The sequence below is a fragment of the Tasmannia lanceolata genome, unplaced genomic scaffold (genome assembly GCF_043159265.1).
Source record: "Tasmannia lanceolata isolate RefF3 unplaced genomic scaffold, GAP_Taslan_0.1 ptg000002l, whole genome shotgun sequence".
In the NCBI taxonomy this organism is placed as follows: domain Eukaryota; kingdom Viridiplantae; phylum Streptophyta; class Magnoliopsida; order Canellales; family Winteraceae; genus Tasmannia; species Tasmannia lanceolata.
The window spans coordinates 44286848-44575205 of NW_027518679.1; the positions used below are offsets into that span (position 1 = coordinate 44286848).

The following is a 288358-nucleotide window of genomic DNA, read 5'->3' on the forward strand; positions in this document are numbered from 1 at the left end:
AAATAGCCCTTTTTAAGATCGCCCAAGAAACAATTCCATGTGTGTGCTCAAATCATTGGAACCATTGAAACATCTTTTCCTTCTAAGTGAATCGAGGCTAGAGCCACCCTTTGCTCCGTTTCAATTCCATTAACCCCAAAAAAAATGTAACAACCATTTGGATCATCACATGCAAATTTAGGAAAATCGATATTTGCGTAACGGGGTTGGAAAGTACCTGAAAGAGGGGCCGAGATTCATGGAAAAACAACCTCACTTTGATCGACAGTGTTACCTCCAATTTTTGAATCACAAGCACATTCTGAATGGCTGTCATTCACAAGCGTCATAGAATTTCTGTAAATTGAGTTGTAGTCAAACCCTCTAGTCGAGCAACAACATCCTCCAACTTCGTGAGCTCTTTTCGAATGATGAGAGGTGGATTCTAACTGTTTAGAAATTACAGTAGAATGAAGCCGTGATTCTGCTTCAATTTGCTTAAGATTGGTTCCATTTGCTCGTAAGATGATACACACTAGCTAACAATCTGCCTCGTGCTACATCATAAGCACACTGGGAACGTAGATAATTATAACCATATACATATGAAATGACAGCAATGGAGTACCAATCATCGGGATGGATTTGTAAAGTCTCTATTCCTTGGTAATCGAAACCCAAAGATCTATGAAATAGCTCAATCTCGTTCGCTTTGATACCAATTAATATGGCGCTTGAAGAGAGACCTAACTAATCTCATGTCCAAGGAGATGTCCTCAAGAACAATGAAAAGTAGGAGATGAGACGATATTCATTCATGCTCAAATAGCATTTTACAACTTGTTTTATCAAAGAGATTTTCCTACCGAATATAGATCTCCCATTGAATATAGAATAAGAAAAACTACTAAAAATATTCCAGTCGAATATAGAAGAAAACTACTAAAAATACTCCTACGGAATATGAAAGAAAACTACTAAAAATAATCTTGCTGCCTTCCAACCTCAAACCCGTCCCAATCCAAGACCCATGATTTCTAAACTTGACCCAAGCTATTTTCGGGCCGGGTAAACCCCAAGTTTGCAACCCTACTTTTTATGGTCTAAGGGGGTGGCCCGGGGAAGAAAAGGGGGTGAATATATCACTTCCGCATTAAAATTTATAAAAGGGTATGGCGAGGGGAAGAAAAAGGGGCAAATATATCACTTCCCCATTAAAAATTATGAAATAGCTAAAAAAAAGGGGGATTTTTGCAAAAAGAGTAACCTACTATGCATCATCTGCGAAAAAGAGTAACATGGTTTTCTTAGGGAAATGATAAATTATAAAAAATGTCGAGTTTCACTCGGGTTGGGTCGCCAAACCCTCAACTTGAACCCGAACCCGGAACCCGACCCGACCAGACCCTTTTCTGGGTTGAACCCGACCCGAGTTGGGTGGCATTTGTCATTTGGTATCTGGGCAATAAAATAGAGCGTGCGTTTTTTTTTTTGGTTCGAGAGAAAAGGGCATTTGGTAAAACACCCGATTATTTGCCCTAGCGCCCACCTCACTGTCCTTTCCTTCACTTCCGTTTTTTCTTCTCCGTCCTCTCTCTCTCTCTCTCTCTCTGGCTGGGAGTTCTCTCGATCACTTATTCCTATCTCGGAATTTAATCTACCAACGAAATCCGGTACGTTTCAGGTCTCCCTCTCTCCTTTCATTTCTCGCGACTTCTACTGATTTCTTGAATTATATTCGGGAGTTTTGATCTGCATTTTGGTGGGTTTTCGTTATTAAGTTTGAATTCCTTTGTTTGGTACATAATATAGGTTTTTAAGGGAAAGAATGTTGAGATTTGATATTGGTTTCGTTTACATGGATCAGTATTAATTGGAAAAGTGGATTCGGTTGCTAGTTTTGTTGAACAGAGGCATTTTGTAGAGAGATAGAGATAGAGATAGATAGATAGATAGATAGAGAGAGAGAGAGAGATAGAGTTATGATTGGCCAAGCCCGTCGAATGTTTTTGGGCCGCAACGGTCGAGCCCTGTCTGATTTCTCCATCTCGTCGGCGTGGAAGAAGCTCATTCCAGACACAGACCATGTGAAGGTCAGTTTCCATGGATGCAACCCAACACATTATCATAGAATAGAATCATATATTTAGGCTACTGATATTGGCACTATCATGTTTTGATAATTACACTAACTCATATTGTCTTTTATTAGTTAAACAGCTATCTTGCAGTTCCCAAAAAGCTCTCATAAGTCAATTTAAGAAGAAAAGACAGGCTGAGTTTGTGTAGTTATTAAAACATGGTAGTGCCAATGTCAGTCGTTTATCTTTATAGTAATGTCAAAATGGATATTTTTACTAGTTATATAAGAGATCGTTAAAAAAATGGATTTTTTTTACTATTAATGATTCGTGTGGTTAGCAGCTTCAGATTGTTCTTCTTCTCCATTTAGGATGCATGGACCCTGTTACAGCTACCCAATTGCCACTAATTACTATTTCTATGCATCTGTAGAGCAATTCATCTTTTCTCACTTGTCGGAGGATTTCCAGTTCCATCTTGACCCCTCATGAAGGTGGTGTAATTCCCTCAGAGTTGTTATTGAATAAGAAGACGGTGTTAACCCCTGAGCGTACTCTAGGTGCGGAGCTTGCACTTTATATTATGTTCATTTCGACATATTGTTTTTGGAACTGTTGTGCTTAATTTTTTAATTTTTTTTAATTTTTTCGATTGGTTATTGTCATTAGTGATCTCTTTCATAGTGTGCATTTTGATCTCCTGACATTTGAAGCTATTATTTATTGGTTTTAATCATTAATAAGCTTTGCATTATTCTTCATCCGTATTTGTTTTTTTTTTTTTCGAATCACAAAAAAAATTTAATCAAAGAAAAGGGTGAAGCCCCATGACCGAGGTAATCAAGTACAGTGAAAAAAGGAATGAAAACAAGTGCAAGAGGGAATTCCTTATCAATATTGTTTCGTAATGTTCTCCTTTTCAATGGAAATTATGTAATTTAACATGTCTGAAACTAGACTTTCACTTCTCTTGTTTGCCTTTCCATCTTGTATCAGTGTAGCCTAGGACCCGGTTGTCTGCATTTAGGTTTAGAAGTTCAATAGAGTACACTCTAAAGACTCAGGTTGACTCGACTCAATTATTACAAATTCAGGTTAAACTATCTTTTGGAAAGCAGTGGAGAGAAAGTTCATTTTTTTAATTGCTCGAGAGAAACTTCGTAAAAAATGTAAAATATTCATTTGAGTTATCACCAACTTGATGGCTGGAATCAACATTTCAAGTCCTGGACAAGTTTTTGGAATTTTTAAAGGGTCACAATGGGTTGAATATGAGTCTGTGACTGACCGTTCTATACTTTTGACAACCCTCGTATCTTCAAATATGATCTGCTCTTTCTTTTACTTGATTATGAAGACACAAATCATCCTTTCTAGCGTTATGCTATCGTCATGAGTCCCTGCATGTTAAGCGACTTCTGTGTGTTTTGGGGAGTGGCTTGATGGGTTTATGGTGAAAAAAAAATCCAAGCCAACTAGATGAAGAAAAATGCGGATCTGAGCAAGGCCATCCATTTTGGAGCAAAGAGATGAGATTGAATTACATATTCTAAAGGATTCATAGGATTGTAATGTAAAATGATGAAAAACGGAAATGAATAGGTTATGTATTCTGACCATGGACAAGAGATAACAGATGATATAGATCACTTGAAGTACTATATAACAAATATGAAAGGAAATATAAGATATTGTAGAGTCCTCTCCACTGTTGCAAGAGGGGAATATATATTTTTGAATGGTAGCCAAAACTTTATTAAAAAAGACCGAGATGTTCAGCTTCTAGAATAAGAGAGAAAAGGAAACAACTATTCCAAACATAAACAATAAATAGGGGGGGGGGGGGGTGGTAGAGGGGAATAAAAAAGAGCTAACGACTCTTTAGATACACCCTCCCTAGCCAAACTATCCGCCACTGAGTTCGCAGATCGCCTCACATGCGGAAATGCAATGGACGATGAACGAATCCGGTCAAAAACTTCTTCAAAATATTTGTCGAATCTCCATGGATGATGTTCCAATTTTTTCAGCCATCGGATCACACTTAAAGAGTCCCCTTCCACCACCAAGGAATACATTTGATGGTGTTCCACTTGCTTTATTCCTTGATAGACAGCTCGAACTTCTGCTTCTGTAGCATCTCTTACCCCAATGGGTCCAGTATAAGCCCATAAAATCTCCCCCAAGTCTGCTTCTGTAAATAAGGATGTTTTGGAGTTTTTTGAGTTCTTCCCTCCTTGAGGCCCTTGTATTTTCTCTTTTTATTGTTCTTTTTCTTTCTTTTTCTCTTGTTTCTTCCTAGGGTGACCTCCTTGGTATTCCCGTTTTAATATATTTGCTCTGTCTACCTTTCAAAAAAAAAATCTCCCCCAAGTCATTTCTCAAAACTCCTCCAATGTCGGCCGGACCCAGATTTCCCAAACTAGAACCGTCAAAGTTCAATTTTAGGAAGCCCCGGAGGAGGAGGCTCCCATTCTTGAACCACCTTTTGTTTAGCCTCCACACTGAAACAAGCTTCTCTCGAACCTTCCCAAAGATCATAAGCGGATACAAATCTGAAGCAGGGAAGAATCTTAACCCATGCAATTGTTAAAGCCATTGCTTTAATGAAGAGAAATGATGATTTTTTGGACACCCCTTCAAAAACTCTTGCGTTTCTTTCTTTCCATATAACACACAATGTTGCTACAAAGGACATCTTCCGAAGAATTCTTCCTTTTTTCTTCCATGGAACGTGAGACCATGCTTGGAATAGATCCATGATGCTAGTTGGGAACCACCATTCTATCCCGAACCTACATAATAGCTTTCCCCAAACAGCCGTGGCAGTTTTGCAATGTAGAAACAAGTGATCTACTGATTCCCCATCCTCAATACATAATGCACGATGGTTTACTATAAGGATCTTTCTTTTTTCTCAAGAAGTCCACCGTTTGGATCCTTCCCAACAAAGCCGACCAAGAGAAAATGCTCGCTCTTGGAGGGGCTTGGAATGTCCACAGTCCACACTCTAGCTACCTTGGAAGATACAGGACAAGCCACTAGATTTTGGTAAAAAGATTTGACAAAGAACTTGCATGAAGAATCCTAGATCCATACCCTTTTGTCTGTTCCATTCTGGCTAATATAACCCTCCGTCAACAATAGCAACAATCCGGCAACAGATGCAAATTCTCTTTCAAAAAAATTCCTGCGAAACGTAGGCACCCACACCACACACCCATTTTCTCTTCCCATGCTCTCTTTAACAAAACTATTCTTAGACAAGGCAATATCGAATAAGTCCGGAAACAATTCCTTTAGTGACTGATCAGAACACCGTTTATCATACCAAAATCGAATTCTATCCCCGGAATATACTCTGAAACTAATGCCTTGGATAATCTGGGTATTGCATCTCAAAATATCTTTCCAAATTGTCAAACCCGAAACTCTAAACTTGTCTTCCGACTTCCAATGACCCAGCCCAATACCATATTTGCACCCAATAACTTAAGTCCACAGATGCGCCTCTTCTTCTCCGAAATGCAGGATATTGTAGAGTGCTTTCCACCATTGCAAGAGAGAAGTATTATAACATGCAAAAAATGAAGGGGATCCAGAGAGGATGAAAAAACATAAAAGCGTGGAAAAAAATGACAGAGGAAGGTACTTGGCCTATGTATCAGACCTTGGAACTATAGGTGGTTGATGCTTGGTTTTCTTCAATTCTATTGCTACCATTTGGTAGAAATTTATATAGTTTCAATGTGATGAGTATGTGTATTATGTTTTACTATAGTATGCATTCGAGGATATTCTATCATATATGAGTGCATGGGCTATGTGTTGATGTAATATCATATTCCTCTGTTGTGTATACAATTACACACAATAGTAGATTAGTCATATTTATCCATTATGTTTGTTGGGTATTGTTCCAATCTATTAGGGGCCGTTTGGATACGTGGATTTTAGAATCTTGAATTTCCTCAAAATTATACATGGGAGACGAGAGAAGAAAGAGACCAGCCATCGTTTTTTGATTTCTCGCCCTTCTTTCCGACATCAAGAGAGCAGGAGATTGCCCTATGTTTCCAGGTTTTAGGAATCTTAGGATGTGGGAGAGATTTCTAAAACCTGAATTTCTTACTTAAAATCCAAGAAACTGTTAGGTGCCTAGATGGGTCCCACTTATAAAGGAATAAATTAATTAGATATTGTAGTGAATAATATCATATCATACCAGATTTGATATATTTAGTAGTTATGTTAGATTAGGATACCTACTTAGATTAGGATAATCTTTATTTGGCTATTTCTATTATTATCGTAAGATATTTTTAGATCTTTCTATGTTTATCTGTAAGTGCTTTATATTATATAAGTACATGCTACTGTTAATAAAAGGAATGAAGAAATCTATCTGAGAAATTGCACAAAGGAGGATTGATCCTTCCCTCGAAGTGGATCAAGATGTTGATCTTCCCTCTAAGAAGATCGAATCACGTTACGAAGTAATACAAACTGATTCGGGTTCGTAATATTAATGAATAAGATTTGAGTGTTAACGGCAAGTACAACTGACACATGCCTTGTATAGCATGATGCTGTCACACACACATGCCCTGTATAGCATGCTGATATTCACATGCCATGTATTAGATTATTGCCATTCCACACATACCTCACATACCTTGTATATGTTATTCTCTTTTTCACAGTAGATTATTGCATTTATAGGTTTCCATTATTCTAGTGTGAAATCTCTTAATCAAGGGAATAGATATCTCTGTAATACTTATAAATGTTTGTCCGATGTATTCACAAAAGATATGGTGAATAAAGCTTTTCATTCTTTTATATTGTTCACATGGTATCAAAGCCATAACATTCGATCCATCCACACCTCTTGCTTTGCAAGAAATCCAGTTCTTATTTTCAGCCTACAAGCCCTGCTGTTCCATATTCTTCCGTCGATCCAGAGCCTTTGTTCTCTCAGCCTATGCTGCGATTTTGTCCTCTATACCCTCTGTGATTCTTTCTACCCTATGTTTTCAGTGGACAAACTTTGTTTTCATTCTCCGGTGTGTTGGAAGCCATTAAGGCATTTGCTTCTCATCTTATTTTGAGTGTTAAATAGAAGTAAAGGACCCATCAAGGGCTGACCACTGTCCTTCTCCTTCAGCCTTTATTATAAGCCACCTCATACTGACAGCACGTCTTTATCACATGCCTTGCACCAGGGCCTTCAGTCAACAATATTGATAGTGCTTTCTTGTGGTCTTCAAGTATAGCACCTGTTTAACGGGTGCGAAACACTATATACGGTTCTGATCGGTATGTGCCTTCTAATTGATTATTTCATATGGCTTCTGAAATCTCTCAGTCTATTAGTGTTAATTGGATGGAAAAAATTATAGACATTGGTCCTTTCTTATGTGAAGTTTCTTGAAAGGAAAGAGCCTTTGGAAATATGTCACCGGTGATCTTAAATTGCCTTCTAAGGATGATCCTAAGTTTGATGAGTGGGAAATAAACAACAACAAAATTCTTACCTGGATCGCTAATACAGTCACTCCACCCATTAGTACGCAGTTTGGTAGATTTGAAACTACGAAAGATGTTTGGGATTTCTTGTCTCGCCGGTATGTGCAATCTGATTTTGCTCGAAAGTATAAGTTGGAACAAGATCTTCGTTCACTGAGACATCAGAAGGGCCAATCTATTTCAGATTTTCATTCCCAAATGACTATAATTTGGGATGAATTGGCCCTTATGGAACCTAAATGGACAGCTGATGCAGAATTGTGGTACAAATATCGAGAAGAAATGCTGTGAACTATATAAAAGAATGAAAAGCTTTATTCACCATATCTTTTGTGTATACATCGGACAAACATTTATAAGTATTACAGAGATATCTATTCCCTTGATTAGGATATTTCACACTAGAATAATGGAAACCTATACATGCAATAATCTATACAAGGCATCTGTGAAAAAAGAGAATAACCTATACAAGGTATGTGAGGTATGTGTGGAATGGCAATAATTTAATACATGGCATGTGTATGTCAGCATGCTATACAGGGCATGTGTGTGACAACATCATGCTATACAAGGCAATTGTCACGCACCTGAATCGGTTCGTAACGTGATTCGATCTTCTTAGAGGGAAGATCAACCTCTTGATCCACTTCAAGGGAAGGATCAATCCTCCTTTGTGCAAAAAGACACAATTTCTAAGATAGAATTCTTCAATCCTTTCATTAACAGTAGCATGTGCTTATATAAAGCACTTACAGATAAACATAGAATGATCTTACGATAATAATAGAAATAGCCAAATAAAGATTATCCTAATCTAAGTAGGTATCCTAACCTTACATAGCTACTAAATATATCAGATCTGGTATGATATGATATTATTCACTACAATATCTAATTAATTTATTCCTCTCTAAGTGGGACCCCATCTAGGCACCTAACATTCCACCCGCCTTGAAATCAACCTTGTCCTCAAGGTTGGAGATTGCAGGCCAACTGGCGAAAAATCAGATCTTGCGTATTTTGCAAAAGCTTTCTTCTGACAGAAGACTCCCTCCTTTTCTTATTTTCTTCGTCTTGTAGTATCATCAATGGTTGAGGAAACTCCATTTTCAAACCGATCTCATCACGGCTTTCATCAAAGCTCCTATGTTGTGTTTTGCCGGAATGATTTGGATGTTGATGCACCGATGGCTGTGGGTGAGAATATTTCTGATGGCATTTGACAGTTTGAGAACAGACTCTTCGACGATGGATTTTCTTTTGTAGCTTTTTCGCCTTTTTTTCTATCTGATTTTTTTCTATCTTCTTCTTTCCTCCTCTTTTTCTGTTTTGCCATTTCTTTTTCATCGTGCAAGCCTTTTCGACCGTTGTGCCGATTTTGTTCAAGCTTTCCACGACTTTTGATGTCCTTCCTTCATTTTCAAAAGAAGTGCTTTAATCTCTTTTAGATCTTCACGTATTGATTCCCAAATCTCCGAAGATGTAGCCATGGCGCAGGATCGACCGCTCTGATACCAATTGTTACGAACTCGAATCGGTTCGTAATGTGATTCGATCTTCTTCGAGGGAAGATCAACCTCTTGATCCACTTCGAGGGAAGGATCAATCTTTCTTTGTGCAAAAAGACACAATTTCTAAGATAGATTTCTTCATTCCTTTCATTAACAGTAGCATGTGCTTATATAAAGCACTTCCAGATAAACATAGAAAATGATAAACATAGAAAGATCTAGAAAGATCTTACGATAATAATAGAAATAGCCAAATAAAGATTATCCTAATCTAAGTAGGTATCATAATCTAACATAACTACTAAATATATCAGATCTGGTATGATATGATATTATTCACTACAATATCTAATTAATTTATTCCTCTCTAAGTGGGACCCATCTAGGCACCTAACAGAAATGCTGTCAGGACATCATACGACAGCTTGATCATGAACCCTCTTTTACAATGTTTTCAAACTAAAACCGGGATTCTAAAATCTGTGTATCCAAACGGCCCTAAGTGTTTTCTTGTTTTCCATGATGGTGCCACCGCTAGATCCATAGGGATAGGATTTGATTTGATTAAAGCTTTTTTTAAAAAAAATAAATTTTGCTGATGGGAAACTTCAAAATTGGGAGGAAAGGATTTTTGCTCATAATTGTAATTCTCATTCCAAGAAGCTTGAATCCAACAAGTTGGTCTTAACGAGAGTAATCATATAATACTAGCTGATTTTGATATGATTCAATGTTTTTTAGACATTGAAATAACTGAGATATATGAAATGTAAAAAAACTGAATGCTTAAGTTCTTTTTTTAATGGAGGCGAAAAATCCCAAAGAAAGTGTGAGTGCAACTGTGACCATAGCTCATCTTTTTAGTTGTCAACTTGGCATCATCATCACTATGACTGTTATTATGACTACTGCTGCTCGGGTTATTTTTGCCCCCCCGCGCGCCGGCTTGGGCTGGGGGGGGGGGGGGGGGGGTTTAATGGGGCTTAGTCATTATTTTTTAAAGGAGAGGAGCTTAGTCATTCTTAATTACCATAATCATATTTTTTTGTTTTTGGTATTGCCCAATGTATTTGCTCAAATCAGATTGAGTTGTTCCAGTCCACATTGTATTTGTTTTATGAAGACACCTTTATTGTAGAGTATCGATTTTTATTTATTTTTTGAATAGTGTGTGGAGTATCGATGTTTGTAAATTTATTGAATCTTTAGTGGTCTGGCATTAGAGGGCGAGCCTTGGTGCAACCAATAAGGTTGCTCCATTGTGACCTGGTGGTCATAGGGTCGAGTCATGGAAACAGCCTCTCCACAAAGCAGGGGTAACGCTCCGTACATCTAACCCTCCCCAGACCGCGCAATGGCGGGAGCCTCGTGCACTGGGCGGCCCTTTTTTTAGTAGTCTGGCATTAGTGATAACCTTTTTCTTATGTTTGTCAGGGCCTTTGCATTTCATGCTGTCCTATTAATTAGTTTGTTATTTTATTTGTTCCTGAAAAGGAAAGAAAAAGTTCAAACGGTTGTATTACCCACAATAGGAGAATAAACACCTATTTGAGTATGCAGTGCTGTACGTATAGAATTACATAGTATTCGGCTGATGTAGAGATGTTCCAACATCCATGTAAATATATATATATTTTTGAATGGCCACTTCCAACTAAATATTCAATGCAACTTACCCAAGAATTGGGTGAATTTTTTTGCTAGTAATGAGTTACTAATGAGTTTCTTAGATTACGCTTGCTACTATTCCATAACTATTACCTTGAGTTTTCAAGATCTATTACATCAATTGATCATTGTCTTAGGACCCTCAAAATGCATTGCTAGTGGTGAGTTACTAATGAGTTTCTTAGATTACGCTTGCTACTATTCCATAACTATTCCTTGAGTTTTCAAGATCTATTGCATCAATTGATCATTGTCTTAGGACCCTCAAAATGCATTGCTAGTTTTTATACATTCCCTATCTCTCTACTTTGTTTATTACATTCCATGATAGCCAATAATCTTTTTGATCTGTGTAAGTATACAATCCATTTCTTTTCAAGTTATGAAGCATACCAAATAAAAATGCTTTTATTCTAAGTTTTCATGTATGTTTACTTTTATCAAATCATATCTTGTTTCACTCAATTGATCACTTCCATTTTCTCTAATATCTTTTTTTTTTCATCCAAAAAGACTATGACATTGTAAAGAAATGAATGCCATTTGAATCTTTCATCTTAATACTACAGTTTTCCTTTGAGTGCTTTTTTAAATTGGTTGTTATTGTAGGGCAATACGCGGACCTGATAACGAGAGTGACAGATTTTCATAATGAGGATAAGGGTTTCATGGTTTTGGATGGTGATGTTTTTGATGTGCCAATTAGGAAAGACATTATTCACCGTGTTGTACGATGGCAACTAGCAAAACGGCAACAGGTATCGCCTAAATAATAGATATACTCTTCTGTTCTTATTTTCACCAAAAACATATTCCACTCACACAAAAAGTAGTCTGTATGTTTGATATCGTAATCTTGATGTAAGGCTTGTAAGCATATTTGATGCTATTCTGTTCTCATAAATGTAATGAGTTATCATATTTCCATTCAGAATGCCTAACTTCCCTGTGCTTAGAAGTTAGTTAACAAAGGACACTCTGGAATGCCTAGAAAACCAGACCAACTCTTCTACATGGGTTTGGACGAGAAATTGTGTTTACTTATAAGAGCAGAAAGATGCAACTATGCAAGAATTCACCAGAAATTCTAAGAGATTTGCCATCACACAATAGTGGGGTCAAAACATTATGGGCATCAATTCCCTCTCAATACTCTGCAATCGTCACCCCGAGGTTAATTAATGGGCCTAATGAAAAAGGTTTGGTAAGGAACTAGCCATAGGAACCCCACATTAGTTATCAACCCAGAAGAAGGTGTTCGCACCATTTCCCACACAAGGAGATAAGTAAGAAAAGAGGTCATGAAAGACATTTTCCCGAACGTTGAAATTTTGAATAGATCACCCTAGCCCATAACTCATCATTATTAAACAATCTTCACCAAGCTTCATTCCGCTGATAAAGGACTTGCTTCTCTTGATCATTTGACCAATTGTCTCCTTGATAAACACAATCAAAATGCTAATCAAGGCACATTGATCCTCATAGCTGATGAAAGGATATTACGTCAAGGCCCTTTAGGATTTCGCTCAGCAACAATAGAACTAATATAACAGTTGATTCTGAGACTATAGTAATAGGGAATGAGACAATGGTCCAAATGTGTCAACATTTTCGATTGTGTAAAACGAACACCTTGGCCGCCATTGACTACTCTACTCAAGTCAACTAAGCCTTTGTCCCAAACTAGTTGGGGTCAGCTAATGAATCCTTTGGGGTCAACTAAGCCTTTGTCCCTGGCCACCATTGATTAGAATAGAAAAATTAACAGGTTATATGCACCGTTTTTTTTTTTTTGGAATGGTAGCATATTTCATTAATAAGAGGGCGACTGAGTAAGTACACCACAAGGGAACATATAAGAAAGACCACAAATACAGAGCCGAAAGAGAAAAAGAGAAAAAGGAGAAAAGAGAACTCCCCACTTATTATTATTCAAAAAAAGAACACCCCACTTATGGGGGAAGGAAATTAAAAAGCTCTGTACTCTGCTTGTCTACTCCCTCCCTGGCTAATCTATCCGCAATCCCATTTGCCGATCTTCTTACATTACATGCATAAAAGATAAGGAGACACCACTCAGTCTATCTCGGATCTCATCGAAGAATTGCATCAAATCTTCGAGGGGGGCCGGAGAACCTCTAAGCCATCTGATGACATTAAGAGTCTCCTTCTATTATAACTCTATCCAAGTAATCCCTTTGGAGAAGAATGGATCCCCTGGTGAGCAGCTCTAACTTCCGCATCACTCGCATCTGAAACCCCAATAGGCCCAAAAAAAGCCCAAATGACTTCACCCCTGGAATTCCTTAGAACACCACCTATACCTGCACGCCCCGGGTTTCCAATACTAGACCCGTCAAAATTGAGCTTCAATGACCCTTGAGGTGGTGGGGCATGCCACTGTTGTACAATAGGAGGTCTATGCTCTTTACTGAAACAAATTTCCTTCCACCCCCTCCCATAAAGAGTAAGATGGAACAAAACGGAATAATGGAAGGGATTTAGCCCAAACTATAGTTAAGGCAATGACATTGATGAAATTATGAAAAGAAAGTGAGGCGATTTGGATATGCCTTCAAAAACTCTATCATTCCTTTCTTTCCAAAGAACCCACATTGTAGCTAGAAGTGCCAAGGACCAAAGAACTTTCTCTTTCAAGGGACTACCGACCAACTTTCAAAAAGCCCTTGTAGGACCAAGGATATGCACCAATTAATCTTCCCCATTTCATTTCAAAGCCCATTTTTTCTAAGGTCTACCTAAGCATTGGTCACTCTAGCATATCGTGGGACTAATTTAGCCATCAATCCACTATTTGTTAATAGAATCAGTGATCTCATTGGCGATTACCATACTATCTAGCATTCTGCCTTCGACAAAACTACTGATTCTGTGGGGTTGGGCCTGTAGCTCAATGGTTTAGGCTTTGCTTCTCAACAATGAGGTCGCAGTTTTGATCCAAGCTTACCAACCAAAAAAAAAAAAAAAACTACTGATTCTGAGAAACCATATTGGCCACGGCCTTTTTTATTCCCATAGAAAGGACTTTGGAAATTATCTTATAGATCCCACTATTTAATGGGCCTTAATTCTTTGTTATCCTCCACATATCTAACTTTTGGGATTAAGGCAATGAAGCGGGCATTAAATTCCCTATTAGATTGATGGGAATCCATCTTTTACCTACATTAGGTCTGGTTCAAGGATCTCTAAAAACTTTTGAAAAATACACAAATAGTAGCCGCCGGACCAAGTGCTTGATGATATCAATATTGAAAGTTGCTCTGTGAACTTCTTTTGAAAATTTAACCCCTAAACAGTCCGCATCAACAGAGGAGAGTCGTATCATGTCGTCATAAATTTGCGGATGAGATTGCCATTATTTTGTTGGGTTCCACCACGCCCTATTTTGTTAGAAGCACTTGATGCAACCCAGGTCCGGATGGCATCAAGGGTGCTTTTATGTACGTTTTTGGAGGGTTACGATCATGATGCATTGTGGCCCTATTTGTGTTAAGGATTCAAATGAAGTAGAAGTTTGAGCTGTTTTAAGAACATTTTGGAAGATTATTTCCATGATACAAGTTGATATTAGGAAGAAGAATTGGGCTGTACTTGTTGAGCCTGTGGCTGTCGTCGTCACCTTGACTTTGACATACTTCTTACATGCTTAGCTGAATTTTGTTGTGGGAAATATCTCTGTCTTAGGTTGATACTTGACGAACACGTTTCCATCCATGGCTTGGATTCAACTCTTTTTAAGGTTATTGTTATACTAAAAGAGTTCTGTGTTCTTTCCATTTCAAAAAAGAAAAGTTCTTTGCAATTTTGAGTTGAAATCAAGCATGTAAAGTCGATGATGAATTTCGTTCTTTGTTCTTAAAAACAAAACAAGTTTGAGTTGAAATCAAGAATGTAAAATCACTGTTAAATGTCATCCAATAAGCATGTAAAGTCAATGTTAAACGTCATTCAATTCAATAATTGCATGTTAGTTTTGTTTTCCTTAATGCAAATTTACGTTCAAATGCACTTCTAAACAAGGTTGCCAAGGCGGGATTCGAAAACGGGATTCGATTCGGGATTCGAAGGTTCCGGGGATGGTTGGGAGCGGGATTCGATTTTTCGCCCGGGATTTGCCGGGGAGTCGTCGGAGAGTAATAAAAAATTAATAAAAGATAAAATTTAAAGAAAAATACCTGAAAATCAAAATCTAAGCATTCAACCGTACACCATTAAACATAAACATGATTCTCCAAATACCGAAATTAATCAAATTATAACAATTTTTCATTCAGAAGCCAGGAGGCCTAGGACTCCACCATTAAACAAAAAATTCAGTTTCCAAAAAGCGAAATATCAAAATTATTACAGAATTTCTCCAGTATTTTCAAATAAAAAGAAATAAAGTTAGGCTTTTCTCTTTCCCTTCGAATAAATATGATCAGTTCGTCCTCTTCCTTCTCCTCTTCCTTCTACATTTTCTGTAAAGGAAAAGTTTAAATAAATGAATTAATATTTATAAGACTAATATCTTCACTGGGAAATTGAAAGTGTTAAAGATTTTGTACCTCCCCTTGTACGTTCTTCACGCCCTAGGAAACTAGTAATACGACCTTGAGTGTTGGATGGTCGTCCAATTTCAAGTTCCGAGCTACTGACCACTCTTGGAGTCCCAGATCCTGCAGCTTCGTCATTGTCGTCTAAGTCACGAATAGTGAGTGAAGGACATGAAGGTAATGACACACGAAATGTAGAAGGTCTAAGGAAATCATCATCAAGATCTTGCCATCTCATATCCTCTATTCTGATAGAGGAGTCATCCATAACTGGGAGCTCTGGGTTGATGTCCCATTTTCTATTTGGTCATTCTTTGTATGCAGCCGCATTATATCTAAATAATAGATTAATCTGACATAAGTAATGAAAAACAATTATTACATGAATAAACGAAACAAACTTAAACCTGGATAGGAGTCGAATATTTGAGTGGATGTACACAAGGGTATCAGCACGATGTGAATTTAAGCGATTACGCTTTACATTGTGAATGAAGCTATACGTGCTCCATACTCTCTCTGCAGACGATGTGCTGATAGGTTGTGAGAGAATTTTGATGGCCACTGACTGTAACTCTGGTACATGACTTCCATGAAAGTTCCATCATTTGGTCACACACACATTGGGATCTTTCACATCCTCCCTGGCAAATTTACTGGAAAACCTTTCAACCCTTCCTATGAAATCATATAACTGATGTCTAATCGTACCACTCATCTCATCATCAGGGGAGAGATCCTTAATGGCTTCATATACAGCATCCATGATTTCAGGGTCTTTATCTGAAAATAAAATTGAATAATCGATCAGTTGGTAACATAAATGAAGATAAATACAATTACATTATGAAAATTCACAATATGAGAAACAATTACATACTTGGGGTGACTCTTTTACTACCGCATGGTGCTGGAATATTGAGATATGCAGGGTCATAATATTTTGGAGTGAGTACATGAGCCAAGGCATGCATTCGAATATTCATCTTCCCCCATCGTCCCACCACAATACCATGAATATGATTATACATGTCAGGCACATCTTTCAAGTTATCTTTTATTTGTCCTAACATATTGTCCATGCCTTCGTACACTTCTGATATCAGACAGCCTTCCTGGTCAGTGAACTTAATCATTTTATAGATGGGCTTCGTAATTAATAATGCCAATTTTATGTTCGTCCAAAATTCATCAGAGACTACGCAAGTAGCTGTCATCTCGCCCCTCTCTATCATCACTTTGTCGGTGGAAGCATTCAACCAATCTTTCCAAGAATCTGTTAATACTGTCATCTGCAACGCCTCCCTTACATCAAGAAGTCTCTTAAGTGTAGTATAATGAGTTGCAAATCTAGTTTTCGCAACTTTCAGCAACTCAAACTTCGAATTCCTTCTAATAGCAAGAGCCTGCGAATGATTGGTAATATATTTGACGACATCCTTGTAGGAACGATAAGTCTCTCCAATCCAACCTAGGTGGTTATGCTTGGTCAAGTCTTTGAATATCCAATTTATTGTGTGAACCACACAAGGAGACCAAAATATGTGGGGAAAAACTTTATTAGCCTCTGTCTCAGCAAGCTTGCAATTTGCTGCATTATCTGTCAGCACTTGCACAACATTAAAAAGCCCTACTTCTTGAACGACAACCAACAAAAACTTTGCAATGTTTTTCCTTGATTTCTCGACGGCAGAGAAGTCGTGCACATAGAGAAACATTGAACCGAACATATTCGATGCCAGTACATTAATCAGGGCTCTGTTCTTCACGTTTGTCCGTCCATCAGAGACAATAGAAAGCCCATGTTCAGGCCATTTTTCTCTCAGAACACCTAGATCTCTTTTTACATTCTCTTTCTCATAGTCCAATAAAGTTCTTGCTTTCTCATAAGAAGGCAACTTGTATCCAGGCACAAAATTGGCGGCAGTTATCATCTCTTGAAAATATGGAGATCGGAGGACGTTAAAGGGAATCCCATTGGCGGCCAAAAATCGCAGCACTTTATGATCAACATCGTCTCTATCCTTTGCTCTAAAAGACTTGCCAATTGGTGATTCACCAACCTTACTTGAAGAAGTCACACCAGAGCTGGAAGACTTGGCAAGCATGTCTAACCGTGATTTCTTCAGTGGCAGTCTCCCAGGTAAATTCTCTGCTCTTTGGACTTGGCTTCTGATGTGCTCTTGTAATTGTTTGTCTTTTGCAACTGCACTGCAATATGCTATTCCTTGACCTTGACCTCTTGGTGCTTTCACAAGGTGTGCGTGCACCCTTGTATAAGTCCCAGTGTAAACCTTCTTATAGTGCTTACATTTCCACTTTTTGGTTCCCCCATGTCCTTCGCCAGCTTTCTTTCCTTTGACTACGTGTGACCATAAAACTGTCGCTGACCTTGCGTTCGGACCCAACACTATGTCCTCGTCATAATCTTCTTCCACATATTCTTCATCATAGTTGTATTCTAGGTCCCCTTCAAAAACTATGTCATCATCACGTACACCTTGGCCTTGAAATTCTTGGTCGACAGTCTCGTCCATCTTTCCTCAATTGCCTTTGACAAAATCAAATTGTAAAAAATTTGAATAGTATGATAGATATTTTCTACTGTGTGTCTTACATGCAAGGGTATGCAGCAGTAGGCTCAGGGTTGGGTTTCCGTGGGAATTCCCGAGGGTATTCACTATTTTGCAGGGGTAGGGTCAGGGTTGGGTTTCCCTTGGCGCAGTGTCGAATCCATTGGATTTATATCCAACAGGCAATCTTACGTGGGAATTCCCGAGGGTATTCACTATTTTGCAGGGGCAGGGTCAGGGTTGGGTTTCCCGTGGTGCAGTGTCGAATCCGTTGGATTTATATCCAACAGACGGTCTTATGTGGGAATTCCCGCGGGTATTCACTATTTTGCAGGGGTAGGGTCAGGGTTGGGTTTCCCTTGGCGTAGTGTCAAATCCATTGGATTTATATCCAACAGACCGTCTTACGTGAGAATTTCCGGGGGTATTCACTATATTGCAGGTATGTTGTACTTGAGAGACTGTATAATATTTGTCTTTCATCAAAATATAAAACTGCATGAAACATTACAAAGATAAGAAATACAAATTAACTAGTACATAGATCTGATACCCGTTCAGCAAAATACATCATCAAAATACAAATAAATCACCCCCTTGCACCGCTCCTAGAAGCAACACTTGACTCAGGAGCACCACTTGCCTCACCAGTCCTATACCATTCCCAAAAATAGTTGTTCACCTCTCCAGGGGTGGGGTTGTTTTGAACGACAACGATGGTTTGTCGATTCCAGTCTCTATCAATCGCATTCATTGTCCTCATCTTCAAGGATTGAGGGCGAATGGAGTCCGGTACCGAAACATCCATCATCGCTATGTGATGTTGGGCTCCAAAGTACTGTCGGAGGATCCGCAGAGGCAAGTAAAAGGAAGTGCTCTGGAACCCCATTATCCGAACGCACTTCTGACCAGAAGTCTTGAGGACTGCAGAGGAAATGGGAGCCCATGGGAGAGTCCACTCAATGTCCTTACTTTCTCGACCCTCAAGCCATATAGCCCAACTATCGCGATCATCGGATGAAACCAACACCTCCCGAGTATTAAAACTCCTCGTTCAGGCTCGTCTTGGCAAAGGTAGTGGAGCCAAAATTCGTAATCTCTCCACTAGCCAAACCTAAATAAAAAAAAGTTAGAAATAATAATTATCCATAACCAAGTACATCATTCAAGCATTTTTAATAAACTATCCAATACTTACATAAAGAATGACAGAACTTCCCGAGAAGTCAGATCCAGTAGATCGGCGAGCACTATCTAGGCTATCAAAAAGTTCCGCTAAGACAGTAGGAGCTAGATTTGCACCTTGGCGAACTTGATCAACCAAGTCTACAAAATATAATGGAATCAAGTCTGATGACTCTGATCGGCCCGGAAAGAGAAACATTGGATAAGCACATAATGCTAATGCATTTTCACGGCAACGACGATACTCCATATCCAGTTCTCTACTTGGTGAAAAGACTTGTACTAGCTTATGCACGAAGATACTACTTGCTCGACGGTAGTGACTTAGGGACTTATGCGGCACGCCAATCAGACGGCTCAATGCCTTATCATAGCCTTCCTTAAAGGAAGGCTTGAACATGGGACCATCAGGAGAAATGCGGAGCATCATGCAAATATCTTCATGAGTCGGACAAAGCTCTTGCATTCCAAAATGAAACTCATGCAAATCTGGATCCCAACAATTGATTGCGGCACGAATCAAACCCCAATCAACACAGACAGTGGCAATATTGCGTAAGCTGCATAGGCCCACCGTGCCAAGATTAACTCCTTCCACTCGATGCAACCCATTGATCCATGCCAGTAAACCATTGTTGGAGACTTCAGCCATTCTGCCCGCCATCACTCGTAAAAGCCCCACGTAGGCTCGTTATGTAGTCTCGTACTATTATCGACTGACAAATGATAAACAATATCTTATTAGCTCAAAAGATAAGCTAATAAGATAGGCCCACCGTAAGTCAGAGACAAATTGAGTTTGTACAACTACAATGCTACAATCAGCAATTCAGCACATTCAATTTGAGTCGGAGACAAAAAATCAACAATTCAGCACATTCAATCATAAACAATATTTGATAAAAATATTTTTGCACAATGCTACAATCAGCTCATTCAATCTAAATAATATTCAATTTTGAACTCAAACTCAATTCTCAAATTCTAAAATTAATTGGGCCTAAATGTAATTTTGAATCAGTAAACACTTTTGGAATCAAAATTCACATCTCATCTAAGGAATATCAATTTGCAACACCTTTAGTGCCACTAACAAGATCATCCATCAGTCCCCTATTTAGCCAAGTATAGTTTTTTTCAAAAAGGTTTCAAAAAGGACAGTGGGGCAACTTCTTAGGATGATCCAAAGACCAAAGTTCCAAAGTCCAAAGTCCAAACCAAATGAATGGTTTGGATCATCTTATCAAGTGGGCTCCACTGTACTTTTGAAAAATCACTTAGTTGTGCAATATTAAAACATGGTAGTGCTAACATCAGTAGCCAAAAGCCACTGCCAAACCCAAAGTTATCAGCACTACTGTTTTTTGATGCGGGCACTCCTCACTTTATTAAAAATTTAAAAGTATGGTATGGCCTGCACTACAGGATGATCCAAACCGTCATTTAGATGGTCCACGGCCTAAATAGGTTGGGCCCCAAAAATCATTTCCATAGGTTGATCCTAACCCTCCGATCTGAATGTTTGAGGGTTGATCCTAACCCTCTATAGATCGGAGGGTTAGGATCAACCTATGGAAATGATTTTTGGGGCAAAAAAACCTTTTTAGGCCGTGGCCCATCTAATGGACGGTTTGGATTATCCTGTGGTGCGGGCCATGCCATACTTTTTAATAAAGTGAGGAGTGCCCTCATCAAAAATTCAAAATACAGTAGTGCTGATAATTCCCACACAAACCAACAATTTCACAGAAACTGTGTGAGAATGGTTTCTCACACAGAAACCATTCTCACACAGAAAACCCATCCCCTTTTTAGTATTTTCAAAAAAAAAAAAGAAAAAAAATATAAGATACATACTGTGAGGAGGAGAAGAGAAAGAAATATAAAATACATCCCTTTTTTCCTTTTTTAGGGTTTATTAGCTTTTATTAGGTTTTAAAATGAAATTACAAAAAAAACCCCACTCAAATATCACCCATACTGTTAAAAAGATGGCCATAAATGTAATTTCACGTCAAAAAGTTGGGATTCGGGGTTCCCATCATTAAAAGACCGGATTTGATGTTATGGGAATCGAGGTTTTAACTTGTGTGATTCACGAATCCATGACTAAAAACTGCGGATTTTATTTTCATAAAATGCGTATTTACCATTCCAGAATCGCGATTCCGGTGGAAACAGAATCGCGATTCCCAAATTAAGATTCGCGATTCCGATGGAATCGATTCGGGATTCCCCAGAATCGGGGAATCGAATCACGATTCCGATTCGCGATTCGGGGAATCGCAAATCCCCACCTTCAGGTGCGAATCCTGCTTTCTTGCTTCTAAATAGATCAACTTCTACAGAAAACTTTTATTGTATTTATTGGTAATATCATTGGGCAATAGCAATTTGGGTTGCATTTTTAATATTTGGTTAAGAAATTGTGGATGAGATTGCCATTATTTTGTTGCGTTCCACCATGCCCTATTTTGTTAGAAGCACTTGACGCAACCCAGGTCCGGATGGCATCAAGGGTGCTTTTAAGTATGTTTTTGGAGGGTTATCATCATGATGCATTCTGGCCCTATTTGTGTTTAGGATTCAAATGAAGTAGAAGTTTGAGCTCTTTTAAGAACATTTTGGGAGGTTATTTCCATGATACAAGTTGATATTTGGAAGAAGAATACTTGGTGAGCGTGTGGCTGTCGTTGTCACCTTGACTTTGAAATACTTCTTACATGCTTAGCTGAATTTTGTTGTAGGAAATATTTCTGTCTTAGGTTGATACTTGATGAACACGTTTCCATCCATGGCTTGGATTCAACTCTTTTTAAGGTTATTGTTATACTAAAAGAGTTCTGTGTCCTTTCCATTTCAAAAAAAAAGTTCTTATTATTAATAATGTAAGTTTGAGTTGAAATCAAGCATGTAAAGTCGATGATGAATTTCGTTCTTTGTTCTTAAAAACAAAACAAGTTTGAGTTGAAATCAAGAATGTAAAATCAATGTTAAATGTCATCCAATAAGCATGTAAAATCAATGTTAAACATCATTCAATTCAATAATTTCATGTTAGTTTTGTTTTCCTTTATGCAAATTTATGTTCAAATGCACTTCTAAATAGATCAACTTCTACAGAAAACTTTTATTGTATTTATTGGTAATATCATTAGGCAATAGGAATTTGGGTTGCAATTTTAATATTTGGTTAAGAAATTGCATCTGTACAATTTTTCTCTGTGGGTGGGATGCAGGGCACACATTCAACAAAAACAATTAGTGAAGTAAGCGGGACTGGGAGAAAGCCATACCCACAAAAAGGCACTGGACGAGCACGGCATGGGACATTGCGTGGGCCACAGGTGATTTTGTAATCTTTTGCCTCTCATTATCAAGTATTCTCTGCTTCTGTAGTAGGTTTTTTGTGCTGTGGACGAGATTGTGGATAACAAAAGGTTATAAAAACAGTTTAGGCACGGTGCTACCATGCATGGTCCTAAGCCAAGAAGTCATGCAATCAAGCTGCAAAAGAAGGTGCGGCGTCTTGGACTGAAAATTGCTTTGTCAGCTCGTACAGCTGAAGGAAAGGCACGTCTCTCTCTCTCTCTCTCTCTCTCTCTCTCTCTCTCTCTCTCTCTCTCTTTTGAATGGTAACTGAATATATTAAAAAGGGAGAGACCGAAAAAGTCCCCCCGCACACCCCACTAAAACAGAATTACACAAAAGAGAAAAGAAAAAAGAAAAAAACAATACAATAAGAAATTAAGGGGGCAGAAAGTCGTAAAGCTCCAGAGCCTGCTTGACAGCACCCGCTTTAGCCAACTTGCCAGCGACTTCATTAGCTGATCTCCTTACATTTTGGAACGACATAGAACACCCAATCATTATATCCTTTATTTCATCGAAAAAACGAAGAAATCTCCAAGGAAGGACCATCGAACCCTTAAGTCACCTAATGACATTTAACGAGTCTCCTTCCACGATAGTGCTCGCCATCCTCTCACTCCCTAAAAGCAAAATGTCTTGATATGCGGCTCTAACTTCAGCTTCGTTCGAATCTGCTACGCCAATAGGCCCGGAATACGCCTGCAAAACTTCCCCATCGGAACTCCTCAAGACACCCCCGATCCCGACTAGACCGGGGTTGCCAAAGCTTGATCCATCAAAGTTCAACTTGGAAAAGCCAACAGGTGGATTGACCGGTTTCTGTGAAATTACAGGATCGGGAATTTGACTGTTGCAAACCACTTTCCACCCCACCCACAAATCGAAAGCCGAGACAAATTTGAAAATTGGCAACGCCCTCGCCCAGGAAATCGATAACACGACTACCTTGATATATAAATAGTAAGAAGAATTTGCACGCCCAACGAAAATCTTATTATTTCTTTCCAACCATAGAACCCACATCGTGGCCAATAAAGAAATCGACCACAAAACTTTCCCCTTTTTCCTCTATGGAATAAAAGACCACCCTTCAAAAAGATCCTTCACATTAGAAGGGAACACCCACGCAATACCGAACCTCGACAGGACCCCTCCCCAAACCTCTCAAGCTACTTTGCAATGAATAAATAAATGATCCACTGACTCCCCCGCTTCTATACACAAAGCTCAATGATCGACTATAAACATATTCCTAGCCCTCAAAAAGTCCACCGTTTGTATACGACCTTGAATCGCCGTCCAACCAAAGAAGCAAATTCTTGGGGGAACCTTAATCTTCCACAATTTTGCAACAGAAAGATTTTCCTCAAACGGATTCAGGCCCTTGAAGAAGGATTTTACCGAGAAAACCCGAAGAATCCCAAACCCATAACCTTTTATCCACCTCTGAAGAGCTAACGTAATTACCTTCCAAGACCTGAAGTAACGAGACCATCGAGAGCAATTCTCTGTCAAAGAAGTTTCTGCGGAATAGCGGCTTCTATATCACTTTATTGTCTCGAAACTCGAAACAATCTTTAACTAAAGCTTGCTTGTCTGCGGCCACAACATATAGATCAGGGAATAAATCTTTTAAAAGAATGATGGAACACCATACCATATTCCAAAAAGAAATTCTATCCCCCTGAATAAACTCTATATCTTACTCCGCGGTCGAAACTTGAACTCAATCGTAAAATATCCCTCCACAAAGTCACCCCCGTTTTATTGAAACGATTTAGAGATCTCCAATTTCCCACATCTGCACCATATTTACCACAAATAACTTTCGCCCACAACTGTGATTGTTCCTCGCCAAACCTCCACAACCATTTCCCCAAGAGAGCAACATTTACCTATTTTATCTTTCTGATCCCCAGACCCCCTCCTTTTACAGGCTTACATACATCTTCCCAAGAGACCAAAGAGAGACTCCTCTTTTCCTTCGATCCTCCCCATAAAAACCTCCGCTGGATCAATTCGATACGCTTTGCAATGCTAATAGGGCACATGAATAAAGATAATTGGTAAATTGGAATATTAGACAACACAGCCTTAATCAATCTCTCTCTCTCTCTCTCTCTCTAACTAAAAACAAAATATTAAATGTTTAAATGTTTTTTGTGTCACATCTTTTCAATAGGTTATCAGTAATGATATTTCTAGGAGCAAACATTTGTTTTCAAAGTAGGCGGGTTGGGGTTTGTTAAAGCAGACGGAAAATTGATGCGGTTGAGAGTTGAGAATCAGGTCTGTAATTGTGGTAGGTCAACTAGTATCGTGGTGACTTATGGCTTACCATTTGCCAAATCATTCTACAGTGTCTCAAGTCTGTTGGTCTTTTTTCATTCCTTGAGGCAACAAGGGTCGAGGGGAAGACAACTGAACCTTGCAGAAGCAGGGCCTCAATTTATTACTTTTTTCTTCAATGGGCAATGGTTGTAATTGATGTTGTATTCACATTTCACGCGTATTAATAAAATAATGCACCCCACTGAGGTTCAGGGACACCTAGACTAAGGCGTGTAGAGATACTTTCTCTGGGAAATGAAGCTTTGTCGACCTGAGTTGGTGCTCTATCAGCTATCATCTTCTTCATAAGCAGGGAATTGCAAATTCTCCTAATTATCACATTTTCAACTTGAGTCAGCATGTGAACAGTTTAGTTCTGGGAGCGTTCTTGACAATAGGCATTAACAAGGGAAATTACTAGTGGATAACTCACCAGGACAAATGGGCATCATTTAGTGGTTGGGTTCTAGATTCTAGTTATTGATTTAGCCATTCCACCCTCCCTCTTATAATCATCCTATGCAACTCTAAAAGATATCTTCTGAAAGAGCGAAATTCCTTTCTATTTCTGCTTGCATGAACTGGTGAAGAGGAGAGAGGACAGGGGGCAAAGAAAGGAGGAAGGGATGTTGAATGCACCAGACCGGACCCACTTTTACATCATAGCGAATCATTGGCAAGTTATTTTAGATCAGACGCACGCAAATGATTTGATGCTATCATTGCTCTTGAATTTTGATTTAGTTCTTTTAATTGGTTCCTTCTTACCTCCTGGTTGAATTACTCTTTCAGCCTTATTCAATTTGAATGGTGATGATTGCTTTAGTCGGATTTTATAGGGCTTATAGAAAACTTATGGAGGAAAATACATTCTTGAACAGCTTCTAGTTTTTGATGATTTGGACGTGCCAAACCACAAGACGAAGAACATTGTAAATTATGTTGCACAAATGGAGAACACCAAGAAGCTATTGGTGGTGGATGGTGGTCCTATAAATGAAAATCTCAAGTTGGCGACACAAAATCTGCACTATGTAAATGTACTGCCTTCGATTGTAAGTTTTAATTTCTGTTACCACTTCCTGTAGCCATTTCCACTCATATTTTTTCTTTTCTTTTCCTTTCGTTGATGATGGCTTTAATATTTGGTGAGCAGGGCTTGAATGTTTACAGCATCCTGCTGCACGACACTCTGGTGATGTCGCGTGATGCTGTTAATAGGATTGTTGAGCGAATGCACACACCCATTAACCGCTAATGCAAGCTGAATAAGGAGAAGGATGTAATGAATTCATGGTGGCTTTTAGTGAGTGTTTCCCCCTTATCATTTCCAGCTGCTTGCAATGCTATTTTCATATTTGGAATAGAAATTGGCCTTTCTCATCCATGGGGAGTGTGATGTTCATTTTCATTTTTAAAATTTTATAAATTTTTGGGCTTTAGGTATCAATTTTGTTTTAGAAATTTGTGATCATTGCATTGATAGAATTGCAGACAGGTTTTTTTTCGTTTTGAATGGTAGACAGTTATCAATGTTTTATAAAGGTGACTATTTACTGTGCAATCTCTATCTATTAGCTTCGACTTTCAGATCATGCAAAGTTTAACCACTGGGAAATAAAGATATACATATATCGAAACTTCAAAATTGGGGTCTGATAACCCATTATTATTTTATCTTAGCAATATATCTTTTGCGGTATGAATTGTTCAGATTAATTTGGAGGGTCATGGCCCAAACCATGTTACAGGTGATGCTCGGCTTCCGCAATCCAATGCCATTGGTTCCGCCATGATCGGATGATCATCAATTATTGATTGAAGCGGATCAAAATGGCATTTTCTTCAACTGTTGGTTTTTTGTACTTTTTAGTTTTTACCCTTGATCTTTTGAATGAGTTATCTGTTCAAGGGACTTGAAACCACTGTGTTTCTCATGGTGGTGGCTCTTCTGCCCATACTAGTATTCATCATAGTTTCAAAACTTCCAGTGTCATCGAGTCAACTTGCCCGAGTTGACTCCCCTTCACCCTGGCCGCGTTCTTGGCTGGTTCTGGGTCTGCGTTTACCATTCATAATAAAAAGTCCTTAGACTCTCGAGTTATGACCATGTCAACCGAGTATTCGGCTTCATCAGCCAAGTAATTGATCATGCGGAGTAGACTAAGATTTACTTTGGCCTCATTTTAGCCCACCATGCTCGCATCTGCATTTTGAAACACTGGTCTTCATCACCAATCATGTATGAGGTCTTGGGCTTGCGCCTTCCCATTTCCTTCTAACTTCGGCTTGCTGGTGGTGGGGCGGGGAAGTAAGCAATAGCGCGAAGAGAGGGAAGTGCGCTAAAGCAGTGAGCTAGTAAGAGAGAGCGCACCTAAGAATCGGTAGGAGAGAGGCCAAATCTTAGAAAAAAAAAGGGCGGCCCAGTGCAGAGGCTCCCGCCATTGCGGAGGCTGGGGAGGGCTAGATGTACGCAGCTTTACCCCTGCTTTACAGAGGCTGTTTTCGTGACTCGAACCTGTGACCACCAGGTCACAATGGAGCAACCTTACCGTTGCACCAAGGCTCGCTCTCTAGTCTTGAAGGAAGATGCTAAAAAGTGAGCTGATATAACCCCCCTAGATGGATTTTCTATTCTTTGATTTTTTTTGTTGTAATTGTTTTTTTTTTTTGGTAGATAAGGATAAAGTTGAGCCACGCTTGAGGGCAAATGCTCGACTTCTGTAATTTAAACACACTTTAAATAGGCTGAAAGAAGCCAACAAGATAAGATTGAGATAAATAAATAGAGAGGGAAATTTGTGGGAACTATGAAAACAAGGGGTGTAAATATCAGTTACCTATTTTTTTTTGTTATTAGGGTCTTAAGTGTGCCTGCCTAGGTATGGGACTAGATGAGACTCAATTTTGAGGGCCTAGTTTAATCCGTTCCATCAGTCCTAGGGTTTGTGTTAGTTCTGTGGAAAACAAAGGGGATTCCGAATTGGCTGAGAGACTTCATTTACGGATTCCTTATCCCCAAAGTAGCTTAATATTGATCCTATCTAGGGTTTCTGACATATTGGTGGTAGAGCCCGCACCTGTAATTCCCATTTGGGTTTCGTTAACGTTAAGATGCATTGAAAATGTAAATTTACACATTGTTTGAGAAAAAAAGACTCGGAAGCCATGAATGTAAAATGCTTAATCCCTATGTAAATTTATTGTAGATTTACATTTTCAATGCATAATGAATTTAGAATAGTGTATCTGTTTTCACAGTTGGGCAATGAATATTCCATGAAATAATTTTTCAAGGTGGCCAGACATGTCCTAAGATTGTATGAATAATGCCAGAGTGCCTTTTAACAAGTAACAAAGTATAATTGTTCTTTGGGACTTATTAAGCAATCTAAGCCATTTCGCGGCTGACTTTTGTACGAGAGAACAGCCACCTCAGATGAATTATACGAATAAGACAAAATCTGATGAAAAGTGGGTCTGTCTGGCTATTCTCTCGTGCAAAATTATTTTTGTGAAAGCACATTTATATCAAAAGAAAAAAAAACTCAGCTCGTCAAAAAGTAATAGGGTTTTGTTAACTAGTGCCCCATTCTTCCATTTCCCAAAAAGGGAAATGTTATCCGCACTACTGTATTTTGATGAGGGCACTCCTCACTTTATTAAAAGTACGGTATAGCCCGCACCATAGGATGATCCAAACCGTCCATTAGATGGGCCACAACCTAAATAAGTTGTGCCCCAAAAATCAATTCCATAGGTTAATCTTAACCCTCCGATCTTAACATTATAGGGTTGATACTAACCCTCTACAGATCGGAGGGTTAGGATCAACCTTTGGAAATACTTTATGGGGCACAACCTATTTAGGCTGTGGCCCATCTAATGGACGGTTTGGATCATCCTATGGTGCGGGCTATACTGTACTTTTAATAAAGCGAGAGTGCCCTCATCAAAATTCAGTAGTGCGGATAATATTTCCCAAAAAAAAATCATAGTTGCTAAAGCGTGCACGTTTTGCTGAAATCAGCTCATTCATTTTTGGATGAATGGCTGAGATTAAAAAACATGTTTTTCAGGGGAAAGCCATTCTGAGAATGTACTATGATGAATACATGGATTTAGTACTCAAGGATTGTAAAATCCTGGATTTTACAAAACAAAACGTCAAAACCTAAATTTTAAAAGCTAAAAGCTGGATTTCGTACAACTTGGAGTTCACAATCCTGAAATTGTACAATCCTAGCTTATAATATAAAATCCATGTACCCAAACGGTCAGTGTAAGTAGGATCCGAGAAATTCTTTGTTTATAATTGGAACATACATAGATGGATCCAATCCGAATTGGATCCGTTCAAAACCCTATCAATCTTTTCTTATGTCGATTGAATGGATTCCTACTATCTCTGAATTGGGAAGAACATTTTCCAAAATCCTTACAAAGGCTTTTTTTTTTTTTTTTTTTGTTAATTTAAAACATTGCTTTATGATCTCATTGGATCTTTTGCAATGAAAAACAAAGAGAAACTTGATTTTAAAGAGATGGGTTTGATGTACATTTCACCATGGCCGCCGTTTAAAAGCTTGAAATCCGACGATTAGAAGCTTCGATCTTTTCTAAGCACGGTTAAGGCCTAGAAACGCCCCTTTGTTCTTCTCTTACTTCACACACCACTCGGTCTAGGGGAAACCTCTCTTTGAGCAAACTCTCAATCTCTCGATTGCTCTCAAGTTCGTAATGATAGGAAGAGGGACTAAGAGTCTATTTTATAGGCAAAAAGCTCCCATAGAGCTTCCCTTAATTGCCCAAATTCGTTTGGCAATTATATAAAGTGCAATTTGGGGTAACTTTCCTTCTCCAAACATTTCCAAAGTTGAGGGATTACCCTATAGATATGAAAGGTTGCTAGGAATGCAAAGCCACACCAATTTTAGCAACTCTAGAAGTTAGAATCCATGTTCTAGATTTCTCAACAAGAAGGAAACTTCAAGTTTGGAAACTCTAAACTTTAGGAACGTCCAACATTTTTTTCTCACCCTCTCTCTGATCATTCTTTGATTCTCTTGGGAACGGAAGACCAACTGAGGTACTGAGGTTGATGTCCTCTTTCCGGTTCATGCAAATTTGATTTACCGACGAGGAGTTTAGGCCTTTTGTATCCAATTGGTGGAAATCTTTCCACATGGAGGGAAGCCCAGGCATCTGCTTGCTCAGCAAGCTTAAGGTTCCCAAAGTATAGTTTTAAATTTGCACTAAAACCGACACGAAATGATCGAAATGTTTATGTTTCCATCCTGATCGAAACATATATTGAAACCGAAACACATAGCGAAACAAAAAACTAAGTGTATTAGTGGTATAGCCTAATGTACTATACCGGTATGTGTTATATAATTACATTTACATAAATTGCAAGTCAAATATAATGTTTGTATTATGTATAAAAATTTATATGAGTTAGATGTGAAATATGGTATATACTGAATTATCGCACATGTCACCAGGTGTCTATTGTTGTTAGACTATTATGGTGATTTTGAGCTTATGTGATGGTTTTTAGCGTGTTTTTTGTGCATATTCTAGCAAAGCAGGGGTAAGGCCGCATACATCTAACCCACCCCAGACCCCGCAATGGCGGGAGCCTCGTGCACTAGGCCGCTCTCTTCTTCTTTTTTTTGTGCGTATTCTAGCAATTATTGGAGTTTCATCTTAAATTTCCATCATTTGCATATGTTTCCATATGTGTCCGCAATTTTACAGAATTTCTACAAAAATTTTTATCTGATATTGATATTTTTCATTTCCATCACAACTGAAACCGAAACCCGAAACAGCGAAACCTTGTCTGAGAGCATCTCATTGTAGTTGGAATAAGGTTTGTTTAAAAACCTTGGAGTAAGAAGGAATGCCATTAAGATTGAAATTGACTCCTTTGGAAGAATTGAGGAAATACCCGCTTTCTGATGATGTTCGTAGCTCCAGGAAGGCCTTAAAAATGAATGAATTAGATCAATGACTAGGAAGCAATTTTTGGTAGGCAGAGGTCTAGAACCTTGTGGGTGGCCGCAGGAGATACCAATTCTTGATATTTCCATCACAATGCCGAAACTCAAGGTACGATAAATCTTATTAATTTGAAATTTTTCGGTCAGCAGTTTTCCACTTTTCCTATATACATCTTGAAGAAGGCTCTTAGTAAAAAAAAATGTCAAATTATGACATTATATTTACTCCTTGGGAACTTTGCATTATACACTTGGTGTATAACTTTGAATGTAATCAATACCAAGGTTCAAATTATGTCATTATATTTACTCCTTGGGAACTTTGCATTATACACTTGGTGTATAACTTTGAATGTAATCAATACCAAGGTTCAAATTATGTCATTATATTTACTCCTTGGGAACTTTGCATTATATGTTTGGTGTATAACGTTCAATGTAATCAATACCAAGGTTTTAAATTTCAGTTTCAGTCAGCACGAAAACAGAAACATTTCAGTTTTGGTGGAAATCTTATAAAATTATGGAAACATATGCAAATGATGGAATTTTAAAATGAAACTTTGGGAAATGCTAGAATAAACACAAATAAACACTTAGAAACCACCACATAAGCAAGAAAGCCATTCATAATGGCTTAATCACATTGAACACCTAGTGACATGCGTTGTCGCACATGTATGGAACAGTAAAGTCAATAAAGAAGTACAATATAATGAAGTATAAGAAAGTACAATGACCAGTTTCTCCTCTAAGGACCCCAACTCTTTGTCAACTCCACAGAGTTACAAGGTATTATTAATCCCATGCCAATCTGACATCCCATGCATAAGATAGAATCATGGTTTTAAATTTCGACTGAAATCCTAAATTTCGGGTTTCGGTCGAGAATGAAACCGAAATTAAATGGTCATTTATTTTAGCTGAAATTTGGAAATTTCAATATCCCGAAATTTCATCCAAAATTTAAGGGATTTCACCCAAAAATCTCGATTTTAGATAATCATTTAATATTTCCGCGAAATTTCATTTCAGCTGAAATTTTGTAGGAGATAAAGTAGGCATTTTTTTTTTAATTTTGTTGGCTTTTGGTTGAAAATTTGAAATTTTGGCCGAAATTTTGGTTTCGGTGAGGACTGAAACGCATTCCGAAACCGAAATTTGAAACCATGGATACAATTACTTTGCTGTGCAGTTCAATGATGTTGCCTACCAAATATTGTTCTCTACATTAATTTAATGAAATAAAACATAGAACCTGTAAGTAGGATCAGTATTCCTTTGCTGTTATTTTGGTGTTCAGTACTTAAATCGCATGTACTGATTAATAGTAGATTTGTTTTTGGCAGATTATGACAAAGTTTCAAGCACCAATGCTACTTGCTTGAGGGCATTTCAACTAGGGCAAAGGCTAAACTTCATATTAAAGATGCGTGCCTTAGGAAACTCATATGATGAAAAATTACAGGCTGTTCCATCTTGATACCAGGGCAGAAGAGCGACCTTGCAACATGATCAGTGCCCCGGTCATACTGAATTAAGTGGCATTCCTTTGAAGCTAATTTTCCAGTCATGTAGCTTATATAATCATGTTTCATGTCAATGTACAACCCAATATGCAATCATGATGTTTTTCCCTCACACATTTAGTTGTATATTTTCAACGCATTTTGTTGATAATGGGAATTATTAGACTTTTTCAAGCAGTGGTTATTCTCCAAGGATGAGGGCAGTCATGTTCTTAGAACATGCAAGGTTGTAAGAGTGACGGAAACTATTCATTTTAATTTTGTGTATACATCTGGATTGGCATACACCAATTGTCTCTTCTCACTCTTCACTCAGTCCTTTCTTATGTTGTTTTATCCCATCTCTTTTTTCCCTACTCCGATGGACCAAACCCTGGCAAATTGCTCTTGCCATTTGTCCAAGGTCTCTTCATCACCTTCTCACCATCTGTTCATCATTTCCATTTGTTTTTCACACGCTCAAGGTATCAGTAACCTTCCCCAGCATATGAGCATCTTATTATTGTTCTATTAGTAGCTATTTATATCAAGGGCTCTTGAGATTTGTTTTTTTTTTTGAAAGATAACGATTTCATTCCATAACAAAATCAGAAAGTACATGAAGGGGACAAGGAATCCCCTCTCAAATACAGCATCATAAAAAGCCAAGCAAAGAGATAGGGAAAATCAACAGCATGCCGATCCAAGGATGGACCTAAAATCCAAGGCTTGTAAATGTAGACTTCTAGCAGATCGACTGAATGGATCGCTATGATTCACCACCACCGACTCCAAACTTACACCACCCTTCGCTAGGTGATCGGCCATCTCATTTGCGGATCTTCTCATATGATGAATTTGGGGGCTGATTATGCGAACTAAGTCCCAAATCTCCACAGTTATGTTATCAAGCTTCCAAGGTCCCCTACATTTGTTAGAAGCCCAAGCAAGCTCATTCATTGAGTCACCTTCAATAAGGGCTCTTGAGAATGATTCAACAGAATTCAAAGGATTGCAATTGGAGAATCTGAAGCGAGTTTCTTTTGTATTGCTTCTGCTAATAGGTGGGAACTGGCTTTCTTCTAGGAACATATGAGATTTTTTCAGTTTGAAAGTCTTTCAATGGTATATGGTTCTCCTAACTTTACTGTTAGGCTGTTCAGGTTGCAATTGATAAGTTTTTGCAATGGACAGAACTCAAATATTTTCTTCTTATTGTTACTAGTGTTTCCAGACACAATCGACTTAAAACCCACCTCTTAGAGGTTGTTCTTCCTTTCTTATCTTTCTGCAAAGAATGATATTTTATTTTTATTTTTACAGCTGGTTGATGGGGTCTGCAACCAAACAAGGAGTCCCCTGTGATGAGTGCGGGCGCTCTCCCCAATCCGCTTATATGAATGATTATGGTAACTTGCTACTTCTCTCTGTCTTTATCACTTCTCTAATCCGATTAATGGCTGCTTAGGTGTTGCTTCTCCAATCCCTCTCATCTATCTCCTTTTCTCCCACCACCCCCAATTCCATACCATGCCTGTTTTGGCCTGTTCAGAATAGAACAGAAATTCATCAACACTCTGCAACTTGGAAATCTGATCGAAAATCACAGGTTAATTAAACATAACATCACCATATTATGATGCATCTCTTCTTCTAAACTGTAGCTTCAAGACTCTTGGCGGATCTCAGAAGCAACTGTTCTAGCCCAAAAACGGAGATGCTGTTTCATATCAGCTCCCGAGGCTGCCGAGATAGGTGGTATCCTTAGATTAAGCAGCGGAGAATCACGTCTATTGATAAGCCATGCCTCTGAAAGATATGGCCTTCTTACAACTCTCTTCTTCTCCCCCAAACTTTGTAGACCTGGAACGATTTTCATCATATGTGGACTCAGTTCATCCCTGTTGAATACAAAACCAAGATCCATAAACCCCTTCAGTTCATCATGTTCCAGCTCAGAGTAGGTCTTGCAGCTATTCATCTTCACTAATCTTCTCCTTGGCTGTTTGTACATAGATGGAGATGTTGAACAAGAGCGAATTTTACTTGGAGATGGCTGCAATTGGAACAGTTGATGTTTGGAGACAAGATTAAACCTTGCTGGCAAGATTTTATCTTTGGAGACAAGATCCAACCTTGGTGGAGTTTGAGGTCGCTCCTCCAACTTAACAAGCACCATAATTAAGATTCAGTTAGTTATGAATTCATCATAGAAGATCTAAACATGAACTATCATAAAAGAGAATTCAGGGATACAAAAGTACTTATCTTGGTTTTCTGTACCTTGGGATGATCAATAGGATTAAGCACTGGTTCTACTTTGTCTGTTGATGATAAGGTCTTGTCTTGTGGAATTGGCATGGATGGTAGGGGAGTTTCTGAGATGGGTCTTGGAGTCTTCTTCGTGACGATGTTTTGATAGAACCAGAGGCTGTCCATGGATTGGAATAGGTTATGTGAGCAATAGTACTGGTCAGGAGCCATAGCCAAAGCCAAAGCCATTTGCTCAGAGTGGAAATCCTAAATCCTAATACCACCAATCCAAGAAGAATCTTATCTAGGAAATAGCCCACTTTGCTGGGTAGTGATGGTGGTGTGGAGAAACAAAATCATTTAGAATAAATTAAAAAAAAAAATGAAGGAGTGAGTGGTTGTGGAAGGTGAGGTGACATTATTCTGTTTTGTCCTTTGATGGGGGTCATTGTTCATGGACAACAACCTGTTTTACCCTCATCTCAACTGAATGACTTGACTCTTATTGTTACCCATTTCTTGTTTGTTGTTTTGTTGATGATATCTTGGAACAGAAGCAAAGGAACAATGGTTAACCATGGGGAGCTGAAGTTTGCTGCTTACCATTGGTTGAAGTGATGGGGCCCACTAAGAAACAAGTCATGTGAACATGGTGTGGGTCACATGGCTTTGCACCAATGGAAAAAAAATGAACTAGCAGTTTTGGGGAAGTCTGATGTAGTGGGATCCCTTTTTGGGAAGTTCCAAGCAGTCATGTTACTGTTTTAACTTAGTTTTTGGGGCCTCTGGTATAGAGACAGGTTTGAGACCCATGCCAGTTTGTCCTATATGTAAAAATGTAAAAGGAGATCATATATGACAAACTGGCAAGTGGTGAGAGAGAGAGAGAGAGAGAGAGAGAGAGAGAGAGCTGCACTATCCCTTGTCTTTGTTTCTTGGATGTTCTTTTCATAGAAAATTTTATTATTGTCATCAGCAAATGTATATATTGAGATTGGGTCGTCTGAGGCCATGTGATGTTGGTTCTTCTCTTGGTTTTTAGCACATAGACCTGATTTCTTAATTGATACAGAACATGACGAAAAGCTCATATGGAGATTTCAACGCTTGATCCAACCATTTCCCTTGCATGTATTTCTAATTGTCTATTCTCAAGCCACTAATTGGATGGTTAGGATCATCTGAAGCTGTTTCCTCATCAAGATCAACCCATCTCATTCTAAGAAAGTGGAAGGATTGCACCTTTTTTATGTGGGCCCCACCTTTTGATCAATCCTGACCCTTGATCTAGCATTGCCATCTTTTGCCCCCGTTGCGTATGAATAACAATCTCTTTAAATGTATGCATATATATTTTTAAATTTGTCCCTCCATCTATAAGTTCTTAATTGAACGGTTAGGATCATCCGAAAAGCATTATTTTTTAAGGGGCCAGAAGATTTGTTCTTAATAATTCAAGTTTGCAAGAACTCCATCCATCCATCATTTCAAAAAAAGAACTACATCCATCCAATTCATTCACTCTTTTCATTTCCCTTGTTCTAATTTTATCACTTTTTTCTATTTTAAATTTCTCTAATTGGCTGTTGATAGCTTGTTGTGAATTATAATAGACAACGAGAAAATAGTAAAATTGGAGATTGGCAATATCTCTCTCTCTCTCTCATGATCTCAATTCATTAAGTCCCTGTTCATTTTGAATTTTGAGAATTGATTTTGAGGCCAAAACTGATTATTAGACTCAAATTGTGTGAGTTCACCTGCAATATGCTTTGGTTATCATTCTGATTTGGTGTGACAAAAACCCCTAGAATCAATAAGTTCATTTTTATAACGTTGGTAAGAAAAACAGAGCAAAATGAGTATAGGTATTTGCATTGTAATGTATTTTTCCAAGCAGATTTGTGCCTACATGTTTTTGTATTTTGCAACAGAAGGCAGCATCAATGAGTGTCATTTTTGTAAAAGTTAGGGGAATGCTATGGTAAGATGGGTCTCACCAGAAAACAAAATGGACTCACTGCAGGCCCCCATATGGTGGTGTACTATTTTTCCCCCCATTCAGATGAATCTGAACATAACATTCCTCAAGAGATACTATGGCAAGTTACCTGACTCTCAGCTCAGTCAAGTCATCCTCTGCCGACCTCCGGACCGTAGTTATCGGAAACATCCTAGTCGGATGCAAAGCTCGTTTCCCTAGAAACTCCCTTCGGAAGCTAAGTTCTTTTCGCTTCCCAAATTTAGAAACTTTCCACACGCTTCCTCTTGTGTTTCCTCTTAATTAAGAGTACACTTTTTATTTGGGTGATTATTTTAAGCAAAGAGTGTTTTCTCCTTTTGATACCTCAAATGAGCATATTTAAAAAAGGGAAGTGATATATTCACCCCCTTTTCTTCCCCCGTTCCTCCCCCCCCCCCCCAGCGTATTTATGACTATCCTTTTAAGTCCTTAACACTACAAGCATGTGGCCCAGGTGAGAAAAAGTTGTGAATATATCATTTCCCCTAAAAAAAAGCATATTTAAAACTTAAAGATTCATCTTAAGTTCCAAATGTAACCTACATGTATCTTTTTTCTAAGAACTTTAACATTAAATCTACACAAATAAAACATGTGATACTATAAATCCCTAAAACTTGTAATCCTAATCAGTTGAAACTTAAGATGAATCCTGTAATCTTTACCTGCATCAATAGCCATACAGCCTATGCAAGAGTTAAGCAAAGCTAAAACGATTCTGATCTTAACAAGATTTTCCAGTCATAGAAGTACCTGAGTTAAGGGAAAATCTAATACTTACAGTCCCAATGCTAACCTGTAGCTTGAAGTTTTAAACAACAAATAAGCATGTTGAACAGTAGCTTACCTAGCTAGAGTGGCTAACATCTCTCTTCATCTATAAAATAGCAATCTAGTAGGTCAAAAAAGAAACATCTCAAGGTAACATCCCATACATCTGAAAGAAATAACAACAGTTAAGGAGGAAATGGAACTAGATTTTCTGCTTATCTTGTCTTTGGGGGATAGGAAGTAGAAATGAGCTAAGTATTTATTTATTCTCCTGGTGCTGAAACTCCTTGCTTCAGCCTCTCTCTCTTCATTTTCTTTTTGGAAATGGGCTTTTTCTTCCTTGGTGGCATAGTCTTTTGTGCATACATGTAGAGAACATAATTTCCAACAAGGAAGGCCAGCAGCACCCCCACCACAACAAGCAATACTATCAGACCTGGGTTGAACCCTTTCACTTCATCATCGATCATGTTTCCCTGTTCATAGCATAGTAGGTTTAATATGTATGTTAGGGGGAAAAGAGCAAAATAAAGTTCCAACCAAAGTTAGCAAGGGCGATATAACAAAATCCAAACCAAATGGAAGGCTCATATTTCACCAACTATGACCTATTTAGGCAAAGCACAGTTTGGTGATTGTCAAGTATAACAACATTATCAGTAAAGTCAAATGATGAGATGAAGATGTGACCAAGATTTTAATGACACGTGAACTTCCACTACGTCTTGAAGGTGCAATATAATCTCTTGAGGCTATTAATGATGATGGTAAATAAAGAAATGATTGATCCCCTAACATCTCCATGATTGAATTGAAGAATTTAACTTGATTGAATAAAAGAAACAAAATTCAAGATCACCAATAAATTAAGGAGGTCAAGTGTTGGGAACCGACACTCCAAACGGGAAACAACCACTGTTCCAGAACCCATGATGACCAAGCTTACTGCAGATGGTAATGATATCACATGTGTTATTCTCAGGATTCTTTTCTATCCCAAGATGGGTTTGAAATTTGAATGGTCATTCTTCCAATCGTAGTCTTTAGGTACGAAAATCAATAGGAGCTAGCCCTCTGTCTACTTCAAGGTTTTGAACTCCATCACAGGGCCATTTCTATATCCAACGCTCAGATTGTCCTTGTTTTCCAAAAAATTGGACCAAGGGAGAGTTATAAGGATCCATCTAGCTAACAGACCACACATGCCACCACCAAGAAGCTGCATACATAAAAGATTGGAGCCAAAAGAAGAAAAAAACTGACTTCATCATTCAAAAAAAGAAAAAGAAAAAAACCGACTTCCTCACATGGGTTCCAAACATATAGTAAATTCATTTTATTAGAGAAAGAAGGCATGAATGCAAATTTTTTTTCGGGCATTCTCCACTTCTTTTGAGAATAAATTTATTTATCGAAGGCCCACTAAACATTGATCAAGCACTTCCTTCGCTGGACACTTGGTGGAGTGATCCTGGTGAGGTTCTTCCACGGACAACTTGAACAATTTGGGTCCTTCAAAACTATCAGAACGGCAGTGTTAATGTATAAGAGTTTCTATTGAAGATGAAGAATATCTTTGATGCTGCAATCAAGCAGTCTCTTGACAACAATGACAAAGTACATCATACTTTGACTGATTTGGGAGATGAATACAAGATTTTCCATGACCTCTCTTCTCACAGCAACATTTATTTAGTTGGGGAATTTATTTTTACAATATGATGGACTCACAATATCTTCCACTACACCTTTGAAGCCCTCATCCACTTCATCATTCTCATCAAACAGTTTTAAGGTCCTCAGTCTGCTAGATCAACCTCCTTCCACAATCGCGGACGAGGTTGCGGATGTGGTCGTGGCCAAGGTAGAGGCTGAAGTGGACCACCATATCATCCATAAGGTTTAGAGAACCCTCAACATGGGGCTTACCCTCCACATCCTGTACAAGCGGGGTGTCAAAGTGGTTTACTGCCTATGCCTCCTCCTACAAGCTTGCCTCGCGCATATACTAGCACCCTCAGGCTCTAGGGTGCGTCGCCTCTTGTCGTCTTGGCACGTCGGCATTTATGGGTTGCCAAATATGTGGTTGTCACAAAAACACTGTTAGGATGTGCTATTGTCATTATAATTCGGAGTATTAGCATTTAGGGGTGGCAACGGGGCGGGTCGGGGCCGGATGTTGGGGTCCCCTTCCCCTTCCCCTCTGCGGGGAATTTTCCCCTTCCCCTTCCCCTTCCCCTCTGCGGGGATGGTGGGGAATCCCCCTCCCCTCCCCGCGGGGAATATCTAATCCCCTTCCCCTTCCCCTCCCCGCATCCTTCGGGGACAAAATCCCCGCCCCGCCCCCTCTTTGGAACCCAACCAAACCAGCAAACAGAGCTTCTTTCTTCTACGTCCATTACAGACAATATTGTGATGAATGCTATGATTCTATTCATGTGATCAACAAACAGATGGACAAAATCAGAAATGCATGGATGAGACAACAAACATAAATAACAACAGGACCTCATCTTTCAGCAATTTTCTGCATAAATTATGGAATGATAAATAGGAAATGAGCACCAGGATTACCTTCATTAACAGGCAGCCAATGTGCAAAAAGTAACTATTTCAGTAGTCACAATGAACTTTAAAAGTCCATAAGTGGGCGCTCACACACGCAAAATAATGTTCATTAGTTCATTATGTATAGCATGTTAACCCCCAGATGAGCATGAGAAATGAGAATGGAGAAGAGAACAAAATCAACAAATGACTTATTTCTTTAACTGCAATTCAGTCTAGTGCTGACATGAAACAAATTTCTAGTAGCTAAATTTTTCTTGTTGAAAATTAAAACCTGCAATCCAACCCTAAAATTCTGTTGGCACTACGATTTTTTGATAATTGCATACACTCAGCGTCTCAGGCTCTCAGCTTGTCTTTATTATTTCAACATCTGTGAAAAGGTTATTATAGTTCCCAAAATGCTCTCAGAAGCTAATTAAAAGGAAAAGACAAGCTAAGTTTATGTTTGGGGGAATCTTGTAGCCGATCCACAGAGTTTCTAGTAGTTTTCCTTAAAAAAAACACTTAAAAATTTACAAAAAAATGGCATTGATTAGCGGGGCGGGGACAACTCCATCCCCTTCCCCTTCCCCTTTCAAATCGGGGAATCCCCTCCCCAAACGGGGCGGGGCGGATCCCCGCTTTTTCGGGTGGAATTGCCGGCCCTATTAGCATTTCTCACCAACTGCTCTAGCAAAAAGCTTCGGGGTGGTTTATTCAGGTGCCACTCATAGTCTATCTACTGATATCTATTGATACAAGTAGCATGTCATATCTTGTTCCCTATTCGGGTTCTTCTCATATCTGGGAGATGGGTCATCTTTTACCCATTTCTCAAGCAACCTTAACTCCTTATCTCTTCCTGGTGTGTAAGTTGCTCTCAACTTTCAGCTCAAATTGTAGTTCGTTTCAAAGTTCACTTCTCAGTTTTCCTGTCACTTTATCTTTACACCATCTATTCTTATGATGAAACTTCAGCCGGGGAAGTTCCTCACTACAGGTAGATCATGGCAATTTTGAAGCTCCTCGCTAGAGGTCGATTGTGGCAATTTTGATTTTTTTGGTTGATCTTGCCACTAGATCTCCTTTTTAGTCTGATGGATGTTGAAGTCCTATCTGTACCAGAGTCATTTTTCTAAATCTTCCGATAAAGTTGCGAGTAATAAAGCTTGGGAGATTAACTTTTTCGCCCCCCCCCCCCCCCCCCCCCCCTTTTAACGTGATTTGACATAAAAAAGCTTTAGGTACCACTCTCCTTTTAGAATTCGAGCGGTATCTAAGGATTTCAATAGCTAATTTATTATAGAACATAAAGGGTTGAAGACTTAAAGACAAAGGAGAGATGACAGCCTTAAATTAGAAAAATATCGTTGGGCATTCCTATTAAAACTATGACATTAAATTACAAGTGCTGCACACTTAATTGGATAGGAGGGGGGAAATTTAAGGTTGAATTTTAATGAGTTGCTGAGATACGATTTGTTTGCAAGTACTCAATTGATATAAGCTGATCAAGCAAGATACTTATTGGTTGTAGAATAGACAACAGAGGCATTTCGGTGTTAGATTTCATCTTCAACTGCCCTGTTACTAAGTTCAACATTTTTCTAATGATATCACAGTCATAGATTTTAAGGTTTGTCCAGTCAAATATTGTAGCAGCAAATAACAATCTTAAATAGCCATAATCCTTCATGACATTCTATTATAGCTAGTCATATATAGAATATTTCAGAGTAATTTTTATTCCACTGTCCTTTACAAATCGACCACGCCTTGAAATATTTGGAGGTACTCTTAGCTAAAGTAGACAAACGCTCCAAGCAATATAGAATACTAGCACACTAAAAAAGAAAAAGAAAATTAAATACAAGACCCAGAATCATTTCAGAAGCTTTGAGAGAGCCTCTACAAGATGGTTGATGACTCCCAAGAAGCATGGTAATGATACTGGGATAACGGAAACATATCGTCTGTGATCCTTACAAAGCTCGTTAGAATCAGAAAAAGTGTGCTAATATTGGGAGCAAGTGTAAGTTGGAAAAACCTGCCCTTGGGTGGGTGAAATCAGCGTTTCAAATTGCATATGCAGGCCAAAAGAAATCCTAGTCAACTCGGCGTGGTGCGACTGAGTACTCAATTGATGTGGTCATATCTTGGGGGGTCAAATAAGTTTTGATGGACTTGGTAGGGCGAACTGCAGACTGGGACAAGAACTTGGCCAAGGTAATAAGGAGTCGATGTAGGCGAGTTGACGTTTGATGCGGGGAGTTGTGAAAGGGTGGGTGAACTTAAATGAGGATAGATCTCACACATCAGACTAAACAGGCTTCGAAGGTCTTTTTTCACAATGAAGAGGGAGAACCATAAGAGTCTCTCAGTGACAATAAAGCAAGAACCATCTTCTACATTGGCATCCTTTCCATTTCCATGTACCTAAGTTTAGAAATTACCAAAGGATTCACGAACCTTTGGATAGAAAACAGATGCAATGTGAATTGTTAAATTAGTTAAAAAGAAGCTAAAGTAACTTCCTCTTGGACGCTAGAATGTGTCAACAGTCCCTTAACAACAATCACAGCTTTTGACAGTTGGAGAATCTCTCACCGAGGGAGAAGCACAAGGATCGAAGGACTTTCTCCCTAGAATGGAAACTCCTTTACATTCAAAGAATTCATAATGCAAGCATACAGTTATACACTGGGTCTCCGGAAAACATTTAGGATGATTGATCAAAGATATGATTTAGAGATTGGGATCCCCTATTCGACAGGCCATCAGCTGAAGGAAATTCTCAACACAACTCTCATCATTCCAGGATCCGAATACCAAACGATCTGAAAGCCTAACCCTGATGGCGTTTTCACCACCAAAAGTGCATGGAACCAGATTCGAACAGCCCAGCAACCCAGGGCACGAGCGACATCTATTTGGTTTCCTGGGCATGTCCCTGAGCATGCATTTTTTGCATGGCATGGCAGGCTATCCGATAGAAGCTCCGCACCCTTGATCACTTATCCTTCTCTGGAGCCAACGGCAACCTCACCGGCAACCTCACCTGCACCCTATGCAAGGCCGACCGGGAGAACATTGATCACCGGTTCTTCAAGTGCTCTTAATCATCTTGGATTTGGACATCCATGTTGTGGCGAAGCCTTGCAATCGGCTCCAAGATGAAGAAGAATGGATGATAAATACCTTCAAGAGGAAAGGCCAAGCCAACTAAAGTAGCCAAGCTAGCCTTCAAAGCATCAATCTACCACATTTGGATTGAACGAAACAAAATAATTCACAAGCAGCAAGAGAGGCACAAGAGACAGATACTGCAAGATGTCAATGAGAACGTGAAGGACAGGCTTAGCTTCCTTCGGTTTGATGATGATAACATGGATAGGAATGGGCAAATTGACGCAAACTTCGGATGTTCCATAAACCTTAAGCAAAGCAGCCCAAAAACTTGCTTTGGGATCAAACCGGGGAAGGGAACTGACAAGCTCAACACCGACGCCTCGTTGGATGGGAATAGAGCAACAATGTGAGGCATCTTGTGAAATGAAGAAGGCCAAGCCCAGGGTATGTTCTCAATCAACATGGAAGCAGAAGATATCCATGAATTAGCGATCAATGGCATTCACCAATGGATCTGACTCGCCATGCCATTGAAAACAAAGTCCAAGAAATATGGGTGGAATTGGATTCTCTAATTGCTGTTAATGTTCTCAACGGCACTGTTAACTGCCCATGGATGAAGAAACCCATGTTGTTGAAAATCAAGAAAAACCTCTCTTGCTTCAAAAGTTGGCGCATAACCCATTTATGGAGGGAAGCCAATGCAGCTGCTGGCTTTCTCTCAATAGTTACAAAGGGGAAAACATTCACCTCCCTATAATTCCCCCAAACCTCATGAACATTGTAATGGAAGATAGATCAGGGTGTAATTATATTAGATTATAACTCCTATTCTTTTCAATTAATGAACCGATAGGGGTCCGCATATTCAGCGTTTCTCTTAAAATGTCCATGTTAAACCCAGCTTACCCACCACCCCCCAAAAAAATAAAAAATAAAAAATAAATAAATAAATAACTAAAAAGAATAAAATGATGATATGTTTTTTTTTTCTTTTTGAATGGTGGGGTATATTTTATTAAAAAAGACCGAGATGGTCAAATACAGAGAAAGGGAGAAAAAAACTAGAAAACAACAAAGAAAAGAAATGAGATTCAAGGAGGCGAAAATCGAAAAGCTCCAAATCTTCCTTCTCTAGAAAACCCACATGCTGGATAACAATAGATGAGGTCCCCAACCAATCTTGAATTTCATCAAAGAACCTAGCAAATAGATGAAGAAGGACTTTAAGCTGAAGAATCACATTCAGAGAATCCCCTTCAACAATCCCCCCTTCAAAATGATGGTATGTGTAATAACTAACAATGATAAAAGGATAATCCAACAATAAGAAAGTATGAAAAAAAGAAATCCAGACAACAGATCCCAAAAAGAAAGAAAAACCCAGATCATCCCCACATCAAAAAAATAAACAAGATCTCTTATTCAATGGAATTAACAAACACTTACAGAAGAGGAGAACTGGTCCTCCATTGCAGGAATTAGTTATAACCCAACTCCTATTTTTCACTGCATGCAACATTTGGAATGAAATCACAATAATAATAAAAATCTCTATCTAAACTCGTAATGGCAATTAAAGAAACAAAAAGAAACACAGAAAACTTACAAGAAAACACCAGATCTGTTCAAACAAAAACAAGAAAAGGAAGAATAATACAAAGAAGAAGAAGAAAAACCATACCTCTAGCTCTCTAGCTATGGGTTCTCTTTCTCCGATCTCTCTGACAATTAAAAGACGTTAAAACGCGTTCTTGGGTGATGATGGGAAATGATATCGCACTCTCTTCTTTTGATATTGGCACCTTTTTTTTCGTTTTTTTTAAGAATTTTTTCATTGGCTGTTAGAACTCTATATATAGAAAAGAAGACACGGGATTGGACGAATGATGTAAAAATTGGGTAATTATTCAGTTGTTTTGTTCCGAAATTATAATTGTAAACTGAATTATAATCGTAAAAAGAAAACATTAAAAAAGGGAAAATTACAGTTACACCCCCTCTCAACTTTATGACATTTTCAATTCTAACCCTTACTTTTAAAAGTCACGACCTGGACCGCCCAGGTTTCAATTTGCATATGGTAGAACTCTCTTTTGAAACACATGCTAATATGAAGACCTCATACCCCATACACAAATCCAAAAACTACCAATTTACCAAAAACACAGTGGGCCCATATTGTTGGGATGATCCAAAGCGTTCATTTGATGGGCCCTGACATAGATAAGTTGTGCCCAAAAAATCAGCTCCATAGGATCATCTTAACCCATCGATCTGTGGACAAACTATCAACTTAGGGGGTCTTACCTTTGTACAAATTGAAACCTACTGGGGGTGTAGTTGGTGACTTTTAAAAGTCAAGATTGTAGTTGAAAATGTCAGAAAGTTGAGGGCGTGTATCTGTATTTCTCCCTAAAAAAAGTTTTGGTAGGAAAATAGGAACCTACGATGTCCTTGCACTTTGTAGGTGTGAAATGGTGGGCTCCACACCATCAAAATAAGATGTGTAAAATGGTGGGACCCCACATTGGGGGTTATGGAAAGATATGATGTTAGGCCCCACCCATTGCATTAGGTGTAAAAAAGTCATGGGAAAAACGTGTTCCAAGGAAAAAAAATCTAAGGCTTGCAGTTTTCCTTGAAAACAAGGCAAATGTTTCATTTTGGAATATAATCTTCACGTAAAATGAATTTAGGGCTCTCATAATTAATGCTCCAAAATTTTATAATCTCTTATATCCTATTGCTAGATCAGGAACCGATATTGTTCTTATCATTTGTAATTTATAATCTCTTATTTTTAATACTTAATAGAAAAATCTAGTGTCATAAGATATAAGCGAGTACTTTCTTAGAAAATATTGTTCAAAGGGCCCTTTTGATTGGGTCCGTGTCATTTTTTGTTACATTTTAAAATTAGTTGAAAAAGTAACTATGGGCCCCTTTACGGCTCTTTATGCCAGGGCGCCCTTGCATAAATCATTCCTCAAGTACTTATAGTTTATAATAGTATATATATAGTACAAGGGAGGATGACGATACATAAAGAAAATCAGTGTCAAAGTTCACATATCCTAATCGCATTTCGTATCACTAACATACTAACAGGATTGGAGGGCGTGTGTATAAAGTATGTTGGAGGGTATGTGCATACGCAAAAAAAAAAGGATCAATTACTGTTGCATGCTAGACAGTTGAAAAAATGACGAGAAAATGTTGAGTTTTGAAAAAACACGAAGAAATGCTATTTTATTAAAAAATAATTTTTTAGGACGAAAATACCCCTAACCTTACTTTATCTTTCTCTTCTTGGTTTTTACACTTTATCTTTCCGGCGATAGAAGCCTTCTTCTCTGGCGAAACATCTTCATTTATCCGGCATATGCGGTTAGAAGGAGTTCTCTAGAGACGCCCCTTTCTCATTTTCTTTTTCTTCCTCCAAATATCCAAAATCTCATTATCTTTGTAAGTATTTCCCCTTTTCTAGTGGCTGTAGCCAAAATCAGTTGCCCAAGGAGCTTTCACTAGGCAAAAGAGTAGTGGAAGCCAAAATGGTACTCGAAGCAAAATGTAAGTTAGGCAAAAAATGATAGTCGAAGCCCAAAAAATGCTAGTTGAAGCCAAAAAAAAAGTTACTTCAAGCCAAAAATGATAGTCGAATCCAAAAAATGATAGTCGAAGCAAAAAAAAATGATAGTCGAAGCCAACAAATATTTCTCGAAGCTAAAATATATTAGTTAAAGACGAAAAAAGTTCCAAATGTTACTGGAATTTAAAAGTTTTAGTCGCAGCCAAAAACATGTTAGTCGAAGCAAAAAAACCAGCTATTCGAAGCCTAAAAAAATTTAGTCGAAGCGAAAAACACAACGGCGAATGTTACAGGAAACACATTTTTCACTTCGACCAAGTAAATTTTGGCTTCGAATATCCTGTTTTGGCTTTAAGTACCTGTTTTTGCGTTGAGAATAAGAGGGGGAGATCTCTGAAAATAACTAATCATTTGATGTCCATTGGATAGCACGAAAATGATGAACATATGACTTTGCCATAGCATCTCTTTTACAAGTTTAGAAGTTAAGAGAGGTAGTGGAGTTTTCCATTAGCCACAGTAACACAACAAAAAATTATCAAATGGGGTTTCAAGAAAGGCATAGTTGTTGATCCTCAGAATCCCTCAGGACAAAGAAGCATCTGCTGCCAGAGAAATGGGATGTTACGCCGGAGAAGAAGGCTTCTATCGCCGGAAAATCTCGTCGTTTCACACAAAATGCGTCGGAGTAAAACCTAGAAATGAAAGAGTGTAAAACCTGCAAGTAAAAGAGTAAAATGGTAAAACCAAGAAGAGAAAGATTAAAGTAAGTTGAGGGGTATTTTCGTCCCTAGCAACATTTCTTTTAATAAAACAGCATTTCTTAGTGTTTTTTCAAAACTCAACATTTTCTCGTCATTTTTTCAACTCTCCAGCATGTAATAGTAATTGATCAAAAAAAAAGTGTGACACTCGCTATCTCTAGTATGGACACTCATTCTGACAGTACTATAGGGTGTGTATATTCTAGGCCGTGAATACTCATCTCTCTCAAATGACATTTATAATAGAGCAATGATAAATCGACTCTCCAAATGGATAAATCGACTCCCCATGTGTCTATCTCTCTCCTCTTTCTCTCTCTAACCTAGAGGAGAGAGAAAGATACATGGGGAGTCGATTTATCAATTTGGGGAGTCGATTTATCACCGCCCTTATAATACTATATATTAAGTACATCAAAGAGAATCACAAGAAAAAAGAAAATAGGAGTCAAAATTCATATATCCTAATTGCATTTCGTATTACTAACATATTGACAGGATTGGAGGGTGTGTGTATAAAGTATGTTTCTACCCAAAAAAAAAACAAAATAGTGCCCCCCCCCCCCCCCCCCCAATAATGAATGGGTTTGGGTTGAGATGATTGGCCCTACCATATCAAAAATCAAAACATGAGGAGTAAAATGGTGGGCTACCCAATATATTGCGGCGGAACTCACCTTTTCAAAACATGTAAAATGATAGGCTTCATCCATGCTATGCATAAGGTGGTAAAAAAAAAATCAATAAAAATTTCCCATAGAAAGAAAACTAATGACAAAACTTAGTATATATTATAGAATATAGTTGCCATGGATGTTGAAGTATTAGAATGATATCATTTCCCTAAAGGCTCTGTTAACTTGTGTTCTCCGCGAAGAAAAAAAAAATTTAGCCAACACCATTTGATGGAAAAAGGTCACATTCCGCGGCAAATTGATCAACTGAACGGAAGAAAAAAGAAAGATCACATTATTAAAGTTTTCCCTGACTATCATGGTTGGGCACCATGTGTGTTTTATATGGACACCATCGAATCTGTTCATCAAATGTAAAGATATTAAATCTCAATTTACATCATCGGCGCAAAAATCTATCAAATATTATAAAGATAATAAATGATAGTGACCTTTTTACTAGAAATATAAAGATAAAAAGAGAAAATTTTCTTTTTACTAGAAATCCTTAGGCAGTGAGTGACAAGGAAAAAAAAACAGATTGGGCAAGATTCAAGATTCAGAGGGATAGAAAGGTATAAGTTGAAAGAATAGGGAATTAGATTGTGTTTTTAAACATTTAGGGGCCGTTTGGATGTGTAGATTTTAGAATCCATGTTTTAGTTTGAAAACAATGTCAGAGAGTGTTCATGACCAACCTGCTGTATGATGTACTGACAGCGTTTCTTGGAATTTTAGTAAAAAATCCAGGTTTTAGAAATCTCACCTGCATGCTGAAATTTCTAAAACCTGAAAACATGGGAGAATCTCCTGCTCTCTTGCTGTCGAAAAAAATGGCAAAAAATCAGAAAACGACGGCTGGTTGCTTTCTTCTCTAGTATTCCACCTACAATTTTGAGGAAATCCAAGATTCTAAAATCCGTGTATCCAAACGGCCCCTTAGAAAATTGGATTCTCCGCTTTTTCACTGTTATTGATAACTAGAATGGCAGAATTTCAGTTGGCAACTCGACCCATTCAACCCGCCTCACCAATATCCAACTCTTAAGCAGCAAAAATTGAAAGAGAAGTCGGTGAAAATAGTCATTAAGTAATAGTCACTTTGGTAAAGAAATAGAAGTTGCTGAAAATGGCCAAATGGCCACAGGTTTCAGGCAGAAATTTCTCACTTTTGCAATGCTACCATACAAAATGACTATTAAAAACATCCCATATCTTATGCATTTGACTTAAAATTGTTGTGAAGAGCTTCAAAAGAGCTCAGCTTTTCTCATCTATCTTAGTTTGTAGGAGGAATATAGGATTCAGTTCACTCTTCATCACTGCCTGAACTACCTTCACTGCTCGAACCGCCTTTCCCGTGTGCAATGCCATTGGCTTTCACCTTCTCGTTCTGATTCTCATCATCATCACTATACTCACTCTCATAATCGTCATAGTCCTCTTCCTCATCTTCTTCTTCTTCCTCAATTCCATCATCCACTGCGGGTCCCTCTTCCACCATGGACCCCCTGGTCCCCGCCCTGCTCCGTTTCAAAACCTTCAACTTCAAATTCGTCTTCTTATCACAACCAATCCAAGCATCACACAAACAATAAGAAGTCAGATTATAATTCCCATCCGCAGGTGCCTGAAACTTACCCATAACTAGCCTTGACCCGTTCTTCACTTTCTCCACCGCTTCTCTCACCGCGGCATTTATCTCCTTCACGCTCACACCTGAACCCTCTTTCACCTCCTGGATTGCCTTCGAGGCAGCAGTAATGGCAGCTGCCTCATCCAAGAAGCTAACTTTCTGAGACATCCACACATCATTTGTGACCGGGTCCGCAAGCAACAACCAGAAGTTTTCTTCCTTGTGGAATGGGAAGTAGGGGGCATGGGGGAGGGCTCCTGTTAGGCCATTCCCACGCTTGAGTGAGACCCAAGCATGCATTGTTACAATGTCCCCCTCTTGAATGCCTTCCTCCCCTTCTGTCTCGCACGTAATTTCAATCGTCATGGAAGGAATCATATCAAGGACTGCCTCCACGTCAAGAGTTTCGGCAGAGGAGAATCCAGCAGTCTGAGCCAGAAGCTCTGCGCGCTTCTCTGGGGTCATGTCCAGTAGGTCTTGAAATGTGCGCACCTTCTGCAAAAAGAATATTATGAAAATGTTTAATTACCTTATAAAATTTAAAGGAAGATAGAAAATAGTCAAGCCAGAAACTAATCTCTACAACATAATCCTATTATAAAACAACTATAATTGTAGGAAAAAGTACTATTTTTCAGCTATTCATCATATACCAACACTTAAGTAATAAACTGTGGTTCTAAGAAAGTCAAAACCTTCGCAATTTAAAATGGCATAGGCAGCTAATAAACTGTGGTTCTAGGAAAATCAAAACCTTTGCCAGCTCTCTCCTACCACAACCCAAACAAAGACACACTACTTATCAGTGAGTAGAGCCATACTTACCGTCTGTGCATAACTGTGGTTCTACCTGGAAATCTAGTGGTCAAGGGGGGCTCAAGGAGTGCGATCACTTTGGAGCAATCAACCCAGTCAAACAGTCCATGGAGGCTGTCTTGCTTCATTGTTGAAGCATTGGACCTTTGCAGAGATATAGGGTCATCTTTCCAGCATATGCCAAGACCCACAAATGAGATGGCTGATGGGATGCTGAGGGAAAAGTGCCGAGGACTTAAACTTGTAAATGATGATGCATTTCCATTATAAGCTGCATTTTATTCTGCGCTGATTCCTTTTTTTTCTTTTTCTTTTTGAAATGGCAATATATATTGATAGAAGAGAACCAAGATGGTCCTTAAGGATTACAAAGAGAACAACAAAAAACAATCAACTGGCAGAGGGAGAAAGTCAAACCACTCCAACACCAACCTATGAACCCCTGATCTAGCAAGGGAATCAGCTTCACCATTAGCTGATCTCCTAACATGCTTAAACACAATATAAGACCCCGAAATCAGATCTGAGATCTCCTCAAAGTAGCTAAGAAATCTCCAAGGGAGAACCACTCTCCCCGAGAGCCAACTAATAACATCGGATGAATCACCTTCCACTATCACCCTATCATAAACATTTTTACTCAGATGCTTATCCCTTGATATGCTACTCTGACTTCCGTTTCAGATGAGTCACTTGTACCAATAGGACCTGAGAAAGCCCATGATACCAAACCTAGAGAGTCTCTACAAAGACCTCCAACACCAACTGGACCCGGGTTTCCCAAACTGGACCCATCAAAATTGATCTCAATGAAGCCTACAAGAGGGGCTTCCCATTTCTAAACAATCTTTACTCTTCTAACACCTTCGAGACACACAATGCGCCAACCCTCCCAAAGATCAAAGGCTGAAACAAATCTGAACATCGGGAGACTCTTCGCCCAAAAAGTAGCCAAGGAGATAATCAAAGGCTGAAGCAAATTCTGTGCTGATTCCTATCCCAGTTTTGTCTTATATTCTTGTACTGACGTCAAAAAATTGGGCGTAAGGCGGAGAGAACAGAAACAGTGGTTACTAATAGTTAGTTTGTGTATTTCATTGTTAAAATACATATACATGTACCTTTAAGTTGCATAATTTAAAAAACATGTGCCCAGCACATCTACGTAGACATGGTTCATTTTACAACTATTAAATTTCCAAATGAATACCTCTTCAAGGGCGACCTAGACTAGTATTGAATTTAACCCGGATAAAAGATCACAGAGAGCAGATGAATTGGAAGCATGCTCCTAATTGAAGAGTATAGATGATTGGGAACTAGAACTACATTAGGTTATTTGAATAAGTGATTTCCACAAGAAAATACAATTGCATATCATCTCCTAAGCAAGAAATTCTGTCCCACATATTTCATGAGATGGCAATGGAACATTATTACCCATGATATCTTCTTACCTTGCGACCAATCTTTTTGACAACAGCCTCACTAAAATGAGGAAGTTGTAGAAAAGGTGCAATGCCTTCCGTGAACCCTCCAGTTGCTTTTCTTGCACTTAGAGGAACAGCCTGGATTCAATACATAGAAATACAGATGTGTAAATAATTTAAACTATTTACACAAAATAAACAATGGAAAATGTAAATGTTGAGAAAACTTAAAACACACAATACTGGGTAGCACTTATAGTGAACCAGTAATCAGCATAGAAGACTAAATTATTTTAGATTTTAAAAAAGGTGCAAGCAAAATTCAATGCCATAGAACCACGTCTTTACCCCTGAAATAAAAGCTGAGAAGTTTTCACTTTCAACACGTTGTCAGAAAATCCAAAAACCAAGTCTAGTTGATTATATCAACAACTCAACTCAACTAAGCCTTTGTCCCAAACTAGTTGGGGTCAGCTCTACTTGATGATATCAACACTACAAATTATTTGATTATTGGGGAGCAAGTAATTAGCCGCCAAAAATGCGGCAATCAGCTTCACATACAAAATTTTGGAAGACTATTCCAGCATTGATCTTTCAAGAATAAGTCCATTTAACCTCAAATTAGAACCAAAAAACATATGTCAACACAAAATTTTATAAGAAAGAAGGAAGCAAAGCACCTGAATGATACTCTGAGAAAGCTCAACAACCCCAATTGCAGGTCTCAGCCATCCATGTCCTTGAGGAGTGCGGGGAATAACAGCCATCTGCATGTAAAGTAATAAAAATTGAAGTGAACCGATTTACACTAGATTAGAAGATTGGTGAAAGCACACATGGCAACACATGAAATTAAGGAGTCTGATCAAACATTAGTGTATACATTTGAGTGAAACAGACTAGATGCCCATAAGAGAACAAGATAAACATAGACTGCATATATGTATATAAAATATCCGCATGTGTTTATATATGTGTGTGCGCGCGCGCGTGGAGTGGAGGCATGCTTCAGGAGTTCTATGCGACTGTAAAATACCTACCAAGTTAAAGGGAAAGTTTTATAAGACAGCTGTGAGGCCAGCCATGCTGTACAACTCAGAATTTTGGGCCACCAAGAAGCAGCAGTTGCATAAGATAAGTGTAACGGAGGTGCGAATGCTTGGATGTGCGGCGACACAAGGTTAAATAGAATTAAAAATGAAGACATCCGGAAAAAGGTGGGGGTGGCACCAATTGAAGAGAACAGGAAGAAGAGAAATTAACATGCACAAGAATTCAAATAAAATAGCTGTAGTGATTGTTTTTTTCATTCAATTAAAAAATATAGTTGGAGTGTCAAGAAAGGCACATCAAAATTACCTTCAATAGTTCTTCTAGAAGGCGAGGTGCAAGTTCGAGCACACGTTTGAAATCACCCTGCAGAGCTGAAGATAAACTCCCTGATTCACGAGTCAAGTGGGCCAGAATCAACAGTTCTGTCTGAACATCACAAAAGGGACGAAGCGGGTGAGAATAAAAACAACAAATAAAAAAAATAAACAACAAATCGAGTATGACACAATCTTATGTAGTCAAGTGTATAACGGCCAAATAGCTCAGTAACTACCTTCACTATGGATGGATGTTGCTTCCAAAACTTTGCTTGCTCATGCCTAATGTTCGTAGGGTCCAGATTCAATTCACTACGGACTACCATGAACAGCCTTTGAAGGGGTTCACCATCGCTCCTGCGAACTGGGATCTCCATGTACTCCGCAGCCTTAATGAAGACGTCCATAACCTTGCTGTATCATTAAGGTGTGGTCAGATAAAATAGAAAATCCACAATAAACTTCTACGAAATAAAATTCTTTGATATGTATGATGATGTTATGTAGATGATTAGAGATTTTCTATCATATGCACCATGATGTTGTGCAGAGATAAAAAAGAAACTCATATTTAAAAGAGAGGAAATAGTTACCCTGGACAGAAAAATTAAAGATCCAATATTTATATAAAGCCATCTATAAAACTTCGGCTTGCACTAATCAGCTTTTCTAAATCAAGTTCCTTGATTCTGAAAACAGATTAGGATTAATAGAGACTGCAATGCCATTCAGCAGTTTTTTATACATAGAAAACCAAAGATCTGAGTAACAATTTGGTCTACCAAGGATTAATACAGAAAGAAGGATGGACGAGACAGAAATCTGGGAAGTAGGTCAAGGGCTCCAAGAAAAACATTTGTCATTACTAAATGAAGATAATCACCTAGAAACTGAGGCAGCTGGCTGCGTTAGAGAAGAGGCAAACAGTGAGGGTGTGTCTGAGATGATATAATACCCAGATATGGTCAGCACAAAACAGAAACATGAGGGACAAGAAGCAGGGTGAATTTGGGGTTAGAGAAAAGATCAAAAACCATACTTTTGAGGGGTAGTAATTTAGTACGGATTTCCAAGGAACGGGAAGGGTGGAAAATCCTATATTTGGAAAGAGATTAGTAGAACTAAAAGTTTATTAGAGACGGTGATGAAGCAACCGAAATACCACCTATCATATAACTCACGCAATTTTGATGGAAGTTCCACGAAGAGGGGGAATTTGATTCAGTTTTTCAGTCAGTTCAACATCAGGAATAAAAAAGAACGGAAGTTCTTGCATGAATAGAAAACATGACAACCTGATTGGCCAATTTGTAAAATAAATACAATAGGTCTCATGATACTAGTAGATTATATTGAGGAGATTCAAGATATTTGCAGTGTAGTTCAGGTGTCATTTAATCATGTTCATTGGGAGGCCATATAAGAGACAGATGTGTAACAATAAAGAGTGGGAAGGCCATCAATGTTTTGGCTCTTGGTTTCCAATCCTTTAGTCTGGTATTCATTAATAATTTATAAACAATATTCATTTTTCTTATGTGACTGGTAACAGTAGCAATGGATCTCTATTGATTTTCAACAGAAAGATAATACAGATAAAAGTGCGACTAAATATGTACAGGAGATTTGAAAGAGATTCCATACCTTGGAGCCAAGGAAGGTTTCATGAAGTAATAATATGTGTTCAAAGTTTGATGCATGACATAATTCCCAGTATATTTCGATGACCTCGAAAGATATATAACTGCCATCATCAAAGGTAAAAGAATGCAAACTCCAACAATTCCAAGCAAAAGAATTCCACCAGATGCCCCATCAATGTTAAGTAAGAACTGAGGGAGAGCTATTCCCATTTGAAACCCCTGCATGCATGCATTATTAAACACTTAGATTCAAAGCAGCCAATCCCATAAACATATTTGTTTAACTTCAGAAAAAGAGAGACGTATCATTTCCCTAATCCAAGACAGAAGTTATATTACCTGCTTGCCATCTGGATGGCCATATTTTTCAAAATTCTCACGGGAAATTGGATCAGTCAAAGCCTGATATGCCTTAGATATAGACTCCACAAAATATTTATGGGCCTCTGAAAACATTTAATCACTATTTAGTAAGTATAGTTCAAAATAAAAGAGATCCAGAAATATCATCCAAATGGAGGTAAACAAAATATAAACTCAAGACCTTCAACCTGGATCTGGATTTTTATCTGGATGGTATTGAATGGAAAGTCTCCTGTATGCCTTCTTAATTTCTGAATCTGAAACGCCGGGCTCTAATCCAAGAATACCAAATGGCTCAAATGGTTGAACCTAAACAAAAATAGAATGTAGAATCCGTAATGAGACGCAACATAAAAGAACGCATTGTTGGTATTAGCAAATTGTTAACACCATGGCAGTGATAATATAAATTAGGGAAGTATTTGATGATTTTAAATGGCATAAAATAGTACATCTTATTTGAGAATTCAATGTACTTAATGGACACTGCTTCTACCTTTCTATAAAGATACCAACCTTTGAGGCATTTTTTCTACTTTTTTTTTTTTTTTTTTTTTGCATTCTTAAATATTAATATAGTGTGTCTGCGTATCCGACATCATCTTAAAAGTTGCTGCATTTGACATACTGTATTTGTTCTCCTACACTAACATAAACACACAAGCTTGCATCTGAGCTACATGGCTCAGTAAAATTTTGTTACAATTGGTAACAAGTCGTATTGCATTCAAAGCTTCTAATCCAAATAAAGTAGTAGAAATACCATCTAGCACAAAACAAAATCTGTCTTCGTAGATAAAAGCGTACATTAAATCATGAGCAAAAAATAAATAAATAAAGGGATGCCAACATCGAAGAGTAATATCAATTAGCGTACCAGCTTTCCAAAGCCTCAAATAACAGAACTGATATTTGATTATATAGGCAAAACCAAGACCCTCTAATTTCCCTGGTTTTCATGTTTTTTTAACGGTATCTGGTTTCCATGTTAAGTACTGTTTTGTTGGAATAAGTGTTAATTAGAAAAAGGTATATTTCTTCCTATATTAGCAGGAAAGAACCCATGAAACCCAGATGTAAATGAAAAAAAATCAGGTTATGCGTCAAACAATTTATACATGACATTGTACGAACAAGAGGAAAAAACAGGGTTGTCATAGTCCTTTAAACATTCAAGAAAAACAAAAACTATTAAAAGGCATGACAGTTCTTCAAAAGAGAAAAATCATGATAAAAAACTAGAAGAATAATACGACAGAAAATTTTCACAGTTGCCCTTTCCCTTTTTCTGACTAGCAGTTTTATGAATAGAGCAGTTTTTTTCCCAGTACATAAAATTCGTCTTGACTCTTGACATTACCTGGAAAGAGTGTCCACCACTCGCGCTTCTAAGATATCATGCCTATTTATATCTATACTACTAAAAAAAGAATGGGCACGACTAGAATAACTAACATGCGTATCATTTTATTTATTTTATTTTATTTTTAATGGTACAATTTCATTCAATAAAGGGGAAGACCGAGATAGTCCGCCCAAGATTACAAGAAAACAAATAAAGAGCAAAAAGCATGAGAAAAAGAGAAGAGAAAAGAAGATAAATGAGGATCATGATATAGAATAAACTACCGGGTCAATTTGTATCTTCTGGATTTAATATAAATGCCTCGAACATTTTCCGATTGACCAAAAAAGACTGTAACATGTTAAAATATGAAACTTTGCCGGCTTCAATATGGGCAGGAAGCCAAATAGTAACTAAATCAAGGGCACATAAGGGCAAGGACCCCTGATGAACATAAAAAGGATAACTATCATAGGAACATAACAATCCACATGGCTGATCTCACAATCGCTTTCCAATACTTTCATGATCAAATTGATGCCAACAAGTATAAAACTGAAAATTACCTCGCGGCTTATATGTTTGATGTAATAAACCAGGAACCCCATGATGACCCAAAGCAGCACAAGTGTCAAGTTACTCCATGTGGAGAAGTTTGAAATCTGCAAAAGAAAGCCAAAAGAATTTTTCGGAAGGAAGCGCATAATATAAACTCCTTTACAGAGCACTCATGTTTTGTCCAATTCTATGATACACCAACTTTAATAAAAATAATAAACAAAAAGCACATAGCAAATGGTAAAAAGGACAAACTCACCCGTTTAAATATGGACTTGCGGTACTTTCCTGAACGTGAACATGTTGAACACTGGCAATGGATGGGCTTTATCTTTTTAGAGGCAGCACGACACAACTTGATAATTGTGTAAGGCACTAAAGGCAGTGCCATTATAGTCAAAATGAATATTGGGAACAACGAACTGTTCTCTTCTGATGCAGCCATGGATACGTATAGCTTTTGAAAAAAATGCAATTTGCTGGTGGTATATATCTGTGTAAGAGATCTCCAATGAGAACATGAATATGCCAGCCTTTAACAAATACATCCAATAGAAGTGGAGGCATGCTATATGAGCAACTTCGCATTCAGGAACATGTGTGCTCACAAATGTATGAACTGATTGAGATTGTATGCTCACAAATAATTCAGTATCCAGGAATTTAATGAATGCAACAATAAAGGAAACTTTTTTTTTTAATGATAACAATAAAGGAAACTAGTGGCCAATCATCTTGAGCATAGAGACACAGGGCCATAGAAACATGACTGCAAAATCTTAAAGATCAAGCACTTGTACCAAGGTTCCACATGAACATGGTCACAAAGCTGAGGATTAACTTGTGCACCATTTGAGAATTTTGCAAACTCAAGTGTTAACATGAAAAAGATGGGCGAAACTCCAAATTTCTAATGAAGATCACTTAACAGACTCAAAATCACTTGGAAACACAATGAAAGTCATAATGGAAATCACTCTATGGACATACATAATGAAAATCACTCGATAGGATGTTTCTCAACTAGAATGACATCAGATTAAGTTCCATTCATGTATTGACTGCTATGAAACAATGTGTTGTGGCTTCAAACAATAGGGCTTTAAACCATCATCAGTACAACTAGTGCATCCAATGGAAATTCAATGCCACACAAACATTTTGCACTTAGAGGCATTCAATCAAACAGATCATAGGCATGAGTAAAACATTTATCTGCCACTTGTTTTCCAAGACCAAAATCGAATAGCATAGAATAGAGATCACGAAAAATGCAGGAAACAAAAGAGAAATAAGGAGTATCGAGAACGAATAAAGGAAAAGAATGGGAGAATTACCTTGAATTGGAGACCTGGATGCTCAGGTTCTAGTTCTTCTTTCCACTTCTTATAACCCTAAGGAAACTTGCAAACTCTCTCTTCTCTCCCTTCCTTTCACACCAACAAACCTAGAGTCCATTCTCCTTTGGAGCCATAAGTACCCCAAAATCAGAAGGAGAGAGTGGTAGGGATAAGGATTTAGTCCAAATTTCAATGGAGATGGGTTAGATCTAGGTAATTACGAACTATATCTGGTATAGGAAAGGGGATAATCACCGGATCTGATGGTTATAATGGAGAGGATCATGGAGGTGTTAATGGTGAAAATGAAGAAGATGGTTCGGTGATGGTGGTGATCGGATTGGCGTGGTTATGGCTTCTATAGGGATGTGGAATAGGAACATAAAATTGAATGAAGGCGGACCCAATGTTTTTAGAGCTTACTGGTGGTTTAGGGTCTGGAAAATGGTGGGATATGGTGAAGAGGGTTTAGAAAAACTGAAATGGTTATGGGGATGGTGGATAGAAATAGGGGTTTGTGATATTCGGATGAAAACGGTGATGGCAAAATGGTGTCCGAATGAGGTTGGTAATGGAGAAAGAGGTGGTGGAGCTGAAGATTATGGTTAGGGTGAAGATGGGTTTTAATGGAGCTTTGAGGTGGGTTTGGGAGATGAGAGTGATATGTAATGGAGATGGTGGAGAAGTAGAGAAAAAGAGTTTAATGGAGAATGGGGCTGAGATGGTAGCATTGGGCAGAGTGTGGCCGCCGACAACGTAGTGACCGAGGAAGACGATCGAAGTTGAGTGATGGTGGCGGTGGGTGGAGCTAGGACTCCCTTTCTCTCTCGATCTCTCCCTTTCTCTCTCGATCTCTCCCTTCTCTCTGATATTAGGGTTTTCTCAAACGAAGATCCCCTTTTGCCCTAATCGAATTTTTTTTTTATAAGGCGAGGGGTGTGCTGATATCAGCACCCCCTAGCTTTGGTAATTGCACCCTATCTTGTATCTTGTTCTTTAACCACTTATGCAGAGACATTAGTATCGGCACACACACGTTGGATATTTCACCCCACTTCTGCTTAAAACAAAGGAAAATGATATTACTACAATTATGTTTTGATAATTGCACTAACTAAGCTCGTCCTTTCCTCGGTTTTTCATGTAATTTTGCAGGTCGCTTTTGGGAATGGTAACAACCTATTGAGTGGCATTTAGTGCACAAACGGACAAGATGGGTTAGTGAATATATCAAAATAAGGTTGTGATCAAGCACTGGAGCTTAGGACGCAAATAAAGGGTGCCAACACCAAAAACTCAGGGGTATTTTTGTAAATTTCCCCGATTTTTGCAAAATTGAAGGAGAGGATTAGGGCAACTAAACAAAGGGACCTAATGGGATTTGGGGATCATTCAGGCTTTCAAAAGATTTTGAAAATGATCTACAAATGGGCATTTTTTAGGTTTTTCAGGTTCTTTCACGTTCTAGGCTCAGTTTTTCGGAAACTTTCAGGATTGGTTTCGGACACTTTGGGAATCGGTTTCGAGAACTTAAAACTTGATTTTGGGAGATTTTGAATTCGGTTTCAGGCTTTGGATTTCGGGAACTTTATTCAATTTTGGGATTTTAATTCGATTTTGGGATTTTTAGGGTCCGGTCAAAATGGGGTGTCTACACTATTATTTTGGAGATTTATAATTCTTTCATTTTATTGGATGGAATTTCAATGAGTTAGGTCCATAAGAACCATGAAGTCCTAGTTTTCAATAAAAATTGAATTACTTAGGAGTTAGGTCTCAGATTTCTAGGCTAACAAGTCAGCTAGCTCATTGGACAATCTGGGAATACAAGAAAGACAAAGATACATCTACGTCTATACAACCGTCCACTATTTCGCTTACAAGTCAACTCTATTGGAATTTTCTCAGACCCTCAAAATCCGAAATGCACTGCAGACATGTGACATGTCTCACCAATGAGCCAAGACACTTCAATACACCCATAAAAATTTATTTAAAGTTAATAAAAAACTACTCAATAAGTTCTATAACATATAAACAATTGTTTCGACACATAACAAAGTCATTAATACTTACATTCTTACCTGATAATCTGTTGAACTCTATCAGTTGACTACTTTTGTTTAGCATTTGCAATATTTCACTATATCAAGACAATTTTATACGTCGTACTGTAAGAATAATAATGACTAGAAACTAGGTATTATTCAATCATTTTAAAGAAAATAAACTCAAAAAATGATAGACCTAGCAGATTCATGCACAGATCTAGTCAAATAATGTACCATAGACATGGATCTACACTTATATAATCACTGGGAGCCAAAATAGGTAAAAGAAAATTGAAAGCATCGAGTATTTAGTATTTATCACAAGGATAATATCGAGTAAGATTTTGACGTGGTTTGGTCTCAGTTGGGTGTTTCGTAGCACCTTTAAGTCGTTGTTTGAGGGATGGAAGCTGAGAGGCTTGGGAGTTTTAGGTAAAATTGATGGTCTATGATTTAATTCGTGTTGATTTGGACAGTATGCAAAGTGTGGAATAATAAAGTTTTTGAGAACATAAGGTAAAACATGTCCTATCTACTGCTGAAGATCAAGTTGCTGATTATAAACTGGGGCCTCTGCAAAAAATATTTTTGTGATGGGTCTTCTATGAAATTGGATGGAGTATCTATGGAGCAAAATCCAAGGCAAAAGATGTGTCCTTAGATGGATTCCTTCTCCACCTGACTACATCAAACTGAATTTCGATGGCTGCTTGACCTCAACAACATATACAGGGGCGATGCCAGAAATTTTGCACAAGGGGGGCAAAAATTATAGTAATTTTTTTGGTCGAGGGTACCGGAAGGGAATCCATGGGACCACACACAAAATTAAGCCTCTGCAATCATTGACAATAAAGACCGACTCCCTTTCATTTCAATTATTTCCATGGTGTCGTTCCCTTGAACTTTCTTAGGTGTCTTCGTCCTATGTCAAAAGGATATCTCAACCGTAAGACACGGATTACAAAAATTCAGTGTTTTAACTTTTCTTGGATATAATGGATCTAGGGGCCAGGATCATCCAATCAATGTGGGTGCAACGGGAATGGGCCATACTCGTGAGCTGATCAGATCAATGGATCCAATCCCATACTACACATGGTGAGGGGCCAGAAGCTATATGTTAGTTTGGATGTTGGTGGGTCCCGTAAAGATAATCCCAATCTTCTCTCTCAGGCGAAGATGTAGTTAAAGCTTATCCCAATCAATCTCTCACAGCATTGCAACTAAAAAATTGCCTCAAGGATGTTAAAGCTAACTTATTAAAGAGGAAAACCGTCTAATTAGGGATTCTTTATTGGAACAAAAAAATAGCATATAGATAACTAATAAAAGAGGGAAAGCGACAAATTAGGGATTTTTCTTTAACTCTAGTTAAAGAGACGGATTTTATTGCAAGAAAAATGCTAGCTTGGCGAATTTGTAACCAATCAGATCCAGAGTACATTCAATCGGCTAATTAGCCGCTTGATGCTAGCATTCCTCTAAAAAATAAAGGTATTTTTTTTACCAAAAATTAAGGGGGGCAATTGTCCCCCTTCCCTTTCATGTGCCATCGCCCCTGAACATATACCTTTATCTCCCTTCTCTAAATATGAAAAACAAAAGGAAAGGTGAAAAAAACTTTCATGTTTTATACACATTCAAGACAACATTGATACACATGTTGGATTTGAACGTTGTATTGTCATATATGTATTGTGTCTCAGGCACAGTTGTAAATTTCGTTTCGTTTCGTCCGAAGTGGACGAAAATTTCGTTTCGTTCCGGATTTTGGCCGAAATTGACCAGAATTGACCGAAATTTACTGAAATTTACAGAAATTTGACGAAATTTACCAAAAAGTTTTGAACAAAATTGTTTGAAATTGTCCGAAATTTCGTTTCGGTGGCCAAAACGAAATGGCCACCGAAACGAAATCTACAATTATGGTCTCAGGTGACACAACTTGCATACAAAACAGGGGTGTAAATGACACCCCCTATATTGTGTCCCAACTAGATTCAAGACATCATCTCATGTGTGTCGACATCGAACTATACATCATTCCAAGCCTAACACTACCAACCAATTAGGTAACCCAAGATTTGAAGTGGGATGGCACGACAAGCAATTTTATGAAATGCATGTTTCAGCTTAATACTATCATATTTTTAATGCCACGGTTGGTTTGAAGGGGGGAGTCTACTCACAAATAAAAGTGGTGAGGAAGGAATCGAACATTGTTTCACATAGCAATTAAATTTCAATATGTTTCATCACTATCGGATTGTTATGATATAGCTCTAAGCATGAAAAGGGACTTAATGAAATAAATGTTCATTACACATATTAGATTGTTACCCAAACACAACTTTCATGCATAAAGCGTGCATACAACTTTCAAGCATAAACCCGACATAACTTCTGCTTTATTTAATTTTTCAATTTTTGGGAAACGTTACAAAGACATGCTCGTGTCAGGTTTGCCCCTACTCCCAAACAGGCTGCCAATATTGACATGTCTACTAAATAGCAGTATATTTGACATTTTATAAAAGATATAGGGACATTAAATACTGAGCAACCTCAAACATCATTACTGACGAAGACTTCTTCTCAAAAAGGAGATAAAAATAACGACGATCCACTAAATCAATTAGTTGAAGTCTGTTGATCCTGATGAACAACATGAGCGTCGGGTATGTTTGTCATTTTATCAAAGATATAGGGACATTTTTTTCATTAAATGGTTATAAATAAAACGTAGGGTTTGGGTAAGTGGCAAAATAGGGACATATGTTCAGAAGCTGCCTACCACTGGCATGTCTTCCAATCAGCTCTTTGTTTTAAATTAAATGTGAATATTATTTTAGCGGTAACAGGAAATAAAATGGAAATATCAAACCCTCACATACACTATTAAGTAGCTAACAAAATTTGACTGATTAGGGTGGATCAAGGCATAAATTTAGTCTCCATGTATAGGGTTTGGGAACTTTCATGATACAAACCAGTTTCCTAATTGGACCAACCAAAAACTTCCACAACTAGAACTAAAGTTCCACGGAAAGAACGACTAGTTTTGGTGTGTCTCCAATCAACAGCAGCAAAACAAACAGTTAAGAAGGGGACAATATCTTGGAGACAAAAAAAGTGCTAAAATTTTCAGCAACTAAAGAAAATAACCTTAACAGGTCTGAACTGCTGCTTCTACATAGACTGTCCACTGTATTTAAAAATTCTCAAGAAATTAAGAAACTTCTAATGATGTTCAAACTTCCCTCCAAACCGTAATAGAATAAGGTCCCTAGTTGCAATATCAAAGGCTCCTATGACCAATGTTCTGAAAATCGGAATCGTATCGTAAATCGTAAGAGGGGTCGAATCGTATTGAATCGTAAATCGAATCGTAAATCTTATGAATTTTTCAGATTTACATATAAAAATCAGAAAAAATTAATAAAAAATAGGAAAATTTATAATTAAGAATAAAAAAGAGTAATCATCAATTTTCCATTCAAAGCCATTACAATAAATAACATGAAATGCCTGATAAATACATGCATGGAGTGTAGTAAGTAGTTAAATATTAACATAAATGAAGATTTTGAACTCAAAATTAAGGCTCTGTTTGTTTTGGATTTGGGGAACAGATTGTGAGTCCATAAAAGATTATTTGACCCAAATTTAAATGTAAATTTGGGTCTGATAATCAGTTTTGGACTCGAAATTATTTCTCAAAATCCAAAACAAACAGAGCCTCAAAATTAAAGTTACAAAAATTAAGATTTTGAACTCAAAAATAAAGCTCTGTTTGTTTTGGAATTTGAGAACAGATTGTGAGTCCATAAAAGATTATTTGACCCAAAGTCGAAAGTAAATTTGGGTCTGATAATCAGTTTTGAACTCGAAATCAGTTCTCAATGTCCAAAACAAACAGAGACCATTCCAGCTCAAAAAAAAACAGAGCCTTAATTTTAAGAACTGATTGGCTCTAACAATCAGTTTTGCCATAGGAATTTCAGAACAAACAGAGCCCTCCAGTTCACAATCGGTTGTTTTAATCTTTGACAAGCAGTGCCTTTTGAATTTCAGAACCGATTGTGAGTCCAGAACAGATTAATTTTCCCCAAATTTAAACGTAATTTGGGTTCAATAATCAGTTTTGGACTCGAAATTGGTTCTCCAAATCCAAGCGTTAAGGCTTTTTTGGGACTCTAAAACATAAATTGATTCTCAAAATCTAAAGCAAACATGACCTAACACCTAAGTCACTGTTTGTTTTGGATTTTAAGAACTGATTACAGTTATAAAAAAACCCTAACCCGCAAGAGGAGATGATGAGAAAAAAGAAAAATGAGAAAGTAGAGGAAAGAAAGAGGAGATGAGGAGAAAAAACTGTAAAAATAGCTTACCTTAACTCCTTAAATAGATTGGAAGGCGGAGGAAGGTGGTGGAAGGTGGTAAACCGTTGAAGGAGATCCCAAACCGTAGCTTGCAAACCCTAACTCGATTTGGGTTTTTTTTCTCTCGTGTAAAGTCGGAAAAGAGAGAGAGTCGAGAAGAATGAAGTAAAAGTCGATTTTACCTAATAAATTAACTGGCTGGGCCCACTTTCGTTATAAAATAAACTACGTGAATGAATCATACGATTCGAAATCGAATCGTGATTCAACTAAGAAACGATTCATTCCCACGATTTGAATCGGCAAGCATCCGATTCTATTCAAGTCATACGATTTGAATCGTAAATCGTACGATTTTGACAACGTTGCCTACGATAGAAAAATAACAAAATTACAATGGTTATGGTATGCAATATCTCGTACCTCTCCAGTCCTAACAAAATTACTATGGCCTTTGTCCCAATTAGAATCATGTAGCTTTCCTCAAGTCACATACCAGATGAACATTGCTATAGGCTTGAGAGTACCTTTGTAGCTAATATTCCATTACTGCTGTTACAGTTGGGTGAAGATGGAAGGATCGACCTTGAGTATAAAAGGTGATGTCGCTAACTGAGAGATTTAGATGCGAAAATTGAAGAGGCGAAGGGCGCTTATGCAGTACCTATTGGAGTGAAGGGGGGGCTATGCAGTACCTAATGTGAGGCGGGGGTACTTGCTTCTTATCAAGGTATCAAATTGTTGGTGGAGGATGACCTTTAAAGTGTGGTGGTAGAAGGGGATTCCCTCAATGTAATTCGTTGGCTTAGCGGTGCTCATGTCCCACCTTGGAGATTTGCCGAGCTTTTTGACGAGATAAATGATATCGTGGGGAGAACCAATATCTCCTTCCGCCATATTAGGAGATCGGCCAACGGGGTGTAGGATAAGTTGGCCAAGGATGGGGTGCTTTTGTCGTTGTTTCAACTTTTTGATTTCTTGCCCCCTTGATTTTCTTGGTTTCTAATTTGTATTTCTGTTTCCTTTTTTCCTTTTCGTGCTTTTGTATTTGATCATCTCGGCCTTTCTTTTGAATGAAATCTTTACCATTCAAAAAAAAAAAATCCCCCAAAGGTCAATTGCAAGGCACTGGGTAATCAACATCTAATCCCATACCTTCACCACCATGAGAGCACCTTAGTCTTAGCATACACTATGTTTCGGGACTTCCACAAACATAACAAGCAAACACTCAATACATGCTGATGATCAATTTTTTATAACATATTTCATTCCATGTAAGAAGACAATAGATGCATCTAATATTACTGACCCCCGGTTCTCAGATAACTTGTTTAACCAACATGAGTCCCTAGAACAATTACTGACGATCAAGATGTACAGTTTTTTAGTCACTTCTGGTGGACATTATGGAGAAAAAATGGGAACCAAGATTCAACAGCCAAGCATATATCATCCCTAAACTAAAAACAAACCAAAGTTGACAACAAAAATTAAGGAAATTTTCAACATAGTTTGTCCAAAGAACGTGTTACCGGATGGGAATTGGTGTTGGTACTTCAATCAGTAGAACTACCATACATTAGATGATACCCAATGGGATTTACTAATATTCACATCTTTGTAAACATAGAACACCTAACTAATGTCAAAAAGAAAAGGGCAATGATATCCCCCAAAAAAATTGATCTTTAATTTGAGATTCTATAAGAAGAAAAGAATTTGATCTTTGATTCCAGATTCTATAAGAAGCAATGTACCACATTAGTAGTAATAACATCTCTAGAACTAATTTTACTTAACATGTGTTTGTACAAATGTTTTTAAAGAATCATTCATATGATTACTTTACTTGCAGAATGTTATCTTAGGTTTTACATCATTTAAAGAGTTATTCTGTAAAACCTAAAATATCTAATAAAAATGCATTCCGTTTCCTTTTTTATACAGCTTGGGATTTTCAGTTTAATATTCTGAAACATCATTTTGCTTTTCCTCTTTAGCTATACCGATCTAAAAACTCATTGTGACACGCCCTTGAAAAGCAATTTAGAAGTTCTATCTATTATTATCAAGAACTCAGTTTTTCTCTTGGCTCCTTACACATCTCATTCCACGAGTTTTTATATGGTGTAAGCCCCATATAGTCAAGTATTTTTCGGGAAAAAAACTGTACGGCTTACACCATGGGATGATCCAAACCGTCCATTTGATGGGCACAACGTAAATAGGGTGTGCCCAAAAAATCGTGCTCATAGGATGATCCTACCCCTCCGATCTATGGATGAACTCCATATTATGGAAACCTCAATAGATCACAGGGTTGGGATCATCTTATGGATATAATTTTTCTAGGCACAATCTATTTACGCTGTGGCCCATCAAATGGACGGTCTGGATGGTGTAAGCCATACAGTTTTCTTCGAAAAATACTTCACTATACAGGCTCATACCATATAAAAACTCCTCATTTCACATAAGATCTTAAGAAAGTGTGTAAATTCATAAAATTTCGTTTGCACATCAACACATGCCTTTTTGCTAGCAATTCAGTAATCAAAATCAAAAAATTCCTCACACTATTTGTCAGATCGCATGTGTAAATGGAAATTTCAGCAGAAATCATAATACCTAATCTGAGAGATAAACTGATATGAGAACCAATTTTCAGCTCGATTTGAAAACCCTAGCTTCCTTCTTCCCCCTCCGCCCCTTTACCTGAAACAGAAAAACAAAACCTCAAGTCAAAACCCTAAAACGTGTAATTACTACTACCTGATCAAAAGATAAGCCTCCCAACCTGAAATTTTAGAAGGAAACTCGTTGAAATTTAATCGGCGAACCAGGAACACGCCCAATTTCCGAATCAGAAAAAAAAGAGAGAGACACTGGGAGACAGAGAGGATTAGAGCAGAGAATTTCAGAGGGTTTTGGGGTATGGTTTTGATTGATTCAATATATGGCATGGATCTTGAATTTCCTCGGAATTTTACTATTTAGACCGCCGCATCTGTTGATGCCACGTGTGAAGTAAATAGAAAACCCTAGGTACTAGGTGGGCCCGCTTAGGAGATGATAAATATCCCGTGGGGTGCCCGGAGAAGAAAGGGAGACAAATATTTAGGGCAATGATATTTTCACCCCCTGCAGTATGCATTTACCCCGCTTATAACGAGAACAGTGGGCAACTATAACGCTCTTTGACGTCAAATCACGTTAAAAGGGGGGCGCTGATACTCCCTCCCTCCCCCCCCCCCCCGCCTGGCTAACGCCGCTCTCTCCACACTCTCTCTCTCTCTCTCTCCGCACACACAACAGGAACAGTTGGTGGGCCCAACAGAAACCATTGGTGGAATGGTGGGCCCATCTTTGAACAACGTAGGCCCCGCCCATACCACACCATAGGATAATCCAAACCATCCATTTGATGGGCCATAAACGTAAATAGGTTACGTCCCAAAATATTTTTCCATAGCCGGATCCTAGCCCTCCGATCTAAATAGAAACTACATCTTATGCAACCTCTATAGATTGTAGGGTTGTGATCATCCTACGGAAATGATTTTTGGGGCACAACCTATTTACATTGTGGCCCATCAAATGGACGGCTCGGATCATCCTATGGTCTGAACGGTTCACTTCATTTCCAAAAATATGGGTGGGGCCTAAATTGGTACGAACCACACCATAGGATGATCCAAACCATGGACGGTTGATGATCCAAACCATGGACGGCTTGGATCATCCTATGTTGTGGACGGTACGCTTCAATTTGAAAAATATCAGCGGTGCCTACGATTGGGCCTTAATGTTAGCGTACGACCAACTCCATAGGATTATCCAAACCATGGACAGCTTGGATCATCCTATGTTGTGGATGGGCCTTAATGGTACTGTACGACTACAGGATGATCCAAACCATTCATTTGATGGGCCAACCCTTTTGGGGGGCACAACCCATTTACGTTATGGCCCATCAAATGGACGGCTCGAATCATCCTATGGTCTGGACGGTACACATCATTTTTCAAAATATGGGTGGGGCCTAAATTGGCCCTTAATGTTACTGTACGAACCACACCATAAGAGGGTCCAAACCATGGACGGCTTGGATCATCCTATGTTGTGGACGGCACGCTTCAATTTGGAAAAAAAATCGGTGGGGCCTACGATTGGGCCTTAATGTTAGTGTACGACCAACTCCATAGGATTATCCAAACCATGGACGGCTTGGATCGTGCTATGTTGTGGGCGGGCCTTAATGTTACTTTACGACCAACTCCATAGAATGATCCAAACCATTCATTTGATGGGCCACAATGTAAATAGGTTGTGCCCCAAAAATCATTTCCATAGGATGATCACAACCCTACAATCTATAGAGGTTGTATAAGATGTAGTTTCTATTTAGATCGGAGGGCTAGGATCTGCTTATGGAAATGATATTTTGGGACGCAACCTATTTACGTTTATGGCCCATCAAATGGACGGTTTGGATTATCCTACAGTGGTATGGGCGGCGCCTACGTTGTGTAAAGATGGGCCCACCATTCCACCAACGGTTTCTGTTGGGCCCACCAACTGTTCCTGTTGTGTGTGGAGAGAGAGAGAGAGAGAGAGAGAGAGAGAGAGAGAGAGAGGGACCGGTCAAATGGTGGGAAAGTGAGAGAGAGAGAGTGAAGAGAGACCGGTCAAATAGCGGGAAACTTACATATCCTAACGTTTAACGTTAGCCAGCCGTCAAGGGGGGAAATAGCCTACAAGGGGGGAAATATCAGCGCCCTAAAAGGGGTCTTTATTTGCAAACAAACACATTTGAGTGCTGTTGTACTTATGTCAGCAAAATTCAATTTCCCTGTTTGCCACAAACACTGACAGGGGGTGTTGCTGGTGATAAAAAAGGGGCGGATATAATGATATATCACTTCCCTTGAGTGAATTGGGCGAGGATAACTTCACCGCTTTTTGACGTCAAACCACGTTAAAAGGGAGAGAATACGTACTGTAAGGGGGTGAAAATATCATGGCCCAAACAAGAATTACCTTGTGAAGAGACTAAATTACCCGTGACGTTCAATGATATGTTTCGATAGGGTGGGTCCCACCCACTCAACTCAAACCCATGAATCGAGTGGGACCCATCATTTTACCTCATGTTTTGATGGCGTGGTTCCCACAATTTTACACCTCACATTTTGATGGATGGGCGACCCATTATTGCATGGGTCAGGAATGCTATTGTATGTAGAAGGGAACTGCTAGCGTTCATCTTCGCAAAAGGCATTTCGCAGCTGGTCTGTCGCATCTCCGACCAGCCATTGTCTTCATTCATGAGGTGGCTGGTCGGAGATGCGACAGACCATCCGCGAAATGCCTTTTGCGAGATGGACGCCAGCAAATCCCCTGTGTAGGAGTAAATCATAGTCGACTTGGTACAACGCGGTGGAGTATTTGGGGGGGGGGGGAGTCAAAAGGAGCTTTGATTGACTTTTAAGACAAGAGGCCAAGTTGAACATGGCTTACTTCATTGTTGGGCATTGTGATTGCCGACATGCACCATCTCAAATAAACATTATATCAAATAATACGTGGGCATATGAAATATGGACGTAGGCCACATGAACAAGGCTTTTTGTCATCTTTCAAAGAAAAAATAGAGTAAAGAACTGATATTAAACGCATCTTCATTACAATAATCAGTTGGGAATACCGAGCAAAAAAAAAAAAAAAAAATCAGTTGGGAAGTGATATATTCGCCCCCTTTTCTTCCTTGGGGCTAGCCCCTCTAGTGTATTTATGACTACCCTTTTACACTACAAGCAGGAGATCAAAGAAAAGGGTGTGAACATATAATTTCCCGGAATCCAAAACAAACAGGCAAGGGTATCGAGCTCCAACCCCCTGTTCGTTTGGGATATTGAGAACCTATTTTGAGTCCAAAACTGATTATTGGACTCAAAATTAAATGTAATTTGTATCCGATAATCAGTTTTGGACTCAAAATCCCAAACGAGCAGGGCGTAAGTAGCTTAAGGTTACAGCAAATAGTCATTGTGTAATCAATGCACAAATAATAATTAATTATATATGTCGAATGAGGGTAAATGTTTTCCAATATTTCTCTTCAGATTTTACACTTGTTTCAATAGAATTTTGTATACCAGACGCAGGATATATTGGCTTACAGACACAACACTAGCTAAGTATTTAACTCTGTTCAGAAGTGCAACTTTCTGGTGTAGAGAGAAGTTTTGTGACAATGATGCTGAGCATTTGTACCACCCGCCCGTTACGTAGGCCTAGCCTTGAATGAGCAAATAAGCTGAAGAGGGCGCTCGTCATCTCCTCTTCATCAAACTCCATTACAATCCTTTACCTCTAGAACTTTCACAAGACAAAATCAAACACAACTTCAACACATCCAAATTGGTCTTCTCCCAAAGGGTTCTTCCCATTGAAGAACGCCAAAAGAGAGAATTTTCTTGTAAGCACATAACTCAGGTTGCCAGGCGCCCATTGTTCACTCGGGAAGGCCTTCTAACACTGTAGTTACTTGTAAACAGGCCATAATTTTGGGCCTCTTTGGTAAATTCATCAAGCAAAGCAGAAGGAAATGAAAAGAGTCTGGAACTGTCCTCGTATCAGAACGAGGCCGCACAAGCAATCAATGTTAATTATAGGTGGGCACTCTGTAAATATCTTTTCTCGTAGAGACCTGTCACTTGGTCAGCTACAGCCCACATGATGGCTTGCCCGGGAGGAATCCTCATGAGCCTAGGCAACAGCCCCTTCCACAAGGCAACCAACCCCTCCTCGGCAAATATGGTTTTGATGGCATGGACCATGCCCTTATACTTGATGTCACCTCCTGATCGGCTCTGAGCCATGAGCCTTGTCTTCACAACATCGAAAGGGCCGGTGCACACAGGACCCACAGTCCCTGCAAGGAACCCTGACACCATGGACTGCCACGGCTGGAGGATTTTCCCATCGCCTTCCTGTTTCTTCCACAGGAATCCATCGAATGCATTCTTGGCTGTGAACATGGCAGCTTGGTTTGTCCCATTACGCATCACTGTTGGTGCTGCCCCAGCCCAGAGTCCAAGAACACCTTCTTCGCGAATGATCATGCGGGCACAGTGTATGGGTCCCTTGTACTTTAAGAGTTCCGGGCTTAATCCTCTCTGCTGTTGCAATCTAATCTTTACCACCTACAATCAGAAACCAAACGGCAACTTCTGAGAAATATCTTTGCAAATCAATAAATGATTCAGGTAAGAAAAAATAGTATGATAATTGTGTGATTTCCTACTAATCAGCAAGAAAAAGAATCAGACTTTTTTTTCGAATCAGTAAGATTAGTAAAGAATCGGACATTTTGTGAACATAAAACTTCTTTTTTTTTCCCCTTTTTGAGAAGGAACTGTGAATAGCAAACAGGTAGTGCCAATTATCTCTCATACGGTTCCTGTACAGCACAGTAATCTCCATTCTTTTTCTCGAATTAATTAATTTGCATTTATTTCTAACTTAAGATGGAAACAAGTTTATTGGTCAAATGGAAATGGTACCACCTGCATCCAATAATTTCAGAACAATAAACATCAGCCTAGAATGTCAAAGTCTAAAGGCAGTAAACAAGGGCTCTTAATGATTTAAGAGGTATCATCATACCATGATTAGACTGGGATGTATATTAAAACTGCTGATAAGGTTCCCATTTTTAAATTGGAATTGAATGGAATGGGGCTACATGATGGAGGTCTACTTCAGGGTTTTGCATAGATTTGAGAATGTAATATGATGGTCTAGCAAGAGGTAGAAAGCCATATCTGGACAAAGAAAAATATCAAAGTCCAAAGGCTGATACGAGGCTTGGAGAGTGGGGTTAATCACATATAGAAAGCTTGAACAAAGGAGTTTAACAATTTTAAAGATAGCATCTGCAACGTTGGAAGTGGGGAGAGCATTTAACAATAAACATGAGTTTGAAGTCCAGACTTTATATAATTAACATTCCAGATGATGCAGCTGAGGATTTAGCTGGGCTTCTTGGATGCTCTGTTGATAAGTTCCCATTGAAATACTTAGGCCTACCACTGTGCGAGGGAGTGGGAAACGACTGTTGAAAGGGTGGAGAAAAGACTGGTCACTTAGAAGTGGAACATGGTCTCATTGGGGGGAGAATTACCCTTATAAAGGCGGTTTTGGTCAACATCTCAATTTACCAACTATCAGTGTTCAGGTGTCAGTGATTGTGATCAATAGAATAGAAAATATTCAAAGAAGATTTCTGTTGGGAGGGGTAAATGACAAAAGGAAAATGCACTTGGTAAGATGGAAGGAGGTAGTCAAGCCCATGAAGGCTAGCGGGCTGGGAATAACAAGATTAAACAGTGTTAACAACACTTTGCTTAGGAAATAGCTATGGAGATTCGGGGAGGAACGGAATCATCTATGGACTCATGTGATAGAGAGCAAATATGACAATAATCCATATGGTTGGGGTTCAGATGACAGTTTTAGGCATAAAGGAACCATGGTTTGGAGGGATATCTTGAGGCAAAGCTATAAGTTCGATGAAGGAATAAAGTTCAGAGTATACTTGGGCGAGAAGATAAGATTTTGGCATGGCAGGTGGTGTCAGGAGTATGCATTAAAGATGGTCTTTCCAGATTTCTTCGCAGTGGTGAGGGATAAAGAAGCGTTTGTGGGGGACTGCTTTGGATGGGTGGATGTAAGGATATAATGGAAGGTGTTAGAAATGAGATTAGGGTTAGAAGAGAGGAAGAAGAAGATGAGTGAAGGATGGAGAGTCTCCACTAGAGAGCTCCTCATGAATATGATGTATATATATGCCCAAACTAGGGCAACAACATACAATGACTACAATACCCCTAACTAATACAAGTAATGTCTAAACTAACATAATACATTATTCAACAGAAGGTAATATTCAGAAGAAACTTCTTTGATAGAGAAGTAAACCATCTAGCAAGATTGTTGGAGATTTTGGACAGCTGCTACATCAAAAGACCGGGATCAGAGAAGAGGTTTTGGACGTGATGCTTATCCGGTATTTTTAATGTCAAATCAATCTATCTTCATGTTTCCAATACCCCTGGGCCCTCCTCAGTAGCTAGAGTGTGGGATATTCCAGCTCCCCCAAGGGTATGTGCCTTTGGGTGGACAGGATCCTCAACAGTGGATAACCTCCGTAGCTGCAGATGATTATAGTAAATCATCGCGCCCTATGTGTGAAGGCAGGTGAGCCGGTGGATCACAGATTGATCCACTACAAAGTGGCCAGAGTGGTGTGGAGTAGAATCTTGGGCAGGTTTGGCATTTCCTGGGTGCTCCCACCTAGGCTCACTGACTTAGTAGATAGGTGGTTCTTCGCCCATTAGAGGAAAGAGGTAAGATTCTTTGGAAGGTGGTCCTTCTAGGGGGCATTATGGGCTCTATGCAAGGAGAGGAATGCAAGAATTTTTACAGGCTATATCCAGAGTGCTAAGTCCGTATGCGTAAAGGTTATAGCCTTATCTATCGCATGGGTCAAATCCTTTCCTAGCTTCAGCTTCATCTCAGACTACGAGCAGAGAAATATGTAATAGCAGTGAGCATTTTGAGAGCCCATCCCAAGAATGGGAGCCGCCGTGTCCGGGTTGGAGAAAGCTCGACTTTGAATACTCTAGTTTAGGTAATGCGGTTTACTGAGGGATGAGGATGATTCAACATCATAGGCCTTCTCAGGACCTATTGGTGTAGCAGACTAATGAGGTGGAAGTGAGAACAGTTCATCGGGGGTTGAGGAGTTTAGAGCAGAGCCTTATTCGTAATCTTATAATTGAGGGCTTGGAAGTTTGCGCATTGGTTTGACGTGATCCAAGATTGTGTGGAGGGTTCATCCATAGCTTTCCATCATGTTAGAAGGTCGGCTAATTCAGAAGCCAATAGATTGGCAAAGGATGGCACTGCTAGCAAGGGTCTTCGGTTCGATTTTTCTCCCCCCTCGAAGACTCACTGATTTTTGTATTTATTGTATTCTCTTTTTTTTCCCTTATTCCCTCGGATCTGTCTGCCAGCTCGGTCGTGGGGTCGTTGTATTTTTCTTCTTTCATCTCAAGGAAAGATCCATCCCTCTCTTTTCAGCTTAAACTCGAGCACGAAAACATGCTCTAACAAAATCATATTTTTACAATTATCAACAAACATGGTTTCTAATCTCAAACTAAATTTTGGTACAAAGGCTTAGTTGGGTTGAGTTGAGTTGAGTTATCAACAAACATGGTTTCTAATCTCTTTAATACATAATAAAAACTCACCCCCTTCCTTCTTACAATCAACTACTGAAACAAACAAACAAATAATAATTTTTTCTAACATGCACGCATAGGGGAAAAAACGAAATTAACAAAAGAAAGCCAATCCAAAACCCTAAAAAGGACCCAATAACAAAAGAAACAAAAATAATACCTCAAATGGGGTGACAATAATTAGGGCTTCAAGAACACCAGCACCAAAACCAGAAATAACACGGCCACGATTAGAAATTTTCCCAGTAGCAGAGTCCTTAAACGCGGATTGAAGGATAGCATTAGACCCCATTCGAAGGGTGTATTTGAGGGTTAGATGTGTAGCAAAAGGGGTCAGACCCTTCCATAGAGCTCGAACCCCCTCAGTACGGGTCACGGTAGACCCACAATGGAGGATTCCCTTATAAGTTCCCGTTCTGTCTAGTTGAAGGCGTGTCTTTATCACATCGATTGGTTGTAAACAACAGGCTTCCATTATCCCTCCTATTGATCCTGATACAGCTTTCATGTATGGTGGTACGCTTTTTGTTTTGGTGGTTCTTTCTTGATGAGTACCATTGTTTGCTCCTTCGTCTTGCATTTTGGAGCTTTTGTTTTTGTTTTTTTTCTATGGAGAGGGAAGAAGAAGTGAAGAACAACGAGAATAGGGAATGAAGGAATGGGAGAAAGAATGGGAGATTTTGTTGGGCTTTAGAGGGTGATATGGTCAGACGCGACTGACATAATAAATAATTTCTGGTTGGCAGGGCCCACAAAAAAAAAATTCCCTTGTTATATTCTATTTACTTTTCTACCATTTGTAGAAAAGTTTGGATGAATGCTATAGCACAGAAAACTTTGTTGGTGACATTCATAAGCTCGGTGGCGTGGTTTGCATAGTTTTAAATTTCGGTTTCGGTCCCAATTTCGGCCTCCGCAGAAATCAAAATTTCGGCCGAAATCCTGAAATTTAGGCCAAAATCCGGTAATAGATAAAGGGCAATGATTCTTTCACTCCCCCTGTAAGCATCCGCTCCCCTTTTGACGTGACTTGACGTCAAAAAGTGTTAAAGTTGCCCACTGTCCACGTTGTAACTTGTAATGGGTGCGAATGCCTACGGCAGGGGGAGTGAAAATATCATCGCCCTAGTTAAAAAAGTAATATTTTCTTATATTCAAATTTTCAGCCGAAATTAATGAAATTTTGTCCAAATTTTTATGAACCCAAAATTTTAACCGAAATTTTCCAAAACCCGGAATTAGGTAAAGCGTGAAATTTCGGTTCCGGTTTCAACCGAAATCCGAAATTTCAGACCGTAAATTTTAAAACCATAGTCGGATCATCTGAGGGGGGGGTCAATAGACCGAGATGGTCCGAAGGTCCAAAACCATGGTTGAATCCATTGGATCCATGTCCTAAGGTCCAAAATTATTTATGATCGTGATCCAGTTGTAACCACAAAATCCTCCGAATCCTAGATTTGAAAAGAAGGAGCCAATGCACAAAAACATCTGGGAAATGATATCAGCCCCATTTTTTATATTTCCTCGAAGCATCTTGTCTTTTAGTATTGTCAAAAAGTTATTACAGAATACAGATCCCAAAACCCTCTGTCAAGCCAATTGAAAAACAAAAGCTGGGACGGCCAAATATCAAAACATGAGGGCTATTTTTATAATATTAAAAGATTACATTTCTCTCTCCCCCATGTGAGTTGTGACTACGTCTGTTCACGATCCAAAATGATTTCAGACCATAAAATATGAATCCAATGGAGGCATTCGGATTCGCCAATTGTGCCCTATTCTTGTCCATTAAGGCCCCGTTTGTTTGAAATTGTGGCAGCATATCGTGATTATTGGACTCAAAATTACATTTAATTTTGAGTCCAATAATCACAGTCGGCTGCCACAATCCCAAACGAACAGGCCTTAGTAATTGGATTGTGATTCTCACTCGCGAGGTTTTAAAAAGCACTCTGAAAGAATCCAAACTGATTGTCAGCAATGCATAGTTGGTTGATCCAAAGTAGATCCGTTAGCAGCCCTAATTAGATGTGTTAGAGCATGAGGGTAGTATTTCTCTAACACAAAAAAAAATTGTAAAAAAAATAAAATAAAATTGGAGTGTTTAGTCTCTTCCTAGCATTGGCCACACAAGCGATCTTCTAAGAAAAGCTAAGCTGTTGATTCTTCGAGTCTTTCTTCTTCTTCTTACGGATGTGATGTACATTCAGCATAAGACCAAGAACTATAAGGATCGCCTCTTGATGGTCTACAAGATCGACTGTCTCAATTACGCATGCATGTAAACCCTTGATCAGTCGAAGTGTCATTCTTCTCTATTTCAACATGAAAGCCATATGCATTGGTTCTTTGTATTTCACTAATTCAAATTTTGGCCTTGTCATGCATAAGCTTATTTTTAGTGATGGATGCCATTCATCTTGTCACCATCGCACTTTCTTTTCTTTTTGGTTTTTGAGGGTTATTTATATTTCGCCGCCTGTTAATGTTGAATTCTTAAATAACCAAGTGTCCATTGAGGAAATACAAAGGCCCACGACGAGACTCTGTTTAGATGCATGCATGAATTCGATTTACCCATTACTTAGCAAAAGATCTAAAACAATCACCTTCGCGAAAATGAATTGCGGGCACTTAACCAAGCCCTTGAACACCTGAGTATTCCTTTATTTACATAGAACTCATATAGTGGCCAATGCTACCTTCCAAAGGGACAAAAAACCAACACTCTAGTAGCTTAGATAGGCGAGCTAAAAAGACTCGGGTCAATTTAGAGGATTTTACTCCGCAGTTCTCTGGCCAACTTACAATGGATGAATATATGATCAATAGACCTGCAAGCCTCCACACGCAAAGCACACTGGTCAATGAAGAACATGTCATGATCGTGCAAGTAATCCACCGTGAGGATTTTGTTGAGAAATGTTGTTCATCCAGATGTTAAGACCCTAGGAAGAGCAGGAATTTTTCACACATTGGCTAGATGTGAAGGTGCATGTTTAGTGACAAGTTGATGGTAGAATGATTTGATGGATAAGACCTGGAGATGATGTAGAGGGACTCCATCATCTCCAACATCCCCATTCATATTAAAAAAATATGAATGTCTCCACATAAAACTAAAATGTTGGATTTTTAAGCCAATAGGATAAAGTCAGATCATTCCAAAAAACTTCCCTCGAAATGTGCATGGAAGTCGAAAATCTATGGATTGAGTCAGACTCTTTACTGGTTGTCAATGTTATAAAAGGATCTTACAAAAGCCAGTGAAAGAAGGAGGTTGTTCTAGCCAAGATACGGAAGAATCTTAAGAGTATTACTATCTCTCAAAGGCCGAATGCCCCTATTCCACCTTTGCTATCCCCTCTTCCGACTTTGATGTGGCAAACATTCCTCTTACAACATTGTCTCTCCCTCTTTTTGTTATTCTGTCTTTGGATTTTTCAGGATTATCCTATGAAAGATTGTAAATTCCTTTAACATTATTAATAAATGTGGTTAGGGGTCTGCCTAACCCCAGTTTACTTACCCCAAAACAAGGAGTTGATTTTTACACCAATAAAGTTGAAAAGTCACATTTTTTACAACCATCACCAACTCATTTTAGCTGGGGATTAGCAGTGTAATCGGGGACAAAGATGATCCGCATGATCCAATCAGATTTAAACGAATTTAGATGCTAATTTTAATATGATGGACCCTTATGGATCCATATTTTATGGATCCAAAACCCAAGGATGCCAAATGTTTCATATATTTTAGTGCTAGATTATAAGGGTATTTTTAGTAATTTTATGAAAAAAATGTAAATGTTTCCTCATTGCACTAGACGGTTTGACTAGGGGTGCAACTCTGGTGAGGTTCAACCCGTAAAAATGTAGTGTCGGATTGGGTTGAGTTCGGATCGGGTTCGGGTTGAGTTTTGGCCGGATTCGGGTTGAGGGCTTGGGACACCCGACCCAAATGAAACCTGAAATTTTTTTTTATTAAGCTTAAAAACTCAGGTCGGGTCGGGTTGGAAAAAAAGGGTTCCTCGGGTTGGGTCGAACCTCATTAGGATGGAAATCGGGTTGGGTTGGGTTGAGTTCGGATCGGGTTCGGGTTGAGGGCTTGGGATGCCCGACCCAAATGAAACCTGAAATTTCTTTTTATCAATTTTTTTATTAAGCTTAAAAACTCGGGTTGGAAAAAAAGGGTTCCTTGGGTTGGGTCGAACCTCATTAGGATGGAAATCGGGTCGGGTTGGGTTCGGGTTGAGTAAATTCGAATGGTTCATGTCAGGTTCATGTTGGCAGGTTCATGTTGGCACCCCCCTAGGTTTGAGAGGTGGTCTAAATTCGAATGGACTTGGATTCTACAATCAGGTGGTCTAAACATGAGCTGTGGAAGGTAAGATCTGAGGAATTGTAGAGGAATTCTACAATCATGATTCAAACCAATATTGGGATTTGATCCTTGCAGATCGAATTGGACATGGGTGGATCCAATCCGAATCTGAGCATAACACTCAGCAAAATGTTTCCCAACCCGAGCAATCCATAACGAGAATCACAGAAGCCAATCTCAATGAACACAAACAAAGCAATCTGATTAGACCAAATATCAAATGTTTCAACCACATAAAGCTAATAAGTTTGTCTACTCTATCTAACCAGCATTTGAGATTATGAGATCAAAGTAAGATTAGATGCATTATATAGTCCGTCCAGAGCTCCTCCCCCAAACAGTCTCTGGAACGAATAACCAGAGAGCCACAGTGGAGGAGAAAACAAATTAAGAAAAAACTATATGATTCATCAATTTTAAGTACAGTGGAAGATGCTTAATGTAGTGAGAGAGATCAGACTCAGTTCTCTCATTCACTTCCATATTAGAGGTGCTAGAAGTCCAGGGAAAAAAAGAGGTTCTCAACTTATAAAAAAGCAGACCCCTTCATCATAAAACATAGTCTGCCCTGCTCTTCTTAGTTGCTATGACAATTGATCCCAACAAAAAGATTATAAAGTTCTATGAGATGATCCCAGGTAAGATATTGCTTAGAGTCTCCTCAACATAGTTAGCAAAACGTGATTCGGCAAAAAAAAACTGCGAAAATTCGAGTTTAATACGGTACAGGTTCAAAAAAACGTAGTCAAAAAAAAGGAAACACAAGAAAATGAGTATAGAATTGTCTTTTACAAAATATGGCGATGGTAAAATTGGAAACTTGGCCAAAAAAACGTGTTTAAAATGTTTGCCTAAAAAACCGGAGTTTTAGTCATTGTAAAAGTTTTAAACGGCACACCAATAAAACGAGTTTTTTTTGAAAAAAAACGTCATTTAAAACGGAGTTTTGCTAACTATGCTCCTCAATTGCAAGCTTCAGAATATAAACAAACTTACAAGAAAATCAATCCTCCCAAGCTTTACTGCACTTCTCCAAGGCCATACTACCCAAAAAAAATAATTATGCAGTTCTAGAAAATGATCTCAGATCAGACATTGGTTAGAGATTCCTAATTTGCAAGCTTATGAATATAACCAAACTTGCAAGAAAATCAATACACCCCCAACTTTATTATGCATCTCCTTCAAATAAAATGCCCCAATAGGATTATCATCACAGTGATATCATCAGCAGAACCCCGCGTTACAGATAAATTGGCAAGCTTTTTACAGGCAGATAGTGCTGTGGGCATACTGGTGCCTACACATGAGGGTCGAGCCATATCTATTGCCTCCTGATTGCTAACCTGAGAAACAAAGATAAGTGAGATTTAGACTAAGAATCAAAAGTGAATAAGTGCGATTTTGAAAGAGAATCATGAGATTGGTTAGAAGTTTTTTGAATTAAATTACCGTATCCCATAACCCGTCAGATGCTAGAATTAAGAACTCGCAATCTGGTTCGATTCTAAGGATCCTTGTCTCAGGCTCGGCTGTTACCCATTGCTTAAGATTTAAATCTCCTATTCCCCTAGATACAGCTAGTGTTCCTTCTATTCTCCACACACCATGGCAGATATTTACATAGCCACCCTGCAATCAAATATTTCTCAAATTATTAGTAACAATTCAAAATTGAACAACACAAATGAGAAGAACAAATATAAGATCATATGGGCCAGTTTGGTTAGAGAGAAGCTTCCATAAACCTGGAGAAATACTGGCGCATTCATATAAGAATGAAACAAGATTATTGACTCAAGGAATATGAGACTACGAGGCCAGATATGAAAAATCCATTTCGTAGGTATTGAGAGAAAAATTTAGCACTTATCAAAAACAATAAAAATTACAACAATCGCAGAGGAATAGTGCTACAAAGGAGTTAGGATAGGATTGAGATCAGATATAGAGCCAGGTTTCCATGAACTATAAATAATTCCAAACCAAGTGAAAAGGATTCCACGACACGATTAGAAGCAAGAGAAAGATTATGGGAGGGAAATGGACATCCATTCCAATTGGATTGAGAAATCCTAGTGGAGCTCAAAATAACATAAACAATGAGTGGAGTTCTATGCAAGCAAAATCAGTCAAACATGCGTATGCAAGCATAATCACGAGATGAAGGAAAGAAGAACATACACAAGAAATGGTGGAAATTAATTGCCTACTCCACAGATGAAGGAAAGAGTGTAAATTTGCTATTCTATACAAGCTGCATTTTTCTCCTTTCTTATCTAAAAAGATAACAAGATGCGGTGGGCCTTAATTTATATTCAAGAGCGAGATTAGATGAAAATGATACTAGTTGCAATCAAGTAGAAATATACTAAAGCAATCAACACAGTTAATTCAATGTAGAACATATGAAGAAAAAGAAAATTGAACTTACAAGTCCCTCAATTCTGTCTCTTTCGTCTTTCCTTGAAGGTCGATGATCGATAGTAAGGGCCTCAGCAACTCCTCCTCTGCTTATAACAGCTCGGCAATCCCCGGCATTTGATACGATCAGATCACCATTCCTAATCAATGCAGTTACACAGCAAGTCCCACTTGGAACCTCCTCTTTTAGGAACTCCATATCTGTAGTCAGATAACCACTTTTAACAGCCTCTTCAATTTCTTCATCTTCCCTTTTTATCACTTCATCCATTACATTCTTATCCATGTTCTTCACTGCAAATTCCGCCGCTGTTGCACCTCCATGCCCATCAAAAACCCCAAAAAAAGCCTGTCAAAAATTAAGCAAACTAATAAATTACTACTGTTTTTCCAGATTTGTTGAATGGATTTCAGTAATCAATAAGTATTTCCTCAATTTTGAAAGCAATGATGTAAGGGGGAAAAAAATCTCAAACCCAATTAGGAATCATCGTATTGTTGGGGCTCCACACGTAAAGCAAAGATCCCACATCAGAAAAGTGAATGGACATGGAAGGGTTTATGAGGACTTGACACCCTCCCCTTAATGGCTAGCTAGCTTTTAAGGGTGATTTTGTTACTGTCCTGGGTGGGGGCCTACCAACATACAGGACTAGTGGGACCCAGTCCGGTATGGGACAAGTTTAAAGGCCCTAGCCTAACTTGTTCCATGGTTTAAAATTTCGACCGAAATTTCGGATACCGGTGGAGACCGAAACCGAAAATTTCCTAAATTCCATTTTTCGCCCTTTATTTCGGATTTCGGTCCGAAATTTTGGTTTAAAGACATTATTTATTAAAAAAAAAAAAGTGTTACTCAAAATTTGGAACCAAATTACGAAATTTCAGACTGATAGAGAAAGTAAGTCCCCTGGGTTTCCGAGCAAAAATCAAAGATCCCACATCAGCAAAGTGAATGGATGTGGAAGGGCTTATAAGGACTTGGGCACCCTCGCTGTAACGGCTAGCTTTTAAGGGTGAGTTCTACCCTAGTCCCAACACCTAGTACTACTTCTCAGGAGGTAACCCATCCTAGAATATACTCTCACCCTAAGCGCAATTTAACTCTAATAATATGTATAAATCAATTAAAATTTCCTCAATTTCAAAATTCCCACATCTAGTTCTTTGAATTCAAATTAAAAAGGGGGGGAAAAAGAAAAACTAAACCCCGATCGAGATTGAGAATCATACCTGCTTTGGTTCACCTAGAAGATCTACAACGGCCGAATGCCGATCTTCCATCACTTCCCTTCTCCCTTTCTTGCAAAAAACCGAGAATCGATCCGTCTCAACCTCGACCTCCTCCACATTCTCCTCCAACGCCGTCAAAGGCGCGGGAGGGCTCAGCAGAGACAAGGGTGGAATATAAATTCGAGGAGGCCTTTTCCTCTTCAAAACCGCCACCGAAGAAGCTTGATCCTCGTTCTTCGCAACTCTAATTCCGCTCACTTGTTTTTGCAATCGAAACCTAAAAGAAGAAGGCGAAGAACAAGAAAAAGAAGAAAAAGAACAAGAAGGCGATAAAGAAGGAGAATTAGCAGAAGGTGAAGATGATCCAGCTAGGATTAGGGTTTCGGAAGAAGAGGTTTTGCATAATAACGAAGCTCGAGATGGGGAGAAAACAGGGGAACCTGCCATTGAAACAGCACAAGACATGGTCCCTGTTAGGGTTAGGGTTTCGAATTTTTTGTATGTTTGGGTTAGGGTTTTTAAGGAGAAGGGTATTTTTTGTATAAAATGGAAGGAGTCAAAGGAATATTTTCTTTCTCTACTGTAAAGAGCGCGTGTTTGTCTGTTAGGGTTATGGTTAGGGTTAGGGTTTCTTTATTTAGGAGTCAAAGGAACTCAATTCTCTTTTTCTTTTTCTTCGTGTGTAAGTTTTTTTAGGGTTTTGAACGAGATTCAAAGGGTCTATAATGGCTGAGGGAGGTTCGGCGAAGTGACCGTTGGGATTTTGAAACGTTCTATTCCGATTACGTGGCAAGGTGTTGCGGGGCCCACTTTAAATTATTTAGACCGTTGAACACGTATTGACTTGGAATTCCGTTAACGAGTATGGAATTTCTCCTGATAACCGTTGGATTTAGATCGGACGGGTATGAGGAGAGTTGGCTTTCAAATCCAAATCTTTTGTAAGACCCATCTTTTTTATTTATTTCGGAAGGACTCTTTCTCCTACGTGAAGATAAAAAATTCTGGCCATGCAAAGTAGACCTGGCAAAATCGAGATTCATCGCACCTTGCGAGCTTGAGTTGGCATTTGAGTGACCCACCAAAATTGACCAGTAGGTCACCCAACCCGCTAAACCATGGGTTGGGTCGGGTGAACCTGCTTGTATCCGCATTTCTTTTTTTTTTCTTCTGTTTTTTGGTTCGGGTAGATACCGGTTGCATTTCCTAACTCACCACAAACGGCAGTTTTTCAAATAAAAGATGGGATTTCTCTCTTTTGGAAGGTACTCCAAGCATTTGTTGTTACTTTTCGAACTGTGAAATCAAAGAAAATGAGAAATTGATGGTCTAGATTAAGAGGAAATACAGCCTAGTTTAAAATGGACAAGGGTTCATTTGCAATAGGGGTACTCCAGGCAAGTCAATTCTTTTGTTTTTGTTGGAATAATTTCCTTATTCACCTAAAAAAACTCAATTCAACTCAATAAAGCCTTTGTCCCAAACTAGTGGGTCGGCTAAAAAAATACTCTGAAGCAAAAAATTATGGGTTAGCCGGGGGTTGACCCAACCCACCCGCAGTAGTGTGGGTCGCTAATTGTTGACCGTAGGGATGCGGGTCATTTTTTACCCAACCCATATCACCCACACCCCGCATTACGCAACCCAGTCCGCAGGTTTGCCGGGTCTGTTGCAAAGAGGAAGATTTGGTAAAATAGGGAGGGCTCACTGACACGTGTACAGTGGCTGGTGATTAGGTCCACTGATATGGTCGGGCACCATGTGTCTATTGGTGCCGATCCCACCATGCCGGGATAATCATAGCCGTTGGATCCGAATGCACTCTTTTTGGATATTCCGAGAAGTATTCAAATGGATGGGGAGCTCTATTCAACATGAGACTTAGACAAATAACATTATCTAGCGATGGTCCACCAAAGCAACGGTTCTGATCATTCAATATATGCCATACACAATTGATACAGGAACTGCATATTGATGGGGTGTGAAAACACCAGCCTCTCACAGGCTGCCACCTGTCCCAGAGTAGGTGAGACTCAGCCTCTCACAGGCTGCCACCTGTTCAGAGTTGGTGAGATCCAGCCTCTCACAGGCTGCCACCTGTCCCAAAGTAGGTGAGACCCAGCCTCTCACAGGCTGCCACCTGTCCCAGAGTAGGTGAGACTCAGCCTCTCACAGGCTGCCACCTGTTCAGAGTAGGTGAGATCCAGCCTCTCACAGGCCGCCACCTGTCCTGGACACCTGTCCAGGACACCTCAACAGATTTTCCCTATAAATAGGGGACTAAAGCTCAGACTAATGAGTAATGCGAAAATCCCTTCTCTCCCTAAACTCTTAAGACATCTCCCCTTCACTCCTGCTCATACTGACTTGAGTGTCGAAGGGCCTGTCCGGAGTAAAACCCGGTCTGGTCTTCTGACCTCGCTTGCCTTGTGCAGGACTAAACACTCACCGCAGGACTCATACTCAACCTCCCTTGTCGCTCGCTCTCAGCTCTTACGCCACTGCTGTACCTGTTACCGATTTTTGGTCTAACAGATTGGCGCCATCCGTGGGACCAAGAACTAAAAGCTGTTCTTACATCTCACTTACAAAATGGCAGGGCGCAAGAGTGCGCGGTTAGCTTCTGCGCAGAACGACCAATCCGCGCTACCTCGCAGGACCCGGAGCGGTCGAATCGCCTCGATGGTAGTGGCAGCTTCTGCCGACCAAAGCCTTTCTCGCTCGGAGCACCACAATCCCGTGCCCACCTCGGAGCAAGTCCAAGCCCTCTTCCAGCAGATGACGGCCCTTGTTGGTCAGTACCAACAACTACTTCAAGCACCCCCTCCACCTCCTCCAGAGGCCCCGCGATCTGCCCAAGGAGTCCACAGGGGAGAGTCATCACGTCATGGGGAGGGCAGAACTCATCACTCCGCTAGACAAGTTTATCGCCCCATAGTGAGGCACGCCCAGACAGAACCTCATCACCGCGAAAGATCGCGGTCTCGCTCCACGCAGAGGCACCGGCCTCACGAAGATCGTTTGCCACTGGCAAAATCTCGGCCTCGTCGTAGGAGTCCGGAAAGTCAGTCCGGTTCTGCGGCAAGCCCATTTGTGGGAAGAATAAGGTCCCCAGACCGCAGAACGGATCCGCTGCTACAGAGAATGGAGGAGATGAACCACCGGATAGAGGAATTGGCGAAGGATCAGAGCCGGCCCGCCTCTAGAGCGTTCTCAAGCAGAACGCCCTTCACTAAGGATGTCCTGAGTGCTCCAGCACCCAGAGGATTTAAGATGCCTGCCGTCCCTCAGTACGACGGCACTACCGATCCCGTGGATCATCTGGAGACATTTAGAACAATGATGCTCCTCCACGGCGCCTCCGACGGCTTCATCTGCAGAGCCTTCCCAACGACGCTCACTGGCGCGGCAAGAGACTGGTACTCCAGGATCAAACCAAACTCCATCAACAATTTCGACGATTTTGGAGAGGACCTCGTCCGCCACTTCATGAGCAGCCGCAGGCCAAAGAAAACAACAGCTTCCCTGATGGCCTTGCGACAGGAAGACAATGAGCCCCTGAAGGTGTTCGTCCGCCGCTTCAACAGGGAGGCACTACAGGTGCCCAATTTAGATCCCTCAGCGGCTATGAACGCACTCCTCACCGGTGCAAGATCTGATGATTTCCGTCGAGCGGTGGCTCGGCAAAATCCGCGCTCACTGGCGGATCTCATGGCCGGGGCAGAAGAGTACATAACAGTGGAAGAAACACTGGCAGCTCTTAATTCAAACCGGAGGATAACCTCTGAAGAGAAGAATCTGCCTAAACAGCGTAGGGAGGATAAACCTCCCAGGAAAGAGAAGTCTCCACCCCCTCAGAGAAGAGAAGAGAACTTCACACCTCTCAATACCTCTAGAAAGCACATACTGGCGGCGATCAGTGAGGAGGAGTTTGTGAAGTGGCCGCCTAGAATGATCTCCAAAGGAAACAGAAGAGATCCTTCAAAGTACTGTCGGTTCCACAAGGACCACGGCCATGACACAGAGGATTGCTGGCAGCTCAAGGGAGAAATTGAGCAGCTGATCAGCCGGGGTTATTTGAAAAAATACATCCAGAATGACGGCCGCACCCAAGGGCGCAAAGGAAAGAGTCCCCAGGGCCGTAGCCCTCGAAGATCACCGCAGCCCCCTCCTCAGGATAAGACTTCTCAGGTCACCGACGCGCAGCCTGAGGCACCCCGATCTCAACCAAGGGGGGTTATCAATACAATCATGGGCGGATCAGCCGCCGGGGGCACCTCCTCTGCTGCTCGAAAAGCATATGCACGGCAAGTTAACGCCGTTCACACAACCAGCAAAAAGTCAAGAACGGAGAATGAGATCTCTTTCTCAGACGCAGATCTGGACAGCCTTATTTTGCCCCACGACGATGCATTGGTGTTAACCATGCTCGTTGCCAACTGGGAGGTAAAGAAAATTCTTGTGGACAACGGGAGCTCAGCGGATATTCTATACTACCATGCCTTCGAGAAAATGATGATAGGCGACGACCGTCTAAGGCCGGCGAACTCAGATTTGTTCGGCTTCTCCGGAGAGGTCGTAAAAGTGGTAGGACAGATCGAGCTCCCTGTTCTTGTCGGAGATTCACCATGTCAAGCGTTCGCCATGGTTAACTTCCTGGTAGTGAAGGCCACCTCGGTCTATAATGCTATCTTGGGACGGCCTGGCCAGAATCTGATCCGAGCAGTCGCCTCAGCCTACCACCAAAAAATGAAATTCATAACCCCTAATGGTGTGGGGGAAGTTCGCGGAGATCAGCCTCAATCAAGGGAGTGCTATGCAATGGCACTGAAAGGAAAAAACGCAGTAGAATCACTGCCAATCGAACTGCTTGATGTAAGGGACGAACTCAGGGGTACTCAACCCACTGAGGACCTACTCTCCATCCCACTGTGCCCGGAGGACGGTGAGAAAGTCGCTCTGATCGGTTCCTCCCTTAGTAGTAGCATTCAACATCAACTCACCGAGTTTCTCCAGGGCAATGCAGATGTCTTTGCATGGGTTCCTGCCGATATGCCCGGCATCGATCCAGAGATCAGCACTCATAGGCTTGGTGTCGATTCAACCTGCAGACCGGTGAAACAGAAAAGGAGACACTTTGCTTTTGAAAGGCGACAGGCAATAAAAGAAGAAGTGGAGAAGCTTCTGAAGGCTGACTTCATTCGTGAGATTCGATATCCGGACTGGCTAGCAAATGTAGTCCTAGTCAAGAAGACTAATGGAAAGTGGAGAACCTGTGTCGATTTTACTGATCTGAATAAGGCTTGTCCCAAGGACAGTTATCCGCTCCCGAAGATTGATCAGCTCATCGACGCCACAGCGGGTCATGAACTGTTGAGCTTCATGGACGCCTTCTCCGGATATAACCAGATCAGGATGTACGAATCGGATATACCAAAGACCTCATTCGTCACAGATCAAGGGACTTATTGCTACCGAGTCATGCCCTTCGGCCTCAAAAACGCCGGAGCTACTTACCAAAGGCTGGTGAACAGACTTTTTCAGAACCAGATCGGCCGAAATATGGAAGTGTATGTGGATGATATGCTGGTCAAAAGTCGAAGCGCACAGGACCACGTGTCTGATCTCAGAGAAACGTTTCAGGTCCTCAAGAAGCACAACATGAAACTCAACCCCACCAAGTGCACCTTTGGTGTCAGTTCAGGGAAGTTCTTGGGATTCATGGTGAGTCAGCGAGGGATAGAAGCAAATCCCGAGAAGATCAGAGCTGTGATAGAGCTTACCGCCCCAAGAACCATCAGAGAAGTTCAGCGGCTCACGGGAATGATAGCGGCGCTGGGTCGCTTCATCTCCAAATCGGCGGAGAGATGCCTGCCTTTTTTCAGTGCGGTTAAGGGCCTCAAAACTGCGCCCTGGACGGAAGAATGCCAGATTGCCTTCGACGAGCTGAAAAGGTATCTGTCCTCCCCGCCATTATTAACAAAGCCGGAGCCAGGTGAGGAGTTATTTCTATATCTCTCCGTTAGCTCCACGGCACTGGCAGCTGTCCTCGTCCGCGAGGAGCACCGCCAGCAAAAACCAATCTATTATGTCAGCAAGGTTCTTCACGACGCAGAAACAAGGTACCAGCGGGTCGAGAAATTGGCTTACGCGCTGGTAATGGCTGCAAGAAAATTAAGACCGTACTTTCAAGCTCATACTGTAAAGGTCTTGACTGACCAGCCGCTCCGGCAAGTACTCCATCGACCAGATATCTCCGGACGACTTGTGAAATGGGCCGTAGAGCTGAGCGAGTTCGACATCCAGTACGCTCCAAGGCCAGCCATCAAGGCCCAAGTACTGGCAGATTTCGTAGCAGAGTGCACCATCCCCCAGCAAGTCGCCGACCCTGAAACGGTACAACTCCCAGTTGCAGAGAAAGCGGTTCCTGACGAATGCATAGCAGAAACTCAGACAGAAATCTTGCAACCCCTGGCAGAGCAGGACTCCATGACCAGCACACCAACTTGGGAAGTATATGTCGATGGTTCTTCAAATAAAAATGGCTGTGGAGCAGGCCTCATCCTCACTGGGCCTGAGGAGTTCACTGCGGATTATGCTCTGAGATTCGGATTCCGTGCGTCCAACAATGAGGCAGAATATGAAGCCCTCCTTGCCGGAATGAACCTAGCAATTCATACCGGCGCCCGGAAATTAAAAGCATACTGCGACTCACAGCTGGTAGCAAATCAGATCCAAGGGGTCTACGAAGCTCGAGATGAGCGTATGGTTAAGTATCTTGCTAAGGTTCATCAACTCTCCAGCCAGTTTGCCAGTTTCGAGGTCATCAGAATACCACGGACAGAAAATGCCAAAGCAGATGTACTGTCGAAGCTGGCTGCTTCTGGATACACCACTCTTGGAAGCATACGTATGGAATTTCTACAAAGATCTAGCATCGAAAGAGAAGCCGCAGATATAATGCAGGTGGAGAACGAGCCGTGCTGGATGGATGAGATCGTTCATTACTTACGGGACGCGAAACTTCCCGAAGATAAGAAGGAAGCCCGTAAGGTGATACAGAGAGCCGCCCGATTCTCCCTCAGCGGTGACATTTTGTATAAAAGGTCCTACACTCTCCCGTACCTGAAGTGTCTGGGACCAAGTAACGCCGCGTACGCATTGCAAGAGACTCATGAAGGAATCTGTGGAGAACATCTGGGGGGCAAAGCCCTGGCGATCAAGGTACTCCTCAGAGGATTGTATTGGCCCACCATACGACAAGACGCGCTGAATCTGGTTAAAAAGTGCGAGAGGTGCCAGAAATTCGCCCCCACCATCCACCAGCCTGCTGTGGCGATGGCCCCAATTATCAGTCCACTCCCTTTTGCAGTATGGGGGATGGACATTCTGGGTCCTTTTCCACCGGCTTCCGGAAAGCGCATATTCGTAGTGGTGGCAATCGACTACTTCACCAAGTGGGTGGAGGCAGAACCTCTAGCCCAGATCACTGAGCAGAATATACAGAATTTCTTCTGGAAGGCAGTGGTCTGCAGATTTGGGATTCCCCGTGCCTTAATCACAGATAACGGCAAACAGTTCGACTGCCGGAACTTTCGGAAGTTCTGCTCTGACCTAAAGATTGAACAGAGATTCACTTCGGTAGCTCACCCCCAGACCAATGGGCAAACGGAAGTAACCAATAGGATCTTGCTTCAAGGGATAAAGAAAAGGCTGGATGAAAAGGCTGGCCGATGGGCAGATGAGCTCTACCATGTTCTGTGGGCTTACCGCACCACTCCTCGTACGACGACTGGTGAATCACCATTCAACCTCTCTTTTGGAACTGAAGCCGTGATACCTGTTGATATAGGCACCCCATCTCCCAGAGTCATCAGTTTCCATGAGCAACTGAACAGCGACGGACTCCGCGCCAACCTCGACTTACTAGAAGAAATCCGGGAGGAATCTCGAATCCGGGTCGCTGCTTATAAGCAGAAGGTGTCGAATTATCACGACTCCAAAATCCGCCCCAGAGAATTCAGGACAGGGGATCTGGTCCTAAGAAAGGCAGCCGTCTCCCAGCCAACGAAAGTAGGGAAACTTTCCCCAACTTGGGAGGGACCCTATCGAGTGAAGGAAGTTATCCGGCCAGGAAGCTACAGGCTAGAGACACTGGAGGAGCACCTATTACCTCATGCATGGAACTCCAAAAACCTCAGGAAATATTATCAGTAGTCGAATTATCCGGCGTGAAAAGGTGATCTTGTAAAGTTGTATATTTGTATATTTGTTGTTATGAATAAATAATCTTCTTGCAAATTCAGTGTCATTTTTATATCTGGAAACCCAGTTCACAAAACTTGGGTACTCACTGGAAACCCAGTTCTTAAACTTGGGTACGCACTGGAAACCCAGTTCTTAAACTTGGGTACGCACTGGAAACCCAGTTCTTAAACTTGGGTACGCACTGGAAACCCAGTTCTTAAACTTGGGTACGCACTGGAAACCCAGTTCTTAAACTTGGGTACGCACTGGAAACCCAGTTCACAAAACTTGGGTACTCATTGGAAACCCAGTTCTTAAACTTGGGTACGCACTGGAAACCCAGTTCACAAAACTTGGGTACGCACTGGAAACCCAGTTCTTAAACTTGGGTACGCACTGGAAACCCAGTTCTTAAACTTGGGTACGCATTGGAAACCCAGCTCTTAAACTTGGGTACGCACTGGAAACCCAGTTCACAAAACTTGGGTACGCACTGGAAACCCAGTTCACAAAACTTGGGTACTCAATGGAAACCCAGTTCACAAAACTTGGGTACTTGTTAAAAGACCAGTTCGTCGCAATTCGACCATCAACGGCCTCACTCACAGGTTATCAAAATAAAAAGACAAAGTCAAGCAAATCACTCAGCCGAGAAGTATCAGAGACAGACAAATTTCATTGATCAGAATATGTGGGGCCTCGAGGGCCATTACAAAATTCACTTTAAACATGCTGGTAAAAGTTGTAGGGTCTCAAGGACCATTACAAAAAGAGGTCAAAACAAAACAAAAAAATAAAAATAAAAAATCTAAGCATCTGGAAGAGAGGTGATGTCAGCAGGAGTATCTGGCTCCTCATCAGTAATCTTCGGCCTGGCAGGGAGAGTCATGTTCTGCATCAACAGATTTGGATTGCAGGCCTGGAGCTCCTGGAGGCAGTCGTAGTATCCAAGACTGTAAGCCTCGCTCGACAGGCTGAAAAGTTCAGCCTCCTTTGCCTCTGTGGCCTCTTTTACTGCCTTCTCCTGTCTGTCAGTGGCCCTTCCTCTTTGAGCCTCCATGGCTTCAGCAGCCTTGGCCAGTTTCCTCTTCTCTGCGGCCAGATCTTCTTTTAACAACTTCCTCTCCTCCTCTATTCGCCCGATGCTCGTTTGAAGCTCCTGCACCTCAACGGCCAACTTTCCGTTCACCTCTTCAGATGAAGTAATGGCTTGGGAGAAGCTCTTACTCTTCTCCTTGAGGTCATTATAGTATAGCAAGATCTGAAGAAAGAACAGAAAGAAACAGGCATCAGTATGGTGAAAGGAAGAAATGGGCAGAAAGTTGGCAAATCGAAGCACTACTTCCTTACCTGGTAAGCGGAGGACAACACAGCCTCCTCTCCTGTAGCTGGCGGCTCGTAAAGGACCTGTTGCTTGTCCTTCTGCAGCAAACACTTGCTCATAAGCTCTGCTGCTACCCGGCTCTCGCCTAAGGCAGTGTCATCCTTCAGAACGGCCCAATTGGGTCGAAAGACTTGCTCACTAATCCCCGCAGGAGGGCGAGCCCCAGAACCGGCTCCGGTAGAAGCACCACCGGACTTAGAAGAGCCACCGCCCTGAGCAAAGGGGCCTATTAGCTTCACCTTAGTCTTGGGCTTCTGGGATGGGGGAGGAATGCCCTGTGACGGGGCCGGACTCCCCAGCACAGTCGCTTTTCTCTTCTGGCGCTCCTGCTGCGCCTGTTGAGCACCTTCTTGTGCCCGCGGCTGAGCTCCCTGCCTGATTTTCTCGACGGTTGATTGTTTCTTCATCTCTGCATGACAAATGAGCAGCCAACGGTCAGAAGCAAGTATATAAAAAATAAACAGATTGCATAGACAAGTCTAGCTACATACGTCCTGGAGTCGCGGCACTCACGCCCAGCCCGACCAGAATCGCCTCTTCAGAAAACTCCTTACAACGGATGAGGCCTGATTGCTCGATCTCCTTCCGCATCAAGGCGAATGTTATCCTGTCCTCACCTTCGAGGAGCGGCTTTCGACTCAGTTTTGAGGTATCTGGAGTGTCCCACACTAGAGGGACGGACCAGGGCTCACTGGCCTCCTGATCCACAACATAGAAGAATCTATTCTTCCACGAGTGAATCGACGAAGGAATGCCAGTGATTATCTTCCGTTCAGGGCGCTGGCTAATGTAGATCCAGCCCCCTTCTTTATGCTTCTTCAGGTGTGCACAAGCACGGAACAGTGACAAAGTCACACTCCTCTCTAACCGACCGTGGACGAGGTATAAAAACCCAACTAATAATCTCCATGAGTTCGGAGCTACCTGGGCCGGGGCTAGTCCGTAGTAACGTAGCACCGCTGAGAAAAAGGGGTGCAACGGAAATCGGAGTCCTGCCCTCAGTGACTCCTCATAAATACAGAGATCCTGGCTCTCGTTGCAGGCTCTGTCTCCCTCTATAGCTGCCCTCAGTTCAAATCTCGGGGGCACGCAGTATTTATCCCTGATATCTCCCAGCATAGACCTGGTGAGGTAGTTCTCCTCGACTAGAGCTCGCAAGTTGTATTTTGGATCGGCATCCATCCGCGCTCTAGCGATCACCTCCACCGCCCGGCCAGGACGGAATGTTGTGGACGCTTCATTAACGTCGCTCTCAACACTCCCTCCTGCTTGCGGGAGACTGCCAGTCAAGGGAGGAGTGGCATTCAGATCTAAGATCACTTCATCCCTATCCCCTCCATCGTCACTATCTACAAGGTCTATCCTATCAGACGGACTAGCCAAAAAAGGCTCCTGAGGCATCCTAAACTCCGAAATACTGCTAGTGGAGGACCCCGTACCGGACTCGGAATTGGAAGTACTACCAGACATAGTAAAAGGAAGGGCTGAGAGGAATACCGGTGAGTGGAGCCCTTAACAGATCTTGGAACGCGACTGCGAGCTACGAACTGCGACTACGAACTGCGAACTGCGATCTGCAATCTGTGGACTGCGAGCTGCGAACTGAGAAGTGGAAACTCCCAGAGCAAGAAGAGGAAAAAGATGAAAGGTAAAAAGTAAAAAGTGAAGGGGGGTAAACCTCCTTATATAGTTTTTCAGAGGCGGTGGGGTAATAAATGCGATGCACGCATCTCGAGGCCACCCGGATTGCGCCACGTGTCCCCTATTTATGACGGACACATTCTCCCACCATCAATACGATCAAGCACGCGCGTAAACATTCACGTCCCAAAGATGGATCTCCGCACTCCGCACTCCGCACTCCGCACTCCGCACTCCGCACTCGGCATTCAGTCCGAAAAAAACCGTACTGGATATAACGCGTTCTCACAAGACGACAAAAATCAGTCCGGTACGCACCGAACTGGCCGCTAGAAGACAAAATTCAGTCCGGAAAAAACCGTACTGGATATAACGCGTTCTCACAAGACGACAAAAATCAGTCCGGTCCGCACCGAACTGGCCGCTAGAAGACAAAATTCAGTCCGGAAAAAACCGTACTGGATATAACGCGTTCTCACAAGACGACAAAAATCAGTCCGGTCCGCACCGAACTGGCCGCTAGAAGACAAAATTCAGTCCGGAAAAAACCGTACTGGATATAACGCGTTCTCACAAGACGACAAAAATCAGTCCGGTCCGCACCGAACTGGCTGCTAGAAGACAAAATTCAGTCCGGAAAAAACCGTACTGGATATAACGCGTTCTCACAAGACGACAAAAATCAGTCCGGTTGAAGCCGTACTCCGGACTGCGAACTCCCAACTCCGGACTCCGGACTGCGAACTCCGGACTGGATATTTGACTCTGTGTTGCGCCAGGAGCCAGTCCGGTTGAAGCCGTACTCCGGACTGCGAACTCCCAACTCCGGACTCCGGACTGCGAACTCCGGACTGGATATTTGACTCTGTGTTGCGCCAGGAGCCAGTCCGGTTGAAGCCGTACTCCGGACGCCGGACTGCGAACTCCGAACTCCTAAATCCGGACTGCGAACTCCGGACTCCGTGCTAAATTCTTCGATTCACCCCCGAACAACGTCTCCCCATCCAGAAAAACGAGTGATCACACTTTCCCAAGTCCTTCAATGACTTGGAAAACTGGGGGGCAACTGATGGGGTGTGAAAACACCAGCCTCTCACAGGCTGCCACCTGTCCCAGAGTAGGTGAGACTCAGCCTCTCACAGGCTGCCACCTGTTCAGAGTTGGTGAGATCCAGCCTCTCACAGGCTGCCACCTGTCCCAAAGTAGGTGAGACCCAGCCTCTCACAGGCTGCCACCTGTCCCAGAGTAGGTGAGACTCAGCCTCTCACAGGCTGCCACCTGTTCAGAGTAGGTGAGATCCAGCCTCTCACAGGCCGCCACCTGTCCTGGACACCTGTCCAGGACACCTCAACAGATTTTCCCTATAAATAGGGGACTAAAGCTCAGACTAATGAGTAATGCGAAAATCCCTTCTCTCCCTAAACTCTTAAGACATCTCCCCTTCACTCCTGCTCATACTGACTTGAGTGTCGAAGGGCCTGTCCGGAGTAAAACCCGGTCTGGTCTTCTGACCTCGCTTGCCTTGTGCAGGACTAAACACTCACCGCAGGACTCATACTCAACCTCCCTTGTCGCTCGCTCTCAGCTCTTACGCCACTGCTGTACCTGTTACCGATTTTTGGTCTAACACATATCATGAAAACTTCTATAGATCAGAGGGTTGGGATCTTCCTGTGGAAATGATTTTAGGGCACAAACTTATTTACGTGGTGGCCCATCAAATGGACAATGGACGGTTTGGATCATCATATGGTGTAGGCTGTACTGTACTTTTTGAAAAACACTGGACTCTACGGGCTTACACCATCTACAAACTTCCTTTCGGATATTCCTGGTAAGTGTTCAACTGTAGATGTTTTTTTCCTCTTCATTCTAAAGTGCATATCATTAGAGGCCATTTTCTCAAAAGGCTACTGATATTAGCACTAGCATATTTTGATAATTGCACTAACTCATATTGTCTTTTATTATTTAAACAGCTGCCAAAGGTTATTACAGTTCCCAAAAGCTCTCAAATGCAAGTTATAAAGAAAAGACAAGCTGAGTTAGTGCAATTATCAAAACACTAGACTGCCAATACCTGCAGTCTTTCCAAAAAAGTAAAACATAATTGGTAATTGTGGCTTGACATTTTGGAAAAGAATATTATAACCAATGTGAATATGTGATTATCATACAACTGAGAATTTATATGACGGGTGGCCGTGAAAACACTTGAAGTCTAAAAAAAGCAGGTACGGCCCACTTTTTTTTATGATCCAAACCGTTCATCTGTATGGGCACAACGTAAATAGGTTGTGCCCCAAAAATCATTTCCATAGGATGATCCTAACCCTCCAATTTGTAGAAGATTCCATAAATGATTTTTTGGAAATCTCCATTTTCAGATCAGTTCAGATCGGAGGCTTAGGATCATCCTATGGAAATGATTTTAATAGGTTGTGCCCAAACATATGAACGGTTTGGATCATCAAGAAAAGTGGGCCATACCTACTTTTTTAGACTTCACGTGTTTTCACGGCCACCCATCATATACATTCTCCATTCAACTACCAACTGCATGGACAAATTAGTGTTGTTCTCTATTTGGATAGCAAGTCCACGTTTAAGTTATCCTTGGATAAGCTTACTATCCCCATTCACATCAAGAATAGGACCCAATGGGCAATGGATATGATATACCATACACGTAGGGTGGTCGTTCTCATGTTTTTTTTTTTTTGAGGGGCTTGCTAGGGAACATCTCAGAAGGAATTTCGTGAACCAGCTGTTGCATGAAAAAGCAGCCACACAGGATGAATTAAATAAATAAGACAAAAAGTGAGACTATGTGGCTGCTCTCTAGTGCAACAGCCGGCCCCCAAAATGCCTTCTGCCATGGTCCCTGGAAAATCCCTTTTTTTTAATAAACCCATTCAGATAGGTTTATTTAAAATCAATTGTTCAATTAGGGTAGCCAATCCCGAAAACAACTTAATTATTAATATTTTTAGCGGTGGAAACTAGCAACTTCCGGTGATTTTTCCTACAATAATCATTTTTTTCTGGTTATGGCTAGCTTCGATCTCACAAATTTGAATGTATACATCTTTTTTTAATCAAACCCTTCCCATCCATCCCCCCCCCCCCCCAAAAAAAAATAAAATAAAATGCCAGGGCATATCCATTTTCAGTTGTTAGGGTTTCACGTGGGTCAGAAACCCTAATAGCCTAGATTTTCTGTAAGCATATTTTCTCAAGTCTTCTCTTGTGGATTTTTTTTCGGGATTCTCTTCGTTATCGTCTTGGTTGAGAAGCAAGGGAAGGATTCCAAGTTTGTGGGTTTTGTACAATCCATTCTAATATTTGTAATTTTGCTTTATTATTATAGTGGAAGATTGTGTTCTCGCCTGTGGATGTAGGCATCTTAGCTAAACCATATAAATCTTGGCGTTTATCTTGTGGCTTGTGTTTATTCTGCTTTTCCGTTTATTTGTGCACAATTGGATTGGATTTATTATATTCTTCACTTGTGCCCTCTCAATTCTCTCCCCTAGCCTCCCCCTCATCTCCTCTATCACAATTAGACCCAAATAATTATTCAGGCTGCGAAAACGTCTTCTCAGTGTAACACAGATTCATCCAAAAGCATCAACTCAATTTCACTCCCATCCAATAAATATTTGTATCTTTGCTTATTAAATATCTGAGCTTCACTATCAAATCCCACAAGACGATCCATCAACTTTCCCACACACACACACACAAATGTAGAAAAAAAAAAAAAAAACCCCACTCACACCACCACATATATCATATTCTAATGAATATTTTAGCAACATTAAAAAGTAGAAAGCAATCCATTCCTTTCTTCCCCTTCATCTATGACATGTTTTTTTTGCCATAATCTAAAGCCACCAATGGAGAGATAACAATAATTAAAAGAGGACCTCTATGATTATAATAACCATAGTACCTCAATGATAAGGCTCATTTCACATGTGAAGAGATGATTTAGAGTTTACACAGAGTTTAAGTTTCAGCTTATATGGTTGATGGGGAAGATGCTTTTGGGCTTCTTTAGATAATCTAAAAGTTATCTGTGTAAAATATTATATGCGGATTTTTTTTAAGTTAAATACGATTATCTGTAGATAATGATTGTAATGGTGTTATTTTATTTTAATTTTTTTTAATGGTATTGTAATGGTTTTATTAATAAAAAGTTAATGGCTTTTGAACAGGCATCTGAAGAAACAGGGGGGAACTGGAGAACTAGAATATCGCTAAGTAACCCTGCAAAGCTTTGGAAAATCCGATTCTTCGCCGCCATTTATATTGGATTACGAGAGATGTGCGTCTCGTGTCTGGTTTACGAGCATTATCCACTATCATTGGCCTACCAAGTATCAGCCCATATATAAAAAGAGGAAATGGTTTGTGTGCAACTGCACAAATAAGCTTATCTGTGCATGGCTCACAAACCATAGGGGGGGGCACATTTTTTGGGGGATCCAAAGTATTCATTTCGAAGGCCCTTCCATGGATAGGGTGCGTACCAAAAATCAGCCATATAGGATCATCCTAACCCTGCCATTTGTGGAGGGAAAAAATGAGCAGAAACAGTGTCGGTCCATTTCCCCCTCCACCTTTGATTGGGTTAAGATGATCCTATGGGGCTGATTTTTTGTACGCACCCTATCCATGTGAGGACCTTCCAAATGAATGCTTTGGATCCCCCAAAAAATGTGGCTCCCCCTATGGTTTGCGAGCCATGCACTGATAACTTATCTGTGCAGCTGCACACAAACCATTTCCTCATATGAAAAATATTTGAGAATATATTTTGAATAAGTTGATATATCTGATAGGCCGATATATTTGGAATATTTTCAGATTTTTTTTATCATTTCCAAGACATCGGCTGGTATCTCAATATCAGACTAGGTCCGATATGGCTGACCTATCACATATCAGCACCTCAGGAAATAGTTGCCCTTTTTTCTTCCCTATGCCAGCCCAGTTTAGTGTATTTGTGACTACTATTTTACACTAAAGAGGGGTGGCGCTGGGAATAAAAATGGGCAAATATATCATTTCCTATAATTAATTATGTGGACCATCACAACATGACCCACACCTACAGAAATCAATATTTTATCGTACCGATGGAATCTAAACAGGGCCTACAATATCAAGGGCCAGGATCATCCGATCGAGGTGAAGCAAGTGACAATGGGCCGGATTCAAGTTCTCTAGTCAAATCAACGCCTCATATCATAAGCGATGATTTTTGCAGCATTTCATCTAACGGCTGGGATTTCCTTCCCGACTTAGACCTATAATGTTGGTTGGAGGGGATCTCCCATCAGATCAACGGTTCAGATCATCCAATAAATATGTAACATGTACCATAAGATAAGATTACTATAGAAAGGTGGTGGGGAGTCATATTCGAAAATCAATGTAACTAAATTCCAATGAAAAAGAAAATCACGTTTTTCGCACCACTTTCCGGATCACAGAAAAGGACACGAAATCTCAAAGGCGTGTCGATAACGAAAACGACGTTTTTGTTTCCACTCACTTATCACAAACACTCTATGCATATGGTGGGCCCCACACCCGCACTAGAAAAATAATCCCTTTCTCTCTCTCAGTCTCTCTCTTTCGCTCCAATTTCCACGTAGCACGTACACCTTAAATCTCGAGACGCGCTCGTTGTAGAGAGCTTCCTAACAGCCATCATTATTATGCCATTTACGCAACAATAGATAAAGGCCATTTTAAAATGACAAAAATACCCTTTTTAATTTGATACGGTCACAATTGTATTTCGATACCCGTGGCAAATGGCAATAATAGGAGGCCTGTTTGGAAAACTCTCACAGAACCAAGTCTTCATACTATTTCTCTATTTGTAAAAGGGAAATTATGCCATGAGAGCCCTTGAGATTGGAAGCGAATTGAAAAGCCTGTTCCGGGCCCACAACATATTGACATTGGAGAGATCTGGACCGTTCATTTGTAGCTAGTCTTGGAGCTTTAGAAACAATGATCAACGGTTTGCAATCAAAACCAATGATCAAACAGTTGGAAATGTTGCGAAAAGGAGTGATCTTCAAGTTATCTCATCTACAATTCATGAGCCGTCAGATGAACCGCGCTAATCGATTTATTATCTTGAAGAGTGGGCCCAGATGAAGCTTCTTATGGTATAAATTTCTCCCAGTTTTTATAAGGTATGGCCAGATAGTCCAGTAAATTTCAAAGATTATTTAAGGCCAACACCATAGGATGATCCAAAACGTCCATTCTCCCAGTTTTTAAGTTGCGGCCCATCAAATGGACGGTTTAGATCATCTTATGGTACGGCCCTACAACACTTCTTAAAAATAATGTATGAGTTTTTATATGGTGTTAGCCCTTATAGTCACGTATTTTTCATATGGAGCACATCATAAGGTGATCCAAACTGTCCATGTGATTAAATAGTTTGTGCCCCAAAAATCATTTCCATAAGATAATCGTAGCCCCCCCCCCCCCCCCCCCTCTATACAAGTTACCATATTCAGTTCTTCTAAGATCGGAGGGTTGGGATCATCCAATAGAAAAGATTTTTTGGGGCAACCTATTTAAGTTGTGGCCCATCATATGGACAGTTTGGATCATCCTATAGTGTAATCCGCACAGTACTTTTTGAAAAATACGGAAATATAAGGGCTTATACAACATAAAATCTGGTACTATACGGCCACAAACCATATAAACTGACGTCAAAATCACGTTAAACAGTGGGCTCGCGAGGGCGGTGAAAATATCATCGTCCTATTTAAAAAAAGGACAAAAGCCTAGTACAGTTAAAAGTTATAGCGTACAGGGGAAAGTGGAATAGGCAAAACAGCTGGCCCTAAAATTAGACCCGGCAAAAAGTGACAAGCACCTGCGGGTCCACCTGGCCCGTCAAAACTGGGCTGGACCGGGTAAATCTGCAGGTGCCATAGCATAAAAAAAAGCAAAAAATGAAAAATGAAAAAATCAGACTTCTAGAGGTTTTAAGCCGAAAGGCGTTTAGAGACCAAAATGCCCTCATGTAATTCAAGAAACTCCACCTTTAGAGACCAAAATGCCCTCATGTACATCAAGAAACTCCACCATATACATATATAGACAAAAAATGGACAGATTAGTGAAGGTTTTTACACGTCCATTTTTGCCTCTACAAATCGTAGGGTTGGAATGATCCTATGGAGCTGAATTTTTGGCACACCCTATCTATGTGAGGGCCCATCAAACGAATGGTTTGTATCACAAAAACAATGTGGGGTCCATTGTATTTTAAGGTTATCCGTACCCGCGCGGGTGGGGTCTGGGTACATAAAATGACTACCTGTAGAATCGCGAGTATTTTTTACCTGTACCCGCTGGGTCCATACCCGCACGGGTCGTACCCGTACCCGCGCGGGTTACCCGTTTGCCAGGTCTACCTAAAATAAAGAGGAAGCAGGGGTGTGGAAATATCAAACATGTGGTGTAAAAATATCAGACCATGGAATTGATATTGCCACACTCTCTACTTTTAGTGTATTTTAATGCGTTGCGCAGAACCTCCTGCGCAACTTTGCGTAGCCAATTTTTTTTTCGAAAAAAGTAGAAAGAAGAAGAGTAGAAAGCAGAAGAGTCTCTCTCTCTCTCTCTGCAGCAATGTGTTCTCTTTCTACGGCTTTTCTATAAATACACAAAAATCTGCTTCTTTTTTTCTGCTCTCAGAAAGCTATCTCTCTTTCTCTCTCTACGAATATGAACTCTCTCTCTACGGATTTTCTATAAATAAACAGAAATCTCTCTTGTTCTTCTTCTCAAAAAACAAAAAACATACCTCTCTAACTCAATTCCTCTACTCTCTGACTCAACTCTTAGGGTGCTGAACTGCTGATTTACTGAGAGAGAATAAGACAAATGGATGCTTATGCTCTGCATCTAGCCATGGCAGCCTTGTTCGGAGCCTCATTCGTGGCGGTATCAGCTTACTACATGCACAGAAAAACCCTAAATCAGATTCTAGAGCTCGCACTCTCAGTAGAAAGGGACAAAGAAAGTGGAGAGGAAGAAGAAGAGAAAGAGAAAGGGGGATTATTGAATCAGCATTTTAATAATAAGAAATCCGATAAGAAGAAGAATCAACAAAATCTCCGGCGAAAAGCCGCCGGATATTATCGCCGGCACTCCGCTTCCTTGCCGGATGTTTCTACGGCCACGGTGGAAAGAGAGGAGAGGGTGAATGGTCCATTTTCTGTTGAGGATCGGATTCTATCTATTCCTCCTGGTCTTCCTCGGCTTCATACTCTTCATGAAGGTATGCAAAATGCTAGTGAAAAAGTGTTTGCTTTTCTTCTTTTTTTTCCCTGAAAGGATCGGTTTTTTTAGGGTCTGTTTGTTTTAGATTATGACAACCGATTGTGGAATCCGCAACTGATTATTGGACTTAAATTTAGTGAAATTTTCTGCACAATAATCGGTTGGGGACTCCACAATCGGTTGTCATAATCTAAAACAAACAGGGCCTTAGTGGTCTTTGAAAGAATTGGTTTAAGACATTTGTTAGTCATTTTAGTATTTGATACAAGGAGTTACTATCTTGGATTGTAGAATCATGGAATTTATGAGCTGAAATCTTGATTTTATACGATAGAATTTCCATGAAGGTATAGAATTGTTTGAATTTTCGTCCGAATGAAATGTGTTTGCTTTTTTGTTCTTCTCTCTCTCTCTCTTTTTCTATCCCTTTTTGTTGCTTTTTTTTTTGGGAGGATCAGTTTTTTAATGGTCTTTGAAAGAATCAGTTTCAGACATGTCTCATTTTAGCATTTGATACAAGGATTTACAATCCAGTTTTGCAAAATCTTGGATTTTACAGGTTAAAATCAGGATTTTATAAGATAAAACCTGGATTTTACTCCACACACTCCATGAAGGTATGCAACCCGATTGTCTTCCCATAAATATTTTTTGCCTTTTTTCTTGTTTTTTTTCTTCTTCCTTGTTGCTTTTCTTTCTTTCTTGCTTTTTTTAAATGGCCTTTGAAAGAATCTGTTGGGATGCGGGTAGAACTCACCCTTAAAAGAGCCAGCCATCAAGGGGAGGGTGCCCAAGTCCTTATAAGCAAACCACAACACCAACATTTACATGGTTCGACAAGATGCCTACATCCACGGGTGAGAACATGATCTTCCACCGTGAGAAAACAATATACAAGTTTACAATGGATTAACCCAAACCCACAAGCCTGCAATCCTTTCCTTGCCCACTCACACATGATCCTTTCCTTGCCCTCTCACCCAGGTAAAACAACTCTCTTCCTTTTATACTTTGGTTTTCCAAAAACCTAAAATAAGCCTTTTTATCTTTGGCTCCCACTGGAACCGTGGGAAACAAGGCAACTTTCCCAACTATCTCTACCTTGAATTGTTTCCCCGCTACCCGAAGACTTTCTGTTGATTTTGCCACCGGTTCGCTATCGCCCCAAACCACCATTGGCGTTCTGAAGTACCAACTACACACCCTCAAATCATCTTGGTTTTGGCTCTTCCCGACTTGATCAACATGGCCAATGCACATGTGTAGCTGCTAACCTGTTGACTCACCTAGTTAACCCTGGAGAAGGATATCGATCCATCCTCCCCAACGTAGGTACTGACACGGTCTCACCATCGTCTGCAGCCTAGAAATATATCTCTGCACCAACTGTGAAAGAGACCCTACGACTGCACGCACTACCACTACATTTCCAATTGCCTGTCAAGATCTTAGGACACTGGTCACCTTGTCCTCGAACAAACGATATAATCCGCCACACTTCTCTCATTTCATCAGAACCATACATACGCGTGTGATTTTCATGACTGCAGTTGAATACCTACAACCCTTGGAGTCCAACTAGCCAAGTGACACTAGATTCTTCTGCATCTTTGGGACATATGCCATACTACCTAAAGTATGAACCACTCCATCGAACATCTTGATCTTCACCGTTTTAACCCCCGTGACGTCACAAGTATACCTATCACTGAAGAACACTGCACCTGCCCCTATCTCTTGGAATTAGGGGTGCAACTTGGGTTAATTTTTGGGAATTCGGGTTAAGATTTTACCTTAAAATCGGGTCGGTTGATTCCTATTCATTTTTTAGCAAAAGCTCAACTTGACCCGACCCAAGTTGCACCACTACTTGGAATGTATCAAAATATTTCCTCTTGGAGCATACATGAACAGAGCACCTTGAATCTAGACTCCACTCATCATTAGGAGAAGTGTGATTACTTGTGGAAACTGTGAGAACGTCTCCAACCTCTTTGCTATGCTCATTGATTATAGCCACCACCGTATTCGAAGCACCAATGTCTGACTGGGCAGCTTGCTTCGAACAATCCCGCTTGATGTGGCCGTATTCCTTGCAATGGGAACATTGCACGCCCTTTTTGCTGACCCTAGATCTTGAGCGACCTTTTGGCCTTTTCCCATAGAAAATCTTTGACTTTATGGCGGGATATCAGAAGGTTGTCTCATTCTTTCTATGATGGCATAAGAAATAAAGTGTATTCTAGAAATCAGATCAGGTTTTGGCTTGATTCGTGGTGTTCGAGCGATCCTCTTATGGAAAATTTCCCCGACTTGTATGCGGTGGCCTCCCAAAAGGATGCTTTAGTATGCGAATGTTTTGTCAGAGAACGTCTCAAGGTGTCATGGTTTCCGAGGTTTAGAAGGAATTTCTTTGATAGAAAGTGGAATTCATTAGCCCAGCTACTGTTGTTGCTTGAGGGGTGCTATTTAAAGAGATTCGGGTCAGATAAAAGAGTATGGATTTGGGATTCATTTGGTTCCTTCCCGGTCAAATCTGTCTACCGTCATCTAGTGCCCAGCGGTGTGACGTCAATTTCAGCAAAGGTATGGAATTTTCATTGTCCTCCGAGGGTTAGCTTCTTTGGATGGGCAGTGAGTCATGGCCGGATCCAGACTATTGATTTTTTATGGAGGCGGGGCATGTCGCTTGTGGACCATTGTCCCTTGTGTTTGGAAGATGGGGAATCTATCAACCATCTATTCATTCATTGCAAGTTGTCAAGGGAAGTATGGGGTCTTATTCTTGCTAGATTTGGGATTTCTTGGGTGTTTCCGAAATCAATTGGGGAGTTAATCTACAGTTGGGAGCTTGTGCCTTGGAATAGGAAAGGAAAGGTGTTATGGAGGATGTGCTTGCTAGCCACTTGGTGGGTGATTTGGAACGAGAGGAACTCTAGGGTCTTTGATCGGGAGTCTAAAACTCCATATCGGATCTATATAAAATTAGTTTCTTTAATTATAGCTTGGGCAAAATGCCTTCCTATGTTCAGATTTGTTTCGGCATTTGATTTATGGGAGGGGTGGCAAATTGTGTGTATGGAAAAGGAAGTGCTCCCTAAGATTTCTCAGTGATGAGAACCCCCTTCGGATCTTCTCAAGGTAAATTTTGATGAATCGAGTCTGGAAAATCCGGGGCCGGCTAGTATTGGAGGCCCTGCCGGGACTCTCTTGGAGAGGTTTTGTGGTCATTCTCTGGGCCTATGGGGGTTTGCGATTCTAATGAGGCGGAGGTTAGGGCGATGTATATAGGGATTAAAAGAATTGACAAGAATCTCTATGATAAGACCATAGTCGAGGGTGATTCTAAAAATGTGATCAGTTGGTTGGGTTCAGCGGCTCCCCTTTTGGTCTTATTTTGAAGAGATTGCTGATTTAACATTTGGTTCTTCTATTGTTTTTAATCATGTAAGGAGATCTGTTAACTCAGAAGCAGATTCTCTAGCTAGGTCTGGGGTTCAGAGGGAGGCTTTGGAGTGGTTTGAGTTCCTCCCTCCTTGATGAGTTGTTTTTTTATTTCACTTTTGTACTTTTGAGGTCCTTCTCGGTCCTCCTTTTCCTTTAATATTGTTAACTTACCAACTTCTCCAAAAGCTTAAACTATTGGAGAAAGGCGTTATTTATCTTTTATACTTTAACTGCACGTGTGGCCCACTTGGCAAACACGTGGCACATGTGGTCCCACTTTGGGCCGACCATCGCATGTGGATTTTTGCTATCTAGGAGGTTTGAACTCGAGAGTCGAGACCTTTGGCTTTGATACCATGTTAACTTACCAACTTCTCCAAAAGCTTAAGCTATTGGAGAAAGGCGTTATTTATCTTTTATACTCCCATCAAGAACATGTTTCTTTCGCATCTCATTGGATAAGAGCGACGTTGCAATTTCCTCTAACTTCACTGTATCCTTACCATACAATAAAGTTGTCACCATGTTATATGAATCAGGAAGTGAAGTATGAAGTTATAGGGCCTTGTCTTCTTCCTTTTGGTTTTCTTCAATCTTGTGGAGCTGATCTACAAGTCCGTTGAACACAATCATGTGTTTCAGAAGATCTTCGAATTCTTGCATCTTTAGCCCGTAGAATTGCCGCTTTAGATACAATTTGTTGGCCAAACCTTTTTGTCATGTAAAGCTTTTCCAACTTCTTCCATAACGTAGGAGCTTCTTCTTCTTCTTCTTCTTCTATAACATTAAGCATAACGTTATCGGCTAGACATAACCGAATTGTGTTGACCACCTTGACTCAATGTCTTCCCACTCGAGATCCATCATTTTACGGTCGTCTCAGATCACCCTCGATGCGAAGCTCCACCTCGAACCAGAATTTCTTAGATAATCTTTGTACCTCCGTTGATCACTCTAACCGTGGTCCAACAACGATATTCATGATCGCTCCAATTGTGACCCGCCAACGATCGCTCCTACTTGAGCTCTGACACCACTTGTTGGGACCCAGGTAGAACTCACCCTTAAAAGCTAGCCGTTAAGAGGAGGGTGCCCAAGTCCTTATAAGCCCATCCATATCCACTCACTTTTCTGTTGTGGGATCTTTGCTTTTGTTTGGAACCCCAACAATCTCACCCTTCACACGGATGCAACGTGGACAATCTCGCTTCTCCATGCGGGAGCAACGTGGGAACGACGAGATCTTCCCCGAGGGATTTTCTCCATCCTTGAGGGCACACCAGGGTTACTGAGATCTTCCCCAAGGGATTTTTCCGTCCTCGGAGGTACACTGGGGTTACCATTCCCCGGCTCTTATACCGCTTGTTGGGATCTTGGTAGAATTCACCCTTAAAAGCTAGCCATCATTGAGAGGGTGCCCAAGTCCTTATAAGCACATCCACATCTCTCACTTTTCCGATGTGGGATCTTTGCTTTTGCGTGGAACCCCCAACATAATCGGTTTCAAACATGTATTCCTCATTTAGCATTTGATACAAGGATTTACAATCCAGGGACTGTAAAATCCTGGAATTTACAAAAGCTAAAACCTGGATTTTATATGCTAAAAGCTGGATTTTATAAGCTAAAACCTGGATCGTACAAATCCAGCTTTTAACTTACAAAATGCAGATTTTAACTTTGAAAATCCAGGTTTTAGCTTGTAAAATCCAGGATTGTAAAATCTCTGTGTCTAAACGTCCCTTAAGTATTGGGATTTACAATTATGGTTTAAAGTCTTCTGTCATGATGCAAATTGAGAGTCTATCTAATGATTTAACTGGCTAAGTCATGGATTGAAACTATGAAATATGAAATCCTTAAATATGGACAATGCAGTTGGATAGTTACTTTATCACACAAACTTCTTCCTCCAAGTCATTAAGTAATTACACTTGACCTTTATATTTGGGGATCTAATAAAGCTTTATATTGGCTTCATGAGTGTAACAAGTCGCATCTGATTGAGGAAAACATTTGCTGAGTTTTTTTTTTTTTTTTTGAAACTTCTTGTTTGATTACCGAGAGATTGAGTGCCTCCTTTTACGTATGTTGCAACATTCACAGAGCTTCCAGATTGTTGACTGTGGCGCAATAGAAACTGGCTGCCACTGGGTTAAAGGGACAAACCCATATTTCTTCATAAGCAACATTGGCCCTTGTAGTGGATGGGCACAGCATCATCAACTTGAAGGAAATGTTTTCTTTAGCATAGAATTTGCTGTTGGGGTAGGTATCTTGTATTTCACAAGTGGAGTGGGCTTATCTTAATTGACTAGGAGTAAAATTTGCCTCTTGTGCATCCTAGTTGATATCAAAAGGGTTCCTTCATGTGTGAAATACAAAAATACAAATTCTATCTAATGATTTCACTGGGATAAGTCAAAAGTTTGACTAGGACTAAAAAGTTTTCTACTGATGTGAAGTGGGCTTATTCTAACTTGACTAGGAGTAGGAATTACCTCTTGTGCATCCTAGTTGGACTAAGAGAGAGTTAGGTTTCCAAGTTAGTCTTGGGCTAGGTCTAAGCTGGGTGTCTTAGTTGTCTCCTAGTTTGATTCGGAGAGAGAGAGAGAGAGAGAGAGAGAGAGAGAGTTTCTTTATGGGCATTTCTATTATGATGACAATTGTGTGGGTCCTTTTCTCTTTGCGTTTTGTGTATGATCTTGGTTGAGAATAGAGGAAGAGGTTTACCGTTTGTAGGTTGCGAGTTTATCTGTGATAATCATTGTTTATATTTTTCTCATACTGAAGATCGTGATCTCGCCTATGGATGTAGGCTATTTGGCTGAACCACGTAAAACTTGGTATGTGCATCTTGTGTTTTATTTCTTTCTACTCTTTTGTTTCTTTGCGCGCGATTGGATCAAATTTTTTTCCCGTTGGATTTCTCAACAAGTGGTATTAGAGCTGCTTTTGGAGCGATCGTAGGTGTCGTGGCTGGATCATGGTTAGAGTAATCGTCGGAAATGAACATTGGAGGTGGAGCACTGCATCGTAGTATTATTACCTTAACATTCTATAATTTTGGATAGTTATTGAATTGATCTAGGATTTATCAGATTGATCAGTGTGTGGAAAGAGAGTTTCTTATTCGTCTTTCTTAGGTTTTCCACCTTCTGTGGAATGACCGAATTTATATACTGTTGTTTAAAGGTGCGGGGTGATCTGAAAGACAATAAAATCTCGATTCAGATCTCCAGATCCAAAAAACTAATACAAAGAGAGGCACATACCACCTTAATTCCATATTCACAAAACTAATAAAAAAAAATTACATGCTACAAATATTTGGAATGCCCGAAGATTCACATCTCGTGGCACCCCTAGCCAGCTTTGGAAGATCTCTCTATTGCTAGAGAGGCACATGCAAAATTAGCAAGATGATCTGCCACCTAGTTTCCAATAGTACTTTATCGACAGGGGAGGTTCCTTGTTAGTGGAAATTATATCAAGAAGGACCTTATTATCAGATTCCACCAAAAAATTCGAGAAACCGAAGTACTACATTCTAGAAACCCAAGCATTCTGGATATCTTGACAGTATCTTAGGCTATTTTACTCTCCCCAATTCCTCCCTCAAGATTACATTCCCTAACCCAGATTCCCTAACCCAGCATAAATGATTGCTGCTTCATGAGGTAATAACCTGGAGACAGAAGTCGAGAGTGAGGCGGTTAAAGGAATGGGAAAAAAATACGGCTTGTTTCCATGCAATGGCCAGCGCCCGAAGAAGGAGAAATAGGATCGAGTCTCTGGTTGATAACAGAGTTAGCGTGTCGGGGAACGCAGATGTTACTAGTGTGATCTTGGACTATACATCCTTGTATTCGTCTGATTGTATTACTAGACCATCTTCGGAGGACTTGGAGTTTTGTGAGCTGAGTATGGCCCAGAGAAGTACATTGGATAAACCTTTTGAGGAGGAGATCGAAAAATGAGTTTTTTCCATTAGCAGGGACAAGGCCCCTGGTCCTGATGGCTTTTGTTTAGCCCTTTTTCAATCTTGTTGGCAGTATGTGAAAGGGGATATTATGAAATTTTTTGATGAATTCTTTGATGGCTTGGTGCTGGACAAAGGCACTGGGGCCACTTTCATTGCTCTTATTCCAAAAGTTGCGGGTGCTTATCGTCCTATTTGCCTGGTGGGATGTTTATACAAAGTGTTGGCAAAAGTGTTAGCGGATCGCTTAAAGGTGGTGCTTCCATCTATTATATCTGATTGCCAAAGTGCTTTTGTTGCTAATAGGCAGATTTTAGATTGCTCTTTAGTAGCTAACGAGGCCATCGACTCTTATCGTAGACTCGAAGTGGGAGGTATTTTGTGCAAATTGGATATGGAAAAGGCATATGATAGGGTGGAATGAGATTGCTTGGGAGGATGGGATTTGGAAGTAGGTGGAGAGAATGGATTAGGGCTTGTGTCTCTTCTGCGTGGTTCTCCGTTCTGATTAATGGGTCTCCTAAAGGTTTCTTTAAGTCATCACGAGGTCTTTGGTAGGGAGATCCCTTGTCCCCTTTTCTGTTTGTCATTGTGGTAGAGACCCTTAGTCGATTGATGTATAAAGGGAGTGGGATGGGTCTTTTCAACGGTTTTAAAATACGAAGTGAGAAAGTTGAGGTGTCTCATCTTCAATTTGCAGATGATACTCTCCTATTTTGCGAACCGGAAATGAATCAAGTGCCGAATTTGAAATCTTCCCTTAGATGTTATGAGCTGATTACTGGTTAGAGATCCAATTTTCACAAGTCTAGGTTGTATTCTTTAAACATCCTGCAGGAAGAGGCCATTGATCTGGCTAAAATTTTGGGGTGTCAGTTAGATCATTTGCCTTCTACCTATTTGGGTCTTCCTTTGGGGGTTGATAGACCTAATAAAGCTTTGTGGGAACCTGTTGTTGAACGAATTGAAACGAGGTTGGAGATGTGGAAAAGGAATCTTGTTTCTAGAGGGGGAAGACTTGTGTTGGTCAAGGCGGTGTTGGCTAATATTCCCATATATTTCTTGTCATTGTTCAAATGCCCGGTTAGCGTAGTTTTGCGGATTGAACAAATTTAACGTAGGTTTTTATGGGGAGGTAAGGATGAGAATAAGGGTATTCCCTTGGTAAACTGGCAAAAGGTGTGCCTCCCTATTATGAAAGGTGGTTTGGGTATTAGGAGAGTTAAAGAATTTAATCATGCACTGTTGGGAAAGTGGCTAAGGAGGTTTGGAGAGGACCAATCTCAATTGTGGGTTAGGGTCATTGGGAGCAAATATGGTTGCTTGCCGGGAAGGTGGGTTTCTGATAATCGCTTCAAGAAGAAAGGATTGACCTTGTGGCGTGACATTTTGAAAATGTCTCATGCTTTTAACAAGTGTGTTAGGTTTAGAGTTTATTCGGGGGATAGGATTAAATTTTGGTGTGATGTGTGGTGTGAGGATGATCCTCTTATGGTTGTGTTCCCGGATCTATATAGTGTAGCTTCCGATAAAGAGGCTTTTGTTTGTGATTGTTTTTTCCGCGATGGGGGTAGTTTAGTTTGGTCTCCGATCTTCAGGAAGAATTTCTTTGATAGGGAGTTAGAGTCGGTATCCCAATTTCTTAAGCTTCTAGTGGGTGCTATATTAAGAGGACCGGTTTGGATAAAAGAGTATGGACTGCAGAATGCCAGAATCTTCTGGTTTCTTCTCTGTCAAAGCTTTCTATTTATTCTTGATGCCTTGCAATGTATCCTCTATCTTGGCCAAGGTATGGAAATTTTATTGTCCATCTAGAGTTTGTATCTTCGGATTTGTCGCGATCGGATTCAAACGATTAACTTCCTTCGGAAGCGAGGTATGTTGCTTGTGGACCATTGCCCCCTATGCTTGGATGATGGTGAATCTGTTGGTCATCTCTTCATGCATTGTTCCTTTTCTCGTCAGATATAGAGCTATATACTTCTGAGGTTTGGCATATCTTGGGTTTTTTCATTATCTATTCCGGATTTGATGCATCAGTGGGAGTTTGTGCCGTGGAGAAAGAAAGGAAAATGGTTGTGGAAAATTTGTTTGCTTGCAACATGGTGAGTGATTTCGAAAGAGCGAAATTCTAGAGTTTTTGAGGGGGCTGCTAAATCTCTGTATTGGCTGTATATGAAAATTATTGCCCTCTCTATATCGTGGGCGAGATGTCTTCCGGCATTCCGATTCGTTTCGGCCTTTGATTTATGGGAGGGGTGGAGAGAAGTTTGCTTTAGTAGGGAGGCTAGGTCTCAGATTGCTTAGCAGTGGGTGGCTCCTCCTATTGGGATGTTCAAAATTAACTTCGATGGGTCGAGTTTTGGGAACCCGGGCCCAGCCGGGGTAGGCGGGTTGTGTCGAGATCATTGTAGCGAAGTTGTGTGGGCTTATTCTGGCCCTCTTGGGGTATGTGATGCCCTTGGAGGCCGAGGTAAAGGCGGTATATCATGGTATTAAAAGACTTGATAGAGAGAGCATGGATCACATTATTGCGGAGGGTGATTCACTCAATGTAATTCGATGGTGGAAGGGGCCGGTGTTGCCTCCTTGGAGATTTTCGTCTATCTTTGATGAAATAGATGATCTAATCTCGGGCTTTGCTATTGTTTTCAATCATGTGTGGAGATCTGCCAATGGGGAGGCAGATTCTTTGGCTAGGAGTGGGGTTAGTCGTATGACATTGGAGTGGTTTGACTTCCTCCCTCGAGAGTTTTTTGTATCTTTATTTTTATTGTTGTGTTTCCTCTTGTACTTTCGGGGAGTGGTCCTCCTTGGGCCGCTCCCTTATCTAAAGAAATCATTCTACCATTTAAAAAAAAAAAAATCTTAGGCTATCCAGAATGTTTCTTATTTCTGCCTGGATATTTGTCCAAACTCCATGGTAGTGAGAGAAATCAAAGATAATCTTACCTTAAAATTTTCTAATGATTCCACCACTCCCAAATAAACTTGGATTGTCCTTCAATATTTAATATATATAGGAATTGAAAACAAAAATTACAATAATGCCATTAATGTGCACTATCATAACCTATTAAAATAGTCATTAAAACATAAATGTAACCACCACAACCTTTTCTAATATCAACAATCATATATCATGTAACCACTAAAACATATTCTAATATCAACAATCATAAAGCGTTCATTAATTACGAACTACCACGATATGTTTTTCTTGTTTGATTGACATTCTTGGTTTTTGCATGAGAACACATCCTTATATGTCAATCAATTATTCTTTTGTTGGTTTATTGTTCAGAAAGGAAAAATATATATTTTGTTGGTGCCTTACTAGGAGAGAAGATAAGCTTATTCATTTTTGTTGTGAATTATGAAATTACAGAACTTTCTTCAATGTAATGAACCAATCCTGCCAATATTAACACAATCTCAACATTTTCAGGTAACACACAATCTGTTAGCCGTTCAAGTTCAACCAAGAGGGCTGGACATATAATTCGACCACCTTGTCCGAAGTCTCCTGTTGCTAGTGCCAGTGCCTTTGAGAGTCTAGAGGGATTGGATGAAGATGATAATTTGCCGGACGATTCCAAACTAGATAATACATATCTGCATTCTAATGGAAATGTTGTAAGTTTATCATTGACTCGTTTTAATGTGTCTTAATATGCTCATTATTATGTATATGCTCCATATTCGATTGATCAGTTCACTCATGAAAATGGTTGTAGTGATTTTGACCTAGAAGACTGGCAATCTTTTTCTAGGATTTTTCAGTTATCATTATGGCTGAGACCTGCACAAGTTCCTATGCGTTAGCATCAAGTGGTAGTACAAAGCTAGCAAAGCTAGTACCTGCAAAGTTTTATGATTTGGCGAGGAGTATATCTCATTTGATTAACATTTTTATTGGAAACCTTTTTTTTTCAAAGTTGAGTTTTGTGGAAAATAATCAAGACGCTGTAAATAAAAAATAATCAAGATGCTGTAAAAGAAAATCAACCTTAATACCCAACAAGATCAAGAAAGAGAAAACCATATGACTTATGGATCTACTTGATTTGCGTGAGTCCATCTTGGTTGGGATTAACCTGCCCTTGAGTTCTTATAGTTGTATACGGAAATGGCTTTTTCATCATTTCTTTGTAACTCTTCGGTACTGTTCCGATTAGCCCTTTTCAACTGTCGATCACTTTCCTTTTCAGTGCACAAAGTATTGAAGAGTTGTCCAATCATCCGCAAGTATGATCTCCACCTCTTTGTATGGTGTCTTAGGCAAAGTGTCCAAACTCCAAACTTCCATGTGGCTTTATTGCTGGTTTATGCGAGGCCTTTTTGGGGGAAAAATCAGGTCATTTAAGAAATATCCATGTCACATGAGATCATCCCTTGGTCCATGGTATTCATTCGTTGGTTGATCGATGGACCAACTTTGAAATTTCTCTTAGTAAAATGGTCTTTGGTAATGCATGCCTAATTTGTAGCCTTTTGTTTTTGGGCCTTGACTTTTGGGGCTTCTATTTTTCTTCTTTGTATTATCTGTTTTGTTGTCTAATGAAATTTCATTTGTTTAGGCAAAAATTTCATGTCTTTTTGCTGATCTCATAGCCATTGTCACCTAGCTTCGATACTCTATGTGGGGTGGTCTTGTTTCCTTAGATTGTTATATATTCCAAAATAATTTGAAAAAGTTTAGAAGAATGAAATGGAGAAGGAGGGTGGTTTCTAAGATGAGAGACAGGAGAAGTGATGGAGATGTTGGTCATTCCCCTCGCTCAATGATTGTTTTATCACTATTTGAAGGGCATTTGTGTTTCGGTCATGAGAAAAAGGAAACATGCTGAGTTCAGATGGAAATTTTGGTGAAAATCCTGTAAAATCACATAAACGTATGGGAACACATGCAAATTGTGGACATTTAAGTTTAAACTTCAGGAAATGCTTGAATAACACAAATACAAACTCACAAACATCAAATAAGCAATAATGGTGTAATAACATCAAACACCTAATGACATGGTCTGATAATTTAGTACATGCTACATTGCTTATGTAATTCATTTTTTTCTGAATGGTGTTGGATATGTAATTCATAAAAAAGGGGCAACCCAGTGCATAAGGCTCTCGCCATTGCGGGGTCTGGGGAGGGCTAGATGTAATTCATATCTATCTATTATAAAGAGGGATCTGTTTTTTACTGTTCACAGCCACGTGTTGGCTTCTCCTTCCTCCCTCAGACGGTTTTTTGAATTATGTAAATTCCCAAAAAATCCAGAAAAAAACCTGAAAAGGGCGAATAATTCGGAAAAAAACCTATAAACAGGTAAAAAAGTAATAATAATTGCCAGCCCCTCTCTCTTTCTCGCCATAGGTGACGAGATATCTGCTGGCCCAATCATACTTCTCACGATATGGATGGAGAAAATCTCGGCTAGGTGGAGAGATTTTTGTTCCCCCTCGAGACGTGCACCTCTCTCTCTCTCTCTCTCTCTCTCTCTCTCTCTCTCTCTCTATAATCCCTGGATTTTCGCCCACGGATTTTCGTCAAAATCCCAGGATTGTCGGCCAGGGAACATCATCTTCTTCGGCGGAACATAATCTTACCAAATTATCCGTACAAGAGAGAAGGCCCAAACCCTTCACCAATTTTTTTTGGTCTGGGATTTATTTCGATTTGTGGTTGCTCTGTTTTGCAATTTCATTTATTTTTTTGGGCTTTTTTAAGGTTCTTGGATTTTGGCATTGTAGCGTTTTTTTTACTGTGCTGGGATCTTTTCCGGTCGATGTGGTTGCACCCCGGTTGTTCGAGTTAATGCCTCAATGAAGGTTCCTTCAAAGTGGCCATTAGGGATTTGGTAAGAGGATTGCATCTTAGATAAGGGAAAGATTAAATTCTCCGTGCTCTAAACGGCTTCTTAATATCTGCTTCGATCTCTCATCTTTCACAACTCCTCCCTCAAGATGAATAAGCAAAGAAAATTATATTTCACATTGATGATATCCGTACTACTAGATTTTGATAATGGGCATATTGGTTTACAGTTTCTTACTTAGCTTTTAAGGGTTGTTACAATACACAATATCCTATAATCATCTAATCAGAGAAGTGTAAAACAATGTGGGTAGTGTCATTTTCAAAATATGGTGGTGCAAATACCAGCTGCCTATTTCAATCACTGAATACGCTTCAGTATGCTTAAAAAATGGGCTTGCATAAGAATCCAGGGAGCCCAGGATTAAAGAGGAGATAATATGTTAAAATTGCTCCATGTTTTATCTAAATTTGAGCGCAGTTATATGTACTTGGTTTATGCTTTTTTTTAGCTATTTGAAGGTTGTATATGTTGGAGCAAATAAGGTAACATTCCATACTCTCAAGTTAATATGTTGGCTAAGACATGCTGCTCGTGAAAAACTAACCAAAGTGCCAGGTATTTTACCAATTTGAGCTCTGCTTCCACTCTAGGTGTTTGAATTTGATATTACTTACCGGAGTTTGTTGGTAGTGAGAGAGGCAGCCCGAAGTTGAAATAAGTAATTTTAATTTCTGTAGTCTTACTATTCCGTGAGATTTATAGCGACACTGCTGGCCATGGCAATAGATATCCGCAGAACTTATATTGACACTCCCTTTCTTTGATGCTTGAGCTCTTTATTTAACACTTTTTTTATTTTTTATTTATCTAAAATTGATGCATCAATTTCTTTATTCAATCGAAGTTTATGACAAGAGGTATCCTTTTTCTTCCTAATCTTGATATATTGTTATATTTAACTTATTTAGCAGTAGAAATCAGTTTCTATCTTTATCTCCCTCTTCAATGACCCTGCCTAAGTGTAGAATTCATGACATTGCCCAACCCATTTTTTTTGTCCTTTATCAATTTAACCTATTGGAATGGTAGAAATATGTTTTGCTCTTTATCTTCCTCTTACATGTAACATGACACTACCAAAGTCTACAGGTGTGAAACTCATAGCATTCTTCCACTCATATATACTGTTTTTTAATCAACTTTTGTTACCAAAGTGTTGATTAATTATTCTGCTATGTGTTTGTTAGTGCTGAATTTCTTCATGGGCTTGCAATATCCAGTAAATATATCCCTATTATACGAAATGCCAACTTTTTCCCCTATCTCTAAGAAAATTCATAAGATAATATTTGTTTGCACATTGGGGGATTTACTGTGGTTTCTTGAATGCCTTTTTTATTTCGTTTTTTTTCCCTGTTTTGCATCCCCAATCTTGCTGTCGCGAGGCACGTTAAATCTTCTCTGTTGTCACCATAGCTAAATTTTCTCTTTCAATTTTTTCTTTATTTTGTTCCCCACCACAATTCTGTTGTTTATTTTGTTAACTTATCTCTTTAATTTTTTGGTTTCTTTTAGATCTAAAATTTGCACCCGTGCATCGCACGGGTTGTCCCACTAGTAAATATTTATATATAATACATACACCACATTTCACAAGTGGTTCATACCACATTTCACAAGTGGTTAATATAATTATAATTATGTAACACATAATGCTATTGCATAGTATCAATACACTAAATGACAAAGAAATATATTTTTTATTTTTTATTTTTAAAATATTTATTAAAAATTATAACAAAATAGAAAAGAGAAAATACAGCATATATTTTATGTATAACAGGGCATGAATAAATCTGCACATTTTGTTTGTTTTTCTGTAAGTTTAATGATATTTTATTTTTGAATAAACATATAAAAATTAATCATAATATTATAAAATATTTTATATAACACTACAATATTGAAGGAAAATGATATTATTGCTCCAATGTTTTTATATTCACGCTCAAGTTTCTTGTCTTTTAGTATTTAAAGGGCTGTCAAAAGGTTATTACAGTTCCCAAAAAGCTCTCACAAGCCCTTTAAATACTAAAAGACAAGAAACTTGATCGTCAATTATCAAAGCAATGGAGCGCTGACATCATTTCCCTATTATGAATTGTGCTATTTATATATTCTTGTCCATTTTGTTTTTTTTAATGTTTTTAAATATTATTTATTATTGTCTGATATTTTTAATATAAGAAGTTATATTTTCTTATTTTATATAAAATAAATAATTTTTTAGTATTTCCTGAAGTTTCATCTTAAATATTTATCATTTGCATATCCTTTTTTCATTCAAAAAAAAAATTATCATTTGCATATTTTTATATATGTTTTCGTGATTTTGTAGGAATTTTACTGAAATTTCCAACTGAAGTTGACATGTTTTGTAGCTTTGATTAAAACAATGTAATACGGTTTTGTTATCAGTATGCGTTTCTGTGGGTGGGATGGAAATGGAAACACTTCGTTGTTTTTTGTTGGTTTCGGTGGAAATTTAAAATCATGATCACATTCTACACCTAGGGAAATAATTTCAACAATTTCAGATTTGGTTTAGGTTTGTAATAATTGTAGTTGTCATTTGATATGATGAATGACGAGTTTTATTGATGTTTTGTACTAAATTTGATATTAATTAGGGCCCCATCAGGAGCCTTTATGCCTTTGGTAGATGTTTCAAGTAGTAAAATATATCTTTTTGCAAGTTTTGGTTGATGTAATGATTTCTTATATTTTTTGTAAATATTTCTCATTTTTTTATTTTTATAACTGTTTTTAAAAACTTCCCCTGGTATAGAGATTTAAAAAAAATAAAAATCAAAGCGGATTAGGAATTGGTACACGTCATTCCAATGAGTAAAACGAAAGTGGTACGTGCCATTCCAATGAGCAAAACAAAAATGCCCACTGTAACGAAATTAATAACTAAGGATATAACCATCCCTCAGTAAGTTATCACTTTAGAAAACATATATGCACCTATGAAGTGGTTACATGTTTCTTGAAGTAGACGTGGGCTTAAAGTTTCTATGTGGTTTTTTTATATGTTAAATAAACATATTCTTTTGTAACAACTGTGGTTATATGTGTCGTGTGCTTTATTTCTTCTGACTAGGGAATCCGATTGAATCTTAAGTTCTTAACCATTCATGGACAGGGACCCGAGTGTAACAGTATGTTTCAAACTTTGCCCGATCACATTAATGCCAGTGGGGAGCAAAAGCCAATAGCTGCAGCTAGCATGATCCGGTCTCATAGTATATCTGGTGATCTGCATGGTGTCCCACCTGATCCTGTAGCAGCTGATATTCTTAGAAAAGAACCTGAACAGGAAACTTTTGTAAGGCTGAAGATTACACCAACTGGTATTACAACATCACCTTTCTCTTGGCAGTAAATTATATGCATTTTCCCTTTCTCACAATGTTGAAATTTGCAACTTTTTTAATGTAAGCTGTGGTTCATGGTATGATCGTATCAGTTCAGGGGAACTCTACTTTACCTTTCTCTTGGGGGACCTTTTCTTGTTAAATATGGACCAGTGGGACTTGCTGCCCATTTTTTGTTTCTGAAAATTTGTCGTCAGCCCCTTGTTGAATGGTTAGAAACTTAGAATGAGCCCACCAAACGATGTGTCCAAATATTTGCACCTATGGAACTGGCATGTGTATGGTCGAGTCGAGTGTTAAAAAAATAGGGCGGCCCAGTGCGCGAGGCTCCCGCCATTGCGGGGTCTGGGGAGGGCTAGATGTACGCAGCCTTAGGTCTTACCCCTGCTTTGCAGAGAGGCTGTTTCCGTGACTCGAACCCGTGACCACTAGGTCACAATGGAGCAACCTTACCGTTGTGCCAAGGCTCATCCTCAATAGGAATGGTCGAGTCGAGTGTATGGATGAAATTTCTATCAACATACAATGGACATAAAATGACCACGCTTATTAACATAATTGAGACTTGTTTCCGGCCATTCCTATTGAGTGCCCAAAGAATTTCTCCTATCATGAGAAAGAAGCCTCCACAAAAACTTCCCAAGTTTATTAACACATATTTGTAAAGCTGTAAAAGGTTTATGAGTTGGAAAATTAGTCAATCGTAAAGTTTGAATTGTGCCAGCCTGGATGTTTCATACTAAATGGATGATTTATTCATTGAGACCATACAATTAATTTCTACTGTTTTGTCTGTTTTCACCATTAGAGCTACCATCTGCGGATGAATCAGAGGTCTACCTGGTTCTACAAGAATGCCTTGATTTGCGGGAAAGCTATTTGTTCAGGGAAGAGGTTGCTCCTTGGGAGAAAGAAGTTATAACCGACCCCAGTACGCCAAAGCCTAATCCAAACCCATTTGCATATGCAGTTGAGCAGAAAACTGATGTTAGTTTATTCTCTCTGTCTATTGTTTGTGTTATAATTGGTTATTTATGGTACACCCACCTATACAGTTTATTCTTCTGATGTCACTAAGACTTTTCAAATTTTTCTTCAGCATTTTTTTCAGATGGAAGATGGAGTTATTCATGTTTATGAAAATAAGGATGGTAGGGATGGGAATAATGCCATTTTCCTCTTGTAGCTTATTGTTTCATTTTAGCCAGGAAGGTCTTTAATTCATTTGTTTGTATCTTTATGCTGTGTTTGCTTGTAATTATTTCAGCAACAGAAAAACTTTTTCCCGTTGCTGATGCTACGACCTTTTTTACCGACCTGCATCGCATCCTTCGAGTAATTGCAGCTGGGAATATCCGAACTTTATGTTACCATCGTTTGGTTCTTCTTGAGCAAGTAATTGCTTTGCTCTTGATAATGCCACCTTACTTGAAACTTCAAAGAAGCTAGTATATATTTATCATATCAATATTGGTTTTATAAATAAATTAATAAATAATGGTCTGACATTTGATAACTTGATCTTTCGGAGCTTCTTTCAGAAATTCAGTCTTCACTTGATGCTTAATGCGGATAGGGAATTTCTTGCTCAGAAAAGTGCACCACATCGTGACTTTTATAATGTCAGAAAAGTTGATACACATGTTCATCACTCTGCATGTATGAATCAGAAACATCTTTTGAGGTTTATTAAGTCAAAGTTGAGGAAAGAACCCGACGAGGTACTGATCTGAATTTTCTTTTCGATGTTCTTAATGCAGTCTTAATATTGTTCAGCAAGAAGTTAGATCCTGTTATTCCGACCTGATCCAGATTGTTAAACTCTATCTCTATATGTTTTATTCAGGTTGTGATTTTCCGAGATGGGACGTATCTGACTCTCAAAGAAGTTTTTGAGAGCTTGGATTTGACTGGGTAGCATGGATTTTTCTTTTACTTTTAAGCATTTTTTACATTTTATTTTTTTCCTTTTATTGAGATATTACTTATGATTTGATTGCATTTCTTTGTATCAGGGACGACCTTAATGTTGATCTGTTAGATGTTCATGCAGACAAGAGTACATTCCATCGGTTTGACAAGTTCAATCTTAAGTATAATCCTTGTGGTCAAAGTAGGCTTCGGGAGATTTTCTTGAAGCAAGATAATCTGATACAGGGTAAGATGTGTTTGTTGGTCTATATTTCCTTTAATGCTATTAATATTCAGTGTTAACTTACCAACTTCTCCAAAAGCTTAAGCTGTTGGAGAAAGGCGTTATTTATCTTTTATACTTTAATACTCCCCCGCACGTGTGACCCACTTGGCAAACACGTGGCACATGTGGTCCCACTTTGGGCCGACCATCGCATGTGGATTTTTGCTATCCGGGAGGTTTGAACTCGAGACCCTTGGCTTTGATACCATGTTAACTTACCAACTTCTCCAAAAGCTTAAGCTGTTGGAGAAAAGGCGTTATTTATCTTTTATACTTTAACACATAGGATGTAGTGCCTTTTATGTGGCTCGTGTTTCTGTAATTGCTCAAAATGGATGCTTTAAATCAGACCTTGAAACTTTTTGCACAGCTGTAGGATCCAGTCTAGAGTGTCTAGCAAAATTACCTCAGTGGGATAAAATAAAGTGGAAGAGAGGAACAGCACATAAACAATGCGGAAGCCTCACAGAACTTAAATAATCCTCTAAAAAACAACGAAATCCACTCCCAAATTGAGAGAAACATCAATCATATAGTCAAAAGCTTCCCATGTCAATCTTAGGGAAATAAAAATAAAAAATTCACAAACACACACATGCACGCACGTACGCACGGGAAAACTGTTTCTGCGGGCTAGTGCAGATTACTTATCTGCGCTGCCTCTCAAAAAATCATGTGGGCCCACATTGTTTGGATGATCCAAAGCATTCATTTGATAGGCCCTTACATAGATAGGGTGTGCATTAAAAATCAGCTCCATAGGATCTTCCTAACCCTTCCATTTGTGGAGGTTAACAATGGACAGATTTGTGGATGCACACCCTATCTATCTTTGGAACATCCAAATGAATGGTTTGGATCATCCAAACAATGTAGCTCCACATGATTTTTTGAGGGTCAGTGCAGATAAGTTATATATATATAGACACACACACATATACATACACACACATGCATATATACACCTTTGCTAGCCTAAAAGAAGGCTTAAAGGAAAAGTTAGTTATTAATCTTGTGTCGATCGAAGATAATGAGATGTTGGTTATGTATATTTAGTGTGGAGACTACTGAGGAAAGGGGATAGGCCGAAATAGCCTGCAAACTCCTTCATGATTCTAGCCACCATCCTCTATTGATATTGTTGTGATTAGAATGTATTGTTAATAGTTTATTTTATGTTTCAGCATTTCGTTTTATGGGCCATACTGTTGGTTATAATAGGCACATTTTCATTGATGGGATTATTCTAATTTTTATCTCTTCTTCTTTCCTTCTTTTTCTCTCCCCTCTATTCTACATCATGGGTATTCTCAAGGACTAAGCATCGATACTCTAGATATGAGGTTGTGCTTTATGCCATCATTCAGGCTCTTCATCATTGAAGGATTACTTGATTCAATGGAAGTTCATTCTATTTTCAGATCATTATGCCCTAAAGCACATCAACAGTCAATGTAAAAGTTGAGTAGTCTACATGCGAGATGGGTGGCTCAGTTACTTGGAGGAGGTTACCTTTGTCATTCAGCAAAAGGTCCGGAGTCATAATAGAGTGGTTGATGCTTTGAGTAGAAGGGCCATGTTATTGGGCTCTATATATGCCAGGTAGCCATGGGCCAGAGCCAAAATATCAGGTTGTAAATTTCAATGCCAGTGCCACTGGCTCTATGGGTGGACGTTGGCATGGATTTCATTTTGGGTCTCCCACAAACTCAATGAGCTGTGAACTTGATATTTGTGATTGTTGATCGATTTTCTAAAATGACTCATTTTATTTCATGTAAGAGGACAATGAATGCTTCACATTTTGCCAACCCTTACTTTAGGCTGGCGATGAAGTTACAAGAGGTGCTCAAGATGGCCATGTTGGATAGAGACACAGTTTCTCAGTCACTTTTGGATAACTTTTTGAAGGAGGATGGATATGAAGCTGCAATATAACAATTCATAACTCCCTTAGATCGACATACAAACAGAGGGGGTGAGTTATATCCTTGGTAATCTTCTTAGTAGCATCATTGGTACGTGAAGACATTGTTTTAAATTTCGGCGGAAATTTCCACCAAAATTCATTTTTTATTTTTTATTTTCAAAATTTCCACATTTCGCCGAAATTTCGTTTTTTCTTCTTCTAAATTTCGGCCGAAACCGAAAATCGGTTGTGGCCGAAACCAAAATTTCAATTCATGGGTGAAGGAGGGTCATATCTCGCACTACCTCATGCAGAGTTTGCATATAATTCTTTGTACAACAAATCTAAGAGGAAGAGTCCATTTGAGGTAGTCTATGGGAGGAAGTCCTACAGTCTTCATGATGCTGATTATGGGGAGATCAGTGATGTAGAAGAGGTGATGACACGCATTGGGTTGATCTCTGTGCCGCAGCCCAAGAAGCCAGAACCATGCAATTCAAGGCACTAGACTCAGTGGGACAACTAGTGACATCAGGCGTTTTAGGAAGGTGATCTCATCGTGGTTTATTTGCGCAAGGAACCCTTTCTAGCGGATACGTACACCAAGCTCAACAAAAAAAGGCTGGATCATTCATTGTGTTAAAGCAGCTTTGAAGCAACGGTTATGTGATTGACTGTCAGAAGTCATGGAGATTTCCTATGATTTGGCCGACACTTTGAATTTATTGCCGACACGTGTCGTGTCGTGTCGTGTCCGACACGACACCCGTATCCACACGTGTCGACACTCCTTTAGACACTTTTAAGTGGATTGCTAGAAGTGACAATATATATATGCATGTGTTCGAGTGTGACATGATTTTTAGATTTTTAGGGGTTGCCATGTTAGATACCTCATATCCTTCTCGAAACTCGGCACACGAATCTGTGTCCACAAATCATGATTACATGTACTTTTTATTTTAGGTGTGTCCCCGTTTCTAAATTTTGAGAGTTCGCCGTCTCCGACACTCCGTGTCTGTGTCGACACACGACACTCATGTCCGTGTCCACAAATCATAAGAGATTTCCAAAATCTTCATCATTTCATACTTGTACGAGTACCTTGGTGGGGAGATTGGCACCACAGAGCAACTTAACTCGGGGTCAATTTTTTCTGTAATTGGGGGAGAATAATGCATGCGTGGGCCATGATCCACCAAAGATTGCCTTGCATGGGGGCCATGCATCACACGTGCCTTGTGTCACGTGGCCATTTCGTCCAGCGCTGTTCGCATGGCCTATGGCCCGTGACTTGGTCTATCAATGTAATATGTAAGACTCATGCCTATGTACATGTTGTAGTGAGGACGTAGTTGGTATTAAAATCCATCTCGTCTCGTCTCGTTGCGTCTTCAAAAGTCGTTGTTTATAGCACCTTTGGTCGCCACTGGTGGTTAAGGGTGTTGGTAGCTAAAGCTCTTTACCCTGAGATCTTGGTTGGCCATCGAGTAGTGCATTGCTAGTGCATATCCTAGCAGGGATTCCATTCTAGTCAACGGGTGATCGGGGACCCTTAGGAGTTGTAGACCTTTTGGCATGATCTTATTGTAACTTGTTTTGGAATCATCAATAAAGCTTAACATTTGCCTACTCGTGTGCCCTATTGCTTTGTGTGTGTTTGGAAACTTAGCACTCCATTTGTGTTTGTTTTGTAGGTTTGATTCTCATAACCTTGCTAGGCTTACTTGCTTGTTGTGAGGCAACGCAACTGCCGCACGGACCTCAATCCCAAACCAAAGGTCCGTGACAGTTGGTATCAGAGCAGAAGTTCCTACCTACATTCAGAAATGGCGAAGAAGAATGCTACCCAAACACTTCCTCCGGAGTCTAGTCAGGTCCATGATGAGCAAGACCCAATACCGGTGCGAAGTACAAGAGAACGGATTGCTGGTGTTGAGGAAAGGGTGACAGCGGTAGAGCAACAACAGTTCAATCTTGCCGATTGACAGAAGGCCTTGGTGTGGAGACCAAGGGCATGATAGAAGAGGTAGAAGAGCGAGTCCATGCTCTTGCTGAGTTATTGAATCAGGCCGCGATGGAGGATCTTCGAAAGCAAGTTGAGACCCTCACTGGCCAGGTGAATTTACTCATGAGGACCATCGGTAATGGCATAGGTGGTCACGGAGATGGACAGGGTAGCAGGGTTCGAGTGCCTGAACCACGAGGCTACGCCGGTGCCCGTGATGCTAAGGAGTTACAAAACTTCTTGTTCGATATAGAACAATTTTTCCGTGCAACACATCTTGATGAGGAGGCCAAAGTCACTACGGCCAGCATGTACCTCAGTGATGATGCCAAATTGTGGTGGCGAACCCGTTATGAAGAGATTGAAGCGGGACGATGTATTATTGACAGTTGGGAAGACATGAAGCGAGAACTTAAGGCACAATTCATGCCTGAGAATGTGGAGTTTATTGCTCGAAAGAACCTACGGCGCCTTCAACAAACCGGGTCGATTCGAGAATATGTGAAGAAATTTTCGACTCTCATGCTTGATATAAAGAGCATGTCAGAGGAGGACAAGCTATTTCAATTTATGGAGGGACTAAAGCCTTGGTCTCAGACAGAGCTCCGAAGAAGAGGAGTTCAGAACCTTGCCACGGCAATGATCAAAGCAGAAAAGTTGTTTGATCATGTGGGGGATGACGCAACAAACAGGAAGAAAGACTTCAACAACAAGCCATCTAGCAGCTTCAACAGGCCTCCCAGCAACATGAATACCTCTAGTCGGTCTTTTAGTAGCACAAGAGGAAGAATCCAGGGTTCAGGGGGCGATAGGAGAACCTATCACATAGAGGGGTCCAGACAATACAATGAGGCGCCAACTTCTGCGTCACAGGGGCCGTGCTTCATATGCACCGGTCCACATTATACTCGGTTTTGCCCAAAAAAGAGGACTGTCAATGCTTTGCTAGGTTCAGCTTCCTCACCCCACGCTCAGAGCGAAGAGGAAGAAGATGAGGAGGAACCAAAGATGACAGCTCTAAGCCTGTGCAGTGCTATCAAGGGACAAGGTGCCAAGAAAATTCTTTCTAAAGGAGTCCCATCCAAAGGCTTGATGTACATTGAAGCATGCATCAATGGAAAGATGACTCGGGCTATGATCGATACAGGTGCTACACACAACTTTGTCTCAGAACAAGAGGCAAAACGTTTGGCGTTGAAGCTCAAAAAAGATGACTGGAAAATGAAGGCAGTAAACTCAGAGGCCCGCCCCGTCACTGGGAAAGCAAGGAGTGTACCAATCAAGATTGGGGCATGGTCTGGAACAACCAATCTCATGGCAGTACCCTTAGATGATTTTCATATCATCTTGGGGATAGAATTCTTGAACCAGGCCAAAGCAGTCCCAATGCCCTACTTAAACTCCCTATGTATGTTTGGAGAAAAAGCACCTTGTATGATTCCTGCCACTAGACAAGAGAGGAAAGACGTCGAACACTTAACGACCCTTCAGCTGAAGAAGGGTTTAAAGAAAGGGGAACCCACCTTCGTGGCAACCTTAAAAATGGGAGAGGCACTGGTGGGGGAGATCCTCATTCCCCCGAGCATCAAAGATGTTATAGAAGAATTTAAAGATGTCATGTCTGAGAAGCTACCCAAGAAGCTGCCGCCAAGGAGGGCAGTGGACCATAAAATTGAGCTAGAGCCTGGCAGCATACCCCCAGCCCGTGCCCCCTACAGAATGGCCCCTCCGGAGTTAGCAGAGCTTAGGAGACAACTCAATGAGCTACTAGAAGCAGGGTTTCTTAGGCCTTCAAAGGCCCCCTTTGGTGCCCCAGTTCTATTCCAAAAGAAGCATGATGGGAGCCTACGATTGTGTATTGACTACAGGGCCCTCAACAAGCTGACTGTGAAGAATAAGTATCCTATCCCCCTAATTGCTGACTTGTTTGACCAACTGGGAGGAGCCAGATACTTCTCCAAGCTGGATTTGCGATCAGGCTATTACCAAGTGCGAATTGCAGAAGGAGATGAGGCCAAGACAACCTGTGTAACAAGGTACGGTGCCTTTGAATTCTTGGTGATGCCATTTGGCCTTACTAATGCCCCTGCAACCTTTTGTACTTTGATGAATGGGTTGTTTCATGAGTTTCTAGATAAGTTTGTAGTGGTCTACCTCGATGACATTGTAGTATATAGCAACACTCTCGAAGAACACGACGATCATTTAAAGAAGGTCCTTGGGGTACTCAGAAACAACCAACTCTATGTGAAGCTAGAGAAGTGCTCTTTTGCTCAGGAGCGTATTATGTTCTTGGGTCACGAAGTGGGTGGAGGAGAAATTCGCATGGACAATGAGAAGGTCCGTGCCATCCAAGAGTGGCAAATTCCAACCAAGGTGGGAGAACTTCGGTCATTCCTCGGGCTTGTTAACTACTATCGGCGATTCATATCAGGATACTCAAATCGAGCGGCTCCCTTGACAGACTTGTTGAAGAAAGATCGCCCGTGGTCATGGTCCGAAAAATGTAATACTGCCTTTCAGAATCTCAAGGATGTTGTTATGGTGGAGCCAGTGCTACAGCTACCAAACCATTCGTTGCCATTTGAAGTTCAGACTGATGCCTCAGACTATGCTATTGGTGGTGTGCTTATGCAAGAAGGGCACCCGATTGCTTATGAGAGCCGCAAACTCAATGACACTGAACGAAAGTACACCGTGCAAGAAAAGGAGATGACCGCAATAGTACACTGCTTGCGAGTTTGGAGACATTACCTTCTTGGCTCCAGGTTTGTTGTCAAGACCGATAATGTAGCCACAAGCTATTTCCAAACCCAGAGGAAGTTGTCACCAAAACAAGCTCGATGGCAAGATTTCCTTGCAGAATTTGATATGGTTCTAGAATACATGCCGGGCTGATCGAACCATGTAGTCGATGCACTTAGTCGAAAGGCTGAGTTGGCCACCTTGAAATTGGATGAACATGCCTTCATGTGTCAAATAAAGAGCAACCTACAAGACCGTATCCGTGAAGGGCTTGAGAAAGATCCATTTGCCCAAACTATCATGCAGCTTGTGAAGGCGGGGAAATCACGGCATTTTTGGGCCCAAAACGGTCTCCTACTGACCAAGCGGAGTCGAATATACATCCCGCGATCAGGTGACCTAAGGAAGGAACTTTTGAGAGAATGCCATGATACTCTGTGGGCAGGGCACCCTGGGATTCATCGCACTCTCGCCCTGGTCGAACGTAATTACTACTGGCCTCGAATGAGCGATGATGTGGAAGAGTATGTTCGGACGTGCCTCACTTGCCAACAAGATAAGGTGGAAAGGGACAAGCCCTTGGGACTCTTAGACTCGTTGCCAGTGCCGAAAGGACCTTGGGAGAGTATCTCCCTAGACTTTATTGTGAGCTTACCCAAAGTTGGGGAGTTTGGCTCCATCATAGTGGTCGTGGACAGGTTTTCAAAGTATGCAACCTTCATACCAGCGCCATTATATTGCAATGCAGAGGAGGCAGCTAGACTATTCTTCCGCCATGTTGTGAAATATTGGGGCGTTCCTCAGAATATTGTCAGTGACAGGGACCCAAGATTCACAGGCCGCCTGTGGATCGAAGTGTTTAAGTTGTTGGGCACAAAGTTAAACTTCTCCTCCAGCCTACACCCCCAAGCCGACGGACAGACAGAAAGGGTCAATGCCCTACTTGAAGAATACTTGAGGCACTTTGTCAGCGCCAACCAACGAAATTGGGTTCACCTGCTCGATGTAGCGCAGTTTTGCTACAACTTACAAAAGAGCTCTGCATCTAATCAAAGCCCCTTCGAGCTAGCGACTGGCCGGAAACCTTCCACCCCCCATTCCATCGCTGCTGGTTATATCAGCAATAGCCCCCCTGCTTATCATATGACAAAAGAGTGGCACACAAATGTAGACATCGCCAGAGCGTATTTGGAGAAAGCTTCAAGGAGGATGAAGAAGTGGGCGGATCAGGATAGAAGACCAGATGACTTCAAAGTTGGTGACTTGGTGTTAGTCAAATTGAACTCTAGCCAGCTCAAGTTTACCCGCAAAGTGCATAAAGGCTTGGTTCGAAAATATGAAGGACCCCTTCCCATCCTTGAGCGTGTTGGTAACGTCTCCTTCCGGGTCCAACTCCCTTCATGGCTCAGAATCCATCCTGTCTTTCATGCCAGTTGTTTGAAGCCCTATCGAGCCGATAAGGAAGACAACACCAGAAACACATCAGTTCGAGAGGAACCGCACGCAACTTCCTTCACACCTGAAGTTGAGGGTATCATGGCTGAACGCACCAAGCCGCGAGGAACTTCTCGAAGACCGACACTAGAATACCTCATCAAGTGGAAAGGCCTACCAGACTCAGAAGCTAGCTGGGAACCAAGGGAAAAGCTCCACCTCACTGAAGATGAAATACGTACCTACACGGACGCAATGTCGACGAGGGTGTCGACATGATTAGGTGGGGGAGTGTCACGGGGCTGTTCGCATGGCCTATGGCCCGTGACTTGGTCTATCAATGTAATATGTAAGACTCATGCCTATGTACATGTTGTAGTGAGGACGTAGTTGGTATTAAAATCCATCTCGTCTCGTCTCGTTGCGTCTTCAAAAGTCGTTGTTTATAGCACCTTTGGTCGCCACTGGTGGTTAAGGGGGTTGGTAGCTAAAGCTCTTTACCCTGAGATCTTGGTTGGCCATCGAGTGGTGCATTGCTAGTGCATATCCTAGCAGGGATTCCATTCTAGTCAACGGGTGATCGGGGACCCTTAGGAGTTGTAGACCTTTTGGCATGATCCTATTGTAACTTGTTTTGGAATCATCAATAAAGCTTAACATTTGCCTACTCGTGCGCCCTATTGCTTTGTGTGTGTTTGGAAACTTAGCACTCCATTTGTGTTTGTTTTGTAGGTTTGATTCTCATAACCTTGCTAGGCTTACTTGCTTGTTGTGAGGCAACGCAAGTGCCGCACGGACCTCAATCCCAAACCAAAGGTCCGTGACACTTGCTTGCTCGACGCGGATCTCACAAGGTTCCGGGAGCAACAAGTTTGGATGCACTTTAATATCAAGACTTCTAGAGATACATGTGCATGGGAACCCATATGTACCGACACCACAACCTCCAGAAGCCCCCAATATCACTAAACCTGGCTAGATCAGAAAAAAATCCAAATTAGCCAAAATATAAATGTCCAACCTCAGACTACAGACAATGTAATCCATGCACAAGATAACAGAATTTACACTTACAAAATCTTTATTAATATTCTTGGCCTAAGGAATTAAGAGTAAAGTTTATTATGCAAAGTTTCTTGACCTAAAAGTCGACAAACAAAAGGTTGAAATCAAGACACTGGAAATTTCCTGGGTAAAAACTGAAAATCTTGACCAGCTGTATGCAGTTTTGAACATTGTTTAATGTGTGTCTTGCAGTGTGCAGAAATATCGGATTACCTGAAAATGTCAATCTCAACTCTTTACTTGATCAGCTTATCAATAATGTTTTTGCTTGTCTTGGTCACTATTCCTATAAAATCTTCTAAGGGATTTAGTCTCATAGTTCTGAAAAATCTCTTGCTGATATGATTTCATTTCATGTGGGTTATCACTTGAGTATATTGATTCACAAGTACACCCCAATACTTCAAGGACACATGAAGAGAGGTTTTCTTTTGGACTTTTGTTCAATTGTGGGCTCCTTTGTGATTATGGATTTCTCAAGCATTATTTCTGTATTATAATGTACTTTAATTACTGCATTTTGTCGAACAGGTCGTTTCCTTGGCGAGCTGACAAAGCAAGTGTTTTCTGATCTTGGTGCTAGTAAATATCAGGTGCTTTCTCTTTGTACAAATGATCATATGTTTTACATTGCAGCCAATCATGAGTAGAAAAGCACTATGAAAAATAGAGTGGCATCTCTGATGATTTAATTTAATTTTTGAAGTTCTTATCCTGAATAACCAAGGGGATTCCTCTTGCATACAAGGAAGTTCTTGGTTGGAAAAAGGCAATCCGAAAAGGACTTAGTGCTTGATCATAGGAGGCAGGCCGCTGTACCCCATATCATCCTGATGATGTTTATCTTTTTGGAGATTCGTTCATCTAAATAGTCATGTCTGGGGCATCCTCATACATGAAATGGAATTTTTATTTGCGAAAAATCTCAAAATAGAAAATACTAAAGGCACAAATTGCCTGAGAATAACTAAAAGTTGATGACCATTTGTAAGGATGTTTTGTTTTCCCATGGATAAAAATATGGTCTTGGAGATGTTAGTCACTCTATTTCATCAGTCGGTGCTAATATTTATGCACAATATTTGCTACACTAGGATCTCTAGTTTTATGCAAAGAAATATGGAGTAATGTTCAGAACATAATAAATTTCATAGTGTTATGACTTTAATCATATTGCATAATACATGAAGCTAAGTTCTATTACAATTTACAGCTTAGTTTTGTTCCTTGGATTTTCTAAATTTCATAGTGTTATGACTTTAATAATATTGCATAATGCATGAAGCTAAGTTCTATTACAATTTACAACTTAGCATTTTCCCTTGGACTTTCCTGGACCCTTTTAACGTACTAGAATCTATCAGGCCCATATAGCGTAACGAGTAGTGTTCAGAACATAATCAATTCCATAGTGTTATGAATTTTATGATATTTCATAATACATGAAGCTAAATTCTATTACAATTTACAAGTTAGTATTTTTCCTTGGATTTTCCTGGAACCTTCCGGCATACTAGAACCTGTCGGGCCCCTTATAATATTACTCAGCATATAGTTATATGGCATATCAATTATATGTTTGGAAATCATATGTAAATAATAAGTAGTGTCTACTTATGATACTTGTTGTTTAATTAATTGTATGCACCTCTATAATTCAGTTTGATTGTACATCAGAATGTGTCTAATCATTTGGTGTTATTTTTTGGGCCCTTCTTTTTAGTCTCTGTATTTCTCTTCCATATTTGTACTTATATTATTTTACTAAAACTTCATATGTTAAAAAGAACAGAAAAATATTTAGAAAGTCTCCGTTTCTATTTATTTAGGGTCGTTTGGATACGCGGATTTTAGAATCCAGGTTTTAGTTTGAAAACAGTGTAAAAGAGGGTTCATGATCAAGCTGCTGTACGCTTTCCTGACAGCGTTTCTTGGATTTTAAGTGAGAAATCCGGGTTCTAGAAATCTCTTCCCCATCTTGAGATTTCTAAAACCTGGAAACATGGGCGATCTCCTGCTCTCTTGTTGTCCGGAAGAAAGGCGATAAATAAGAAAATGGCGGCTGGTCTCTTCTTCTCTCGTCTCCCATCTACAATTTTGAGGAAATTCAAGATTCTAAAATCTGCATATCCAAACGGCCCCTTAGTGTTGCATTGTATGCAAGTTACAATGAAACTGATGGCAATAGCTTGCAAGTGCACTCATTAGCTACCGTTCTATGGTTCAAGAAGCACTCTTTTCCCTCGTGGAAGTTCCTTCCATCTTCCAAGGATAAGTGGTCATTTGGCTGCACTTAAATCCATTCCAGGGAGAAACTAAATTCAAGGGGAACTGAATCCAGGATGAACCTGCAGGGGAAATCAATTTTCCCATTTTGGATGAATGGTAGCAATCCAAAGAGATAAACAATTGAGTGTGTGGAGGCAGATCAAACGGTTCTCTCGAGAACGAGTTCCCTGCCTCCACACAACCCATGTTAGAGTGGTTGCAGTGAGTCAGGCAATCCAGAGGCAGAGAATGTGTGCAATTAAATAAGATGAGCGTGACAGAGCATCATTGGGATCCCTGCCATTTTTTGGGATCTCAGCTTGATTGGATTCAACGTGGCCGAGGCAGATGTTGAGATCGACAAGGGTGGAGTCAACGATGCTAGATATTCGAGGTGTAGCTGTATACAATAGAGCAGTGTGTGGAGTCAAAGGTGCCACAAAAGTTGAAAAATTGTCCGTTTTCATCTACAGTGGTGGTGAAGGTGGGGATTGGGATGTCAATGGAGGATGAAAGCCGACGAAGCGACGGGGGTGTTGTGTGTGTGTGTGTGTTGAGGGGGGGGGGGGGGGGGCGGAGGTGTGGTTCGGGTCCTAGTGAACGAAAGAGATTGTGTGTGAGAATGAAGTTAATTTCCTTGGAGATCGATTTCAGATGGTTTTGCTCTGAGTACTATTTACTAGGTTTTTCGTAAAACTCTATTCAATAAGATTTAAATCTGAAATAAAATTCATTAACCTAGAGAAGCAAGGAGTTAATTTAGAAGTAGTAGATTTTTCTTCTGGTCCACAACAACATTAATATTACTAGAAATACACCAAGTTCCACTAATTGAGGATCGTTGAGTGTAATTGTCATTACAAAGACTTGCCTCTCGCAAGTCTTGATTACTGTACTCTTTCTGTTTTTGTTTTGTTTTATTTTATCTTGTACTTCCCTCGGGATTTCCTTGGTATCGTTTATTAATATTTATCTATTCGCCCTTTCAAAAAAAAAAAAGACTTGCCTCTCGCAGCCTTTTCATAGGGGCTTAAACTGTTGTCCAAGAGAACATGATACAACATAACTGGACAGAAATTGACTATTTATGTTTAGTAATGTGACCCGAATGATACTTATTGGGTCTCAAAGAATTCATATTCCTTAGGAATTTACCTGGTGAGGTTCCAGGAGTGGAGAATAGTTGCTTTAGATCCCTTGCGAACTGACTTCAGAACATCCAAAGAAATCACCTCCATTCTAGTTTCTTGAATTATGACTGTTAGAAATGAGATTAGGGTTAGAAGAGAGGAAGAATAAGAGGAGTGAAGGATGGAGAGTCTCCACTCGAGAGCTCCTCATGAATATGATGTATATATAGGCCCAAATAGGGCAAGTGAGTACAAAGACTACAATACCCTCTATACTAGAGGTAATGACTAAACTACCCTACAACATGTTATTCAACACTCCCCCTCAAGTTGGAGTGTATATACTAGGGAACTCCAGCTTGGTACAAAGGAGATTACAAAAAACAACTAAAAATAACAAAAAATACAATAACCTCATACACACATCCAGCTTGGTATAACACTCCTCAAGCTGGTATGGTGAATACATAAGGAAAGCATAACAAGAGATAACGACCACCATGAGAGTACGGTCGTTGAGATCTGCGGCCACCAAAAAGTAACAACTCCTCCTGAAGTAGCACTATGGCGAGAGCGGTCGCAACCGGGTCTCCCCCTGAATGAGAACTCGACAATAAGTCTGGAACCACGAAGGATCGAACTGAGGCACCTCGGTAAGGGAATAACAATGATCCATTGAGCAAAAAGGGGTTACACCAAAGGTGCGCACACAAACAATGACGAAGCACCACGAGCGAGAACATCAGCTAAGTAGTCAATGCCAAGAGAAGAAGATAATTGCCGATGGGGAAACCATCGAAGACAAGGTCGACGGGGAAACCGTCACTTGGAGAGAAGAAGAGATAGAGAAGACAACCAAACAACGATGGGGAAACCATCGTCTGGTGACAAGGTCGACGGCATGAAAATCGTCGCCTAAAAATAAGAAGAGGAAGATAACCAACCAACGATGGGGACACCATCGCCTGGAGACAAGGTCGATGGTATGAACATCGTCGCCTGGAAAGAGCCGACCAACGATGGGGAAACCATTGTCCGGAAAAGATAGGTCGACGGGAAAAGATCGTCGCTTGTAAGAGAGTCGACCAACGATGGATATGGAAGCCATCGCCAGGAAAAGGAGGGAGAAGATAACCAACCAACGATGTGGAAACCATCGTCTAGAAAGAAGGTCGACGGCATGAACATCGTCGCCTAATGAGAAGTCGACGGGGAAACCGCCGCCTCAAGATAACAAGATAAAAGAAGAAGATAACCGAACAACGATAGGGAAACCATCGTCTGGAAAGAAGGTTGACGGCATGAACATCGTCGCCTAAGTCTGGAAAGAAGGTTGACGGCATGAACATCGTCGCCTAATGAGAGGTCGACGGAGAAACAGTTTCCTCGAGATAAGAAGAAGACAGGGAAGAAGATAACCGACCAACGACGGGGAAACCATCGCCCGGTGAAGATAAGGCATAAAGCCGGACAACACGAAGAGACATGGAAAACAAGACATGAAAACAAGACAACACTCCCTCAAGAAGACAAAGATAACACTAACAACACTTCCCCTCAAGCAAAGACAACAAAGTGGACAACACTGCTAAGAAAAGACACAAAGAACTACATGAAAACACTCCCCCTCAAGTTGAAGGTCAAATACCTTCTACTTGCAACGAAAAGAAGACAAACAAGGCACTACACCGCTTTCGGATATTTGATCAAACACTTGGTGTGCGCCGTAGAGAAAAAGAAAAAGGAAAGATGACAAACAAGGCACCACACCTCTCTTAGATATTTTATCAAATACTTGGTGCGCGGCTTGAAGAACTACATAAAAGACATAGAAGGTAATAGAAAGAAAGAGATGATAAGAAGACGACAACAAGACCAGCACAAGAGAACAACAAGAAACAATACAAGACAACTCTCCCCCTCAAATTGAGGCCAAAGGCCTTCAACTTGAAACAAAAATAACACTTTCAAGGCACAAAACCCCTTTGAGACATTTCATCAAACACTTATGGTGCACCTTGACGATGAGATGAGAAAGACAAAGGCCATAGGCCAAAAAAGCTATAGAGAAGAGAAAATAAAGAAACCTTTGGAGTGGAGGAGAACCCAAAAATGGGTTTACACAAGTAATACAAACATGAATTTTGTTTTGTTTTGAGATATACGATAGAGGGAAAATGGGTTTGACGAAATGAAAGAGAAAGAGTGAGATTTCTAGGGTATAGAAATTTTTTTTTTTTTTAGTTGGGTATTGTAGCGGGTTACTGCAGCGATTTACTGTAGCGGTGCTATAGCGGGTTACTGTAGCAGTACTGTAGCGGGTTACTGTAACAGTTACTGTAGTGGGTTGCTGTAGCAGGGAATTGAGGGGTTAAGGGAAAGGGAAGAGGGGCAGTGGGGGGAGGAGGAGAAGGGAAGGACACGAGCGCGAGAGAGATTTTCTTCAAAAAAAAAAAAAAAAAGGTTTTAAAGACAAGGAAAGAGAGACACTACGAGAGAGATATTGAGGGATTTGAGATTTGAGGGAGAAACTATAGAGAGATAAAGAGAGGGAAACGAGATACGAGAGAGATACGAGAGAAAGGGATGATGGCATGGAGGGAGAGAGACTCTTCTTTTTTCCTTCTTGAAGGATCAGCCCATTGGCTCTGATACCATGTTAGAAATGAGATTAGGGTTAGAAGAAGAGGAGTGAATGATGGAGAGTCTCCACTCGGGAGCTCCTCATGAATATGATGTATCTATAGGCCCAAATAGGGCAAGTGAGTACAAAAACTACAATACCCTCTATACTAGAGGTAATGACTAAACTACCCTACAACATGTTATTCAACAATGACTAGATATATCTTAATTCTTAATAGATCAGATGAAAATTTTCATGAATTTTTTTCACTCTGGGTCATTCTGCCCTCGAACATTTGATGAAATAATCTTCATGGAGAAAAGGATGAGTTCTCATTCCCTCCAAGATCACTATCACGACTAAGATCTTTACCTGATCTCTGGAGCCTGTCCTAATTGACTAACAAGGATAACTTTGCTAACTCTCTACTATCATTAGCTCTCTTCATATGATCTCTCAATAGGTCATTCTATATCCAAAAACAACAACACCATCCTGGAGGGGAACTTCAGTTATCATTCAAAAAGCTGCACTTAGGTAATATGGTTTGCTTTGCATACATCAGTCAGTAGTTCTCTTGAATTCTAACATGGCTTTTATGCTTTCCTTCTAAAATATGTGGGGTTTACCTATCTGAAAAGTTAATATGGGCCAAATTTTTGAAGGGTGGGCGTGGTAGATTAATTAAAGCTTGCAACAGACCAGATTAAAAGTACTCAAAGTTGCAAGGTGTTAAATATTAGTACGAGGAACCCACTTTATCTTCTTCTGTTTTTTTTTTAATGGTATAAGAACCAACTTTAATTTACTTATCCTATGAATCAAAATTAAATTCCATCAAATCATCGAACTGGAAACCCTACATAAAATTTTCAAATGCATTGTATTTCTTGAAAACAAAATTTGAGGTATTCGGAATGCTATTTTTCAGTGGGCTTACTATTTATTACCTGATCTACATGTACTGATGCATGATATTGTTGTGGCAGATGGCTAAATATAGGGTCTTCGGAATGCTATTTTTACACTGGGCTTGCTATTTATGACATGCTCTATATGTACTGATGCATGATGTTGTTATGGCAGATGGCTGAATATAGGATATCAATATATGGTAGAAAACAAAGTGAATGGGACCAACTTGCAAGTTGGATAGTCAATAATGAATTATACAGTGACAATGTTGTTTGGTTGATTCAGGTATTTCTATATCCTCTTTTAGTTTATCGTCTGATATACTTTTTCATTGATAATATTAATATTCCTTTGCATCATTCAAAAAAAAAAAAAAAAAATCTTTGCATTGCCCAAAGTTTTAAATTTCGGTTTCAGTCGCCACGGAAATGAAAACATTTTGGTTTCGATTGGAAATTTCGGTGGAAATCCTGTAAAATAAAGGAAACATATGGAAACATGCACAAATAATAGAATTTAAAGATGAAACTTTGGGAATTGCTAGAATAAGCACAAATACACGCTTAGAAACCATTACATTAGCTAGACAATCATCCATAATGGTTTTTAAACATCGAATACCTAGTGACATGCACTCTCACCATGTATGATAATTTAGTTCATACCAAATTTCACACGTAATTCATATAAATATTTATGCATAATACATGCACGACATTTTGCATGCAATTCATATAAATATAATTATGTAATACATACTAATATGGGATTTGGTAGGGACCATCGCAGAAGGCATTTCACGGACCGGCTGTTGCATGAGAGAGCAGCTACTTAGGCTCAGATTTTATCTTATTCATTTAATTCGTCTGAAGTGGGTGCTCTCTCATGCAACAGCCGGTCCGCGAAATGCCTTCTGAAATGGTTCCCAGCAAATCCCTCTAACATAGTATATTAGTATTACACACTTACGATTCTGGCTTATGTGTGATTAATTTGCCCCGCTTTTAATCACACATAAGCCAGAATCGTACCATGATTTCTTTTTTCATGTGCTTGATATTTATATTTTTTTATTGTTCTCTAGAAGAAGTGGGCATGTTTATAACGAAGCTTTATATCTAATTTGTGGCAATTCTTTGTGTTTCAGCTTCCACGGTTATACAATGTGTACAAGGAAATGGGAATCGTTACATCTTTCCAGAACATTCTAGACAATATTTTTCTTCCCCTTTTTGAGGTTACTGTTGATCCAGAGTCACACCCACAATTGCATGTGTTTCTAAAACAGGTGCGTCCTTTATCTAAACCCATCTTGCAATGCAGTTTGCCAGTTTCCTTATTCCAGTGTACGCCTGTAAAGTTGAGCTTAAAATGCCCCTGTTAACTCCAACTTCTCCAAAAGCTTAAGCTTTTGGAGAAAGGCGTTATTTATCTTTTATACTTTAACACTCCCCCGCACGTGTGGCCCACTTGGCAAACACGTGGCACATGTGGTCCCACTTCGGGCCGACCATCGCATGTGGATTTTTGCTATCCGGGAGGTTTGAACTCGAGACCTTTGGCTCTGATACCATGTTTAACTTACCAACTTCTCCAAAAGCTTAAAGGCGTTATCTATCTTTTATACTTTAACAGCCCCTTTATGTTTTTATGTCGATCGTTGTTCCGCACTGTAATTTGTGTGAGAAGTTCTATTTTCCATGTTGATGCTTCTTCAACTTATTCATTAACTACAATTTAGTTAGCCTGACTTATAACCAAGGTTTGAAATTTCGGTTTCAGCCGAAATCGAAATTTTGGGGGCAATTTTGGTTTCTGTGGAAATTTTGGTGTAAATCTTATAATTTCTGCCGGAAATTTTAAATTTCAGTGTTTTAAATTTTGTTCCCTACCAAAATCCGGAATTTCAGATTTGGCCAAAATTTAAAACCATGCTTATAACCAATATTGATATACTTCTATGTGTCTGTAGGAATGTTTTAATCCTGTTCGCTTGTGAGTTCTGAGAAACATGTTTGCATTTTGAATGTTCACTTCAACTTGATGTCAATGGGAATGTCAAAACTCTATCACAATTTTGGAAGATTTTCAAACTTGTCGATCTTGTTATCAATGCTAATGTATGATATTATTACATGTAGTGGAGAAATCAAACAGCAATTGCACACAAGTAAAGAAAATAACTAGAAGTAGCATGTACAGCTTCAAATGGGTCAAATTCATATGACTAGGAGCATAAAATTCATGAACTTCAACATAAAATTTTCTGTAAAACACTGCAGAAATTTTGATGGAAACACTTTTTTGAGGTCCCCAAATAGCCCTGAATCTTATTTGTAATTAAAGACACCTAATTTTTCCCACTCTTAATTTCCCAAACAAGCTAAAATGCCTTTTTCAAAGTCCTAGAAGCTTCTCAAGAATAATAGAAAGCAACTTGTGTTCCCCTACAGTCATTTTCTTAGTGCCTTAAGACCTTCTAAAACTAGCCTAAACACCTTTCTTTAATCTCAACCCTTGATCCTAAACTCATCTTGGCCCTTGGACACAATTAAGAAAATCTTTCCTAAATCCAAGTGGTTTACTAAGTAAGAAATAGAAATACAAAACAGTCATCTCATATCCCACCTAATCTAGTCTAAAATTGCAGATACTGAAGTAGAAACGATCCACCCAGTGAATTCTGAGCCCAAACTGAGCTGATTTGGGCTCACTGTTTCCATTATTGGGCTGCCTCAATATGCCACAATTTTATATAAATCACTTAGAGAGACTAAAGAAAATTACATCATATCCCATTGAGGCCATTGCAATGATAGGACCTATCAAAGTATAAATAGACTAAAGAGACACATTGAGACATTTCTAAGAGGGGGCCCATCTCCCACACTCCCCGTCGAGTTAGAGCGTGGATAACTTCATACCCACTTTGAAAAAAAAGAAACTTTCAAACTGACCGATACTTTATTCTCAGTAGATATCATCTGTAGCATTCTCCCCTTGACAAACAACCATTTTCCCTGCCAAAAAATTTACGAACCTTCATAGGAATCCACCCACACTTTAGCAGTTCACACAATCACACCAAGAATGCACGGTAAGATACAACAGTCCACGTAAATGGCGTAACAGCCACACAAATGAAATAACAGTCTCAGTCCGCAAAAAAGGCTTTGCAAGAACCCACTGGAAGGCTTCAGAACCGCCCACAGAAAGGCTCTGCATTACCCCATAGAGAGTCTCCAAAATTGACCACAATAGCCCACATAAGGGCTACACAACAGTTTGAAGTGACCCACACAAAGTAGCAGTTCCACAGGATGTAGCAGGTCCATGAACAAGTATCTCAACAGTCCATAGTCCTTCCACACAACAGTTCACACTGCATGAAAGCAGATCACAGGAACACGCTACACAACAATCCATCCACACTGGACGAAGTTCATGATGTAATAGTCCTCACGCAACAGCAAAGCGTCTATGAGAGAGAGAGGACAATAACCTCACGAACACGTCACAGTCCATAGGCAAGAAGCGCAATAGTCCACAGACAAGGAGCACAAAGGTCCACACTTGAAAATGTCCAATGGTCAACACTATACGAATGTGCAACCGTCCAGTCTTCACAAAAAAACATGCAACAACATCGCCACAACAGGATGGAACGGAGACATTAATCCGTACGAGTAGAGAATTTCATCACCTGTACATCAACATGGCAGTTCATTTTTCACCCGGCACAAGAAATCCAACGAGATAAGCTAGGGCAAAACAGTCCAAGAAGATCCCCACAAGGTGTTTGTGCGCAAAGGGAATAGATGAAGCCCTTGGGTGTCAAAATTAAGGAAGTCAAAGGAATAGAATTAGATTAGCATTTCAAGCAATCTCGACACAAGAATTAAAGTTTCGAAAAGAACTAGTAGTGGGCTGTTCAAAACTGCTAGGGTTAGGATTTTAAAAAACTAGCTTTAAGGGAAGGAATTTATTTAAAGACACTTAGGAATATGTTTTCGATTGATTTTGGAGCACTAGGGTGTAGATCCCTTTGTTTTGTTTGGTACGTAGGGTTTGGATCTTGGGTACTAGGGTTTAGATATAGGGTTATAGAGGTAAACTCTAGAGTATTGGGTTACATAGCACTCAAATTGGAGAACTATGGTTTAGAGATAAACAAAATTTGAACATATCTAGGGCATTTGCGTAGGGATGGGTGATGCAGGACGATCGGAGGACTAATACTTCGCTTTGATACCGAACTGATGTAGGAAGGATCTGTAGAAGGGATGTCTTAGGGAAAAGGATGGGTGAAAATTCGGGCTTTGAATCCTAAAAATGTGTGATTTTTTTTTAAAGTTAGAGGGATTTTTTTTAATCGTAACAATGTGTGATTAGATTAGAAAAATATTTCTACAAGGTTTATGGTAGGTTTAGAAAGGTGCAGACATATTCTGGTAATGTGCAAACATATGTCGGGATGATGCAGACAAGGATTTTTGGCGAGACTAAGAGACACATGGATCAAAGAGTAATATGTAGAGATCAAGAACTGAAAATATAGAGGATTAAAAAAAGAAATTAAAAAGGAAGATCATAATTGCAATCAGTCCAGATCTTGCCGACGCATCACACCCAGGTTTCAAGGCTTTGTACCCTGAAGAAGGTTGTGCTAGAATCCTACTAGAAATCTCGAGGCATCGCACCAAGGGAACCCTAGGCATCACCCTAAACGGTTAAGGCCTCACACCTTGGAAAAGTAGACTTGACATTATTGATTTGAAAGAAAGCAAGAAAAAGTGGATTTGCATTCACTCATCCATATCATACATCATAGAAAAGTGCCTTGAGGCTTACAATATATAAGAAAAAAATAGTGCTAAAAAGTTCTGAAACCTTAAAACAAAAACCCAACATTTTTGGACTAAAATATCCTCTAATGACTTAAAAGACTCTTTCCCTACATGAAATTTTTGTAATACATGTGTGGGGCCTATTTAAAACACTCATAACTCAAGCAATCTTAGTGATTTTTATGGAAAAAGACTACTACCACTCCTATAACATAAGGGACTTAAAAGACCTAGATGATTCATTTAGAATATGAGTCCTAAGATGGTCCCCATCATACTCCTCCACTTGAAAAGATTCGACCCTGTTAAATATAATGGTTGGCATAATGACTGGGAGTTTTTCGCTTCTGGTCCTCGCACAATTTGCAAACAGTTGCCCCTTCCAGCAGACTAAGTATTTCAAACACAATATGTTAGATGGTTGTATCCTTTGGTGTGCACAACAATTTCAATATATTCTTTAAGTTTTACGATAGATTCTTTGGTGTGCATTTAGGCTACATGTTTCCAAACTTAACTCTGATACCAAATCTGTTGTAGGACTATAGAAGGGCTAATACTTTGCTCTGATACGAAATCTGTTGCAGGACTATAGAAGGACTAATACTTTGCTCTGATACCAAACTGATGTAGGACAGCTATAGAAGGGACGTTAGGGATGAAAAGGATGAGTGAAAATTAATGTTTTGGATCCTAAGATATGTGATTAGATTGGAAAAATATTTTTACTAGGTTTAGAAATGTGCAAACATATTTCAGGAATGTGTAAACGTATGCCAAGAAGGTGTTAGAATCTGTCAAGAAGTTGTAGTAAATGGTTTTTGGTGAGACTACGGGGCGGAGATCAAGAACTGAAAATATAAAGAGGATTAAAGCAAGAAATTAAAGAGAAAGATCAGATTTCGAATCACTCCAATTCTTGCTTAGGCATTACACCCTGAAGAAGGTTATGCTAGAATCCCACTAACAATCGGAGAGGCATCGCACCAAGAGAACCCTATGCATCACACTAAGGGGTCAAGGCCTTGCACATTGGAAAAGTAGACTTCACAAAAAATGGATTTTCATTCATCCGTAGCATCCATTATAGAAAAGTACTCTGAGGCTTACAATATATAAGAAAGAGAAAAGAACTAAAAAGTTCTGAAACCCTAAATAAAAAATCTAACACTTTTGGACTAAAACGGATTTTCATTCATTCACCCATTGCATCCATTATTGAACAAGGGTTTAGAAACTTGAAGAAAAAACTCTAGGGTTTCAAGTAGATCTAGGGCTGAATGATAGAAAGATGAGACGAGAAGGCTAGGGTTTCTAATTGATGCCCATACCTTTGGATCTTGATCTACTTTGTTAAGATTTGGAATAAGTTCTAGAATAGTTGCGCTGATACCATGTTGCGGTCGATGATGCGTGCCTACAATAAAGTTCATATCAAGAGGCCAAAAGGTCTGAGAGAATATGTGAGTGGAAGAGAGGAGAAGAAAGGATAAAGTAAAGAGGGAGAAAGAGAACTGTGACAAGTTACTCTCCCACGTCCCATCATATTCATTTAAGTAAGTCACATAAGGAGACTAAAGTAAATTACATCGAATGCTATAAGTTCCATCCCAATGATTGGCGAAGAGGAGAGGAGAGAACGAGCCCTGATAACGCTTACCGCAAAGAACTGTTTTCTTTCTACGAGCTGCCCTACCTATACCGACACCCGGAAAGCAAGCTACGTTAGAGTTGGATTTATCCACTTGCCCTTGAAGCCGAAACTAGCTGTTTTCTTTCTCTTCCCGAGAGTTCCTTTGCTTGGGCTTCTTCCCGTGACGGAAGAAACAAACTAAAGTAGATAAACTAACGAGTCACTAAAACATAACTAAGGTGGGGCCTGTGCTAATTTAACTCCCCAACAAATACAATTAAGTGAAATTATTGAATAAACGCTTTGAATTCTGAATCAAAAGATTTTGACAACCGATAGATAAGTACATGTTTTGCTATTTTGTTTAGATGTTTCCTTGATGCTGTCGTTTCCTGAAATCTTTGAAAAACTTCACTTTCACCACCACTTCATTCAATAAATTCTGGAAATTCTAAGTAACATTGACAAGTTTAAAAAATCATATTTCTTATGTTACTCGGATGTGGATATGGTTGTCCGTTGTCCACTACAGTAAAGGGTCGTGTACTAGGATCCTCTCCTATAAATCATGGGATATAAGTAGGGTTTGGTCGGATATGCATATGTCATATAGGAGTAATTGAAACATAACTTTGATCAAGTCAGACTTGAGTAATTGCACCACATCTTGATCCCGGTAAAAGAATAGAAAATATTATGTGGTTTAAATTACATTTTTTGTAGTTCTTAATATAGTTATTAGATTTATATTAACTTACCCTCAAGTGAAGATGCAGGGCAACGATAATATTCACTTATTTATTCAATGTAACATGTATTCAGGTTAAGGAATGGAACATAAAATGTTTAGATAAATCCAAAAATAGAGAGAGAGAGAGAGAGAGAGAGAGAGAGAGAGAGAGAGAGAGAGAGAGAGAGAGAGAGAGATTAACTCAAGTGAATTTTTTAGTGTGTTAGTTTATTTGTATTGGTTACTACTTAAAGGTCATGGTTTTTCAACTCCCATCAACCTTCCTTTTTTAAGATTTTTTTTCTAGTTATCGCGAAAATTTTGAGTTTAACACAAAACTCACTAGTAATTCAGACAATTGGGGATCTTTTGAAGAAATTGTGAAAATTTCAACTATTTCCAAATTTTTCATGAGCTGCTTCAAAAAATTTGCAGATAAACACAAGGTTTTTGAATTTCTCCCGAGTTTGGTGGCCGCGCTCACAGGCAGTCAGTTACAATAAAAGATTAATGTTGGTTCAGTTTGTTTTTGGTTGCAACATGACTGACCTCTCTCTCTCTCTGTGTTTTTTTTTTTTTTGAATGGTATGGCTGACCTCTCTATGTTTTGACTTTTCAGGTTGTTGGGTTAGATTTGGTGGACGATGAAAGTAAACCTGAAAGGCGGCCGACAAAACATATGCCCACACCAGCTCAGTGGACCAATATTTTTAATCCTGCATTCTCATACTATGTGTACTACTGTTATGCAAACTTATACACGCTAAATAAGGTGCTTTTGCTAATTCAAGGAGCACTTTTGTATTCATGTCGTATCATCTAGTAGGCCTACTAAAAATTGTTATGTACTATCCTCTTCTACAGGCCCTTAACAAATAAATGAGATGTTTCAATTATGCTTCATTTAAAAAAAATTATGCCAGCTTTAAAATGCAATAGAATTCTCAACTGTTTGTTGATTTTTGTCAGCTCCGTGAGTCAAAGGGCATGACAACTATTAAATTCCGTCCACATTCAGGCGAGGTATTTATTGAAACTCTTCTTGATCCTCTGATTTTATCAGTAGGCATCTCACGTTGCCTACTATTTACAGACCGGTGACATTGACCATCTTGCTGCAACATTTCTTGTGGCTCACAATATTGCTCATGGAATCAATCTGAGAAAATCTCCTGTCCTCCAGTACTTGTATTATCTTGCACAGGTAATTAACCCTTTTTTCTAGCTACTGCTATTTGAGTTGGTTGATTTGCTCATTTTCTCCCAATTCTCTTACTCCATTAGATTTTGCACCGTTTTAATGACTTATTAAATATCTCATTCTTGATTGCAATTTACGGGTTTATGTACCAAACTTAATGTCATGATGATAATGTTGCTTGCCAGATCGGCCTGGCCATGTCTCCTCTTAGCAACAACTCCTTATTTCTTGATTATCATCGGAATCCTTTTCCGATATTTTTCTCACGAGGCCTCAATGTTTCTCTCTCTACGGATGACCCTCTACAAATCCACTTAACAAAAGAACCTTTGGTGGAAGAATACAGTATAGCAGCTTCGGTGAGCTTCCATTGGATCATCGCAATATTTCAGTATGAAGGTTGCAAGCATACTAACCCATTCAATTACAGGTATGGAAACTAAGCTCGTGTGATCTATGTGAGATTGCCCGGAACTCAGTGTACCAATCAGGTTTTTCGCATGCTCTCAAGGTACATAAGCTTAGCCTTAAAGTTGCTAAAATATTCTTGTGTTTCAGGAAATCATCAGTAACTTATTTTTATCTCTCTGGCAAAAATTCTCCTGATCTATCTTCACTTTTGTCCTTAAAAATCATGTATCTTGATTTTCATTTTCTTGAAATGTAATTGTTACTATGGTAGTAAATTATATATATAGTATGTTAGTTCCTTCTGAGTGAAGCTAAGATATTGAATCATGGAAATGTCAGTCTCATTGGATTGGGAAAACATACTACAAGAGAGGTCCAGATGGGAATGATATTCATCAGACAAATGTGCCCCACATCCGAGTTGAATTTCGTGACACGGTATGTTGTAAATTATATTTTTCACCACTGCTACAAGTCATTTTATATTTCTATCATTGGAAAGTATGAAACAACCAATTACTCCAAAAGCTTAAGCTGTTAGAGTTGGTGTTATTTAATCATTTAATGGCAATGGGCCCAAGAAGAGTGTCACTCTGTTCAATCCCCCTTGCTGTCTTCAGATTGGGACGCTTGAGAAATAAATAAATTATGGAATGTAATAATTTCTACGAAAAATATGAAAAATCAATTATAATCAATGTTATTGGGAAATACTTTAAAAAGAAATAACTATTCAGAGGAATTTCAAAAGAAAAGAAAAAGAAATAATCAATTGGAACAAATGAGGAGTGTTTATGTAATAACTATTTCAACTAATCATGTCTGTGTATAGCTTGTATGAACATTATACAATGAACATGTACTACTCCCAGGTCCACAAGCGGAATGCAAACCAAAAGTACAGTAAGTATGATTGTCATAATTTCCGCATTCATGTTTATAACAAAAAGAGGGAATTGGTGGTGGGGGGATAGAAATAAACCCTAAGCATGAGAGATCATCTGGGAGGAGTTTCTTAGATGCCAAGAAAGTGTAATCAAGCTTTGCGCAAGTAAAAGGGAAGATCTCCATGGAGGAAAATGTGTAGAGTAGGGGTGTAACAAAATAATTGTAAAAAAAAAAAAAATACAAAAAGGAAACTTTATATAAATAATGATGAATAAAATTGCATCCACATAATTGTGTTTTTTGTGGTTGGTTTCACATGTGGAAGGTATTCCACTTTGCTGGTTTCAATGTTTCTTCGGTGATGTGGTGGAAACGATGGAACACCATTGTGCGAAACTAACCACAAGGAGCACCATTTTGTGAAAGTAATTAGCATTCCATAAATATTTGAAGCGTCACTCGAAAATGTCCAAAATATAAGTTGTCACATAAAGCTTTTCTTTCTAAACTATCAACAGATGATAATAATTGGCCCGGAAAAAAAGGCATTTCATTTCAGTTCTGGCATGCGGCTCTTTGTGAGACGATTCGTGCCAGTATCTTCTTGTGTTGAGGAATATCCAAATGTAAGCATGTCAGGAAACCACAACGGCAAGTGTCGATATAATTGAAAGAATAACACAGAGAATTAACCAACTCCAAAAATCAAATAATAGAAATGAAAGTGGCAAGCTATAGACAAATAAGTTTCATGAAAGAGGAAAAAACAAAGCTTAAAGAATAAACCTGTTAAGCCATTCAAAAAAAAAGAATATACCTGTTAACATAAAATTGTGAAAATCCTAGGAAAAAACAACGTTATTTGGTAAATAAGAACCAAAATCCTAATATGTACCGTAAACAATTTCAATCTTTTATTCTTTCAAATTTATACTACTGAAACTGACCTTAAGACACTTTCCTACAAAGGACTTTGAAGGATAGGAATAGAAGGATATACCTTCAAACCTGCTGCCAACATTTTATTTTCTTGATAGGATCTGCAAAAAAATCCTTAATCTAATCCATGTTTGACTAAAAGTCCTTATAAATAAATAAAAAGAAGCCATTCTCTAGTCAGCGCAAACACAGACATAATGTCTTGTAAAATTTAAATTCCAAAGAAAAACAGTATGCCGGTTACTCAAAATCCACTTAAACCCTTCCTAAGAATCAGTTAAGAATCAATTCAATTTTCTATAAATAAAAACAATAAAAAGCTTGAAATTTGTTTAGACAAAACAAAGCCCTCTTCCCTTCTTTCTCCATTCTTTTACTTATACGTGACAGAAAGGACTAGTAAATGAATTATAACTCTGCAGATATGGAGAGAAGAGATGCATCAAGTTTATTTGGGCAACGCTAATATCCCCGAACATGTGGATAAGTAAACTTCGTGCTATATTTCCTTCTCCTGTCTTGATGATCACTGATGTTTTTCCCTGGTAAGCCTTTCAATATTATATTTGTTCGAAAATTTCCATCCACTTGAAATCACTCTTTGATTACAATAATGAAAATGCTTAGGCCCTGTTCATTTTGGATTTTAAGAATCAATTTTGAGTCCAATAATCAGTTTTGGACTCAAAATCAGTTCTGAAAGGGCCTTGGGAACAAGGTGATCTTTTTACTTCTTATAAACTTGAGCTGGCTTGTATCCGTGTCCTTACTGTAGCTTTTTCTTCCTAATTATCGACTGTTTTCTAGATGTGCAGACGGGAAGGAACCTAAATGTCTAGTTCATCCTTCCACTGTTTGAACGGCTTTTGCGTATTACGCACACTCAAGATGGATAGGGACTTGTTTGGGCTAGGGGAAAGTGAAGCTGGGATGAAGAAGTGGTTGCAGAACACACACGGTAACTGTAAAATAGATCTCCAATTCTCAAAAGAGATTGAGGATGAGATATCTTTACGGATACCAGATAAACTTTGTCAGCGGATATGGTATGGCAGTCCCCTGTTGTAATTTAACCATTTATCTTCATTAATTAATATGTTGTATCTGCTCAGGCTCTTATTTTACAGACCAGAAATAATTTATATATGTTATATATGAATTTTTGGCTCTACACAATGGCTGAATTTTGTGTTTTCCTGCATTCTGAATCTCATGCACCAGCTTGTATAAGATTTCAGACACCTTCTCTAATGTATCAAGAAACCAAGAGAAATTCCTCCTGTGTTTAAAATTTGGAATTCCAGACCTTCAGCCTTGTGACTTGGACTGTATGTTATAAACTAGATTGCCCTGCATTTGCCACTCCTCGTACGACAGTTTCCAAATCCAAAATAAATTGTTTGTCTATGTCGTGTGAGGATTTTGGGAGCGTTCACGCTTTCTTTTTTCTTTTTCTGGGGCAACATTACAATGTAAACTAGTTGTGTTTTTTGTTATGTGAATAAGAATCTGGGAATTTCATTCCCAGATTCTCTGATCATCAGTACATGAAAACTGGGGATTGGGAGGACCACTCCCTCATTTTTCTCGTTTATCTGCTGTTCTTAAGTGAGAATTTCACTAAAGTGGGGTGAGCAGGATTCAGGAGTGAAGTTCACTCTCAAGTCTAATCTGTATGCCAAAGAGCCCTGGAGAGCTGGGGAAAGGAGAATGCTAGGAATGTAAATAGGGGAATGGTAGGAATGTCCATAGGTGATTGGGTACTTAATCAGTTAATCTCCTTAATAGTTAAAAGCACTTTTACACACAGTCTGATCTCTAATTCAAACTAACAAAAAATGTCTGATGTGTTTCTACTCTTAATCACAATCGTTCTTTGATTCTATCTCTTGTATATGCTAGCAAAAATATTATAAGGAGATTTTTCGTATGGAATGCTCTTCAAACAATTGTTCACAACAGTAACCTATCCCAATCTGGTGGCATCTCACTGACAACTCTAATGCAAATATGCAATACTACTGGACTCTTCATCAAGAATTAGTTTTGTCCAGAAAAACCTAACCCTGAAATTAAACAGGACCTTAATTTCATCTCTACAGGTCTGGTAAATTAAATATTTTATATGGAGAATTTATATGGCGTGTGCGCGTAAAGTCCAATATTTTTTTTGAAAAGTACAGTGGGGCCCACTTTAAAGGATGATCCAAAGTTCCAAACCATTCATTTGTTGGGTCACAAATCGAATATGTCGGAGGTTTAGGATCATCCTATCGATATGATCTGTGGAGTACAACCTATTTATGTTGTGGCCCAACAAATGAACAGTTTGGATCATCCGATGAGTATGGGTCCCACTCCTACAATTGGTCTAACTGTTCGTCAAGCACCAATGACATTAAAAACTGCTAAATCACTCTTGGAGCAAGCAAGAAGTTCCATCACGCCCTTATTAGTATAGTAGGCTGTAAGGAGCTTCTTGCTCTAAGCAGTGTGCTTCTACAAAAGATGGGAATTGAGATGTGATTTTCATTTAACATGATGCTTGGACTTGTCATTGGAGCAGTTGCTAGAGAAGAAACAAAAGCATTTTTTCTCTTTTTGGACATGAAGGCGAACAATCAAAGTGGGTAACCCTCACTGTATTTGGAGAGACATCATATTACCTTCTCCCAGCATGAGAAGAAGGGAGTCTGTCCTAACCTTCAAGAATCTAACCACTCCATGTGCTTAAAGATGGTGTTAGTAGAATACCCTTTTGCAATGATAGACATATTCTTTGCTGAAAGATTTTTTAACAATGATTTCTTGGAGAGAGCTGAGAGAAGATACAAAGTGGTTTGAGCCAAGAGAATAAAAGAATAGAAGAGGAGGATGTTGCCAGACAGAGCAAAGAAGGGTCTCTCTCTCTCTCTTTAAATGCACATATCATGACTATCCATGAGAGGGGTCTTGGTGAAATGAATGATGTGGTGTAGTTATGCTTATATTAAGGATGTCATTAGATTTTTGGCGCACTATAATATTAAGGGATTTGCTAGCGTCCATCGCAGAAGGCATTTTCACGGATTGTCTGTTGCATCTCACAGCTGCCACACAGGCTACCTTATCAGCAGATTTTGTCTTCATTCACGAGGTGGCTGCTGTTAGATGCAACAGACCATCCGCGAAATGCCTTCTGCAATGGACGCCAGCCAATCCCATACATTAAAACCAAAGTTAGGAAAAAAGGCCTATTTTCCACTTTTTGAGAACTCGGTATGGCCTGTCAAACATCCGGCATGTTATTGTGATCACGACATTGTGTGCCTTTGGTCCCATTGTGATTGAATGATTTTGAGCCACTCTTGGACACAGCCATTGAGCCAATAATAAGGACTTCGTACATCAAAGGGTATTTTGGTCATTTAATATTCTTAAGAGATGTACCAGAATCACTTATGAAATGATGGGAAGAATGCCAATTTTGTTATAATAGATTATTTTAATAAAGGTGATGATATTTTCACCCCCCGGAGTACGCATACGCCCCCCTTAACTTTTTAATGTCAAATCACGTTAAAAGGGGGGCGAATGCCTATTGCAGGGGGAGTGAAAATATCATCGCCCTTTTAATTATTGGTGATTGGCATAATTAATTATCATAATCACAATTAGTTTTTAATAATCCTGAATGAAAAGGGTCTTAGCGAAAAAGGAAAACAATACGTTTTTAATAGGGGTGTAAACTAGCCGAGCCGAGCCGAGCCAGCCGGCTCGGCTCGGCTCGTTAAGCTCACAAGTGAGGCTCGGGCTCGGCTCGGCTCGGTCAGGCTCGCGAGCCTTTCTAAGCTCGGGTTATATTATGTTCACACCCGTCATCTTCCCTGGACAGCCCTACTAGTGTAATTTGACTACTTTTTTTACACTATAGGGGGTGGTCCTAGTAACAAATGGGGTTCCAAAAATGAAGTGACATATTTTGCCCCCCCCCTTTCACTCCATGGACAACCCTTTTAATGTATATATTAATATATAATATATATATTTAAATATATTAAATTCTTAACGAGCCTTAACGAGCCGAGACGAGCCTGGCCTAACTCGGGCTCGGCTCGTTAAGGATTCGAGCCGAGCTCGAGCGAGCTTCCGAGCCCGAGCCAAAATTGACACCCTTAGTTTTTAATAATCCTGCCAAATTTAGTGAAAACTCCATTTGACTTCTAGACATCAAGGGGACATGATCATGAGCTCTTTTCCTGTGTGATACGTTACTTTTTCGATTGTTCCTTCCTCTCATCTCCCAAGCAGATTTCTTCAAAAAAGTAGGTTTTTGAGTGGAAGAAAAGTAGAATGTTTTTGTATTATTATCTATCTCTCATTTTCCTATCTCTCTCTTCCACTATCTATTTTGATAATGACACCCCTATATTTTCCATACGTCTTTTATGCGCAACCAAACGCTACTACTACTCTTCCCCTATTCTCCCTAGACAACTCTACACATCTTCCATGCTTGTCACCTCCCTTTTGACTACTTATTCCACTACTCTCCTTGCCAAATCAAACAGTGATACCCTCTGTCTCCGTAACAGCACTTAAAAATGCGATCTTATTTTAGTAGGGAGGATAAGGATAATGTGGAAAATGACATAACATCCTTACGTTTGTATTCAATTTAAATAAAAAACAATTTTCATACCCATTTTTAGCGTGACTAATAAAAGGAGAAAAAGACAAAAAAGAAAAGAAAAGAACAACTAATAAAAGCCAGAACTAACCATATCATTAGGAAAATGTTATCAGCACTACTAGCACTACTTATCTTGATGAGGGCACTTCTTACCTATGGTAATGATTTTTGCGGCACAACCTATTTAGGCTGTGGCCCATCTAATGGACGGTTTGGATCATCCTATGGTTCGGGACATACCGCACTTTGAATAAAGTGAGGAGTGCCATTATCAAAATACAATAGTGCTGATAACATTTCCCTATCATTATTCTTCTTTTTCTCATGATGCTACTTATCGGAAACGGCTAAAACGAAGTGAGTGGTGCCGTTATCAAAATAGCGTAGTGTTGATTTTGGCCCTGCAAATGAATATCGTTTGGGAGAAGATAAATTTAAACCCCCATGTAGGATAATTCGCACTATTTATAAAGTGAATTGTGGCAGAACTTTGACGCTTTTTAACGTCAAATCACGTTACCAGGGTGTGAATTATTATTCTACAGGGAGTGCGAATTTATCATCACCCTAACACTTTCCGTTCCGAATAATAACAGCGTACTTGTTCGGAAAACCCAAACCCAAACCCTAGCGAGCTTCTTATCCTTTCTCCTCCCTCGATCAGAGCTTAAAATCTCTGAAAGATCTTTGATTGTTCTCGGATTATTTTTGTCCTCTTTCTCAAGATCTCGATGTTTCGCGGCGAATTTTTTCATTTGTAATTGAAGGTTCTTCCGTTCTAGAACCGGTTTTAGGGTTTGTGCCCGAGATATTCCTTTTTTTTGTGCGGTTTGAAGATTTACGGACTGGTACCTGAAGATTTTGCTGATTTTTGTGGTGTAAAGACTCAATCTCTTCGACTGTCTCGTCGTTCTATTGAATCTGAAGGGATTCTTTGCTTTTTGTTTGGATCTATTGGAAAAGTTGTTTGATTTTTGGCGGATTTTGGAATCGCTCGGTGAAAGGCTGTGATCTTCTCATTGGAGACTTTACCTTCATCGGATTGCTGCAGATTTTTGCGATTTGAAGGATTCTTTCATCAGATCGGTCCGAGAATGATTTGTTCACGAAGTTCATTCAGATCTATGAGATTTTCTCTTTCAGAGGCATTGCTGTTTGAGGATCTCTGATAAATTCGACATTTTTAGCTCGAATTTGGAGCATTATTGAAGATCGTCGTGCGTTCCTTGTTGAAGAAAGGAAAGAAGAGTAACAAAAAGGAGATAATTACTTGTACTCAATCTATTATTATTTTTAGGGCTTAATATCAAGCCTTGTTTGTTTTATCTTTGAATTTTTAGTTGTGCTTATTTTAGGATAATTTCTTTCCTCTTAGTTTCTATTTAGAGTGGAGAAAAAAGGAAAAAAAGAAAGAAAGAGGAATATGGCTGTGTATTATAAGTTTAAAAGTGCAAAAGATTACGACTCTGTACCAATCGATGGTCATTTCATATCAGTTGCGAATTTGAAAGAAAAAATATTCGAATCCAAGCATTTGGGCAGTGGTACTGATTTTGACCTTATGGTCTCCAATGCGCAGACTAATGAAGGTCGGTTCTTGATTTTGTTTTTGAATCATAGATTTTGTTTATTTACCTTATTCGTTGTGTTAAATTTATCAACATTAGGGTAATTAATAAATTATAATCTAATAGATTCGAGTTTGCACACGAATTGCATCCAAAATTCAAGTGGTTGCATACCCAAACTGATAATTACTCAGAGGATATTCAGTTCTTTTTAATGGGGGTTTATAGTTATCCCTCTTTGAGTAGGATAGGGCCCAAGGTTGGTCCTTTTTTCTTTTCTTTTTTCTGATGATTGTCAGTGGATATTTAGTTGTTTCTACTGGGGGTTTATAGTTATACCTCTCTGATTAGGATAGGGCCCAAGGTTTGTTTTGGGGGAATATGGGGATTGGGATTCTTTGAAGCAATTACCCTGGTGGATAAAATATTTAGTTGTTCAATCTCATTGAACTGGGTTGGAATTTTAGGGTTGAATCACTGCCTTGATTGAGGGTACTGGGATTCAGGGTTGTTCTTTGTATCAGATTGCATATTTAGGAATTACTATTTGGGAGATTACTATTTAGGAGATTACTATTTGTGGTTGCATTAGCACCCTGTTGCTCGGGGCATTCACTGTTCGAAACAGTCACATTATAGAGCAGAAACAGGCTGCCTGTGTTAAAGGGAGCGTGGCCGTTTTGAACACTGATGCCCTAGTGACTGGGCTCTTCGGTGACCGCAAACAAAATTATGATTTATCTGGGGAAATGATATTTACACCCCTTTTATCACCAGGGACACCCATTTGCCAGTGTACTTTGCAATCAAAGCCACTGGATTTTTCTGACAAAAAGTACATTAGCCCCTTTTTGCCATAGATACACTGACGGTGGGTGTCCCTAGTGATCAAAAGGGCGTAAATATCACTTCCCTTTATCTGGGTTTATTAAATGGGTGATTCAAATCGCATTTGAAGCATTCTGTATTTGGGTATATGGGTTGGACTAATTCCTCTGCAGTATTTTATATACTTTCTGTGACATGTTGAATTTCAGAGTATTCTGATGAAGCAACACTGATACCAAAAAATACATCTGTATTAGTTCGTCGGGTTCCTGGACGGCCTCGCATGCCCATTGTTACTGAACAAGCCGAGTACTAACTCACACTTTGCTTCTTGCTTGTTTATTGTCTTTTTTGCTTTATTTTTCTCGGAACTCTAGACTCGCAGGTGCCCTTACAGAAAAGGGAGCAAAGGGCTCCCTCAATGGTCAGATTCCATTAAAGATGGCACAGAAAATGATGGTCACAACTGTCTTAAATGGAATCTGACCAATGGGGGCGCCCTTTGCTCCCTTTTTTGCAAGGGCGCCTGTGAATCTAGCATCCCTCTGATTTTTCAACTACGAATTTTGTTTCCGATCTTCTTGTTTAGTGTGGCTTATATTCTTTGAGTTTTTCTGGTATATGAATCTTTGATTCTACTGTAAAATTTTGTACTACCATTACAATAAAATTCGACGCAACTTAAAAGTATATGTTAGTGAGGATATTGAGGATGGGGTCTGTGCTATGTTTGCAGGCCTAAAGTTGTAGAGAATAACATAGAAGTTCCTCAGCCAAAGAGTAGCTTTTCTGCTGCTGATTCGTCTGCTATGAGATTTGTAAGCTTATAAGTCCCTTTAAATTGTTGTGTCGAAAATAGGTTTCTCAGATGCTTGGTCTTTCCATCGTCAGCTGGTCTGGTCCAGTGGTTTCACTGAATTTGGAAGGATACCTAGGCGCTGTAATTGTTAGTGTTGCTAGCAATGGTAAATATGAAATAGTGACACATTTGACTGGAATTTGCAGCCCGAAGAGTCAGAGTGGGATGAATTTGGAAATGACTTGTATGCGTTTCCAGAAGTGATGCCAGTTCAGTTAGGCAATCCAATGCAAGATGCTCCTCCTCCTAATAGGGCTGATGAGGATAGCAAGCTCAAGGCATTAATCGATACTCCTGCTCTGGATTGGAGTCGGTGAGTTTTTTCTCTTTTTGAATGGATGCATGGTGAAATGTTTTTCACATTGAGCTGTCGCATATGGTAATGGGTTTTCTGTTGCCTATATAGATTTTTTTTGTTTGATTTTTTGACTTGCATGTCATGTTCTCATCAGTTTAATTTGGCATTGCAGGCAAGCACCAGAAGCTTTTGGCTTTGGAAGAGGTTTTGGCAGGGGTATGGGTGGTAGAATGATGGCAGGGCGTGGTTTTGGTAATGGTTTCGGTAATTCTTCATTTCATCTGAGTAGTTTTACATCAGGTTTTGATGAAATATTTTCCCAGTATCTTTCCATGTAATTCACATGGTATTATTTTCCATACTTCCTTTTTTGGGTGGTCTTCATATGCGTTGGGTCTTTTTATTTAGGTAGTAGAAGTTGTGCATTCCTTTCTGCAAAACTAGAAAATTTTCCCCTTTCTGGGAGATTTCATATGTTCTCTAAGTTTTTCAATGTGAATCTATTGCATTTGCAATTCCTTTTTTCTTTTTTGGTGTTCTAAAATTTACAATTCTTAATTGCAGGTCGGGGTGGGGGTGGTGTCTTCGAACGAAAGACGCCTCCACAAGGCTATATCTGTCACAGGTGCAAAGTGCCCGGTATGTTTATATTCCTGCTGAGTGCTTACCCACAGGCCACTTTCTGTGAATTAATTATACCTAGATGATACTCATGATTTAAACATTTGCCGTCCAGGGCATTTTATACAGCATTGCCCTACAAATGGTGATCCTAATTATGATATTAGAAGGGTGAAACCTCCAACTGGAATTCCAAAGTCAATGTTAATGGCAACTCCCGATGGTTCCTATGCATTGCCAAGTGGCGCAGTTGCTGTTTTAAGGCCGAATGAGTAAGCTGATACCTTTGTCTCTAGGGTTTGGTTTCTGTGTTGTCATTAGAGGCCTGCTCAGATGTGACATGTCTATTCACTTATTTGTTTTTGAATTTTAAACAGAGCTGCTTTTGAAAAGGAAATCGAGGGCTTACCTTCTACCCGACCTGTCAGTGACCTTCCTCCAGAATTGCGTTGTCCACTGTGTAAAGAAGTAATGAAAGATGCTGTCCTCACCAGCAAGTGCTGTTTCAAAAGCTTTTGCGACAAATGTATGCATTCTATTATTTGGAACTGTATTTTGTGTTGTTTTATTTAGGCTTTGGTTTTCTTAGTGAATTGTTTCATCAAGAGACAGATATTTTATCTCCTTATCTTTCTGTTATGTTTCAAAACAAGAAAAGTCGTATATCTCCGACTTGGACATTTGATGCCTTTATTTTTTGGATTTCAAATTATATTTTTTGACTTTGTGTCTGCCCTGCATATGCTATTTTCTCCTTTTGCAAAAGAAACTCCATTTGTTTTGAAAGCCCAGGTGGCAACCCAAGAAGGGGGGTGGATTGGGTCTTTTAAAAACTTTGGTTAATTAAAAACTATTTTCAATCAAAGTGCAAGAACAGAGTAAAAGTAAAGTACTTGGAAGAAAAATAATGCACAAAAAGACAAGGAGAAAGATATAGAAAGCGTGAACCGGTTTTTATAGTGGTTTGGTCAAATCCCAGCCTACGCTCACTCTCTCAAGGATTCCCCTCCATGAGGCTTCACTAACCCAATCTCCTTGCTGGTGGAGATCAAATTGCTAGAGGCTTTATCCTCAAACTCCGAAGGTTGATCTAGTGCCCTCTCACCAACTCCCAAGCTTTATCCTAAAGCTTAACTTCCTTCGAGGTTGATATGGTGCCTCCCACCAAGCACTACAAGAAAGAAACAAAAAAGACCTTACAAGTCCAAATATACAATTGAAATACTGAAAACAGTTCTCAATAAGAATTTACAAAGAAGGCTATCTAATCCTTTAAAGAACTTGCAAATTATGGCACAGGGGTCTCTAACACTTAGTGTATGTTTCAAATATAACCCCAAGTGTTATTGGATGAATTCTAAGTACCCAAGGGTCCTATTTATAGAGTTTGAAAGAAAAATAGCCATTATAGCACTTCCAACGGCATGATCGGATGAACCGCGGTCAACCGTAGACTTAGTTGCTGGCTAAGTTCCTTGGATGGTCGACCGATCCTACTCACGGTCGACCGTGGGCAGGCGACGATCGTCCGTGTAGGCCTCTTCTACACTTCTTCTAGATTTGTACCACTTATTGTTTGGTCGATTGTGGCACTCGATGGTCAACGGTCCGGAACACTATTTGTTCTGAATGATCGTAAATCCACTCCGGCCTTCCGTACTTGTTTGCGATTGATTTTAAGTTCATTGTAAGTTAGATTAACTTTGTTTAGTGTCATCCTAGTGCCATTACCCACAAGATCATTTGGGGATTAGTTTACATTCTAAATTTGACTAATTAAGACTCTAATCTTCAATCTTGAATGCTTGAGCAAATGTGACTTCATCAAATTTTCTTCATGCTCCATGGATCTTCACTCTTCAATCTTTGGCTCCCATGCTTGATAGGGGTGCAACTTGGGCCGGGTCCAACCTGAAAAAAGTCAAGTCGGGTTGGGTGTCTTTTGGGTTGGGTTTTCCAAACCCAGGCTGAGTGTGGGTCGGGTTCGGGTTTGGGTTGAGGGCTTGGGCAACCTGACCCGAGTGAAGCCCGGCATTTTTTTATCATTTTTTTTTTAGTTTTTAGTAAGCTCAAAAACTCAGGTTGGGTCGGGTCGGGTTGGAACTCGTTCAGGTTGGGAAAAAGGGTTCCTCAGGTTGAACCTCATTGGGTTGGAACTCGGGTCGGGTTTGGGTTTAGTAAATGGTTCCTTGGGTAGGGTTTGGGTTGGCGTCAACCCGACCCAGGTTTGGGTTTGGTAAATGGTTCCTTGCGTAGGGTTTGGGTTGGCCTCAACCCGACCCGTGTTGCACACCAAGTGTTTCAATCCTTTGAAGAACATTCTTAAGCAACATTTTAAACATTAGAATAACAACTAATATAAAACATCATATTGTGTTTTTTTTATTTTTTTGAAATGGCAGAATAATATTATAAATGAAAAAAGGAGGTGGGCCGAGGAGGACCACAACAAGATACAAGAAACACAATAATAAAAAAAACCGAAAAAAGCAATACAACTCTCACGGAGGAAGGAAATCAAACCACTCCAAACCCAAAAGACTGGTTCCCCCCTGTCAACAAATCTGCGTCTACATTAGCCGACCGCCGCACATGATTAAACACTATAGCAGAGCCCGAGATTAGATCTTCTATTTCATCAAAAATAGAAAAGAATCTCCAAGGATGCACCACCGCCCCTCTCAACCACTGAATCACGTTAAGTGAATCCCCCTTGACAATGGTATGATCCATGCATTCTTTATCAAGTCTTTTAATGTCGTAATATACCGCCTTCACTTCGGCCTTTGACACATCACAAATCCCAAGAGGGCCGGAATAAGCCCGCACCACATTACTACAGTCATCACAGCACAAACTGCCAACCCCACCTGGACCCGGGTGACCAAGACTCGACCCATCAAAGTTCATTTTTAGCATCCCAATAGGAGGAGCCTCCCACCTCTGGACAATCCGAGGCCCCCCCTCCATACTAACGCAATCCGACACATCATATTGTGTTTGTTGTCATCAAAACATAACTTAAAAGGGTGACCAAGGTTGAACCCTTGGGCTAAAATGTTTATTTCGAGTTGAATCATTCCGAATTAAGATTTTTGAAAAATGACAAGTAAGCTACATAATGCGAAGGGACACCTGTTTGTTTATTGCATGATTGAAGGATGCTGATTTTGTGAGATTTGATCAAACTACACTGCCTCCACTATATTTTTACTTGTGATGCTCAGGTTTTAAATAATATTATGATGCATAAATTATTGGCCTATTTTCTATTAGATCTATTGAAGTTACTTTCAATTATTCTAATTAGTTTTTGCTCATTTTTTGTTCATTTAAATCTCTAGGCCCTTTTGCATTTTGAGAATCAAAGTCTATAAATTCTCACTAATCTTTTCAATTTCAATCAGGTATCAGGGATCACATAATCTCAAAATCATCATGTGTATGCGGGGCCACAAATATACTTGCCGATGACCTGCTACCAAATAAGACGCTTCGAGAAACCATCAGTCGCATCTTGGAGTCGACAACCAGTAGTGCAGAAAATGCTGGAAGCTTGTTACAAGTTCAAGGTGTGCTTTTTAAACATGTTTATTTTGATTCTTTGGATTCAAATACTTTTATTGCCACTGACTCTATATTTCCTTTCTTCCTTCAGATATGGAGTCAGCACGCTGTCCACCGCCCAAAGCTCCGTCGCCTACTCTGTCTGCATCTGCCGTGGGGGATCACATTCCACCTCCTCCTAAAGAAGATTCTCTGAATATAAAGCAGATTGTGAACGAAACAAATGCTGTCAATGTTCCTCAGCACTCAGAGAAGAGCAGAACTACTAAAAATTTCGATATATCTGAAGCTACGCTTGAGTCAATGAGTGTTAAGGAACCAACATCACAAGGCAGTGCACCACTGGCTGATGAGGAAGTCCAGCAGAGGGTGCCTATTGGTGAGCCAGGTACCATCATTTAATGTGATGATGTTAATCTAGTTTGTTACTCACGCATTATTCTGAAGTTGTCTCCACTGGTCTGGCTACTTTGGGACATAGGAGAGTTGTGTGGGATTAATTCAAGATGGAATGATATTAAAAAAAAACTTGAGAAAATATCATTTACTTCATTTCATTTGTCTAAAAACAAATATTTATTGTTTTCTTCCTTTTTTTTTTAACAGGGAAGAAGAAGAAAAAGAAGAAAACACGCTTGCCTGCCAATGGTTAGTCTGTCACCTTTCATTTTGTTTTGTTTGTGTTAATTGCACCTGTCTCCTTGATTTTAGGAGAAAATACTGAAAAGTGACATGGTTAGTTACCATGTCAAAAAAAGTAACATGGTTAGGTCAGTTGTTTTCAAAATCATAGTTACCGGAAACTTCCTAGCAGGATGGGAAGCTCGCTTCCCCGGAAACTCCCTTCAGAAGCTAAGTTCTTCTTGCTTCCCAAATTTAGGAGAAGCGTGCTTCCCATACGCTTCCCACATGTTTCCTCTTAATTAAGAGTACGCTTCCTATTTAGGTGATTATTTCTTCCTAAATAAATATTTTTTCCTTTTGATAATGGGTGCTGAAGGAGCGTATTTAAAAAAATGCATTTACAACTTGAAAACTGATATTAAGTTTCAAATGAAAATTATTCGGATCATTTTCCAAAAACTCAACAGTAAATATACATGAATTAAACCTATTAATCCTTACCTATATCGACCGCTCCTCCCTAACCTGTTACATGCTTACTCTTTTTTATGTAGTTCTTGTTCACTTCCAATGAAGCTTCTTACAAGCTTCATGCTTCATGTTGACTTTCAATGACTCTTTGCACCCATTATCTCTTTACTTTCTTTAGAGTTTTTTGCTTCCCGCATCGCTTCTGGCACTCGCTTCCCAGTTTGGCAACTATGCTCAAAATAACCAAACATTGTGACATATTTTATATGAATAGATGCATGATGCTTGAGAGGAATAATTTGCACTTGCAATTTCCCATGTATTTTACTAGGATTGTGCTAGTCAGTGCCACTTCACTTCTTTTTTAGTCATAAGCTTAATCTGTTTTGATCTTTTCTATTCTGCAGCTGCAGACTTGCAATGGAAAACCCCTCAAGATCTTGCTGCTGAAAACTATATGTTGCCTTTTGGACCTTCATCCTATAACCCATATTGGGGTGGAATGCAATGGGGAATTGATGGATATATGGCGCCTTACAATGGTATCATGCCTATGGGTTACAACATGGGCCCATTTGATCTTCCCTTTGGAGGGGGTGTTCTACCTCAAGATCCATTTGGAGGACAAAGCTATATGATGCCAGTTGTACCTCCTCAGAGGTATGCTACGCCTGGCTATTATTTATTTATTTTTTGAATGGTTCCTATGCCTGGCTATTATTGTCTTAACAAATTGTATTGACATCCCCAGTCTTGCAAAGAGTAAAGAGGAACGTTGAAAGTAAGAGTATTCAATTTTATCTCATGTTTTATGGAAACGATCTATGCACCTCTTCAATGAAAGGAAATAAAAGATGACTTAACAAGTTGCATACTTTCACTACCTCACATATCAGTTCCGAATCAGACCATGTCTCTAAATCAGTAATCACCCTAGGAATTTTCATTTTGTTTTTTTAACCTAATGGGTAACCACTTAATTATTTGTAGTCAAGGTTTTAAATGTTGGTTTCGGTTTCAGTTTCGGTCGGCATGGAATAAAAACATTTCGGTTTCGGTTGGAAATTTCGGTGGAAATCTTGTAAAATCACAAAAACGTATGGAAATATATGCATAATGGTGCAACTCAGGTCGGGTCGGGGCCAACCCGACCTGAGGAACCCTTTTTCCAACCTGACCCAATTTCCAACGCGACCCAAGGAACCCTTTTTTCCAACCCAAACCCAACCCGATCCGAGTTCAACCCGACCCAACCCAAGTTTTGAAGCTTACAAAAAAAAAATTGATAAAAAATGTCAGGTTTCACTCGGGTCGGGTTGCCGAAACCCTCAAACCAGATCCGACCTGATTTTTTTCGATTCGGGTTGAACCCTACCCGAGTTGCACCCTTAATGCACAGGGGTGGAGCCAAAAAATTTCACGGCCGGGGGGGGGGGAGCACGGCCACCCCCAGGCTATATATGCCTCCGCCCCTGCTAATGCCTATGATGAAATTTTAAGATGAAACTTCGGAATTGCTAGAATAAGTACAAGTATGGAAACGTATGGAAATATATGGATATGATGAAATTTTAAGATGAAACTTCGAGAAATGCTAGAGTAAGCACAAATACATACCTAGAAATCATCACACAGGCATGAAAGTCATCCATAATGGTTTAATCACATTGAACACCTTGTGACATGCGTTGTCGAAGTATGTAAATTATCATTCAAAAAAAAATGTAATGAAGTATAAATTATCTTTCAAAAAAGGACCCCAACTCTTTGTCATTACTATATAGAATTATGACGTGGTATTGGCCCCATGCCGATCTGACACCCATGCATAAGACACGCTTAGTCGCTTACTTCGTTGTGCAGTCGAAGTCCAATAATGTTGCTTACCAAATATCATTCTCTACATTTAATGAAATGAAATGAAATGCAAAATAAAATAGCTTGCCAAAAAAAATAATATTTCCCCTTGGTTTATGCATTTCGGTTGTTTTTACCATTTCAATCGAAATTTTGACGGAAATAATGAAGTGGGACAAATCCGTTTAGATTTCGTTTAAAGTGGGGATGGAAACATAAACATTTCAGTCATTTCGTGTGTGTTCAGTGGAAATTTTAAACCATGTTTGTAATATTATATGAAGCATAATTTGTTGTATTTGAAATTAGTGTTGTTTTGGAATATCTTCTTGAAAGCAAATCCATTTCTTTCTTTCAGCAAATGAAATTTTTGGTGTTTCTTTGCGTGCTCGGTGATGATTTATTGGCATGATGTTTTTTATGGTGTGACCACCAAAACTGATGGAAAATTCAAAATTTCCAGGGATTTATCAGAGCTTGGTATTGGCCCAAACCCACGTCTTCCAATTATGAGCAGAGAAGAGTTTGAGGCTCGGCAAGCTGATCTGAAAAGAAAGCGTGAAATTGAACGACGCAGTGAAAGGTAACTTTAAAAACTTAGTGCATCCCTTTCTACATAGTGATGAAGTGGTTATTTATGACATTTGGTAATGTTGGAATTTGAACTTGTCATTGTTACTTCTCATTCGATTTGTCGCTGATTCCAGTAGACATTAAATATTGGGTAGATTCTATAAGCCATTTCTGGCTCTGATATATTATAGTTCTCTTGTCCGTGGTCGTTTATACGAGGCATTTGGCCATTTGACAAAACCCCGCATAAATATGATTATATGACTTGCAACCTTTTTTCAAATATGATAAATTGAACCGATATTCGACTCCGCTAGAAACCTCTTATCTCCTCTCTTTTTTGTCTTTAAGTTAATCACATCACATTGCTAGTCTTTACATGGTAGCAGACTAGCAGAGTAGGAAGATCAAGATTCAAGAGCTCTCACTCTTTCAAATCTCTCTATCAAGGTTCTTATTCTAATCCATCATCTCTCCCTTGCAGTTTTCTCAATCTCTCTTTCATTTTTTTCTCACCTTCATCACAAAAGAAAATCACCTCTTATTTCATTGTTTTAATCTCTTTTTCTTTGTCCTTACAATTTTTGTCATTTTTCTCACATTCATCAAATCCAATAAAAGGGTTTCCCTTCCAACACCACGAACTTTGTAATATTTTCATCCCTTCTCAATCTTCCTTCTCTTCTCTTTGGTAACTTAAGCATCACATAAATGGCACCACTTTTACAAAACCAAATCCCACGCATTCCCCTTCCCTTCTTCATCAATAATCTCTCTTTTACTTTGTCCTTACATTTTTGTCATTTTTTTCACATTGATCAAATCCCATAGAAGGGTTTCCCTTCCAACACCATGAACTTTGTAATATATTCTTCCCTTTTCTCAATCCTCCTCCTCTTCTCTTCGGTAACTTAAGCATCACATAAATGAGGTGCATGTTAACACCCCAGTTGTCCTTTACATTTTTGTCATTTTTTTCACATTGATCAAATCCAATAGAAGGGTTTCCCTTCAAACACCGTGAACTTTGTAATATTTTCTTCCCTTCTCTCAATCCTCCTTCTCTTCTCTTTGGTAACTTAAGCATCACATAAATGACGTGCATGTTAACACCCCAGTTTAAGCTCATTTTCTCTTCTTAAAACATAAATAAGGCCCACCTTGCTTCACTTAAGTTGGTGCATTTTAGCACATAACTCATAAGAAATTTGATGCAAGGTGGCACCACTTTTACAAAACCAAATCCCACGGATTCCCCTTCCCTTCTTTACCGAAAATTCAAAACCCAGACATCTTCTTGTACTCAATTAGAGTCCCACCACTCCTTTCTTTTCTCTCTCTTTTTTATGAATGGTCTCCCCTTTCTTTCTCTTTTTGCCAACCTTTTGTCCCACCCTATACTTTGAATCCTCTTTTTTTATCACATCTCTAGTCTGAATTCCTTCAATCATAGATTCTTTCTCTTATCCCACATCTTCCTTTCCTTTCCTCTTTTCCTATGCTCTCCCAACTTATCACCATCAAAGTCTCATGGCAATTTCTTACTATGAAAAGGTCAGATCCATCTCGTCATATGTGCTCAAGGGCTTCTTGATTGGCTTGAGGGTCTCGTTATCCCTCTTGAATGAAGTGATGAGGGTAGAGAATACTAAAAGAAAGACTAAAGGAGTTTCTAATGATGATAAAACCTGAGGATTTGGAAGCATAACCCTGAATAGGCTCCTGGTATGCTAAGGTTCAACTGTTCTTGTGTAGATTAATTCCCCCCCTCCTCCTCTCTCTCTCAAAATTCTTGCTCAAGCCTTGGTTTGTTCTCTGCTCGAGAATTGTGGAGACCCTTGCATTCCTTCTACCCCAAGTCATCTGAAGCCAAGATTATGTAGCCTCAGGTCGCACTTCAAAACACCAGAAAGGAAAATCCTCAATTCAAGATTATCGTTCTTGTGTTATGAAAGAGAGATCTTCTCTCAAGTTTAGGGTTGTTTTGCACAAGAGTTGGCATGATTATTTTGAGGGGTGGATCAGGGTTCTGAGATAGAGTTAATGCTCAGTTTCTTTTTGCCTTATTGTGTAGACTGACCCAGCCAAACAAAAATGGTGAAAGTGTGAACCATTTTTTAGGGTGGCAGTGCCTTTCTCCAATTTAGCAACCTATTTAGTTAAGCAGAAATGCATTTAAATCCTTTAATTAGAATTTAAATCAGTGAAGAAAAAAGAACAGTAAATTAAGGTTTTGTATATTAATAAGCATGTCCAACCATTTTGAGAAATCTGAATTTCCACTCCCACTTGATGCAATCAAGATGTGGAGACCTCATCCAGTGGTGTACACAATGCTATTTGTGGGACATATAATTATCAATTGTTTTTTTTTTTTCATGCTGGTGACGGTGTCTGTAATTAACCCAAATCATAATTGTTGTGTAGACCTCTTTTTTAGTTTGCTTGGTAAAACATTTAGCAGCTAACATTTCATCTTAATTCTACATATGTTTTGTTGTGGAGTACACCATGTTGATTGCTTTCTCTTTTGATATTGGTGATAATCTCAGAGCTTTGTTTGATCTATTATTTATCTGGATAAACACATTTCCTCCACGGCTACAGAGTCCGGTGCTTCACGTTCCCAAAATCTTTTCACCTGGTCATACCTTTTTCCTTGGCTGGAGTTGCTTTTGTGATGTTTGTTTTTCCAATGTAAAACTTGGAGGGGTTTTCTGTTTAGCTTTATTTCTGGGCATTGATATTTGTTTCTCAAACACCTCCCCTGAATCCTCCTTAGCTTATCTATAATGACGGTAATAAAGTCGTTTACACTAGACTGTAATTCCTCCATCATATTAAACTTGTAACAGATTATTTTCTCTTTTTTTGTGTGTATTGATATTTAGAAATTTCTCGTTTGTTGCAGGGGATTTTCTAAAGAGAGGGACTGCAGTAGGGAAGTGAGCAGCAGTGCTGACGTTTCTTCGATGAAATCAAAACCCGTATGTATTTTTTGTTGTCTATTTATTTATTTATTTTGTTTCTCTATTTATGTTTTTGTGGGACTATGCCTTTCCCTTCTCTGCCTAATGCCTATTTTCATCGGGCAAGCAAAGGAGCGCACGGGAAAATTGCACTTGGGTATCTTCTTGGGCTGTCATAGGTCCCTCCATTTGCTCCAATGGGAGCTGGAGGACCATATCAGGACCTCCCCTCGGAGAATTGAGAAGGATTTTGAAAACTCTGTTACACCGTATCTTTTTGTGTATATTCTCTTTGCTCTCACTGTATATATGTACTGGGTATAATCCGTTTTAGATGTAACTATTACTAGAAAATAAGAATTATGTTGTATAGTTGGTGACCCTAATGAAAAGATTGAAAAAAAATATCAGAAGTAGATTAGATATGATCCTAATTTCCTGCCAAGTTGGAAAATTCTGTCCATGATTTTCTTGCTCTTTTTTGTGTGTGTTTTAACTAGTAGCGGTTTATTGTTGCAGAGGCCTATTTCCCAAGCTGCCAATGTCCGCCGATCCGAGAGGGGGATTAGCTTGGAGGGCCACATGGAAGCTGACTCAGCTCGGTTGTCCCCTCGCGCCGGGAGACGAAAGTCCGACCATGATGACATACCGCCTGAACTGAAAGGCGATCGGAAGCAAAAAGGGAGCGTCTTCTCTCGGATAAGCTTCCCGGACAATGGGAACAAGAAGAGTAAACCATCTGAGGCTACTAACTTGTATAAGGATCATGAACATTCGGGCCATCTTGATCATTCAGGCCATCGGGCTTCATCAAATGGGCACAGGGAGGAATGGAAACCCGTCAAGGTAGGACCGACAGGTGGTGGGAGGGATATTGGTTATTATGAGAATGAATCGAGCGATGAGGATTACCATTTTAAGAGGCGGAGGCCATCTTCTTCTTCGCGGCATGAGTCTGGTGATTGGGAGGAAGATGGGCGGCCGGCAAGAGGCTCGAGGGAGCGAGAGCGCGTGATTAAGCATCGTTAAATGGTGATTAAGAATTTATTTATCATGGTTTTGTGAGGAAAGAAAGAAAAAAAAGTGTTTAGATCTCTATATAATGAAATGAAATGAATGGTGAAAGGAATGATGCTTTTTATCTATTGTATATTTGATAATTACCCCTTTGATAATAATGAAAGTAATTTTCCATTTGATGTCTTTCTTTCTCTCATGGCTGCCTTGATCTTAACTCTAACCCTACCTGACTATCCAATACCCAATAAAGAGGGAGCATCAATCCTAGTCCTCTTCTTTATTTTAATCAAAGGACTAGGATTCATCCACTCAAAAGACCAAAAGTTCACTCTGGCTTTGGTGGTTCTTCCTCACCCTTGGCCATTCTAATCCAAAAAAAGTCTCCCAAACAGCTATAGAGATCCCTTTACGCATAAGATGCACTAGTTAACTTAGGCTTTAGCTAAAACATCCATGTGTCACTAGGACACTTATGATGCACTGATGACCTTTATACACTTTAATCAATAGTTAAATTCTTTCATGTTACACTTCATTCTTTAGTCTGGACCGTTGATCAAAGATCAATTGTTGCCCTCGTAAGGTCTTACAATTCATAAAGCATAAATGGAACCCACTTCTATACATTTCTGCCTTTGCATACCCTGTAGGCGACAAGATACTGCGAAACAAAGATAAATTCACTTTCTGCCTTCTCTTCCATTCAAATGTCACTTGAGAAACTAACTCAAACTAATAGGATGATTCATTTTGAGTATTTTTGAGTCGCAGTAATAACCTAAGGTAAAAAAAAACAAAAAAGCTTCCTAACCAATAGGTCAAAAGCTCCTGAGCTGATAGATTTACTAGGCAGGCCCCAACTCGGGACTATAACAGCAAGGGGTGTCTTTGCACTCTGTTGAAGCAAGACAATAAGGGTGCAAGTCAGGTCGGTTTGGGTCGGGTTGAGGCCAACCGTAGCCTTACCCCACCCTAATTTTCCAAATCAAGCCTGTTGGGTTAGTCCCATGGTTTCAAATTTCAGTTTCGAAATGCGTTTTGGTCCTCACCGAAACCTAAAATTCGGCGGCAATCTGTTATTACCAATAGGTAGAGATGGGTTTTATGGGAAGAGGACATTGCAGGAAGAAACTTTTTTTTTTTTTTTAATGCAAACTTGAGAGATACTTGTAGGGAAAGGACAGAGTTCCCTTGGAATTTGAAAACAATGAGAGGTAAGTGTGGGGAACGTAATTATAAAAAACTAGTTACTGTCCAATCTCAAACTAGTTATTTCTACCACAACTTCAAAACAGATTTTGACAATGAGAGGCAGAGCTGGTTTTCAAAGACAACGCGAATATGTGAGATGAGCTTGCAGACAACTCGAAAGAGTACAAAAAATTGGTGGAAGAGGATGCAAACCAGCCAACCCAAATGACTCAAGAACAACACTGGAAAAAATAATTAAATAGAAACAACAGATGAACATGGGATAGAAGAGAAGATGCCGGTATGCTGGGCCTAAGGGAGGACGGAGACTCCCTGTATTGTACTCAGGCCCTAGATGGATCTAACGCTCTGATACCATGAAGAAATTAGGATTTTCCACTAATCTCGGTTGATTACAATTAATCTAAAGGCGTGCTTATATTGAGCACATACATGATAAACGTTGAATCAAATATTGATAATTATAGAAAGAGATGAAAATGGAACATTCTATTCTAGTCTAATTTCTAATTCAATCCAGCTGCTTAATTTAGCAAGGCTACCCTATTCAACCCACTTGCCTAATCTACCACTAAGATGATCCAACGGTGATACCTACACCAAATCCAATGGTCGGATCTTACATATTCTAACAAAATCCGACACCATTAAAAATACTATTTAATTTAATACCAGATTTTGGCCGAAATTTCGGTTGAAATATTAAATAATTAAAAAAAATCGAGATTCTTGGTTGAATTTCCTGAAATTTCAGAAAAAATGAAATTAGACCGAAATTTCAACGAAATCCTGTAACGTTTCGGGGAATTGTACATTTCGGTTCCGGGGTTAATTTCGGTAGAAATTTAAAACCATGCCCAGGTAAAAAAATAAGGAAAATTTGTTATGAAAATGCAAAGTTATAGTTATATTGTGAAGTAAGGGTAGAGTTGCCGAATTTGTAAAAGAGGGGTTGTCAGGTTTTTAAAAGACTGAAATACCCCTCTTTAGTTTTACTTTTACTAACCCATTATTTTTACTTTTTAAAAGTCAGGTTTGAGAGGCAGATAAAAGTCTATTTCACACGTACTGTTTCACAAGGCACAACATCACTTCCAATAGATGTTATGAGAAGCGCATTTAAACCTGACTCTGGCCCACCCATGCAACAACAGCATGACCGGGCCTATAATTGACTTTCCGAGGATCATGACCATCCAATTGGTGGCTTGCGAAATCATTGGCTGGGAAAAGAAAGAGCAAAAATTTCTAATGATCAGCAATTTTCTATTAGCGTGATTTTCAGGCTATGTCTACACAATGCCCTTCGTTCCACCAAATGAACGGTTCAGATCATACTATTCTCATGTTGGTGGGGCCGAACTAAACTTCTCATTCATTTTTGCAATGCGGCTCACCCCTTGGATTGCTATTCCCAAAATGCACCTCTCGTTGGATTAAAAGCTTGAAACACATTTTTCACCCCGAAACCATTAGGGAACCACATTTTTCACCCTGCAACCACTAGGGAATCACATTTTATAAGCCGAAACCAGTATGGAACCACATTTTCTATGTCAGAACCATTACAGAACTACATTTTTCACCCCGAAACCATTAGGGAACCACAGTTTTCACCCCATTAGGGAACCACATTTTATACCTCGAACCCATTAGGGAACCACATTTTTCAACCCGGAACCAGTAGGGAACCACATTTTCTAAGCCGAAACCACTACGGAACCACATTTTCTAAGGAGAAACCATTACGGAACCACATTTTTCACCCCGAAACCATTACGAAACCACATTTTTCACAACGGAACCAGTAGGGAACCACATTTTATAAGCCGAAACCACTACGGAACCACATTTTCTAAGGCAGAACCATTACGGAACCACATTTTCCACCCCGAAACCATTACGAAACCACATTTTTCACAACGGAACCAGTAGGGAACCACATTTTATAAGCCGAAACCACTACGGAACCACATTTTATAAGCCGAAACCACTACGGAACCATATTTTCTATGGCGGAACCATTACGGAACCACATTTTTCATCCTGAAATCATTAGGGAACCACATTTTTCACAACGGAACCAATAGGGAACCACATTTTATAAGCCGAAACCAATACGAAACCACATTTTCTACGTCGGAACCATTACAGAACTACATTTTTCACCCCGAAATCATTAGGGAACCACAGTTTTCACCCCGGAACCACTAGGGAACCACATTTTATAAGCCGAAACCAGTACGGAACCACATTTTCTTCGTCGGAACCATTACGGAACCACATTTTTCACCCCGAAACCATTACTGAACCACCTTCTTCACCCCGGAACCCAGAAGGATGCCCATTTTATAAGCCGAAACCACTACGGAACCACATTTTCTACGTCGGAACCATTACGGAAACACATTTTTCACCCCGAAACCATTAGGGAACCACATTTTTCACCCCGCAACCACCAGGGAACCACATTGTATAAGCCGAAACCACTACGGAACCACATTTTCTATGGCAGAACCATTACGGAACCACATTTTATACCTCCAAACCATTAGAGAACCACATTTTTCAACACGGAACCACTAGGGAACCACATTTTATAACCCGAAACCACTACGGAACCACATTTTCTACTGCGGAACCATTACGGAACCACATTTTTCACCCCGAAACCATTAGGGAACCACATTTTTCACAACGGAACCAGTAAGGAACCACATTTTATAACCCGAAACCACTACGGAACCACATTTTCTACGTCGGAACCATTACAGAACCACATTTTTCACCCTGGAACCACTACGGAACCACATTTTCTACCCCGGAACCACTAGGGAACCACATTTTATACTCCGAAAGCACTATGGAACAACATTTTATACCCCTGAATCAATAAAGAACCACATTTTATACCCCATAACTACTAGGGAACCAAATTTTATACCTCAGAACCAATACGGAACCACATTTTAAACCCCGGAACCATTATGGAACCACATCTTCAGCGGTAAAAAATGTCTTCGAACCACTAAATAGTGTTTCCAAGGCCTAAGTAATGGTTCCAATAAGTTTTAAACACAAATGATACGTCCATGATGACTTTTAAAACCACTAAAATATTGTAATAATATATCAAACACTAGTTCGACTATTGGAACTACAATTTTCAGTCTTGGAACCACTATGTAACCTCTCGAAACTACTAAATTGTGGTTCCAAGGCCTATGTAATGGTTCCAATATGTTCCAAACACTAATGATATAGTCATGATCCCTTTCACGACCAATAAAGTAGTCATACAATATACCAACCACTTGGGAACCATAATTTACAGTAATGAAACCACTATTTAACGACCGAGGAACCACTAAATTGTGGTTCCGAAGCCTAACTATTGGTTCCAAGAGTCCAAGTATACATACGAATCCAATCAGGCTTCTCTCTACACACACACACACACAGAGAGAGAGAGAGAGAGTTACAGAGAGAGAGAGAGAGAGAGAGAGAGAGATAAACATGGTAATATCCAAACAAATAAGCTGGTAGACCATGACAACATGAAAAAACCTCACAAATAACATGAAAAAAATGAAAACCCAAGAAATCATGAAAACATGAAAACAAAAGAATATGTAAACCCTTTTCAACTAGAGGAGAATGGCCATACTTGGAGCTATGATTATCAACCAAGAAGAAATAATGGTGTTTTCTTCCCAAACGACTGTCTGTTATTCACGTTGGATGAGCTACCAAGGTATCCAACAATGGTGGTATTTCACGTTGAAAGTTCATTTGGGAAGAAGAAAGAAAAAGAGAAGGTGGTAGGTGAAATAGCATAGGGAAACGAGCTTCTCAAAAGGGTGGGAAAAACCAAGGGGTATATATGTCCTAAAGACCTAATTTCGTACCCTGACACCCCCTTTTCTATAATTTTGAAAACACTACCCTTACTTTACAATATCATGAAATCTTTGCATTTTCCTAACAAATTTTCCAAAAAATAATGATAAAATAATGATAAAATTAGAGGGGCAAGAGTGAAGAGTCCGGTCGAGTGGGGTGGGGTCCTAATCCGATGCGAATGGGTCCCACTCAAGAGCTCATTGTCTTATGTCTATCTTCTCCCACGAGACTCGTCTCACCATATCATTCCCCTTGAGTTCCGAACTAGGGTTTTAAAGTGGTATCCCTGCATCTATATCTCTATTCGATTTCTGGGAAGTATTTCTAAGCAGCAGAGCCATGGCTTCCCGCATCTTGAGAAACGTTTCTCTTCGCTACTTTCGTCGTAATCTCTGTTCATACGCTCAACACTTATGGAGGCCTACGAAGCTATCTCCGCAGTTCGATCCTTCATACAGACTCTCTAGCGTTCTCCGATCCGTCCTCAATTCTTTCTCCCCATCGAAGGTTCGTGTTCTCAGTCTCTCTGTAATCTATAATCAGTTTTGAATGAATTGATTCCGCTTTTTCATTTTGAACTAGATTTTCTAAATTTTTATTTGATAATCTGATCTTTCAATTCCATTTCAGTAGTTTCTCTGCAAGTTCGTGTTTATGTTATTGAGAGCCTTGCCTTCACATTCATGCTGTCAGTCTCTTTGTTTCTTTTTTTGTTCTCGTCCTATGTTGAAGTAGTTTAAATGATTAAATAACACCATCTCTAACAGCTTAAACTTTTGGAGTAATTGGTTGTTTCATAAGTGGTATCAAAGCTGGGGCGTGGTAATTCCGATTTACCCTCGAGGATTGAGAAGAAACTCTCGGGAATAAGATCTCTTAGGTCCCACATTGCTTCCACGTGACGGGGGAGATTGTTGGAGTTCCACGCTGTAGTTAAGATCCCACATCGGAAAATGCAACTCATGTGGAAGGGCTTATAAGAACTTGGGCACCCTCCCCTTAACGGCTAGCTTTTAAGGGTGATTTCTACCCGCATATACCCATGTGAAAAACAACCAATGACTCCAAAAGCTTAAGGTGTTAGAGATGGTGTTATTTGCTAATTTATACTTGAACACTCTCCCTCATGTGTGGCCCCACTTTTTGGGTTGGCTGTACACTTGGCATATGTGATCCCTCTTTTGGGTTGGCCTTACATGTGGATTTTTAATATCAACAGGTTATTGGGCTTTGAACCCAAGACATGCCGTGAGGCAATAGCTCCCATGTGAAACAACCAATTACTCCAAAAGCTTTAGCTGTTGAAGATGCTGTTATTTAATAATTGTTTTTCTAAATGATCGCCAATTATATTGAATGAAGGGACCGAGATGGTCAAAATACTGAAAAGGGAAGAAGCAAAATAGAAGAAAAAAATACAAAATTACAACTGTGAGTCACGGGGAAGCGAGTCAAAAAGAACCAAATACTCTTTCGCCACGCCTAATCTCGCCAAACTATCCCACCTCATTAGCCGAGCGACGAACATGCATAAAGACTATTGAGGAAGCTTCCAAGCAATCGGCCATCTCATCAAAGAATCTATCAATCTTCCAAGGATGCTTTTGAACCCCTTTGAGCCACTTGATGACATTTAAGGAGTCCCCTTCAACCGCCACATTCTTCACTTTATTTGATGCCAAGAGTTTAATACCCTGATGAGCTGCACGAACCTCGGCCTCCGTAGCTTCCGTCTTCCCAATTGGTCCCTCAAATGCCCACACTATTTCCCCTTGGTCATTTCTTAAAACCCCTCCAATTCCGGCCGGGCCAGGATTACCCAAGCTTGACCCATCAAAGTTTAATTTAAGGAAGCTAGAAGGCGGAGGATCCCAACTTTGTACTACTTTATCCTTATTTTCCACACTCCAACATACTTCTTTCCAGCCTTCCCAAAGGTCAAATGCAGATACAAATCTAAAGGATGGAAGTGATTGCACCCAAGAAATTGCAAGGGCAATCACCTTAATGAATAGAAAGGCGGGGTCCCTCCTATATCCTTTGAACAGTCTTGCATTTTTTTCCTTCCACAGGACCTAAATTGATCCACTATTTTGATTCACTATAATAATTTATACTTAAACATCATATATTTTGATCCACTATGTAAATACTTGTCCATGGATTGATGGTTAAGTGGAAGCTTTGAATGCAATGCTTAGTTTGTATAGTTAGACCAATAAAACCTTTGAACAAATGGATACTCTCAGCTGAATATGTAGGTGCTAAAGTTATCCCTTTATCCACCTCTGAGCCAACACTTTTGTATCCCTATTTTAAATTATTTCCATTCATTTTGTAGGGCTTTCATGTAGATTATACAAGCACACCTTCAACGTTATCTTATAGATACCTATCTAGTACTACTGTAGATCCTGGAAATCCCGGCATAAAGAAGTCTGTAGAAGTTTCTTCTAAGGAAGGGGAGGGGATAGATGAGTCACGTCAAAGTGGTCCTTCTAAGGAAGAGGAGAAGGCAGGGGAATCAAATCAAACTGGTCCTTCTAAGAAAGGGGAGAAGGCAGGGGATTCACAGCAGACTCATCCTTCTAAGGAAGGAGAGCAGGCAGGGGAATCACATCAAACTGGCCCTGTTGGGAAGTCTATTCGAGGAGGGGTAAGTTTTATTTGGACCTGCTTTTAAAATGAGTTTCAGTTGTAAATTGATTGACTTTTCTTTTCTCCTAAATCTAATGCTTCTCTACCCGTAGTTTGTTTAATATTCACTTCTTTGCAAGACATCCATTTGTGGAGATGCTAAGTTGTGTGTAGGAACTGAATATTCACATGAAAGAGATGCCCCAAATTTGTCTGTAACATTTCAAGTATTCCACTAAATCTTTGCACCGTACATATAACTGTCTCAGCTCTTGTAGAAGGCATGCTTTGACGAACTGAATGTGGACAACTGAACAGATTTTGGTTATTGTAATTGGAGATCTCATCAACAATTTTAAACTGAAGCTTTGTTGGATCCATGGTATACCGAGAAATTTTCTGAGATTTTAACACATAGAAGCTAAAAATGAATGACTATCAAGCATTGATAACAGTTACAGAACTCATATGATTTTCCAAGTTCGAATTGAGCAACATGCTCAACCACATGCTTGGCTTGGCTTGGGTCTCATCAGATATTAAAATATTCTTTCTCTGCATTTTATATATGATACTTATATGAGATCTTGGTTTGTGCTGTATGGCATATTATTCTACTTAGCTTGCATTGGGAACCTAAAGTTGAAGCATAAAGCATTTTTTCCAAGTTAGAATTGACCAACATGCTTAACCACCAGCTTGGCTTGGTTTGGGTCTCAACAGATATTAAAATGGTCTTTTTATAGGTATTTTATGTTTTATGTTTTTTTCTTTTATTTTTTTTGGAAGAGTAGTCTTTTCTTTTCTTTGATCTTGTTATTTTCTCATGTGATTTCTGAACTTTTCTAGAACTTTCAAATATCTGTATTGTCGAATTCCTTCCCGAATCTGAACTTTGCAACTATGGTATCAATGCCTTGCAGTAGACCTTTGCTTATTGACAGTGTGTGGCCAGGATTGGGTCTCAACAAATGTTAATATGATCTTATATGGATTTTTTATGCTTCTTCTCTTTTTCGTTTATTTTCTCTCTTTTTTTTCTCATGTGATTTCTGAACTTTTCTAGAACTTTCAAATATCTATATTGTCGGATTCTTTCCCGAATCCAAACTTTGCAACTATGTTATCAATGCCTTGCAGTAGAACTCTGCTCATTGACAGTGTTGACATGAATTTTGCATTGCAAGGAATCAAACCCTTGTGTTAGTTTCTTACTCATCCTTCAATTTATTCCGATACATATTAACTGTCTCCTTTTTAGATTTAAGTTCTCATGAGAAGTCGTGCATCATATGGCTCTTTTGTGCTGTTGCATCACATTTGATGGAATTTTCATCCTACCCTTTTTTAGTAGCGGACAAATATATTCAAACAACAGAGAAATACAGTCTACCTTTACTTTTTCCTATCGATTTTTTGTTCCTTGTGAGAATTAATAATTTTTAATGACTCAACTGAGTTGATGTTGCAGCCTGTCTCATGGTTGAGCCTTCTCTTGCTGATCTTGACTGGGGCAGGACTAGTATATTATTATGACCAAGAGAAGAAACGACACATTGAAGGTAGATTACTATGGTGAGTAGGAGTAGGTTGTCTTCTGCATTGGTTTCTTGTGGAATTCTTGTTTTTGTGGTCTCCAAAAGTTTGTTTTTGAAAAATTTAAGTCTTCTTTTTCAACCTAGATGCCTTTCCAAGTATTTCTTGGGACATGCTATACCTAATTCTGCACGTGTTCAATTTGACTTTCAACGTTCACTTTTCCAGCTGATGTTATGTTTCACGATATCCAAAACTTCTTTTACTTTTCATGTCATTGTTTGCGATAACGTTAAAACAACTGAGTTAAAATAGTTGAAGCATTTAATTTTGATCAAAGTCGATTTAGTAATTTGAGGCTTGTTGGTTTCAGAGTAGTGTTCTACTCTCGATGTTTACTTGCTAAGCATCTCGGACTCAATATATTTGGACTAGATACAAGATATTTCAAGGGGTGGAATGATTTGAGGATTGGAAGGGCTGAGTATGGGTGTCTAAGAGTGAACTAGATGGAATCCAGTTTAAGGATTTTAAGATAATTAACTTTGGATTTTCGCAGTTTGAGAAGTAGACTAGACGTAGCAATTGCCCTAATGGATCTTGAAAGATCCGACCATTGGATCTCTTCAAAATTTTAGTATGTGGTAGGAAAATACTATTGGAAGACAATATCAAGAATCAAGATGAAAAAAACAGTCCAACAATAGAAGGTGTTGAAATTAAAGAACAAGAAAGATTGAAGAGTAGAGCTGAATGAATGATTAAAAGTAGAACACGATAAGTGTTTGATGAAGGAAAAGATAGAACTTAGAAAGGATAGGGATTAGGGCATCAGACCACTAATCAACCAATGTCATCACACCACTAATCAACCAATGTCATCACACCAATGGCTCGATTAGGAGAATCACACCCACAATGGCTTAATGGCTCGATTAGGAGAATCACATCCACAATGGCTTAATCTAAGACTTGTTACTTACTAAAAGATGGTTAGTAACTACTACTTTTTGATGTACTTAGATTTTGAAATATAGATGCTGATGGTTAGAAATTACTATATTTTGATGTACTTGAATTTTGAAAGACAAAGAAAATATTGCAAAACGCTCCCATGACGCTCCCAACCTTCGATGGTTAGACCCCACGCTTCCTCGCCCCCGCCTATGCACATGCTTTGTGCTTCTTAGTGCTGAACACCTATAGTTTGTAATGGTACATTTTAAGAATTAAGACTAAATCTAAGTCACTTGGCTTCCCTATCTCTTTAATAATGCTTAATGCGCTCATTCTCTGTGGTCTGATAGCCTGATTTATCGCTGCTTTCTCACTTTTTTCCATATTCTGTTGCGGTTGGTTCAAATGCTTCGGTATTTTTTTTATTTAGTAATATCTAACCACCCGCTGACTGGGATTCAATTCCCAATTACAATATGCTGTTTATTTCCTTGCAAGATATTATTACTATATCTAACTTTGCTTTTGTTCAATACTTATTCTGTTTGTAATTCTTGCAGAACTAAAGACTGCCTCAACTGCAGTGAAGCAGGGGCCATCTGTGGGAAAAGCTGCCATCGGTGGCCCGTTCAAGCTTGTGAACCATGAGGGAAATTCTGTTACTGATCGGGATTTTTTGGGGAAATGGACAGTGATATACTTTGGCTTCACACACTGCCCTGATATTTGTCCCGATGAACTCCAAAAGCTGGCTGCCGCAGTTGACAAAATCAGTTAGTTCTATTTCGTGTTTATGAAATGATTATGAATTCCAAATGCCTATGCTTGTAAAGATTTCATTCTTAAAATTCTTATGCCCTGATTGTAGAATGTGTTAATGAAATGGGTGTGTCTAAAGTCCGATTTGGACACTAGTCAAATTAGAAAGCGAATTTACTTCACACATTGCCCTGATATTTGTCCTAGTGAGCTCCAAAAGTTGGTTTCTACGGTTGAAAAATTAAGTTTCTTTCATGTTTCTTAAATGAATATGAATTCAAGGCATAGAGACATGCCATATTAGTAGCCGTTCGCTGGGGCCTTTAGTAACTCTCATTTGGTTCGTTTTTGAAAGAGAAGAGACAAGGCTCTCTCTCTCTCTCTCTCTCTCTCTCTCCCTTTTGTGCTGTGAACCCTCTCTCTGTCGCAGATCTCTCTGTTTTGGGATTTCAGAGAGAGAACCCAAGTGGTTTTGCACTGGATTTTATGGGTTTTGAATAGATAAGCTATTTTGTGCTTGAAGTTGGTTTTATGTGGTTTTTGGTTTGCTCATTCTCTAACCATTATACTTGGATTTGATGCAGACCCATTCATGCATCATGCGCTCGTCCAATTTTATGGGGTTTGCAAGTGTTTCGAGTGAGCACACCATCTGTTTGATGAAATGCTTGAACCATATGTTGTGGCTTGGACAACTCTCCTTTCTGTGTATGCAAAATTGGGGGCTTTGGGTGTGGCTCTCCAGTTGTTTGATGTTATGCCGGAGAGGATTTTGGTTTCTTGGAGTGCCATGATCGCCAGATTTTTGAGGAGGCCGTTGGGAGGTCGGATTTGGAAGGCCGTCGGCCGGATCTGGAAGGCCATTGAGGTCGTGGGTTGCCGGATCTGGAGGCCGTGGAGATTGTGGGAGGCCGTGGGTTGCCGGATTTGGAAGGCTGCCGATTGGATCTGGAAGGCCGTGGAGGTCATGGGTTGCCGGGCCTAGAGGCCGTGAAGATTGTGGGACGCTGTGGGTTACCGGATATAGCAATGGGGCCGTGGGTTTCTGATTCAAGATCGTGGAAGGTGGCTTGAGGTGAGGGCTTGGTGGCCAACGCTAATGGAGGTCGCCGGATTCAGTGGCGTATGATAGAATAAACGGCTATCGTGCACAGTTACGGGCGCACAATAGCTCTAGATCTTCGGAGTGGCGTATGATAGAATAAACGGCTATCGTGCACAGTTACAGGTGCGCAATAGCTCTAGATCTTCGGCGCTGGCTGGAATGAGGTGGAGAAGTCTGCGTGGCATTGCAGCGCGTATCATGACTTGGCAAGGGCGCGGGGGGGGGGGCTCAAATATGGCACTTTTTGTTGGATTCGATACAATTTAGGCTATTGGGTAATGTAATGGGGAATGGGGATGGATATTATATAACCGATATGTAGGGGGCGGTACTGTTGTAGCATGTTAGGGGACAACTTGTCCCTTATTTGGCACTTTTTGGAATAATAAATGTCAATTTTATAAATAAAAAAGAAGGCATAGAGACATGCCCGCATGATACTTACGGGAAATAATTGTGTGCCTATCCTTGTAATGATGTCATTCTTAAAATTAGCCTTCTTGATTCTAGAATCAGTGTAAAAGAAATAGTTGTGGTTTCTAAAGTCTAATTCGAATACTACTCGAAATTGAAGGTAAATTTGTGATGGGGGAATTTTGAAATAATATAGGGCCCACTTATTTCCCACGGCATATTTAACTGGGGAGAGATTTAAGTCGTGGAGCATTTATGTCCTTTCTTTGAATTCAACTAAATCACTTAAGTGAATTCGAATCAAATAAAAGATGGAACCAATCAAGTACTACAAATTTTTTAAAGGGGGAGAGTTTTAAGTAGTAGGGTGAGAATTGGGTTTTCTACTTTCATAGGGTTTTGTGAGGGGAACACTCTAGAGTTAGGTTTTGTGTCCACAAGGGCTCACATGTTAGGTGTAGGTTGTCTTAAGAGGAGGATCTAGAATCTTGAAGAGGTCCATATATATGTAAGGCATTAGGGCCATTTTGATGAATGTTATGTAATCCATAAAGTGAGCTTTTGCTTGTGAAGAACTTTTCTTCTCTTCTTGATCTTGAAGTGAATTCTTGATTGCCCTTGTGTGTGTGAGGCCTTCGGTTAAGAGGTTTGAATCCCTGGGTTTATCCTCCTTCTTTTTCTCAAGGTAATGTCTATACCATGCACTCTTTTGTTAGAATTTTTTTTTTGTTAGAAATTTTTATCTCTTCTTCTCTTCTTGATCTTGAAGTGATTTCTTGATTTCCCTTGGGTATGTGAGGCCTTCGGTTCAGAGTTTTGAATCCCTGGGTTTAACCTTCTTCTTCTTCTACCCAAGGTAATGTCTCTACCATGCACTCTTTTGTTAGAAATTTTTTATCTCTTTACTTTTCAATTTCGAAGACCGAGTTCTGAATTTATTCCATTGTTCTATTAATATCATTAAGAGAAACAATTTGGATGGATCTGATCTAGGATCTAGCAGCTAGATTGAATTGATCTTAACTTTGATATTTATAGATTAGGTTGATCTAACTATCCAATAGTCAGATTGGATTGATTTCAACGTGATTGGATAAGAATAGCCATAATTGAAGATTTCAAGATCTATATAAGGGTTAGATCTGTAAATGACCCCTATTGGATTATATTTTGATGGATTTTTATGTTTGATTTGGCTTTTTTCTATTAAGTTCTGCATCATATTTGGTATCAGAGCTACAAGAAGTGCAAGAACTGGTATTGGATATTAATTCTGCAAGAACTAGTTTTTTCCCTATTGGTCCTGCATCAATTTACTTTAGTGGAAACAAATTACAAGCGGATCATCCTAATAAGCATTGAGGAATTTCTCATTTGACAGAATTCCTCTTTTCAAGGTCATTACCGGTTAAAAGTTTACCATTTATTCTTAACTGAAGAAACACTAAAGTTAAATTTTGCATTTTCTTTCGTACAATAAAAAAATTAACTTTTGCCTATGTTCTATTTTTTAAGTTTTGCGGTGCCTGTTTCAAACATGCATATCGGTCATTGAAGCAAGTGTTAGGAAAAAAAAGGGCGGTCCTGTGCACCTATGTCACAAATATTGTTCTCGGGAATTTCTCGACAAAGGAAAATCTTGGGATATATTAATTTTTAAAATTTTTCCGGGTTTATATCGGGAAAATATGATAAAGGGAAAATTATTTTAAAAATACAAAGTTTTGCTGAAATTATGAATGAAGGGCAAAGTTTTGAAAATCATGAGAGAGGGGCTATCAGGTACGGTCAGAGTTGTTTTAGGACAAGAATACCCTTCTTGCTTTTCCCTCCACCTTTTGGGCACTGATCCCAATACAATTTCACCTACCCTTTTCACCTTTTATCTTTTTCTTCCCCAAGCCTTCTAAACGGTAAAACTCCATACCCATCGCCATTGCCATTAGAAAAAACTCCATTGCCATTGCTATTTGAAAAAAAACTCTCTCTTTGGGTGATAAACCTATGCTCTGGTAGGTCCATTCTCATCCATTTGCTTAGGTTTTACATGTTCTTTGCTTGTTTTTTCTGTTTACAGTGATATGGTTTATTTTCATCCTCTTTACAGTGCGCTCTCTCTCTCTCTCTCTCTCTCTCTGAGGAAAACCCGAATGGAACTCCTATCTATACAATCAGAACCACTACTTAAAAGTGCTCACAACCAATTTTTAAATCTCGGAACCACTACTTACACCCCGGCACCACTATTTATTCCTCGAAACCAATCAATAGTGGTTCCTAGAGTATACATAGTTGTTCTAAGTGTGTAAATAAACTCATGACCCTATCTAATCAATAAGAGGCACTATTTAAACACTCAAAACATCTATTTATACACTGGGAACCATTTTTTAAACCTCTGAACCACTAAATTATGGTTCCAAGAGTGTAAATAGTGGTTCATACATTGTGATAGTATTTCAATGGTTCTAAACATTATAAAAAAATCAGATGCACTATTTAAACACTCAGAACATCCATGTATACACTTGGAACCTTTATTTAGACCTCGGAATCACAATTTAGTGGTTCTGATAGATTAAATAGTGGTTCATACATTCTAATAGTATTTCATTGGTTCTAAAAGTAATCATGAGTGTATCAATAGTGGTTTAAACACTCATAATCACTATTTAAACACTTGGAACCACTATTTATACGTCGGACCAAGGTTGCCAAAGCGGGAATCGAAGGCTCCCAGGGAAGAATCCTGCTCAAGGTTGCCAGAGCGGGAATTGAAAGCGGGAATTGAAAGCGGGAATCGAAGGCTCCCAGGGAAGAATCCTGCTTCCTTGCGTCGGACCACTAAATAGTGGTTCCGAGAGTGTAATAGTGGTTTATAGCTTATTAGTAGTGGTTTCAACATTCTAAAGTGGGCCTATTTTGTCCCTGGAACCACTATTTTGATATTGGACCCACTAATGTAAATCTAGGAACCACTATTTAATGGGATGCGAATTTTGACTTTCGGACATTCGAAGAAGTTCTTCAGACTTCCGATAGGATTCCATTAGTTTTGTTAAAAACTCCTACAAATTCGGGAGTCCGAAGGAAACCATCAGGCGTTCGAGTCGAACGTCCGAATGTCCCCTTCGGACGTCCGATAGGATTCCAGTAGTTTTATTACAAACTCCTTCACATTCGGGATGTGCTTTCCTGCGAGAGAGACGTGCTTTCTGGCGAGCGACGTTACTTTCCAGCGCGAGGGTAGAAGAAGATAAAAAGGTGAAAAGGGTTGGCAGTGGAGAGAGACGTGTTTTCTTAGGGTTTATTACCCAAAATGAAGAGAACCAATGGAGTTTTTTTTTTCTCTAATGGCAATGGCAATGACAATGGAGTTTTTTTTTCAATGGCAATGGGGAAGAAGAAGATAAAAATGTGACATTGGCATGGGGAAGAAGAAGATAAAAATGTGAAAGGTAGGTGAAAGTGCATTGGGATCCTTGCGTAAAAGGTGGAGGGAAAAGTAAGAAGGGTATTCTTGTCCTAAAACACCTCTGACCGGACCTGACAGCCCCTCTCATGATTTTCAAAACTTTGCCCTTGATTCATAATTTCAGCAACATTTCACATTTTTTTAATAATTTTCCCTATGATAAAAATAAAAATATTTAAAATTATATAAATATATAAAATTTAAGAAAAAATAAAAAATAAAATATCGTAAAATTATCGGGATAATATCGTGATATTTTTTGATAAAAATGAAAATATCATTGTATTTTTAAAATCTCTGAATTTTGTCGTTTTATCACAATGTCGCATTAAAAACGCGATATTTTGAAAATATAGGAGATATTTGTGACATAGCAGTGCGCGGGGCTCCTTCCATTGCGGGGTCTGGGGAGGGCTAGATGTATGCAGGCTTACTTCTACTTTGCAGAGAGGCTATTTCCATGACTGTACATTATCTTGTCCCCTTCTCTCTCTTTCTCTCTTCCCTTCTCTTTGGGAGGCATTTCTTATGCTACCAATTGTCTAAATCTGTAGAGGAATGCTAGCTGCAAACGCAAGGTCTATAGATGCACTCTAAACATGTGGACATGTTTCCCGAACCTACATTTTAGAATTAAAAATTGGGAACTAATGTTTCCACCCCGTTTTATTTTGTCGTGCTCTCATTTAAATTGTTTTTCTTAAATGACCAAAGTGCCCCTTTAGGGTTTAGCTCTTGTTAAAGAGGGAAGAGAGACAAGGAGAGAGAGAGAGAGAGAGAGAGAGAGAGAGGGAGAAGGGGATATGTGCTTGAGGATAGAGGTATTAGGAGGGTCAAATCATTCTATAATCAATTTGTGCCTTGTTCTGTGGCTTCCATTGAAGCTGAAATGTGGAGGATCCAAGCTCCTCCCAAATTTGTACCTTCAGTTGGACCGCATGCATAGGTTGTATTCGGACGATTGATTTTATTCGGAAGCGGGGATGTGGATTGTGCACCATTGCTCTTGGTGCATAGAAGCAGTGGAATCGATCGATCATCTCTTTATACATTGTAAAGCAGACAGGGAGATATGGAGTGGTATTCAAAGCATTTTGTTTTATAAATTATTTTTCTTTAGAGGAATGCTAGCTGCAAACCCAAGGTCTATAGATGCACTCTAAACATGTGGACATGTATCCCGAACCTACATTTTAGGATTAAAAATTGGGAACTAATGTTTCCACCCCGTTTTATTTTGTCGTGCTCTCATTTAAATTGTTTTTCTTAAATGACCAAAGTGCCCCTTTAGGGTTTAGCTCTTGTTAAAGAGGGAAGAGAGACAAGGAGAGAGAGAGAGAGAGAGAGAGAGAGAGAGAGGGAGAAGGGGATATGTGCTTGAGGATAGAGGTATTAGGAGGGTCAAATCATTCTATAATTAATTTGTGCCTTGTTCTGTGGCTTCCATTGAAGCTGAAGTGTGGAGGATCCAAGCTCCTCCCAAATTTGTACCTTCAGTTGGACCGCATGCATAGGTTGTATTCGGACGATTGATTTTATTCGGAAGCGGGGATGTGGATTGTGCACCATTGCTCTTGGTGCATAGAAGCAGTGGAATCGATCGATCATCTCTTTATACATTGTAAAACAGACAGGGAGATATGGAGTGGTATTCAAAGCATTTTGTTTTATAAATTATTTTTTCAAAAAAATATCTTGGGTCTTTACATCCAAGTTCTTAGATCTTCTAGATGGTTGGGTGGTGGTACATTGGAAGAAAAAAAAGGAAAAGTACTTTGGCATGTTTGCCTCTTTGCAACCCTGTGGGTCCTATGGAAAGAAAGAAACTCTAGAGTTTTTTAAGGTGTTGCTGAATCTCCTCATGGGCAACCTCGGCCCATCAGGCATAGGAGGTGTTCTAAGAGACTCTAGTGGTGTTGTTATTTGGGCCTTTTCAGGTCCTCTTGGGCCAGCAGACGCTAGCGAGGTGGAGGTTAGAGCCGTCCACCAGGGATTAAAGTGTTTGAATAACAATTGTATGGATAAGGTAATAGTGGAGGGAGACTCTTCGAATGATATTCGGTGACTTAGCAGAGCAGTTGTCTTCTGTGGAGATTCGCCCAATTCTTTGATGAGAATCAAGACAGAGTAAGTGGGTCCTCTATCATCTTTAAGCTTAACAAAAGGTCTGCTAATTAGGGGTGGACATGGTTCGGGTCCAACCCGAGGAATCGAACCAAACCGGCCACTTTGGTTCGGTTCAGTTCCAAATTTAAGTGGTTTGGTTTTGGTTCAGTTGTTTGGGAACCGATTGCAATTGGTTTGGTTCTGGGTTTGGGATCCTGGAACCGAGAACCGAGAGTGATGACATCCCCCCCAATGGATAAAATACCCCCCTCCCCATAACGGTTTCGTGAGAATGGTTAACTATTGCTTGAGGATAAATTCACCCCCCTTTAATGTTTTTCTTTGCCTTTTAAACTTGACGTTTTTGGTTGCCTTTTAAACTAAATGTTTTTGGTTGGCTTTTTTAAAGTTAACGATAGTTTTAGACTTAACATTTTTTGGTTGCCAATAAATGGGAAAAAATTTATAAAATAAAGGTTGGGTAAACCCAGAACCGAACCGAACCGATCAAGTTCAGTTCTGGTTCCAAATTCTGGAAACCGATTGCAATTGGTTAGGTTCTAGGTATACCCCAGAATTGAACCGAACGATGTCCACCCCTACCGCTAATGGTGTGGCAGACAGAATCGCTAGGGATGACGTGGGGAAGCACGGGTTGGAGATGTTTGATTTCCTCCCCCATTGATCTTTGCTTTCTTTTTTATTGTAGTTTTTTAATTTGTGGATCCTCTTTGTACTTTCCGGTTGACCATCTCGGTCTTACCTTCTCTTATTGAATGAAATTGCAACCATTCAAAAAAAAGGAGGGTTAGATGATGATCTCTCTCTCTCTCTCTCTCTCTCTCTCTCTCTCTCTCTCTCTCTCTCTCTCTCTCTCTCTCTCTCTCTCTCTCTCTCTCTCTCTCGTGTCCACTGCCATTTCTCCGTTCTTAGTTTGGTCGAGAAAACCAACAAAATGGCATTTTGGTCCATTTATATAAAAACTTTTAAAAAAACGAAAGCTGAAAAAGGATGGAACGGCCACAAAACGAGGTGGCAATATCCATTCCTTTAAAATCGTTCAAAACACCTAAGTCATTTCTCAAGCAGATATGTTTCTACGATTTTGAGGTGCATCAGGTTCCATTGATGGGCTAATTCAGTCCAATCTCGTTTAAATGCCAATTTAAACCAGCTGAACCATGCCATACACATGTTCTTTTAAAGATTTAAATTATTAATAAGATAAAAAATTCAAGAGTAATTGTTATTAATAGTCTTTAGAAAGCGATCAAATTGTTATTAGTAGTCTTAATACTTTGTTTTTTGGTAAGGCAGCTCAACTTTTACTTTCTCTTGATTAAAGCCCACAGGCTATTTCACTTATCTGGACACTTGCCCTCACTTACCAATTCAGTCAACCTCTTCTCTTGATTATTGCACCCCATCAATTGTGTGGCAGAAGGAAAAGGGGAATCTTTTCTTATTTTCTCTTCTGATGCTTGTCCTTGAAATGAATCATGCAAAACCCTAATTTCTAAGTTTCATTTAGCCACTCCAATTGTGTGTTCAAAAGCAGTATCTTGTTCTCATCTGCTCTGAACTTGTTAGTTTGGCATAATGTTTTTGTCCTGTTCAATTTCTTGAGTATGGTGCATCTTGGCAGTTTCTAGATTATGATGCATCCTAACTCTGGGTTAAGTTTTTTTATATAATAGCCCTTTTATGCATTAGGAATGGGTCTTGAATATACCAGAACTGATTGTTGACTTATTGATTATTTTAATTATGTTGGAGGTTTTGTTTCCTATTTTATGTCATTATTTCCTTTGTCTGAGTGATTTTTCAGTAATTTACTATAGATGACCTAATGAGGCTCACCCGGGCAATGGGTCAACTAGTTGCTATTTTACCCTTCTCCTTCTCAAGACTGAACTCACAATTATTTTTTTCTTCCCTTTTCCCACACTAATGTTCGATCAGAGGAGCAGAATGCTTATATCCTGACCAAGGCTGTTGAAAAAGGTTGTTTTCATGGAATTCTTTCTAAACTTTATGAGGACCACGTCTGATTCTATTATACAACGGTCTTTTATTGCATAGAGACTGGGTTTTGGATATCTTCGAATCATTTGGTCACATATATTGATATTTTGATTGATTATGTTAATTATCTGTGCTATTTTGCTGAGGGGCATATAGCCTGATTTTCTTGAACAACGGTCTTTCTCGGCATAAAGAGTGGACTTCCACATTGGAATTTTCTGTTGTAGGAAGCTGATATCTTTAAGGACGCTATGTTATTTTGATCAGGACCAAGATCTGATTTTCTTGCTTTCTCACTGCTTGCAGGGGAAAATGCAGGGCTGGAAATTGTACCTGTTTTCATTTCAGTTGATCCCGAAAGAGATACTGTTGAGCAAGTTAACGAATATGTCAAAGGTGCTTCCTTGTTTAGTTGTATTATTTGAAATCGGTTTCAGATTTTGGACCATCCAGTGCCTATTGCTTCCAAACCCCATTTGATTTGGTCTTTTTCTACACTTTGCACTTATCTTTATATCCCTGTTATGTGTTTATATGGATATATACACATATACATACATACATTTGTGTGTGATTGATAGACTTTATTATTCTCTTTTAACATCCAAAGTTGAAATACTTATATTCTCGTCATTGCGGATGCTATGATACTTTCAACTTGCGTGCATTAATTTTGTTTCCTGTTGCAGAGTTCCACCCACACTTAATTGGGTTGACTGGCAGTCCTGATGAGGTAAGGCAAGTTGCCCGTGCTTATCGAGTTTATTATATGAAGACAGAAGAGGAAGGCTCGGATTACCTTGTTGACCACTCTATTGTCATGTATGTATTACCATCCTAAATATAATTGGTCGATTATTTATTGATGATATGCATTAATGCTTCTTTCTGCAAATAAGTCTCCTAGTTGTGTGATGTGATCACTTTTAAACTGATCATGTTTCCTCGAGTGTTTTTTTTTTTTTGCTACAAAAAAAAAAAATCACAAAAAAATGTTTCCTCGAGTTATAATAGGCAACGCCATCTTTCTCTAATGCGTATTCTTAAATAATCGCACACCTTTGAGAGGGATGAAATCGTCATTCATTCATCCTGGAAGTTGTTCTTAAACTACATGAACCTACACTAGATGCATGAGAACTCAAAATTTGTGTTTGATACTTTGGAATGTGTTTCTGGCTTTTTATAGAACTGAGATCTCTACTTTTTACTTGTGATTTGGATGTCATTTTACTTATATTGCATATGCATCCGCTTAATAAAGTAGGCAATATACTTCACAAAAATGTTACTTCAAAATGATTTAAAAAGTTGATCTACAATGAGAAATAGGTTAGAACAAAGAAGTGGGAGTGGGAAAAAGAGCAAGAGCATGAGCGGAGTTGAGGAATGATAGTTTTTTAGCGGTTCAGATTTGGTTGTGGTCGAGGGAACACCCTGAAAATATATGCACAATAAGAATTTTCTTCTCCCCAAAACCTACTTTTAGTTTCTCTGGGGTGCCCCTTTAGAGCCTAAGAAATAGGCCCTTTTGTTCTCCTAAACTTTCGACGACTCCCATTTTTAAAACTTACAACCAGCTAAAAGTAGCCCCCTACCTTTTAACTGTAGGTCATTTAATTTAAGTGGCTTATAAACATAGGTTAAGTGACTTCAGGGACTTGTGTTTTGGAGATGTTTTCCAAAATGTAAGAGAAGAGGACCTAACAGCTATGGCGGAGGAACAATTTGACATGAACCCGACCAATGAAAATGTGAACAAGATGGTGGAGGCTAAACAAAGACTTAAGACAGCTCTTCTTATGGAGGAAATTTTTACTAGGCAAAAGTCTAGAGAAGTGGCTGAACGAAGGGGACAAGTACACCAAATTTTTTCATGCTTCTGTTAATCGCAGTGGAAAATAGAATTGGATAAAGAGAATCTTGTATAATGACAAGTGGGAGGAAAACTCAGTCAGAGGTTATTCAACAGGCAACGTGTGATTAATTTAGAAACCTATGAACGGGAGAGGGAGTGTATGATGATGATGAGGTATTGGATGTTATTCCGATTGAGATAGGTGAAGAAGACTACGTGATGCTCCTGAGTATTCCAACAGAGGATGTGGTGAAGGCTATTTTTGGCCTTCCTGATGCTCCTGAAATCACACTCCTGGGCCTCATCGATTTCATGGCTTATTTTTTTAGTCATTGTTGGTAGATTATTAAGGAAGATCATGTTATGGCCATTATTGAGTTCTTATAAGATAGAAAAAAAATTGATTTATGATAATCTGAGTGTGATCAGTGCAAATTCTCAGCTCAACCCAGTTAATAATTAGAAAACTTCTGTAGTTTCAAAACTCCCTCCCATCGTAGTCAACTCAGCTGAGTCGATTCCCTTCTACCCTGGCTGCATTCTTGTTCGAGTCCGCATTTTGTCCTGCAAATTAAATTAAAACCACTGTGGCTCCTGAGTTACATCCTAGTTCAACTAAGTAATCCGTTCAAATTCAGCTGAGTCAACTAGAGAAAGCTTTGGCCACTTTTGAGCCCCATCTGCATTTTAAAACATTGGGAAAATTCTTTTCACTCGTTCTCTTTTTCACTCAGCTCTTTCAAAACAATGATCTTCATAAAATATCCATTTCCTCCCGTAGCCCTATCAGGGAAGTATTTATTTCTGGGCAATCATGACTCCGATCTTCTACTCCCTTTATGTCCTTTGAATATCTTGCCAACTGCATTTGTGTTGCCTTGCTAGAGGCTTTTTCTAAACTGAATTATATCTTGTGAGCTAATAAAAGTTTGAAATGCTTAATCTCTTACCTCTAGATGGAAGCCTTCATAATCAAACCGCATCTCTTGATAGTTGATACTGTGCTGATCAATTTGCAGGTACTTGATGGACCCTGACATGGAATTTGTAAAGTTTTATGGGAAGAACTATGACACAGATTCACTTGCAGAAGGCATAATCAAAGAAATAAAGCAGTACAAAAAGCAAAGGAAAGTATAATTTCTTGCTTAGCATTTCCTCATAGTTCATTTACCCTTACAAAATTTTGTAGATTCAGCAATGGAGGATGAGGAAGTTTCTTGCTTAGCATATCCAATTTTGGTTCTTTTTCAGCCATACTGATAATTTGCAGAGAGGATGAGGAAATTTCTGTCCTATTTTGAGGATTATATATTGGAGATGCCCAAAATATTTCAAGCGATAGAACAGTGAAAGTTCTATTTTATTATAGTAGGTCAGTAATAAGGACGATGATATTGTCACCCACCCTGCGTACGCATTCGCCCCCCTTATTAATGCTTTTTGACGTCAAATCAAGCCAAAAGGGGAGCGAATGCGTAATTTAGGGGGGGTGACAATATCATCGCCCAGTAATAATTGTGAAAATGATATTGTATTTGATGAAATGATATTCTTTGTTGTTTAACTGTGTCCATCATACATGTGGCATGTTATTGGCGTGATTCGGACTTTAGATCTTGTAGGCCACCCCCTTTTCTTTCAATAGGGAACATCGGTTCAGTGTGATAATGGACATTCCCCACTCAGAGATTGCCCGATTCAGCTCATCCAGGACCCCGGTACCTTGGATTAAACTCATTCGGACATCCCGTGTACCTAGATTCAGCTCATTCGGGCATCCCGTGTACCTAGATTCAGCTCATTCGGGCACCTCGGGTACCCAAATTCAGCTCATTCGGGGAACTTTGGTACTTGAATTCAGTTCATTTGCACATAGCGTACCTGTATCTGGACTAGCTGGGAATCCAAGTTTAGAATTATTTTAGTTTCTTGTATGCTACTAAAATGATCATCAGATCCAGAAGAAAGAATGCAATCTTGGAAATTGCTCAATATTTCAAGCTATAATCAAGGTCTTGTGAATAGATCCCAACTGATATTTCTTGCTCAATATTTCAAGCTATAATCAAGGTCTTGTGAATAGATCCCAACTGATATTTCTTGATTTATTTTAGGGAAGTGATATCAGCACAACCATGTTTTAATAATTGCAGAGTCCTACCTTATATTTTCTTTTTTAAAATGGCTCGTTAGAGCCTTTTGTGAACTGTGATAACCTTTTGACAGCTCTTTAAATGCTAAAGATAGGATGCATTAATGCAGATAACAAGACATGGTTGTGCTGATATCATTTCCTTTCTTTTAATGTACAAAACACAAGAGGATGCTCATCTAAATTAATTCAATTGGCATCCGCCCATTTCAACTTATATGCACAATTTAGGCTAAATTCAGGGAACTGATATCCTCACTATCATATGTTGGTAATTTGATTTTCATGCCTGCTTCACCAACTCAACATCCCGTCAGAACTTTAGTTACATTATCCAATATGGTAGTGCGGATATCAGTCCCCTAAATATATCATCTAATCTGAGTGTATGCTTGCATGATGTCGAATGAGGATTGGACTGCCCCTTCCTGAACGTCATGCATGATATGGGCCAGACCATGCAGGTGGTCTGACCCACGTGCAAGGCACCCAGTTAGGTGTGTTTGGCTGCACAAAAGCCAGGGAGGTTTGGGGATTTTGCTTGGCATTTGGCTCAGACCACCTGCACGGTCTGGCCGTGTAGTCCACAATTCCAAATGCCAAAAGCCCACAATTCCACAACCCATGTAGTATCTCTCAACACTAACCCTTGATGGGACCCAAGAACTGAAAATATGTGTTCCTACGTGCCGACACTCCCGTGTTACCTTTTTATCTTTTCATAGGCTGTGAAGAGCCCCTGCTCTGTCACTCCCCGAACCCAGGATCCAAGCCCCCGCACACGACAGCGCCGCAAACCTGCGAGGTGAACCCTACAAGCATGCAAGGGATTTGATACCAGATACAATAAGGGTCCGTTTGGATACCCCTTGGATTTGGATTTGGATTTGGACGTGAATTTGGATTTCCAAAATCCATGGATTTGAAATCAAGAATTTTAAAATTCACAAATTTATAAATAATGTCGTTTGGATGACCACGTATAGATTTGGATTTCAAATCTAAATTATTATTATTTTTTGGATGCTCTTTGGATTTGAATTTGAAATCTAACAAAACCAAAAAGCCCTAAAATACTTCATATGGGAGCATTTCAGCCATTTTTCATGATCCAGGGGTATTCTAGTCATTTTACCCTTTATGGGGGTATTTTGATCATTTTTTATGTTTAGTCATTTTTCATGACTCAGGGTATTTGGTCATTTTCACCCGGTATAGGTGTATTCCGGTCATTTTGCATGACCCGGGGGTATTCTAATAATTTTACCTAATATGGCATATTTTTATTATTTTTATCTCATAAAGGGTATTTTTTGTCATTTTAGTCATTTTTCATGAGCCATAGGTCATTTTTACTTGATATAGGAGTATTTCGATAATTTTCCATAATCTTGGGATTTTTAGTCATTTTACCCTATATGAGGTTATTTTGATCATTTTTATGTCATAAGGTATTTTAGTCATTTTGCACGACTCAGGGGTATTTTGTCATTTTTACCTGGTATAGGGTTATTTCTAGTCATTTTACCTAATATGACGTATATTGGGGTATTCTAGTCATTTTACTCTGTATGAGATTATTTTGATCATTTTATGTCATGAGGGTATTTTAGTCATTTTGCACGACTCAGGGTATTTTGTCATTTTTACCTGGTATAGGGGTATTTCGGTCATTTTGCCTGACTAGGGGGTTTTCTAGTCATTTTACCTAATACGATGTATTTTGACCAGTTTTTAATGTCATGTGGGTACTAAGTCATTTAACATTTTTTTGGTATATTTTGGTCATTTTAACCCCTTACGGGTCAGATTTAGATTTATAAATAACCTCTCGCAGAGAGGATTTATAAATCCAAAAAATTACACTAACATGAGGAATTTGTAAATCTTGTGGATTTCACTCAAATCCAAATCCAGATGTCTTAAAGGCTTGCCAAACGCTGAATTTGGATTTAAAAATCCAAATTCACCTCCAAATCCAAATCCAAGGGGAATCCAAACGGGCCCTAAATCCAAATATTTATCAGAGAAACTAACATCCCATAATGATTTAATCATACACTACTCTCGATTTCAGTGAGCTAGTCACTAAAGTCCTTCAAGATAAACATAACGAACAATACTCATGAATAGCCGAATTAGAAGTCTGCACGAACAATACATCTCCAGAACTAAGCTGGGGAATGCTCTCTCAAGTCCATACCGAAATAGTCAAGATCTAAAAATATAAATCACGGGTGAACTAACACTTAGATAAGTAATATGGTTATACTCTAGCAAGGTCTAAGCATGCCAAGGGAACAGAGGTCGAATTGGAACGAGGGTCAAAACGAAATCGTAATGTGAAGTGGACGCAAATTTCAATATGGGATTTGGCGCAATAAATATGAGATAAATCCAAAGCAATCCCAATGAAGTCGTGTAATAAATAATCAGAAGTTCGAATTTGTTAACAGTCAATAGGAGTCATGCTTGGTCAAATACCAAAACGAAATGACATTGAAACACTAGAGGTCCTGCATAACAAATATAATAAGTAGAATCTGAAACTGAAATTGACATTGAAACAGAGGAGTAACCAAAACGGAGACAGAATAGATGCAGAACAGCATTAGAATCATAGTCATGCATATGTTGTGTACTAAAGTAGAAACCAAAGCTGAACTGGAAAAGAAACAGATCAGTAATCAGAGATCATATTGTTAGTGATTTTGGATTTTCAAAATCATGTGTTTTGCATGTTTTAGTGTTTTGGAAAATGTTTTACCAAAAGCGTTTGGGAAAAAGAAAATATTTTCTTGGAAAGATTTGCTTTTACAAAAGGATGTAGAAGTGTAATTGAAAAGATAGTCCCGTATCGGATGAGAGAAAAGAAAGAGAAAAGCTTATAAAGCACTACACTTTTCTATTACTTGTCTGATTGCACATTGGGTTGAACCCATGGTTGGACCCGCGGGACGGTGCAATGCACCGTTCGCACACGCGCGCGCGCGGCGTGGGCAATGGACTATAGGGCGACGTCGCGAGGAGCGGTTGGAGCCTTTAATTTTTCTAGATTTGATCTGCACCGTTGGATCAAGATGAAGGTGGACCGGTCGGATGGATGGGTCAAATGGTTCGTAGGCCCATCAAGCCGAATGGGTTGGGCTTCGGTTCGGGCCTAATGGTTGGCCCAACGGGCCCATAACTCCAACGGTCAAATAGTGTGATCAAATGGGTTGTGTCCATTCCCCCAACGGTCATGTGCCAAGGGGGTGCGATCCACACCATAGATGGTTGATCTAACGATGACTGGGTTGGAGAGAGGTTTTACTCAAACCAACTGTCACATCTAGGATCGATCAGGACCGTTCAATATCAGTGGGTGCGATCTAACGGTCAGATTTCAAACATTCTGGAAAGGTGCCCTGTAGAGGTGTTTTTCACACTGAAAAGACACTAGGTGGTCTACAAAATGTGCAGAATTCAGTCATTTCAACATAGAAAACGAATTGGCAATTCTGACAGACTTTACACTCTCTTCTACACTCCTACAAAAATCCCCAAGTATTTCTGCATACTGTTTTTCTTTTGTTCACTATTCTAGATACTGTTTTTCTGCAGAAACATAATCTAGAGATTTCTCTAAGGCTTGAAATTTCGGAAGGGCATTTCGAATTTGATTCCGCTAGTGCTACGCGTCATCAAACATTAGTAGGGATACTAGGATTCATTGTATCTTGGAGGCAATTCGCGGATCCCCTTTGCACACTACTAGTAGGGGCGAATCTTGTCTTAAGAAAAGTGATATCACGCCTTGAAGCAACAAGTTTCTGTTTTCTATCATCAACAGTACCCTCAACATATTTTCCAACACATATATCATAAATCAAAACCGGTATCAGAAATCTGAAGCCCAAAACACCTCACGGTCATAAGATTAGTCCAAATGGCTCGTTATTGCTAGTCGCCGACGGCCCACGGTTTCGGAACTCGTTCCTGCATAAATGACTGTCGGCAGGGCCAACATATTAACCTCCATTGGCGTGATCCAAATACCAATGTATTTATCCCCATTGGTGAGACCCATAATTTGCCAACGCATTATTGCCCCATTGGTGGGGCGGTCCAGATTTGCCAACATATTAACCCCTATTGGCGGGATTCATATAACCTAAGCCTCGTGAGAAGTGGCAAAAAACGGAACATCACGGGTCCCCTCGGTATCATTAAATTAACCACATTATAAAGTCCTCTTGAAATCATTTATAACATAAAGTAGACATTTCCAGCATATACGCAGATTACAAGAACACTGAAATTGGATGAGAAACGAGTAAATTGTGATTTTTCAAATATTGAGCTGCAGTTGGGAAGAACTGGCTTGCAGATGTATGCAATTTGCCGAATGACCATCTAATATCGAACCCGATCCGAGTTTGATTCGGGCGGATGTCCACCCCCCGAGATTGGGATATTCCCCTGAGAAGCGATTTTTCATTGATTTTGGCATTTTAAAGACTCTAACTCACTCGTTTTACATTAGAATTGGGTGTGGTCGGGCTCATTGGAAAGATAAAGAGCGAAGAGCTTCCAAAGAGGCCAACAAACTTGTCGAAACCCCGCTGCAACTTTGTCGAAAATAGGAATGAAGGAAAAATCCCACGTTTTAAACCCTAATCTTTATGAAATCAAAATAATCAAAGAAGTTAATTCTAAATCCATCATCTAAACATGACTCTTATCATGGATCGATCTCTCCAACCTCCGTAATGATCTCCGGGGATCATAACTCCCTTCGGTTCCATTCTTCTATTTTCTTTCTTTCTTCTTCTTCTTCTCTCTCTCTCTCTCTCTCTCTCTCTCTCTCTCTCTCTCAGGCATTTTGCGAATGATCTGTTGTATGTCAGAGCAGCCACCTCATGGATAAGGACAAAATATGCTGAAAAGTGAGCCTTGGTGGCTGCTCTGACATGCAACAGACCATCAGCGAAATGCCTTTTGCGATGGATGCTAGCAAATCCCTTAAGATAGAAAGAATCTCTCTCTCTCTCCAGCTCTTCTACGGTTTTTTACGAAAATAGCCTTGGCTCACATAGAAATTCCGGATATGGGATGTCTCTCTATCTCAACAAGAACACGGGCCCAACAATTTAATGGCTTATATCTTTGATCAAGGTAGACCACACTGTATTTAAAAAAAAAATGCGGTCATCTACTTGCTGACCCCATCCGAAAGTGTTTTTTTTTAAGTTCACATGGGTCCACCTCGTTGGAAGATCCAAACCGTTCATACACGGGGCCCCTACAAATGAACCGTTTGCCCAAGAAATTTCTAATAAATATGCATTATATTTTTTTAAATAGAGAGTAGGGCCTACTTTATATTTAAGGAAACAACCTCTCTGCAAAGCAGGGGTAAGGCTGCGTACATCTAGCCCTTGTGCACTGGCCCACCCTTTTTACAGAGACCCCAACTAGTTTGGGACAAAGGCTTTGTTGAGTTCAGTTGAGTTGAGAGTAGGGCCACCTTTGTTCGAAAGATCTATGCCATTCAGTTGTGGGCCCCAACATAAATCAATTATATGCTGAAAATCATCTCCGTAGGGAGACCCTAACCTTTCGGTCACTTTGTATTTCTACATGGCGGGGTAGTTTTGTCTGAACCCAGATCAGAGGGTTGGGATGGACCGATGGAGATAATCTATTTACATCGGGGCCCAACAACTAAACCTAGAGTTTTTATATAGAGTCAAGTATTTAGGATGATCCAAACCGTCCACTTGGTAAGATTACCGGTTGCTCACCGTTTAAGGGGGGAGAATGGGTAATTTTCAGGGGCGAATTTATCCCCACTATTAAAAAAAAGAGAAAGAGACCTCTTTTAGGGTTTTACGTTCTCTACGTCCTAAAAAACAAAGTGTGAGAAATGGCGGGAGTTCAAGCGGCAGCCTTGTGAAGCTCTCTCGCTCTCTTCCTCGCTTCTTCAATCACCGTCCTATATTTCCTCTAATCGTTCCAAAAATGCAGATAGGAAATCGCCCTCTTACAGTATTAGGCGAGTTTAAGCCCTTTGGTTTGATCGCTGAAGCTTTGGATGGAAAGCCCGCAGAAAAAACCCTAGAACAGTATGAGTATTTCCTCTTCGATCCAAAGATTACTCGCGAAAGAGAAGATACTTCAGAGTTCGGTCCCTCGGCCTCTGATTCATGTGATCGCAGTGATCACGAGCTCTTCATTAGAGGAAATCGGTAACATTTTCACCTCACCTCACATCATATGATTTTGATTTCGCTATTTCTGGAACAAATTATTACCTATTTGCCTATCTGGTGCTTGTTCGATAGCATTAGTCGGGATAGATTTCCGATTTGCATCATGTGATCTTTAATTTCGACAGCATTAGTTTGGATAGATTTCCAATTCACATCATATGATCTTTAATTTTGCTTCTTCTGGTACAAATTATTATCTCTTTGCTTATTTTGCGTCCGGTTCGGGAAAAAAAAATTGCCTATTTTGCGCTTGTTGGATAGCATTAGTTTGGGATAGCTTTCCATTTCACATCATACGATCTTTAATTTCATTTCTTCTGGAACAAATTTTTATCTATTTGCCTATTTTGTGCTTGTTTGATAGCATTAGTTTGGGATAGATTTCCACTTCACTTCATATGATCTTTAATTTTGCTTCTTCTGGAACAAATTATTGGCTATTTGCCTATTTTGCACTTGTTCGCTAGCAATTTTTGAATAGATTTCCACTTCAAATCGTGTTATCTTTAATTTTGCTTCACCTTTAAAAAAAAAAACTTTAATTTTGCTTCTTCTGGATCAAATTTTCTATTTGCCTATTTTTGTGCTTGTTCAATAGCATGAATTTGGATACATCTCCGCTTCACATCCTATTATCTTTAATTTCTTTTCTTTTGTTAGATCATGTGAGATCTCACTGTTGGATTAGGTTGAGATCTCATCGTTGGATCATCTTGGTGGTAGATTAGAAGAGGAAAGCGCAAAGATTAGTGAAAATCTTCTCTTCAAAATTGATCATCTTCTAGAACAAATTATTATCTTTTTGCCTATTTTGCGCTCGTTCGATAGCATTAGTTTGAATAGATTTCCACTTCACATCATATGATCTTTAATTTTGCTTCGTCTGGAACACATTATTATTTATTTGCCTATTTTGTGATTGTTCGATAGTGTTAGTTTGGATAGATTTCCACTTCACGTCATATGATCTTTAATTTCGCTTCTTCTGGAACAAATTATTATCTATTTGCTTATTTTGCGCTTGTTCACTTGCTTAGTTTGAATGGATTTCCAATTCACGTCATATGATCTTTAATTTCGATTCTTCTTGAACAAATTATTATCTATTTGCCTATTTTGCAGCATTGGTTTGAATAGATTTCCCGTTCACATCATATTATCTTTAATTCTGCTTATTCTGGAACAAATTATCATCTATCTTGTGCTTGTTCGATAGCATTAGTTTGAATACATTTCCTCCTCACATCATATGATCTTTGATTTTTCTTCTTCCGGAACAAATTATAATCTATTTGCCTGTTTTGTGCTTGTTCGATAGCATTAGTTTGGATAGATTTTCATTTCAATTCTTATGATCCTTAATTTCGCTTCTTCTGGAACAAATTATCTATTTGCGTATTTTGCGCTTGTTCGATGGCATTAGTTTGGATAGTTTTGTAAAGAAATGGCTGGGAAGTAAGTTTAAAGGTGCCAGCTCTTTATGTGTGGAAATTAACGTAATTTGACGCTAACCCTTGGTAGAAGACATTGTCTAATTGATGGACAGGTTGAGGAAAATCAAAGCAAACACTGAGAAAATTCAACCAAACGTGAAGGAAAAGGAAATTCTTCTGTTTCTCGATAATTGTAGGCTTAAATCTCAAATATGTGAACCCATTGTTATAGACAACGTTTCAGCGCTCATTTGGTTAAGCTCAATTTTCCTAAGTCGACTTGGTTATGACATACAGGAAAAACCTCTCCGACTAGCCACAGTGAATAAAAAACTCGTCCGGTCACACACTGATTAGCCGAATTAACATAATTTGGCCTCGGGCGAGTTCTTAAATGCTTCCTTCTAAATCACGGTTCTTATAGGAAGTTTCAGTCCCAATCTTCTTGAAAATGAAATTGCAATTCAAATTAGAAACTAAATCAGCTCAAGAGACCTGCTTTAACACATAAACTTCCAGTTATAATGGCACATTGAAAACCTAATACAACACCACCGAATTGGAGGAATTGCCAGATGAGTAGTACGACTAGTTACTAGGTACAATGATTCTAAGACAAAATTCAATGAAACTTCTACAAATTTGATCATATTCCAGTCTTCTTCTTTACTTGATCAAAGACTTGGTCAAACATCTATGCTTGATGGGTGGGACCGCACTGATGGATATAGGGTTAACGGGCAAAACCAATTTGGAGGGACATTATGAAAATAAAGCTCTCATTTCAGAAGGGGATTCAATTCAAAGTGGGGTGTTGGGGATGATATTAAATTATGGCCTGACACTTGGTGTGGCAATAGACCTTTAAAGGATGAGTTCCCTTCGCTTTATCGTGTCGCCTCAGTCAGAGAAAACAGTGTAGCTGATACCTTTCACAGAAATAATGGTGCTGTGGACTAGAACACAGGCTTCTAAAGGATTTTTTTCGATTGGAAAATTGCCTCCGTTGCGAATCTATTAGTCAAAATCAAATCAATTTACGTTAAGAGGGAGGGCGTGGACAAAAGGGTCTTGATATTGATGTCCGGAGGATCCTTCACGGTACGTTCATTTCTCATGCATCTGGCCATAGTTTCGAAACTCCCACTCCCTTGTGTCATCGCAGACTCCCCCTGAGTTGACTCCCTTTTACCTTTTTGCCGTGTCAACTGAGTACTCAGCTACGTCAACCAAGTACTCGATCATGTCATGCCGAGTTGACTGGGATTTACTTTGGCTGTGTTTTGACCTGCATCTGCGTTTTGAAACATAGCATCTGGCTCCCAATAGCTTTCCTTCCACGGTTCGTAAAATCTGGAGATTTCAAGCCCCGACTCGAGTGTTAGTTTTATGTTGGATAGCTTGCAGTAATATGATCCTTATAGTTGACCATTTGCTCCTTAGAGACAAGATTATTGTCATTCACTGTGTGTTATGCTTGGCAGCTGTAGTGTATGTTGATCATCTATTACTTCATTGTAGGTTTCCTGTGCACTCTTGGTTCTTCATCTTTGACCTTTTTGGTGTTAGTTCGGTTCTCCCTTGCCACATTGAGGGATACATGGAGTCTTGAGCTCTTACCCTGTGATCCTTCAGAGGTAAGATTCTTTGGAGTCTTTTTTTTTTTTTGCAGTCCTTTGGTTGGTTTTGAAAGAATAAACGGGAGAGTCTTCAAAGGCACCTCAAGGATTGCTAGCAATATTCAGAGGCAGACTTTCTCGATGGTAGTTTGATGGGCATCAAACCTCTTTTGTTGTAGAGGAGTCTTGATGTTCTCTTTTTGCAGATCTTGGGAGGAGACTAGATTGAGCCGCTGCTACAAGGAAGGCGAGTAGTCCATGTGAGAACAACCCCCTCTAGGGAAAGTGAAGCTAAATTTTGATGGCTTGAGTAGTGGTAACCCCAACTGGCAAGTATTGGCAGCCTTCTGCGATCGGCAGGCACTATTTGGGCTTTCTCTGGCCCACTAGGTTCAAAGATTCTAATGAGGCTGAGGTGCGTGGGATCCTTTATGGTGTAAAACTTCTGGACCAAGCTTTGTTTCAGAAGTTGATCATCGAGTGAGAGTCCCTCAATGTTGTCATATGGCTAAGAGAGGACAGTAGTTATCTGTGGAGATTTATGGATGGAATTGAGGACATTCGGGACAAAGTGGAGGGACATATTGTAGTGATCATTCATACTTGGCGGTCTGTGTAGCAGATGCTATAGTCTGTTTAGGGCTGAGCAGGGAGACGATCCAATTATTAGATCAGGCCAATTGAGATGTAGATTTCCACAACTAGCACTATCCATTTTATCTATTTGTGGTATTTTTCTATCCTTATATTTCTCTTTTCCCTTCCTTTTTTGTTTGTAACTGACCACCCCGGTCATGGGATTTACTCTGCTCATTCATAAAATTTCATCTTTCAAAAAGAAAAAGAAAAAGCAAACTCTTGCAAATAATTAACCCATTTGGCATGTCCTGTGTTTAATTAATGTTGCCAATTCAAATATTTTAGAGCCTCATGATTCGAATGTAGTCAAACTCTCAATCTATCAAATAACGCCTCCAAAAGTTCAAAGCCCTAACAATGACATATAGCTCCAAATCTTAAGTAGAGCAATTAAGTATAATACCACTTAATTTCTCACTAAAATAACCCGCTTGATTTTGGCTTAGGATAGAACCAATACCAATGCGAGAGCCATTACAATCAAGTTCATTCAATTTGTCATAGTCGGGTAGGATTAGACTTGATGCACTCGGAAGCACACCTTGATCTCCTCAAAAGTCTTTTGAGCTTTAGGTGTCCATTCAAAAGCTCCCAACTTCAACAAATTAGTAATAGAAGCTATAATGGTACTAAGTACTAACTCCTCTCGGAAAGATCGTACTCATGTATGTTACTAGGGGTTGGACACTTTTCTATAGCTTGCACTTTTGCTTCGTCCTGCTTGATTCCTTTACCCTACAGATTATAACCTGAAATGATAACCTTAGAAGTCATCAAAATGCACTTCTTAAGATCAGTAGATAGATTTCCTTTCGCAGGATCTCCAATACTTCCCGTAGACGTTGGAGATATGCAGACATGTTCGAGCTGTAAATGGGGATTTTGTTCCAGTAAGCCACCGCAATCCTACCAATGAATGGTCTTAGTTAATATTCATTCATCACCATCGTAAATCTGCTAGGCACATTGGATAGGCTTCATTATTTTCAACCCACTTCTCCATTTGATTGGCTCTGTTATTTGTTTTTTATTATATTATGGTTGCATTTACCTGCATCTCGTTTGTCACAGGATGATATGGAGCACAGGTTCCCGAGTACATAGAAGATACACCACAAGCTGTTCAATCATTATGGTAGTCCGACTTCATATGCTGTGCATTATTTACATTTAGTTTGAATTTTCTAATACTGATAATACAATTTGATATCTTTCCTTTGAAAATTGTTTTGTGGACTCGGCTTGTTGCTTACCATTGCTTACCATCAGAAAGTTAATTAAGTCTTATTCTTTGCCACAAGTTTGTTATTTGGGTTTAGTCATGGATAACACTCATGCTTGCTCTTTTATGGTTCATTATTTTCTTGTTGAATTGAATATCTTTTAGTTTGATCTTATCTTAGAGAACATTCACGATCATGATAGTATGGCATGGGCTCGTCTCGTAAACAACTTCTAATGCTAGGCTTTCTAAAATAACTCACTAACTATTCTAATTACAATAAAGAAAATATCCTACTTTATTGAATCTACTAAATAGAAACAAGAACTCTATTATAACTTTCTAAAAGACTTTAACTTTAAACAGGAAACTAACTTCAAGACTCATTTACTTACTAACACTAAAATCAATTAAAACTTAAATAAAACCCTATGGAAAAGTTTCGAAACCTCTAAATTTTTGTAAAGAGATTTAAACTCCCGAGTGTACCAATTGTACCAAAGTCCACTGAGCAAAATTGCTAAAATTAAAATACCCTCATGGGTTATTTTTGGGAGAATTGAATTGATCTCAATCCCTGATGGACCCCACATCCATCTAAATCCTTCTGAAGCATTTGCGGATGATTTCTTTGCTTGGATTTGGTCATGGAATGTCCCCATCATCTCCCTTGCTGATAATGCTGAAATCTAAAAGCCAACATGCGAGGGACCATCTCATATTCTAATGGAAGGATTATTTTGGCATGTACAAGACCTTGTGGTAGTAGTCATGCAATTGAGGCATAAGTTATGGCAACATGGTGTATATATAGCTGCTAGCATCGATTAGAACCCTTAAGGTTTGGATTGATGGACACCCCCTCAATTCCATGAGATGCTTCAAAGAAGCTTTCCATCCTCTTAGAGATTAGGGAGTTATTTTGGGGGGATGAAAGGATATTCTTTGGAGGAATGAAATGATATTCTTTCTAGTTTTGTGGAGTGTTCATTCACACCAAAGTCACCGTGAAGGGATTTCTAGGGCTGTTTCTCTTGATATTTAGAAGTTACATGTATAGGTTTTTTGGTTTGGCACAGGATGCAAAACTTGTAATGTTGTTGTTTCTTTTCTTTTTTCTCTTCCTCTTTTCTTTGTTGGCTTTTGGTCACTTTTTTTATGTTTCTTCCTTTTAATGTTTTACCTGTTCGAAAAATGTTGAAGATGTGAAGAAAGCGATTTGAGAACTAAGATTTTGAGTATTTGGGATTATTTTAGGGTGAAAAATGGAGAAATGAGGACAGGGATATGAATGAAGTGGATGAGCGTTTGAAAAAAAGCCAAGATGGAGGAGGAAAGTCAGAATCAAAGAGATCTTAGGAAAGAAAAAGTTGTACTTCTTTCTAGCATACGATCCAAGCTCTATATGCTTGGTACTTTAGCTTTGTACCATGTAAAGGGATCTTTAATCATATAATATGAATATAGTGTAAGACTGATGAAGGGAGAGAGGCATTTGTATGGAGGAGAGAAATATGTATTCTTTCATTAAGCTTCACAAAGTTACTGCATTGTCTTATGCATAAACAATAGCCAAACGACTAAAATATCCTTAATGAAGGGTAGTTTATATAAACCATTAATACACAATTCTAACAAGAGGACCACGATGTTGCAATCATATAGCGGTCTCCTTTTCCTTTGCTTCACTTGAATTGTTTGGCTCTGTCAACATAGCTTATGCTTGTTGAATTTTATTTTCATTATATGTATCATGGTTGTTAGCCTGTATAATTGTGGTTTAGTCTCTTTATTTTATTTTCACTTATGAGTGGTATTCTTGACAATTCATGATATCTTTTGAATACATAGAGGGAGAAAAGTTGTGACGGGTGTAAGCTCTGTCTTTCAAACCACATGACCTTTCTCTCTTCTATTCAACCTCTCCTCTTTTCTCCTATCACTTTTCCTTTTTCTTCAATTCTTTCCTTAATGAGGGCTCTGTTTGTTCAGTTGTGATTGGATAAACGTGTTTCTCTTTCGTGAGATTAAATGAAAAAGGAAGAATGATGGTGTGTTTGGGCAAGTGTGAGTTGGTCCTTTATGAGGTGCTTTGCAGGTTGTGGATTGATTGCTGGCCGACAACAATGAAAAGAAAAACAACATGGAGAGAAAAGAGAAGCGAAGGAAAGTTAGAAGGAAGAGAAGAGGAGGAAAAGAGAGAAAGGAAGACGAAAGGGGAGGAGAATAGGGAAAAGAGAAGAGGAGGGGGGGGGGGGGGGCGTTGCTTCATCCACGAAAATAATCAACCTTATTTAGGGCTCTCTAAGGGCTTTTATAATAAAAGGTGGGATTTCTTAAGTGGTTGGCCCTATGAGGCCACCAATGAGATAAAACCAAGGTTTTAAATTTTGGTTTCAATACGAAATCTCCGCCGAAATCTTGTAAAATCACGAAAACATTTCGGTACTGTTAGAGTGGAAATGAGAGAATAAGAAGAGTTGGAGACTTTCTCCCCCACACTATGATATTTATAATATAAAGACAAGTATAATGACTATATTGCCCGCAGTCTTATTACATATATATATATCTAACACCCCTCTTAAGCTGGAATGTAGATATTATACATTCCTAGCTTTTTACAAATGTCATTGAGTGTAGCTTTGCTCAAGGACTTGGTAAATACATCCTCTAGCTGATCTACAGATCGAGTGAAAGCAAATTGAACTTCGCCTCTCTGTATCCTTTAGCGAATAAAATGACAGTCTACCTTGATATGCTTGGTCCTCTCATGAAACACGGGATTGGTAGCAACAATGAAGCACGGATACAGGTACGGGGTGCGGGTACGACATGATACGAGTACGTGGATACTTGATTTAAAAAAAATAGGATACAACCATACAGGTATGTTGGGGGTACGTTGAATATAATATATATTTTTATATATTTATAAAAATAAAAAAATTAAATATTTTGTTAAAGAATTCAAACAATTTAATTGAAGAACAATATTACTTCAACAAAATCTAATATTACTTCTAAGTTGTTTGGTTGATACCCGGTACGCATCCGAAGAGTACCCAAGAGCACCCGCACCCGATACGCACTCGACACGGGTACGTGGTCCTCCAGAGAGTACCCGTGCTTCTTAGGGTAGCAATGTAGATGGCAGCTTTATTATCACAATATAGCTGTGCTGGAGATGATGATGGAAACCCAATCTCAGATAGGAGAGATCGTAGCCAGAGAAGTCCACTCGAGTGAGACATAGCTCGATACTCTGCCTTTACAGTAGACTTAGAAACTATATCTTGCTTTTTACTTTTCCACAATACAAGGTTGCCTCCAACGAAGGTACAATAGCCTGTGGTGGATCTCCTATCTGCTGGAGATCCTTCCCAATCTCCATGACAAAATCCTTCTACTCGACTATGTCCATGTTTCTTGAACAGAAGACCTTTCCCTGGTGCCCCCTTTAGATAATGGAGGATCTGAACTATTGCTGCCCAGTGAGAAGTGCGTGGTGCTCATAAACTGACTAACCACACCAATTGCATACGAAATGTCTGGGCAAGTAACAGTGAGGTAGATAAGCTTCCCTACTAGTCGGCGATATCAACCAGGTTCATCCATCAAATCTCCTTCTGCCATACGTTTAGTATTAGGGTCCATAGGTACAGTCGCTGGTTTCATCCCTGTGAAACCAGTCTCCTCCAATAAATCTAGAATATATTTCCTCTCTGAGAGAGATAAACTAGTACCAGAGTATGCAACCTCAATCACCAGAAAGTATCGAAGGTGTCCAAGATCCTTTGTAGCAAACTCTTTTCGTAGGAACACTTTCAACCTATGTATGCCAGCTGTATCACACCCTATAATAATGATATCGTCTATATAAACAATGAGTAGAATATGCCCTGCATCAGAACAACAACTATACACTGAGTGATCCACTGGACACTGTCGCATACCAAATCTGATGATCGCATCACTAAAGCGGCCAAGCTATGCTCTTGGAGATTGTTTTAGTCCATACAAGGACTTATAGAGTCTGCAAATTGAGGAGGACATCTCCCCCTGAGCAACATACCCAAGAGGTTGCTCTATATACACCTCCTCAGTCAACTGCCCATAAAGAAAGGCATTTTTGACATCCAGCTAATACATTGGCCAGCCTCGATTGACAGCGAGGGAGATAAAAACTCCGACAGAGGAAATTTTGGCCACTGGTGAAAAGTTCTCTGTGTAGTTAAGGCCATATGTCTGGTGTAGCCCTTAGCGACAAGGCGCTTTAAGTCGCTCAATAGTTCCATCTGGCAAGTGTTTGATGGTAAATACCCAACGAAAACCAACAGCCTGAGCTCCAAAAGGAAGCGGAACCAAATCCCATGTATGGTTAGATTGAAGGGCCTTCATTTCAGCATCCATAGCAGCACAGCAACCAGGGTGAGCTAGTGCCTCTTGGACATTCCTAGGCAAAGAGACAGAAGACAAGGAAGAGACAAAACTACGAAAACAAGGGGCGTGATGCTCCTGAGAAACAACTGAAGAAATAGGATGATCAGTCTGACGAGATCTCGTACGAGATGCAATAGGTGAATCAACTGAAGTCTATTGAATCAACTGAAGTAACGGGGCTAGAAACAATGGGGCACCTCAGTGGCAGTAGCCGTGATCTCTGTCTGGGAGGAAACCTGCTCAGGCATGACATCAGATGCCTTCTCTTTCGCTCGTCGTTGGTAGACCTTAGTAACATGCGGTGGATGACACGGTGCTTTTGTAGTAGGAGGACTAGAATGATCAACAGGATCGTGAAGAACATGGATAGGAAGAGGAAGCAGCGGCGCTGAAATGACATAAGCATCCCCTGGAGAGGGAGGAAAGAACGGCTCCGACTCTAAGAAGGTGATATCGGCTGAAACAAACATGCCTCTCAACCGTGGGCTATAACAATGATAGCCTTTTTGGATATGAGAGTATCCCAGAAATACACATTTCTCTGCCGTAGGATCCAATTTATCAGCACATGGAGATAGATTATGGACAAAACAGACACATATGAACACTCGCAGATTCAGAGGAAAGTGCTCATCCGTAGGATGAAGAACGAAAAAAAGGGGTAGAGCCATCCAGAACGGAGGATGAAAGAGATTAGCCAAGAAATAGGTAGTGAGTACATCATCACTCCAATAAGACGTAGGAACTTGCATTTGAAAAAGCATAGAGAGAGTGATATCGAGAAGGTAGCATAGCTTGCGCTTAGCCACACCATTTTGTTGTGAAGTATGTGTGCAGGAAGACTGATGCACAATACCACGAGAGGATAAGAAATCTTGAAACTCGGTTAAGAAATTATCCCTAGCGTTGCATTTAATGCTACAATTGTATTGGTTAGCAATCTCTGCATAAAAAGTGCGAAAAACATGAAAATAGGGTTGGCAATGGGGCGGGGCGGAGCCGGATGTTGCATTCCCCTTCCCCGCCTCAAGAAAAATTTCCCGTCCTTGCCTCGGGGATGGTGGGGAATCCCCATCCCCGCCCCACTGGGAATATCTAATCCCCATCCCCGCCCTGCACAGTAAAAACCAAAGGCCAAAGGGTGTATTTGGAATTTTAAAAATATTAATTCTGTTGGTAATACAAATTATGTATTGATAATAACATAATACAAGGTATTAAATCGGGGCGGGTCGGGGCGGGGCGGGCCCAGAGCCATCCTCATCCCCATCCCTGCCCCGTCTCCGCTCCGGGGAATTTTTTAAGTCCCCGTCCCCGTCCCCGTCCCCGTCCCCGTCCCCGACCAAATAGGGGAATCCCCGCCCCGCATCCCCGTATTTACGGGTGAAATTGCTAGCCCTACATGAAAAACCCGAGATCAATCCTTAAGCAAGTATAACCAAGTAACACGAGAATAATCCTTTACTACTAAAAGGGAAAATCCCTCAAAAATCGTCTTCGTCTTTCCTGCTATTTCCTTATGCGTCCCGCCTTAATTTCCATAAAACTCCCAAGTATGTCCTTTTTCACTACTACTTTTACTTCATTTCCGCTTCTCATATGCCCTTCCACAAGAGTTAAAAAAAAGACGCCAGCTGTCCCCTTTTTTGCCTTTTTTGTTCGTAATTGTCATAAATTTTCAATTTTATTTGTAGTTTTGGCCGTAATTGTCATATTTTAGTACCCTCGTTCGGTAATTTTTCATAATTTTTCTGCTTTGCTTCTATTTTCCTGTAATTTTTCATTTAAAACTTAGTACCCGCGCTTGATTATTATTTATTGCTATTATATATTGCTAGCCACCTTTGCACAAACCGTACTTCGCAGCAACGGATGGACGAACAAGCAGAAAAGTGCGCTCGGCAAAGGTGGCTAGCAAATCCCTATAAAAAAAAATCTTAAAAACATACGTCAAAAAACCAATTGACCCGCGGGCCGGGTGCTGGGCCAAGCCCAATGACCCGTAAAATTTCTCGCGTCACTTTGACCCGGCAAGTTTGACCCGTTTCCCCATGATTTAGAGGGAAATGATGTGATTATGAGAGTTTTTATATATAGTGTAAGTCCTTACAGTGAGTATGGTTCTTCAAAAAGCACTGTATGGCTTACATCTTAGGATGATCCAAACCGTCCATTTGATGGGCCACAATGTAAGTAGGTTGTGTGCCAAAATTCATTTCCATAGGATAATTACAACCCTCCAATCAATAAATGTTTCCTAAATATGTCGTTCCTCTATAGACTGCATGGCTAGGATCATCGCATGGAAATGTATTTTTTGGGAACATCCTATTTACGATGTGGCCCATCAATTGGACGGTTTGGATCATCAATTGGACGGTTTGGATCATCCTATGGTGTAAGTTATACAATACTTTTTTTTAATACGGAGTGTAAGAAATATGTTTTTGGTTTGCAAGCTTTGTCACAAAATTCTTGTTACAATATATATGGTGTAAGCCCATGTAGGGAACTATTTTTTAATAACTCGGTAGGGGTCCCCACAAAACCCCAACTTACCTATCAAAAATTGGAGTGAATATTTTACCGCCTACACCATAGGATGATCCAAACCGTCCATTTGATCATTCTGAAATGATGATCGCATCCCTACAATCTATAGATAAATGACATAATTTGGAAACCCCGCAACTGTGTTGGGATCATCCTATGGAAATGATTTTTGGCATACAACCTATGGTGTAAGTCCGTACAATCAAGTATTTTTCAAAAGAATCTACGCCTTGTATCATAGGATGATCCAAACCGTCCATTTAATGGGCCACAGTATAAATTGATTGTTCCCAAAAAATAATTACATATGATAATTCCATGCCCTTCTTTTAGAAAAACGTCCTACTGTATCCTATTAGCTGGGGGCATTTAAGTCATTTTGATGCTAGAAGTTTCTCGGAATGAGAAATGATTTGAGGGTACAATCGTTAATTGCATACGAAAAGTACCGACATATGGTACCTGTCTATGACAATTACGAAAAAAACTACCAAAAAGAGGTATAGACATATGACAATGACGAAAAAACTACCTTAGATGACGCATTCGAGACAAGTTACAAAATATTGACGGATGCCGAGCACCTGAAGAGGAACAACAATTATGGAAACCTCTATCGATTGGAGGGCTACGATCAGCCTATGTAAATGATTTTATGGCCACAACCGAATGATGTTGTGTTCCATCACATGGACGGTTTGGATCAACCTATAACCCTCTATAGATCGGAGGGTTAGGATCAACTTATGAAAATTATTTTTAGGGCACAACCTATTTAGGCAGTGGCCCATCTAATGGAGGTTTGGATCATCCTATGGTACGGGCCATACCGTTCATTTTAACAAAGTGAGGAGTGTGATCATCAAAATACGGTGAGTAGTGCCATTATAAAATATGGCAGTGAGGACATTAGCACTATATATAATTTGAAACCATTGATGTTCTTGGATATTCCCATGCGGGTCGGGTTCAACCCGAATTTGGGTCGGGTCGGGTTAAGATTTTTGCAAATCGGGTTGGGTTGGGTTGGGAAAAATCAACCCGAATTGGAAATCGGGTTGGGTTGTTGGGCAACCCGACCCGACCCGAAACCCGAATTTGGGTTCCATCTGAAGAAGTTCTGTATATGTGTTTTTCTTTTTCAACATTGAAATAGTCTCCACAGTCCACAATGGACGGTTTGGATAATCCTATGGTGCGGGCCATACCATACTTTAATCAAGTGAGGACTGTGATCATCAAAATATAGTACTGCGGATAACATTTCCCTTTGTTAATTGTTAGTCCCTGTTTGATTTGGATTTTGAGAACCGATTGTGAGTTAGAAACTGATTATTGGTGACTCACTATTGGTTCCTAAAATCCAAAACAACCCGGCTTGAGTTGAGGTGGTCAACAATTGGTACCATATCAAATTGGGTCAACCCGACCCAACCCAGCCCGAATTGGAAATCGGGTTGGGTCGGGTTGAACCCAGCCGGGTTGGACACCGGGTCGGGTCGGGTCGGGTTGGGTTGGAAAAATGGGTTCCTTAGGTTGGCCTCAACCCGACCCGAGTTACACCCCTAACGATGACGAAAAAACTACTTTTCCTTATTCACTATGTGAGGGTCAAATTACGGAAAGTTTGATATTACGAATGCAGGACACCTGTAAAAATATTGACGAATTCCGGGCACCTTAAGAGGAACAACAATTTTGGAAACCTCTATAGATTGGAGGGCTAGGATCAGCCTATGGAAATGATTTTACGGGCAGAACCTATTTATGTTGTGTTCCATCACATGGACGGTTTGGATCAACCTATGATGTGGTATGTACAATTCTTTGTCGGCCCGTGCATTGCACGGGGCTCTTGCCTTCAATGCTGCAATGTTCCTGCCATTTCACTAAGTCGGATTTGTCTAGGGTACTTTCGCCATTTCACTGTTGCAATGTCCCTGCCATTTGCCATGTTATTTGTGGGAATTCTTATTTCTATATATATTTTTATTTCTCAGTCGGAAATCCCGATTAGGTGCCTATGGTTTTCAAAAGAAAAAGAAAATCCGTATAGACTGTATAATATCTATTCTAAATTGATTTACATTTTATTTTTATCAATCTCAGTAGGTAAAATTGTTACTAAGAGCCCAGTCTCTCCGATGGATCAAAAGCTTCGGGAAGAGTTGTGCGTGTTCTGCTGATGTTTTGAAATAGGGTTTGGAGATTTTTATCATGCTTTTTGTTCTTTGGTTCTTAGAAACCGCTAGATAGCGAGATCTTGTTCGGTATCTTGTTCGGTGGTGGAAGCTGGCAATTGGAGAATTGCATGTTGATAGGTTGCTGAAATGATAGAATTAGGTTCTGCTGGAACTATCATTATGATTTGATTTTTTACAGATTCGAAACTTGATGCAGATTTGCTTAGGTTTGTGATATGTATATGATACGTTTACAGTCTTATCTCTCTGCCTCTCAAACACTTTCTCCTCCTTGCAAAAAAATATCCCCTTTCTTTCAAGAAGAATGCTGTCATGAATTGAAGGGAGCCTCTGGAAAAACTCAGTTTCAGGCAAACATTCGATCCATGCCACCCCACAACATTTATTTCTTCCTCCAATAAATCTGAGAAGTTTATTTGTTCTTTCAAAGAAATTTTTTCCCTGTTTCTTCTACTAATTGATCATGTTGCCATTTCTTTGATTATTCTAATATATAATTTCTTCTGAAATTAACAATAATTACGTAGTAATATTGAACAATATTTTTAAAAAGTTATACTAATTCATTAATAAATATTGAAATAAACAAATTGTAAAATACCTTAGTGGCACATGCGGTGCACGTGCATATTTTACTAGTCATCCACTAACACAATAAAATATCAGTAACCAGAATGTGACATAATCCGTGAAGGATTCCATACATCTGAATGTACTAAAGCAAAATGACTCATAACATGACTAACGAGTAACGACTCCAGAGGGAAAAGACACACGAAGGTGCTTCCCGAGTTCACAAGACTTGTAATCAAAAGGCTGAATTGTAGACGACACAGCTGACGACTGGCGAAGCTTCTCTAGAGAAGGGTGGCCTAAGCGACAATGCCACAAGTAAGAATCAGTATAGCTCCACAGAATATGACGATGTGGGCTACTGTCTAAGTGGTAGAGTCCATCATGCTCACGGCCCGAGCCAATCATCGTCCCTGTCGAGAGATCCTGAAAGACACATTAAGACGGATAGAATGAGACAACAATTTAAATGTTTTGTAAGCTGACTAACAGAAATGAGAGTAAAAGGGGATTCGGGCACACACAAAACAAAAGATAAAGTAAGCCCATAATGGGGCGAAAGAGTACTAATACCCGAGATAGGGGTGGATGTCCCATCGGCGAGAGTGACCGAGTGGGAATCAGAGGGAAAATGGCAAAAAGAGCTAAAAGAAGAGGAATTACCAGTGAGATGGTTCGAAGGCCCCGGAATCAATGATCCAGGAGCTGGAGCTACTGAGTAAGGATGCCGGAGAACTACCTATCTGGGCAAAACTCGCAGTGGCTGGACGATTGCTTAAGCGAAGACGCTGAAACTCATCATAATCAGTCCATGAAATTGTCAGTGTATCCGTAGCAGGTGTAGGAGCCTAGCCAGATGGAACAAAAGTATCAAGTAGACCGACGACAGTGATATGGGCTGAGCGTGGAGGTCGAAGCTCAAGATGGAGCTGAAAAAAATATCAACATGGTGGGCCTCTCTCTGACAATGGGTACAAAAGGAGCGTCCTCGGCCGCCACCAAGGTGACGACCAACACGGCGTCCACGGCCACGTCCATGACTAAAGGAGGCACCACCACGGCTCGAACAAGAACCGCTATCATATGCTGCTAAAGCCGAGCCATCAACATATACTGCTACTGAGAAGTCACCAGGAGAGCACTGCTGAACACGGGAACAGACCTCCGTGAGTGAAGGAATGGATCCAGATCTAATAATCTGTTGATGAAGATGTGTGTACTCGGGACCCTTACTCTTAAGGTAATGAATCACACGCGTCTGGTCCCTCTGGCGAGCAACAACAGTAAGATCAGACGTGAGAGGCATAAATACATCAAGCTGCTGGCAGAGGGCTACGAACTGACTGTAGTGGGCAGCAATAGACATATCTCCACGGCGAAATCGTATCCACTCAGAGTACGTGGAGCAGATACGGCTGATGTTGGCCACACCAGAATAAAGAAGGGTAGTCTGATCCCTGACCTGCTTCGATGTAGGAAGAAGCATCAAGGGACCAGCAATATGAGAGGCCATACTTTGCAAAAGTAGTGTACGGACTAGGGCATCCTCCCGTTCCCACCTATCATAGGTAGGATCGGTAGTAGGAGAAGGATCACGATGAATGATGTGGGCCTTTCCACGAGCAACGAGATAAGTCTCGACTGCAACCTGTCAAGTCACATAGTTTGTCCCATCTAATTTGATAGTGGTTATTTGTGGGAATGAACCATCCATAGAGACAGAAGAAGAAGCCGAAGGATAGGGTGTCGCACAGACCCCATGGGTCCACCGGTAAATGGATTCTCAATAACAGGTTCCATAACGACAAACAAGAAGAGATAAATGACAACTTGATTATGTGGCTCATAAAACAAAGACAAATGAAAAGAGGGACAAACTAAATGAGGAGGAACACGCTAAATGCGGCTCCGATGAGAACAGACACATGGAGTAAAGCACAATAAGGCATCCATAAGGAACAAATACGAAGCCGCGAACGAGAGAAAAGTAAAAAGGGATAATAGAATGGCAATCTAGTGCATTAGGGCACTAGGAAAAATAGAAAAAGCTGCGAAGGAATAGAAAATAGTACTTCCATGTCTGTTAGCTAGTCCTTGTAATGGTTTTCTAGTTTTTACTCAATCGTACTTCCATGTCTGTTGGCTAGTCCTTGTAATGGTTTTCTAGTTTTTGAGCAACATGCTTGATCTTGTAGTGAATGCTTTTAGTGAGTTCATTTCATTTTTCATTATCCTTTTTCATTGCTCCATATTAGAGCAGGTGTAGCCCTGTTTGTTAATGAGTATGCACACTAGTTTTGGTTGTTTATTTTCTTACTTCTAGCTACATTGTCTATTAGATGTCCTTTGCTCTTTCAGTTCCCGCAGTCTGGACTTGAATTCCTGAGGAAATTCGTACCGATTCTCTTGCTTTCATATGTTCTTGTGTTTATGAGTTTGGGCACAAATTGCAGGCTTGCTGGTGTCGTATGGATTCTATATCAGAGCCTTTTCTTTGTATTTTACAAATCGACAATTTGACAATCTACAACACATCTGGTGAGTGGACTAATACTTAGTTAACTTTTTTTTCCTGTTTTTTTTTTTTTGAAATGGCAGGATAATTTCATTAAGAAAGGAGCGGGCCGAGATTTTTTTTTTTTTTTTCATCTTTTAATGAGAGTTGATTCAGTTTGGATTACTTGTAACCACTGGTTTGATTCTTTTTCTTTCATATTGGATTTACATAGATCTTTTAAGTAGTGTTTATTTGTAATTGTTGTTTCTTTTCGTGTTATGATTCCTGGTATTGTGGAAAAGCACCTGTGTGGCTGTGTTAGAAGAGTGTTTCTTAAACCATGAATTTCTTTTGCCCAAAATTGACGTGTTGATTTATTCTATTATGTATAGGTGAAGTTGTCTGCGTTCCACTCCCTCATGCTATTGCCTCAATCTGGCCACTTCCATTTGGTCTGCTCCTCCAAAATGCAATTGATGGGAACCGTCCACCCTACTTACCATTCTCATCATCTAGTTCGTTGCTAAATGCACGTGATTTTTCACGTCCAAACAGAGAATCTGGGGTGAGCCAATATAATTTCAATGTACAAAATTCAGTTGTTCATAGTACCACATGGGACACATCTTCAATGTCCTCACATTTGATTCTGAAGCACCCCTTGGAAGAACCCCAGGTATGCATGCTGGTTCTCTTTCCATTGCTCAGTTTTGCTTGTCCCTTTCTGACTTTCTGTTATAGTATAAAAGATTAAATACTGCCCTTCTCCAACAGTTTAAGCTTTTGGAGAAGTCGGTAAGTTTCTAACATGGTATCAGAGCCAAAGGTCTTGAGTTTAAACCTCCCCGTTGTCAAAAATAAAATAAAAATCCACATGCAATGGTCAGCCCAAGGTGGGACCACATGTGCCACTTGTTTGCCAAGTGGGCCACACATGAGGGGGACTGTTAAAGTATAAAAGATTAAATACTGCCCTTCTCCAACAGCTTAAGCTTTCGGAGAAGTTGGTAAGTTTCTAACACTTTCTTTTTCTAACAATCTTTTTCCTCATTTTATTTTGTATGCTGCTGACAGATGAGTACATGTTTCCTCATATGTTTATAGGTTCTTTGCTTATTTTATGGTTTTTGGAAATTCTTAATATCTCCAGTTAGAGAACGACTCTAAATTGGTGATTGTTTCCTGTATGCACACATTAGGCTACACGGTCTAAGCTCGTGAACTTGTTTTGTTTTCCAATATTAGCTGTTTTTTACGTTAATTTATTGCTAACGGGCATAAGAACAACAATTATTTTTTTCGAGACTACTTTACAAATTCACCTTTTATTGAGATAGCCATCCATAACATTGAAACTTGGAGACTGCACATGGTCCGTATGGTTATGATTATTACATTGAGATTGTTCGGTATAAACACATTACATTTCAAAATTTCAATTAGACACATATATATATGTGTGTGTGTGTGTATATATATATATATGGTTTGTGAGCAGCTGCTCAGATAAGCTTATCTGAGCAGAGCTCACAAACCATAGGGGGGCCCACATTTTAGGGTGATCCTAAGCATTCATTTGGAAGGCCCCATCATGGATGGGGTGTGTACCAAAAATAAGCTCCATTGCATCATCTTAGGGTGCCCATTTGTGGAGGGAAAAATGGACAGATACCGTTTGTCCGCAAATCTGCCCATTTTCCCCCTCCACAAATGGAAGGGTTAGGATGATCAAATGGAGCAGATTTTTGGTACACACCCCATCCATGATGGGGCCTTCCAAATGAATGCTTAGGATCACCCCTAAAATGTGCCCCCCCTATGGTTTGTGAGCTATGCTCAGATAAACTTATCTGAGCAGCTGCTCACAAACCATTTCCTCATATATAGGAAAACTGTTTGTGAGCTGGAGCTCAACTAGCTTATATGAGCTCGAGTGCCACAAACACATGGGTCCCACATTTTTTTAGGGTGATCCAAAGCATTCATTTGGAAGGCCCTCCCATAGATAGGTGTGTACCAAAACTTAGATCCATAGGATCATCCTAACCCATCCAAAAGTGGAGGGAAATATGGACATACACTGTTTGTCCACAAATCTCCCCATTTTTTCCCTCCACTTTTGGAGCGGTTAGGATGATCCATAGGATCTGATTTTTTGTGGACACCCTATGTACGTAAGGGCATTTCAAATGAATGGTTTGGATCAACACAAAAATGTGGGCCCACCCTGTCTTGTGCACTCGAGTGCACAAACAGTTTTCCCACACACACACACACACACACACACACACATATATATATATATATATATATATAGAGAGAGAGAGAGAGAGAGAGAGAGAGAGAGAGAGAGAGAGAGAGAGGTTCCTGCAAACGTGTGCAGGTAAGCTTACTTGCACACGTTTGCAAAAACAGGGTGGGGGCCCACATTTTTTGGGGGTCCGAAGCATTCATTTGGAATGCCCTTCCATGGATAGGGTGTGGCCCAAAAATCAGCCCCATTGGATCATCCTAAACCTGCCATTTGTGGAGCGGAAAAATGGCAGAAACATGGACACACAGTGTCTGTCCATTCCCCCCCCCTCCCCCCCCCCGCCCACCTTTGATTGCGTCAGGACAATCCAATGGGGCTGATTTTTGGGCCACACCTTATCCATGGAAGGGCCTTCCAAATGAATGGTTTTGATCCCCCAAAAAAAGTTGCCCCCACACTGTTTTTGCAAACGTGTGCAGGTAGCTTACCTGCACACGTTTGCAGGAACCATTTCCTCATATATATATATATATATATATATATATATATATATATATATATATATATAGAGAGAGAGAGAGAGAGAGAGAGAGAGAGAGAGAGAGAGAGAGAGAGAGAGAGAGGAAAAGGATTGTACGCTCGAGCGTACCAAGCTTATGGTACGCTCGAGTGCCCAATCACATATGGGCCCACTTTGTTAGGATGATCCAAAGCATTCGTTTGAAAGGCCCTATCATAGATAGGGTGTGTACCAAAAATCAGCTCCATAGTCCATAGGATAATCCTAACCGATCCATTTGTGGAGGGCAAAATGGACAGACCACAAATCTGCTCATTTTTGCCCTCCACTTTTGGTACACACCCTATTTATAATAAGGCCTTTCAAATGAATGCTTTGGATCACCACAAAAAATGTGGGACCCATGTGATTGAGGCACTTGAGCGTACCATATGCTTGGTATGCTCGAGTGTACAATCCTTTTCCTCATATATATATATATATATGTGTGTATATATATGAGGAAATGAAGTATGTGCAGCTGCACAGATAAGCTATCTGTGCGTGGCTTACAAACCATAGTGGGGGCCACATTTTTGGGGGGATCCAAAGCATTCATTTGGAAGGCCCTTCCATGTATAGGGTGTGTACCAAAAATCAGCCCTTTCGGATCATCCTAACCCTGCCATTTGTGAGGGAAAAAATGGGCAGAAATAGTGTTTGTCCATTTTCCCCTCCAACTTTGAATGGGTTAGGATGATCCTATAGGGCTGATTTTTGGTACACACCCTATCCATGGAAGGGCCTTCCAAATGAATGCTTTGGATCCCCCAAAAATTGTGGCCCCCACTATGGTTTGTGAGTCATGCACAAATAGCTTATCTGTGCAGCTGCACATACTTCATTTCCTCTCTCTCTCTCTCTCTCTCTATATATATATATATATATATATATATATATATAGGGAAATCATATATAGGGAAATCATATCTGCACCAAGGTGTTTCGATAAACAAGCGCTCCACTTATTTGTCGTGTAGTATTTAAAGGGATTTCAGAGGATATTACGGTTTTCAAAAAGCTCTTTAAATACTACACGACAAACAAGTGGAGCGCATGTTTATCGAAACACTTGGGGCATATATCATTTCCCTTTATATATATATATATATATATATGAGGAAAGTGTTGGTGAGCTTAAGCTCACCAAACTTATGGTGAGCTTAAGCGCCCCGATCACATGGGTCCCACATTTTCTGTGGTGATCCAAACCATTCATTTGCAAGGCCCTATCATAGATAGGGTGTGTACCAAAAATCAGCTCCATAGGATCATCCTAACCCCTCCATTTGTGGAGGACAAAAATGGGCAATTTGTGGACAAATAATGTCTGTCCATTTTGACCTCCACAAATGGATGGGTTAGGATGATCCTATGGAGCTGATTTTTGGTACACACCCCATCTATGTAAGGGCCTTTCAAATGAATGCTTTGGATCATCCTAACAAAGTAGGCCCCAATGTGATTGGGCGCTTAAGCTCACCAACACTTTCCTCTCTCTCTCTCTCTCTCTCTCTATATATATATATATATATATATATATATATATATATATATATATATATATATATATATATATATATAGGAATTGCTAGCGTCCATCACAAGAGGCATTTCACGGCTGGGCTGTCGCATGTCAGACCACCCACATCGTGAATGGGGACAAAAGCACTTGTCTTCATTCACGAGGTGGCTGGTCTGACATGCGACAGGCGAGCTGTGAAATGCCTTTTGCGATGGACCCTAGCAAATCCCAATATATATTTAAATGAAATGGCTTATGGAAAAATCCAACTTGAAAGTTGTTAGATGGCGATACGGTGTACAGGGAAAGAGAGAGTTGATGAGAGAGTGACAGAGAAGTGAGAGACAGAGAATGAGTGAGAGACAGAGAATGAGTGAGAGTTAGAGTTAGAGAATGGCGTGGGAGAGTTGTGCACAGTAACTTGCGTACACACGTACACACCTCCCACAATTCAATATATACCTACACAAGTGTGTAGGAAATGTTTTCTCTCTCTCTCTCTCTCTATATATATATATATATATAGAGAGAGAGAGAGAGAGAGAGAGAGAGAGAGAACATTTCCTACACACTTGTGTAGGTAAGTTACCTACACAGTAGCTTAAAATACAGTGGGGGCCCACATTGTTTGGGTGATCCAAACCATTCATTTGAATGGTCCTCACAGAGATAGGGTGTCCACAAAAAATCAGATCCATAGGATCATCCCAACCCTACGATTTGTGGAGGTAAAATGGACGTGTATAAACCTTCACAAATTAGTCCATTTTTTGCCTCCATAGTTTGAATGGTTGGGATGATCCTATGAATCTGATTTTTTGTGGACACCCTATCTATGTGAGGACCATTCAAATGAATGGTTTGGATCACCCAAACAATGTGGCCCCCCACTGTATTTTAAGCTAGTGTGTAGGTAACTTACCTACACAAGTGTGTATGAAATGTTCTCTCTCATATATATATATATATATATATATATATATATATATATATATACACACACACACACACACACACACACACACAGAGAGAGAGAGAGAGAGAGAGAGAGAGAGAGAGAGAGAGAGAAGGGTTTCTGCACTCGAGTGCAGATAAGCTTATCTGCGCTCGAGTGCAGAACAGGGGTGGGCCACATTGGGGGGGGGGGATCCAAAGCATTCATTTGCTGGGCCTTTTCATGGATAGGCTGTCCACCAAAAATCTGCTCCATTGGATCACCATAGGGTGTCCATTTGTGGGGTGAAAAATGGGCAGATTTGTGGACAAACAGTATCTGTCCATTTTCTCCCCCACAAATGGACACCCTAAGATGGTCCAATGGAGCTGATTTTTGGTACACCCCCATCCATGATGGGGCCTGTCAAATGAATGCTTAGAATCACCCCCCAATGTGGCCCTACTCCTGTTTCCAGCACTTGGGCGCAAATAAGCTATCTACGCTCGAGCGTAGGAACCCTTTTCTCATATATACAGACATATATTAATATAATAAAAAAGTCTAAAATGCCCTTTAAGTGGCGTCAATACATTTAACACTCCCCTTCAAGCTGGAACGTATTTATCATACATTCCTAGCTTGTTACAAGCATCCTTTAATTTGGCAGGACCTAATGGTTTAGCGAACACGTCCCTAATGGTTTAGTGAACACATCTGCAAGCTGGTTTGATGATGATTGAGCGAACATAGTGCATATTTCTCCTCTTTAAATTCTCTGACGAATTAAATGGCAATCTACCTCAATGTGTTTGGTTCGTCATGAAAGACTGGGTTGTTGGGAATATGAATCGCAGACTTGATATCACAGTATAACAGTGCTGGCTCTGAAGATGAGAATCCAATCTCGGAGAGCAAGGGGCGTATGCAATATAGTTCTCTACTCGTATATGACATAGCCATGTAATCTTCTTCTGCACTGGATTTGGATACATTGTCTTGCTTCTTATTTCTCCAAGTTACCATATTACCATCAACGAAGGTACAATAACCAGTTGTAGATCTCCTGTCTGCAAGAGACCCTACCTTATCTGCATCAGTGTATCCCTCTACTCTTTCGTTACCATTTTTCCTTAAGCACAACCCTTTTCTTGGGTACCCTTGAAGTACATTATGATCTAAACTACTGCCTTCCAATGAGATGTACGAGAAGAATTCATAAATTGACTGACCACTCCTACATCAAATGAGATATCAAGACGAGTAATTGTCAAATAAATTAGCTTCCCAACTAAACTCCTGTATTATCATCCTGGATTATCCAACATGTCTCCTTTGTTTGGAAGAAGTGACTAGGGCTGCACACGGTTTGGTCTGATTCGGTTTAGGGAGGTTTTTTGAACCGAATCGATCCCATCGGTTTGGAGAAAATCCATACTGTAACCGAACCGATGGTCGATATAATCGAACCAAACCGAACCGATTTTGACCGGTTCGGTTCACTGTTTCTTTTCCGGATTTGGTGGAGGCCGCCGGAATCAATGGAGGCCACCAGAGATGAGGTCACTCCCCTCATTCCCTTCTCTTCTTTCTATTCTGTCTCCCTCAACTCTTAGCTTTCTCTTCTGCTCGTTCTCTCTCACACTCCAACCCTCTCCTCTCTCCGCAATCTGTAGCTTTCTCCTCTAACCCTAGCTCAAAAAAAAAAAAAAAATCCTCCCTCAAATGAGGCTTTTATGTTGCATTTATATCTAAGGTTGATACCCGTAGGGTGACTACAATGATAGAATTACCCCTAGACCACCCCAAATGGTAAAAATGCCCTCTAATAAGAAGACAAAAGAAAGGAGGTGCAATTTTGAGTTTGGGGCCGGGGGGGGGGGGGGGGGTGTGTGCGTGTGTGCGGGGGCGCAAAAATTGGAGTCTACATGGGGTGGCCAAAATGGGGTGTCTACAGTTTCTCATCGGGTCGGTTCATTTTCGGATTAAAACTAAAAAACCGTCAATCGAACTGGTTCGGTAAAAGTCTTAATCGTGATTGAACCAATGCCTAGAAAAACTGAACCGAACTGGGCCGTTTGGCCACGAAACGTGTTTTGAGACGCTCAATCGTCCCATCAGGGAGGTATTTAATACCAAAGACCCATCATCATCGAACAGGCTGTGCCCCAGAGGGAAGAGAAACCAACTGCCATGTTTTATTTGAATGAAGTGTCGCCATCTCAGCATCCATCGCTGCCCGCCAAATATGATGGGCCATGGCATCTGAAACTGTTTTAGGCAAAGAGACAAAAGAAACACTAGAGACAAAGGAACGTAATGAAGGTGTGAGATGCTCATAAGCAACAAATTGTGAAATAGGATGGGCCGTAGTGCGAGTGCGAGAAGCAATAGGCGAATCGGATAAAAGAGAAGAAGTACCTGATTGAGATTGATCTGACTGAGGACTAGGATCTGCTATCTGAGATGGTGGCCTGGCAGTAGGAAGAATAACCTGGCGCTGTCCTCGAGTGTATACTCTAGGCACAGATGGCGATTGCTCCGCAGTAGTCAATTGCATATCCTATTTTTGCGCAGCAGGGTTATGAAAATCCATGAGAAGCAACTGGGCGTATTGTATGTGCCAATTGCCATTTAGCTAATAAACCCGTGGATATTGAGGTACATACGGCAGATATTGTATAATTGTTCGGTTTTCCGCAATTTTTTCCGTCCCTCTGTGTAAATAACCCAATATTAGGTTCACAATCAGCACGTCCTTGTACAATGCTCAAGGCTCTAGACTGAGTAGCCGGAGCAACTTTTAATTTGTTATGAGCCACCACCTTATTTCCTCTATGAGGGAGAAAAAAATTTGATGAATCCGCGGATATTGGAAAAACAACAATTATTGAATTTATAGATGCTAGAGTGGATCCTAAAGAGATACCACTTCTTCATGAGTTTATCTTGAATCAGGATCTTTTGGCTCAACTTTATCCTAGTTTTGCTGAGGGAGCAACCCCATTTTTCACCTTGAATTGGTCAAAATACGCGGAATTTCTTACTTTTCGTGGAAAAAGAATTGACAGCTTGTACTTCTGTCGTATCAATTATCATTTCAACGATCAACTTTTCCCATCATGATATCTATACTTACCTAGTATTGTCATGATATGAATTCCATTGGACCCAGAAATGATACATTGAAAGAATCATTTTGGTCTTCCAATATCAATAGGTTGATTGTTTCGCTCCTATATCTTCCAGGTGAAAGTGAGAAACGAAAGAATGGGCTTTCAATGGTACCATGCCTTGGATTATAATAAGAAGAGAAGAATCACTCGTCACTGGAGAGGTCAGTAAGGGCGTCGACGGAAAGAATAGGTTGGGCCCCTCAATCGTAGCCGGAGACGGATCAGAAAAATAAGAGGTATCCTCAAAGAAGGTGACATCTGCAGAAACAAAGATTTCCGCAGTCGAGGACCGTAACACTTGTATCTCTTTTTAGTATGAGAGTAGCCCAAAAAGATATATTTTTCTGCTCGTGGATCTAGCTTGTCACGAGCAGGAGCTAAGTGATGGACAAAACTTGTACACCCAAATACACGCGCGATCAAAGGAAAAGGATCACCTAATGGATATAAAACAGAAAATGGTGTCTGATTCGACAAGACAGAAGAGGGAAGCCGATTTGCTAAAAAAACACGCCGTGAGAGCAGCGTCTCCCCAATAATTTTTGTGAACGCGCATCTGGAATATGATGGTACGAGTCATATCTAGTAAGTACCTTATCTTCCTCTGTTGCGAAGTGTATGCATAAGAAGATTGATATATGATACCTCGTGAATTAAAAAAATCATTAAAGCCATGGCAATTAGAAAAATATTCTTTTGCATTATTAGTACGCAAATCAGAAATTGAGCATTTAAATTGATTCGCAATTTCAAAGTAAATTTTTTTAAATGCATTAGAAACTTTAGATCTATCTTTTAACAGGAATAACCATGTAGCACGAGAATAATCATTAACAAAGATAACAAAATAACTAAAACCATATAGTGAAACAGTGCTAGAGGGGCCCCAAATATCTGAATGAACAAGCTCAAATGGACGCGACGACCTATGACTACCACGTGAAGGAAAGGACACGTGAGGGTGTTCTCCCAACTCATAAGACTACGACTCAAAGGAACCAGTCAGAAAAGGTGATTTGCGATGCTTTTTTGCAGAAGGATGACCCAAGCGACAGTGCCACTGATAGGCATTAGTAGATGTTCAAAGAGCAACACCAGCAGGGGTCGAATCAAGCTAGTACAAGCCACCAACCTCGTGGCCCCAACCAATGCTTGTCCCAGTCTTCAGATCCTGAAAAATACGATAAGATGGAAAGAAAGAAACAGGATAATTTAGAGATTCAGTTAATTTACGCACATATAACAAATTGACAGGAAATGAAGAAACATACAAAACCGAAGATAAATGAATGCCATTAGAGATGGACACCATGCCAATCCCAGAGACAGGGGATTTGGTTCCATCATCTAATGTAACGGTAGTAGGGATCCTAGAGACATTTGATTGGAAAGAGGAAAGAATATGAGAATTACCAGCCATGTGGTGAGATGCTCTTGAATCAATGAGCCATGATCCAGAGGCAGAACCAGAAAGAAAATAGGATGAGCTACCTGGTTTAGCGATTGTGGCTATAGGCTGCTTGCCTTTATTACGGATGCGCATAAGTTCCTCATAGTCGTTACGACTAACCACCATGGAGTCACTAGAAGGCGATGCAGCGGGAGCAGGCTGGGTAGCATTAGAAGCTACCAAAGCAGCAGAAGTACAGCGACGACGGAGCTCAGGATGTAGATCATAACAATAGTCAATACTGTGGTCATCCATACGACAATGGGTACATTAACGAGACCCACGACCATGACCTCCCACTTAATCACGAACACGACTACGGTCAAAACCATCACGACCATGGCCACGACCACGACCACCACCATCACGACCATGGCCAAATCTACCAAAACTGCACCCGCGATCAACACGAGTATAAGTAGCAAGTATAGACCCATCAATATGCGGAGCACTGATCGGAGTACCCCTCATACGTTGCTCATGAGAGAACGTGTTAGCAAGAGATGTAAAGAGCTAGAGCTGACGATCTGCTGGCGTAGCTGAAGATAGTCGAGGCCCAAAGAGTCAAGATAGCGAACAACACACAAGTCCTGCTGTTGCTTGGCAAGAATGACAGGATCTACTGTGAACGGCCTAAGCCTGTCAAATTGCTGACAAAGAACCACATAAGAACCGTAATGATCTGCAGTGGTCATCTCCCCCCGATGGAAACCAAGCCGTTCAGAGAAAAGATCACACATCCGAGTGACTTTATAGGCACCGGAGTACAGCGTTGCCGCATGGCCCTAAACCTTCTTAGAGGAATCAAGATACATCATATTAGCGGCCACCTGGGGTTCCATAACACTCCACAGAAAACAACGAATCATGACATTCTCCTGTTTCCATCTCGCATAGGAGGGATCTGTGGTGGGTGAGGAGGCACTCTCAATAAAGCGAACGTTACCCCGACCAAGGAGATATGTATGAACTGCCCTCTGCCAAGGAGGATGATTTTGCTCATCAAGCTTATGGAGGTCATATGAAGAGGGCCCTCCACGTAGGAATAACTAGAAGTAGAAGTAGTAACAGAGGAAGGGACCAAATCTATATTTAGGGAGGCCATTTACTGCGAAGATGAATCGACCGGATCCATGCCAACAACCAATAGCAGACGACAACACAACAAGAATGCTGAGAACAACTAGCAGCAAGCAACATCCAATACACACGAAAGTAACACTATCAACGCAACATCAAGCAACTAACAAGAGGAATGTCAGAAATTAGCCGTCAACCACCAACAATAAGAAAAGCCAATCACAAACTCGAGGAGGCGAGCACCACTACCAACGAAGCCAAAGAAAAGCAACTAGGGCACCGCCAAGCCTCAAATAACATCACCAAACACCCAAGAATCATCAATCACAAAACAAAGGCTAACCACCAATTCGCCAACAGTAATGAACAACTCCACTACCACCAACAACCACAAATCCACAGACAACAACCAACCGACGACCAACAAATCCACCAATCAACGACATAACAAATCCACAAGCTCATAGACAACAATAATCACCACTAGCCCACGACAAACAATCACCAACCACGCTACGACCAACAACAACACCAACAATAGTCACCACCAAACACCACCAGCACCAACAATAGTCACCACCAAACACAAATAATTACAAATCCATAAACAAATGTACCAACAATCACTTTCTGAAACATCAATCCAAAGACAAATTCACAGCAAGAACCGATCACCATCAAATCACAAACACATCACCAACAACAACACCCACAGATGCTATCTCACACAGTAACACACGGTTCCGGAATAAAAAGGAGGCGTCAACACCACAAACTTATGCCTCCAATATTAGAAAAAATCACCAAACGGTTGCCCCGAACCAACCACGAGATGATAAATCTCAAAGAATATCAGTTTATACCATGAATACGAAGGGTCTGAAGTAGATTAAAGGTAGTTTAGGGACTGATTTGTAGGAAGTAACGGATTAGGGATATTATTGTAGGGTTTAAAGAAGGATTAATGATGAACAACACTCTTAGAGTAGAAAGGATGGGTTTATAAAAGTCTCCAAAAATTGAGTTTTAGGGTTTGACGGCACTGATTGGATGAATAGGGTGGGGTGCGAATGGCTTGACGGGTGTAAAAATCCACAAAAAAGGGAGTTTTAGTGCTGTACGACACTGATGGAGTAAAAGGGGTGGGGTGCGATTGAGTTTGGGAGTGTAAAAAAAGGTTTTAGGGTTGTACGATACTATGGAAAAAGGAAAGGAGCGGTGTGATTAGGGTTAGTGTGTGAGTAGGAGTATACTTGATAAGGATTAGGTTTAGGGTTAAGGAAGAAGGGCAGGTGCTGTATGGTTAGAGTTTTAGGGTTTCTAGGATTAGGGTTAGGTTTGAGAAGAGGATGATTTCTTCAAGGGAGAGAGACCCAATCTTCAACTTTGAAGCTTTGATACCATGTTAGATGGCTACATGGTGTAGAGAGAGAGAGAGAGAGAGAGAGAGAGAGAGAGAGAGAGAGAGAGAGAGAGAGAGAGAGAGAGAGAGATAGAGAGAGTTAAGAGTTAGAGAATGGCGTGAGATAGTTGCGCACAGTAACTTGCACACACACCTCCCACAATTCAATATATATATATATATATATATATATATATATATATATATATATATGAGGAAAGTGTTCCTAAGTAGGGGTGGTTATTCGGTTAAAACCGAACCGAAAAAACTGAAATGTTAAAACCGAATTTATTTTGGTTTCCCAAAATTCGAACCGAAACCGAAACCGAATTTATGAGAAACCGAACCGAAACCGAACCGATTACAAATTCGGTTATTCGGTTATAACCGAATAACCGAATTGTGAGAGGAAAAGAGGGAAAAAGGTAAAATTTTGGCTTGGATCGGAGGGCTAGGATCATCCGATCAAAATGATTTTTTGAGCACAACCTAATTAAGTTGTGATCAATCAAATGGATGGTTTTGATCATCCCACAGAGTGCACATAAAGCAACTTTTTTTGGAAAAAAAAAATGGTTTCATCCATTATTTCGGTTAACCGATTTTTTTTTTAGATAACCGAAACCGAAACCGAACCGAAATGGATAAAACCGAACCAAACCGACCAAATCGGTTCGGTTCGGTTATTCGGTTATAACCGAATAATGCTCACCCCTATTCCTAAACTATAGCTTAGATAAGCTATAGCTCAAAAACACATGTGGCCCCACATTTTTTGGGGATCCAAAGTATTCATTTGGAAGGCCCTTCCATGGATAGGGTGTGTACCAAAAATCAGCCCTATAGGATCATCCTAACCCTGCCATCTGTTGAGGGAAAAAATGGGCAGAAACATGGACACACGGTGTCTGTCCATTTTCCACTCCACCATTGATTGGGTGAGGATGATCCTATAGGGCTGATTTTTGGTACACACCCTATCCATGGAAGGGCCTTCCAAATGAATGCTTTGGATCCCCCAAAAAATGTGTGGCCACGTGTTTTTGAGCTATAGCTTAGATATAGCTTAGATAAGCTTAGATAAGCTATAGCATATATATTAATATAAGACAAAAGTCTAAAATGCCTTTTAAGTGGCGTCAATACATTTAACAAAAGTAGTTGAATCTAATCCCATTATTATAGTCATATTGAAAGTAATTTCAATTGATTTCAACCTTATGAAATTCTGTTAAAAATACCTAATGCTATATTTTGCCATTGCATTATGGTTTCATGCTTGTTATTTCAACCTGATGATTTTGTTTTTTGCTTAATTTGGATCTTTAGTAAGCACAGGCATTATAGCCTTTTTTCTACGTTTATATTCTTCCATTGTATGAGGTCTTCTATGACATTGTTTGAGTTACTACCTTGGCAGGCAATTTACACCCTAGAAAAGGGCACGCTAAACCCTATAACAGATTTTGATGAAAGAATAATATGGACTAATGATGCGATTCCTCTGGTGGCATCATATCATAAAGGTTCGTTCACACTTATACTATCATTCTTGCATACATTGCCTCTTTTATGCATTCTTCAATTTTTTTTCTTTCTTGGGCAGGAAAGATGCAGCATTCTGTATGGCTCGTTGAAATTGTAAATCCCAATGTTGACACAGTCTTTGCAAGTACAACAGTTGATGCAGTTACTACTGGGGTGCTATCAAAACAGTTCTCTTTGCAAAGGATATGGAAAGAAAAGTGTTCCCAGTTTGCTGCTAGTAAGGTGTTAGTTTGCTCAGTTGACTACTTGTTACATTTTATGCTGTTTTTTTTTTTAAACTTGGAATTTATCTACGAACCCGGGCGGCACCTTAAATTTTTTTGATAATAGGCAAAAGATACAAGAGGAGGAGATGCCACCTTTCCTCAAAACCCAAAAAACAAGAAAGAAAACACTTAGACCAAATATTAGGAATTCCCACTAACGTTTCATGCTGTGCACCATGCAACATATTGCCGAAACTGATTATGTTGTTTACCAATCAAACTTCCCACGATGATTTCATACTCTACTGACTTCTTTTGTTCAAGTTAGACTTGGTAGTTTTGCTTATGCATTCGATATTTTTGGTGGCTTAGTTGGGGTTTAGAGGGATCCGTACCAGACTATTAATAAAAACTAGTTGCAGAACCTTGCGTTGCATGGGAACGAAAAACAAAGAAAAACAAAGAATCAAATGAAGCGAACGAAAAATATATCTTCAAACCAAAAGCATTATAAATTTCCTACATATAAAACCTTCCAAAGCCAAAAATTGAGAAGGAAATACATTAAAGCAAGAAGTTCTCACTGAGAGAGAGAGCCTAAGGTGATTCGGATGGAATCCTTTTTTTGCAATCTGTTTTACGGACCTCAAACCCATAGAAGATTGATAGAACTCAGCCAAAAATTCTGTATTGTAATAAAAAGGGGAGGAAAACGGGATACAGAGGGGTTGCCAGAAACCAACACGATATGACCGAAATGTTGGTTTCAGAAGAAAGAGTGTAAAAAGGGGAGGAAAACGGGAAAAATATAAAAACAGGATACAAAGGGATTGCCACGTGGCGCACTCACAGAGTGCAGGATTCTGTTTTACTTATATATTATTAGATGTTCATTGCAAGTGCTTATATTTTTGACTTGCTTTATTATATTTGATTAACTCGTTGGGATCTACAGTACCTGTAGAGATGTCAATGTCAATATCAATATTACTCATAAAAAAAATAATATGAATATTATTCATAGATGATTTTTTAATAGGAGATCTGAGGTACATTTGCTTCTGTCTAGTCGCGAGGGATCTTTTAAGTATAAGGTTTTTGACAAGGTGATATTATGTTCATACCCATCCTGGCCGACCAAGGGCATGTGCTTCTTAGATGATATGTACTGCAACAGTCAAACTCGAGCCAGTGGATAGAAAAAACCTTTCCTACTGTTATTTGGCTAGTCTAGACAATTGCTTTTAGCTCAAGGGCATAAAATGATGGTCCTTTTCAGTAAGGGGAGAGAAGGGGGCCCGTATTCGTTTCTTTAAATTCCTCTACTGCCTACCTTATCTATTTGTAAGAGACATTCAAATTCACATTAAGCGTTTTCTACTGGAGTACTCCACATGCGGAACTTTTGGAGTACTCCACATGCGGAACTTTTCATCCTTCTTCAATGATTTTAATATGGAAGTTATGTTCATACCCATCCTTCAAAGTCCCTCTACATTTGGAAACTAACTTCTTCATAGTTTATATGAAAGTAGGAGGGACTTTGCCAAACTAAGAATATATAAATTGTATCTAATGGCACGATAAAATGGATTTTATGTGTTTAACATACTTTCTTTTTATATCCATGGCATTTCTTTGTTTTTCCTTTTGTAATCATTATGGAGCCAAGTCAGTACACAACACATTACCAAGTTTTTGGTTCTGGATGACAATTTATTAAGACCCTTAGCCTTCTCCTTGAGGCATATCAAATATGTAATTTTGACGTGGGAAGTTAAGTGTTCGGCACATGTGCATATTCTAGTACCGTTTGTGTGCTCAGATAGTGAATTCATGAGGTCCGTCCTGGGTGCACTGGAGGTATGCCTTTTTGCATGCATTTTTGTTTTTACAGTTTCTTGTGGGAAATAAGGATATAACTTTTCTTTATTACATTTATGAATGCTTTGTTCTTGCTGTTCAGTGTCGTTGATAGTGCTAATGACTGTCTCTTATTCTTCTATCCTGTTTCAGGTGTTTCTGGCGACCGATGATGATGGGGTGCCTATTATTTGTTTTCTGCTCCAAGAACAGAAAAAATTACTCTCTGTACGACTTCAGACGGATGAAAGAAATACTGAGATTCTTGACATTGAATCACATATGGGCTGGAATATGCCTGCAGTTACTGCTGCACCTGTGATTGTGACACGTCCAAGGTGGTGGTACTTCATTTTTTGTTTCCTAATTTCATTTGTATACCAAGCATGGATTTAAATTTCGGTTTCGGTTTCGGACATAGCCGAAACCGAAATTTCGGCCGAAATACCAAAATTTCAGCCAAAATTCGGTAAAAAATCAAAGAAAATTTCATTATTGTACCGAAATTTCTGCCAAAATTACCAGCAGTTCTGAAATTTGGTAGCCGAAATTGCGGGTTTGGGTGATTTCGGTTTCGGTCCCAACTGAAATCCGAAATTTCGGTATTTCGGCCGAAATTTAAAACCATGATACTAAGGACATAAATTTCTCCTCTTGGCTTCTTTACTGCAGAATGAAAGTTGGGCTGCTACCAGTTGCTGACATCGTCGTCTTAGATACCGAAAACAACCTTCTTCTTTATGTAAGCTCTACCTATGTTGCTGCTTATGGTATGCTGTATTTGTCTTTGGAAATTTTGTTACCCTTCTCTGCCTGAGTACATTTGACATTTTGTAGATACCTTGTGAATGTTTCAAGAAATTCTCTCAATTGCCCGGATCTTTTAGTGGGTATCATATGTTAATTACTTTGAAGACAGATGGTAATTTTGCTTATAAAATAATGACTTGAAGATTATATTGCTTTATTATTGATTTTCATAATTGGGATTTATAATCCAACTTGTATTCCGAACAGTTGGCTGGCTATTTTTGTGAGCAGGTCATATCCCTCTAGCTGTTATGTTCTACTCATATGAGTGTCAAATTGTCAAAACCTCTGAAGTATTCATTGCAATTATTTTTTTATTGGGCTTAGGTCATTGCACCTGGGTTGGCCACATAAACGAATACTGGATATTGTGCTTTTATGCCTTGGATCTAATTGTAAGAAACTGTAGCAGCGATGCATCTTATGGAGATCATTGACTTAATGCAAATTTTAACACTAGCTGAAAATGCTCAGAAATTAAGCATTTGGCTCATTAAATATTTGTCATAAGGTCTACCCTACTCCATGGTTTTAAATTTCCACCAAAACCAACACGATATGACCAAAATGTTTCTATTTCCCCTGAAACGGAACGAAATGACCAAAATATTTCTATTTCTATCCTCACTGAAATACCTATCAAAACCAAAACACATATTAAACCAAAAGCGTAAGTGTATTAGTTGTATACTATACTGGTATATGCAACATAATTATATTTATATGAATTGCAGCGAAGGACGTGGGTTGGAGCCTTGCCGGGACCATTGGCTCCAATTTAAGAAGGATGTAAAATGTGGTATATGTATTATTTATGCATACTTATATGAATTACATGTGAAATGTGATATGTACTGAATTTTCCGACATGCGTAACAACTCATGTCACTAGTTGTCCGTCATTTGTATATGTTTCCTCATGTTTCCGTGATTTTATAGGATTTTCATAGAAATTTCCATCCAAAATCGACATGTTTCCATTTCCATTTCCATCACGACTGAAACGCTTACCGAAATCAGTACCTGAAACCTTAACCTACTCTGCTTCATTTGATCACTTGCACCCTTTTCTTTTTTCACATCCACTAACCTGCATTGCTTTGTATTACAAGATGAATGCCATGTGAAAATTTCTAAGGGATGTCTTTTGTACTTTGCTAAACATTGAGGAATATATGTTTTTGAATTGATGAAGGGTTTTAGACAGATGACTAAAAACTTTAGGAACATGACTATAAGTCCTCATTCTGGATCGGCAGACAGGGTTTTCGTGCACAAGTAGTTGTGGTTCCACCAGTTGCAGCTGATGATTTAGTTTCGAAGGGAAAACTCATTTGATGGATTCTAACCAGGTACACACGTCTCTCTAGCCCTAGGTCCGAGTGAAATCGTAGAAAAATCAAGAGGCAAGAATACTGCAGACGTAGAGGTTAAATACTAGGGAGATAAGGAGGATGTTGTTCTCACAAATTGTGTTGTAGATCCAAAATTTGAGATCATGCACGAAAGAATGACAAACCAGTTTAGGGTTTTAGGGAACAAAAGAAACCCTAATTCTAGCCCAAAGATGTTTTTTGATGGATTCTAAACGTCCCATTCGATTATGAGGTGTGATATACTTTAAAGGCCCCTCAACAACCACAAAAATGGAAGACAGATGGAAAATGAAATTTTTTTTTGAAATATGTTTGTTAGTTTCAGATGGAACATGGTTTTCTGAGTGGACTTTTTGAAACATTATTTCCAGTTAGAATTTTCTGTGATTTTTTTCAAATTATAACCATAATTCAACCTCTGTTTAGGGTTTTAGGGAACAAAAGAAACCCTAATTCTAGCCCAAAGAGGTTTTTTGATGGATTCTAACCACCCCATTCGATTATGAGTGGTGATATACTTGAAAGGCCCTTCAACAACCATGAAAAAAAAAGACAGATGGAAAATGAAAAAAAAAACTTTTGAAATGTGTTGTTGTTTTCAGACCGAACATGGTTTTTTGCGTGGAATTTGGGAGATGATTTTTTCAACACCCCCCCCCCCCCCCCCGGCCCCCCGTGTAGGTTATGCGCTTTTAACATGATTTGACGTCAGAAAAGTGTTGAAGTCTGCCCACAATTTCTTGAGGGGGGGGGAGCTCATCTCCCTTTGAAACACTATTTCTATTTAGAATTTCTGTAATTTTTTCAAATTATAACCATAATCTTTCATTCATGTATCTATCTGGAAATTTCCAGAATGGAAGAGTTCAAATCCGTAGAGATTTTCACTTCAATTGCATGAGACCCACCCATCAAAATTCATATTAAGTCCCTCGTATTCATTTCCCCAAACCTACAACTGGTTGCCGTGAAATTTGATTTTAACTAGCTAACATCTGGAGAATTTCAAATATCAGGGCTTCTTTGGGTTAAATGTTGTTGTTGTTGTTGTTATTATGATTATGATGATGACGATGATATGCAACATCATCTATTTTCTATGATTCCATTTGAATTTTTGAATCAAGATATTGTTGGTACCTCCTCACAGTCACAACCTTATTTGATTTGTAGTTTAGGCTCACACACAGATATATATATATATATATATATATATATATATATATATATATATATATATATATATATATGAAGAATTGGTTTGTGAGCAGCTGCTCAGATTAGCTTATCTGAGCAGGAGCTCACAAACACATGTGGCCCCACATTTTTGGGGGATCCAAAGCATTCATTTGGAAGGCCCTTCCATGGATAGGGTGTGTACCAAAAATCAGCCCTATAGGATCATCCTAACCCTGCCATTTGTGGAGGGAAAAAATGGGCTGAAATAGTGTCTCTCCATCCCCCCCCCACCTTTGATTGGGTTAGGATGATCCTATAGGGCTAATTTTTGGTACACACCCTATCCATGGAAGGGCCTTTCAAATGAATGCTTTGGATCACCCCAAAAATGTGGGCCACATGAGTTTTTGAAGCAGCTGCTCAGATAAGCTATCTGAGCAGCTGCTCACAAACCATATTCTCTCTCTCTCTCTCTATATATATATATATATATGTGTGTGTGTGTGTGTGTGTGTGTGTGTGTGCGCGCGCGCGTTTCTACGTGTTGATCAACAATTTCCATTTCTAATTGTTGAAGCAACACATTACTTTTGCCTTGCTTAAACTAATTTTTTATTTTGGTATTTCCATACACGGATTGCATGCTTATTTAATAATACCTTGTTGTAACTAAGTATGATTTTTTCTATTGGTTCAGACTTTTATGGGTTTGTTTGATAATTTGCAGTCAGGAAAGCAATGCCTATGTAGATATTATTTGCCTTCTTCTCTAGGGAAAGGTTTAGTTACAAATACTGGGGAGCCTTTAGAATTAGCAAGCAGTTCCCTTGACATGAAGATTAGAGGAATAGCAGATGCTGTTGATGGAAGAATTAATGTAATTGTCAATAATGGCCAGGTACGCCATTCTTCCTTACAGTTTGATGCAAACTAATTTGCTAATGTTATACCATTCATTTTTTTTTGCTAATGTTACAACGTACGATATATATATATATATATATATATATATATATATATATATATATATATATATATATATATAATCACTCTTTGATGATGATTGCTTTCATATTCTGTATTATATATTTTTTCCAATTGGATGAGTTTAGACAGTGTCTCCATTCATTACTTTTCAGATACAGATGTGTCTTGATCACCTCAAAATCCTACACATCTCGCCATTGTGGGATACACTTTTCAATATCCATGTGACACATCAGAGACATTGGAAGAAAATATAAGAAATCATGAAAAAAACAGTAGCAAATTGTGATAACCTATTTTGATAAGATCTATAACATATATTTACTTGGAACGATGGTTGATCATCTTACTCTTACTTGTTTGGCTATTGAATGCTACTATATATATATATATATATATATATAATCACTTTTTGATGATTGCTTTCATATTCTGTATTTTCAATTGGATGAGTTTAGACAGTGTCTCCATTCATTACTTTTAAGATACAGATGTGTCTTGATCACCTCAAAATCCGACAAATCTCGCCATTGTGGGATACACTTTTCAATATCCATGACACACATCAGAGACATTGGAAGAAAATATAAGAAATCATGAAAAAAATAGTAGCAAATTGTGATAACCTATTTTGATATGATCTATAACATATATTTACTTAACTTGGAACGATGCTTGATCATCTGACTCTTACTTGTTTGGCTATTGAAGGCTATAAATTGTCTATTTTTGTTTACTTTTTTTTCTCCACAATTCTGACGTATATTCAAATGTTTCAAAATTTGTATTGACTTCTGAGTTCATTAGAATCAACTTGCTTTTATAGTTCTATGATATATGAATAATAATAATAATTAGGGAAGGACAACTTGCTAACAATCCATCATTCAGGGGATATATTACAAACTTAAAGCATTCAGTAATGGCTCATGACAAAGATATTTTTTTTTTCAAACTCGTAATTTTTGTAGGAACCTGGGCCGGCACCTTAAATTTTATTAGTATGGTACAAAGAGGGGGACATGCCACCTTACCTTTAGATCAACAAAACTCATAGAATGAACCTGTTACCTTAGGAATGCTTGGAATGCCAGGGAGTCGCATCTCGCGGCACCCTTACCTACCTTTGGAAGATCTCTCCACACTGAGAATACTTATTATTCTTCCTTCACTAAACTGATCTGACAAATTAAGCTTCAAGTGATGGTGAAGTGGTCTAAGTTCCTGGCAGTAATACTTTATAGACCTTGAGGGGGCGGTCCTTGTTAGTGGAAATCATATCAATGAGGTCCTTACTATTAGTCTATTAGATTCCACTTAAACATTTGAGAAACCAAAGGCTTTACAATATCTTAGGCCATCTTGAATACTTATTTCCGCCTAGATATTGGTCCCTACTTCTCCTGAATAGTGAGAGAAACCAAATATAGTGTCACCTTCAAAATTTCTAATGATTCCACCACCCCTAGGTAAACCTGGATTGTCCTTAGACGCCCCATCAATATTTACTTTAAGATCTGATATCTTTGGCTTTTCCCAACACACGGCGATAACCCTTTGCCTTAGTTATCGATGTTGTTTTATTCATCGTTTCGTTTTGGCCAGTGGAACGGAATACTTCGGCGTTTTGGCATTTCATTTAGGAAAAGACACTACGACAACTGGAGTTTTTTTTAATAGTTAAAAATTTGAAAAAATCCCAAAAATTTGAAATTGTTTAAAAATATACGAGCCAAATATTTTAAAAACCTCTTTATTGCTTAAAAATTAAATTTAGTGTAATACATCGAAAAAATTACAAAATACAAGTCCAAATCAAATCTCATCGCTCAATCGGTCAACCGTCTTCTCCTGAATCCTCCTAAGGGTTCTCGCAAGAGGGATCATCATACCCAATGGAGTGGTTGTCCTCATTGTCCTCCCAATATAACTTTATCACAGAGAGCGCAAATTGGTTTGTTTCGTTGAGCCGGCAATACTATTCCGTAAGCCTATCCCAGGTCATCTGATCTAGTGAATGCGGAACCAATAAAGGAGGCTCCTGTGGAAGGTCCCGAACTCATTGTTTTTAAAATTCAATTCAAATTAAATAGGAATAAAAGGAAGGTATACCGGGGATCTATTTTGAGTATGTAAATGTTGTGAAGAAATGGAGTAGAAGCCTTCACTTCACTTGAAGCCTTTGGAGTTGAAGAAAGTAGTAAAGAGTAGTATAGAGGTTATCTATACCAAGGTTGCCAGAGCGAGAATCAAAAAGCGGGAATCAAAAGCGGGAATCAAAGGCTCCGGGAATGGTCGGAAGCGGGAATCGTGAAGCCGCCGGAGAGTGTCGCCCAGGAGTCACCTGTAAGATACCCCAATTTTCCATGTCATCTAACCAGCATTTTTACCGCTTGCAACTACTGTAAATAATTTGGTCCATTCAATTTAACTAGGACCATAGGCACCGATATGTTATTTAGGGGGCATCACTCTATTCATAGCCATTCTGAAACTTCTGGTGTTGGTAGAATTGGTATCAGTGCTGTTGTTCGACATTTCTCTTCATGCCAGCAATAGTAATCAAATAATATTTTGAAACAACATTGATAATTTAGGGTTCCGGCACATACTATGAGGCCGAGAAAACACAAAATGGATTACTTATACACTAAACAATCGAAGGGAAAACCTGACCTATTGTAGATTTACACAAAGGCTGGCCAAAATTGGATTCCAGGCATGCTAGGAATTCTGAAAAAACGCCCAACGAAAAAATCGCCCCTATAGAGTTGATATCTGAAGCCAAAACTCCAAGGCTTTATGCTCATGATATGGGATATCCATGGTTAAAATTTCAGCAAAAAAGGGCAACGATTGATAGGGTAAATAAAAATCACAAAATATGTTGAAACTCGGAAAAACCCAACGAAAAATCTCACCCTCCCCCCCTTAGGATCTTAATCTAGGTATAAAACTTTAGGGGCCGTTTGGATACGAGGATTTTAGAATTCTGGATTTCTTCAAAATTGTAGCTAGGACATAAGAGAAGAAGCGGACCAGCTGTCGTTTTTTACTCGTTTTTGACTTCTCACCCTTCTTTCCGTCGGCAGGAGAGTAGCAGATCCTCCCATATTTCCAGGTTTTAGAAATTTAGGATGCGGGAGAGATTTTTAAAACATGAATTTCTCACTTAAAGTCCAAGAATCGCTGTTGGGACAGCGTACAACAGCTTGGTCATGAACCCTCTTTTACACTGTTTTCAAACTAAAAACCTGGATTCTAAAACCCGTGTATCCAAACGACTCCTTATGGTTTTGTTATACATGGGAAAGGAACCTCTTGGTCAAAAGCACATGAACAAAGAACAACTCTTAGTACAGAAAATAGAAAACCCTAAACATACCCTGAAATAAACCACCAAATTTCGTGAACACATACCGCTTTGATTCGCTTGACAAGACGTATAGGGCCTCAAAATATGTCCATCAACCAACTGCTTCTTGTGACAATCAATGGATCAGTACCTTACATGGTGGTTCCGAACCACGAAGAAAATAAGAGATCTACCAAATATTAGTGGGCTGAGGAAAAAATGTGGTTGAATCGGGCGGAGGATTGGTGATCCCCACAATGTCATTACCATAATTTTGGATGGAGGAATAGATGCAGAAGGTGTCAGCAATCTAGATCGAATCTGACCCCCTCACCAAGTATACCTCGGGGAGGAGGGGAGAAACCCACAGTGAATCTCTGGCATGACCAACGTAATAGACAACAAACCTGGTTTTGCTCTCCCTGTCAATGTCTTAATTTCAGATGGCGGGAGAAATGTCGCTGGTGTCACCGGGCCAGCATCCCCCTAAAGTGGGTTCCTCGTACTAGCTCATCTTCTAGGGAAGTTCTCGATGGTGGTGAGGATGACCCTTGGCCTGATTCGGGTAAAATCCTCCGTTATAACAATTCAGGGTTTCCATCTTTATCTATCGCGGGTAGGGAAGTGGAGAAACGTATGGGCTCCTTAGAGCTTGCCTGATAGGGAGAACGAAGAATCCTAATGAGACCTTGCAGGAGCTCTGGAATTGGGCACAAGCGTCCTGGGAAATCCCATCTTTACATTGCCCCTCTATATTGGCGACAAATGAAGTTCTCTTTATGTTTGAATCTGAGTCTCAAGCATTACAGATTCTTGCTAAGGGATCTGAGGCCTTGGACAATCACTTGCTCTCCCTCTCACCATGGAAAAAAAAATTCATTCAGGCTGAGGAGGCTCTTTGGGTTTGCTTTTTCGGTATCCCATTGCACGCCTGGGTTGTCTCAACGGTGGAGGCGCCAGGTGCCCTCTTTCGTAAGGTTGTAGAAACCAAGATGGAAGGTAACCATCAAAACTGCATGAGTTATGTCTCGGCCAAAATTGTAGCTCCCCGCTGGCACTTTCTTACTTCTTGTGTTAAGCTCAAAATTTCAGACCAGACCTATACCGTTGGGGTTGAGCTTTCGCAGGAAACCCCCGCTCCAGCTATTCCTGGATTGGGTTCTTGTTCGTCGGAGGAACTACCTCTGGCGAGGAAAGGGTGTTTGCCTGGCGAGCCATTGAACCCCGTAGGGATTTCAAATTTCAAATCTACCCAATCAAATCTTCAGGTCGGTGCGCCCAAGAAAGCCCATTTGGCTCAACCCGAAAATCTGTCGGTAAGTCCCAAGATACCTAAACCTAGAAACTCTACCCCTGGGCGGAAAATTGATTGCTTGGACACGAATACCAAGCCAGCTGGCCTGCACTTAAGAGTCAGAAAAAGCTTTGACTATCGAGCCACTGGAGGTGTCTATGATAGTTCTAATCCAGTAGCCAAGGGGCCAAGCTCTCAAGGAATTATGAAAATACTGGAGAATACCTTGGCTTCGAAATCAGGATCAAGGAAGATAAATAACAGATTGTTCAAGCTCCTAAAATCTTTTTCTAAATTTGGTAGGTTAGGTCCCATATGCAGCTAATTTCATAGTTTTGGGCCCTGAATGGATTCCCCTAGTTTCGGGTCTATACCCTGGCACTGGATAGGGGGTGGGTCCAGGATTGGACTATTACTAAATTTCTTTCTTAGTTAGTTTTGAGTCAAAGGTGAGGTGGGCGGGGGAATATGCAAGCGACCATCAAATCTCTGATCTATGCAACTGCTTTCAACTCTCACCTTGGGAAGGTGAGCAGGGTCCTTTGGATGGGATGGCTCTCTTAAAGTAAAAACTGAGCAGAATTTGCAAGGTTTTATGGGCATCCTTCATATCTAAGCAAGTAAAGATGGAAGAACAATATCCCTTCCGCCATGAATCATCTGCATGTCCAGGAGGCTTCAGTAGGAAGCTGCTCATGGAGATTATGGTGTTGGAAAAAATCCTTCACAAGATGAGAAGAATGACTTATGATGAAAGGATAGCCTCCATCAACGCCCCCTCATTTCATGAGATCTCTGGAGATCTACCAGAAGATAGGAGCCGCCGGAGGAGATTATGGGACCTTTCGAAGGAGGTAGCTATTTCCTATCTGGAGGAAGAAATTGAGACTCGATCAAGCCTTGGCTTTTTGGAAAGAAATCCAGAAGAGGTTGACATGGGTTTGCCGACTTCCCACCTCCAAAGCCTTCTGGACGAGCTTGGGAAATGCTCCTCTTAGTTGAACTCGGCGGGGTTGGGATGGCTTTGAGTCTTGAACAAATTCCTGAAATTTTGATGGTTGTTGGTGGAGGGAGATGCTGGATGAAGGGTGAAAAGACTGTAGGATAGGGTGTTTGCCTCGGTATGGTCGGGGTAAGCTTCTTATGGTAAGGACTGTGAGCAATGCATTCGATATGTTTTATTTACCCTTTTTGGCTCAAGGTATGCCCTGGCCAGTTTTATTTGATGCTATATATTGCCAGGTGGGACTCCTGGTCCCCATTGTAATTTTCTATAGTATCAATGAAAATATGTCATCTTTCAAAAAAAAAAAAACCAAATATTAGTGGGCTGTGATCAGGGCCTTACAGGATTGAGAGTACTTTAGTTCTTGCTCTGATACCAAGCATAAATTGTGAGATGGATGACAGGAAAGAGAAACAAGATGGAAGAAAAGGAGGAAGAGATGGAAGACTTGGGAGAAAACGTGTGAGAGAATTAGATTGATGTGGTCGACCAGTCTATCCCTTCCTTACTGATTAATAACACAATTTTGCCATTTGTAACTGCAAAAGAGAAAATTACACTCATACCCCTCTAAAGAAGAAGTAACCCCATAATAACCCCTATATCTACATAAATTGAAGCATTCTTAATGAAAAGTTTCTAAAGAAAAAGAATAAGGTTACGACTTATGAATAGAATAGATGCAGCACATTGCATAGATCTAGCATAATAACACACCACAAACACATGGATCTAGCATAATAACACACCACAAACACATTGCTGTACTTATATAAGCAGTCGAAACAAAGGTAAGAGAAATTCTCATGTATTATTTTTCCTGTGAGTGTCTCTGATAGTTCTGCTATCTGCGGTTGGTGTTTACAAATATTTGGCGCCCTGTATTCAAGGGTTATTTGGTGGAAACTGGAAAGACTTCTTTGAACTCATCTCTCAAACGTAAGACCTGTGCAGTCAGGCAGAGGACATCAAATCCAAGATATTTATTTGAATGCTTAAATTCAAGTCTCAAGCCATCTTGTCCAGGAGTTAGCTTCACTATGCACATAGACAAGGCACCAAGGAGATTATATTCCAGACAAAAGCAATATAATGTCCATGCAATTTGGATTTTGAGTGTTTTGTAACTTTTTTACGCATGGTTTCTGGGATTGTTTCACTTAGACAACACCATATGTACTATCTAGGAATTGATCTTCTTGCATTATTCTATTTAGGGATTGATTTTTGGTGTTCCATTTGTTACTTTCGGCCTGTGTAATGGCATTGCTATGTTTGATGTTTCTGCAGATGTTTAGATGTGCATTGCGACGCAGCCCGTCATCAACTCTGGCAAATGACTGCATCACAGCAATGGCTGAGGGGCTACATCCATCTTTATACAATCACTTTGTTTCCCTTCTCTGGGGAGATAATGCTTCCGCCTATTTGTCTAATGCTGATTCTGGTGTTGATGCAGAATGGGATTCTTTTGTCAGTGTTGTGATGCATCTATGCAGGAATTCTTGTTTAATTCCTCAAAAACAATCCAATATGATTCCTGGTTCAACTTGGGAGTTTCTAATCAACAGCAAGTTTCACATGAATTACTGCAAATTTGCCTCTATTACTGGAATTTCTTTTCCTTGTGCACCTGTCTCGTTCAATTCTGATCGCTCTGGTTCATACATACTGGATGAACATGCCCGAGAGAAGTCATTCTATGCCCAGCTTTTGGTGGAGACACTGGATTCCCTTCATGCACTCTATGAGAATTTGAAGCTTGATAACCTTCGGAAGCAGTATGACCCCTTTCATTATATGTTTTCATATGTGTTATTGATGTCTGGTTTTGATTTATGACTGCATTATGAAGTGCTTCATATGGTAGTTTGCATGTGCAAATTTAGCAATTGTATTGAGCTTTAGATTGTTCATATGTTTGCATGGCATCTTATCAGCCCTGAAGGTTTATACTTCTTAAATGTAACATCGGCGGTTGTATCCGCCAATGCAACACGAATTCCTATTTCCTCCCTTTTCTTTTTAGCATTTAATTTAGTTTCAATTGCTTTTGCCGGAATTAAGGGTTGTATACCAAATCCCACCAAAATATACTTGAATAAAGCTTAAAAAGACCAAATCGAAGCATGAATTGACTTATCGAATGCAAATTTGTTGAAGTGGGGGCTTTTTTCTATTTGAGGTAAAAGGCCTAATGTTCTCTCTACTTTATATGTGGATTAGCTATAGAGCATATAAAATATGAATTATATCTTCTCTGTATTTTTCTAATCTTTCATTTTTAGTATACGATTTGTTTTGTATTCATTTTTTGATGTTTTACTTGTATTTTCGGTGTAGGGTTCTAATATGATGCATGGACATTTTTTTAAAGTTTGAAGTACAAGTGGGGCACATGTTCAATGATCCAAACCATTTATCTATTAGAGCATGCATAAAAATCCACTCCCCTCGAATGATTTTAACCCTCCAATTTGTGGCTGTGAATATAAAGAGGGTTACAATCGTCTAGTGGGATTGGATTTTGATGAATCCGTAGCAAGGCCGAGGAAATAAATGGTTTGGATCATTGAGTAAGTCGGCCCCTTGTACTTTTGCCGGCTGATAATTTCCTTGAAAAATATACGCATCTGTTGTATTAGAACTCTTTGTAGGCTTTATCTATGAAGTTATGCATCTATTTTCTTATTTTACATTTGCTTATTTTTTTTATCGTTCTTTCTATTGCAATTTTATTTCATATATAATATACTACTTGTAGTACCTTTCCTTACAACCTTGTGTTGTGTGGTTGCATACATACTTAGACTGTTCATTTCACCCCTTCCGGGTAAACACCCATTACGGGCGAAATACCAGCGGCTGGAGGAGCAGCTGGACCTATGGAATAGCCCACATCTCTTTGTTTGTGGTTTAGATCATTGAGCTAGTATCCCCCACTTGTACTTTTGCCTGCTGATATTTTTCAACACATCCATCATATAACAACCCTTTTTAGGCGTTATCTTCGATGTTGTGCATCTATTTTCTTATTTTTTATCGTTTTTTGCAATTTTATTTTATATATAGTATACTATTTGTACCACCTTTCCTTATAACATTGTGTTACTTTTGTAGTTGCATACATACTACTTTGTTCATTTCTCTAGTGGTTCACTTGTTTTTACACTTTTAATTTATTGAAGATAAAAAAAATGATAGACAAAGAGATACTATTAGGAATAAGAGGCTCGTTGTACGCTAGAAACATTATATATCATATTTTGATTATATATATTTGTTATAAAGCTGTGCAGAAAATTATTTAAAATTAAACAAGAATATGTAGTGCGAGACCACAAGCCGAAACCACAATGATATGCACACTTTGAGCTTAGTTTTTCTGGCAGTGATATAACACCCTGACAAAGGCATGTTGCCGAACCACCAAAATCTTGCATTTCTTACTTTGTGTGATTGCATTTCTTGCATCTCTTCTTGTTGCTTTTGCTGCAAAGCGTGTTTGATCCTCTTTTGAGAGATTAGAAATATGATGCTTTCTACAGAGTAGTATCAGATCCACCGGGTTTTGTGATTGCAGCGATGACGAGCACCAAGTTCGAGATGGAGAAATTCAATGGGACATGCAACTTCATCCTATGACGAAGTTGCATCAAGGTCTGGTGAAGGGTTTATTAGGGCTAAGGTAAGAAACCAGAAAAGATGAGCGACGTCGATTTGGAAGAGCTTATATGCAGGCAATTAGTGTAATTCGCATGCGTTTGGCGGATGAGTTTATTTACCACATAATCGGCGAAGAGAAGGCTACTGAGATTTGATGCAAGCTCGAGTCTCTACGGGGTGAAATTGCTAACCAAAAAATTGTTTCTCAAGAAGTAACCATATGCTCTTCGGATGGAAGAAAACTCAAGCTTGTTAGGACTTCTCAATACTTTCAACATGAAGGTCTCAGAACTCTTGGCATCTCTACGATTCTCCGACGACCACTTCGTCACTACCCTCTCTTTGGGAAGGATACGTTGCTCACAATCATAGTTTTATATTTCGGCAGAAATATTTCAGTGTCGGTTTGGACCGAAACGGAAACTACATTGAATCGTAAAAATACAGGATTCCGAAATTTCTTTTTTCACCCCTTTTTACAAAATTTCCACTGAAATGTTGAAGATTTCCCCCGAAATTTAAAAAATTACCCCTGAAATATTAAGATTTCCACTGATATCCGAAATTTCCACCTAATCAATTGATCTTTTCATTCTCTCCGTTGTTCAGATGCTTGAAGAAATCATGTTTTATTCCTTTTTCTTTTCTTGTTTTTTCATATTGATCTTGATTTCTGATTTTCCCCTCTTTTCTCTCCCACATTAGTTTTGTTTTTATACAATGATGTCTCTTCCACGGTTGTTTGTGGCCTTCCAGATTTGCCAAGCAAAACGATGCATTACTTTTATTTTGCTATAAGCCTGTTGGCTGCATACATGCCTCCCTTTCCTTTTTTCTGTAGAATATAGAAATGACCAAATTTTCCGTCAATTTCACTTTTGTCTTTATTTTAAAGATGAAATCCCAATTTTGTAGTGTTTTCTTTAAGAATATAATATGGCAGCATATGACTTGTTCTCTTCCAGCTCACATTGAAGTTGAGGATACTAAACAAGATGGGGTAGATAATCGAGATGCATAATACTTTGATAAAAATTACAATTTAGTATGGCTTTTTATCTAGGCTCATGAACAATTGTTATGTTTAAGTCAATGTTTTTCTAAAAATTTTGGTGTTAACTTTTACATGTAGAGAGATATTTTTAGGATTTTGATGTTACCTGTACATGTATAAAGATACGCAAGCACGTGCAAACATACCCTTTTTTAATCCGTTTTTCATTTTTTTGTAACGCCCTGACACAACCGTGTAGATATTGTCCAGTTCTAGGCCGCAGCCCTCCCCGGTTTTGTTCTTCCCGCAGGAAAACACGTCTTCACAGGGAATGGGGGTCTACGACATATAACCTAGAAACTTTCTCTCTCCGCTTCCGATGTGTGACTAATACAATCCACCCCCCTTAAAGGGTCCAACGTCCTCGTTGGCTCATCGTGCTAGAGGAGGTACGGCTCTGATACCATATTTGTAACTCCCCGACACAACCGTGTAGATATTGTCCGGTTCTAGGCCGCAGCCCTCCCCTGTTTTGTTCTTCCCGCAGGAAAACGCGTCTTCACAGGGAATGGGGGTCTACAACATATAACCCTGGAACTTTCTCTCTCCGCTTCCGATGTGGGACTATTACATTTTTTAAAAACCAAAACTTATTAAATCTGGATTTTTCCTCCCGTTTTTTTTGCCTTATCACGTTTTGTTAACTATGTTCAGGACAACAATGTACACCACAGTGAAGGTATACATGACTGTTCCCTTGGATGTTTTGGGCCCATTACTAGTGAGATCAGGAGGTGATATGGAGCGTGGTTTTAAATTTCGACTGAAACGTTTCGTCTCGGTCGAAATGTTTCGGTTTCGGCACAAACTGAAACAAAATTCACATGAAGTCGTTTCTTTACAAGATTTCGCCGAAAATTTACCGAAATTTCACCGAAATGTTGCCGGAATTTCTGTGGAAATTTCATTTTTTGACTTTTTACAAAATTTCCACCGAAATTTTAAGAATGTACACCGAAATGTTATAATTTTCACCGAAGTTTATGAAATTTCAATCGAAATTGACGCCGAAATTTTAAAAAAATAAACGAAATTATAATCATATTTTTACATGATTTCAGCCAAAATTTCGGCCCGAAACTGACACCGAAACCAAAATTTAAAACCTTGATATGGAGTACTTTATTACCTTAATTGGTGACTACTTGAGGAAGATATGTGCATAGTTTTAAATTTCGGCGGATATCCTAAATTTTGGCCGAAATATTTCGGTGTTGGTTTGGACCAAAATTGAAAGTACATTGATCGAAAAAATACAGGATTTCAGTGAAATTTCGCCTAAATTCTGAAATTTCATTTTTCACCTTTATTTATAAAATCTCCACCAAAATGTTAAAGATTACCACCAAAATTACCGAAATTTCCACCGGAATCTTGTACATTTTGGTTGAGTTTTTTTTTTTTTTTTTTTTTTTTTTTTTTTTTTTTTTTTTTTTTTAAAAACAAAAAATTTCTCAAGGTTTTACATGATTTCGGCCGAAATTTCCACCTAAACTTTTCGGTTTCGGTGGGGCGGGAACTGACATTTAAATCCTTGGGTATGTGTGCATTTCATGAAAAGAAAGTTTGACGTCTTATCTAAATTCAAGCATTGGTTGGCAGAAGTTGAGAATCATATGGAAAAGCGACTGAAATATCTACGGACTTGTAATGGAACGGAATACAATGATGGTGATTTCTTAGCCTTCAACAAAGACCAAGGAATCAAGATTACTTCACTAACCTAGGTACTCTGTAACGGAGCGGTATAGCTAAACGGGTGAATTTGCCCCTTCTTGAAAGAGCTAGGGCTATGAGACTATTCAAATTTATCAAAGATATTTTGGACGGGTGCAATGTGTATGACATGCTATGTGATAAACAAATCTCCATCTACAACAATTCACTTAGATTTATGGTCTAGAAAGTCTATTGATTTCTCTGTATTCCGTATAGTTGGATGCCTAGCTTATGTGCATATTCGGAGTGCAGAAAGGAGCAAGCTAGATGTTAAGACCCAACAATGTGTATTTCTCTGTTTTTAGAAAAGGATGAAAGGATATAAGCTATGGGATCTTACTATGAAAAAGATGGTGATTAGCCGGGATGTGATATTCGATAAGACTATTATGTTGAAAACTAGTGGGCCGATAGAAGAATCATGGGATGTAGATGTTGAAGAAAAACATGATACAACACAATTCAATATTGATGATTGAAGATTATCCGATAGTAAGAATGACATGATGAAATCTTCTAGGGAAGAACCATCATGTAGCAGTCATGATGTCGTCACATAGCATAACACGATCAAAGCCAAACTGGAATACTAAGCAACCAGTCAGGTATGGTTTTGGTGATTTTGTTTCTTTTGCTTTATTTATTGCTAGCGAAGAAAGTCAGTGTTTTTAGGATGCTATGAGTGGCAGGGAAAGTCATAAGTGGGTTGTAGCTATGATAGAAAAGATGGAGTCACTCCATCGAAATCATACTTGGGATCTTGTGCAGCTTCTCAAGGAAAACAAGACAATTGGATGGAAGTTGATATATAGGAAGAATGAGGCATTTTGTGATACAAGTGGAGAAAGGTACAAGACCCGTCTAGTCGTGAAAGGATATGGCCAGAAAGAGGGCATTGTTTAAAACGAGATATTCTCACAGGTGGTAAAGCACACCTCGATTCGGGTATTGTTGAGTCCAGTCATAGGGCATACTTTAGAGCTAGACCAGATGGATGTTAAAACAATATTCCTTCGTGTCGACTTGGAGGAGCAATTCCGTATGGAACAACTATAGGGATTTGTTGAAAAAGGCAAAGAGGATCACATGTCTCTATTAAAGTGGTTTCTCTACGGGTTGAAGTAGTCACCTAGTTTGATGTTCGATTCATTTATGACGCCGATTGGGTACAAATGAAGTAACTTTGATTGTTGTGTTTATTATTGTGCTATTGATGATAATTCATACATATATTTTCTTCTATATGTTAAGGATATGCTAGTTGCTACTTACACTAGGCAAGAAGTCGATAGGTTAAAATCTATTTAAGTCAAAAATTCGACATGAAGGATATAGGTTCTACTATGATCCTTGGGATGGAAATTAGATGGGACAAGAAAAAGAGAGTGCTTTTGCTTTGCAGGCCAAGTACATTGAACACGTGTTACAGAGGTTCAACATGAAAAATGCAAAACCAGTCAGTATTGCTTTGGCGTTGGTGTGTCACTTCAAGCTGGGTAAGCACTCATGCCCATCTTTGGATGAGGAACGAGCATGCATGTCTAACATCCCTTATGGTAGTGCCATTGGTTGTCTAATAATGCTAAGGTCTATACAAGGCCAGATATGACACAAGTTCTGTGTAGTAAGTAGATATTTGTCGAATCCGAAAAAGGAGCATTGTAATGCAGCTAAGTGGATTTTCAGATACTTACAGGAACTAGATGATTTGGCCTGTTCTTTGGATCGGTAAAATTCAAGATGAATGACATGCTATTTAGATTCAGACCATGCAGGAGACTTGGATGAGAGGAAATCCACTACATGCTATATGTTCACATTAACAGGCGAGCCCAAGGTTTGAAATTTCGGTTTCAGTTTCGGTTGAGTCCGAAACCGAAATTTCGGTGATTTCGGTGTAAAGCTTAAAATGTCGGCCGGAATTTTTAAAATTTAGGTATAAATGTCAGTTTTGGTCCAGGCCGAAATCCGAAATTTAACCATGGGCGAGTCTATTTCTTGGCAGGCTTCTCTTCAGTTTAAGATTGCCTTGTCTACGATAGAGGCATAGTACATGGAAGTAGGAGAGGCTGCCACAGAGGCTATTTGGCTAGCTTGATTGGTTCATGATACTGTCTGAAGCAGGGAGAAGTCTTGTAGCACTGTGACAATCAAAGTGCCATACATCTGGCGAATAATATAGTGTGTAATAGGGCTATACACATCCATGTGAGACATCACAAATTAACAGAGTGGGTGGCCAATCGAATTATTTACTTGAGGAAAATACATACAAATGACATTGCAATGGATATGTTTGCAAAGTCAGCTACAACAACTAAATTCAAGCACTTCTTGGCCTTGGCCAATATCAGTAGTTGTTGATGATTGATGGGGCAACCCTTGGAATGGGGTGGGCACCTCATGTGCAGGAGGTGTATAGCTGTGTTCTAGAGAGTACACAATGGAGTTGATCTTTAGGTAGTTGAAGAATTCAAGGCAAGGTGGAGATTGTTGTTTTCCTTGTATTTTGGCGGGGATACAACACCCTAGTGAACTACTATGCGTGACGAACACTTATCTCGAGCTAAAGGGTATTTCGGTAATATCTTTATGTAGTGTCATAACGCTAAGTCACCTTTTAGGGTTATGAGTTGTGAGGATCTGTGAGTTTTTCTTGTCCGAGAGTAAAGGAGAGTTTTGCTATCATAAACTGAAATAGTGGAACTTTTTTCCCGTAGATGTAAGCACGCTCTCGAACCACTCAAATCTTGTGTTCTTGCATTGTGTGACTGTGTTTCTTGCATCTCTTCTTGCCGGGTTTTGCTCCACATCATGTTTGATCATATTTTGAAAATTAGAGATCTCTCGGTTTTGTACAGTTTCATTATAGTGTATACTATTTTGTTGCTTTTAGTGCGAAACCAATAGCCGAAACTTGTCCTTTTAGGTTTCCTCCTTCAATTTGATTCAACTTCTATGACTCACTTAACTGAAGAAAAGATTTTGCTGTATCCTATATGTTATGATGATGACATGTGAAACTCTGCTTAGCATGTTGGACCATAGCAGCAGGAAACTCCTTGGCAGGTGGGAAACTCGTTTACCCTAAAATGTATTTTGGAAAGGTGGGAAACTCGTTTCTCCTAAAAGGTGGGAAACTCATTTCCGAAATGCCCGAGTCGTTTTCCCTAAAAGGTGGGAATCTCGTTTCCGAAATGCATGAGAAGCATATAAGAAACTTATATGAAACACGTGAGAAACATATGAAAAACCGGTAGAAAATGTATGTGAAATGTGTGGGAAATATGTCCGAAACTTGTGAAAATCATTTAAAAAAAACACACAAAAAAATTGTGGAATAGATATTAAAAAGGAAAACAACAACGTATACCGTAATAAAAACTAAAAGTAAGAAATATCCAAAAAGAAATTTGAACTTAACAAAATTTAAATCTATATAACCATATATTTCATGTTTTCCTTTGTGTTTCACATGCGTTTTCATTAACATTTCTCTATCATTTCTGAAACTTTTCTAATGTGTTTCCTAAGACATTTCGGGTATGATTTTTTTTATTGTTTCCCCGTTTCTCGTTTCCCCTCTATTTTTTTCTTGCGTTTCTCATTTTCCTTCCCATATCCGTTTCCCACGCCGACAACTATGTGTTGGACACATGATAAAGCTATCTTTTAGTATTTCCTTTCAATTTATCAATGGAGGAAAGAAGGGCTAAATCCTTAGGCTAAACATTATCGCTGGATAGAATGTTGACTAGGGTGAGAAAGAACAAGAGATTATGGTACTGAATTACCCATAATGCCATAAGAATTGGATCTGCTACACGCATGTGTAGCTATAGGGTGCATCAGAGACTCTACATAAGATGCTATTGCATGCTTGTATCTCTTTGAAATATAGCATTTTCTAATGGCAGTGGCTTGGAGAACTCATTGGCACTATTCTCTTTGGCAATAAATTTTCATAAGATGCTAAAAATGGTTATGTTAATATATTTTGACAGGTATGTCATTCTAAAATTAACTGCAAAAATAGATATACTCATGGTTTTAAATTTCCACCAAAACCTAAACGAAACGATCAAAATGTTTCCATTTCTATCGCCAATGAAATGCATACTGTTACCCAAATGCATCTTGAAACCAAAATTATGATACATGCACAACAACGCATGTCACTAGGTGTTTGATGTTGTTCAACCATTATGGATGTCGTGTCGTTCATGTTACTAGGTGTTTGATGTTGTGTATTTTGTGCTTATTCACGCATTTCCTAAAGTTTCACCTCAAATGTCTATCATTTGCATATGTTTCGATACGTTTTCATAATTTTATAGGACTTCCCTCGAAATTTTCATCCAAAACCGACATGTTTCCATTTCCGTCACGACCGGAACACATACGAGAAGGTGTTAAAGGATTGTAGCATTTTGCTTGTATGAGACTATGAGAGTTGTGTGAACCAAGAAATTCATTTTAAAGTATTTTACTAGCTGTGTATAGGAAGGAGACCTTTACTATAGTAGCTAGGAGATGTACATCCAGTGATAGAACTCAAAACTCATTAATCATATATGCCACGCAAGGGCTTTGGTTTTTGGGAAGGAGAAAGATATAGAGGATTTGATGTTGTTCCTGGTCACATTTTTTTATGAATGACCATGTTTAACTGTCACATCAGATCAATTCTTGTGGCATCTGTATGATATCATTTTGGTGGATTTTGTTTTCTTCTTGGCTGATTTTATTTCTTTGATGAGGGACATAGCAGTTTTTTAGATAGAGCTATAGTGTAGTGTTTCTTTTGGCCTGATTTGTTCAGCAACTGTGCGAAACAGATTTTGTGCTTTATTTTATTTTTATTTCTTTCCACTCTTTCTTCTTTGATGCATTTTTTGGTAGGTAAGCTGGGATTGAACCTCCGACCTCTAGGTTGAAGAACAAAGCCTTGACCATTGAGCTAGAGGCTCAATCCCTTATTCTTTGATGCATTGTAACAGTAACGCCAAATATTTGTGCTTACAGGGACATAAGACTTCTTGTTATTCTTGTATCCAATATTGCCAGTTACCTGGGTGAGATGAATTTTGTGGACCATTATCTTCGTGATTTCCCTTATCTCTCACCGGAAGTTGGGATTTTTCCTTCTTCTTTTGTTCCGAAAATCCCACCATCATTATTTAGATGGCTTGAAAGCTGTTTGCAGTATGGTTGCCATTCACCTAATATTAATGACCTTCCACCTCTAATATATAAAGATGGAATTTATGTCGTTAGCCTGGCACGGAAAATAGTGTCTTTCTACAGTATATTATTGGGATCAGAAAGGACTGGAAGGAAACTTTCTACGGGAGTATATTGTAATATTGCTAGTGGATCATCCCGTAACTCTGAGGAACTTACTGTCTTGGCAATGGTTGCCGAAAGATTTGGCCATCAGCAACTGGACTTACTACCTGCTGGAGTATCTCTTCCTCTGAGACATGTGAGTTCTTTTTCCCTGATATTTCCTAGTGTCTGATGGGCTAGTAGATATTTTCAATTTTTGCCTGCAAATAGAATCCAGTGTTAAAGAAACTAATGAATATTTGAAAACATTTTTGTGGAAAAGTATTACGCTCTAAGAAAATAGTAATATTGTGTGCTAATTATTGGAAGAGGAATTCTAGACTCACTAGAGCCCTTGCAAAAAAGGGAGCAAAGGGCGCCCTCATTGGTCAGATTCCATTTAAGATGGCATAGAAAATGATGATCACAACTGTCTTGAATGGGATCTTACCAATGGGGGCGCTCTTTGCTCCTTTTTTTGCAAGGGCGCCTTTGAGTCTAGTATCCCTCTTATTAGAATGATATTAAAAGGTTATGTTTCATTCTTGTACTGTGCATCTTCTATTTTATCAACTTCTTAAGTTGAAATGCTTGTCTTTTTCTGGACTTCATAGGCATTGGACAAATGCCGCGAGTGTCCTCCCACTGATTGGCCTGCGTCTGCGTATGTTCTTGTTGGTCGAGAGGATTTAGCCTTGACATGTTTAGGACAGTCAAGAAAAGTAAAAGAGAACGATTCACATACGGGCGTGAATTTGATCTCTATATCTGCTCCCTACATGCTACATTTGCATCCAGTATCTATCCCTTCATCAATTTCTGATATGGCTGGATTGGATGCTGTCATGGCCGAGGACACGGATTGTCCTGATGGTTCTGTAGCAGATGGTATGGAGCATATGTTCAACTCCAGCACTCAATTACGGTACGGCCGTGATCTGCGATTGAATGAGGTCTGTTTCTACTATATTATTTAACCTGTCATTTTTTCTTCACAAGCATGGGTACCAATGTTTGAGCGTGTCATTTGATGGCAAATTTGTGCTAAACAATTCATCATCATTATTGAGCATAGTATGCCACTAATTGTGCATCATTTTGGTGTCGAACATACTAAACAGCTATTATTCCTTTTTATACGGCTTATCCTGTTGTAGATGATATTTTAAGGGCACTATCGTTTCCCCCCTTGTATGGAGTAACCAGTTTTAGGGGCATTTTGTCATTATATCATGTAATAGTGTGATTTATAGAAGTCTTAGGGTGCTTGATCGTCCCAAAGTTTTACCTAAATTACCATATAATTTCTATCCTTAAAAAATACTAGAATAAGCACAAATACACACTTATACATTATCCCATAACCAAGACAACAATCTATAATGGATTAAAAACATCGAATTCATTGTGACATGCACTGTCACACATGTCTGATAATTTAGTACATACCGAATTTCATATGTAACTCATATAAATATTTATAAATAATGCATGCACCACATTTTGCATTCAATTCATATAACTATAATTATATAACACATACTGATATAGCATACCACTATTACGCTTATGAGTTTGGTTCATGCATTTCAGTCGTTTCGTTTTCGGTTTCGGTGGGCATGGAGACACAAACATTTCAGTCGTTATGGGTAGGTTTCGGCGGAAATTTAAAACCATTCTGATACCACAAGGCTTGATTGAACCGGTTAGGATTGATAGAAAATAGAGATGAAGATGAGAAGAGGAGAGGATGTGACAGAGAGGATAGAAAGATAAGAGTGAAAGAGCAGGAGCGAAAGAGCCTTGCCTTTAGATTAACAAACACATCTAGTATTGCTACAATGACTAAAATACACTAAATAAGGGACAAAGAACAGAACTAACATTTATACTCCACTCTATATATACTCATAACGACAATTTTTAGTAGGTATATTGGGGTAGAACTTGTTACCTCATGTTTGGATTGAAGGAGATTTTCTTTCAACTGTCAAACATACTAAAAGTTCTCTTCGGTGTTATTGCTTACTGTTTAGGGAATTTGTGGATATGTTGATGTGATTTTATGATTTCAGTGCTGATATTCATAGAGGAAATTTGAAAACAGATACACTTGCAAATTATTGTGTTTTTTGTATGGAACTATTTTGTTGGCAGAGGCCTTCTTTTTTGCCTCTCTACTCTTGTTTTTGGCTAAAGTTACCTTCTTACTGATTTTTTGTTCTCCTTCTAAATTGCCCTCCTTCGAATTGTTTTCTTTTTCTTCCTTTTATCCTTTTAAAGAAACTAGTTGGCTCTTGTTTTTGACATTGAACGCCTTCCAATCGCGAACAGGCCCAATCCCAAAATAAGTTAGTTGGTACTTTTTACATTAAACCTGAGACAGAATGTATAACTGATTGATATGTTGCTTCCATCTCTTGACAAGGGATTACTGCGATTTCTCCTCAGACTCTGTCTTCTATGTTTCCTAGTTTCCTTTCAACTCAATTTTTTATTAGCAGTCTGGGTCTCAATTGTATTATGGTGATCTTTTCCCTCCTATTGTGTATTTGAGGACGTGGTGTAATTATATTATGCATTTTACCACATAATTTAATGCTCTAGAATCACTTTGTCGTGTAGTTTTTTTTTTTATAATAATTTTGGATTGTTGTTTGTCCTTTTTAAGGTTTGTTATTGGTTGCGGATATTTGCATTTGCTACTATGTAGTTTTTCTTGCATAGCACCGTTGATCTGGACACATAATTGCTTTGGAACTATTTCCTTCTATTTCAAATGAATTATCTGTATGTTTACAGCTAGTTTTCTTTTACACTAGGTCAGACGCCTCTTATGCTCGGCGAGACCTGTTGCAGTTCAAACATCTGTTAATCCAAGTGCCTCTGATCAGGACCTCCAGCAGGTGCTTTTTTTTTGCTTGTTAACTGCACTACTGTTAAATTGCTACATTAAGGATGATTAGTAGTGGAATGTCTATATTGTCAAATGATGAAGGGTTCTGATTGAAATGTATGCTATGGTTTTTAAAATGGATTATCAGCAGTTGGGAGCTTATGCTTGATGGACTAATGTGAGCGACGTGCATGCGCGTCGAGCTTGCAGGCAAGGTTTTAAATTTCAGTTTCGATTTCGGTTTCGGTTGGCACGGCAATGGAAACACTTCGGTTTCGGTGGAAATCTTATAAAATGACGAAAGCATATGGAAACACGTGCAAATCATGAAATTTTTTAATCTTTTAAAAAACATATGCAAATGATGGAATTTTAAGATGAAACTTTTGGAAATGCTAGAATAAGCACCAAGGTTTTAAATTTCGACCGAAATCCGAAATTTCGGGTTTCGGTCAACCTCGAAACCGAAATTGGAGATACTTGAAACGTTACAATATTCGTCTGAAATTTGGATTGAAATTTTGTTTTTACCATAATTTCGGCTGAAATTGAAGGAATTTCACCCAAAAATCCAGATTTTTCTAATTATTTATTACTTTTCCGAAATTTCCGCCAAGTTACCGAAATTTTGTATGAAATAAAATATTATTTTCTTTGGTCTGAAATTTTGAAATTTTTGTCGGAAATTTCGGTTTTGGTGAGGACCGAAACGCTTTACGAAACCGAAATTTGGAACCTTGATAAGCACAAATACATACTTAGAAACCATCACATAAGCAAGAAAGCCATGAATAATGGGTTAATCACATCAAACATCCAGTGACATGCATTGTAACACATGTCTAGACTCTAGAACTGTAAAATCAATAAAAAATTACAATGTAATAAAGTATAAGAAAGTACAATGACCGGTATCCCTTCTAAGAACCCCAACATAAGATACGGTGGCTCTGATAGAAATAGAACTTAAAAAATAATTATTTTGATTCAACCCTCTCTTTCTCGACTCGACTACTTTAATCGGTTACTATTTCTGAATCTCAAAAAAGAGATCAAAATCACTGGGGATATTATGTGATTACTTGTCGTTCCGACCATTTCGGTCGAATTTCCTGAAGCCCAGTCAAAATTCCGGGGAAATAATGACGTACAAGTAAATAATGCAGGCTTTTCAAGTTGCTTTCCTTGGATCGGAAACCTTGAGAAATTGACGTGCCAAAAAAGAAACTCAAAGAAAAGTATAAACGAATAAAAAATAGAAAAAATAAAAAAGGTGAAAAGAAATCTTTAAAGTCATTCGTATCCCTGTAATATTTTAAAGGCATTCGTATCCCTTCCCCTTCTTCTTCCTCGCAATGCGATTATATTCTTTGTAACTTTTTTCCGTGGAGCACGACGATGGAGAAGGGGGCGGCGCCCTCCCCAAACCGCAACCTAGCTCCTTATCAATGCTCCCTCAGATTTTGAAAGGTTTCCATTATTTCAGATTTCGAAAGGATTCCAAATCTGAAATAAGGCTAGGGTTCCATTATTTCAGATTTCCAAACTAAAAAGCCCTTTAAACCCTTCCCGAACCAGAGAGAGAGAGAGAGAGAGAGAGAGAGAGAGAGAGAGAGAGAGAGAGATTAGTCGCACATGGTTTCCTCTTATGAGAGACGGATTAGGAGAGAAATGAAACCAAGAGAAACTTTTGTTGACGTGAGATATTAATTTAACACATCGGTATATCACATTTAACACGCCTTGTTTTTTTAGAAAAAAGTTCCCTAGAAAACTAGTGAACAGTCAAATTTGTTCTCTCGACAGAAAACTAAGGTTCGTTTCTTTTCCATGTCCTGGAAAGCAATTGAACAGAGCTGTAGATTTCGTTTTTGTGGGGATGTGAATGGAAACATTTTGGTCCTTTCGAGGAAGTTTAAAACCATGCTTGCCGGGGCGGTTCGCCCCTGCTGTGGTTTACTTGCCAGCTCTCTTGAAGGAAAATCCAATTTTCGATTTATTTCGTAATGGTATGTTGGTAATTGTAGTGGCATTAATATGTAATCCGCATATTAGGGTTAGCCTTCTTGGGCGTATTGTTGGCTAAGAGAAAAAGAGGGTTTGTAATCCTAATTGAGGTGGTAAAAACTCTCATCTCTTTTGGAAGTAGGCACACTACCTAACCACGCAAATCTTGTGTTTCTTACATCTCAGATTGACGCTTGCTGCACATCGCGTTTGATTCTATTTTGAAAGATAGAGATCTCTCAGTTTTCAACTAATAAGTATTGTCGGTGCTTTTTTTTTTTTTTTTGAGGATTATAGAAAGGCCTTTGAGCTGTTGATTTAAGCATGCAGATTAGCATAAAAGTTAATTGTTGTGTAAGGGGTAATATAAAATAATAGAGTTCTACGTTTGCTATTCTTGCCGTGTGGTGGGAGGGGTTCTTTCATACCAACGTTTTGATTCATGTTAGGAAATATAGTAGCTTTAAATGAGCTAGTTGAGTATGTTAAGATTACTTCATCGTAATAAAGTTCACACGAATGCTTGTTTTTAATTGTAATGGAGGAAACTGATTGTGATTCCAGAGTTTATATTGGTTTTCTTATTCTCAGTTAGTGGAGATTGGGTCAGCTTTGGAAGCCTCTGATCTGCCATTCGTTTGAGTGATTAGAGATAACCAGGATGAGAATTTGTTGAATGGTTGTCTGATGGAAAGAGAGATTGAATGAAAAGGGCTTTATTATAATTGGGTTATGCCTCGCGGATTCTCATTCTGAACCATCCCGTGCGGCTTGAATTCAATGTTAGATGGTGTTTGCACTGGCCAACCAATGGTTATGTGGCCGGTGTCTGCAGAGCAGCTCTACAACTGGAAACTTGTGATGAAAGTTTTGAAGATTGGGATCGAAGTTAGTTGTGGGGTCCAAGTTTTACGGGTGGTAGAGAACAAGGTGTTGATAGTTGAGGAGGAAATAAAGAATGCGATAAGAGGAATTTTTGGACAAGGAGCATACGGGGAGGCGATGAGGAAATGGGCGAGGAGTTGGGGGAAATGGCGACTATGGTATATTGTATTTACTTTCTATTTGGTTGAAGGGTGTGGTTGGTTTGTATTTACATCATTCACATGAGATCTTAATATTATTGACCTTAATATGGCATGAGGTCTTAATATTATTGACCTTAATATACTTTTGGCATGAGGTTTTCTTATTTGTTGCGGATCTGTTGTGTGATATCATCATATTTAGTTTAATTATTAATTATTAATTCTTTATTTTCTGTATTCTTTAATGCAGGCCCAGCTATGGCAGCTTGCACAACGCACTACTGCTCTTCCTCTTGGCCGAGGCGCATTTACTCTTGCTACCAGCTCCACTCTATTGACTGAGGTACTTTCCCCTTTTTTGTGAAACCCTCAACATTTCTTTTTTCTTCTTCTTTGTGGTGTGTAACTGCTGCCAATTTTCTTCTATTTTAGCTCATTTATTACATTTCAAGGTTATGTTATATGGTGTGCTTGTATCTACACTGTAATTTCTTATAGTTGCTATGGCAATTTTGTAGGCACTTACAGTTCCAAAGCTTGTTCTGGGCGGTCGCTTACCCGCGCAACAAAATGCTACTGTAAATTCTCAAATAATTTTGGAAATGATGTTTATACTTTGCATGGTCTTTTTATGATTTTTTGTCACAATTTTTTATGTTACTTTGTTTCTTTCACTTTATGGGATCTGTTCCTCTGGTTGATCGTTATGGGTGCGATATATACTTTTTTATTGCAATCTCTTTGATTTATAATGGCTGGTCATTTGGTCAATCATAGTTTAGTTCTCATGTGGCATTCTTATGATTCATTTCTTTTCATTGAAAATGTTTCCTGATATCCTTGCTTATATAGATTTCATCTTTCCTCATAAATTCCTTAACTCTTAAGAATTATCTTGAATAGGTCAATCTAGACCCAAATATTCGGAATATGCCGGAACTTAGATCTTGGCCAGAGTTTCACAATGGTGTTGCTGTTGGATTAAGACTGGCTCCTTCTCAGGTTTATCTTTGCGAGTCTCAAGACTTACAAAATATTACTCTTTTTGCTTAATCGTTCTACATTTAATGTTTACAAGGACCTCCATTGTACCTAGGGCATTTGTTATAATGATTTTGTTGTATTCCGCTGCATAGTTGGCCAGTATCAATTTAGATGTTTTGTCATGTTTAGCTGTTTGTCTTGAACTTAGTAATTTTAACATGGTGGTTTGTTGCATGTCAGGGGAAAATGTCAAGAACATGGATAGGGTATAATAAACCTGAGGAGCCAAATGTTACGCATGCAGGACTCCTCCTTGCATTAGGATTGCATGGACATTTGCGTGTTTTGACAGTCACTGATGTGTATCAGTATCTCTCTCAGGTATAATATGCTATTGGTGTTCAAATTTTTTGGTTCAGTTTGGATCCTCTTTTTTATCATGTCATTTCTTATTTTATTAGGCGCAGTTCATATTGTATTTCACTTGGAGCTGTTAAGTAAAAAATAAGTAGAAGAAATCTTAGCAATGATCAATCAAGTTGTCATTTCTTATTTTATTAGACGCAGTTCATATTTGTATTTAGTGCAGATATTATCCATGCCCAGCTTGAAACAAATTATGCAGAACTGATTTCATGCCTTTCTAAAAATGTTTGCCAACAGATCCTTGGACCTCACACATGGAGTGAATATTTACTCGGCACTTGTTAGTAACTATTTCACGAAAAAATCGACAGTATGCTTAAATGTGCTTTAATTGACAATGTACTTCTTCTTCTTTTTCCGCTCATGGAACATTGGGTTACTGGCTATATATTTTGCTGCCTAATTGTCACAAAACATTTCCATTAACTTGTCAATCACGAAACCCATCCCTTCCATAAATCTTCAACCACAACAACTCACTTGCATCGCACGATATTTGGCCTCCAGATTAGAGCAAGTGACCACATTTCGCTTCTTGCTTCTTTGCCTCACAAGTTTTCTTCCAACAAAGGTGCACTATCCAGTTAATTTTTTGATATAGGGGATCTTCCTCAATCACCACACAAAAAATTTCAACTCTCAAGTGGTTATTTCTCTTAAAGTTAATTCCCCATTTCTCTATCTTAATTAACGGTGATTCTGTTGGTTATTTCCGCGGCTGCCAGTAAACCCCACTGTTCCTTTTTCTTTTTGAACGTATTGGAGAGGCATTAACTTAGTTGATTTCTAATCCAAAGGAGAGGGGGACTCATCAATGGTATAACAATTGCACCTAACATCTCTATTACACATCTCCAATATGTGGACACTGCGATTATCTTATGATTCGTTGCCAACAACAGCGATGAATAACATCACAATGTGTGGGCCGCCCTCAGTTGGTTCAAAGCGGTATCTGGATTGCGAATCAACCTCTCTGAAAGCTCTTCTGTTGGCATTTATATTGAAGTTCCATATGTTCCGAGCTTTCTAATGTTCTTGGATGCATGGTGGACTGTTTGCCAATCCATTACCTCAGTCTCCCTATTGGGGGTTGGCAATCCTTCCAAAAATCTTTGGGCTGTCGTGGTGGAAAGAGTGGAGAGAAATTGGCATCTTGAAAAAAGGTTATTATCTCATTTGGTGTGAAGACCACACATTCACGTTAATAAAAGTAGCTCTAGCTAACCTATCGATTACTATATGTCAATTGTGATTCTAAATGTCATCCGAAACTAGGGGTGCAACTCGGGTCTGGTTGGGTCAGGTTGAGGCCAACCCGAACCCGACCCGAGGAACCCTTTACTCAACCCGAACCTGACCCGACACGAGTTTCAACCCGATGAGGCTCAACCAAACCCGACCCGACCCGAGGAACCTTTTTTTTCCCCAACCCGAACCCGTCCGTACCCGAGTTCAACCTGACTTTTTAAGCTTACTAAAAAAATGATATAAAATGTCAGTTTCACTTGGTCGGGTTGCCCAAGCCCTCAACCCGAACTCAACCCGGTTTGAGAAAACACAACCCGACCCCGAACAGAAGGATAGCCAACCCGACCCGACTTTTTTTTCCGGGTTGAACCCAACCCGAACCGAAGGATAGCCAACCCAAACGAAATGATATACACCAAAGCTCTAAATTTACGGTGTAAATACACCCTGGAACAAATGATATATCAATAAAGCTCTAAATTCACACTTACGGTTCATTCTCTATCCGTTTCGGTGTTGATCAAACTGGGTAATTTATACTGTTAGGACTTAGGAATGCTTGTACTGTTTGTCTTATCTCTCCATGCCTATATTTGGTTGTCTTGATTGTTGTGAATTTAGACTTAATATGGCACAATTTCTTTAAGAATGTGTTATTTCAGTGATTGACTTTTCTACATTGTGCACCAACATATTCTTGGCTGAAACCAAAGCTAATCCTTGATTTGTGAACTAGTTATTGTGATCGAAACTGCTGTATGTCTGATTTATCAAACTTCTTGCATTTCGTGTGGAATCACTTTAATCTTGCACATATATAATAAATTTTTTATTATTTTAAATATGCACATATATAATATTAAAGCTGCACTTGGATTTTACTCTATAATCAACTTTATCAAACCCATGATCTCACCTTTGCAACATAGAAATCCTACTCCTTTATAACATTAGTTATATCCTATCATGTTGTTTTCCAGGTGTAAACTAGTTATATCCTTTATAACATTAATTATAAGATAGAAATCCCACTTTATCTGCTGATAATTGAATAACGACTAGCATCCCAGCAAGGAGATTCATTTGCAAATGGTGATAATCTAGTTGAAAACTGCTCGAAAGGAGATTGAGGATATGATGATAATTATTCATTCCTATGATGTTTTTTTTAATGGTTGCAAACTTCATTAATAAATAAGGAGAACCGAGGTGGTCCACCAAAGGATACATTTATTCCTATAGTGTTGTAAAGAGTTATTTGATAATCCTAATAAAGCATATCATACTGTATATGTATGATTGGGTTTAAATATTCTTTTGTTACTTGCATCCGTTAATTTCAAAAATTTGTTAGGCTGTAATCCTCAATCTTGAATGACGTGGCATATAGATTGAATAATGTTTGTTACTTGTTTTTCTGCCTTTGAGTCTTCAACTCCATTAATTTCACTTTTATCATGTTCTGTAAACTTTCAGTTTGGAATTTTTCTTTTCTGTTTTTCATTACTTAAGTGTTGTTGTAATAGGAACATGAAGTCACGACAGTCGGAATATTGCTTGGCATTGCAGCATCTCATAGGGGAACCATGCAGCCTGCAATATCAAAGGTAAAGTCATGCGTTGTCCTGTCACATTTTGTATATGATCTAATTATATTAGCAACAAGTTATCAATCTCAGCGTGTATGATGCCCTGATGCTGTCATCGAAAGCTCGGCGGAAGAGCGCGGAGAATAAAATAAGTTTGAGGCGAGAAAGCAAGTCCATCAAAAGAAGTCCATTCCATATTTTTACTTTGCCAAATTTTATTGGTGTTCTTATTGTTGATAGCCATTTCATTGCTAGGTTTTCTAAATTATGAGTCATTCCGTTATTTGTATGTCACTTAATGGACACGTTGTTTGAAAAAGTAATTGTTTTTTACAATTTTGACTTGAACACCTTGTGACTCATATTTTTTTATTCAATCTTGCTAAAATATTGGGCTGTAAAGATCCAACGCTTCCTACTTTGTAAAGCACCATAATCCTATGCTAAGTACATCTCACCTCCATAGAGACTGCTGTGTCCTGATGTTATTGATAGAGCCTAGTGATAATATTCTTTTTTTTGGGATATGTTTATCTTCGATATTTTAGGTTGCTTTTAATAGAAGGAACAAAAAGTTATCCATAATCAATTGTTGCATTGCGGGTGCCAATCAAGACATTATAAAATTTGAGAAAATCTCATGCAATTGATTGAGAAAATCTCAAAATATCTTCCCTACCATTTCATCTTAATATATAATTTATTGAAAAGAATTGATGAGTTGACTTTGTTGCTGAGGTGGTACGGTCCGCTCTAAACTCTAAATCACTAATAGGGTTACTTTCAATGCTCAGTACAATTGGGGTTTGTGTGTGGGTGTGCGTGTGTGGAGAGAGGAGGGGGGGGGGGGGGGGGGTTAACGAAGATGATTTTGTTTAGGTACTGATCACTTAGAAGGCTAAGTAATGATCTTTGGTTTAAAATTATAGAAATGAAATTGAAAGTATATACAAAAATATTGTCTTGAATCCAAAAATTTCATTTTTGGCTTTTCAACAATAACTTGCTGATCCGTGTTTTTCGATTTATGTATTTTTGTGAAGATATTTTTGACTTGACAAATTATAATGGTGCCTTGCAGTTGATTTATCTGCATATTTCTTCTCGGCATCCACCTAGCTTCCCAGAGTTGGAGTTGCCAACACTTTTGCAGGTATTGGCCATTGTTTTTCTTTTTTGAAGGCATCTTTTTGCCTCATATCTTTAGTACGTTGAATCTCATTCATCGTTAATCATGCTATGAAATTTGAACATGCTGACTTTTTGTAATATTTCACTCCTTCCAAACACATTTGATGAACTTAAGCATCTGGGTGGCAGTTATTTATCTTTTCTCAGTTTAGATGTTCGGATTGTATGTCATTAATGTGGGGGGCATCTGGGTGGCAGTTTTTTTGTTATGCACACAAAATCAGTTTAGAGGGCGAGCCTTGGTGCAACGGTAAGGTTGCTCCATTTTAACCTGGTGGTCATGGGTCCGAGTATTGGAAACAGCCTCTCTTCAAAGCAGGGGTAAGGCTGCGTACATCCAGCGCCCCCCCCCTCGCAATGGCGGGAGCCTCGTGCACTGGGCCGCCCTTTTTTTGCACAAAATCACAAACAACCAGTCCATATGCTTGAACTTTAAAGTACAAGATTTGTTGTTAATAACAAAGCTTATGCTTGCTGTTTCTTTCTCTCATTGTTTAACACTTATCCACAACAAACCTTCGGTGGGAATTTGTTCTCTTTTTCTTACTTCACCAAGTATACAAGGCTTGGCGAGAATTTGGATATGATGTTGCCGCTTTATGATAATGTTGCAACTTCCAAATTTCACTTTGGTTTCAGTTAATATTTTGAGTGTTTAACAAGGTCGCTTTCTTACCCTACATACAATCAGCATATCATAGCCTACTTTTATTTTACGTTTTCGATTATTGATGTGCACCAGTGTCTTATGTTTTATGCTTTGGTGTTTCCCCTTATGTAAGGGAGATTGGCTTTCTCTCCTTTATGTAGTACTTACTGCCACTTGAACTTGCCTACATCTAAAGATACAACAACGTTATAGGGTGTTTTTTCCATTTATGTTCGAAGTTGCATGGTTAAAAGGTAAGAAGTCCAATACCCGCTCGTATATTGAAGAGTAGTTAACTAATTCAAATTAGCTGATTTGACTAATAATTTTACATTGCTGCTGATTTTTGCTGATCCGAGTTTTTGAAGTTTTAGTTTTTGTTTTTCATGTTTTGCAATATAGAAATTGGCCGATCCGATCTAGTTTGTTAGCATTTGTATCTCCTGGAAAATAGAGTAAGCGACTGATTCAAAGCTTGGCTAATTTAAATTATAACTTTTTATTGTAGCTAATCCTTTCTGATATGAAATCTTCACTTTTCTCTGTTTTTGTGAAACTACCTATTACTCCAAAAGCTTAAGCTGTTAAGCTGTTGGAGAAGGTGTCGTTTAATCTTTTATACTTTAACACTTCCCCTCACGTGTGGCCCCTCTTTTTGAGGGTTGCCCTATACTTGGCACATGTGGCCCCTCTTTTGGGTTGGCCATTACATGTGCATTTTTAATAACAAGGAATTGTGAGTTTTGAACCCCGAACCTGTTGCTCTGATACCATTTAAAACAACCAATCACTCCAAAAGCTTAAGCTGTTAGAGAAGGCGTCATTTAATCTTTTATACTTCAACATTTTATTTTATTTTTTGTATTTTTTCTGTTTCAACCTGATTGCAATTGTGAAATTGGTCATTGTGATCTGATTTGTTTTCCTAACTGTGATTTGCTATTTAGAGTTTGTAATATATTACAGACAAATCTAATATCTTGATGTAGATAATGAGATTTGTAAATTCATAAACAATATTACATAAGCTGCATCCATTTGTTACTTTTTTTGAATGGTGCATCCATTTGTACTTATAGCCCTTAATTTTCTTTGTTGAATTTTCAGTCAGCTGCACTCATGGCTGTTGGGCTTCTTTATGAAGGATCAGCACACCAGCTGACTATGAAAATCCTCTTGGTATATTGTTTCCTTTTTTTTCTTGCATGATTCTAAATAGTTTTCATATGTCAAACAAATATCATTGTGATGCCTCACGCATATCATTAAAATGCACTATCATTAACCTAGTGAAACAATTAGTTGTTGAATTTTCTAGATTATTTGAAGCTGAATGCCTATTATTTTCTTGTAGATTTGTTGCAGTTTGGGTATATCAGCTTTTTTGCTACTAGCATTTATTATGGGTGAAAATTATGTCATGATTATCAAACTGTTAGAATGAAGGATAACATCTTGCTATTCTTTTTCAAATGGGTTGTTGCAAAAATTGAATCGAGTTGCTGAATTCTGTCTTGGCTATATGAGTTGAGTCAAGTAGATATGAATTGTCTTTTTAGCCACATTGAGAAAAGTCGGAAATGTTGAAAGGACTGAAACAAAAATCCGGAAAAACAGAAAGAAATGTTACAAGCCTCACTATCAATATAACTTTCTGTATATGTTTATATGATCCGGTCTGTTGTTTTGTTTGTACCATAGTAGCCAAAAACTCCTTGGGCGGATGGAAAACTCGTTTCCCTAAAACGGATTTCGGAAACGTTTCCAAAACGTGATAAAAGAAATACATGGGAAACATATGTGAAATTTATGTGAAACACGTGCGAAACGTGTGAGAAATGTATGGAAAACTCGTAGAAAATGTATGTGAAACATATGGGGAACATGTGTGAAACGTACGAAAATTGTTTTGTAAAAATACCAAAAAATTGTGAAATCGATAATAATACGGAAAACAATAGCATATTGTAATAATAAAAAAGAAAGAAGAAACATTCAAATAGATATTTGAAATTAAAAAAAATTTAAATCTACAAAACCATATTTCGTGTTTTCCTTGTGTTTCATATGCGTTTTTATTAATGTTTCTGTATCGTGTATGAAATGTTTCTGATGCGTTTCTTCGGTTTCTTGTTTCCCCTCTATTTTTTCATATTTTTCCCATTTGTGTTTCACGTTTCGCTTCTTGAATTCGTTTCCCAGCCTGGTAAATATGGTTTGTACTACACATTTGAATTATTTTTTGGTCACATACTGCTTGACAAATTATTGCAAGATCGTTTGAATTGGCCTGTCTAAACTAAATTTTGATGGGGGGTATTATAGAGATTTCATGTGTGGAACATAATTCTAAATATTTTTCCTATTGTGGCTCAAGACATTTTTCTCGGTTGATTTGTTATACCCATCCCCTGATCAATATTCAGAACATGGGCTAATTTATGAATTGTCCCTGATTCAATTATACATCTTATCTCGACTCGAGAGCATGGATTTCTTATCCTCTCTCTTTTCCTTCCCAGGCCTTGCATCTTTAGTTTTAGCTTTTGTCTTCAAGTTCTCAGAACATGGGCTAATTTATGACTTGTACCTGATTCAATTATACATCTGAATTTAACCTGACTCGAGAGCATGGATTTCTAATCTTTTCTCTTTTCCTTCCCAGGCCTAGCATCTTTAGTTTTAGCTTTTGTCTTGAAGCTCTCAACAATTAAATCTCTTGGATTTTAACATCATAGTTCCTATGCATGATTCTATCTAAGTGCAACCATTTCTTCATCCATATCTTTCCTCCTTCAATGGTGAGAGAGAACCTCTTGGCATGTTTTAGGTAAAGAAACAGAAGAAAGAGACAATGCAAAACTTTGATAGGAAATAGGCAAATTATGAAACAAAACCACATTAGCAATTGGATGATAAGTACAAGCTCTTTTACCTTTATGAACAACTATTAGAACTTAGAAGATCTGAAGCAGAAGATTCTAACACCAGATCTACAGACACAGATGATGACTAGTCGACAGATTGAGTTGTATCTATTACTTTAGTTCTCAGATATACCTGTAATTACTGCTCGTGAGGTACACTACATGAAGGCAAAGAATGCGAGTTAACAAAACTGGACAAGGGAATTTTAATTGGAATAGGAAGAGTATGAAAGGGGTTCTGTCAAGAAACATGAAAGAACTCTGGTTTCTGTATAGTCTTTCTACTAGAAAATAGAAGTACTTTCTATTTTTAATATCAAGGAGTTTTGAACCGAGGATCTTTGCTCTGATACCATGTGAAACAACCAGTTACTCCATAAGCTTAAGCTGTTGGAGATGGCGTTATTTAATCTTTTATACTTTAACAATTAAGATCTAGCCCTTGGCTGTCACTTGAGCTCCTTACAATGCAATTGATTCTTTTTGTTCTTATTATCTTCACGTAGGCTCCATGAGATAGTGTACTCATCCTGCCTGGGTTTTGGTAATCTGTAGCATATATATATTTTTAATTATTCCTGGAAGAGGAGTGTCAACATTTTGTTATTTTAGATGCTTAGGTGTTGGTCATTAGAGGTATTTACGAAAAATGTTCGCCGGTAAGTCTTTATCCTTTACATCGATAGAATGGTTCCTATGCTTAGAAGTTAGAACTTATTCCCTAAGTCTAATCAGAGTGGCCTTGATAAATTTGTTCAAGTAACAAGAATATTTCTTTGTATGGTACCATTATTTCCAAAGTTAGGTAATAGCATTTATTTTGCTCATAACCATTCAAAAAAATCATTTATTTTGCTAAAAAATGTGGAGGTTTTAATATTTTCCCACAGGACCGTGTTGGTTGATCAATAAAATTTCTGAGGTTATTTAGAATGGACTTTTACTTGTAAATTTTGTTATTACCACTAAAGTGGCATGCTCGTAATTGGGAATGTATATTGACATTACTTCTAAACAGGGATGTGTTATTACCACCAGATTAATGACAACATCTGCTAGAAGTCTTTGCCACGTCCCTGGTTAGAAATGTTGGGATTATCTGTTAGAGTGTATGCCCTAAAAGCCAGTAATTATCATATAGAAACTATAATTTATTTACACGTGACATCTATTAGGTATTTACGACAGTGTGTGATGTGCGTCTAGACACATGTTTGTCCTTAGGTAGCATTGTAGGATGAGTCATGCACATAGATATTGTGTGACAGAGAGATAAGATTAGACATCTCGTACCTGTACACAACCAGCATCGATCCTGCCTCCATACACTCATTAGGGTGGTCTATCTCGGTCACCGGGGTAGTTGAGCCAAACCAGGTGGAATGGGTTCAATGATTGGCTCGCGCACTGAACGAATCACTTTCCAGAATAACTTGTGGACAAGGATTTGGATAAGGTTATTCTGTCAGACAGGACCCTTGGAAATATCCTTTAGACCAGAGAGGGTCTGTGGGCGCACCTTATGGCTTTGGTTTAACTAATTGTAGTCCAAATAAGATTACCAGAGGTTAGTACTGGGTCATCAGCAAACACATGGGATCAATAGTGGTGCCCAATAAGGAATCCTCCACCTCTCTTGTAAAGGAAGTTCATTTACAGTTTCGATCTCAACTAGGCCCATTAAAGAATTTCTGGTCAGACGGATTTGATAAATTGTTTATCAAAGGTTTTCGAAAAACATTGTTTGTAAAAAGGATATGCAAATGCATTTGTATAAATTTTAGGATGGGTGTGGATGTTTTCAACACACAAAATTGTATAAATTTTCTTCTCTAAAATTCGTCCAACCCTCTGCCTCTAGTTTTCTTTGTTTTCTCCCTCTTCTTCTCTCTCTCTGTCTCTTCTAGTTCTTGCTTCTAGTTCTTGTAAGAACAAGGAAGCGATGTGGATTTCAGTTTTTATGCTGGGATTGGATCCCACAAAGAACATCTCTACTTCCTCCTTCAAACCACGTGATGAGAGGAGCTACTACTTGGACTTCCGAGGCGGCTTGGGTTTGCGAAACGCCGAGCACCTAGCGGGGACTAGATCAAGCAGTGATTGGCAGTAATCATCAATAGGGCTGCAAATGAACCGAGCCGGATCACGAACATGTTTGGGTTCGGCTCATTAAAAGCTCGGCTAGGGCTCGTTCGTTTACTAAATGAGCCGAACCCAAGCCCAAAAATTAGGCTCGTCAAATAAACGAGCCGAACTCGAGCATTGTATAGTTCGGCTTGGGCAAGCTCATGAACTTTTTAGGCTCGGTTCATAAAGCCGAGCCGAGCTTTAAAGCACCGATTATATATATGAGGAAAAAGATTATGCGCTAGAGCGCACCTACACTAATGCGCTAGAGTTCAAAAGTCGCTTCCCATTGGCTGATTAGGTGTGGCCACGATACGTTAACACAAGGGCAAAAATATGGGTTTTCGACATGTTCCTTCCGTTAACACAAGGGAGAAAAGTAAGGGTTTTCGTAGTGCTCCTCGTGCAAACGAACCAGAAGCTTTTTTTCCTTCAAAAGGTTGTTCCTTCCGTCTGAAAAAAAGGACGAGGGTTTCGAAGAAGAAGCCATATACCCTCGAGCTATTTCGCCAGTGCTCTCTTCCTTCAATCAGCTTCCATTCAACGATTCAAAGGACTCCAGGTTAGTGTTGTATTTTCTATTTTTTTGGTGAAACCCTAAATCTACCAAAAATGCTAGGCTTGAGGGTTTTTTTTTATCCTTGTTTTATAGCTATTTAAGGGTTTCTTTTCAAGGGTTTCAACGATCTAGGGTTTAGGGTTTATTTTTTTTAGAATTAAAAATCTAGGGGTTTCTTTTCAAGGGTTTCAACGATCTAGGATTTAGGGTTTATTTTTTGAGATTTAAAAATCTAGGGTTTCTGATTTCTTTCAAATATCTTTTTTTTGAGATGGACTCTTTCTTTCATATATCTATGTTTAGGGTTTCTGATTTTTGTGAATAAATGATTTGGGTATGCTTTTTTTTGGGAAACTGATTGAAGGAAGAGGGTTTTCATGATAATTTCTACCATGGCACAAATGTAGCTTGCTGATTTGGGCATGATTTCAACAAATTTTTCGTGAATAAATTGTTTAGAATCGGGAGAATAGTGCTGATTTGGGTTTTCGTTCGTTTACTAAACGAGCCGAGCCGGGCTCGAGCTTTGTTGAATTTTGGCGACCCAAACACGAGCCCTTAGTATAAAGCTCGTCACAAACACGAGCCGACGCTCAAACTAAGCGAGCCGAGCGCGAACACCCCAAAGTTCGGCTCAGCTCAGCTCATTTGCAGCCCTAATCATCAATCGATTTGGTATGTTTTATATTCTTGTATTTCAATTCATCACCTCGGGTTTATCTAGTAACTAGGATCTTGGTTTGGTCGGTGGAAACGAAAATTTTTTGTTTTTTGCGCAATCTCGCTTCCGCTGCACATCGATTCCACCGCCGAATTTCATTATCGTCTCAAGGCCATTATCCAAAGTCTTTTAAACACTGGGATTGCTAATAATAAATCCTCTTCAATCAATTTGTTTGGAAGAAAGATATGGCCTAGAAGCAAGACTGAAGGTAGTACGAGAAGAGAAGAAGAAAGGATATGAAAGAAAAAGAAAATTCGTGGAGATTGAACTCCAATCCACGAGCTCATACTTTATATGGATATATGAAGTTCAACTATTTACATAAGTTGCCATATAGGTTCGATTTGCCCCATCCTACTGGTGTAAACTAATTATAAGCTTAAGGGTTTACTCATAAATAATGATGTAAATCTAACTGAACTTTATAAATTCTTAACGACTGGCAAAGAAACTATATTCGAGGTCTTCAATATTTTTCATGGGAGAGTGCTGGTTTAAGTAACATGAATATTTCTTTCTTTGGTATCGGCCCCATACTACTAATGTAAACTAATCATAAGCTTAAGGAATTACACATAAACAATGATGTGCCCCATGCTAACATTTGCATTTATTTTAAACTCATAATATATATTTTAAAAAATGATAAAAAACAAGAAATTGGAAGAAGTTTATTGGATGAAAGACAGTCTTGATGGAATCATGGATATTTGAGAAATGATAAAAACAAAAACTTGGAAGAAGTTAATTGGATGAAATAAGATCTTGATTTAAGGATCACTAGCAAAAGTTTGGAACTCAGAGTGGACCTTTGGTATAAATCCCTTGATTTGTGTTACAAAAATTGACTTTATATTTCCTGATGTGCTTTTGATTCTAAAAGATTATTCATAGACACAGTACTTTGAATGATGCATACATAATCTTTAAACTTTTAAGCCTATAGTATGCACTGTGCGGTTACAATTTTTTTCTGTCCTCGATCACTATCCCCACTCTGGAATATCTTTAATTTTCACGTGCCAATTTTTTTGTGAATTTATCACTTCAAAGTTTCATTTTCTACCAGACCGGATTTACTATTTACTACACATTAAGTTAGGCGGTATCATATTTTTGCCAACTTTCTTTACAGGGTGAGATAGGTCGTAGAAGTGGTGGTGATAATGTACTTGAGAGAGAAGGTTATGCTGTTGCTGCAGGTTCTGCATTGGGTCTTGTAGCTTTAGGTATGTCTTTTGCCCTATAAATAATTGAATAATTATTGTGTGAAGCTTTACAATTGTAAACTTAATTAAACTTTAATTGAAGGTCAAGGCAGAGATGCATTTGGTTTCATGGACACTTTGGTGGATCGGCTTTTCCAGTATATTGGTGGCAAAGAATTTCATCATGTACGCTGTTTTAAATTATATAACTCCACATTTTTTTCTTGTCTTTTTAATATTCTTCCTTTTCATGGTACGCAACCTGTCATTTAACTGTTCATTATACCTGTTTTCTGACCATTATGGAAAAGGCTCATCCTAACCCCAAGGGGCCGTTTGGATACGCGGATTTTTGAATCCAGGTTTTTAGTTTGAAAACAGTGTAAAAGATGGTTCATGATCAAGCTGCTGCATGCTGTCGTGGCAGCGTTTCTTGGATTTTAAGTAAGAAAACCAGGTTTTAGAAACCGCTCCCCCATCATGAGATTTCTATAACCTGGGTTTCTTACTTAAAATCCAAGAAACGCTGCCAGGACCGCACACAGCAGCCAGTTCATGAACCCTGTTTTACACTGTTTTCATACTAAAAACCTGGATTCAAAATCCGCGTTTCCAAACGACCCTCAAGTATCTTCTGATATATCTCATAATGAAATTTGTGTATTTGTTTCCCCTTCATAGGATAAATCCTTGAAAATGGTGCAAACGATAGATGATCAGAATCGCACAACTGGGCAGGTATCTGAATTACTAATTAAGATCTTGGTTATTTTTTCTATACAGATTTTCCCTTGCTTTAGTAGTTAACTGAATACAGTTTTTCTCTGACTCAATTACTCAAACATCTATATTTTCCATGCCATTGTTGATGTGTTGATTATGTTGCCTGACCCCGGATTGCTTAGATGATGGATGGAACACTTGTTAATGTTGACGTGACTGCGCCTGGAGCTACAATTGCACTAGCTCTAATGTTTTTGAAGGTAAAGTTTATCCTAAGCAAGTGGTTCTGAAATTTTCTGTTGTTGGGATTTTTAGAGTCGATAGAACGAATGTTTTTCCAAAAGTTTTAAATGCAAATACTATTAAAACACCGATTCTATTCATTCATTCACTAGAACACTAGATTGACCATGTTACTTATTGCAGACAGAATCAGAGGTCGTGGCATCTAGGCTTTCTATTCCTCACACTCATTTTGCTTTGCATACCGTGAGGCCTGACTTTATAATGCTTCGTGTCATTGCCCGGAATATGATAATGTGGAGTAGGTAATTTCATAACTATACACGTCCTATAACTCACCTTATGATAATGATATGCATTGGCTGATATTAATCTCTTATTTTTAAATTTTGCAGAGTTTACCCTTCTAGAGATTGGATTGAAAATCAGATCCCTGAAATTGTTAAGATGGGTGTCATGGGGCTTGGAGATGAAAGTGACAATGATGAAGTGGATACAGAAGCTCTAGTTCAGGCATTTGTCAATATAGTGGCAGGGGCATGCATTTCACTAGGTAATTGTTCTATTGTGATTATTATTTTCATGCCCATCTGAAACATCTGTAGTATTTTTACTTTTATTTTTATTTTTTGAATGGAAACATCTGTAGTATTTCTTGTATCTTATATTTTGTTTCATTATCTTGCCAATTCCTTTTATTTGATTGTTCCTGATGAAAATCGCTCAAATTAGTGATTCATTTTTCTTCTTCAGAACTTATCGTCACACTTTCTTTTCATATTGTATTTTGTAAAGTGGTGTATGCGATACATTGGCAGGGTTAAGGTATGCCGGTACCAGAAATGGTGATGCGCAGGAATTGCTTTACAACTATGCTATCTACTTTCTGAATGAGGTACAACATTTTGTTTTGATGATTTTTTACGTATCTTGGACGGTTAGAAGTTAAAATCATTTCCTTCAACATTTGTAGATCAAGCCTGTCCCTGTTACAAGTGGCAATGCCCTCCCAAAGGGGTTATCACAGTATGTGGATCGTTGTACACTAGAGACATGCCTACATCTCATTGTCCTTTCCCTTTCCGTGGTAAGTGAGTTAGGTTTTCTTTTTTCTACGTTTTTCTTCTAGTTCCAAATCACCAGCTTATCATTTTTATCTTTTTATAGGTTTAAAATTTAACAGTAAGTTAACTAAAATAGAAGGTAGGACTTTTTACATATGTCATTCCTCAGTTGGTTGAATTTAGGGCAGTTCATCTTATCACTTGGAGCAAGCAAGCAATGGCATGTTCATTTGCTACTTGTTAAAAATGCAGCTTTGTATTTAAATCTTAGGGGGTCGATAGTTTGGTGCATTTTTTAAATTGTTAGGGTAAGTCATGGAAAGTATTATATGTGCTAAGTCAACCGCCTAAAGCATGCATTGGATCAACGGAGCCTTGCTTGGTATTAGCTATGGAAAGAACATCATCGATCCCTACCTGCTCATCGAAAGGACTGAATTGCCAGTCTAATTGGGTGTTCATATTATCTTAAAAACTGAACTTTGGGATATTTCAAAGTTAGTCATTTTAGTAATTTCTTCTAATATAAAGAATTTTTTGGCCTTGTGTCACTTCGTTGCAATCATGGTTGTTTAATCCATGTAAGGGATCTTTATCTCAACAGAGGTATGAAAATCAGCATTGAGAATGAGAATAGAGAAATTGGGCAGAGCTGTGCTACACTGCTCTTGAGCTAAATCATTTATAAGCTCTGATTGTGGATTGCTTCTCAGTGATTAAATTATTTGAAATTGGCTCTAATATTGATAGAACTCATGATTATCAGACCATATTCAACTCTTATAGTCTTATGTTACATTATCCCTACCTTTCCTAGATGCACGATGTAAAATTTTTGAGAACCATCACTACATCGCTATGCCCAAACTAGTTCCTGTTGCGTTTAACTATGGAACTCGTTTACATGGTTTTAAATTTCCTCCGAAATTGACAGGAAACAACCAAAATATTTATGTTTCCATCCACACCGGAACAATATTGAAATTGAAATCCATACCAAAACCAAAATTGTAAGTGCATTAGTCGTATACTATACCAGTATGTTTTACATAATTGTATTTATATGAATTGCATGTGAAAGGTTTCACCTTAAATTTTATCAATTGCATATGTCTCCATGCATTTCCATGATTTAACAGGATTTCCGTTTCCTTGGTGACCGAAATCGAAACTGAAACCAAAATTTAAAGCCTTGCTCCTTTATACCTACCCATTTATAATTGTGGACTTCTTTCAGTAATGAACTGAAGCAGATCAATTCCATAGTTCCGTTGATAATCTTATCTGCCCATTTACAGTGATGGAAACAACGTGACCCATAACTTCAGGGTTCCTGTACCATTACGTGGTTGGGGAACTTCCATGACTTCCACCTATCGTAGTGAGGAACTTTAGTATGTAATATCTCAATGTTTGTTATATTTTTGACTTCAGGTGATTCACTTATGTGTAAATTTGTTTTAAATTTGCAATGTTGGTTGAATTCTTCATTATGTTTTTTTATATGTTATGCAATTACGTTTTATGATTGCATTGCTCTTTTCGGACAGGTGATGGCAGGCTCTGGGCATTTACAGACATTTCGGTTGTTGAGATATCTTCGCAGTCGAAACTCTGCAGACGGGCATGCTAGTTATGGAATCCAAATGGCTGTAAGTTAGCATACTATTAAATTTTATTATAATGCTAGTCTGTAGTTCATCTTAATGAGAATGATTTACTTTGTAGTTTATGATTAGGGAAATGATATCACCACAACCATGTTTCGTTATATGCACCAAGGAATCTTGTCTTCTAGTATTTAAAGAGCCGTCAAAAGGTTATTACTGTTCCCAAAAAGCTCTCACAAGCCAATTAAAAAAGAAAAAACAAGCTAGGTCCGTGCATATAACAAAATTTGGTTGTGCTGATATCATTTCCCTATGATTATATGTAGGGGAAATCAAGGTGGATTTCTTGATATGATGTGCCATATATTCGTATAAATTTTGAAACAATCAAAGCGATAAACTGATTGATAGATGTTTCCCTAGTTTTGACTGCATACTAATTCCTCCAAAAGGCAGATTCTTCAAAGATGTGGTCTACTGATCCAATGCGAGAAACAAATAATAATATATTTAAAATGTGTCTTATGAAAGAAACACTAATTCTCAGAGAAAAAATTTGCATTAATTTTTTTGAATGGTAATATGGAACATGTTTTCTTATCATTATTTTGGATATATTCCATCAGGCGTGCCAAATGAAAACTTATAAGTTTTAAAATTTGAAAATTTGAATTTCTGAAATTAGTATCAGGAAGGAAAAGGTGAATCTTTGATCTAATTGACCAGGGTCTTTGAGATTTTGTAACGACCCGATTTCCGTCGTGTCGCTACGAGCAAAAGAAAGTAAAAATCATGGAAATATTTTTTTTTTTTTTTTTATACAAGCATCAACGACGATCCCGATAGAATCTTATTACAACTTAAAAATGATACATGACGTAAGACGTCAAAATGCAAGGACTCCAGGAACGAACTCTCTGATCACACAGTCCCTTATCCCATGGTTCCTTCATTTGCAAATGCTCCGCCATCTAATGCCTCAACCCCTGTGGTGGAGGAATCAACGTCAAAGCAGGGTCATCCAAAGACCGAGCAAAGTAAAAGAGACAATAATAACAGTGCATACAATAAAATCCACATTTCAATAATGTCTAGAATAAAGATTACAATGCCCATGGCAATATAAATCAAAGGAGTGACAATAATTTCAATGTATGCTATGTATGCATGTATGCAACAATTTTATAAAATGAGACAGCACATTCCCCAGGTACATCCGGCTTTTCCCCCATTTATTTTTCTGTCAGTTCTTTTCTGACTTTTTCATTTTCTTTTATTTTTTTTTGCCGGTGTCCTTGCCGCACGGCTAACCACTACCCCTGTCTGAAGGTAGTGACGTTATGGACTTGGATTACGGTCTCGCATTTGCCGAGCCGGGGATACTATCCCTCGGGGATACTTTCCCTTTTTGGTTGGTTTGCCAACGAAAGGCAGTACACGCTTCTCGCGTTGGCCTTTGGACCTTAGGTCCCAGGATGATTCCACCACACCCTTAAGTTCCCCTTCACTTTCCCCCATGTATGCAACATGTATGCAATTACTTACCTTTGCCTTTCTTCCTGCATTCATTTCAATTCATTTGATTCCAGCATTCATTTCAATTCATTTGATTCCAGGCAAGCGAGTATAAATTCACTAAGCAGGTATTTATCAGGCAATTTATAAGCAGAGCTACATTGCATAGACAATTATATTGAACACCATTACAAGACAAGGTCTAGCTGTCACCTGCCTTTTCTTATAGTCGCAGTAGGACGAGATGGCTCCTGTAGGCAAATAAGTGAAATAGGTCAACTTATTTTAGTCTAGGTCCTTTTAATATCACACAGACAACACTTGTCCTTTTTGTGTCCATTTATGTCCTAAAATAAGGTTCCCTGTGTTCACTATTCATGTGGGCCCCACATGCTACTATTCATGTGGGCCCCATCATGTCACTATTTATGTGGGCCCCGCATGTCACTATTTATGTGGGCCCCATCATGTCACTATTTATGTGGGCCCCATCATGTCACTATTCATTTCACCATAAGTTGATAAAGTTTACTTTACGGTTACTATGCTAGTATTTCACCGTTAAGTATATAGGTGGTAGAACCAACCATTACTTTATCCATATAGGTGGTAAAACCAACCATTACTTCAAATAAAATATAGGTAGGTGGTAGAACCAACCATGAAAGAGATCATTAAATAATTTAGGTGGTAGAACCAACCATTGAAAGAGATCATTGCTTTCAAATAATTTTAGGTGGTAGAACCAACCATGAAAGAGAGACTATTATAAAAGACTTACTTGGTAGTGGATTTTCTTTTTCCTTCTTCTCTCTCTCTTCCTCTTTCTCTTTCTTCTCTTCTCTTCCTCTCTCTCTCTCTCTCTCTTCTCTTCTCTTCTCTTCTCTTCTCTTCTCCTTTTCTTCTCCTCCTCCTCCTCTATTTATAGACATTTTTTTGCATAGTACTTTTTGCATAGTAAAGACTATTTACTATTTTAAATTATTATTTCTGTCGGTCAATAGTATTTTTGCATAGTACTTTTGCATAGTAAAAACTATTTACTATTTTAAATTATTATTTTCGTCGGTTAACAGTATTTTGCATAGTTAATAATATTTTTTTATTATTAATTTTGTCGGTCAATAGTATTTTTGCATTTTTTTATTATTATTTTCGTCGGTGCGATGATATTTTCGTTTCCACTAGGGATGGGTCCCGCTGGTGGTAGGACCCGCTGGTCGTGGGGCCCGCTCGTGTGGGACCCGCTGATGTGGGACCCACTGGTGTTGGATCCGCTTATGTGGGGCCTGCTTGTATGGGGCCCGCTGATGTGGGACCCGCTTATGAATAGTACTCGGTGGGTCCTACTGTGAATAATACTTTTAAATAGTGTATCTCAATAGTGAACTTGCATAGTATTTCTGCATAGTAATCTCGCATAGTGACTATTGTGAATAGTAATTGTGAATAGTGACTATTGGAAATTTTTAACATATATATATATCTATTCCGTTTTTGTTGACATCTGGGGCGGTGGCTTAGTGGTAGGAAGCCGTTCAATCTTAGCTTAGACTTGGGTTCGAATCGTGTACGCCCCATTATGCCAGATGTCCTCATGCCCGATTAACTTGGGGAAAATGAGTAATGGCCGATGATTACCCACCTATGAGGCCATTTTTATATTTATATATATATATATTTTACCGGTTCTTACATTCTACCCCCCTTAAAAAAATTTCGTCCCCGAAATTCCTACGCCCATAACCTAGATATCTTGATAATCAGAATCTCGACACATGATAATTTAAGATCATCTCCTTTACTTTGTAAATCTTAATTTTGATTAGAAATTAACGTCTTGTGAAATCCATCATAATCTGCACTGTCTCTTAAATACTACTAATCTTCTATTCTAGGCAGACATTTTACTCCTATGAATTCCCTTGTTTCCCATAATCCAAAATTTATAAATAAGTTTTCTGACCTTCTGTTGCCCCATCCTGTACCTCGTTGTCATCGTTGATTAGGCCCCATCCTGTACCTCGTTGATTAGGGCGAAGAAACGCTTTTCAGTTCCTGGCTGTGCGTTCTTATCTTGGGTCAGAGGGCGGTACTGATTTCTTCTTCCCTGGTTCTGCTGATTGTTTGCACCGGTTGATATTGTGGCGGAGGTGGGCGGTTTTGGATGAAGGCTGGTGCCTTAGGGCAATCCCTTCTTCTCCAGCATTGCCCAACGTGAATCCTTCCACAGTGGGGGCACAAGTTCTTTGATGGTGGACCACTATCAATTTTTTTTTTTTTTTCCAGTTTACCCTTGAAATGTGACACATCATATGTCACCTATTAGCTATCTAACCCTACTTAACGACACAACCCACAAGCACCAGGGTTTCCGTAAACCCGGGCTCTGATACCACAACTGTAACGACCCGATTTCCGTCGTGTCGCTACGAGCAAAAGAAAGTAAAAATCATGGAAATATTTTTTTTTTTTTTTTTTATACAAGCATCAACGACGATCCCGATAGAATCTTATTACAACTTAAAAATGATACATGACGTAAGACGTCAAAATGCAAGGACTCCAGGAACGAACTCTCTGATCACACAGTCCCTTATCCCATGGTTCCTTCATTTGCAAATGCTCCGCCATCTAATGCCTCAACCCCTGTGGTGGAGGAATCAACGTCAAAGCAGGGTCATCCAAAGACCGAGCAAAGTAAAAGAGACAATAATAACAGTGCATACAATAAAATCCACATTTCAATAATGTCTAGAATAAAGATTACAATGCCCATGGCAATATAAATCAAAGGAGTGACAATAATTTCAATGTATGCTATGTATGCATGTATGCAACAATTTTATAAAATGAGACAGCACATTCCCCAGGTACATCCGGCTTTTCCCCCATTTATTTTTCTGTCAGTTCTTTTCTGACTTTTTCATTTTCTTTTATTTTTTTTTGCCGGTGTCCTTGCCGCACGGCTAACCACTACCCCTGTCTGAAGGTAGTGACGTTATGGACTTGGATTACGGTCTCGCATTTGCCGAGCCGGGGATACTATCCCTCGGGGATACTTTCCCTTTTTGGTTGGTTTGCCAACGAAAGGCAGTACACGCTTCTCGCGTTGGCCTTTGGACCTTAGGTCCCAGGATGATTCCACCACACCCTTAAGTTCCCCTTCACTTTCCCCCATGTATGCAACATGTATGCAATTACTTACCTTTGCCTTTCTTCCTGCATTCATTTCAATTCATTTGATTCCAGCATTCATTTCAATTCATTTGATTCCAGGCAAGCGAGTATAAATTCACTAAGCAGGTATTTATCAGGCAATTTATAAGCAGAGCTACATTGCATAGACAATTATATTGAACACCATTACAAGACAAGGTCTAGCTGTCACCTGCCTTTTCTTATAGTCGCAGTAGGACGAGATGGCTCCTGTAGGCAAATAAGTGAAATAGGTCAACTTATTTTAGTCTAGGTCCTTTTAATATCACACAGACAACACTTGTCCTTTTTGTGTCCATTTATGTCCTAAAATAAGGTTCCCTGTGTTCACTATTCATGTGGGCCCCACATGCTACTATTCATGTGGGCCCCATCATGTCACTATTTATGTGGGCCCCGCATGTCACTATTTATGTGGGCCCCATCATGTCACTATTTATGTGGGCCCCATCATGTCACTATTCATTTCACCATAAGTTGATAAAGTTTACTTTACGGTTACTATGCTAGTATTTCACCGTTAAGTATATAGGTGGTAGAACCAACCATTACTTTATCCATATAGGTGGTAAAACCAACCATTACTTCAAATAAAATATAGGTAGGTGGTAGAACCAACCATGAAAGAGATCATTAAATAATTTAGGTGGTAGAACCAACCATTGAAAGAGATCATTGCTTTCAAATAATTTTAGGTGGTAGAACCAACCATGAAAGAGAGACTATTATAAAAGACTTACTTGGTAGTGGATTTTCTTTTTCCTTCTTCTCTCTCTCTTCCTCTTTCTCTTTCTTCTCTTCTCTTCCTCTCTCTCTCTCTCTCTCTTCTCTTCTCTTCTCTTCTCTTCTCTTCTCCTTTTCTTCTCCTCCTCCTCCTCTATTTATAGACATTTTTTTGCATAGTACTTTTTGCATAGTAAAGACTATTTACTATTTTAAATTATTATTTCTGTCGGTCAATAGTATTTTTGCATAGTACTTTTGCATAGTAAAAACTATTTACTATTTTAAATTATTATTTTCGTCGGTTAACAGTATTTTGCATAGTTAATAATATTTTTTTATTATTAATTTTGTCGGTCAATAGTATTTTTGCATTTTTTTATTATTATTTTCGTCGGTGCGATGATATTTTCGTTTCCACTAGGGATGGGTCCCGCTGGTGGTAGGACCCGCTGGTCGTGGGGCCCGCTCGTGTGGGACCCGCTGATGTGGGACCCACTGGTGTTGGATCCGCTTATGTGGGGCCTGCTTGTATGGGGCCCGCTGATGTGGGACCCGCTTATGAATAGTACTCGGTGGGTCCTACTGTGAATAATACTTTTAAATAGTGTATCTCAATAGTGAACTTGCATAGTATTTCTGCATAGTAATCTCGCATAGTGACTATTGTGAATAGTAATTGTGAATAGTGACTATTGGAAATTTTTAACATATATATATATCTATTCCGTTTTTGTTGACATCTGGGGCGGTGGCTTAGTGGTAGGAAGCCGTTCAATCTTAGCTTAGACTTGGGTTCGAATCGTGTACGCCCCATTATGCCAGATGTCCTCATGCCCGATTAACTTGGGGAAAATGAGTAATGGCCGATGATTACCCACCTATGAGGCCATTTTTATATTTATATATATATATATTTTACCGGTTCTTACAGATTTAGATTGAAATCCAACAGTACAGTTCAAATTTAGATGGGATCAATATTTTACTTCGGGCGAGGCTATACAAGGTCTGGAATTTAAAGCTAACAGCTTATGCGTAGGGCTTGGATTGTATTGCTTGATGCAAATGAGTTCAAGGGTTAAGTTACTATCCTCTTGTGGAGAGCTTGGTTGACCGGCGATGTGCGGCACATAGCGATTTTTCTTTTGCTGTCTTAGCAGGCTTCTCGATTCGTGATATGGAGAGCAATTAGTCTTGGCCAATGATTTGACTTATGTATGTTAAATGGGTCGAGCTGCTATTATAGCGAGCTTTATTTTGTTAAATTGCGAAAATGTGAAGGCGTATTTAGCTTGACTAACAAGCTGTGAGGTCGATGCAAGGATCCACAACTATTGAGAGCTGAATATCTTCAAGTAAAATGTTGAGATAGACAAACACAATAATATGATAAAAGAACTAATTTCTATATGAGCCAGCAACTAAAGTGGGCTGTAATGTTTCAAATAACTGATGTGAGATAGATCAAAGCACAATGGCACGATCAAGAAACCATATTCTATAACAGATAGAGATAGATATAAAATTCAGGTTCAAGTAAATAACAAATGTAAGAAAATGAAATTGATTTTACCAAGTAATGTTTACAGACAAGTGGTGAAGTTTTAAAGGCTATGCGAATGTTTCAAAAGTTAGCTTTCAAGGCGGATTGACCAACAAGTTTAATAACAGATTACAAGGCGCAATTTTTTTTTAGAAGCTGTAATATTGATATCAAGATAAAGGATAAGCAGACTTTAGCTCCTCTTTTGAAGCATAGGCAGCTCCACTAAACTGAACAGAACGTAATTACTAGGTGAGTATGGTTCAATGGATCAGATGAAGCAGGTATTGTCTAATTATTTTTTTGCAAACATAATTCATACAAAATTTCCAGTAATGAGTATATAGGGTGCACTCAACCTGGAGTCTAGAGATGAAATAAAAATAACTTGAGGGATCGGTTATAACAAGATTTATGTGAATATGCAATGTATGATTTGGGTCTTAAATAAATGAGTTTAAGAGACTAAATGCTATGACAAACCAAGATATATAATAATAAATTAGGTGAATGAACTGATCTTTAAATTTAGCGTGACAGTATCATACAAATGCACATGTACGCTCAAAGTGATTACTCTCACTGGTTAACAAAGAAAGGCAGAGCAATCCATAAGATAATTTAAATAAGTTTCAAGGTATTGTGTGTAAGCAGTGAGTTGAGCAGTGGAGCAAAATAACAAGATACTAGAAGTTCTGATAAAGCCTTATTTTCGAGAGTGTGAATGGCAAGGGTTGTCCAACATATAGCTTACATACAATTTAAGTCTTCATAGGAAATTAACAATTTATAAGATCAATTGAAGGCAAAATGTAATTTCAGAGTAGTGCAAAATAAATATATGTTTTGTGAAATTTGGAAAGCTAAATAGCTTGAACTACTATAGATAAAAGATCTATGTTAATGGACTGAATGACCAAGAGCGTAATCTGGGTTCAAGTAATGACTTTCAAGTAGAAGTAGTTTAGATTAGTTGCAAAATAAGAGAGTAATTCAGTGAGTTGGTTAAGAGATGTGTTTCGAAATAGAAAACTTAAATAATGATATGAGTTTAAAATTCTAGGACCAGAATGAATAGGTTATAATTGAGATAGATTCTACTAAAATGAAAGGGGAAGATCCACAGGAACTTATGTGATAACCGGTTAGTACTAACAGAGATAAAACAAAATGATAAATCAAATAATACCATGAAAGAACTTGTTTTGAGTCTAAATGATTTATTATGCCAAAGTTTACAAGAATTTTACCTGTAAGATTTGAATGATTGATTTATAGGGAATATTAGCCTATCTTATAATGTATTGATATAAAAAAATTTGTTAAAAGCAAATCTCAAAGAAGGCTCTTTGAAACAGGGAATGCCTGACAATACTCAACTCAACTAAGCCTTTGTCCCAAACTAGTTGGGGTCGGCTAATGAATCCTTTAGGGTCTGTTCACTTGTTTTCTAGGGAAAGGAAAGGAAAGGAAAGGAAAGGAAAGGAAAGGACTCTGACGTGGCAGAAAGGAAAGGAAAGGAAAAGAAACTGTGCAGGAAAAGGAATCCTGTGCCTGTTCACTTGCGCAGGAAAATCTGAGAAATCCAGAGAAAAGGTTTCCTAAGCCTGTTCACTTGCCAAGTAAACTGTATTGGGAAAACTAAACAGAAAAGTTACATTAAACCATATTTCATAGTCTGACATACTTACAGGCCTACAAATTGAAAAGTATAAACAGAAATACTACAATAAAACCTAATTGGAAGAGGAACTCGTCACAGAAGAGCTTGTTGAAGCTTGGGGAGTAGGAATGTTGGTCTCTTCTTTCCTATCTTTGTTGGGCCCACTAATGCCATGTAAAAACACAGCAAGTTCAGCTTCTGCCTCCTCCCTACTCCCATACGAACGGAAGCACGCTCCACTAAACCGTTAACTTGAAGATGACAGTATTGCCAACTGTCATATACGCCCACCTGCCTTCCCTTAAAAACCACATAAAACTTGTTTTTTGCCATTAACCTACAGAAATGCAAATAAAAAAAGTAACAACATAAAGTATTAAAAAGTAACAACATATACAAGTCCAACAAAATAATTCCAAGAAACAAGAAACATCTCATTGAGACTAGTCCAGCAACATAAACCAAATCAACATAAGAACTCCTCCAAAATAAGTCCAACAACATAAACCAAATGACCAAAAAAGTCGGACAAACACGTAGGATAAGCGGTCCAACAAAGTAAACAACATTACAATAAAGCCCAAGAACATAAACCACATCAAAACAAGTCCAACAACAACATAACAAGTCCTCCAAAATAAGTCCAAAATAAAGATGCAGAAAACTAGCAAAGTCATACTACAATCATATAATACGATCGTATGATTCCCAAAAAAAGGTCCCCAAACCATAGCAACCTACGCCAAACGCGCCACAATATCGCCCATCACAGCCACTCGCTCTTCCTTGGAAAGGGAAAGGAAGACTTCAGCATCCTTGTGATTTTTGTGCAGGTACGTATAGGCCCTAAGCAGCTCCAACATGGTGAAACCAGAGGTGCTCATCATAGCGGCTTTTAATTCAGCAAGGCTATGGACCTCACCAGTCGTAATGATAGCCTCAGCAACCATCCTAACACTAGCTGACAAGTAAGTCATATCAGATGAAAGTTGTCCACCACTTGTTCGCCTCTTCCTCTTCCCCTTACTACCTGATGCTGGGGCTTTCAGTGGTGATGAGTTACTATAGCCCATGCCGGTGTCTCTGACTGGGGATGAATGACGTGATCTGGAAGCACGAGGAGCTGGGGGAAGAGTAAAAGCAGGGGTCGAACCGTCAAACATGTCATCGAGCCCTACTGCCTGGCTCGATGAGAAAAGCCCCTCCACATCCTCTGTGTCCTGAGAAGGGGCATGTCTGTCCCTAGCGAACTCTCCAGTGGCATAATCTTCCCCAAACACTTCTTTCATCTCCTCATATAGCTCCCAACAGTTATTAAAGAAGCGAATATGATCACGATTCCTCTGAAAACAAAACGAGGCATTGTAAGGATTATGACCAAATTGTGATGAAAATAATGAAGGAATTATGATAACTTATAATTACCGCCAAATAGTCATTCTTCACTTGGTCTTCAACGAATATTTTTTTCAGCTGTGGATCCCAGCCAAATCCGCTCAGGTTGACGATAGTGTTAAGTTGCCTAAAGTTGGCTTTCATCGTCTTCATACGGTTCTTAACATGCTCCTTTGTGATATGCTTTTTAAGGACAGTAGTAAGCTCCACCGCTTCGCCACTATACGCAGCCTCTCTAAAACCGTTGGGGGCCTTTTGCCATTCAGCAATCTGATGCTGTATGGCTACTATCAGATGCCTATCCACCTCCTCGTTCCAGGAGATATTTTTCTTCCTCTTATCTATTGAAGCTGATTACATTATATCTGCAACATTGTGAAACATAGTAGAAAAATTTTCAAATCATCACTGACAACAATATATCATCAAATAGAGTATGATGAAACATATTACTATTACAACCCAAAATTATTCCAAATCCTGATACAATCAAACAACATATGATGAAACGAAGTTGCAGAAGTCTAATCGAAATAGTCATAAAATTATTGCAAGCCAAAAACATGTCATCCTAATGATGACCATGTCGTTGTGCTTGAAAATCATTCCACATATGATTCATTATTCTTGTTCGAAGTAGACCGCCCGCTCTCACATCTTCAGCCCTAGTAATAAAACGATCTTCTTCTTCTTCTTCCTCCTCCGCTACAATTAGCCCCAACTCATTATCTACAATCGAAATGAATGCATCGTTTGGCATCTCCCTCCTTATGTGATTGTGGACGCAGCAACAGGCTAACACTATGTCGACCTGTCGTGGGAATGGGTACATGGGTGGCGTATTTATTATGTTGAACCGCTTCTTCAAGACATCGAAAGTTCGCTCGATTACATTCCTTGCTGATGAATGCCTTTGGTTATACAACTCCTCTGCAGTTCGAGGTCTGCGCCCTCTAACGTTGTTTAGGTGGTAAGCAATGCCTCGGATAGGAGTTATGAAATTTCTCAGGCATGGGTACCCACCATTAGCAAGGTAAAATTTCGCTACAGACATATATATATATATATATATATATATATATATATATATAATTTTAATAACCGAGACCAACAACAACGGTACGGAGAAAAAGACAAACTCAGTACTACCTGGTAAACAAGGAATGCCGTTCGGCTTTGATAAAGCAGATG

The 288358-nt window shown here is 39.3% G+C and overlaps 10 protein-coding genes across 19 annotated transcripts in view; 5 read left to right on the forward strand and 5 right to left on the reverse strand.

The window, feature by feature from the left end:
* Positions 1–1466: 1466 nt before the first annotated feature.
* LOC143874528 (uncharacterized) lies at positions 1467–26358 on the forward strand. 4 transcript variants are annotated; one of them, XM_077376898.1, is made up of 8 exons: positions 1468–1652; positions 1792–2072; positions 2494–2620; positions 11381–11529; positions 22331–22438; positions 22545–22664; positions 25676–25849; positions 25951–26358. In XM_077376898.1, exons 2-8 carry the CDS (start codon positions 1962–1964, stop codon positions 26050–26052), a joined length of 891 nt encoding a protein of 296 aa, XP_077233013.1. In that variant the 5' UTR covers positions 1468–1652; positions 1792–1961; the 3' UTR covers positions 26053–26358. The 4 variants fall into 4 exon arrangements, with proteins under 4 accessions (XP_077233015.1, XP_077233013.1, XP_077233012.1 ...); XM_077376897.1 differs by having other exon boundaries at positions 1847–2072; XM_077376899.1 differs by having other exon boundaries at positions 1878–2072.
* Positions 26359–32873: 6515 nt separating this feature from the next.
* LOC143874574 (uncharacterized) lies at positions 32874–34913 on the reverse strand. 2 transcript variants are annotated; one of them, XM_077376902.1, is made up of 3 exons: positions 34594–34913; positions 33941–34474; positions 32874–33854 (listed from the first exon to the last, which is right to left on the reverse strand). In XM_077376902.1, the coding sequence occupies exons 1-2, from the start codon at positions 34810–34812 to the stop codon at positions 33977–33979; spliced, it is 717 nt and encodes a 238-aa protein (XP_077233017.1). In that variant the 5' UTR covers positions 34813–34913; the 3' UTR covers positions 32874–33854; positions 33941–33976. The 2 variants fall into 2 exon arrangements, with proteins under 2 accessions (XP_077233017.1, XP_077233016.1); XM_077376901.1 differs by having other exon boundaries at positions 32874–34474; positions 34594–34912.
* A 14211-nt stretch (positions 34914–49124) lies between these two features.
* On the reverse strand, positions 49125–68114 carry ATERDJ2A (DnaJ / Sec63 Brl domains-containing protein). Its single transcript, XM_077376903.1, has 12 exons — positions 67810–68114; positions 67641–67727; positions 57490–57723; positions 57239–57334; positions 55516–55636; positions 55304–55410; positions 54966–55183; positions 53558–53735; positions 53311–53430; positions 52632–52718; positions 51976–52086; positions 49125–50197 (listed from the first exon to the last, which is right to left on the reverse strand). The coding sequence occupies exons 3-12, from the start codon at positions 57673–57675 to the stop codon at positions 49376–49378; spliced, it is 2046 nt and encodes a 681-aa protein (XP_077233018.1). The 5' UTR covers positions 57676–57723; positions 67641–67727; positions 67810–68114; the 3' UTR covers positions 49125–49375.
* A 2956-nt stretch (positions 68115–71070) lies between these two features.
* On the reverse strand, positions 71071–76015 carry MSFC1 (Mitochondrial substrate carrier family protein). Its single transcript, XM_077376904.1, has 2 exons — positions 75486–76015; positions 71071–72220 (listed from the first exon to the last, which is right to left on the reverse strand). The coding sequence occupies exons 1-2, from the start codon at positions 75903–75905 to the stop codon at positions 71684–71686; spliced, it is 957 nt and encodes a 318-aa protein (XP_077233019.1). The 5' UTR covers positions 75906–76015; the 3' UTR covers positions 71071–71683.
* Positions 76016–80761: 4746 nt separating this feature from the next.
* Positions 80762–84077, reverse strand: LOC143885344 (putative protein phosphatase 2C 25). Its single transcript, XM_077389475.1, has 4 exons — positions 83375–84077; positions 82152–82490; positions 81170–81349; positions 80762–81063 (listed from the first exon to the last, which is right to left on the reverse strand). Exons 1-4 carry the CDS (start codon positions 83837–83839, stop codon positions 80902–80904), a joined length of 1146 nt encoding a protein of 381 aa, XP_077245590.1. The 5' UTR covers positions 83840–84077; the 3' UTR covers positions 80762–80901.
* Positions 84078–92432: 8355 nt separating this feature from the next.
* On the reverse strand, positions 92433–93527 carry LOC143892233 (uncharacterized). Its single transcript, XM_077396701.1, has 2 exons — positions 92975–93527; positions 92433–92885 (listed from the first exon to the last, which is right to left on the reverse strand). The coding sequence occupies exons 1-2, from the start codon at positions 93413–93415 to the stop codon at positions 92433–92435; spliced, it is 894 nt and encodes a 297-aa protein (XP_077252816.1). The 5' UTR covers positions 93416–93527.
* An 8723-nt stretch (positions 93528–102250) lies between these two features.
* Positions 102251–149799, forward strand: LOC143874632 (putative AMP deaminase). The gene is made up of 20 exons (XM_077376906.1): positions 102251–102984; positions 113864–114051; positions 119446–119653; positions 120486–120664; positions 120777–120828; positions 120945–121072; positions 121219–121398; positions 121524–121591; positions 121693–121835; positions 131567–131628; positions 138146–138259; positions 139122–139262; positions 145804–145956; positions 146154–146207; positions 146278–146388; positions 146571–146744; positions 146816–146896; positions 147136–147234; positions 149046–149168; positions 149431–149799. Exons 1-19 carry the CDS (start codon positions 102588–102590, stop codon positions 149112–149114), a joined length of 2601 nt encoding a protein of 866 aa, XP_077233021.1. The 5' UTR covers positions 102251–102587; the 3' UTR covers positions 149115–149168; positions 149431–149799.
* A 4014-nt stretch (positions 149800–153813) lies between these two features.
* Positions 153814–168733, forward strand: LOC143874648 (E3 ubiquitin ligase PQT3-like). Of its 2 annotated transcripts, none has more exons than XM_077376907.1 (15): positions 153814–154884; positions 155901–156000; positions 156428–156509; positions 156697–156863; positions 157021–157112; positions 157413–157487; positions 157585–157741; positions 157847–157995; positions 160877–161041; positions 161128–161424; positions 161643–161684; positions 162539–162791; positions 164452–164571; positions 167473–167548; positions 168050–168733. In XM_077376907.1, the coding sequence occupies exons 1-15, from the start codon at positions 154719–154721 to the stop codon at positions 168557–168559; spliced, it is 2451 nt and encodes an 816-aa protein (XP_077233022.1). In that variant the 5' UTR covers positions 153814–154718; the 3' UTR covers positions 168560–168733. The 2 variants fall into 2 exon arrangements, with proteins under 2 accessions (XP_077233022.1, XP_077233023.1); XM_077376908.1 differs by having other exon boundaries at positions 157021–157100.
* Positions 168734–173932: 5199 nt separating this feature from the next.
* On the forward strand, positions 173933–192547 carry HCC1 (electron transport SCO1/SenC family protein). 2 transcript variants are annotated; one of them, XR_013249361.1, is made up of 8 exons: positions 173933–174172; positions 176007–176321; positions 177774–177864; positions 179356–179568; positions 188986–189075; positions 189369–189501; positions 191557–191912; positions 192154–192547. XR_013249361.1 is itself a non-coding variant. In XM_077376909.1 (7 exons), the coding sequence occupies exons 1-7, from the start codon at positions 174005–174007 to the stop codon at positions 191675–191677; spliced, it is 1131 nt and encodes a 376-aa protein (XP_077233024.1). In that variant the 5' UTR covers positions 173933–174004; the 3' UTR covers positions 191678–191917. The 2 variants fall into 2 exon arrangements, 1 of the variants encoding a protein (XP_077233024.1); XM_077376909.1 differs by lacking the exon at positions 192154–192547 and having other exon boundaries at positions 191557–191917.
* Positions 192548–198577: 6030 nt separating this feature from the next.
* EMB2771 (E3 ubiquitin ligase) overlaps positions 198578–288358 on the forward strand; it is a 112839-nt gene continuing 23058 nt past the window's right edge. For 2 of the 4 annotated variants that reach the window (XM_077376910.1, XM_077376913.1), the window contains exons 1-29: positions 198578–198922; positions 203709–203772; positions 216086–216170; positions 216522–216805; positions 229930–230035; positions 230116–230279; positions 232280–232464; positions 232799–232868; positions 236219–236389; positions 243424–243914; positions 253598–254057; positions 254515–254853; positions 256723–256806; positions 260082–260174; positions 260350–260409; positions 260735–260833; positions 261056–261196; positions 264019–264099; positions 265163–265234; positions 267029–267100; positions 273394–273487; positions 273570–273652; positions 274148–274204; positions 274372–274449; positions 274616–274737; positions 274828–274985; positions 275251–275327; positions 275406–275519; positions 277047–277148. In XM_077376910.1, the coding sequence (XP_077233025.1) occupies positions 198696–198922; positions 203709–203772; positions 216086–216170; positions 216522–216805; positions 229930–230035; positions 230116–230279; positions 232280–232464; positions 232799–232868; positions 236219–236389; positions 243424–243914; positions 253598–254057; positions 254515–254853; positions 256723–256806; positions 260082–260174; positions 260350–260409; positions 260735–260833; positions 261056–261196; positions 264019–264099; positions 265163–265234; positions 267029–267100; positions 273394–273487; positions 273570–273652; positions 274148–274204; positions 274372–274449; positions 274616–274737; positions 274828–274985; positions 275251–275327; positions 275406–275519; positions 277047–277148 (4233 nt within the window). In that variant the 5' untranslated portion in view covers positions 198578–198695. Of the gene's footprint in view, positions 198923–201900; positions 202017–202204; positions 202728–203708; positions 203773–216085; positions 216171–216521; positions 216806–229929; positions 230036–230115; positions 230280–232279; positions 232465–232798; positions 232869–236218; positions 236390–243423; positions 243915–253597; positions 254058–254514; positions 254854–256722; positions 256807–260081; positions 260175–260349; positions 260410–260734; positions 260834–261055; positions 261197–264018; positions 264100–265162; positions 265235–267028; positions 267101–273393; positions 273488–273569; positions 273653–274147; positions 274205–274371; positions 274450–274615; positions 274738–274827; positions 274986–275250; positions 275328–275405; positions 275520–277046; positions 277149–288358 lie in introns of those variants that run through there. The other 2 variants (XM_077376911.1, XM_077376912.1) reach the window with 2 other exon arrangements.

Bases quoted from the DNA above. Each gene is read 5' to 3' on its own strand.
- LOC143874528 (XM_077376898.1), top strand. From the start codon at position 1,962: ATGATTGGCCAAGCCCGTCGAATGTTTTTGGGCCGCAACGGTCGAGCC. The intron at 22,439-22,544 runs GTGATTTTGTAA...TTATAAAAACAG, and splicing joins GGACATTGCGTGGGCCACAG to TTTAGGCACGGTGCTACCAT. The intron at 22,665-25,675 runs GCACGTCTCTCT...ATTCTTGAACAG, and splicing joins CTCGTACAGCTGAAGGAAAG to CTTCTAGTTTTTGATGATTT.
- LOC143874632 (XM_077376906.1), top strand. From the start codon at position 102,588: ATGGATGCTTATGCTCTGCATCTAGCCATGGCAGCCTTGTTCGGAGCC. The intron at 121,073-121,218 runs GTAATTGCTTTG...AGCTTCTTTCAG, and splicing joins GTTTGGTTCTTCTTGAGCAA to AAATTCAGTCTTCACTTGAT. The intron at 146,208-146,277 runs GTATTTATTGAA...TACTATTTACAG, and splicing joins TCCGTCCACATTCAGGCGAG to ACCGGTGACATTGACCATCT.
- LOC143892233 (XM_077396701.1), bottom strand. From the start codon at position 93,415: ATGAAGAAACAATCAACCGTCGAGAAAATCAGGCAGGGAGCTCAGCCG. The intron at 92,886-92,974 runs GTAAGGAAGTAG...TTCTTTCTTCAG, and splicing joins TGTTGTCCTCCGCTTACCAG to ATCTTGCTATACTATAATGA.
- HCC1 (XM_077376909.1), top strand. From the start codon at position 174,005: ATGGCTTCCCGCATCTTGAGAAACGTTTCTCTTCGCTACTTTCGTCGT. The intron at 177,865-179,355 runs GTAGATTACTAT...TAATTCTTGCAG, and splicing joins GAAGAAACGACACATTGAAG to AACTAAAGACTGCCTCAACT. The intron at 189,076-189,368 runs GTGCTTCCTTGT...TTCCTGTTGCAG, and splicing joins AGTTAACGAATATGTCAAAG to AGTTCCACCCACACTTAATT.
- ATERDJ2A (XM_077376903.1), bottom strand. From the start codon at position 57,675: ATGGCTGCATCAGAAGAGAACAGTTCGTTGTTCCCAATATTCATTTTG. The intron at 53,431-53,557 runs GTAGTTACTGAG...TGTGATGTTCAG, and splicing joins AACATCCATCCATAGTGAAG to ACAGAACTGTTGATTCTGGC. The intron at 52,719-53,310 runs GTAATTTTGATG...CTTTACATGCAG, and splicing joins TTCTAGAAGAACTATTGAAG to ATGGCTGTTATTCCCCGCAC.
- MSFC1 (XM_077376904.1), bottom strand. From the start codon at position 75,905: ATGCAAGACGAAGGAGCAAACAATGGTACTCATCAAGAAAGAACCACC. The intron at 72,221-75,485 runs GTATTATTTTTG...TTCTGATTGTAG, and splicing joins TTATTGTCACCCCATTTGAG to GTGGTAAAGATTAGATTGCA.
- LOC143874574 (XM_077376902.1), bottom strand. From the start codon at position 34,812: ATGGCTTTGGCTTTGGCTATGGCTCCTGACCAGTACTATTGCTCACAT. The intron at 34,475-34,593 runs GTACAGAAAACC...GTGCTTGTTAAG, and splicing joins ATCCTATTGATCATCCCAAG to TTGGAGGAGCGACCTCAAAC.
- LOC143874648 (XM_077376907.1), top strand. From the start codon at position 154,719: ATGGCTGTGTATTATAAGTTTAAAAGTGCAAAAGATTACGACTCTGTA. The intron at 154,885-155,900 runs GTCGGTTCTTGA...GTTGAATTTCAG, and splicing joins CAATGCGCAGACTAATGAAG to AGTATTCTGATGAAGCAACA. The intron at 157,996-160,876 runs GTATGCATTCTA...AATTTCAATCAG, and splicing joins CAAAAGCTTTTGCGACAAAT to GTATCAGGGATCACATAATC.
- LOC143885344 (XM_077389475.1), bottom strand. From the start codon at position 83,839: ATGTCTTGTGCTGTTTCAATGGCAGGTTCCCCTGTTTTCTCCCCATCT. The intron at 81,350-82,151 runs GTAAGTTCAATT...ATTTGATTGCAG, and splicing joins GAGACAGAATTGAGGGACTT to GGTGGCTATGTAAATATCTG. The intron at 81,064-81,169 runs GTAATTTAATTC...TTTGTTTCTCAG, and splicing joins CTGACGGGTTATGGGATACG to GTTAGCAATCAGGAGGCAAT.